The 223,241-nt window shown below is 39.6% G+C and overlaps 4 protein-coding genes across 5 annotated transcripts; 2 read left to right on the top strand and 2 right to left on the bottom strand.

Moving 5' to 3' along the window:
* Window positions 1–2,876: 2,876 nt before the first annotated feature.
* LOC139477374 (ubiquitin-like modifier-activating enzyme 6) lies at window positions 2,877–112,253 on the bottom strand. Its single transcript, XM_071259936.1, has 35 exons — window positions 112,208–112,253; window positions 109,985–110,044; window positions 105,593–105,687; window positions 102,191–102,219; window positions 99,633–99,727; window positions 82,912–83,023; window positions 77,961–78,041; window positions 77,562–77,684; window positions 55,661–55,784; window positions 52,905–53,014; window positions 42,517–42,579; window positions 33,883–33,959; window positions 33,355–33,421; window positions 32,804–32,950; window positions 32,231–32,295; window positions 31,011–31,089; window positions 24,852–24,929; window positions 23,968–24,045; window positions 22,425–22,473; window positions 22,007–22,036; window positions 21,599–21,704; window positions 20,695–20,800; window positions 19,090–19,179; window positions 17,699–17,779; window positions 13,093–13,221; window positions 12,387–12,438; window positions 12,136–12,199; window positions 11,609–11,678; window positions 11,114–11,185; window positions 10,491–10,611; window positions 10,208–10,287; window positions 9,485–9,726; window positions 7,600–7,687; window positions 6,554–6,648; window positions 2,877–5,859 (listed from the first exon to the last, which is right to left on the bottom strand). The coding sequence occupies exons 2-35, from the start codon at window positions 110,023–110,025 to the stop codon at window positions 5,739–5,741; spliced, it is 3,060 nt and encodes a 1,019-aa protein (XP_071116037.1). The 5' UTR covers window positions 110,026–110,044; window positions 112,208–112,253; the 3' UTR covers window positions 2,877–5,738.
* Window positions 112,254–112,354: 101 nt separating this feature from the next.
* On the top strand, window positions 112,355–169,803 carry LOC139477383 (microtubule-associated protein futsch-like). Of its 2 annotated transcripts, XM_071259948.1 has the most exons (4): window positions 112,355–112,544; window positions 159,962–160,060; window positions 161,475–161,501; window positions 163,189–169,803. In XM_071259948.1, the coding sequence occupies exons 1-4, from the start codon at window positions 112,397–112,399 to the stop codon at window positions 167,754–167,756; spliced, it is 4,842 nt and encodes a 1,613-aa protein (XP_071116049.1). In that variant the 5' UTR covers window positions 112,355–112,396; the 3' UTR covers window positions 167,757–169,803. The 2 variants fall into 2 exon arrangements, with proteins under 2 accessions (XP_071116049.1, XP_071116056.1); XM_071259955.1 differs by lacking the exon at window positions 161,475–161,501.
* An 8,111-nt stretch (window positions 169,804–177,914) lies between these two features.
* On the bottom strand, window positions 177,915–181,875 carry LOC139464141 (uncharacterized). Its single transcript, XM_071245676.1, has 6 exons — window positions 181,851–181,875; window positions 180,755–181,083; window positions 179,816–180,301; window positions 179,538–179,633; window positions 179,255–179,299; window positions 177,915–179,078 (listed from the first exon to the last, which is right to left on the bottom strand). Exons 1-6 carry the CDS (start codon window positions 181,873–181,875, stop codon window positions 177,915–177,917), a joined length of 2,145 nt encoding a protein of 714 aa, XP_071101777.1.
* A 7,148-nt stretch (window positions 181,876–189,023) lies between these two features.
* LOC139455639 (uncharacterized) lies at window positions 189,024–191,772 on the top strand. The gene is made up of 4 exons (XM_071237198.1): window positions 189,024–189,695; window positions 190,175–190,481; window positions 190,847–191,271; window positions 191,551–191,772. The coding sequence occupies exons 1-4, from the start codon at window positions 189,024–189,026 to the stop codon at window positions 191,770–191,772; spliced, it is 1,626 nt and encodes a 541-aa protein (XP_071093299.1).
* The last annotated feature ends 31,469 nt before the right edge of the window (window positions 191,773–223,241 follow it).

Raw genomic sequence — 223,241 nt, forward strand, 5'->3', positions numbered from 1 at the left:
GTGTTGTTCAACCTGTGGTCTGTTGTTCAGGCTGTATTGTGTTGTTCGACACGTGGTCTGTTGTTCAGGCTGTTGTGTGTTGTTCGACCCTAGGTCTGTAGTTCAGGCTGTTGTGTGTTGTTCAACCTGTGGTCTGTTGTGTGTTGTTCAACCTGTAGTGTGTTGTTCAACCTGTGGTCTGTAGTTCAGGCTGTTGTGTGTTGTTCTACCTTTGGTCTGTAGTTCAGGCTGTAGTGTGTTGTTCGACCCATGGTCTGTAGTTCAGGCTGTTGTGTGTTGTTCAACCAGTGGTCTGTAGTACAGGCTGTAGTGTGTTGTTCAACCTGTTGTCTGTAGTACAGGCTGTAGCGTGTTGTTCAACCTGTGGTCTGTAGTTCAGGCTGTAGTGTGTTGTTCGACCCATGGTCTGTTGTTCAGGCTGTTGTGTGTTGTTCAACCTGTGGTCTGTATTTCAGGCTGTAGTGTGTTGTTCAACCTGTGGTGTTGTTCAGGCTGTTGTGTGTTGTTCAGGCTGTTGTGTGTTGTTCAGGCTGTAGTGTGTTGTTCAACCTGTGGTGTTGTTCAGGCTGTTGTGTGTTGTTCAGGCTGTTTTGTGTTGTTCAGCCTGTGGTCTGTTGTTCAGGATGTATTGTGTTGTTCAACCTGTGGTCTGTTGTTCAGGCTGTTGTGTGTTGTTCAGGCTGTTTTGTGTTGTTCAGCCTGTGGTCTCTTGTTCAGGCTGTTGTGTGTTGTTCAGGCTGTTGTATGTTGTTCACGCTGTATTGTGTTGTTCGACCCATGATCTGTTGTTCAGGCTGAAGTGTGTTGTTCAGGCTGTTGTGTGTTGTTCAACCTGTTGTGTGTTGTTCAGGCTGATGTGTGTTGTTCAGGCTGTTGTGTGTTGTTCAGGCTGTAGTGTGTTGTTCGACCCATGGGCTGTAGTTCAGGCTGTTGTGTGTTGTTCAACCTGTGGTCTGTAGTTCAGGCTGTAGTGTGTTGTTCAACCTGTTGTCTGTAGTACAGGCCGTAGAGTGTTGTTCAACATGTGGTCTGTTGTTCAGGCTGTTGTGTGTTGTTCAACCTGTGGTCTGTATTTCAGGCTGTAGTGTGTAGTTCAACCTGTGGTGTTGTTCAGGCTGTTGTGTGTTGTTCAGGCTGTTTAGTGTTGTTCAGCCTGTGGTCTGTTGTTCAGGCTGTATTGTGTTGTTCAACCTGTGGTGTTGTTCAGGCTGTTGTGTGTAGTTCAGGCTGTTTTGTGTTGTTCAGGATGTATTGTGTTGTTCAACCTGTGGTGTTGTTCAGGCTGTTGTGTGTTGTTCAGGCTGTTTTGTGTTGTTCCGCCTGTGGTCTCTTGTTCAGGCTGTTGTGTGTTGTTCAGGCTGTTGTATGTTGTTCACGCTGTATTGTGTTGTTCGACCCATGATCTGTTGTTCAGGCTGAAGTGTGTTGTTCAGGCTGAAGTGTGTTGTTCAGGCTGTTGTGTGTTGTTCAGGCTGTTGTGTTGTTCAGGCTGTAGCGTGTTGTTCAACCTGTTGTGTGTTGTTCAGGCTGATGTGTGTTGTTCAACTTGTGGTCTGTTGTTCAGGCTGTTGTGTGTTGTTCAGGCTGATGTGTGTTGTTCAGGCTGATGTGTGTTGTTCAGGCTGTTGTGTGTTGTTCAGGCTGTAGTGTGTTGTTCAACTTGTGGTCTGTTGTTCAGGCTGTTGTGTGTTGTTCAGGCTGATGTGTGTTGTTCAGGCTGATGTGTGTTGTTCAGGCTGTTGTGTGTTGTTCAGGCTGTTGTGTGTTGTTCAGGCTGTAGTGTGTTGTTCAACTTGTGGTCTGTTGTTCAGGCTGTTGTGAGTTGTTCAACTTGTGGTCTGTTGTTCAGGCTGTTGTGTGTTGTTCAGGCTGTAGTGTGTTGTTCAACTTGTGGTCTGTTGTTCAGGCTGTTGTGAGTTGTTCAGGCTGATGTGTGTTGTTCAGGCTGTTGTGTGTTGTTCAGGCTGTAGTGTGTTGTTCAACTTGTGGTCTGTTGTTCAGGCTGTTGTGTGTTGTTCAGGCTGTTGTGTTGTTCAGGCTGTAGTGTGTTGTTCAACCTGTTGTGTGTTGTTCAGGCTGTTGTGTGTTGTTCAGGCTGATGTGTGTTGTTCAGGCTGATGTGTGTTGTTCAGGCTGTAGTGTGTTGTTCAACTTGTGGTCTGTTGTTCAGGCTGTTGTGTGTTGTTCAGGCTGATGTGTGTTGTTCAGGCTGATGTGTGTTGTTCAGGCTGTTGTGTGTTGTTCAGGCTGTAGTGTGTTGTTCAACTTGTGGTATGTTGTTCAGGCTGTAGAGTGTTGTTCAACCTGTGGTCTGTTGTTCAGGCTGTAGAGTGTTGTTCAACATGTGGTCTGTAGTACAGGCTGTAGAGTGTTGTTCAACCTGTGGTCTGTTGTTCAGGCTGTAGAGTGTTGTTCAACATGTGGTCTGTAGTACAGGCTGTATTGTGTTGTTCAACATGTGGTCTGTAGTTCAGGCTGTAGTGTGTTGTTAAACCTGTGGTCTGCAGTTCAGGCTGTTGTGTGTTGTTCAACCAGTGGTCTGTAGTTCAGGCTGTTGTGTGTTGTTCAACCAGTGGTCTGTAGTACAGGCTGTAGAGTGTTGTTCAGGCTGTTGTGTGTTGTTCAGGCTGTAGTGTGTTGTTCATCCTGTGGTCTGATGTTCAGGCTGTTGTGTGTTGATCAGACTGTTGTGTGTTGTTCAACCTGTGGTCTGTTGTTCAGGCTGTTGTGTGTTGTTCAGGTTTCTTGTGTGTTGTTCAGGCTGTTGTGTGTTGCTAAGGCTGTTGTGTGTTGTTCAGGCTGTAGGGTGCAGGGCCAAATACCACAACAGAGCAATCAGTTTAGATATATATTTTTTTACAACAATCATTGCAGTACAAAACCATACAAGGGGGCATCCATCCTTAAAGTCTGCAAAAGCAGATTCTGACAGAAAAGGACAGAAAGAATGCAAGATATCTGTAGTACCAGCTTACACAGTCTATCACTGATTGAATATATAACAATAAGATAATCAGAAACTTGTACTGAAGGCATTATTTTCTTGGCCAGAAATTTGTTTTAGATCAAAAGTATTGACTAAACATATTAGATACAATTTCATGAACTCATCCCTAACACACAACACTTAACATGAAAAAGTAATTTTCTTAGAGTGAGATGGAGGTACTGCTTTGAACTGACTATCAGTAATATCACAGATTGCGCATGGTTATGGTGCTGACAAACCCAGGATCAGCGCATATGCCCATTGCACTGCACTACATGACCACCTGTGCCCCTTGACTTTCTTCCACAGATCTAGCATGTTTCCAAAATACATGGATCAAAGGGCTAAGCCTTGTGGTTCATGCATAATTATTCAGTGGACTTTTTAATGTATTATCTCCACAGTTTTACAGTCAATACTCAGGCTTACCTTATCTGTCAATTCTCTTGTCCATACCGCAGTATATATAAATACTGACACCATAAGAAATGCCAAAACATTCCACATTTGGATGTATGGACAGACATCACATTGTGGTCAGCACAGTAGACACTGTGGTGATGGCTGTATTTGTAACAGAACCTCTTCATGCTATGTCCCAGATATTCTTAACTTGTTTCACCTCATGGGAAGCAGAATATCAACACAGGTGTTTAACCGAACAAAACACTCAACTATTCACACTTGATCTGACCAATGACGTTGTAGCTTTCATCACCAGTGCACGCATCAGCTCTGCCGTTATCGTTTCCTTAGACTAACAAATGTCCGACTGTTTGTCTAAGTAGCAAAAGTGGTTTATTTCAAATTTCAATCTGAGCATAAATATTCATCTTTGTGACTCATGAAGGACCTAAAAATGGCAATGGCTATACGGGGCACTCACAGACTATGTGACAGTGATAACAGAGTCTTGAAGGTGGCGTGTGACTGATAGGCCAGTATATCCCAAGCTGTACAAACTGGTGCTGATACTGCAGAGAAGGTTCCAGGTTGACATCAGAGCAAAGCTTAATAAGATATTTATTAAAGAATATATCATATCACAAAGAGAAATACATCCTATCAATATGATATCAATATGACATCCACTGTCCTAATCTCTGATGTAACATGCCTGCATTTAAACACATCAAGTATACTCATAGAAAATAGTACCATCACTTGTGCCACAATAAACCTTGGCAATTCCTCATCAAACATGATTTAGACAAGCTTACTATTTTGAAATGGAATATTTTAAAAGTACTAGTGAGTGTGATGAATAAAACATGTATATATATATATTCATGACATATTTTGAAAAATATGAAATCAACAAATATGGCTTGCACACAAAACACATGTTGAAACTGCAGTAGACTCCGATATCTCGAGATACAGGGGACATGGCAAACTGTCGACTTTTTGTAACTAGGAAAGAAGTATAAAATTCCAGATAGCTGGGTTTGAAAGGTGTATCTAAACTGTCATATGACTTGAGTGCAGTTGTTTATGTGATCTGTCTGTATAATCTTGTTACCTGGAAGAATTACAATATAAAACTGGATCAACACAAAAAGTTCTGTACAACTGACTTAAATTATGATATAATTCTAAAATTTACATTCTATATGACATGCTATATCATCATGAGACTTTGTTTGCATGATGCTCTCGGTGTCAACAGGTCAATAAAACAACAAAAACTCTGTAACAATAACATACATCACTCACAAAACATCCATCTTCTTTAAGACAAATATCACAGAATCAAATAATCATTATTATCATGTTTAGATGATACAGACGACTTGACTGATGAGGTCATGTGCAGGGTGAAAGTCCAAATGCTCGCCGACCAAGATTGGGGTAGCGGATTGTTCAAATTAGTGAATGAGTGAGTCAGATTGTGAATGTTGTTTTTATTACATTCCAAATCTGGAAAGTTCAAAGTGATGTTACCACTTCAGTGAAACCAATGAGCATGGAGTTTAGTGCTGTCTAACCAAGGATGAAAATCTAAAATAAATTGGGATTTGAAATCCTGATTTGCATTTTGTTAACCATAGATGAAATTGAAAATAATGTTGATGGAAATATTTCTTTTCAAGGTTTCTATCCATTTGTTTCATGTAATAGGCCCTGATAGTGTAGCAGTCACCATCTAGCTCCTGCTCTCTGTACCCAGAATCCCCCAACACTTGGGAGTTACACCCATGCACACACTGGTCAGTCAGACGCTGCGTTCACTTGTCACTTGTCACTAGGGGTGTCATCAGTCACTGATGTATCTATGCATCACAAACTTCCATTGATGATGCAATACATTTAACACCTACCTGTGTATCGATTCATAGTTTAATTCTGTATCAATTTTGATAAAGTAATATGTACGAGGTTGCAATTGCCCACCAAGCCTGACAGTTACTGAGGTCAACTTTACTGTCTGTCATGAAACACAATGCTACTCTTGATTCAAAGGAGCCAAAATAAATATTGTGAGTTAAATGCAAAATAGTTCATAGCAACAATCTCTTGTCAGTTGGGACACATGAAGGATTCATGCCAAAACAGCCCAAAATATATATATCACAATATGTATTGAATAATGACGCAAGTACTGTATAGCGATATGTAGCGTATCATGCAGTAGACATATGCTGACACCCCTACTGGTCACACACCGGTCAAAGTAATCCTACGCTGGTCACGTATGGTCACAATTTTTAAGGAGCCTGTCAACAAGCCTACTGGGGCTGTGTCAGGATCACAATCCAAAGTAGTATCTGACAGGTGGTCCAGGGACATCCTCATCATTATCATCATCGAAGGACACGACCAGGTCAACATACTTCTGGGTGGCCGATGGCTTCAGCAGTTTCACCATGCTGTAATGAAGAAATGTCTGGTATATTCCTTATCAACACCCACCTTAAATATGCAAATATCTACTGTAGTTACACTTCAAAGTGACTCATCTCCCCAAAACATGAATGCTTGTCAGATCCGCAAGGTGTTTTTGTTCTCCAGTGTTATCATAGCAGATGTCCATCTTTCCAATTCTTGTTTTGTAGGTGAGGTGAGGTGAGGTGAGGTGAGGTGAGGTGAGGCGAGGTGAGCCAAGGTGAGGTGAGGCGAGGCGAGGCGAGGTGAGCCAAGGTGAGTTGAGTTGAGGTGAGGTGAGGTGAGGCAAGGCAAGGCGAGGCGAGGTGAGGTGAGGTGAAATGGGGTATAATGTTGGGATTAATGTCAGGTTTAAGATTATTTCACTTACATAGTGATGAGCATGCACGGTTGTTTGTCGCTGCTTGTCGCAGTGATGCTGGTTTTATACTGCCAGCCCATGGCCACTGACTAACCATCCTGCATTTTAACATGGATACAACACACTCAGGCACATTATACTGACTCTGAGCCGGCCAGTTCGCTTTATCCCCTGAATGCTGAGCACCAGACAGGGTAACAGCAAGCACCATTGTTTAACACAGGATAGGGGTTTCGGTTGTTGGTTTTAAACTAAATAAAAAAGATTAGCCCTGCTGCTGACACGGTACTGACAACAAGACTGCTGCTTGTACTCACGTCATGTTGAGGCGCTTGCTGTGGGCAGGCATGATGGGCATGTAGACCATCTTCACCCCGTGAACCACAGAGGAACCCTCAAAACCATATGTCTCCTGGAACGAAAGAAAACATTTCTAGTTGCATAGTCATTCTGTTTTGTAAATATTGACAAGCATCCTGACAGGATATGTCTGACATCAAGAACAGTGTTTCTGTCCCTAGTCTCTCAATCCTCTGCAGCTCCTCCACGCACAGGATCACTGCAGCCTCCAGGATCCATGCACAGGATCACTGCAGCCTCCAGGGTCCATGCACAGGATCACTGCACAGGATCACTGCAGCCTCCAGGATCCATGCACAGGATCACTGCACAGGATCACTGCAGCCTCCAGGATCCATGCACAGGATCACAGCAGCCTCCAGGATCCATGCACAGGATCACTGCACAGGATCACTGCAGCCTCCAGGATCACTGCAGCCTCCAGGCTCCATGCACAGAATCACTGCAGCCTCCAGGCTCCATACACAGGATCACTGAAGCCTCCAGGCTCCATACACAGGATTACTGCAGCCTCAAGCCACACATTATTCAGTAAGCACATAATAGAAGGCTTGTATCTTTAGTAAGTGTAGCTCTGATCTTAGTGCTTTCCTTGATAAGAATACTAAAGCAAAGTAATGACAGCAGGAAAGTGAGTGAGTTTGGTTTAACACTACTTTTATCAGTACCCTGCTGTGTATCAGGGTACACAACGTGTCCTCCCAGCATGGTTGGAAAGCCCAATGTGATAATACAAGTCAAGGAAAGACCAGAATCTGGTATTCGAACCCACAATCAACTTATCCTGATCCAGCCACAGGACACACCTCGGCAGCTATTTTACAGCAACTCTAACTACCATACCAGTCGGCACCATACCCATGCTCGTGCATTTCAACAAAGTGGTAAATGTCTGACCTGACATCACTTCGGGCTTTACTCCCACATTAAGCTGACACGCTGCGATATAACTGGAAAAGTATAACTGAAAGCAGCATTAAACCCAACTCACTCTCTCACTCACCTTGAAGTAGTGAAGGAACTGCTGAAGCGTGAAGTCCTTGTTGCCCCAGACCTCCCACTTGTCCCACATGGTGAAGGACACACCCTCCCTGAAATACCACAAGTGTCATGTACACATCCAACAGGACACTAGCACATGTTGCATATAAACAGGAATACTTCCATAGCACCACAGATTAAGATGAAATAATTTTTCAGCACTCTTTTCACCGTTTCAAAGTGGCTCATATATGACATCCTGTGTCAGAAGCTGTATCTGAGCAACAACTACACCTCAATACCTCCTGATAAAAGATACTACACCTCAATACCTCCTGTGTCAGATACTGCAACTCAATACCATCTGTGTAAGATACTACACCTCAATACCTCCTGTGTCAGACACTGCACCTCAATACCTCCTGATAAAAGATACTACACCTCAATACCATCTGTGTAAGATACTACACCTCAATACCTCCTGTGTCAGATACTACACCTCAGTACCTCCTGTGTCAGACACTGCACCTCAATACCTCCTGAGTCAGATGCACGTCAATACCATCTGTGTCAGATACTGCACCTCAATACCTCCTGTGTCAGATACTGCACCTCAATACCATCTGTGTCAGACACTGCATCTCAATACCTCCTGTGTCAGATACACCTCAATACCTCCTGTGTCAGATACATCTCAATACCATCTGTGTCAGACACTGCATCTCAATACCTCCTGTGTCAGATACACCTCAATACATCCCATGTCAGATACACCTCAATACATCCTGTGTCAGATACACCTCCATATCTCCTGTGTCAGATACAAATCAATACATCCCGTGTCAGATACACCTCATTACCTCCTGTGTCAGATACAAATCAATACATTCCGTGTCGGATATACCTCAATACATCCCGTGTCAGATACACCTCAATACATTCAGTGTCAGATACACCTCAATACATCCTGTGTCAGATACACCTCAATACATCCTGTGTCAGATACACCTCAATACATCCTGTGTCAAGTACACCTCAATACATCCCGTGTCAGATACACCTCAATACATCCTGTGTCAGACACACCTCAATACATCCCGTGTCAGATACACCTCAATACATCCCGTGTCAGATACACCTCAATACATCCCGTGTCAGATACACCTCAATACATCCCCTGTCAGATACACCTCAATACATTCCATGTCAGATACACCTCAATACATCCTGTGTCAGATACACCTCAATACATCCTGTGTCAGATACACCTCAATACATCCTGTGTCAGATACACCTCAATACATCCCGTGTCAGATACACCTCAATACATCCCGTGTCAGACACACCTCAATACATCCCCTGTCAGATACACCTCAATACATCCCGTGTCAGACACACCTCAATACATCCCGTATCAGATACACCTCAATACATCCTGTGTCAGATACACCTCAATACATCCTGTGTAAGATACACCTCAATACATCCCGTGTCAGATACACCTCAATACATCCCGTGTCAGACACATCTCAATACATCCTGTATCAGATACACCTCAATACATCCCGTGTCAGATACACCTCAGTACATCCTGTGTCACATACACCTCAATACATCCCGTGTCAAGTACACCTCAATACATCCCGTGTCAGATACACCTCAATACATCCCGTGTCAAGTACACCTCAATACATCCCGTGTCAAGTACACCTCAATACATTCAGTGTCAGATACACCTCAATACATCCCGTGTCAAGTACACCTCAATACATCCCGTGTCAGATTCACCTCAATACATCCCGTGTCAAGTACACCTCAATACATCCCGTGTCAGATACACCTCAATACATCCCGTGTCAGGTCATGACGTTAGTAACCATGATACAGTGAACTATTTGTGAGGTCACCTGATGACTGTCCTTTCCACGGGTCCTGGCTCGGAGAGCAGTATGACGGGGAGGGCAAGGTTGAGGAAACAGTTCTTGTACTTCTCTATGCCCGGCCTCTCTATGAGTTTGAGTAGTTCTATAGAAACGAGACCTGACACAGCGGCAGTGGTGGTGGCAATGGCTGGCACAATCCTCCCAGCTATACGCTTAATCTTCAGTCTGTCTGCAGTCTCTATACTGTAGCTCTGTGCACGGAGGTTCTACAAGACAAATATGGAAATACTTATGTATTCGACTACTGAAAGCTCCAGCTGTGATTTACTTCCCAAACCTGATAAAACTATATACAATTTAAAGGAAAATAATTTAAAGGAAAGTCGTCACAGTAGATCGCCCAGCGACAACGATATTCATTAGTTGCATGGCATGTCTGAATCCCCTCAGTACATTACAAGCACAGAACCCTGATAGTCTCATCACATGATCTCTATGGGAGCTGTGTCTGCACTGTATGGGACTGCCACAGTAAATAACATTCCTTACATAAATAACTATGATTTTCTGGATAAAAAAACCCAAATTTGACCTTTTTGCTGAATATTTTATACACTGCATTATTTACTTTTCAGTAATATCAATGAAATGTAAATGATGACTCTGGTGCAAATGTTTCCCACATCAATTTCTCTCAACGGCTGATTAAAGCACAATCTGACGGAACTAACATCCGAAGGTACTCACGGCTGAGGTAGATATGAAGTCAATGTGGCTGTTACTGTCATCATCCTTCTCGAACTCTATAGGGTGCATGCTGCTCAGAGCTGCAAAATAAATTATGCAATTACATGGTGCAGGCTGCACGAGAAGGACATGTGTTGTCTATATATCGAACTTTAGCAAAGCCATCATCTCAAAAGATGAATCAGCAATCGCTGTTATCATTAAATCAACCAAACTAAACAAATCAGACACATTGAGTAAACATTGAACATTTTAACTGAGATGTGACTGAGCAATTTCTCACCCTCTTTGACCTTGCCAGCCTGACATACGCCCTTTAACCTCTGACCTGCCTGAACTATTTCATCCTCACTTGAGTCGTCAACAGGGGCTGACTTGTCTGCACTCTCATCAGTCTCAATCCTCTGAACACAACAGAACAAGAGGTGATTTACCTACATTCCCACCATATGACACAGTAAGATTCCAAGAAAGGGTCCTCATTGTGACAAGCCATTACTTTAATCATAAGGCAGGTTGTTGTTATAATTATAACTCAGGTTTTATTCAGCTTTGCAAAAGCGGCTTGTATTTCACTTGGATCAATAAGGAGAAAAAGTGTTTAATCCTTAGTTTGCTATTACTGCAGTGAAAGTAAGGCATACACACCACTGTGAATCCAAAGTATACTTCTGTTTTAAAATTTTGATCAAATGAAGATTTTTTCCCAAATGTCCCTGCCATGAGCACTTTATTTTAGTCATAGTTTAGAGGTAGTTCCAGACTTCATTCAAATATAAATAAGCTACATTATAGGCACATAAAAAAGTTTAAATGAGATTGCTTTAATAAGAATTTTGACTGTGTATTGTTCAGTTGAACTTATGAAGCAGTGTGAAACAGTTGAAGGGAGACAACTGCTATAACCTTGTTGGATGGACTGAATGGAGGGACTGTAACACGGGCAATCAGTGGCAGAATGGTGGCAGCTTCCAAATCCTGCAACAGTGATCAGTGTGAATGGTGAACCAGGTAACGATTGTTAGCTAGATCAGTCAATGTCATATACTTTAATCCTTTTGGGACATCAAAACCTAAATCTTTAATGATATTAATAATTCTCCCTCTTTTGCATCATACACACACAACATCATAATTCTCTAGTTATGTACAAGTTGATTTGGTCCAAAACAGAGCTATTTGTAACAAGAAAGGAAAATAACATCGAAATCTGTACACGTGGCCCTTAACTGTACTAGTTGATCTTGAGTGTATTTTCTATGAATGGGAACAATTTTAGATTTCCACAACCCATGGATATGTTAAAAGATAGAATGGAAGTGTGTAAAAACTGTAGCAATATGTGCCCAAGGATTGTGTACACAGATATGTGATTTCCAGTTGCCACGAATGGTCCAGTACCTCTCTCCTCCATGGCACCCCCATGATGTCTGCCAGCAAGCGTGCCATACTGGACACGTACGTCACGTGACTGTAAACACAAGTCACAAACATCTACACAGTGTACACCAACAGAGCAACTCAGGTCTTAAAATGACCTCAAAATGTGAACTCAGCTTTTAAAAATAAGTATTTCAAAACTGACTCGGCAAGATTTACCTTCAATTAGAGGTTACCAAACAGTTTTGTGTCTGAAATTACATTGCCTTTCAGAAAGTGGACAGATAGAACATATAATATGTTCGTACTTTACTTAGAAAGTGTTATCTCAAATATTTGTCCACTTTCTAAAAGGCATTATCTCTCCATCGCTTTCAGCCATGGAGCCATGTCAAGTTACACTTATAAGGTGGGTACACAATGTACATGAGCTAGACTACCAGTTGTCGGAATTCCAATTTTGAGGAATCCTTGATGGCTGAGTTGGTTCGATTCCTGGATGAAAAATTTGTACTTCTATAACTTGTACCTCATATAAGGGGACTTACTCTTCATCTTCTGGGTTGAATTCCAGAGGTGATGGTGGTCGTTTGGGGGATTGCCAGAATGAACCTGCAACCAGAACCTTCATGTATAGTCAGCGAACCACACATTCTAGTGGCCAGGCACTCACAATAAGGGAGTAACTACTTTAATGATAGGATCAGTGTTTAGTGTTTTCATTCCACCAGAGATGAAAAGACCATTGGTAACATCAACTGAGAAGTCCAGGCCCCTGTAATCAAGCTAGTGCACTTACTTCCGTCCTGCAGCTTGGTGTCCAAAGGGAAGGCATGCAGAAGCTGCTTGGCCTGAAATGTACAACACAATGGCTCTTCAATTCAGTGGCTGACTACATGAGTACCGGTATAGATTCACACCATCAGGACCTCTGTCCACACAGTCACACACTGTAACCATCCGATCCTCCATAGTCACCTGGAAGCATGGGATGCTGGGGACGCACTAGGTAGCCTATAAACAATCACTTGTGGAGGGTCATGGCTTTAAATGTCTATTTGTATAGAATCTGACCATGACCTGTAGTTAGTTTTGAAATATATACTAATATAGACATAAGTGATAATCTGAAAGTTGGGATATTCTTTACACAACAATTAAACAGCTGATACTAATGTGCCAATCAGCATAAAGCAAAAATTCATCATGAAATTTGCGAAAAGAGTTTCACCTCTGTCCATGCCCCTATGCGTGATATTGCCCACTATTGTCCAATGTTCAGGGGCATGGGTGTGACACATTCGCAGTCAGGTGTCGACACTCACTGTGCAAACTCAGCTGCCACGATCCACTCATTGAGAGTCGGATTGCACTTGCTAAAAACATCCTACGTCTCTCGGCCTCATCAAAGTGGTACACATCCACAGTCCACACCACAGGGCCACCCTGACACAGCAAGGACAAAACTGAACCTGTTAAAACCAGTCAAATCTACACTCACTCACCTTGTGGTTGAAGTATTTTTCAAATTTGATTCTAGCTAGCATGACACATTGCGGCCAGGTATATGGCCTCTGTGCTGACAACTTGGCTACATTGATGGAGTTCTCTATATTGTTGCCCTGCAGCAGTGTCTGTGGAGGAAGGGGAATGCATCATTACATGATATTCAAGTCAGGTGCAAAGTAGGACGTGTAACACTTGTCCATGGCCTGATGGCTATACGCCAACAGTTAACTGATGCCACTCAACACTATCAAAGACTCTTTTTAAAACTGCCACGACACTGTAGACTACGGTCTAAAATGTTAACACAGACAGCCTCTTTAACATAAGTTCCTATCAGTCTTGATATTCAAATATTTAAACAATGTCATGAATTCCATTAAAACTAAAGACATACTAAATTTGACTACATTTTGTATAAACATGGAAGAGAAATAATCATAAATAGCTTTTTTAACACTGAAAGTCAGGAAAGAGCTGAGGAAAGGGCTGTGGAAAGGGCCGTAGAAAGGGCCGAGGAAAGGGCCGTGGAAAGGGCCGAGGAAAGGGCTGAGGAAAGGGCTGTGGAAAGGGCTGTGGAAAGGGCCAGGCCGAGGAAAGGGCCGTGGAAAGGGCTGAGGAAAGGGCCTTGGAAAGGGCTGTGGAAAGGGCCGAGGAAAGGGCTGAGGAAAGGACTGTGGAAAGGACCTTGGAAAGGGCTGTAGAAAGGGCCAGGCCGAGGAAAGGGCCTTGGAAAGGGCTGTGGAAAGGGCTGTGGAAAGGGCCGAGGAAAGGGCTGAGGAAAGGGCCGAGGAAAGGGCTGTGGAAAGGGCTGAGGAAAGGGCTGTGGAAAGGGCCAGGCCGAGGAAAGGGCTGTGGAAAGGGCCAGGCCGAGGAAAGGGCTGTGGAAAGGGCTGAGGAAAGGACTGTGGAAAGGGCCGAGGAAAGGGCTGAGGAAAGGGCTGTGGAAAGGGCTGTGGAAAGGACTGTGGAAAGGGCTGAGGAAAGGGCTGTGGAAAGGGCTGTGGAAAGGGCCGAGGAAAGGGCTGAGGAAAGGGCTGTGGAAAGGGCTGTGGAAAGGGCCAGGCCGAGGAAAGGGCCGTGGAAAGGGCTGAGGAAAGGGCCTTGGAAAGGGCTGTGGAAAGGGCCGAGGAAAGGGCTGTGGAAAGGACTGTGGAAAGGGCCTTGGAAAGGGCTGTAGAAAGGGCCAGGCCGAGGAAAGGGCCTTGGAAAGGGCTGTGGAAAGGGCCGAGGAAAGGGCTGAGGAAAGGGCCGAGGAAAGGGCTGTGGAAAGGGCTGAGGAAAGGGCTGTGGAAAGGGCCAGGCCGAGGAAAGGGCTGTGGAAAGGGCCAGGCCGAGGAAAGGGCTGTGGAAAGGGCTGAGGAAAGGACTGTGGAAAGGGCCGAGGAAAGGGCTGAGGAAAGGGCTGTGGAAAGGGCTGTGGAAAGGACTGTGGAAAGGGCTGAGGAAAGGGCTGTGGAAAGGGCCAGGCCGAGGAAGGGGCCAGGCCGAGGAAAGGGCTGTGGAAAGGGCAAGGCCGAGGAAAGGGCCTTCGAAAGGACTGGGGAAAGGGCTGTGGAAAGGGCCAGGCCGAGGAAAGGGCCTTCGAAAGGACTGGGGAAAGGGCTGAGGAAAGGGCTGAGGAAAGGGCCGTGGAAAGGGCTGAGGAAAGGGCTGTGGAAAGAGCTTTGGAAAGGGCTGTGGAAGAAGTTTCACCTTTCCATATTGCCAGGTACAATAGAAATTGTGACACCAAACGAAACATATATATGTTGAGCCAACACATGTACTCAATTTCACAACATTTTGTACAAACTGATGGACATTGATAAATACTGTGTTTTCTTACACAGTATATAGTGCGCACCTGAGCATAATGCACTTCCACCATTCTTGGATACAACTTTCAGGACAATTGCTACTACTTGTATGGTATGCAATGAAAAACAAAAACATCCTACATTGTATTGATTGCTTCAGGTGAAAAACAATGGTCAATGAAAATGCGATCTTTGCGATAAAACATCACTAGACAAGATGATTTACAATTTCATGATCTACAGGTGATTCAGTTAAAAAACAAACTTTGTATATTACCAGTATAGCAGTATGTTTCAAAGCATCATTGTGTTAAAAAACAGACCTAATATTTAAAGAATTTGATGCAATGATCAGAAGAAAATTGTATCTGGAACTACTATTTTACCATGACTTACATATTCAACTACTTTGTTATTTTAGTTTCATCTTTTACTCAGCTTATTTACAATAATGATAATAACCATAAGCATAGCACTTTGGTATATTGCCGGATACCCTTTACGTATGGAACAGTTTGACGTTCAAGGATTTCCATGGTCTTCCTAATCGTATTTCAGTGGTGACAAATGTTGAGATATAATATGTCAAACTGCAACAAATGCAACTTTTTAACCTGTCAAAATATGGCATTTATTCATTCTCTGTCCCGTAAGGTTTGTTTGAAGGCATCAATAGTAGTAATAAGATCATGGTTGCTCTGAGCGGTAATGAACAAGCGGTGAAAAAATTGCCAGGCTAGCAAGCGCCAGGTGCTGAGATTGTATCCCGTAAGTGACCAGAGTGTTATTCAGCTTTGGGACCAACAATGTTTACAGGTCTTTACAGTGTTATCACTACCTCTAGTGTACAGTACATTCACCCTGTGCACTCAAAAGAACCTACTCGTCCGATGGTAGATGACCAGATGGTGAAACACGAATACGTACATACATCCAAAACACAAGTGTGGTGTCACCCTGGGCAAGTGACTTAGTTCAAATGTGCCTCTGTTCACCCATTAGGGAATGGATACCCAATATGCAAGGTGGATGTGAAAAACCCTCAAGCGCTGGAAGGCAGCTTGGGTTGTATACTCCCAAGGGAGTTGAGGATGATAACTTGAATGCAAATGAATCTTTGGATAGGGAACAAATAAAGCTGCATTTGAGCAGATACTAGTACCTGGATACCTGCAGTATATAGATGTATAATATAATAATAAATAATGGTGAGTTGGTGAGATCTGCCAATCATGTTTTCACACTACTTTGCTGAAATTAATGAGGACAATATTGAATGAAATTTAGAAAAAACTTAATAAAGTACATTACAAACAGATATAAAAGTCATGTTATACAATGAAACTTGTAGTACCAGTTAGTGTAATAACAGGATTATCTGTGTTGGACAAAAAATAATCAAAACTCACTGTATGCATGTATTATGCAAACACCCCTCTACAAAGCTGTATTTTGTTTTTAAAAAGTGTGCACTATATACAAGGATTTGGATATTAGGATTTTTGACTGTCAAGGCCAATTGGGGTGACATCATAGGTGGGAACAATTATGTGAAATTTCAGCTTCACTGGGTCAGTAGTTTCTTAGGAAAAGATGTTTACGATGCACGATAGATGACTGACGAAGGACAAACAGGCCATGACATAAGCTTACTTGACATTCAGTCAGGTGAGCTAAATATCAAATATGAAATGGCTGTGTTCTTCATCTCCCTGAGGCAAGGAGTTAACAGTCTGTAAAAGTCCAGTTTCCATCCTTGCCAAATGGAGTGGAATTATGGAGTTATATTTTGGCTGGACTAACAAGCCTATGCATAGTCCATTCGAAATTGCTTAACGAAATCGACATCCGGTTCGTAGAATGCTGTGCAGATTACAGTCTATTGCAGGATTTGCAAAGCATGTGTACCTCCAACTCGGCGTCAAAAGATATTTTCCAAATCTTTTCATTGTTTTAATGAAGGTGCTCAGCTCAATAATACCCACTGGAGGCACTACAATTGAGCCCTGAAATTCCAGCCTAGTTTGGCAAGGGTGGAAACTGGACATTTATAATCAATTAACTCCCTTGCCTCAAGAAGATGGTGTTATTAGGCTTGGTCATCAAAGTGTTTGCAAGTATTGCATAAACAGAAGCAGCCTCTTTATCACCAATTCCAGAAAGCCAGCATTCATTACATGCCTCCACATGTGATACCATTACTTTCAGTCAGGTGAACTCATGCCGAGGTGTTCTCATCCAGCTCAAAATTGAAATTCAGGTCACGGACAAAGGGATTAGGAGATTAGGGCTGGGGGATTATAGACTGTTATCCAGTAGCTCAAAGTCTATAGTCTTGAAATGTGTTCACCTATAGGCTAATTCTCTGATTTTGATACTGTCGCCTTGAACTGTGTTCACTTTGTAAATTATGTGTGAACATGCTGATTGTTATAAAAATTATGATGAAATAAAATATAATTTCAAAACGTCCCTTTGTATTATATTATATCTTCATGCTAATTAATCTTAGTTGGCAAATGGTCACCTCATAGACACTACATGAAACAGACTATAGCCAATCAGGCTGTAGAAATGTCAGTTAACAGCCTGATACACTCCGCTGACTTTGAGATGCACTGGACCGATTTTGAGCTGGCTGAGAATGATCCCTCATGCCTACTACAACCTCCTTTCAATTATATATTTATTGGGGGGAGGTCAAAAGTCTTACCAAGGAATCTGCATTGCGGAAGCACTAAGGCATACACATCCTACATGAGTGTCAAAATACTGTGTCTAATTCCTGCAGTAGCTGCTGACTCACCTCCACAACTTCTTCAACATTCTTGTTCATGGACCAAAATTTATTAAATAGGTTGGGTTTCTGTACAAATAGTTGTTCAAACTGAAAGGAAAGAGAACAACAATAAGGGTTATAAAATGGCACGACACGTGACAGCGTGATGCACTTGCTTATTGTTAATGAGTCTGAAGTACCGGTATCTGTGCAAGACTAGGTAGATGGGCCAGTTGACAGCACAAGAAGCCAGTGTAATAGTTCATTACGGGTTTTACAAAAAAGAATCTCTTGATTACTGTATACATAAAAACTGGTCACTTCCCCTCAGTCGCCACTATAGATACCTTATCTCTGGACCACTATATACATGTAACTGGTCACTACCCCTCTGTCAAAACACTAGATACCTTATCTCTGGACCACTGTATACATGTAACTGGTCACTACCCCTCTGTCAACACAATAGATACCTTATCTCTGGACCACTGTATACATGTGACTGGTCACTACCCCTCTGTCAAAACACTAGATACCTTATCTCTGGACCACTATATACATGTAACTGGTCACTACCCCTCTGTCAACACAATAGATACCTTATCTCTGGACCACTATATACATGTAACTGGTCACTACCCCTCTGTCAAAACACTAGATACCTTATCTCTGGACCACTGTATACATGTAACTGGTCACTACCCCTCTGTCAACACAATAGATACCTTATCTCTGGACCACTGTATACATGTGACTGGTCACTACCCCTCTGTCAACACAATAGATACCTTATCTCTGGACCACTATATACATGTAACTGGTCACTACCCCTCTGTCAACACAATAGATACCTTATCTCTGGACCACTGTATACATGTGACTGGTCACTACCCCTCTGTCAACACAATAGATACCTTATCTCTGGACCACTGTATACATGTAAGTGGTCACTACCCCTCTGTCAACACAATAGATACCTTATCTCTGGACCACTGTATACATGTAACTGATCACTACCCCTCTGTCAACACAATAGATACCTTATCTCTGGACCACTGTATACATGTAACTGGTCACTACCCCTCTGTCAACACAATAGATACCTTATCTCTGGACCACTGTATACATGTGACTGGTCACTACCCCCCTGTCAACACAATAGATACCTTATCTCTGGACCACTGTATACATGTGACTGGTCACTACCCCCCTGTCAACACAATAGATACCTTATCTCTGGATCACTGTATACATGTAACTGGTCACTACCCCTCTGTCAACACAATAGATACCTTATCTCTGGACCACTGTATACATGTAACTGGTCACTACCCCTCTGTCAACACAATAGATACCTTATCTCTGGACCACTGTATACATGTGACTGGTCACTACCCCCCTGTCAACACAATAGATACCTTATCTCTGGACCACTGTATACAGTGTTCTATGGTGGCAGGGAATGACTTGACGGTACAGTAGGGGTAATCCTCATCAGGTGGGTCCCTCTGTAATGTACAAATGAATCACATGACCATCATTACAAGATATTGTGTTTCTTACATGGCAAGTTTTAACACTCACTAAAGTGTCTAGCGGTGAAAGGGTAGCTGATGCAGGCCGTGTTGAGGTGAGAGGTGAGAGGGGAGTTAAGAGGACTTGTGCTCGCAGCAGTGAAACATTACACACAGTCATACACCCTTTCTGACACACTGGTTTCTCTGCATCAATTGATTTACAGACTCGCCTTCATAATGCTGGAATATTGCTGTATATGGTGTTATACAACATTCACTCATCTGACTGTTGGGCTCCATGTCAGGTGAGGTACCTGTGCCCTCGGTACTGAAACTACAGCTATATACGACAATTCACTGACCGGGCAGCCATGAGATTCGGTGAGGTGAGGTACAATGCCCTGTGCTCTCAGGAGTGAAACTAGATAAGATATCAGACAAACCACTCACTTGACTGCCATAGGATTCGGTGAGGTGAAGTACAATGACCTGTGCTCTCAGGAGTGAAACTAGATATGATATCAGACAAACCACTCACCTGACTGCCATAGGATTCGGTGAGGTGAGGTACAATGCCCTGTGCTCTCAGGAGTGAAACTAGATATGATATCAGACAAACCACTCACCTGACTGCCATAGGATTCGGTGAGGTGAAGTACAATGACCTGTGCTCTCAGTAGTGAAACTAGATATGATATCAGACAAACCACTCACCTGACTGCCATAGGATTCTGTGAGGTGAGGTACAATGCCCTGTGCTCTCAGGAGTGAAACTAGATATGATATCAGACAAACCACTCACCTGACTGCCATAGGATTCGGTGAGGTGAAGTACAATGACCTGTGCTCTCAGGAGTGAAACTAGATATGATATCAGACAAACCACTCACCTGACTGCCATAGGATTCGGTGAGGTGAGGTACAATGCCCTGTGCTCTCAGTAGTGAAACTAGATATGATATCATACAAACCACTCACCTGACTGCCATAGGATTCGGTGAGGTGAGGTACAATGCCCTGTGCTCTCAGTAGTGAAACTAGATATGATATCATACAAACCACTCACTTGACTGCCATAGGATTCTGTGAGGTGAGGTACAATGCCCTGTGCTCTCAGGAGTGAAACTAGATATGATATCAGACAAACCACTCACCTGACTGCCATAGGATTCGGTGAGGTGAAGTACAATGACCTGTGCTCTAAGGAGTGAAACTAGATATGATATCATACAAACTACTCACCTGACTGCCATAGGATTCTGTGAGGTGAGGTACAATGCCCTGTGCTCTCAGGAGTGAAACTAGATATGATATCAGACAAACCACTCACTTGACTGCCATAGGATTCTGTGAGGTGAGGTACAATGCCCTGTGCTCTCAGGAGTGAAACTAGATATGATATCAGACAAACCACTCACTTGACTGCCATAGGATTCTGTGAGGTGAGGTACAATGCCCTGTGCTCTCAGGAGTGAAACTAGATATGATATCAGACAAACCACTCACCTGACTGCCATAGGATTCGGTGAGGTGAGGTACAATGACCTGTACATGACCCTTGGTCCCCATGGTACCTGACTCTAAGAGAGGTCTCTGTGTTGTCACACAACGACTGAAATGAATTATGAAAGATTGTGTGTATAATGGTACATAGCCAATCAAATCTGCTGTGCTCCATGGTATACATAAACACATTTCCTTGCACTCCCAGAATCCCAAGTCTGTATACCTGAGACGGAAGGTTGTCTGAACCTAATACGTAAAGTTTCATGATGTCATATAAACAGAGGAGGTCATCATATAAGGTCAGGCATGAAAAGCAATGGTGTTTTAAAAAATATAAAATCAGACGATGACTGTCTTTTGAAAATATGTCATAGCTGCAAACGTTTTCAAGAGGAAACTACACTGAATGTGCATGCCTCTTAAACATTATTTTAAGCAATGAAGGAGAATTCTCGGAGGAATTGAACTTTGCAAGTTGCATTTACAAGTATGACTGACAAACAACTACCATACCATCATTATCAACATCAGAAATTGGTTGTGGGTTTGCCTTTGTTAACGTCAACATCTGGGCACCATGACATATGACATATGAACACGGAAAACATGACATGCGGTACAATGGCAATGTCTGTCATAGGAAGGTATAGATACAATCATTCTTCAATCCTTGCGAATTCATTTGATCCATTTCAATGCGTATGGATACAATCTTGCAGAAATGCTTATCAAGTTTGTTTCCGCAACATAAACACTATCAGAACATTATATTGATGGATAATATTGACAAATATGGACATTTGTGGCTGCTGCAGATGTATCATGGTCTGTGATGTGCCAAATGTAGGCCACGTTTGTAAATACGTCACACTGTGGAGACGTGTATGGCAGTGCAAGGTCCCACCTGTCCACGTAACGCCGAGCCTCCACGTTGTCCAGGGCGTTCACCACAATGTCCTGACTCTCCAAGAAGGCATCATTGTACAGCCTCTCCTCCGTCTGGGGGCACACTAGGGACACACAAAGTAGTCCATCAGAAACTGGCATTTATTATGAGGCCAGGTGTGTTGGAGATGCTAAATGGGAGGACTGAGAAATGAAATAGTTTGGGGGATGGTTAAGATTTACTGTGCTTTTGTGTCATGGGAGTGAGTTTTACATCACTATGAACATTATTTCAGTTACATCATAGCATGTGGGGAGGTAAGCCAAAATGATGCAGGTCATTGACCTTTACTTTAACACTATTTTAAAAATCTCAAGCATGGGTAGTTCAAGTTTACGCAAATGTCCTATACACCAGTACAAGTACCTTTTTGTTGCTGTGCTTCTATCTTCAGTGCTGAAGAAAAAGGAACATGATAATTTAATTCACTGACTAGATGATTCCACTGACAACAATACCATCAACATTGTCCATGTCAAATTAATGTAACAATTACAGATATAATATGCAGTCAGTATAATTAGTTTCTTTTCTTTTTATCTTAAAGTTAAAGTCATTGCTGCTTCAGCTACACTGTTAGGTAAACCAAACTACAGTGGTGACAGTAGTGTAAGTCACAATGGGCATGCCAGAGATGAGGATGGCATCGCCTGTCTCTCACTGCTGGGCTGAAATGTCATGTGCAGGACATTTGCAACTCTAGTTGGCTGTCTGACCTGATGGTTATGTGAAAAACCCTATAACAAATATTTACCATATAAGAATGTCCCTAGTTTCTACCTACCTGGATTAATGTCCAGGACAGACTGTGCTGCTGTTGTAGACTTGGGTTTCTGAAACACACTCAGACACATCAGACACAGGCTGTAACACACTCAGACACATCAGACACAGGCTGTAACACACTCAGACACAGGCTGTAACACACTCAGACACAGACACAGGCTGTAACACACTCAGGTACATCAGACACAGGCTGTTACACACTCAGACACATCAGACAGGCTGTAACACACTCAGACACATATGTATCAGAGAAAAGAAGTCAAACTACAAGAGCAGGATATATTTGGACTTAGTCTGACCACACTGAGAGAACACTGCCACCTACCCTAGTGTGATGAGGTCTGTAGGACCAGCAGGGCCAGACTTCCTGAGAGAACACTGTCACCTACCCTGATGTCATGAGGTCCGTTGGACCAGCAGAGTCAGACTTCCTGAGATAACACTGTCACCTACCCTGGTGTGATGAGGTCGGTTGGACCAGCAGGGCCAGACTTCCTGAGAGAACACTGTCACCTACCCTGATGTCATGAGGTCTGTTGGACCAGCAGAGCCAGACTTCCTGAGAGAACACTGTCACCTACCCTGATGTGATGAGGTCTGTTGGACCAGCAGGGCCAGACTTCCTGAGAGAACACTGTCACCTACCCTGATGTGATGAGGTCTGTTGGACCAGCAGGGCCAGACTTCCTGAGAGAACACTGTCACCTACCCTGCTGTCATGAGGTCTGTTGGACCAGCAGAGCCAGACTTCCTGAGAGAACACTGTCACCTACCCTGGTGTCATGAGGTCTGTTGGACCAGCAGAGCCAGACTTCCTGAGAGAACACTGTCACCTACCCTGATGTGATGAGGTCTGTTGGACCAGCAGGGCCAGACTTCCTGAGAGAACACTGTCACCTACCCTGCTGTCATGAGGTCTGTTGGACCAGCAGAGCCAGACTTCCTGAGAGAACACTGTCACCTACCCTGGTGTCATGAGGTCTGTTGGACCAGCAGAGCCAGACTTCCTGAGAGAACACTGTCACCTACCCTGATGTGATGAGGTCTGTTGGACCAGCAGAGCCAGACTTCCTGAGAGAACACTGTCACCTACCCTGATGTCATGAAGTCTGTTGGACCAGCAGGGACAGACTTCCTGAGATAACACTGTCACCTACCCTGATGTCATGAGGTCAGTTGGACCAGCAGAGCCAGACTTCCTGAGATAACACTGTCACCTACCCTGGTGTGATGAGGTCGGTTGGACCAGCAGAGCCAGGCTTCCTGAGAGAACACTGTCACCTACCCCGGTGTGATGAGGTCGGTTGGACCAGCAGGGCCAGACTTCCTGAGAGAACACTGTCACCTACCCTGATGTCATGAGGTCAGTTGGACCAGCAGAGCCAGACTTCCTGAGATAACACTGTCACCTACCCTGGTGTGATGAGGTCGGTTGGACCAGCAGAGCCAGGCTTCCTGAGAGAACACTCTCACCTACCCCGGTGTGATGAGGTCGGTTGGACCAGCAGGGCCAGACTTCCTGAGAGAACACTGTCACCTACCCTGATGTGATGAGGTCTGAACAGGAACTGTCTGTTGAGATTTGACTTCTCTATCAGATCATTGTCAGTGATTGTTATCTGGAAATAGAAATATGGTTTTACTCCTTTCTTTACATGAGAAGAAAAACTCTTTCCATATCGTACATGACCATAAACTGTAGCAGAAAGATTCAAGTTAATGTTATCCATAAAAGAAATCTTCATTGCCCACATAATGCATAATTTCTAATATACCATCAGCTGTAAAAAATAACCAGTGGATCTAACAGCAATATATAAATAAATGCTCTTGAGGTCAATATGTGAGAAAAGGACCCGAGGACCGCCAAAGGGGTCGGGTCAGAGGGTCCTTGTTTTTACATACTGACCTCATCAAGGGTCATCACTTGTTTTGTTATACCCAAAATCTGTTTTAATACAGTAATCTGAAAACCATGAAATGTTACTACCAGATGCCATCTTGTTTTCCAGCAAAAGAGTCAATATTCATCATGTGACTGGTCAATACTGATCATGTTGGAGTCAATATTCGAGGTCTGTGTCAGTCACGTAATTTGGGGCTCAGCGTTGAAATATATTGTTTTATCACGTGGTACGGATTAACCAATGGAATTTCAAGAATTTTGATAGAGGTATAATAATAAAAAAATGACAAAACAATTTTACATGAATTGGGAGCCTCTATAAAACATTGGATAACTTATTTATCCTGAAATTTTGCCAGTAAAACGTCCAGGTTCATTTTGACAATTTTACAGATTAAACAAATAAATACGGATAAGTTAATGGGTTTGGTTTGACACAGCATTGATCAGTATTTGAGTTATATAATTGTGGGATGAAAGCCCAGACCGGAGAAAAGTTACCGAAGTGTGCTGACCTACCTTGCCTTTAGCTCCAGAACCGATCCCCAACAAGGCATAGTTTTTGAGCATCTCACAGCCAATAGCTCCACACCCAATCTGGCAACAGTGTCAGGCAAGACATTCAGGGACATACATGCATGTATAATGTAACATTAATAATATTTAGTCAACAGACAGTTTAAAGACCCCCATTTACTACACTTAATCACAATCAGTCGTTCAACCAGCAGTTTTCGTAGAGAGCTGTAGTGCAGATGGAATCATCTGGCAGCTGTAACTGGATGATTTTGGGTAAGATTTTTATGTGTTTTATATGTACATCCATCCAGAAATTAAATCTGACCATGTTTTCTATATTTAACGCTGTCTTTTTTAACATGATGACTTATGCTGAACGTGACCACAGATATTTTCAAGCAAGTAACATTTGGTGCGAAACTGCGGGTGGTGTGTTGAGCTTCCTGTATTCCTAAAGTAACTGGCTAAGCTAGCCAATTTTTCGCTTTTATTGCTGCTTTATAGCAAGACTGGGCGAACATAAACATGTTATAGCTGTTGAATGCTTAGTTATTTAAGAAAATATATAAAGTTACCATAGAAGTACCGGGTAAGTCTATGGGAAACATTTGATTGTGTGTAACCTATAGGTCCTAGTTAGCATTCCTGGCCCAGTGTTCTAGCACGTGTTATCTCCCTTTGCCAACCTGGCCTGATTGTGATGGGAGGATGGTCCCCTGCTGCTTTCTCACAGCTTATATATCCTCCCTCTGTATCTCAGCTTCAAATAAGTGTCATATCTCATATTTGAGAACCAATCAGTCTTTAGGTATTACATCATATCCTCAGCATAATATTGCTCAAACAAGAGTGATCAACATCAGGTGTTAAAAGGTTAATGTACATTTTAGCTATTCTCAATGCTGCTTGGTCATATTGCTTCAATGTCACATCATCTATTGTCTATACTTCACAAATTAATAACATTATGGCATCTGAACAATAGGGTGACTTCAATGGAGTTCACATTTCATATGTTTGTCTTAATCATCTTTCCTAAAAGGATAATGAGAAATATACAGAATATGGGTTATCTGCAAGTCCCTAGCTGAAGGCCCGGCACCAACATTTTTCATGCACTTGGGACAAGAAACTCCTAATGGGCGATCTTTTTGTACCAAAGGGCAATAACTCTGCTTTTGAGATGATATAAGCGACAGTCCAGCCTGTTGCTGCTGGTCTGGTTCCCAGATCAATGTGCCCTGTGACAACTAGTGACATGTAGAGACGGAGCCAAGCTTAAATGTTACCCTACTGCACCATCATCAAAAAATGGTCATTAGCTACTGAATATTTTTAACTAGCACATATTTTGCAGCGATTATAAGTTTAGAATATCAACATTTGTTCAGTCTTCAACTAATACACAAATTGACATGATGGAAGACAGCCATGAAAAAGGTATACTGCCACTGCATTTACTACGTTAGAAAACAGCAAGGCATTCTGTCAGTCTGGGGTAACATTTCATCAATGAAATAATGCAAACTCATTTATTTATCAACCCCTGTGTTATTTCCCACAAGTCCATTGCAGCATGCAAACAGATAACAGATACTTTCATACTACCATGGACTTCAATGTAACAAACTTGGAGATACACGGACATCTTTGACAGGCCTTTATCACAGATTTATACATGTACAATTACTACACATCTGTGCCTTAATTGAAGAATAAATAATGTTCACAATAAAACAAACGATTTAAAATGTTACTTTTATATCAACATTACCACATACATCTGATTTTAAGGGATTTTTTATTCTGAAAATATTTTGGAGAAATATACCAAATGAAAAATCTACCATGCATCCAAAACACAATCAGTTACTCAGTTGCAAATAAACACACCTGTCATCATAGTTCGAGTAAAAGATTTACCTATATTATACTGCCCCTTGCATAATGTGTCCCATCATTTATACTTAGTCTTCACAGGTATTGTTAATTCACTGATCGATCATTTCTTACAAAATTCTGATGCATGTGTAATCTAATACTAGTACATAAGTATACAGATATATAAACTTATAACATTGTGCAATTCAGATATCTATTGATAGAAAAAAAGAAAAACTTTATTTGTTTGTGTTGGAATTTTAAACATCAGTTTAAGAAAACATAAAAAGCAAGGTCAAATGAAATTAAGAATCATCTGATCATGTCAAAGCAAACTGGATGTAGACACTGCAATGTTATTACAATCATCAGTATAGAGATTGAACATTAGTATAAATACATTGTCTTTAATAATAATATCTATCATTTTTAATCATCATAATTGAATGTTATCAAGGTTGAACAAACAGCCACTTCTCATCCATAAAATCCTTTTAACCACAGTGCACCAATTAACCCTTTCAAATATCAAAATGGATTTCAGTGTTTTCCATTTCTTGATTTTTGAACATTTTATTATATGCAGTTGATGATTATTTTCAGTGCCTGTTCCTTTTACAACTTCTTGAAAAAGAAGTCTCACCTCTCTCAGTTATATACCTGATAAATACTTGTGTTGATGTGAAAATTCACAACATTCACCTTGCATAAGGCCTTCACATTTCGCGTACTTCATCGCCTCGCCGCTGTTCTGAACTGCATGCATATAGCCTAATCAGTGATATTACAACATAGATATGGGTAGCTATACAATTAAACTGTACTTCATTTTTAAAAGTGTGATATTCAAATAACAAGGGCAACACTTTAAGTAGCGATTGCAAAACGTCAACAAAAGGACCTGGAATGAACGATCAGTTGATCGCACTGCCTGACTTGTTCAGGTGGTTTACTATTAGAATATAATTAGTCCCCCCTGATGTAGCATTGAATCATGGAATGTATATCTCAGGACATGACAATAGATAGATCATTGCTTAGGCTAAAAGATAACCTTTCCCTACAGCAGTGTGACAGTTGCCGATAGAGGTGAAGGCTACACTGGTTGACTGTCTACAGGTGTGATAGTAACAAGTACTGCTCGTATGGCGTATACCACATGCGCTGTCAGTTTAAGGATGGGCCGGCCGGATCAGTGCACCTAGCGGTTTAGTGAAGGGAAGATAAACTTCCTTGTATATTCTTGGTTATTCTTTAAATTCATCCCCGGCTCCATGTTCTTAATGTTTGTTTTCAAATAAGTTGCAGAAACTCAACTTTAGAGACAACTTTAATTTGACACTAAGTTTGGAAGTTTGTGTGAGTGTTTTAGCTAAGAAATATGGACATATAAAAAAAGTAATCTTATTGCAAACACAATTTTTAACTCCAATACTTTAGATAAGACCAAAGATGTATATAGATCTACAATGTTGTATATACGTCTTTGGATAAGACACAGTTACAGTGCTTATTAAGATCTCTTGGGGGAAAGGGATCGAGCCATGTTATGACTGTTCATGTGTGTAGGAACATTACATGAATTACATGATATTCGTACATTATCCTGACATTGCAAGTTCCTTATTCACTTTGGTCATATAACGCAGCTACCCAAAACATGCCTCTTCAACCTACAGCAAGCGGCTTGATATCCCAACAGTACACAGACGAGTGGGCTGGACTGAGACTTGCGTCATCACTAGAACATTCCAATGTTATCCCACAGTTGGGGGGAAGCTAGCGTTACTGGGAACCAGCGCCTAATTACGTCTGGATTAGTCTATGCTCAGTGGACAGCACAAGTCTTCAGTAATTCCATAGCAATCCTCAATCTAACATGCAAAGCTATGCTTCATTGTCGAGAATCTGTGCACCTTCTAATATGTGATGCCTTCCAATCTGCGACCCCTTCCAATATTCGACACCTTCCAATATACGATGCCTTCTAATATGCCAAGCCTTCCAATATGCGACGCCTTCCAATCTGTGACGCCTTCCAAAATGCGACGCCTTCCAGTGTGTGACGCCTTTCAATACGGGCCGCCTTCCAATCTATGACGCCTACCAATATGTGATGCCTTCCAATATGTGACGCCTTCCAAAATGCGAAGCCTTCCCATGTGTGACGCCTTTCAATATGCGACGCCTTCCAATCTATGACGCCTTCCAATCTGTGAAGTCTTCCAATCCGTGACACCTTCCAATATGCAACGCCTTCCAATCTGTGATGCCTTCCAATCTGTGACGCCTTCCAATCTGTGACACCTTCCAATCTGTGACGCCTTCCAATCTGTGATGCCTTCCAATCTGTGACGCCTTCCAATCTGTGATGCCTTCCAATCTGTGATGCCTTCAAATCTGTGACGCCTTCCAATCTGTGATGCCTTCCAATCTGTGATGTCTTCCAATCCGTGACAGCCTTTCAATATGCAACGCCTTCCAATCTGTGACGCCTTCTAATATGTGACGCCTTCCAGTCTGTGATGTCTTCTAATCTGTGATGTCTTCCAATCCGTGACGCATTCCAATCTGTGACGCCTTCCAATCTGTGATGTCTTCCAATCTGTGATGCCTTCCAATCTGTGATGTCTTCCAATCCGTGACGCCTTCCAATCTGTGATGCCGTGGAGAATGGGAACTTCTTGTGGTAGCTAATAGCAACAAAGAGCCCAACAACCCCTCAGAATATTTCTGTCACACTATGTGACTTAAGTGAAATATCTAGTAGCTTATGATGACACTCAGAATACTTTCATGCAGAAGCAGTGATCAGTATTGTGGTGCCAGTCTGAAGTCGTATGTAATATCAACCAGATCTCAACAATCGGTCATGATTTGGTTGAGAAATCCTTACTCACCCAATGACACATAGATGAGTACATCTGCGATACATGATGTGGAACAGTCAACTACTGTGCCAATCCAATTGGTCCCAACTGGTACATCCTCCACAGAGATAGTCATAAGAACACTTAAATGTCAGTATAGATGTCTTGGGAATGTATCCCCAGCCTTGTGACATCATCACTAGTTGAAGCAGTGCCTCAGAGTCGTCATGTATCCCAATAACAGGCACTACCTAACCACTGCAAGAGGAGAGGCTGCAGATGGAGAGGCGACTACTGCAAAAGACGTCTTTGTTGATGCAGGCACAGGGTGGATGAACCTGTAGTGACTGGTAAAAATAATCAAAGCAGCCCTAAGGTTAGGTGGCAAAGAATAGTCTTGCTGCTAGCCATAGGAGAGACACCACCATCACACATCAAAAGCTGGTAGGATGGCCAAGAACTACACAGTAATAGGTTGTTAAAAAGTCTTCAGGCTAGGTGGCTCCAGCATGAGGACGTCAGTCACCAACATAAGATGATCCACGCAATCAAGAAGTTTAAGGTCCTTCTTCTCTTCTGATTCATCCACTAATATGGACCCAACAGGGGAACCGAGTGGCATATCAGATACTTGGATAGAAAGTGTGACTGGTGTAGATAACGGTGTTTGCACTGGAGTCTCCTCTAGAACAAGAGTCATCAGAAGATGACAAATCCCCCCGGCCCCCACTCATTTGAAGAACAAATTAACTGACTGTTACTTTAAGTCCAACTACATGAGAGAATTTCTATCTAATGTCTGACAGTATACAAGAGTAGTTATTGAGCTATCAAAACAATACCATTGAATTGGGATTTATAAATTAGTGGTGTTCGTGGAGGGTGGTGACTTCTGGGGCTGGACAGGAGAAATCATGGTTGTTACTTTGTTCATGAAGACTGAATATTAAAACTGATGTTAAAGGATGTAAATCCCCTAACAAAAAGCACATGAAAAGGATAGAGACAGATCAAGGACAGATAACTCAGATTGGTAGCGAAGGGCAAGGGTGCCCGCCCCTGATGTAGAAGAGGTATGTTTTGGGTTCTGTGTTCCATGATCGAAGTGAAGAAGGAAATTGCAATGTAATGTGTTGTCACAAGACAAGAAACAATTAAGATTTCTTATTCCCTGTCTTTCTATGACTTCCATTCCTACTGGATTTGGAGTCATACATCATTTCAAATAAATATCTTGGATATGGTTCTACCGACATTATTCCAATGGGTTTGCCTGAAGATTGCATTAGTTAGCACTGATATTATTCTGACATAATCCACAAGGTGAGAAAGGCTGCTGTTGCAAAGGCATGCAAAGCTATTCTACACAAATGACATGAAAGTTCCTTCTCAACAGGGTGTCTCTCACCATGAATAGTTTGATGTTGGCCAATTTCTGACATGTATCGTCCCCCACACAGGCCCTCAGCAGGTCATAGCGGTCTCCCCTGGTACAACAGATACAACCATACAGTATGTACACAGTCACAATGAGGGGTTCAGGCAGTATAGCTGCTACGTGACAAGGACACAGTATAAGTGAGACAGTGTATCTGCTACACAATGAAGAAGACACTGTATGATGATGTGGAGAGAATATAGCGACACATGAACTTGTAGATATTGTATCAGGTTAGGCAGTATAGCTGCTACATGATGTAGACGGTGTATGGGGTTGTGCAATAAAGCTGCTACGTGATGTAGACACTGTTTGGGGTCGTGCAGTATAGCTGCTACGGGATGTAAACACTGTATGGAGTTGTGCAGTATAGCTGCTACGTGATGTAGACACTGTATGGAGTTGTGCAGTATAGCTGCTACGTGATGTAGACACTGTATGGAGTTGTGCAGTATAGCTGCTACGTGATGTAGACACTGTATGGAGTTGTGCAGTATAGCTGCTATGTGATGTAGACGGTGTATGGGGTTGTGCAATAAAGCTGCTACATGATGTAGACACTGTATGGAGTTGTGCAGTATAGCTGCTACGTGATGTAGACACTGTATGGAGTTGTGCAGTATAGCTGCTACGTGATGTAGACACTGTATGGAGTTGTGCAGTATAGCTGCTACGTGATGTAGACACTGTATGGAGTTGTGCAGTATAGATGCTACGGGATGAAGACACTGTATGGAGTTGTGCAGTATAGCTGCTACGTGATGTAGACACTATATGGGGTTGTGCAGTATAGCTGCTACGTGATGAAGACACTGTATGGAGTTGTGCAGTATAGCTGCTACGTGATGTAGACACTGTATGGAGTTGTGCAGTATGGCTGCTACGTGATGAAGACACTGTATGGAGTTGTGCAGTATAGATGCTACGTGATGAAGACACTGTATGGAGTTGTGCAGTATAGCTGCTACGTGATGTAGACACTGTATGGAGTTGTGCAGTATAGCTGCTACGTGATGTAGACACTGTATGGAGTTGTGCAGTATAGCTGCTACGTGATGTAGACACTGTATGGAGTTGTGCAGTATAGCTGCTACGTGATGTAGACACTGTATGGAGTTGTGCAGTATAGCTGCTACGTGATGTAGACACTGTATGGGGTTGTGCAGTAGATCTGCCACAAGGTGATGTACCTGGTCTGGAACTGCTGCTTGTCAGCGTCGAGGCCAGGCAGGATCTCCATGGCATCAAGATAAAGCTGCAACACACAAAGATAGCAGTGCTCTATTTAATACTTAAGTTTCTTGTAAGAATCTTAGTCACAACAATCTTAGTGCAACCTAATATTTATTTCTACATGCACTGATCTGTGTCTAACCCTTATATTTCCACCCAACAATTTTTTAACACAAAGAATATCCATATGCTTTGTGTACCATACTATATCATTAGTTCCAGCATTATATGTAATTTGACATCCTTTCTTAGGCTTGATATCATCAAACTGTTGGTACTTCAGTATAAGATTATGTGCACAACCTATTATTTATTACAGAAATATTTATATGTAATCATGAGTCATCAGAATTCTGAGATGAACTTATTCAGTTTCTGTATCTCTGTTTCATCTTTGATAAATTTATGGGACATGAGTGCAAACCTATCTTGTCTGGTGCAACTAGGATTTCATGTCAACATGCACCTGGTGAAAGTTAAATGAATGAAGTTCCCTAAATCGAGCCCTGGGTTAGAGCCCGTCAACACACCATCTGATTAAGGGGAGTGAACTTCCCCGTCAAGGCCTTGAGACCCTCCTGGGCCACGAATCCTCCCATGGTGGCACACAACAGAGCAAGGCAACCTCTAGAGGTGAAGGACATGCATCGAAGGATATCTTCATCCAGGACCGCGACCTGCAATATTTAGGTCAAACTTATAGAGGGTACTCATACAGAAGAGAACTTCAACCTAGACTGCGACCTGCAATATTTAGATCAAACTTATAGACATACAGCGTAGCTTACGTCTTCAGTTTGTGATCTTGAGGATGACCTTGACCCATGACATGACTGATCAATTTCTCAAAAGAATGTGCTATCATGGAGATACCCTTCACATACCCCTGCGGTGTCCATGCAAGTTAAAGCGTGGCTGTTGGAGTGGTCAAATTCTGACAAAACCTTAAAACACCCTCATTTACAGGTGGCAGCTTTAAATTCCACTTCTGATATTTACTTCAAAATATTCTGTGCAATATGTTTACAACGGTTCACATGATGGTAATTGTCTTTTAGACATTATCCCAAAGAAATACTACCTTTGATTCCATTTGCTTGTTGAGGTCAGTTGCCATGGAGATGATTTGACAGGCATCATTAGCACACCTACAATCAGAACACTGCATTAAACAGGCTCAATCAGACTTGACAAAGCAGCTGAATCAGAATCGAACCTCTTGAGCAAATTCAGATGTCATATTGGTTGGAAAAGAGGTTTCAGGAAATGAATTTAGAGAGACTTTTGGAGCATGGTCAAAGTGCAAAGCTTAATAAAGGTAAACATTTACAATATCACAAATAAACTAGTATATAAGCAACATAAAAGTGGTTAAAGAACACCCAATTTTGTCATATGACTATACTTAATTTTTCATGGTTGGTGGGTATTGCAACACACAGGCATCCTTAGGCCCCACTACACAAATTTCATTTCATTTGAAAACAGCTCTGTCAGTCCAGCCAACATGGATGTTGGTAGCTCCACTGACCAGCTATAAAGCATTTAATGGATTTGCTTTATGAAAATGTCGCTTATTGCTTTACATGTAAGGGTGGCTTCAACTCACCAGATATGCGGCAGCCGTTTGTTGATCTGCAGGAACTTGTCCAGAGCCAGGAATGCAAGGTGGAGATTGGGAGGAGCCTGGAAAATGGAGAAGTAACAATAATTTGCATGTCTGTCAACATCAATAATCTTGTCACAAAAATCCATCTGAAAAATGATTTGCGTGTCTGGATCAATATGACTTTATACGTTCCAGATGTCATTCATCTCTTCATCAAATCTGAAGAAACTCTTTGTCAACATCCAAACTAACAACTGAACAGAAGAATGTTGTACTTTCAGAGACTTGTCATGGTGACTGATTTACGACACCCATTGTCTGAAGAACATTTGATTGCAAAGGCTCATTACCCTTGAGCCATGACATCTATATGCCTTGAAACATTTAATTGCTGTTATTTATAAGATGCTAATCCTATTTGTTAATCCCCATTTTTGAGAACATCGACCGTCTGCCATCCTGAACAGGATGTGCAAGTATGTCACTGATGATTTACTGTTTACATTTATATTTATTACTTACTAAATATCAGGTGACCTTGGCTATATAAGCCTTGGTCCAGAGAGAGAGGAGAAAAGAAAAAAGAAAGGTCTTACCCTTAGCCTAGCTAGGGTTAGACTGGGTGCTCCGGGGCACCTAGACAACAACCACTACCACTATGTCTTTTGTATGTATATATGAACATGTATAAAGTAGAACTGTATATACCACAAGTCATCGTCTCCAAGTTGTCACTTCCTACAGAGAACCATATGTCGGCCTCTTGCATATACGAGTATGCAAATTGTTGATTAATCAACGTCGGACCGACACGCGTTGATAGACTACAAGACAACTTAATCATCTCTGTGACACTGAGTGATGGGGCCCGAGGTTTCAGTGGAAGGTTTCATCATGGAACAATAGTGGTCTTGGGTTACAGTGTCGGACCTGGCTGATGCACGAGTGTGTGTCATCCTACCTCTACATATCCCAACGACATGCATGCTCATGCTATCAACCATTGGTTTGCCTGGCCAGGAAAATTACATTTACTCACTCTCCATGAGATTTCAAACTATAACACTAATGCAGGTGCATAACATTGGAGTGGTTTGTAAATACAAAGCTGGAAAAGGTTTAGATCTAGATGATCTAACAATACAATAATCGGGAATCAACACTTCCTTTTGACTGGAAAAACTTTCCACAAATACAAATATATAAGAATACTGGGAAAGCATTTGTGAGTTGATATATTTGTGAGTATTTATAACTCACACTTTAGGCATCATTGACTAAGTCCAGCTGTTTAATTATAACAGTTCAGTTCTTGACACTCTATAAACCTGTTATCTTCCTGAAAGGTTTCATTGAATTTTTAAAAATTCAAACTGGACAAAATCCAAATAAATTTTCGGAAACAATTTTTCGGTAAATTTTCAGTCCTGATACATTCCACCAAAGTGATAAATGCTATAGAAACTAGGGCTGAGACGACTTCAAATTTACTACCCAGGTACCCACCCCGCTATCACCCGACTCTACCCGGGTACCCACTGTAGGTCTCAAGTGATAGGTACAAAATGTCTCATTGTCAATTTTTTTACCACAGCCCTGGTAAAACGTATTTAGATACATGTATTAAACAATCTGGCCATGCATACACTGAAGTTGACTTAAGTTATATCTCTTTCAACCATATGAAAAGTCAGAAGGAATGGGTGCACAGTCAGAAAGAAATGTGAACATTAGTGACTTGTAGTGTAACCATAGAGTTCTAGATATTTTTTGTTAATAAATTACATATCACGTGACTTACCACGGGTCCGGATAGTCCTGTGGATACCTGGATCCTACTCAGTACCCATCCAACCTGGGAACCCGAGTTACCCGTGTCAGCCCTAACTGAAACAACTCCCCCTTGCACAAAGCAATTCACTTCACACAAGAGATGTAACAGGTCATGCAAGAACTATTGCTGTAAAGTAACATCTGACATTTACTGGCATGACTAGGGATTCCATATATGGCCGACCTACTGGTCCTCAGGCAAGGGAAGTAACATCACACCACATACTGATATCTCGCATAGAACTCCGCTCAAGTGAGCTACAGATTAAACGGTGCACTAAAGTCATCTTGACCTTAAGAATCGATTTCCATGGACTTTTGTAGTGGCAAAAGATATTTGTACAGCTACAAAAATTGCACCAATAACAGATTAATCAGTTATTTGGGCTAATACAATTAATACAATTAATTAATGGGATTAATTATGACAATATGTCAGCTTGATCTGAAAACACAAAACATGCACTGTCCGTGTAACTGATGTGTTTCACAACGCAGGGCTAGGGCGAATTATTCCACTAGCAGGTTCCAACTTCAAAGAACTTTGAAAAGGAAGAAAATAGACAGCTCGTTTGTTTGTAAATGAATTCATTTCGACACTTTTAACCAAGTGGATCATGCTGACATAACTCATTGATACTCAGATACAAGTCTGTCAATATAAGTAACAGTTTAACAGCATGCATCTTCTCCATGTGTGCTTCATAATCAGTTCCTGAAAGAACAACTTGGATATGGTTGTGTATTTTGTTCTCGGTTATATATTTGTATTTCACAAAATCATTCAAAACCAATTCCATGTGGACAGAAACTCACTGCCAGAGTATGAAGTAAGGTTACTCAATGTCACAGCATCGCATCAATCAGTGGAAGTCATCCATTTGATTTATTCTGAAACCTTGCCATTAACTTCCTTTGATGAAGCTGATCACAAATCAGAAGCTAGTACTTCAACTCATTATTTCTTTATGGATGGTTCTAGTTGTTGGTTGCAACTTTGGAGAAAACAATTTCTGAGAGTTTAAATTACAAGATTGAACTTCAAAGTTAACAACAAGATATGTACAGGCAAAACAAGAAAAACACAAGGGTTTTGAAATATCAGAGCCAAACTTTAATGAGTTTACTGTCCAGGTATACAGTAATAGATTTGTTTACGGTCCAGGGATACAGTAATAGATTTGTTTACTGTCCAGGGATACAGTAATAGATTTGTTTACTGTCCAGGGATACAGTGATAGATTTGTTTACTGTCCAGGGATACAGTAATAGATTTGTTTACTGTCCAGGGATACAATACTAGAGTTGTTTACTGTCCAGGGATACAGTAATAGATTTGTTTACTGTCCAGGGATACAGTAATAGATTTGTTTACTGTCCAAGGATACAGTAATAGATTTGTTTACTGTCCAGGGATACAGTAATAGATTTGTTTACTGTCTAGGGATACAGTAATAGATTTGTTTACTGTCCAGGGATACAGTGATAGATTTGTTTACTGTCCAGGGTTACAAGGCTAGATGTGTTTACTGTCCAGGGATACAGTAATAGATTTGTTTACTGTCTAGGGATACAGTAATAGATTTGTTTACTGTCCAGGGATACAGTAATAGATTTGTTTACTGTCTAGGGATACAGTAATAGATTTGTTTACTGTCCAGGGATACAGTAATAGATTTGTTTACTGTCCAGGGATACAGTGATAGATTTGTTTACTGTCCAGGGATACAGTAATAGATTTGTTTACTATCTAGGGATACAGTAATAGATTTGTTTACTGTCCAGGGATACAGTAATAGACTTGTTTACTGTCTAGGGATACAGTAATAGATTTGTTTACTGTCCAGGGATACAGTAATAGATTTGTTTACTGTCCAGGGATACAGTTATAGATTTGTTTACTGTCCAGGGTTACAAGGCTAGATGTGTTTACTGTCAAGGGATACAGTGATAGATTTGTTTACTGTCCAGGGATACAGTAATAGATTTGTTTACTATCCAGGGATACAGTAATAGATTTGTTTACTGTCCAGGGATACAGTAATAGATTTGTTTACTGTCCAGGGATACAGTAATAGATTTGTTTACTGTCCAGGGATACAGTAATAGATTTGTTTACTGTCCAGGGATACAATGCTAGATTCATTTACTGTCCAGGGATACAATGCTAGATTTGTTTACTGTCCAGGGATACAATGCTAGATTCATTTACTGTCCAGGGATACAATGCTAGATTCATTTACTGTCCAGGGATACAGTAATAGATTTGTTTACTGTCCAGGGTTACAATGCTAGATTTGTTTACTGTCCAGGGATACAATGCTAGATTCGTTTACTGTCCAGGGATACAATACTAGATTGTACGATAATGAAGAGAGGTTACTATTGTCCAGAATACTATTGGCACAGAAGCAGTTAGATGTATGTCATGCTGTTTCAGTGCTATGTTGAAAGAAGACTAACACTATTTCACAGGTTGAAACCATTGCTCCAACAGGGCTTGATTTAGCTATATGCAACCTTTTGTTGAAAAGAGATCTTATTTATTTAGACTACTTCACGCATCTGTTTCGACTTTGATACATTTATGGGACCAGGGTGCAACCTGGTTTTGTCCGGTGCAACTAAGTTTTCTTGTTAACATGCACCTGGTGCAAGTTGAATCAAGTACCTTAATTGTGCCTAGCTCCAATCGCTAGTTTGCCAGGTTCCAATACTTTTACAAGTAAATGTTGTATTGGTACATGTGAGACATAATTCCACCTGTTCATAATATGCCTTTATGTGACAAAAAGTCTCACATCCAGGATGAAACGACAATGACACAAAACTTGTTCATTTTTACAGTGAGTGAGTTTCATTTTATGCTGAATTGAACAGCATTTCAGTCATGTCAGTATAATATGGGAGGAAAGCACCAACTCACCAACTGAAGCAGGTCTTACACATTTACCACTTTGGTTACCCTAGAGCACATACATGGTGCTGACAAACCAAGAAACATAATCATGGGGAACCAGGATTAGAATCCATGATTAAATGTTTCTGGCATGCTTGAGACATCTTAGATGCCTGGGCCACACATGATCCATCATTTTTAGAGACCACTGATGCTTCATTCAACATTTTGATAACAGAAAGCAAATCTACTTATTGACAATATTTTGGATTATGGAAATATTTTGCCAGTCTCGATCCATAAAACAAAGCAAAGCACTGAACATACTGAGTTAATGCATTGAACACAGTGAGTTGTGCACTGATTCCAGCTTCAGCGCTATCGATCAAGAAACATATATCATCATTCAGACATCCCAAACTTCAACAAGTTTCCTGGAAGTGGTATTAGCATCAGGTCAGACTGACCCCAGCCATTGATTTCCTGTGAAATACGACTGTCCATGCACCACTACATGGAGTGACACTGGAAGTGAAATCTCACTGGCTCAATTTCCATTAATCATCCCGTATTCACCATGCATCTAGTGCTGCTAGTCTACTCCAAAGCCTTCCTTATGACCCCAAGATGTGATTACCTATCAGTCATGTTGTTTTTATAGCCCATCATCTCACAGACAAATATATATTGACTTGAGTATTCAGGATTTTTGTTGACCTGAGGTATGTCTGATGTATAACTCCGCCTCATCAAGGAAAGGGACTGATCGTGACTATTATATTCAGGTATAAAAATATACTCATTACTCAGTTGAAAAGATGTGTCATTAATGTCTTTCAGCTCATGCAGGAGTGAGTGTGTTTAAAGCCCCATCTGTGATAGTAACTACCACACTCTAGTGGGCGGAGCTTATACAAGTGATCTGGCAGGTCAATATGACGTCATGATAACATATACATTTCATTGGTTAATGCGTAAACGTGTGACGTCATGTAAACACCGACCCACGTGGGCCGTTTGACAACAAGGACGTAAGTTTTATTGGTAATATAAATATCTACCAAATGATTCGAAGACTTTTCAACAAACGCGTACATCTTTGGTTTCAAAACCTACCTGCCATGTCGTCTTCACATCTTCATAAAATGATACGATGGAATGTCCACGATTTATCCAACACACAAATTATAGTTCTAGATCTCTGGACAAGAACGAAGTATGTTTGTCATGATGCATATGAGCAGTGTAAATGAACAAGAAACATAATATGTGTTGGGGCACCAATCATTATCCTGTGGTGTACGGTAAATCTGCAGTTTATAAATAGCATTTCTCACAATATATACTGCAATCGGTGATTTCAACAATGTTTTTCTTCGTTGTGTTCGTCTTGCCTTATCTGGAATCTGGATGACAACGATCGTGTAAAAAACCTGGTAATGGTCAAAAATATTTTCAAGTGATCAAAGTAGTTTCTTGTCGTTTTTTCATTGCTCAGTAGCAATGTATTTTGGCAAAGTCTCACTTGTCCGATGAAGCTCCTCATGCCGAAGTAACTCTATCTGTGAAATTTGGCGGGTCCCAGTGACCCAGATCCCTGTTGATTGGCACCGTAAATAAGTTCAGCCCACTGTGATTGATGCAGACGCCAAACACGATCGATTCGATTTTTTATGATAAAACTACAGAAAATTTATTGACTTATATCTGGATATGGAGCCATTTGTTGTATCCATGGTTTGTTATTCAAGTTGATACAAAGTTTGACGGTCAATGGTGATATGGTTCCCGTATGTCTTTCAAAAAACTTCTCCCAACACTCGGTTGTGTTTACATTGTCAGTCATTGTTCAAAACTGAAACACCCCCACCTTGCAGGCTTTTTATAGTCAGGGTGGGGCTTTAATGGGTGAGAAATGGCCACAGACATTCAATACTCATATGAGTTGGAGAGCTGTGTCTTACGCCACTTTCAATAGTATTCCAGTAATATCACAGCATGTCAGCTTCATGTGGGAGGAAAGATCAAAGTAACATAGATCTTAGACATTTATCGGTTTGGTGAAACTCACTAGCACAGTCACCCTGACAAATCTAGAAGCATAATCGGGGCAAATCTGGGATTGGAACCCATGATGATAGGATTCTGGCACATCTAAGGGATGCAACTCTGCAAACCAATTGGTGTGCTGGGTCATCCGTTCCCCTCCACCACCTCATGTGAAAACCATGCAGTAAGGTATGGTGCTAATACTATAGTAATAGATCACAAAACATGACAACCACAACAGTGGACATATATCCAAGCTTGCCAACTTAAACTTTGGAATTTCCTTGAAAGAATGATGAGGATTTTACCCAAATAATTATAACCTCACTTACATTTTGCAATATTTGCCAAGACAAAAGTATGTTTTCATATATATATATATCCAGTGTGAGAAACAAGTGACTGCTAGTAGGTCTGTGGCAGGTACATCTTGTGTAGGGCCTGTAGTTTCAAATTTGTATGATCCCTCATGGCCTGCAGTAAATTTGTTTTGATTTATTTGTTGCAATAAGTCAGCTGCAGTATTTTGGGCCTGAAGAGTTTGGTCATGGTCTGCAGCTTCTCAAATATGTGAGTCCAGATGGCAGCTAGACAACATTTCTCATTTCAAACACTACATATCCCCTTTTCACATATTGCAATAATGTTTCTGACTCTGCATATAATGAAATAAGATAAGATTATTAAAGTCAGCAAACAACACATTACACTCGGAACAGAGTCGATCAAGCTGTTCCATAATATTTCCAGGGCCCTGTTCCACAAAGCTATACTCCCATACTTTAACAGACATACAACAGAGCGGAACGCTTTATGGACCAGTGTCCAACAATCTTGGCTTAGTGTTCATGAGCACTGAGTTGAAAGAAAAGAGAGTTCCCTTCATGGAACTCATGCATGTGGCTGTGCTCTCAGACAGAAAGAAGAGTTCCGTATCAGGGGCCAATATACCAGCTTGGCTTCATGTCAGTTCTTGTATCTGCACCTCACCTGCCTCGTCTCAGTCACACACATGGTGATGGTGCTGAAGTGCCTAATACCTAACCAGGCATTTTAGTCATGATCTATTACCGGTACTACTGATTCCTTTTGATCTATAGCAAACAATGAATAACATTAACAACCAATGAAACTCAAATTGTTGACTTGATGGCAACAGTCACTGGTCAGCCTTGCTGGTCCAGGAGAACCCCACTTGCATTCACTGATCACAAAGCACATATTGCAAATATAGTGATGGGCAATAAACTGTGAGACAGACATGCTACAGAAAGAATTTCATACCACTGACACCGATGACAATGTCAGTATTCACAACCACCAAGTTACAATCCTGAGTGTAACATATCACCCAGGATCAAAACTCATCAAATTGACCCAAACTTTACAGCAACACACTTCAAGAGTTAATTTTTATCATGTTGATGGCAAATATTATACAAATAATTACTTTTGATGAGATCAATAGCTGAAAAGAAGGCCCCGAGGATCCGACCCCTAGAGGCGGTCTATCTGGTGAACAGCAACTGGATGTATCTAAGCAATGAGGTGAGGTGAGGTGACATGGGGTTTTATGTCAGTTCAAGATTATTGCACTTATATTGTGACATGAATTAATGTGCATGTGTTGCTACTTCTACTGGTCCAGACTTTTTGTTTGTTTTATAGTGCTCGTCAACCAGTCCTTGTTTTAACACCTTAGTACTGAGCCTGTGTCAAGAAACAATAAGTACCGTCCTTTAACAGATTATTATCATGCCGTGGCTTGGGGATGGAACCGCTGACCTTCTGCTCTCCGGGCAGACGCTCTATCCACCAGACCATGCAGGCAGTCTTCGAAGTAATGAACTTACCTGGAACTTGGACAGATCTGGAATGGTCAGGCTTGGACATGTGAGCTGGCTTTCTAAGGGTTTCTGGAAAACAAAAGAAGTAGATAGATGTTTTTGACTGGATACAAATAACAACTTAGCCCCAACCCAGAGCAAATATTACACAGGTAACACCTCTTGGGTATTCCGTCTCATTTAGCCCACTAAGGAGGACTGTGTAGACATGCTGGTGACTTGGCTGGTTGCACGTCCTGGTGCACTTATGGATCACAGCTCTTGTTTCAGTCATTGGTTTGTCTGGATCAGATTTGATTATACAAGTTGCCATGACATTGATGTAATAGTGGTATCTGTGGTTTAAGTGAAGTGAATGCATAGGAAGAGAATCTCTAACCATGCATATTCTTAAAATGTTGAGGAATTGTATGCAATGAATAGACGATTGCATAGCTCAAGATAGGGGAAAATGCTGCACTATGTAAAATCTGAACTTTGCTTTGTTTACATTTAAAAAAAGTGCAGTTTTTCGAGCACATTATTCATTTTCACACCTAATTTATTTGACACTTTGCATTGATGACAAAGGCCATTTGTCATTTGATTCTAAAATGTATAAGGAATTCAAGGATGTATGTAAGTGATGTTACAGGCATCTCAAAACCGGTATAGGTGAAACATGATTTGGTAAACACTTTCCAATATGGCAGAAAGTTGACTTCGGCATTCAAACATTCAAAATGATTCTAGGGATATCAACAATGTTTTGGAATGATCATTGGTGATTGATAAAAGACAGATACCCATGAACACTAATATGCTATTTTTTAAATTCATTTCTCAGAGTAAATATCCAAAATTTAGATTTCAAGACATGCTGTAAAAAATGCTGTGAATGGTGATCTAGTAATGTGTAAAATATGGCGACATTTATGATGTACCTAAGGTCATTTTCAGTCAAATTTTTGGGCCTAAAATGACAGTGGATGACATTATAGAATGAGAAATTTATGGGGTGCTAAGTATTAAGCTGCAATTGAAAAAGTTCACACCTCATACTTCAAATGTTTTCTAGGTGTTGGTAAGTTTGCCTCAAATAAGGCAATCCTTGGTGAAACAGGCCGTAGTAATATTTTTGTAGCCAGCCAATTAAGGGTAATTAAGTATTGGATTAAGCTACTTAGAATGATGCCTGATAGATACCCATATCAGTGTTACAAAGTGTTAAAGGTACTTGATGATTATGGAAAAAACAATTGGGTTTCAGACGTGAGAAATCTATTATTTGTTAGTGGCTTTTCATGTGTATGGATTTCTCAAGATGTGGGAGATCCACAGTTATTTTTATATTCATTTGAGCAAAGACTGAAGGATATATTTTGTCAACAGTGGCACCAAAGTATTTCTGAATCACTTTATCTCAGCAATTACAGCAAAGTAAAATCATTGTTACAAACTGAAAGATATTTAACTTGTTTAAATGATAAAAGTTTAATCAGAGCTTATGGTAAACTTAGAATTTCATTGCACAATTGTAATGTAAATGTATGTCGCAGGTCCAAAGACGGTGATACTATGAACTCTATTTGTACAAACTGTTCATCCGGAGAAGTAGAGGATTAATACCATGTCTTACTTACATGTGAAGCGTATTCCCATTTAAGATATAAATTTCTCCCCATGATGCAAAGTACTTTTAAAGACCATCAGTTAATGATAAATCTGCTGAACTCTGAAAATCCTGATATAATCCATGCTGTTTCTGTATTCTTAAAACATGTCTTTAAAATAAGAATGTGTAACTTGATTTAAAATCTGATCATGTACATCACGTGACAATGTTAATATCCAATCTGGATTGTACTGTGGGCCTTGATGCCTAAAATACTGAATAAACTGTCTGTCTGTCTGTCTGTCTGTCTGAATTTCCCACACTATTCAAAACTGTGTAGTGCATCTATGTGCATAATGCATTTTGAATTTTGTTCATCTTCAAAGTGAGGGTTGAAGAGGAGGGACATATATGTCCCTCTGGCATTCAGGAGATAAGCTCCTATCAGCTCTAAAAGCAAGTTAGGAAGTTTTACTACCAGCCAACAAAAATATTCTTTCTTCACAATTAATGTATTTATTTTTCATTGATTATAAGTGTCACTCTAATTCATTGGTAGATAGGGGACATTTGTGGTATTCAATGTTCATACAAATTATTCATATTTAGCATTTTGAAATCAGACTGCTGTTTTCCAGGGCAGATTATTGATTGATGCTGTAGACATCTCTCTGCCCTGTGTGACTTTGTATTCAAGAACTATTTTGTCGGCCACCAATTATCATCTTCGGGTGTGATCCACTCCACAATTTTGTTGTTAGGTTAATGTACACTTACATAGCCTTATGCAACCGCAGACATGTAAATATAAGTACTCAGAACACTTGCTTGGAACATGTCAATGGATCAATACACAGTATGAGGGAGGAATAGAGTGCAACCTTGCTGCCACCTCTACAGGAGCGCACAGCAGACAAGTACTGGACACAGTGTAGCACACCACAGACAGGGGCAAGACACAGTGTAGCACACCACAGACAGGGGCAAGACACAGTGTAGCACACCACAGACAGGGGCAAGACACAGTGTAGCACACCACAGACAGGGGTAGAACACAGTGTAGCACACCACAGACAGGGGTAGAACACAGTGTAGCACACAAGAGACAGGGGCAAGACACAGTGTAGCACACCACAGACAGGGGCAAGACACAGTGTAGCACACCACAGACAGGGGCAAGACACAGTGTAGCACACCACAGACAGGGGTAGAACACAGTGTAGCACACCACAGACAGGGGTAGAACACAGTGTAGCACACAAGAGACAGGGGCAAGACACAGTGTAGCACACCACAGACAGGGGCAAGACACAGTGTAGCACACCACAGACAGGGGCAAGACACAGTGTAGCACACCACAGACAGGGGTAGAACACAGTGTAGCACACAAGAGACAGGGGCAAGACACAGTGTAGCACACCACAGACAGGGGTAGAACACAGTGTAGCACACCACAGACAGGGGTAGAACACAGTGTAGCACACAAGAGACAGGGGCAAGACACAGTGTAGCACACCACAGACAGGGGCAAGACACAGTGTAGCACACCACAGACAGGGGCAAGACACAGTGTAGAACACCACAGACAGGGGTAGAACACAGTGTAGCACACAAGAGACAGGGGCAAGACACAGTGTAGCACACCACAGACAGGGGTAGAACACAGTGTAGCACACCACAGACAGGGGCAGGAGACAGTGTAGCACACAAGAGACAGGGGCAAGACACAGTGTAGCACACCACAGACGGGGCAAGACACAGTGTAGCACACCACAGACAGGGGCAAGACACAGTGTAGCACACCACAGACAGGGGTAGGAGACAGTGTAGCATACCACAGCCAGGGGCAGGAGACAGTGTAGCACACCACAGACAGGGGCAGGACACACCACAGACAGGGACAGGACACAGTGTAGCACACCACAGACAGGGGCAGGACACACCACAGACAAGGGCAGGACACACCACAGACAGGGGCAGGACACACCACAGACAGGGGCAGGACACATTGTAGCACACCACAGACAGGGGCAGGACACACCACAGACAGGGGCAGGACACAGTGTAGCACACCACAGACAGGGGCAGGACACACCACAGACAGGGGCAAGACACAGTGTAGCACACCACAGACAGGGGCAGGACACATTGTAGCACACCACAGACAGGGGCAGGAGACAGTGTAGCACACCACAGACAGGGGCAGGACACACCACAGACAGGGGCAGGACACAGTGTAGTACACCACAGACAGACAGGACACACCACAGACAGGGACAGGGCACAGTGTAGCACACCACAGACAGGGACAGGGCAAAGTGTAGCACACCACAGACAGGGGCAGGACACACCACAGACAGGGACAGGACACACCACAGACAGGGACAGGACACACCACAGACAGGGGCAGGACACACCACAGACAGGGACAGGGCACAGTGTAGCACACCACAGACAGGGGCAGGACACACCACAGACAGGGGCAGGACACGGTGTAGCACACCACAGACAGGGGCAGGACACACCACAGACAGGGGCAGGACACGGTGTAGCACACCACAGACAGTGTAGCACACCACAGACAGGGGCAGGACACACCACAGACAGGGACAGGACACAGTGTAGCACACCACAGACAGGGGCAGGACACACCACAGACAGGGACAGGACACAGTGTAGCACACCACAGACAGGGGCAGGACACACCACAGACAGGGGCAGGACATGGTGTAGCACACCACAGACAGTGTAGCACACCACAGACAGGGGCAGGACACACCACAGACAGGGGCAGGACACGGTGTAGCACACCACAGACAGTGTAGCACACCACAGACAGGGGCAGGACACAGTGTAGCACACCACAGACAGGGGCAGGACACACCACAGACAGGGACAGGACACAGTGTAGCACACCACAGACAGGGGCAGGACACACCACAGACAAGGGCAGGACACACCACAGACAGGGGCAGGACACACCACAGACAGGGGCAGGACACATTGTAGCACACCACAGACAGGGGCAGGAGACAGTGTAGCACACCACAGACAGGGGCAGGACACACCACAGACAGGGGCAGGACACAGTGTAGCACACCACAGACAGGGGCAGGGGACATTGTAGCACACCACAGACAGGGGCAGGACACACCACAGACAGGGGCAGGACACAGTGTAGCACACCACAGACATGGGCAGGGCACAGTGTAGCACACCACAGACAGACAGGACACACCACAGACAGGGACAGGGCACAGTGTAGCACACCACAGACAGACAGGACACACCACAGACAGGGGCAGGACACAGTGTAGCACACCACAGACAGACAGGACACACCACAGACAGGGACAGGGCACAGTGTAGCACACCACGGGCAGGGCACAGTGTAGCACACCACAGACATGGGCAGGGCACAGTGTAGCACACCACAGACAGGGGCAGGGCAAAGTGTAGCACACCACAGACAGGGGCAGGGCACAGTGTAGCACACCACAGACAGGGGCAGGGCAAAGTGTAGCACACCACAGACAGGGGCAGGACACAGTGTAGCACACCACAGACAGGGGCAGGGCACAGTGTAGCACACCACAGACAGACAGGACACACCACAGACAGGGGCAGGACACAGTGTAGCACACCACAGACAGGGGCAGGGCACAGTGTAGCACACCACAGACAGGGGCAGGGCAAAGTGTAGCACACCACAGACAGGGGCAGGGCACAGTGTAGCACACCACAGACAGGGGCAGGGCAAAGTGTAGCACACCACAGACAGGGGCAAGACACAGTGTAGCACACCACAGACAGGGGCAGGACACACCACAGACAGGGGCAGGACACGGTGTAGCACACCACAGACAGGGACAGGACACACCACAGACAGGGGCAGGACACAGTGTAGCACACCACAGACAGGGGCAGGACACACCACAGACAGGGACAGGACACACCACAGACAGGGGCTGGACACAGTGTAGCACACCACAGACAGGGACAGGACACACCACAGACAGGGGCAGGACACACCACAGACAGGGGCAGGACATAGTGTAGCACACCACAGACAGGGGCAGGACACATAAGCACACCACAGACAGGGGCAGGACACATAAGCACACCACAGACAGGGGCAGGACACATAAGCACACCACAGACAGGGGCAGGACACATTGTAGCACACTAGAGACAGGGGCTGGACACACACGTTTTGAAAACTTTCGCTTTAAAAGGAAAGCTATGTGGATAAATATATCAAGATTTGAGACCATTATGCATGTTTAGTCTAGGCCACATCACAGTACTGATAAGGATACAAGATAATAAATCTGTAAGAAAACTTTATAACATTTCTGAAATTACAGAACTGACAGTAAGTATTCTGCTGTTTGTTTATTATCAAATTATCAAGTATGGTCTGATGAGCTAACCATCCCTGTTGATCTGGACCTGCATTAACAGGTAACTCGGTCCATGTCAATGTGACCCTTGTGAACAAACACTCCTGTAGTATGTGAAGGACACTACAGAGATGTACGTATCAAACTAATGACATCCTTGAAGCAGCACGTCTATGTCAAAGTGGGACAACAATGCCAGCTACCATTCACACGTTCCTGTCCCATTATCCGTGTTGGAGGCCATCGGCAACTGCCACTGTACATGATGTAACAGCTACACTTAGAGCACAAGGTGACAGCTGGCTGTCAAATATTCAGGCAATGGCATAAAAATAGTGTTAGTCACTTCAGCAAAATATGACTAACTCACTATTATTGACGTCCAGATAAATTCTGTAACATTTCAACTGGTTGAAAAAAGACTTGCATTGTAAGAAATTGATGTCTACTTCAACTTAAAGCTTCCTGCATAACACTGTCGAAAGAGTTTCAAAACATAGGCAACCAGAAATCAGTTTGTTGAAAATTATTTTGTCAGAAATAAATAAAACAAGTAAACCAGACTAGTTTGATGAGTTGTCAAATACCATTGTCATAACTCTGTGGGATGGGATGAAGTGATTCATTTCTTCATTACTGGAGTAAAACTTATGACATGGATATTTCCACGCAACATGCAATTTTTTTCATATATAGTCAGTGCCTCAGAAATAAGACTTGAGAATGCTTCCTGACAAACGGTTGATAATTGTGCCTTGTCACACCTTGGTCTGGGTCAAAAATCTGTTGGCCAAATACAATTAATAACATACTTCAAAAGCCCCTTATTGCTAACAATTCAATTATTGTACAAACTTAATTATTTGAACCCATTAAGGGCTTCTTGGTGGTCAAATGGCTAAATCCAGTTAGTGTTAAGGTGAAGGCTGGGGAGTGTGGGTGGCTATTTCTTACATACCCGTGGGTGAGAAACCCATCAGAGATAACTGGTATCAAACATGTGTTTAATCGAATTCCTGGTGGGTGATTGGCTACTCTACGGAGATGACCTGAGGTCAAATTATTACGGACTACTTTCTTGATTGTAATTCATTGATAAGTTACTCATGCTTAGGTCAAATTCACCTACATCTGTGTTGAATCTTATGTTGGGTCTTGTCTTGTTTGCATAATCATCATTGCCTTGATAATCTACAGATATGGCAGAAACTTTTATTGTGGAGGGTCACACAATGTATGGTTAGTAAGCAGAAGGCCGGATGATGTCACAAATGACCTTTGTGTTGTGCATTAATGCGATACTGTGATCATGAGACTAGACAAAATAAGCATCGATTCGATTCTAAAATGGTGAGATTTTAGGGTGTGTAAGAAACAGATTGCCTGTCAAATATCATTCATCTTACAACTTGTTGTTTCAAAGCATATTTAACTTGCTTTCGCTCATTAGATACCTTGTGAAACAACTAATAGATAATGGTATCTGATGTATGGGCAGCTAGACTCCTCTCACTAAAGACCCGTGAAGATCCGGGAGAGAATAGGTCTTCAGGCCTCAAAGTTGCGACTAAATTGGTTGCCATGGTGATCTAGTTTTGTATTTTGCGACTGGTATTTTCATGTCAGTTGCCAACTGGCTCCGTGTCTTTAATTAAGTTTGGCGACTGAATATCTCTTGTCGTAAGATATTGAATAAGATTGTTTTAAATATAAGTGCTGTATTTTCAGTGAAAAAAATCGATATCAGAACATAACAACATCGACTACATCACTGCTAGGCCATGTGTACTGTTTTCCCTTTCGATATGAAGCTCCATAACTGGAATGAAGCAAGCGCTTTCCATTGTTAAGTAATGCATTAATGATGTTAAGAATTTAGTACCCACGCATGCGCTGTACGACATCTGCCCAGGTGACAGCAGTTCAAAAACACGAAGTCAAAACAAAAACAAATCGTTGTCAATCGGCAAATGATGATTACCGTATTTTCTTGAGTATAGTGCGCACCCCTCTCTAGCGGATTCAGTATTTTTTTGGGGAAAAAATTCAAATAGATCTACCAAGCGCAGAAAAAAAATTACACCGTAGATATATTTACTCCTTTAGCGAAGTCCGGCAAACGAACGGGTAACTTGGTCAGTACAAATTTGAAATTTGAGATAAAAAAATCACCAGACATGTTGATTTACCGTTTAAATTGTATTTTTTTTGTTCTGCTAGGCATTGTTTTATATCCAGGGATTAAGATTACCATGTGTATCTTCTCATAAACTAAGCCGGACACAGCAATCAGCTGTACACACATTTTCTTGGAATCTACCGGTGATTCAGTCAAGACACACCCAATGATATAACTTTACAGGATTTTAATGCAAGGATTGGCAAAAATTGTATCTGGAACTATTTTTTTATCAGGAATAATATATTCCAATATCTTGTTAATTTAGATGCAGCTTTTACTAAACATATTTGAAATAATAATAACCCTAAGCGAAGCAGCTGATCGCTAATACCGGGTATTAATTTTTACATGGAACCAGTCTGACCAGTCACCGTCAAGGCTCCCGTGCACGTGATCGCGTGATCACGAGAATTACGTGTTGACATAGAATCGTCCAACAAAAACAAATATGACTTTTAACGAGTCAAAGTATGGCATTTATGACATATGTATCCATTCTCTGTCAACTAAAGTTCGTTTCAAGGTGTCAATAGCGATAATCTGACCGTGGTTTCTGTTAATAACGTTGAGTTGTGCTATCTTCCGATCGCTTCACACACGATTTCGCCGAAATTAATTAAAACAATATTAAAAGTAATTTTGAATAAAATTAATGAAATAAGTTACAAACATAAGTCTAGATATACAAAGAACACTTTATATAGTCAGACAGTGTAATTACATGATTAATTTGCGTACTTCAGTATGGATTTGTTGACATGGTATTTCCGGTGTTACGTGCTCACGGTAATGTCTTTCCATGGGGAACAAAAGATCAAAACTCATTATTTCGTGTATAATGAGCACCCCCTTCTACACAGCTGTGCTTTTTTGGAAAAAAAGTGCGCAGTATACTCAAGAAAATACGGAATGCTTTGAATGGCGAAGCTGACACGGAAGTTTCGTCGTCTGTTGACACGTTTGATAAACTAAAACCTGCAACTGGCACCGGTAAACTGTCAGATGATGTTACTGACACAATGTTTTTAAGCTTGTCTGATGGATTTACTGACACGATGTTCTAAAGCTTGTCTGATGATGTTACTGACACGATGTTCTAAAGCTTGTCTGATGATGTTACTGACACAATAGTCTAAAGCTTGTTTGTCTGAAAAACTCAAAAGCTTTTACAACAGTCGTTGTCATGATATAAAACTGATTATTCAAACTAAGGGATTTTTTTTGTGTTTTGTTATGCAGAAGCTCAGTTAAATTACAAGTCATTACTTTTGGCTCCTTACATTTTGCCTTGGTTCCTTGAAAAAAAAATTTAGGAGCCAGTGGCTCCTTTGAATTTTTTTTAACTTTGTGGCCTGGTCTTCAGCAACCCATGCTTGCCGTAAAAGGCGAATATTCTTGTCGTGAGAGGCAACTAACAGGATTGGATTATCAGTCTTGCTGACTTGCTTGATGCATGTCATTATATACCCATTGTGTGGATCGATGCTCATGATATTAATTTCTGGACTGTCTTGTCCAGACTCAATTATTTACAGACCGCCGTCATATAGCTGGAATATTGCAGAGTGCAGCGTTAAACAACAAACCAACCAACCAACCTCTCACAACATGAACCAACCATTCACTGAGTCTTGGCCTTCATCAGAATTTGTTTTGGGATCCATAAAAACTTTCAGTGGTTGAATTTGTTTTGGGCAGGCCTTACTCTGTTCACTGGGCTCAACTGTAGATCTCTCGGCCTGATGCGGCTCAACTCATCTCATAACATGAACCAGTCACTGAGTCACTGAGGAAATGTGCTTAGTTTTTTAAAGTTTTCCGAGGTGAATCAGTTAAGGGCTTTCCAATACTGAGCTGGGTTTAAGGCCACTTAAACAATATTTCAGTTCTGTCATGGTGTGTCAGCTTATCATGGCGGAAAGTTGTCAGTTTGTAAGTACAGGTGGGGTGGTGTCACACTAAGAATAAAAATAAGGGCATAAGGATTCAAACCAATGATCACAGGGATGCTGGCATGCCCAATGGGTGCAACACATGGAGGACTGGGCCACCCAAGCCCTGAGTTAATTGATGTCTGTGCACGTTTAATCTATTTGGGGCCTTGTAGTACTTAAAGTGAGTTGTCAGTGGTTGGTGGCTCCAGAATGGCCATGCAGTGGCATTAGATGTCAGGTTTAGTGACACTGTGTAACGTGGTTCATAACAAACAACTTACAAAGTGGACTTTCTTTGGCAGTTTCACAGGAACGATGATCCCTCCGCTCTCGTACGGCTTGTGTTCCTCCCCTGCCGTGTCACAGATGCTGAATGTGTATGGGGTTAACACTGGAACACAAAAGTGAACAAGCATGAAATACTCACATCCCCCGCCAATATGACATGTCGGGTGTGTGCAATGCTATAGACCCATGTGAACTATGTTCACTGGGCCTTTTTGTAAAGAAATATACTACGTTTTTCAAGATCTGCTCTGGAAACGAGGACTACCACCATTTTCAGTCTAAATCAAAGTCGTTGCCATGGAAACTCAAAAAATAACTTTTATAAAAAAAACCGAACTATCAAAAGGCACCAGTTCACCACTAGACCTATCAATGTGCAAATTGTGGTGAAGAAAAATGGTACGGTTTTCAAGATCTGCTCCGGAAACGGGGACTACCACAATTTTCAGTCTAAATCCAAGTCGTTGCCATGGAAACTCGAAAAAGAATTTTTTTTAAAAATCCCAAACTATCAAAAGGCACCAGTTCACCACTAGATCTATCTATGTGCCATGTTTGGCAAAGAAATATGGTACAGTTTTCAAGATCTGCTCCGGAAACGAAATGTGACGGCCGGACGGAAGGACGGCACCCATTCCTATATCCACCTTCCACTTCGTGGCGGGGGATAATAATGTCATCTGGCACACTTACAATGCTGCCAATATTGCTGCAGTGGTCAAATATAAACCAGTTGGGGAATTTAAAGATAATGAAATTTGAAATAAGATGTTTTGATTAAAACAATCATTATAGCTAAAATGGACAGATTTTGGTTTGTTGTTTAACGCCGCACTCAGCAATATTCCAGCTATATGACGGCGGTCTGTAAATAATCGAGTCTGGACCAGACAATCCAGTGATTTATATCATGAGCATCAATCCGTGCAATTGGGATCGATGACATGCATCAACCAAGTCAGCGAGCCTGACCACCCGATCCCGTTAGTCGCCTTTTCACAACAAGCATCGCCACCTTTTACAGCAAGCATGAAATGCTGAAGACCTATTCTACCCCAGAATCTTCACAGGGTCTAAAATGGATAGAATTATAATTAAACCGCCTGCATGTTACCAGAAATGAGCAGGCCAATGTATCTTGATAATGCCTTGACGACGGGCCATTATCACGCCTGTTGGTAGGTGACGTCATATTGATGTTCAATAGTGACGTCATCTAGTTTGTTTTATAACGTTTTCATATTCGTAAAAGTGGGCCAGTGACATTCGCTGTGTGTTGATTGCAGTAAATGTTTCAAAACAGATATTGTTATTTATTTTTATTTGATAACAAATTCTATCCATTTTAGCTATAAAAACGGTAAAGCTATTTTTCAGGGCATTATCATTTGCAGAAGCCCTCGGTCTTATTATAATGCCCTGAAAAATAGTGTTACCCTTATATTATAGTGGCAATCTAGAGTAAGTGATTAAGAAAGGGTTTTAATGCTGTTTTTGACAGTATTTCAAGGTGGCCATACAGTGATCCCTCGCTACAACCCTTCCTTCGGGGTCCAAATAATTGGTGAGCCTTATAGATGATCGTAGGCGGTAGTTGACCAACAAATCAGTCAAAAAATGCTCTGCCTTCCTAGAACGATCTAGGTTGCAAATTTAAGAGTTTAAAAAAAAAAGATTAGAATAGAAGTTGTTTATTTGTTTATTTATTTATAGTGTCAAAAAAAAATTTATCAAGTATTTATATGTGCTTTCAAAAAAACAATTCGTATCCCTTTGGCGAATTAAGGTGAATAAACATGTATAACAGACTTGGTCAATAAAAGTATGAAATTTTATATAAAACATCACGAAACATGATTTATTTACCATCACGTTTCCTCCAATCGACTGGAGAGTCAGTTAAAAAGTACCCAATGACAGAAATTGTATCTGAATAATTATTTTATCAGGAATAATATATTCCAATATTGCGTTATTTTAGTTGTAGTTTCCACTGCATATACTTAAAATTATAAAAACCATAAGGGTAGCACTTTAGTACAGATGGTATGCAGGATATCATTTTAAGTATGGAACAATTTGACCAGTCACTAAGGGACTTCCAGCGCTACATGTATTTCGATTGCTAAAACATTTAATAGTCAAACTGCCTCAAATATGACTTTTAGCGAGTTATGGTACAGCATTTACGATATGTGTATCCATTCTCTTGCAACTAAAGTTCATTTCAAGGCATCAATAGCAGTAATCTGATCATGGTTGCTGTAAATAACAGTGAGTTGTGCGATCTACTGATTACTTCGCATACGATTTCACCGAAATTATTGTAAACATTATTATAATTTTTGAATGAAATTTTGTATATAATTTATAAAATACATTGCAAACATTAGTCCAGATAAACAATGAACAAATTTTTTATAACCAGATATTATAATAATAGGATTAAATTGCGTACTTCAGTTCGGATTTGTTGACGAGTATTTCCAGTGTTACGTGATCGCATTGATCAGCTGATAATGTTTTTTGAAATGGGGGAAAACATCGTGTCATTGGAAAACTTGGGTTTATTAAAAATGTTGGAAGCCATGCTTTACCGTGCGCTATAACCGAGTTAGTGCTGTATTGAAGAGCTCACTGTATTTATATGTTGGAGTACAACCAAAAGTCATTTCAACTTCAAGAAATCAACAAGAACAGTCCCAATTCAACTTTCATTGTTCTATTTCAGTTTGAGGGTGAAGTTTACCTTTGATCTGGCAAAGCTGACCATTGAGTGAGGTCATCCCTCTGACCTCCTTGAAGGTCACTGTGGCATCAGACTCAAGGCCATGCATCTGGTTGTCTAGGCATGCCACAACTCCTGGGGTAGCCTACAACAGAAACACAAGTTAAAACTCCTGGGGTAGCCTAAAACAGACACATGTCGCAACCCCTGGCGACAGCCTGCAACATACACATCACAACCCCTGGGCGTAGCCTACAACAGAAACATAAGTTACAACCCCTGGCGACAGCCTGCATCATACACATCACAACCCCTGGGCGTAGCCTACAACAGAAACATAAGTTACAACCCCTGGCGACAGCCTGCAACATACACATCACAACCCCTGGGCGTAGCCTACAACAGAAACATAAGTTACAACCCCTGGCGACAGCCTGCAACATACACATCACAACCCCTGGGCGTAGCCTACAACAGAAACATAAGTTACAACCCCTGGCGACAGCCTGCAACATACACATCACAACCCCTGGGCGTAGCCTACAACAGAAACATAAGTTACAACCCCTGGCGACAGCCTGCAACATACACATCACAACCCCTGGGCGTAGCCTACAACAGAAACATAAGTTACAACCCCTGGCGACAGCCTGCAACATACACATCACAACCCCTGGGCGTAGCCTACAACAGAAACATAAGTTACAACCCCTGGCGACAGCCTGCATCATACACATCACAACCCCTGGGCGTAGCCTACAACAGAAACATAAGTTACAACCCCTGGCGACAGCCTGCAACATACACATCACAACCCCTGGGCGTAGCCTACAACAGAAACATAAGTTACAACCCCTGGCGACAGCCTGCATCATACACATCACAACCCCTGGGCGTAGCCTACAACAGAAACATAAGTTACAACCCCTGGCGACAGCCTGCAACATACACATCACAACCCCTGGGCGTAGCCTACAACAGAAACATAAGTTACAACCCCTGGCGACAGCCTGCAACATACACATCACAACCCCTGGGCGTAGCCTACAACAGAAACATAAGTTACAACCCCTGGCGACAGCCTGCAACATACACATCACAACCCCTGGGCGTAGCCTACAACAGAAACATAAGTTACAACCCCTGGCGACAGCCTGCAACATACACATCACAACCCCTGGGCGTAGCCTACAACAGAAACATAAGTTACAACCCCTGGCGACAGCCTGCAACATACACATCACAACCCCTGGGCGTAGCCTAAAACAGAAACACAAGTTACAACACATTTCAGACTGTAACAGGGGCGGTCGGGTAGCATAGTGGTTAGAGCGTTGGCCACGCCGGAGACCTGGATTCGATTCCCAACATGGGTACAATGTGTGAAGCCCATTTCTGGTGTCCCCCGCCGTGATATTGCTGGAATATTGCTAAAAGCGGAATAAAACCATACTCACTCACTCACTCAGACTGTAACAAATTTCTAGAATTTATGTGTTTCATGACTAGGATCCTCAAGTTATGCAACAGTATTTCATTCTGGTGATCCCCCTTAATCCTGATGTTTAACAACAAGGACTCTTAGCTTTCCTCATTAATTACAAAAACTTATTATTGTTCTGCTCAACAACATGAAATAACAAGAACGTTGACTTGCGTTGTGACCTCAAGACACTGGCACAAGTAGAGCTGTCCATATAATCACAAGTGGGTTTCATTGCCTTGTCTCAGAAATCATTAGATTGGCATTATGTTCCATGTAAAAACTTGTAGCACGGGTTGCGAGCGGTACCTTTGATCTTACCCGTGCTGTATCATGGTAGTAAGAGCACGGTTTGTTAAAGATCATTACCATTGGCTGGTGCCAAGATCAGCAAGCCCCGCCTACTAGCTTCAGAAATTTCAAACTTACAATGTTTCTTTAGTGTTGTACACAGTGTTCAAGAGTAATAACGTAAATAAACAACAAAAAACAATAGAAATGTTTATAACTTTATTAAAAGATTACAATGTAACTGTCAAACATAAAAACAACTGGACACAGAACGCATTTTGCTAAATTCGGAAAATTAATAGTTGACATTTCTAATGTGCCTTTGAAAATTCCAAAGTTTACACTTGATTTAACAATAAAATTAAAAGTTAAACGTTAACGTTAAAAGTTAACGTCATATTATACGTCACTAAATTTTGGAATGACCGTCGCATCCCGTGCTACAAGTCACTTACAACACACCCACCTACTCGTTGTTTGGGCAGTAAGAGCACGGTTTGGCTTGGCATTTGATTGACAGACAGATTGTTCCATGTAAAAACATAGGGTTGCCTTCTGCAAGTAGACCACAGGTTCATGTTCTACACTGTTTATAGTGTGTCCACCAATAACACGGTAAGTGTTACGTTGTCTCAAACTGCACTGCATTACGTAGCTTTGCTATCTTACTTGTTTTATTTCATCCAGTACTTGAGTTTTAAAACATTCCACCGGGCAGTTGACGGAATTTCAAAATCAAATCTCCTCAGCATAAATGATTATTGTACACAATTCCGGTGCATCTATTATGACGAAGACCTCATCTGCACTCATACCTTGTATGAACAGCTACTTCACTAGTTATGAAATTAGAGTTTTGTTTAAATAGTCACTTAAATTAGACAGACAAGGCAGTAATTCACTACTCGGCTGGGCAATTGTGAAGCTCATAATGATCTGCCTAAAGCCTTAACCCCAGACATCAATCTGCAGCCACGTGTTGTTATATTACCACCAGACAGAACAGCCTCAGGCACCACCATTTGCATAAAAGTCTATATCAAATTAAAGAATGAATGAGAAGAGTCTCTTCCATTTCCTTCTCCACTACAAACATCATCTTAACCTGTCTTCTGAAGATCCTACTGTGTCAATTCAACCTGTCTTCTGAAAATCCCACTAGGTCAACTCATGTGTCTCCAGAGATCCCTCTGGGTCAACTCAACCTGTCTCTTGAAGATCCTACTGTGTCAACTCAACCTGTCTCCTGAAGATCCCACTAGGTCAACTCATGTGTCTCCTGTAGATCCTACTGGGTCAACTCAACCTGTCTCCTGAAGATCCCACTAGGTCAACTCATGTGTATCCTGTAGATCCTACTGGGTCAACTCAACCTGTCTCCTGAAGATAACACTAGGTCAACTCATGTGTCTCCTGTAGATCCTACCGGGTCAACTAAACGTGATTCATGAAGATCCCACTGGGTCAACTCAACCTGTCTCCTGAAGATCCTACTGTTTCAACTCAACCTGTCTCCCAAAGATCCCGCTAGGTTGACTCATGTGTCTCCTGTAGATCCTACTGGGTCAACTCAACCTGTCTCCTGAAGATAACACAAGGTCAACTCATGTGTCTCCCGAGATCCCACTGGGTCAACTTTACCTGTCTCCTGAAGATCCCACTGGGTCAACTCAACGTGATTCATAAAGATCCCACTGGGTCAACTCAACCTGTATCCTGAAGATCCCACTGGGTCAACTCAACCTGTCTCCTGTAGATCCCACTGGGTCAACTCAACCTGTCTCCTGAAGGTAACACTAGGTAAACTCATGTGTCTCCCGAGATCCCCCTGGGCCAACTCTGCCTGTCTCCTGAAGATCCTACTGTGTCAACTCAACCTGTCTCCTGAAGATAACACTAGGTCAACTCATGTGTCTCCTGTAGATCCTACCGGGTCAACTCAACGTGATTCACAAAGATCCCACTGGGTCAACTCAAACTATATCCTGAAGATCCCCCTGGGTCAACTAAACGTGATTCATGAAGATCCCACTTGGTCAACTCAACCTGTATCCTGAAGATCCCACTGGGTCAACTCAACCTGTATCCTGAAGATCCCATTGGGTCAACTCTACCTGTATCCTGAAGATCCTACTGGGTCAACTCAACGTGATTTAAGATACCACTGGGTCAACTGAATGAGTTTTCTGAAGACAGAACTAATCAATACCAAAAGGGTGAACTTGACAGCACTTAGTTTCAGTTGGTTTCTTGCAGTTCCCACTTTGTCCACTCATCAGCTTGTCCTGCCATCCCTTGCCTAGCTGAAGTTGCGGCATGTCTTATCCTACATTATAAAAGCTTCCGTAATTGATGATTCACATATCAACAAACACAGCCTCTGAAAGTTAAAGTACAAGCCTCAGTCATGTAGTACTTGTTTAAATTAAAACAACAACTCGACGGACTGTCATCCAACTAAGTTGCAGCAAGGTAATGAAATCTTGCGTCAGCATGATCAAAGAACAAAGATCAACACAAGGTCATAATTCAACATTACTTCCAGGGGAGGCATTTTTGATTTCTTGTTGATGGAAATTTTGCAGAACAGTTCTGCAAGATGACAAAAGTTTGAGAACATGGACAAATGTAAGCACCAAAATTTAAAATGCTGCAAAACACAAATGGCATACACATGATAAGTCACACTACTTTGTACCTAGACACCATATTTCTTTGGTTTCACTGCTTTATGAGTTCAAAAGAATGATTTTTGTGGCAACCCCAAGACATATATAACACACAAGAAACCACAATGGACAAACAGCACATCAAATGAACTCAAAATATGGGAGCTTAAAATTGGGGTGATTAAATGTGCATAAAACATCCCAATTTTCTATCATGACTATATAATTCAGTTGGGTTTTGTCAGGTTTAATATGATTAAATAATGCATGCCTCCACTGGTGCTTTATTGATTTCCACAACATTGGCAGCAGTTTCAATACAAGTAATGAATGTGTTGGGCAGTGCGTAAGTACATATATTTAGATTTTCTATCATTTACTGTTCACATCATCAGGGACTGTGAGTTAACAGCTTTCAAGAGTTCAGTCTTGGAATGACGAAAAAAAATCATCTGAAAAACACAAATGCTATAAATAAATTGCACTCAACTCTAAATAATGGAAAATGTGGTATGATGTTTAATGAGAAATCTATCACAGAGCCAGTGATGTGTTTTTTTTAAATACAACATGTATCTTAGTTTACATCTTCTAGCTTTCACTGGTAATGAAGTCATGTCTGTATGCTAGACTGTTTCATGGGTCATGTGTGGCAGAGTGAGTGAGGGCTGAGCAGATTGTATGACCGGGTCAGTGATACGTCAACTTATCATGGAGCCCTGGAGCAGGCCAACGATCGGCTGTCAATGTGATCCCAACAGAAAACATATTGGAAAACTGACGATGCCAGACAATACATGATGATGACCATTGGAGTTGAATGCTGCCCCCGAATCTCCACAGAATCCTGTGTGTAGAAGGGTCTAATGCTGCCCTAGAATCTCCACAGAATCCTGTGTGTAGAAGGGTCTAATGTTGCCCCAGAATCTGCACAGAATCCTGTGTGTAGAAGGGTCTAATGCTGCCCTAGAATCTCCACAGAATCCTGTGTGTAGAAGGGTCTAATGCTGCCCCAGAATCCTGTTTGTAGAAGGGTCTAATGCTGCCCCAGAATCCTGTGTGTAGAAGGGTCTAATGCTGCCCCAGAATCCTGTGTGTAGAAGGGTCTAATGCTGCCCCAGAATCCTGTGTGTAGAAGGGTCTAATGCCACCCCAGAATCCTGTTTGTAGAAGGGTCTAATGCTGCCCCAGAATCTCCACAGAATCCTGTGTGTAGATGGGTCTAATGCTGCCCCAGTATCCTGTGTGTAGAAGGGTCTAATGCTGCCCCAGAATCTTGTGTGTAGAAGGGTCTGATGCTGCCCCAGAATCCTGTGTGAGGAAGGGTCTAATGCTGCCCCAGAATCTCCACAGAATCCTGTGTGTAGAAGGGTCTAATGCTGCCCCAGTATCCTGTGTGTAGAAGGGTCTAATGCTGCCCCAGAATCCTGTGTGTAGAAGGGTCTAATGCTGCCCCAGTATCCTGTGTGTAGAAGGGTCTAATGCTGCCCCAGAATCCTGTGTGAGGAAGGGTCTAATGCTGCCCCAGAATCTCCACAGAATCCTGTGTGTAGAAGGGTCTAATGCTGCCCAAATATCCTGTGTGTAGAAGGGTCTAATGCTGCCCCAGAATCCTGTGTGTAGAAGGGTCTAATGCTGCCCCAGAATCCTGTGTGTAGAAGGGTCTCTATAATGCCGCCCCAGAATCCTGTGTGTAGAAGGGTCTCTATAATGCCGCCCCAGAATCCTGTGTGTAGAAGGGTCTAATGCTGCCCGAGAATCTCTACAGAACCTGTGTGTAGAAGGGTCTAATGCTGTTTCAGAATCCTGTGTGTAAAAGGGTCTAATGCTGCTCCAGAATCTCCACAGATTCATTAGCGTATGAGGCAGATCATGTGGGTCTAATGTTGGGTAAAAATCCCCATGGAATCACAATTTGTATGATTTGGAAGGATCAACTACTGGCACACTTTCAAAGATTGACAGATGCATATGGAATTGCAAAACAACAAATGATATAGTAAACTAACGAGAGTAACATATTATCACCAAGGAAGTCAATGATGTTTTTTGCAAGACGACAAAATAAACACAATGCCTTTAAATTGACACAAGTTACACCCCGCAAAAAAAGAAAGATAATTGTCAGACACAGACATAATAAAGACCAAGACCTACCACTGTAGTTTACAAGTTTGGATAAAACTACAGGTATTAACTATGGATACACATGACACCACCTTTCTCAGAGGTTAAACATCTTTATTTATGCGTAATTCAAATTTACGCTGGGACATACTTCAAACATAATATCACTGCATCAAAGCCCCCACCTGGGAAATCAAAGAAATTGACAAGTTTGACAGGTGAGTCATCAATGTAATTGATCCATGTCATTTGCTGGAGCCGCAGACAGGCACACACTGGGTGGTGAAGTATTGTCTAGCGTGATCTCCACAAACAACACCAGTCCTGATGAGCGGGCCTTGCTTATTTCAGGTGAAATACATCATCCGGCAAGTGATATTGACAACCGAGAAGTCAATCCCCCAAACATGATGTCTGACATAACAGACAGGTTGCTAATCCAATTATTTACTTTACTTTCTAAATATGAAAACAGGAAAATCCTGACAAATCCGTTCTCAACATCACTTTCAATATATCAAATTGAGAAGATTTTCATGAGGATCAATATTTCTAGGAAAACATTATTGAATGATCTTACATTCTTTGTTGTAATTGAGGTTGTCAAACCGTGACACAGCTTAGACTAAAGCACTGATGGGCTGAAGCTCATGACTCTCACCACAAGCACCGTGGTCACTCACAGACTGGTCTATTTGTTCAACACATTGCCTTCATCATGCAGCATGTAGTACACGGTCAGGTGATGACATGAGCTGGCATGTGCACAACACCTGTGATGACTCTGAAGAGTAACAATGAGACAATGTGCTCCCAGAGGCAATCAGCCATATTAATGTACAGAATTACTGTTGTCACTTTTCTGGGAGTGAGGGTTTTGGGACCTTTGCAACAGTACCACCTCAAAGAACACTAAGAACAGGCTTCACGAATGAAAATCTATTTGAGCTATCATCTGTGTGACAAGCCAACACATTAACCACAGCTTTTAGCAATATTCCAGCAATATCACGGCAGGGGACACCAGAAATGGGCTTCACACATTGTACCCATGTCGGGAATAGAACCTGGGTCTTCGGCGTGACATGCGAATGCTTTAACCACCAGGCTACCCGACCGCCCCTCATAGAGCATGACAAAAGACAATTAAATTCAGGTATGAGCATTCAGCAGATACCTCTTGCAGGCATTAAATCTTTACCTGAGATAGTAAAACTTTTAAGTTTAGTTTGTTGATGTTTATTGATGCACCCAGCAGTATTTTAGCTTTATGACGGCGGTCTGTAAATAATCAATTCTGGACCAGACAATCGTGTGATCGACATCATGAACATCGATCTACGCAATTGGGATATGATGACATGCATCAACCAAGTCTGTGATCCTGACCCACTGATCCCATTATTTGCCTCTTATGACAAGCATCACAGGTGTTGAGTTCAGTTCTAGCCCTGTCTTGTGACAACATTTCAGACAAACCAGTGGTTGAGAGCATGAGAAACAATACACACTATCAAGATACAATGAAACATCCAGGCCACACAACCAACCAATGCCAACTGTAATTTGTCTTTAGTGACAAGTATAGGGTACTGGATACCTATATATTCTGACACAGGAGATGGAAAAACATAAACTATTGTCATCAGGCACCTGGTCCAGCCAGTCAAAGAAGACTTGTGGTCATCTATCCTCCACATAACTGCTCATATTCAAGACATGTTGGTAAGCTACCCCACATCTTGGTGACACAAACATCAAAACTGTATAACATGAGGAAAGTAAGTCATTTCAATCACAAGGAGATAAGAAACATGTGATGACAGTAAGGAATGGGTTGCCCCTGCCTTGGACATGTTTCTATGAGTGGCATCACTGGTGTTCATATGCTGCTACAGATTGATCTATAGGATGTCAAACAAAGAATGGCCACCATACAAATAATGGCCCATTTAACAGTAATGCTTTGTAAATACAGAAACCTAGTAACCAGGGAAAAGTAGAAAGATGCAGTCATGTCTATATTTGGGATGTGACACATTAATATAGCAAGGGCGTTGTCTATCAACACAGATCTGAAGGGGAAATATTTTGCAAGATCGATGGATGATAGTTTGAAGAAACTTTTCCTCAGCTACAGAGAGTATGCAGAGTACACTCTTTAACTGTTTCAGTGATCAATATCAGTACCAAGTACACTGTATAACATCCTCCTGGCTGGTACAATCCCCTACAACCTGTTCTTCACCTTCAGACAGGGTCCAGGGTCGTTGGTCCAGACTAGTCTATCAACTATATTCTGCACCTACAGACAGGGTCCGGGGTCCAGACTAGTCTATCAACTATGCTCTGCACCTACAGACAGGGTCCGGGGTCCAGACTAGTCTATCAACTATGCTTTGCACCTACAGACAGGGTCCAGGGTCCAGGGTCCAGGGTCTACACAAGTCTATCAACTATGTTCTGCACCTACAGACAAGGTCCAGGGTTGGGGATCTACACTAGTCTATCAACTATGTTCTGCACCTACAGACAGGGTCCAGGGTCCAGGGTCCAGGGTCCAGACTAGTCTATCAACTATGTTCTGCACCTACAGACAGGGTCCAGGGTCCAGGGTCTACACTAGTCTATCATCTATGTTCTGCACCTACAGACAGGGTCCAGGGTCCAGACTAGTCTATCAACTATGTTCTGCACCTACAGACAGGGTCCAGGGTCCACACTAGTCTATCAACTATGCTCTACACCTACAGACAGGGTCCAGGGTCAGGGGTCTACACTAGTCTATCAACTATGCTCTGCTCCAACAGACAGGGTCCAGGGTCCAGACTAGTCTATCAACTATGTTCTGCACCTACAGACAGGGAGGGTCCAGGGTTGGGGGTCTACAATAGTCTATCAACTATGCTCTGCACCTACAGACAGGGTCCGGGGTACAGGGTCCAGACTAGTCTATCAAGTATGTTCTGCACCTACAGACAGGGTCGTGGGTCTACACTAGCGTATCGATCATGTTCTGCACCTACAGACAGGGTCTAGGGTCTACACTAGTCTATCAACTATGTTCTGTACCTACAGACAATTCATTTGTTTGTCTAATACTGTACTCAAGAGTATTCCAGTTATATGACAGCAGATCATAAGTAAGTCTGGACAAGACGAGCCAGAGTTGAGTTAGCATGACACTCGATCAACCACATCACCAAGCCTGGTCCCCCCCCATCTACATAGCTTGTGCTGGGGCAGCTGTATAACAGTGTCACTTCAACTTGTAAGTTATGCCAGTCTGGAGCAGACATACAGGTGGTGGATAGCATGAGTGATACTCTACCCAAACAGGACATGATGTAACAGCAACAGTTTTGAGTAATGAAATCATCATAATACATATTATTTTTCTTGATTATTAATTTTCACTCACTTTAGTAAGGCTATTGTGGAGTGAAAGACTATTATGTTTCTCAGTACCCACCATAAGCATTATCGTAAGAGTCTCTGATCTGGGTCCAGGCAAACACTGCTGCAGAATAGGAAGGGGATACATACACTAAATTAAACAAGGTACATATTATCTCAGATAGTTTGGTTTTGCAAGACATGTTGGCCTTCTGCCTCAGCTGTACCGAATGAAGACAAAAAAAGTCATCACACCATTTTTAAGTATCTGCAAAGAAAATGTCCACAAAGACTTTTGCATCTTAACAAAATTATTATTTATGTACGAAATGACTAAAACATTTTCTGTTCTCATTTGAATTCTACATGATTCTTTCGCACAGAAATATATAATGGGGTGTTGTGAAATGTTCTGAATAGCTGTCGCTGAAACAGCACATACTGAGACAAGACTGAGACTGAAATTCTCATTTGTCTGCCACTGATGGCCGTGCTCTGCAGGGTGGGATGGAAAGCTCATTACATGCCTCTGGTGCAAAGGAGGTCAAAACGTCAACTCAATCTTAAAAACAGATCGTGCAAGCTTTGGTGAAGCTGCTTTCTTGATTACATATCACACATACAATGTAGCTGTAACCTTGTGATCACACAATGTAGCTGTAACCTTGTGATCACACAATGTAGATGTAACCTTGTGATCACACAATGTAGATGTAACCTTGTGATCACACAATGTAACTGTAAGCTTGTGATCACACAATGTAACTGTAACCTTGTGATCACACAATGTAGCTGTAACCTTGTGATCACACAATGTAGATGTAACCTTGTGATCACACAATGTAACTGTAAGCTTGTGATCACACAATGTAACTGTAACCTTGTGATCACACAATGTAGCTGTAACCTTGTGATCACACAATGTAGATGTAACCTTGTGATCACACAATGTAGCTGTAACCTTGTGGTCACACAATGTAGCTGTAACCTTGTGATCACACAATGTAGCTGTAACCTTGTGATCACACAATGTAGCTGTAACCTTGTGATCACACAATGTAGCTGTAACCTTGTGATCACACAATGTACCTGTAACCTTGTGATCACACAATGTAACTGTGGCCTCATATTACATATCAGTGTTTACTATGTAACTGTGGCCTCATGATTACATATCAGTGTTTACTATGTAACTGTGGCCTCATGATTACATATCAGTGTTTACTATGTAACTGTGGTCTCATAATTACATATCAGTGTTTACTTTGTAACTGTGGCCTCATGATTACATATCAGTGTTTACTATGTAACTGTGGTCTCATAATTACATATCAGTGTTTACTATATAACTGTGGCCTCATAATTACATATCAGTGTTTACTATGTAACTGTGGCCTCATAATCTCATATCAGTGTTTACTATGTAACTGTGGCCTCTTAACTACATATCATTTTTTATTTTGAATCTCTGGCCTCATAACTACATATCATCTTTTATTTTGAATCTCTGGCCTCATAATTACATATCAGTGTTTACTATGTAACTGTGGCCTCATAATTACATATCAGTGTTTACTATGTAACTGTGGTCTCATAATTACATATCAGTGTTTACTATGTAACTGTGGCCTCATAATCTCATATCAGTGTTTACTATGTAACTGTGGCCTCATAATCACATATCAGTGTTTACTATGTAACTGTGGCCTCATAATCACATATCAGTGTTTACTATGTAACTGTGGCCTCATAACTACATATCATCTTTTATTTTGAATCTCTGGCCTCATATTTGACAGCTTGTCATATCTACAACAGTGGGGTCTCGTCCTCATATTTCAGAGGTTAACATATCTACAACAGTTGGGACTTGTCCTCATATTTGAGAACTTGCCATACATACAACTCTGGGACCTCGTCCTCATATTTGAAAACTAGCCATACATACAACTCTGGGACCTCGTACTCATATTTGAGGACTAGCCATACATACAACTCTGGGACCTCGTACTCATATTTGAAAGCTTGCCATACATACAACTCTGGGACCTCGTCCTCATATTTGAGAACTAGCCATACATACAACTCTGGGACCTCGTACTCATATTTGAAAGCTTGCCATACATACAACTCTGGGACCTCGTCCTCATATTTGAGAACTAGCCATACATACAACTCTGGGACCTCGTCCTCATATTTGAGAACTTGCCATACATACAACTCTGGGACCTCATCCTCATATTTGAGAACTTGCCATACATACAACTCTGGGACCTCGTCCTCATATTTGAGAACTTGCCATACATTCAACTCTGGGACCTCGTCCTCATATCTGAAAGCTTGCCATACATACAACACTGGGACCTCGTCTTCATATTTGAGAACTTGCCATACATACAACTCTGGGACCTCGTCCTCATATTTGAGAACTTACCATACATACAACTCTGGGACCTCGTCCTCATATTTGAAAGCTTGCCATACATACAACTCGGGGGCCTCATAATTCATGTACTTATCTGCAATGTTTGTTATTTCTCTGATTCAATGTTGGTCTTGGTATTGTTAACAAATACACATTTCTAACCAAAGCTAGTGTAGTTTGAACACTTGTCTTCCTTGCTATTCAACTATATCCTCTAATTTGCAATCTCCTCAAGCAGTGAATCAAATGAAGCAAATTGTACATTTTTTCAAAGGAAACCAAATCGAGCAAGTCTGGCAAGCTGCTTGTGTGTAAGTGTGGCCGTGTGTGTCTCATCAAGTGAAGTAGAAAATGGCAGTACAGACTGGTCTTGATGAGAACAGTACTTCTAGGGAGACCTACCCATGGAGTCTATGTCCCTTCATCTAGCCTTCAGTCTGTTATTGATTGCAATGTTGATTTCACGTCTATGTCACCTGCCTAGTCAAGGATGGTTAACAGTGTGTGGGAAGAACACTTCCGGGGAGTTAATCAGAACAGCACGCTAACAACGGTACACCACAGACAATGAGGGGGCTTTAATGTGTCACAACTATTGTTTTGGAAAGGAGATTGTATTATATAAAATAGTGACATACATATTTTGCATCCACATCACGATTAAAGGTCCACAAGGTAGTCAGAGATTTAGTAACTGTAAACAGAAAGTGGATTATTAACACCTTTATTCACTTATATATCCATCATTCACTTTGGGGGACAATGATGCAGTGTGTTGACAACTGCCAGAGATGAAACCAGTGAGTAGAAGATAATTGCTGACAAGTTAAGGGCATAATGAAGGTCAAAAATGGATTCAAACTCACAACCAGTACAACAGAAACCAAATGATCAAATCTCCATGTCAACAAAAATCAATAAAGTAATGTGAAATTTCAGTTAAATACTTGTCAGAAAAAAGGAAATATCTGATGTTGGCAAATATCTAGTGCTGTAGAAAGCTCATTTGGATCCATAAAGTTTGTAAAACGACACTAAAACTGTAGAAGATCACTGACAGACAAAGCACGAAATATGCTAAAGACATCAATCAGAAAAAGTCTTGTATCCTGTGTACATGTTGTACATCAGACTGCATATGCCTGACAATTGATCATTTACGAATAAATGACTGTGAATAAGCGAGTGTGAGAGTAGTTTTATGCAGCTTTTGGCAATACATCAGCAATATCATGGGAGGAAATGGTCTTCACAGATTGTTCACATCGGAGCGAATAAGTAAATGCTACTGGGATACACAACTGCCCAGAACATGTTAAGCCTGTTTATGGCAAGAACCATGTAGGACTTCAAACAAGACATCCTCGTGCACCTAGCTAGCTAAAACAAAGTGACATGCATTTCTGAATTGACGTTAAACTTTCTGTTTCAGAAAACATATTTAAGTGTGACTCATGAAGTGTCCTAAGTGATCATCACTTGTAATTCTGGACCAGAATAAGACAACAGCATCCTATCCTTGTCACAGGATCAGGCTGAACTGAGGATTGGGTGGTCCCAGATGTGGAGCTCCCAGATGTGGAGCTCAGGTACAACCTGAGGTTTGCCTGGCCCAGGCTTCATACGCCACCATAATGGAGCTGAAAACCTTTTCTGAATTGGGGGTAAAACAACATTTACTTGTCATCAAATTATTTTTGCATGCAAACAGACCCATGCAAGTGTTATTATTACTCCCACCTTGTTGTGACATTGACCAATTTGTGTAGAACATCTTAAGATACAATGCCTACTTTCAGGAACAGTTCCAGGACAATACAACTAAAAGGCCATAAGTAACTGATATAACCTCTTTTCACAGAGAACTCCAGGGGCCAGAACTAGGAGACTATACGAAGACTATTTCAGTTACATTGGGGGCAGGGCCCTGTTCCACAACGCGTGTGCTACGTCTGTGGTAAGTCTATGGGAAAGCAGGAGACCTATGGTTATTAAGGAAGAGAATATATGGTTGTCAACTTCTTTATTATGAGGAACACAATGTCCCGGAGTCTATGCTTACTCCTTCATCAGGTGAATGAATGCCATGAGGCAGAGAGCATATATATGTACATGTAAGGACAACAAAATGATAAGATAACAAATGGTGGAAAATAACAAAGGGTAGAAACTAACAAGGGAAGCCAACAGATGATTGGCGCTGATAGGTGATTAGCGCTGAAGGTACCGAAGCCAGTACTTGAGTTATCATAGATAAGTAATAGGTAATGGACACTGGACACCTATTGCTTATCTATGATAACTTAAGTACTGGCTGCCACACCTTCGGTGCTAATTACTCTAAAGTTTAGGCTTCCTTTGTCTATTGCTAATGTTAATTATTATTTTAAATATACACAGTCAACACTGCAACTAAAATAACACCATATTGGAATATACTATTCCTGATAAAATCATTGCACCAAAATTCTGTAAAGTTATATTATTGGGTATGTTTTAAGCAAATCACCAGTAGATTTAGAGAAAACTTATGTACCGCTATACACAGGTTACAAGAAACTACACAGAATTCGATTTAGTTTTTTACTGCACATAATACTGAAAAAATCCTTTTTTCCAAAATATTGAATCCCCGAGGGCGGGAAATGGATTATGCTTGGATGCGTATACTAAGGAAAATACGGTACTTTGTTGACAACAGCATGTGAGAAATGATGAATCAACACAACATCTGGTGCCCTGATCTCATGTATTATTGAAGACACTGCACAGATGTGTGTGTGTGTGTGTGTGTGACAAAAGATCTGCTTCTGTGCACAGCAGCCAGAACTCGACCTGGGCATTACTAGGAAAAACTTACATATTATTATCTTAATTTATTAATATTATTGACTGCATGTTTCCCATATCAGCATTGAGGGATTTTAACAGGATATTTTTATTGACAGATTAAAGTGGGAAGCTAAATACGACGCAGTTGTACACTTTCACATTTTCAGGGATCTCCACAAGCACAAGTATCGTAGGGTGCTAACAGACCGAGAATCAAGGCTTCAACCCCACAAACATGGGACCCTGGAAGCCAAGGGACTAAACCCTCAACAGTAACTTGCCATGTCCTCGACCACTGTCCAGTGGATCAGCCACTGAGTGAGTGGGTGGTCAAGTGAGAGGATATGCGCTGGACGGAGTTTGGGTGGACGGTCTTCTAAACACGTCTTATCACTGCCATGTCACAATTGGTAGTAAATGACAGTTATTCCTTATCAGCAATGTAACAGCTATTAAAGGCCACCATTTAAGGACATAATTATGGGCTGCAAGAAAATAATGTTCTTAATCTATATATTATGCATTGTATGTATTTCTCATATACCGTATTCGTTGTAATATGTGTCCAGGAAGCTTACAAAATTGCTTGAGAAATTTGTTTTCACAGGGTTAGAAAAATCCACTCAACCGCTCGCATTGAGGTGTGGCGGCCTGTGCATGGCGAGAAAGAACTGAATAATTGCTCGTCCTACCAGGCGAGTACATATATTTCAGTCATATTAATTCCATCTCTAATCGTTTATATCAATAAAAAAATGCTAGATAATTTCAAACCTAAAATATGTTTTCAACTCGTGCATCTACGTGATAACAAAGAAATACATGTCACTCATATCATGAATAGACGACACACTTGACAACTGTCTGTTACAGAAATAAACAGGAAGTGCGTTTGCCCAGCAGGTATCGAAACTTGTTTTTAAAGGGTCTGTATTGTTCACCTGGATATTTACGCAATCATAACAAAATGTACATTTGCATTGTACATGTATATAATACTGCAAATATTTCGTAATTTTGACTCTGTCAGCATTTAAAATAGGTGGATGGCAAATCTGACAGCATGAACGTGTATTTCTCTAGGTACAAATGTAGCATAAAGATCTAAGGTTCCAAAAATTGTATTTATAGTTCTGCTAGGCATTGTTTTATATGCAGAACTTAATATTACCCTGTATACTTCCTCATAAACTAAGCCGGCAATAGCAATCACATGTACACACATTTTCTACCAATGTACCGGTGATTCAGTTAAAAACTACACAATAATATAACTTTGAATTTTGACACAATGATCAGAAGAATTGTATTTGAAACTATTATTTTGTCAGAAATAATATATTCCAATATCGTGTTATTTTAGGCACAGCTTTTACCATATTTATTTATAATGATAATAACCATGAGAGTAAATCTTTGGAACAGCTGATCGGTGTGCCAGACATTTTTTACATTTAGAACAATTTGACCCATCACAGGTGTGACTTCCTGCAGACTTGCCAAAATGTAATGTTGACATATAATTGTCAAACTACAACTAATATGACTTTTAGTGAGAGAAAGTGTGGCATTTATGATACATGTATATGTATCCAATCTCTAAAAACTAAAGTCTGTTTCAAGGTGTCAATATCAGTACCCGGTAATTATGGTTGCTGTAAATAACGGTGAGTCACTTCACACAGGATTTCACCGAAATTAATGTAAACAATACCAATGAGTTTTGAATAAATTCAATAAAACATTTAATATTACAAACAGAAGTCCATATACACAATGAACACTATTTATAACCAGTGTAATAACAGGATCACATTGTGGCAGTCTGTACAGATTTGTTGACATGGTATATCCGGTGTTACATGCTCACGGCAAAATGTCTTTAATTTGCTTTTGGGGAAAAACATCGAAACTCCTTGTGGTGTGTTTTATGGAAAGATAAGTGCACACTATAGTCAAGAAAACATGATATATATTATGAAAGTCACTCTTGATGTTATTCTGTCCACCAGTCATTGTCAAATATGAAGTGGGCGTGACCAAAACATAAATGTCTGAATGCCTAAAACAATTTCTGGACGCCTGGTCCAAACAACAATGAAACTAAAATGTTTTCAATAATAGTTACTAGGTTATTCTTTGCCCCTTCTAAGCTGTTTTCTGTATTATACAGGAGAAGATGTGGAATGTGAAATGTGTAATTGTTTTCTCTTAGTAGGGGGTGCTCATAAAGATTACTTAAAGCTTGGTCTGACCAATCAGGATCTCTATCAATATCCGACCAAGTCAAATCTGATTAATCCAGACATCCTTTGCTCTTCATTCTGGACTGAACTTGGGGGACTGAGGAAGAATTTATCATGTAATGGTTGCTCTTTAATCTGGATTAGCTAGGCACACATCTCACTCACACATCCTGTAAGCTGCAATTACAATCCATTTTGTCTTTGAACCTGTGTGTTCATATCGTGACGTGACATCACAGGACACAACTTCTGCTAAATGTCACAAATGAAGACCACTGTCTGAACCTGAGGTGCCGGGCAGATAGTTTAGTCCAGTCTACTCCTTGTAGCTGTACACACATATATTCACCATCATCTGCAGGCATACATCTTCTCTACTGATAGCTACATTCATATGACAGTACACACATATATTCACCATCATCTGCAGGCATACATCTTCTCTACTGATAGCTACATTCATATGACAGTACACACATATATTCACCATCATCTGCAGGCATACATCTTCTCTACTGATAGCTACATTCATATGACAGTACACACATATATTCACCATCATCTGCAGGCATACATCTTCTCTACTGATAGCTACATTCATGACAGTACACACATATATTCACCATCATCTGCAGGCATACATCTTCTCTACTGATAGCTACATTCATATGACAGTACACACATATATTCACCATCATCTGCAGGCATACATCTTCTCTACTGATAGCTACATTCATATGACAGTACAGACATATATTCACCATCATCTGCAGGCATACATCTTCTCTACTGATAGCTACATTCATGACAGTACACACATATATTCACGATCATCTGCAGGCATACATCTTCTCTACTGATAGCTACATTCATATGACAGTACACACATATATTCACCATCATCTGCAGGCATACATCTTCTCTACTGATAGCTACATTCATATGACAGTACACACATATATTCACCATCATCTGCAGGCATACATCTTCTCTACTGATAGCTACATTCATATGACAGTACAGACATATATTCACGATCATCTGCAGGCATACATCTTCTCTACTGATAGCTACATTCATATGACAGTACAGACATATATTCACGATCATCTGCAGGCATACATCTTCTCTACTGATAGCTACATTCATATGACAGTACAGACATATATTCACGATCATCTGCAGGCATACATCTTCTCTACTGATAGCTACATTCATATGACAGTACAGACATATATTCACGATCATCTGCAGGCATACATCTTCTCTACTGATAGCTACATTCATATGACAGTACAGACATATATTCACCATCATCTGCAGGCATACATCTTCTCTACTGATAGCTACATTCATATGACAGTACAGACATATATTCACGATCATCTGCAGGCATACATCTTCTCTACTGATAGCTACATTCATATGACAGTACACACATATATTCACGATCATCTGCAGGCATACATCTTCTCTACTGATAGCTACATTCATATGACAGTACACACATATATTCACCATCATCTGCAGGCATACATCTTCTCTACTGATAGCTACATTCATATGACAGTACACACATATATTCACCATCATCTGCAGGCATACATCTTCTCTACTGATAGCTACATTCATATGACAGTACAGACATATATTCACGATCATCTGCAGGCATACATCTTCTCTACTGATAGCTACATTCATATGACAGTACACACATATATTCACCATCATCTGCAGGCATACATCTTCTCTACTGATAGCTACATTCATATGACAGTACAGACATATATTCACGATCATCTGCAGGCATACATCTTCTCTACTGATAGCTACATTCATATGACAGTACAGACATATATTCACGATCATCTGCAGGCATACATCTTCTCTACTGATAGCTACATTCATATGACAGTACACACATATATTCACCATCATCTGCAGGCATACATCTTCTCTACTGATAGCTACATTCATATGACAGTACACACATATATTCACCATCATCTGCAGGCATACATCTTCTCTACTGATAGCTACATTCATATGACAGTACAGACATATATTCACGATCATCTGCAGGCATACATCTTCTCTACTGATAGCTACATTCATATGACAGTACACACATATATTCACCATCATCTGCAGGCATACATCTTCTCTACTGATAGCTACATTCATATGACAGTACACACATATATTCACCATCATCTGCAGGCATACATCTTCTCTACTGATAGCTACATTCATATGACAGTACAGACATATATTCACGATCATCTGCAGGCATACATCTTCTCTACTGATAGCTACATTCATATGACAGTACACACATATATTCACCATCATCTGCAGGCATACATCTTCTCTACTGATAGCTACATTCATATGACAGTACACACATATATTCACCATCATCTGCAGGCATACATCTTCTCTACTGATAGCTACATTCATATGACAGTACAGACATATATTCACCATCATCTGCAGGCATACATCTTCTCTACTGATAGCTACATTCATATGACAGTACAGACATATATTCACGATCATCTGCAGGCATACATCTTCTCTACTGATAGCTACATTCATATGACAGTACACACATATATTCACCATCATCTGCAGGCATACATCTTCTCTACTGATAGCTACATTCATATGACAGTACAGACATATATTCACCATCATCTGCAGGCATACATCTTCTCTACTGATAGCTACATTCATATGACAGTACACACATATATTCACCATCATCTGCAGGCATACATCTTCTCTACTGATAGCTACATTCATATGACAGTACAGACATATATTCACCATCATCTGCAGGCATACATCTTCTCTACTGATAGCTACATTCATATGACAGTACAGACATATATTCACGATCATCTGCAGGCATACATCTTCTCTACTGATAGCTACATTCATATGACAGTACACACATATATTCACCATCATCTGCAGGCATACATCTTCTCTACTGATAGCTACATTCATATGACAGTACACACATATATTCACGATCATCTGCAGGCATACATCTTCTCTACTGATAGCTACATTCATATGACAGTACACACATATATTCACCATCATCTGCAGGCATACATCTTCTCTACTGATAGCTACATTCATATGACAGTACACACATATATTCACCATCATCTGCAGGCATACATCTTCTCTACTGATAGCTACATTCATATGACAGTACACACATATATTCACCATCATCTGCAGGCATACATCTTCTCTACTGATAGCTACATTCATATGACAGTACACACATATATTCACGATCATCTGCAGGCATACATCTTCTCTACTGATAGCTACATTCATATGACAGTACACACATATATTCACCATCATCTGCAGGCATACATCTTCTCTACTGATAGCTACATTCATATGACAGTACAGACATATATTCACCATCATCTGCAGGCATACATCTTCTCTACTGATAGCTACATTCATATGACAGTACACACATATATTCACCATCATCTGCAGGCATACATCTTCTCTACTGATAGCTACATTCATATGACAGTACAGACATATATTCACCATCATCTGCAGGCATACATCTTCTCTACTGATAGCTACATTCATATGACAGTACAGACATATATTCACGATCATCTGCAGGCATACATCTTCTCTACTGATAGCTACATTCATATGACAGTACACACATATATTCACGATCATCTGCAGGCATACATCTTCTCTACTGATAGCTACATTCATATGACAGTACACACATATATTCACGATCATCTGCAGGCATACATCTTCTCTACTGATAGCTACATTCATATGACAGTACACACATATATTCACGATCATCTGCAGGCATACATCTTCTCTACTGATAGCTACATTCATATGACAGTACAGACATATATTCACGATCATCTGCAGGCATACATCTTCTCTACTGATAGCTACATTCATATGACAGTACAGACATCGCAAACAAATACCCACTTTCTGGAAATGTGCCTGAAATATATATTCCACTAATTGGCTACTACTGCAGACTAAATGTCACCTGACCGGTAGTTATCAAGCCTTGTTAAACAAAGATGCAAGGTGATAATGCAGAGATGATTGATCACATGTATTAATGCCACTCTCACAAAGCAATTACATTGAAGTAACATTTATCACAATGTGACATGAACCACACACAACTCCTTGTAGCAAGCATTGTATCATCTACTTCGTGTCCACAGAACCTTTCAAACAATAACATCAGCAGCATGCAAATACATATGACTTCAGATTTCGAGAATTATGGTATATCAAGAATGACAAATGTGTCGTAGGATGGGATTTGAACCTGGCCCCAGTGTGTACTGGAGTAACACACTAACCGCTCGGCTACCCTACCACCTACCAGGGTCAAGGAATGGGAAGGAAGTGTTACCTTGGTGATATTGTTGACAAACACCTCCCTAGGCTCTTCCCCTGTGGCATCAACAACCTCAAATTCATCCCCCAAGTCAACGAAGACACTGCCAAACACGCCATACACATCAGACGAGATGAACTGAAATCAAACACTGCAGATGAAACATTTGGAATGTATAATCCTTCTTACAAATGTGAATTTCTCATAAATGTTCACCTAAAAGGCAACACTAGGAAAATAAACAAATCTTCCAATTACTACTGTAGCCCAAACTACTGTATCAAAGAAAGACACAGTAATCACTAATTAATCATCAAATGAAAGGGTTGACCTAGTTTGATCTAAAAAGTTTTCTGTTTTCTTCCTTCATAAAAACAAACACGTCCATGGAAAGTACAAAACCGATGCACTTACATGAATCTGAGGTGACTGTTCCCGACAGAACTTGTTAACTCTCACTTGAACCGGCAGAGGGCACTCTGTTAGAATGATGCACTGAAAAAGGATGCAAAACTTGATGAAAACACATCACAAGAGTTGTCCCTCAACTCTCCAACACATACAAGGGGGTCAACGTGAAACCCCCCAAATCTTCCAGGCTTTCTAAAGTCTAATGTTATACTGTCATGGATCGGAAACAGAGCAGTGCAGTCAGGGAAAATAATTGAAGTGATCTTTGTTTTGATGCGGCCACACGTTTGTTTGTTGTTAACGCCATACTCAGCTATACTCAAGCTATATGATGGCTGTCTGTAAATAATCAAGTCTGGAACAGATAATCCAGTGATTGACATAATGAGCATTGATCTACACAATAGGGATACGATGACAGGCATCAACCAAGTCAGCGGGCCTGACCATCCCATCCCGTTAGTTGCCTCTGACGACAAGCAAACTCGCCTTTTACAGCAAGCATGGGTTGCTGAAGATCTATTCTCAACCCAGATCTTCACGGGTCTTCTACATATGAATACAAGTAATGATGCCAGACTTTCTTGGCACTCCACATCTCTTTTAACAACAGGAAAATAGCGTTATCACTATTCCCCGCCATGAGGCACATTAGAAGTTTGTTTGTTCATATAGCAGTGAACATAAACTATAAAAAAGAGCCCAATACAGCCTTAAAAAGAGATATCCACTTGGGCCATTTTTTGTCATCAGATAAAATGATTTAATATGAAATTAATACACACAAAAGGCCCTTTCTCTGAAACAAATAACTCAGTGTTGAAAAGAATCTCTTTGATAAGCTTACTTCAGTTGTTTCTCAGAAATCTTGCGCCCATTGCACAAATAACATGGAACCATGGCTTTGACTCCGTTTACAATTAATTGACAAGACCAATTTTCGAACAAAGTCTTGACAAGTATCTCTGAGATAAGCTTGCAAACATTCATTCATTTAACTTCAATAGTTTCTGAGAAAACTTGTCCCCATTGCACAAACTATGCACCAAGTTAAAAAACACAGGGCAAGTTCAATAACTCTGTAAAAAATTAATTGACAGGACCAATTTTCAAACTCAGTCTTGACAAGTATCTCTTAGATGAGCATGCTAAGTTTCATTCGTTTAACTTCAGCAGTTTCAGAGAAAACTTGTCCCGATTTCACGTAGCATGCACTAAGTTGAAAATCATAGAGCAAGGGCCATAACTCTGTTCCCTTTTGAGAACCGGACAGATGGACAGTGTTCCAATATCCCCCGCCCTACTTCTTGCCGGGGGATAATAATAAGCCTCAAATGACACACCAGCTAGAGGAAGAAGAAGTACTGCATCTACTTATTGATATCATAATGATTATCATAACAGTTGATAAAGTGATATAATGATCATCATCACATTTCTCGAAGTGATATCATTATGATCATCATCACATTTCTTGAAGTGATATCATAATGATGATTATCACATTTCTCGAAGTGATATCATAATGATCATCATCACATTTCTTGCAGTGATATCATTACGATCATCACATTTTATGAAGTGATATCATAATGATCATCTCATTTTATGAAGTGATATCATAATGATCATCATCACATTTTATGAAGTGATATCATAATGATGATCATCACATTTCTCGAAGTGATATCATAATGATCATCATCACATTTCTCGAAGTGATATAATGATCATCACATTTCTTGAAGTGATATCATAATGATCATCACATTTTATGAAGTGATATCATAATGATCATCACATTTTCATATCATAATGATCATCACATTTTATGAAGTGATATCATAATGATCATCATCACATTTTATGAAGTGATATCATAATGATCATCATTACATTTCTCGAAGTGATTGATATCATAATGACCATCATCACAGTTTATAAAGTGATATCATAATGATCATCATATCATTTTAAGAAGGGATATCATAATGATCATCATATTATTTTAAGAAGTGATATCATAATGATCATATTATTTTAAGAAGTGATATCATAATGATCATCACATTTTATGAAGTGATATCATAATGATGATCATCACATTTCTCGAAGTGATTGATATCATAATGACCATCATCACAGTTTACAAAGTGATATCATAAGGACCATCATCACAGTTTACAAAGTGATATCATAATGATAATCATCACAGTTTACAAAGTGATATCAAAATGACCATCATCACAGTTTACAAAGTGATATCATAATGATCATCCTCACATTTTACGAAGTGATATCATAATGATCATCATCACATTTTACGAAGTGATATCATAATGATCATCAGTTTTCCAAGTGATATCATAATGATCATCACATTTCTCGAAGTGATATCATAATGATCATCACATTTCTCGAAGTGATATAATCATCATCATCATCATCATCATAGTCTTATCATTGATACCATAACAACCATATGCAATTTAATCACTGATATCATTATAGCTCAGCATAGTTTACTCTGTGATATTATAATGATCCAACCAGTCACAAACGCTACTTTACAGTGGTCCTATTAAGCGATAATTAACTGACCTGGTGTGTTTAACAAAGTGACTCATCTACAAAAAATGCTAATTATGACACAGCCACTATCAACAAGGTTAGGGAAGGACAGCAGTATCAGTTATCAAGGACTGTTTCAAGCATCACACAGTATTTGATGGGGTGCTAAATGCTCACCAAATCAGTCCCATTGAAGATGATTAATGTCACTGACTTAAATTTACTTGACAAAGAGATCACATTATCTAAATTTCAGCAATCAAATGCACTTTGGAAGTTGTCCAGACGATCCAATCTCCTACATTTGGGAAAATGGTGTTGTAAAATGTTTACTTTTAAACAACTTTGATAATCTAATTTTAGTCAAATCTTGCTTCCCTTCAAACTGCTCCTGAGGACATCAAAGAAAACCAAAAGCAGTTTGTAGATATCCAAGAATTCTTAAACTAGGAGTCGTTTTATCACGCCATCAAAGGATCTGTTTTGATACAATTAAGAAGTTGCCTGAAGGATAAGAGAAATTATTTTGAAATGAAGCCAGAGCCTCGTTAATTATTGGTGTTGCATGATCTGTGGGCCTGTTGTCGACATTGATCTGTAATGTACAACCTGTGGTGGGAATTGCACTTCTCAGGGTAATCAACAAATGGTGCCTGACTCAAGCATTAATGCTGCCTTCCAGACAGAGGGATGGATGAGAGGCTTCGCTGACCACTGACTCATGACTACCTGATCCTGCGCCACTATCTCGGGCGGGCAGAATACTCACGACTATTTAATGTTGTGCCACGAAACCATGCAGTGATAGGGAAGCTGGTATTACTGAACCAAACAAACTGGATCAAGGTCAAATAGTCTGCAAGAAGAAGTCCCTTGGCGCCCTGACAATCTTCTTGTCAATTATTAATTGTCATTCATTCTTTTTCAAAATTGTACCATTTTTTAATACCACAACGTGTTCATCAACAAAGTGCTTAATCTCTGCAAATCTAATGAATTGTCACAAATAGAATTGTGTGGCCCAAAACACTTAAATCAGAGCTTCAAAGTGATTATTCTAGTATCAAGCTACATAACAGTATCCACTGGTATTAATGTTTACAATGGGATAAAGTTAGTGCATAATTCATGAGGCAATTATATCACAAAAAACTCCAATTAACACTCACCATCGCCCTACATTGGCAGTCTTAAAGTGCTGACTTGGATGAAAATGACATTTATACACAAATACCAGTTTATAAGCATTATCTACAAGACTGGAATGTATGCTACACTCTGAGCAAAGGCTGTCTGCACACTACTGTCACTCCTTCACATAACACCAAACATAATCCTCATATAGTTAATGGCACTGTCGTTCACCTGTATATGTAGTTTATGCTCATGATGTCATTCACTGGATTGTCTGGTCCAGACTCGATTATTTATAGACTCACGTCATATAGCTGGAATATTGCTAAGTACAGCATTAAACAACAAACAAACAAACTAAGTTGTTGTCAGCAGTCATATTGAAATATGTTATGAGTAAATACTAAACTGTAATGATTAGAACAAAGTATGATGTGAACTGTTTGAATGGCATTCAAGAAGGTGGTGTGTTCTATGATGTCATCACAAGAAGAACCATACATGCCACAGCTCCATCAGTCTGGCACTGTCAGAAAAGACTAACCAAGGGCAACATTTCATTATACTCTAAACATAAATGGCAGGTCAAAGGCCATAAATAGGTTGTTCAATAGAGCTGCCATGGAGGTACATCTCTTGAACACAAAGGGGTGTCATTTGTTCCATCACTGTTGGAAACAAGCATGTGATGTTTCCGTTTAACTAGTCCAGTGGTGTCTGAGGAGACAAACAGCCCATGACATAAGCTCACTTGACTTTCAGTCAGGTGTGCATATAACAAATGTTGTGTCATTATGTGATCATATACAGACAGACCTGCCTAGAAATTGGTAAATTCCTTTCATAGAACTGGAGGAATTCTATTCATAAACCTGAATAGCTTGTCCAATGATCGGTCACCGACAGATATATTTTCATGTTTACATGTACTGCTAAGCACTGCAAACAAAACACACGTCCTACAGAATAGCTGCAAGACAACTGCAGTTCATCATAATAAGCTTTCACATCTTTACGCTGGAAATATGCCACAAACAACTTTCCGTTCATTCTGTTGGAAGGAAACAACACTGGCTTTCATTATATTTTGCTCTACCTAATGGAACATTTTTTCGATGGACCCATTTACATAAAATAAGTGATCCTTATGAATGTTGAGTATTCAGGTGTCTGCAGAGCTACAGAGGGCTAGTTGTACAATCAAACATAGAAAGTTTCCAAGAACATAGCACTTGTGCTGGACACTCACCTGGAATAGCTTCAAGTAGGACAAGTCAGAGTGCTCATCCAGACTGTCAGTGAGGGTGTCCACGCTTACGTAGGGGTTCAGCTCAGACAGGCGGGAACAGCAGGCCTCAGCTCTGTGGGTGAAAAGCAACCTCTACATTCTGTTGTTAGTATCAGTGAGTGAGTGAGTGAGTGAGTGAGTGAGTGAGAATCATAATGCTTCATGAGTTTCTTTCATTTAAGAAATGTACTGAATATGTCAATAGTATGAATTATGCAGTGAGAACCAGGGTGTGACCAGAACATTCCGCGGTCTTATGGCCTTTGGTGTTCCCCAATCAGAAAACCGTGTTTCCCATTTGCATCAACTACCATCAAATGATGATTTACATAATGATGAATAGTAAACAGTTAAAAACAAGTTTAAGTAGCAATATAAGGCATACATAATTTTTCTAAAATTTTACATAATTACATGAAATCTCTCATTATGATTGCAATTATTTCATCAACAAACACATTGTTGAATGCCACCTGAAGAAGCCACTGTTGTATCAGGAACGCTTACCAGAAATATGCATCCGATGTTGACCACAACTAAGTGATGTTCATCTGTCCAGACTCAAGCACATTACAGCAGATACTGATCTACTGGGTGTACACTTGCACAATGTGTCAATCCAGCACCAATAATTGCATTATCTGACAGAAATATAATAAGTTTAATAACACAACCCATAGGCCAGAGCACAGTAACTAGGTAACAGCGACAATGTGGCCATTATAGGATGCAAGAGCTTTTCCAACATTGATTACTAATTAGAGATAATCCTGTGCTCCAATTTGGCCTGAACAAGAGTGAAATAATAGATGTTAGTGGCAACCAAAATAGGCTGCAGGTGAGTAATTGTTCTGGCAGGACTGTAGGACTACTCAGGAGTAAGAATGGCAATTAAGAATTATCTTCTTGCAGCCATGTGGTGATCCCGTCATGCCAGGATGTAAACCAGGTATCCATGTAGTGAGTGAGTGAGTGAGTGAGTGAGTGGTGCGATGCGTGTGTGTGTGTGTGTGTGTGTGCGTACAGAGTCCATTCTGTGTGTCCATGCTGTGTGTCCATGCTGTGCATCCATGCTGTGTCAGTGACTGCTTGTACTAGTCTGGCCGATTTTATAGTGTTAGCCCAATGAGATCCCTTTCTGCAGCTTAACATGAATACCCCACTCACACATAGTATACTGACTCCAAGCCGACCAGTCCCTGTTTTATACCTTAATGAAGCGCAGACAGGGTAACAACAAGTACCATCTTTTAATGTCTTTTGGTATGACGCATACTAGGATCGAACCCCCGACCTTCCATGCATGGGGAGGACGCCCTACCATTAGAAATGGATATTATTTAGATCCATTCTTATTTTTTAATGAAATGGCAAAATCCTGCTAATAACCTAAATGTTCCTAATCATCTGCGCAGGAACGATGGTTTCCAGAAATTCAGTAAATTCATCAGCAGATTTCAGCACATATCGCTTACCAAATTACTTCCTTCTGCCTAAAAGATTCCCCAAATTACATTATAAAAACATGCATATACTAACTATATTTTCTGTCATTCACCAAATGGTTTTATACATCAGAGGACATGGAATCTAAGTGGAAACATATAAAACCAGTTCGACTGTTCAAGTTTCTTGACTCCAGATCTGAATTTAAATCACTTTGGCACCATTGCAAACAGAACCACATCCTGAAATCAATAGAAAAACGATAACCCCCTTGTCTGGAAGAATAATTGATGCACCAAGATGGGTGATGTTCCGCAACAATCCTCATCTTCAACATCATAAAATCAAGAGGTTTTTCTACCCAAGCAAATTGGCACTAGCAGGAGTCAGAGTCAGTTTGTCAAAAAGAAAGTAAAAGGGTCATTAGAACATGAGGACTTGTATTTCCTTATGTTTATAAGGCTATTCAGACCAGTAACTATTTCAGGCTAATTTGTATCCCTGCAGTTTTCAAGCCCGATGTTAATTTGTTATAAACACAATCGCAGCTAGAAAATCAGGCAGATCTTATGGAATAGGCAGAATGTCCCTTGCTGGGTGAGCAAGGATATCCTTGACCAGAGGACAGAATATCACTGCCGGGGAAACTAAGAATATCACTGCCGAGGAAACAGAAAATTATACACCAGGGACACTGAAAATATCACACCCAGGGAAACTGAGAATATTATACACCAGGGAAACTGAGAATATTATACACCAGGGAAACTAAAAATATTATACACCATGCAATCTGAGAATATCACAGTCGGAGAGACTGAGAATATTTTACACCAGGGAAACTGAGAATATCACTGCTGAGGAAACTGAGAATAACATACACCAGGGAAACTGAAAATATTATTCACCAGGGAAACTGAGACTATCACTGCCGGGGAGACCGATAATATCTTCGAGTATGGAAACTGAGGATATCATAGACTGGGGAGACAGGGAATATTATTGCCCAGAAACACTGAGAATATCATTGAGTAGGAAGGCTGAAAATATCATAAACAGTGAGACTGAGAATAGCATTGACAGGGGAGACTCAGACAGTGAGAGTATCATTGACTGCAGAGACTGTAAAGGTTATTGACCAGTTAGACTGGGAATATTATGTAGTAGGGAGACTGAGAAAGATATTGACCAGGAAGACTGGGAATATTATGTGGTAGGGAGACTGAGAAGGATATTGACCAGAAAGACTGGGAATATTATTTAGTAGGGAGACTGAGAATGATATTGACCAGGAAGACTGGGAATATTATTTAGTAGGGAGACTGAGAAGGTCATTGACTGTGGAGACTGAGAAGACCATTGACCAGTGAGACTGGGAATATCATTTAGTAGGGGTACTGAGAAGACCATTGACCAGTGAGACTGGGAACATCATTTAGTAGGGAGACTGAGAAGATCACTGACCAGTGAGACTGGAAATATTATTGAGTAGGGAGACTGAGAAGATCATTGACCAGTGAGACTGGAAATATTACTGAGTAAGGGAGACTGAGAAGGTCATTGACTGTGGAGACTGAGTAGATCACTGACCAGTGAGACTGGGAATATTATTGAGTAGGGAGACTGAGATCATTGACCATAAGACTTGGAATATTATTTAGTAGGGAGACTGAGAAGATCATTGACCAGTGGGACTGGGAATATTATTGAGTAGGGGGACTGAGAAGATCATTGACCAGTGGGACTGGAAATATTATTGAGTAGGGGGACTGAGAAGATCATTGACCAGTGAGACTGGAAATATTACTGAGTAGGGGGACTGAAATAAATACTGACTGGGGAGACTGAGAAGGTCACTGACTAGGCAGACTGGTTCACTTTCATCAAATTCCCTCTGTGTATATTCCACAGAATAATATCCAATTGTTGTGGCTGGGATATATGTTTGTCCAAGTATGATCAACAAATAACCTCATACAGTTGTGAAAGAACCAAGAACCTGTAATATGTGAAAGCATCCACTGCTTCACACTTAAACATTCCATTCCTTAACTGGCATGTGACAAAATTAACAGGAATACTCTTACCCAGCCATTTTCTCAATGGAAATATATACACACAATAGCTTGACATTTCCTAAATAGTTTGGAGAAAACCAGGCAATGATACACTTCCTACATGGAATACAGTGTTGCGCTTGTATAACCATAAGTCTGTATTCATACACTGATGCTTCCTCAACCTCCACCATAAGAGGATAATTATGGGCACCGTTAATGGTCTAATCATCTCAGAAACATTAAGCACAATACATTATCCTAAGTGAACTTGTGATAGATTAATCAAGGCCAAAGCCCCTGGAGTGTCTCTGGATGGAAAAGAGAACACTGTAATAATTCCCCTTGGTCATCCCGAGCATCATACAAGTTGGAACACTTCCAGGAATATCTTCAGTCTGCAGTGCTGAAGTAATTTTGGACACACTTGGATGAAAGTAATCTATATTTATCATTGAATGGGATTAAGGATTTTAGTTGTCAAACAATTATTTCAGCATGATGGATATGCTAACTAGCAGTGTCTGCATCATCAACTTTGAAATGATGCAAGAGCTGTGGGTCAATGTATTGTCAGCTGTTTAAAGAATTAACTCACAGAACTTGACATTTACAAACTACAGCTGTAGAATAATATTTGTGCAATGCTTCACTAACCCTGTAGTAATAAGAAATAAGTCAAGATTGGCTTGTTGATTGATGGGATAGTTATACTTGGGTAGGCTTTGGTAGACATTCCAATGACATGTTTCTGATATGGGCCTTTGAAGGGTTTTTTAAGGCTTTATTCCTAGGTAGAACTCAGGGTGCCAGTATGCCACGCTTCTTGTGGGAGCACACCTCCTGGGGATTGGGTGGACATAATGGCTGGCATGAATAAAAGTGAGTGAGTTTGGTTTAATGTTATTTTGAATAGTATTTCAGTTATATCCCAGGATGTCAGTGTGATGTGGGAGAAAAACCTGATGCAGATTTTCACTACTTTGGTGAAACCCACAAACATGGATAAGGTGCTGACAAACCTAGAAACATAAATAGGGCGAATCTTATATTTGAAAAGACAATCATAGGTTTCTGGCACACCTAAGCGACACAACTCTGAATGTCCATTGAGGCAACTTAGACGATGGGCCACCATGAAAAACAATCACTTGGGAGAGTGTCACAATGAGAGGGCGCCACAATTAAAGAATTACTCTCAGCATTGCCTTAAGTATATAACTATTCTGATAACATTGACTGTTACTCATACTATCGACCACTGTTACTTTCTGGCCCACACTTGATTGCTTTAACCATTGCCATGACAACTGTTATGCTGTTGCCTACAGCGCAAACTGGTATTCACTCAGGACCCCTGTAGGCTGGATGGAAATGGTAGGGGAGAAAGTGTTCCCCAGACAACTGGGTGTATGCCTCCACAGAGACCTCTAACTCAGTGGGTCGTCCTCCATATGTTCTTCCTATTCCATTGTTAACATGAAGCTGCTGATGAGTCAAACAGAACCAAGGCTACATCACTGTTTTTATGCCACCCTGATGACAAATTCTCAAACTACAAGTGCAGGGTTTTGCTAGCTCACCAAGAGGTGCTGCTGCCAATTACCACATGCTCACATTGGTATTGTTGAGTTTCGGAAAACCATTCTGAAGCTCACCTGAAGCATGCTACACCATATTATCGCAGTAAGTAATAAATAATAGATCATAATGGCACACTCTTACTAACCTATTAAATATATCATATGCCAAATGTTTCTTGTTCTTTGTTCAATTTTTATAACACATCAATTAGGATTGATCGATGCTGATTTTCTTTACCGAGTTCTGTAAACACAAAGAACTTGTCATTAGCAACTCAAGGACAGGCAACTCAATATTATCGCTGTATGGCTATTTTGTTGTATGTTATGTGTGGAATATGTGCTTAACATCACTTCCTGTTTTTTATTATGCATAATCAGTAAAACAAAATATGACACTCTATATGCTCAAGCAGTTTGTCTACACCGTAATACTCACTAGAACTTATGACAGGCACCCAAAGCATGTATCACACACAGCAACATCATAAGCTGACATGAGGTGGACACCCCTAAAGGAAACTAAGCAAGCCTTCCACACAATATGTCACTATTATGATGTCATATTGCTCACTGTGATGCAAAAGATATGATGTCACAGTCGTACATAGAAAAGCACCTAATTCCAAGCTCTCTGTTGTCTCATGTTTTCTGCACGATATGTATTGCCAAACAATCCTTTAAAAATATTGTAGTTACTGTAACTTTGAATTTTGCAATCTATAATTGTACATATAATTACCTAAAAGAAGTACTATCCTAAAAATATTAGCTTCGGCTGTGATGCGGCTATCAAATACGGCTATTTCAATCAGAGGGGGTTTATTGTGATTTGAATCCTCTGATTGACCAATCAAACTTCAGTATTTTCCAATTTCATGGCAGAATTCTTATTAATCGGGTTGTTTACAAACTTCTTCAACCCCAAGTGCTGCTGCTCCACAATTTGATCTGAAGCTGAACAAAGGAGCTAAAGCTGTGGCATGGTGACATTTTGGCAGGAACAATCATGTTGTTGCAGGTCTGTTGAGACATCCACTGCAATATGCATAGCATGCAAGTCAGAGACCATGCATTGTGGGCAACAACCAACGCCACACATTGTGTCAACACGGTGCCAACCACTGCTGGGAGATAGTCTCACAACATTGTCAGAAATCAATGTCTGGTGCTCCAATTTGGAACAGGCAACTGTGCATCCATACGTATGGCAGTATAGATACTTTGTATGACAGACAATGTGTATGACAGTATATCACAGGACAGACAATGGGTATGACAGCATATCACAGGAAAGAGAATGGGTATGACAGCATATCACAGGACAGACAATGGGTATGACCGCATATCACAGTTAAGACACTACACTAAATATGGATTGTCATCTCAGTAGATATGGATGCGCACCTATGTGTGTTTCAGCCACACTCAAGAGAAAATGGACTTTTAGTTGCTCAAGGTTATACAGTGGGTGGCTGGGTAGCCTCATAATGATGGAATGTGTCGATTGCTAATTTTGTTCAACATGATCCCCTTCGAAGTCCTCATAGAACAATCCTGGAGTGCCCGCACCACATTGGTGTAGACAGCTTCCTCCTGGTGGTGTAAAAAGTCCTCCACAGCAAATAGCGTCCTCATCATTGGCATAACTCTTGCCAGGCAGTTCTTTCTCCAAATCATGGCAAATTCAGAAAACAGACGGTTACAAATCTAGTGATTACATACTTGTGCACAGGTGCATTGTCCTGGTGGAACAACACCCCTTTAGTGTGTTTTCCACGATCATTAGCCTTTGATTCTCAGATGCAGTTGCCTGAGTAGATCAGCTAGATTTTTGCCATTAATGGTCTCATCTTTCAGGAGGTAGTCCATCAGTAGTATTCCTTTGGAATCCCAGAACACTGAAGCCATCCCCTTGCCAGTTGATGGAACAGACTGCCCTTTCCGTCAGAGGAGATGGTAGATATTTCCACGGCTTTGACGGCTGTTTAGGTCCAGGCTGATAGTGGTGAACCCAAGACTCAATGGTTACCAATCACTCAACAAATCAACTGGGCGTAAGTTCTCACTAGAGATGATGAACTTGGAACAATTCTGATCAGAAGTCAGAAGCTAGGGAACCCAGCATGCTGAAAACCCAGTTCATTCCTCAGAATGTTGTCAACTCTCTCATGAGAGATGCCGCCTGTATTGGCTATGTGTCATGTGGTGTGTCATCAATCATCCATAATCCATGTATTTTATCAACATTTTCCTTAGTGATGGCAGTTGAAGGTCACCCTGATCTTGGATATCTTCAAGGCTCTCGCGACCCCTCCCGGACATCCCGGGCCACCTGTTAATAGTGCGAAGAGAAGGAGCATCTGCCCCTAAAGTTGACACATGTCCGTTGGAGATACTTGGTGACCATGCGGTAGCCACATTTGTCCATTTTCATCAAGAGAGAATACCTAGTCACTTGTATGCCTACAGAAAGCTGCTACCTGGTCATGTATTTCGTGTCAAATGTAGCCTGTAAGCATGGACATTATTTTACATAATACATCCATAGCAGTTAGGCTCAGAACTTCTCAGCCACAAATCATCACACACTTGAGGTTGTTTCAACGAGGATGTTTCAATGCCTAGCATTAGCATCAAACAAGCATCTTACAGAGATGCATAAAAACACATAAATGCTGCACATATTCTGACAATGACTGAAAATATGAACACAATAGCATTGAATACATTCATCTAATATCAGAACAGATGCTCTGAATGGATCACTGATTTCTTTCATTTGAAACCTTGCAGTATACTGTGTAACATTGGCTTTGTCTAAATCATGGTCATACCAAACTTCAGCCACAAAATAAAATGATTTTATTTCATAAGGCCTATAAAGTAAACCCAAGTGCACAATCAAACAGATTTATTAGGGCATTCTTGCCATATTTCATTGTGCATCCAAATACACCATAAAATATTCATGTTCACATACCAATGTTACCTGTAGTGGGGTGGGAGGGGTAAGCATTAAAACTGAATTTGGAACTTACCATATATGTTTAACAATAGAAGAAGTTATATAATACTGTTTTCTGTCCAAACCTACATGTGACATCGAACATAACAAAATATACCACTTCTTCCACTTCTACTGTAATCTGAACTGTTTTTCAATAATTTTGTCTGGTATTCCCCTATTCCACCTGGTACAACTTCTTTGAGAGGCATTGAACTTCTTTGAGTGGCATTTAGAAGTTGGAATGGTAACTAAGACAAAATTGTTATGGATGAGCAAGTTCTTTATTACAATTGGGCGACGTTTCGGTGTAGATTCTAACACCGTTATCAAGCAAATGATACTAGACACATGAGGGCAGATATAGTTATATAGTGTGATGAATGTAGGGGAATGGTGGGCTGCGGTGGGGGGGGGTAGGCATGATCAAGGACACATGAGGGCAGATATAGTTATATAGTGTGATGAATGTAGGGGAACGGTGGGCTGGGGTGGGAGGGGTAAGCATGATCACGGACACATGAAGGTGGATATAGTTATATAGTGTGATGAATGTAGGGGAACGGTGGGCTGGGGTGGGAGGGGTAAGCATGATTACGGACACATGAAGGCGGATATAGTTATATAGTGTGATGAATGTAGGGGAATGGTGGGCTGGGGTGGGAGGGGTAAGCATGATTACGGACACATGAAGGTGGATATAGTTATATAGTGTGATGAATGTAGGGGAACGGTGGGCTGGGGTGGGAGGGGTAAGCATGATTACGGACACATGAAGGTGGATATAGTTATATAGTGTGATGAATGTAGGGGAACGGTGGGCTGGGGTGGGAGGGGTAAGCATGATTACGGACACATGAAGGCGGATATAGTTATATAGTGTGATGAATGTAGGGGAATGGTGGGCTGGGGTGGGAGGGGTAAGCATGATTACGGACACATGAAGGTGGATATAGTTATATAGTGTGATGAATGTAGGGGAACGGTGGGCTGGGGTGGGAGGGGTAAGCATGATTACGGACACATGAAGGCGGATATAGTTATATAGTGTGATGAATGTAGGGGAACGGTGGGCTGGGGTGGGAGGGGTAAGCATGATCACGGACACATGAAGGTGGATATAGTTATATAGTGTGATGAATGTAGGGGAACGGTGGGCTGGGGTGGGAGGGGTAAGCATGATTACGGACACATGAAGGCGGATATAGTTATAAAGTGTGATGAATGTAGGGGAACGGTGGGCTGGGGTGGGAGGGGTAAGCATGATCACGGACACATGAAGGTGGATATAGTTATATAGTGTGATGAATGTAGGGGAATGTGGGCTGGGGTGGGAGGGGTAAGCATGATCACGAACACATGAAGGTGGATATATTTATATAGTGTGATGAATGTAGGGGAATGGTGGGCTGGGGTGGGAGGGGTAAGCATGATCAAGGACACATGAGGGCAGATATAGTTATATAGTGTGATGAATGTAGGGGAACGGTGGGCTGGGGTGGGAGGGGTAAGCATGATCACGGACACATGAAGGTGGATATAGTTATATAGTGTGATGAATGTAGGGGAACGGTGGGCTGGGGTGGGAGGGGTAAGCATGATCACAGGTCACACCTTGTGATCATAAAATTCTCCTCTTAATCAGCACTTACAGCAAGCTGGTGTTTTGGGGACTATGTTGGTCAGAAGATAAATAAATTTATTACGTGCGAGAGCAAACATATCGGGCATAGAAATCATATGTGCCCTAGGGTCATATCATGTCACGAGACAACAGTGTATTGTTTCCGTCATCTGGACAGCATTGTTGACGTCATTCGAATCTTATTGTGACATGAGGTCGGAATGACGTCACACTAGAAACAACGTCATAGCTGAAGAATATTGAAATCATTTGACAAATTGTGGTTCCACTGCTGTTGCAACTTGCTGTTCTTATAGGTAGATACTCAAATTCTTCTCTGTATGTAGACATCTTCTTCGGTAATAAATAGAACATCATAACATGACATTGTTCATGTCATACTATGTTTACCACACTCATGCCAAAATTCCAAGATTTAGACACTCTTGTCGTAAACATAATATGACATGAACACTCATATAATATCCTCTATATACTTCCCTGTAAAATCAAGTTGACTAGAGTCACAATTTCTGCTGTATGAAAGCAAAGTTAAGAAGTTGAGTTCAACACCCTTTTGAAAAATATTTCAGTTACCTATCAACCTAATATCTGAAGAAAGCCCAACTGACACAGGTTGTAGACATTTACCTATTGGTTCAACCATGTATTATGCTGACAGATGGTGTGACATGAGAGATCAGAACCAATGACCAGCAGACATGCCACAGCACAGCAAACTTCTGGCACTCAACCAACAATACTTCCCTAACTTGAAAGTGAGTGAGTGAGTATGTTTTTACACCACTTTTAGCAATATTCCAGCAATATCACCAGAAATTGGCTTCACACATTGGGAATCAAACCCGGGTCTTCGGCATGATGCGCCGATGCTGTAACCACAAGGCCACTGATAATTCAAGAAATGTGAGGCGGCCATCTGCTTACTATATATACTAAACCGGTATAGGTTGAGGACATGTCATATTGGAGAGAGAGGTTAACATATATTACCGTATATCGCCTTCTATAAAGCGACCCCCACATATAAGATGATCCCCCTGTACAAGCCTTTAAAATTGATGCTAATTTATATACCCTGTCTATAAAGCGAATCGGAATGAAGCACGCCACCAGCGCATACACAATCCCTACATTTGCAATAAAAACGTGTTTGTCTTCCACAGAAAAAAATTACATCATTTCCCTTCAGTGAATTCAGGGAAACGAACAGATCATAACAATTAAACTTGGTCAATACAAATTTAAAAGTTGAGTTTAAAAAACACTAGACATGATCATCTACTGATTAAATTGTATTTCCTGTTCTGATAGGCATTGTTTTATATGCAGAGATTAAGATTACCAAGTATATTTTCTCCTAAACTAAGCTGGAAGTAGCACTCAGCTGTACACTCTGAATCTACCAGTGATTTGGTTAATAATTACCCAATAATATAACTTTAAAGAATTTTGATACAATAATCGAAAGAACTGAATCTGAAACGATTATTTGATTCGGAATAACTTATTCCAATATCATGGTATTTTAGTAGTATTTTACTTTATATATTTGAAATAAATAACCTTAAGCGTAGCACTTTGGTACACCATGATCACTATTGCCGGATATTTTTTTCGCATGGAACAATTTGACCAATCACCGCCGATGCTTCTGCGCTCGCGATAACTGAAAACTTTATGCTTACAAATAATAGTCAACAACAACAAATATGACTTTCAGCGAGTCAAAGTATGGCATTTATTATATATCCATTCTCTATCCACTAAAGTTTGTTTCAAGGTGTCAATAGCGGAAATATGACCGTGGTTGCTGTAAATAACGGTGAGTTGTGCGATCTTCTGTTCATTTCACATGTGATTTTGCCGAAATGAAAATAATCAATATTGAATGAAATGTTGAATAAAAGTAATAAAATAGATTACAAACGTACGTCCAGATATATAATGAACTGTTTTTTATAACCAGTGTAATTACATGATTAGTTTGTGTACTTCGTTACAGATTTGTTGCCATGGTATTTCCAGTGTTATGTGCTCACAGTTATGTCTGTGTTGGGGGGAAAAACATCCAAACTCTTCAACCCTGTGTATAAGACGACCCCCCTTGAAAGCCCCCTAATTTGAGGTACAAAAAACTCGCCTTATACACAGGGACATACGGCATGTTAATTCAATTCACATTGTCTTAAGAACATTGCATGATTTCAAACTGTACATGAATCAGAGGAGGGCATCAACTGATTACATTTATAACGAGATGGGTGAATATAAAATCTTTGACAAATAAATTTTTCCCAAACAACATTATGAGCATTACAAATCATAACTCATCTTCTATAGTTTTACAATTACATAATCCACACACTCGCAGTTCTCTTGGTTGCCGAACATATCTTCTTGTTTCTATTTTTAATTGGTGTGAACTACATCTGAAACGAGCCAGGGCTACTCTAAATTTTGAAACAGTTATATCATAACCTTAAGACACAACTCCGTGCAAAACAAAGTTTATCAAGGGCATAACTATTGGTTCTGGTGTCCCCAAGGAGCACATCATGTATTATTAGTGTTAAAATAATTATGTGTGCCATTATCAGCTGGACCACATCGTCTCAGACCACTGGCTGTAGTCACTGACTTCACACTTTTTCATGAATATAGTTCATGCTGACAGACATGACAGAGCACCTCTGCAACTTGTTTTTTGTTTTAACATATGTCACAAGATCAGAAAATGACATTATAAAGGTAACCATACATTTGAAAATATCGCCATTATGAATCAAAACAATCTGAAATGTAAAATATATGCAAACTAACCCTTTCTGGAAAACTCAAGACACTGAAATGGTCTCATGTTAGATTAAAACTATGACAATGTCCATCAGCTGCCCCATATTCCATGCTTCATTATCACTGAGCTGATGTCAACTGATAGAAAAGTGGGGACACAGGTTGCAATATCATTAAACATGATATACATGAAACCTGATGCCAATGTAGATTAGAAACTCAGCCTGAGGCCACAATAAAGTTATTTTTATTCATTTTCCTGCAAATGTTTAAAAAAAATGTGAGGTGGGAGGCACTGTATTTTTCGTGGCCAATTGTTCACAGGAGGCAGGAGGGGATGAAAATCAAATAATTAATTTTGGCTAAAATATTCTGATAATAAATTGTTGTTGTTTTTTAAATAAGCATGAGAGACAGGGGACCTAGTCAGCTCTTACAAGCATGGGATACATGTGACTTAGTCAGCACTTACAACAAGCATGGGATACTGGTGACCTAGTCAGCTCTTACAAGCATGGGATACAGGTGACTTAGTCAGCACTTACAACAAGCATGGGATACTGGTGACCTAGTCAGCTCTTACAAGCATGGGATACAGGTGACTTAGTCAGCACTTACAACAAGCATGGGATACTGGTGACCTAGTCAGCTCTTACAAGCATGGGATACAGGTGACTTAGTCAGCACTTACAACAAGCATGGGATACTGGTGACCTAGTCAGCACTTACAACAAGCATGGGATACTGGTGACCTAGTCAGCTCTTACAACAAGGATGGGATAATGGTGACCTTGTCAGCTCTTACAACAAGCATGGGATACTGGTGACCTTGTCAGCTCTTACAACAAGGATGGGGTACTGGTGACCTAGTCAGCTCTTACAACAAGCATGGGATACTGGTGACCTTGTCAGCTCTTACAACAAGCATGGGATAATGGTGACCTTGTCAGCTCTTACAACAAGCATGGGATACAGGTGACTTAGTCAGATCTTACAACAAGCATGGGGTACTGGTGACCTTGTCAGCTCTTACAACAAGCATGGGATACTGGTGACCTAGTTAGCTCTTACAACAAGCATGGGGTACTGGTGACCTGGTCAGCTCTTACAGTTATAGCAAGCATGGGATAGTGGTGACCTTGTCAGCTCTTACAGTTACAGCAAGCATGGGATACTGGTGACCTAGTTAGCTCTTACAACAAGCAAGGGATACAGGGGACCCAGTCAGCTCTTACAACAAGCAAGGGATACTGGTGACCTAGTCAGCTCTTACAACAAGCATGGGATACTGGTGACCTTGTCAGCTCTTACAACAAGCATGGGATACTGGTGACCCAGTTAGCTCTTACAACAAGCAAGGGATACTGGTGACCTAGTCAGCTCTTACAACAAGTAAGGGATACTGGTGACCTTGTCAGCTCTTACAACAAGCATGGGGTACTGACGACCTAGTCAGCTCTTGCAACAAGCATGGGATACTGGTGACCTTGTCAGCTCTTACAACAAGCATGGGGTACTGACGACCTAGTCAGCTCTTACAGCAAGCATGGGATACTGGTGACCTTGTCAGCTCTTACAACAAGCATAGGGTACTGGTGACTTAGTTAGCTCTTACAACAAGCAAGGGATACAGGGGACCTTGTCAGCTCTTACAACAAGCATGGGGTACTGGTGACCTAGTTAGCTCTTACAACAAGCAAGGGATACTGGTGACCTTGTCAGCTCTTACAACAAGCATGGGGTACTGGTGACCTAGTTAGCTCTTACAAAAAGCAAGGGATACAGGGGACCTTGTCAGCTCTTACAACAAGCATGGGATACTGGTGACCTTGTCAGCTCTTACAACAAGCATGGGATACTGGTGACCTTGTCAGCTCTTACAACAAGCATGGGATACTGGTGACCTTGTCAGCTCTTACAACAAGCATGGGATAGTGGTGACCTAGTCAGTTGTCACAAGCATCACACTGGGGACCTTGTCTTCTTCAGAATCCCTACAGGGTATGAGGTAAACCCTAGGAGCTTGGTTACAAATCTCGGAAGTAGATGTGCCAATTGCAAAAGCTCATGAATAAAATGGCCTGTTTTACTGGCTCCAAATATATACTGAACAACAAAAGTTCCTGAGACATTGAATAAGATTTAATGCAAAGTTATGTTTTTTACCAAATCTGAAACAATTTTGGTTTGCAACAGATAAAAGACTCCTGTAAGTGTTCAAATGGTTTAATTTGCCATACTGACTTCAGAAAATGTGTGATTTCATAAAAAAACATGAACATGCAAAAATGTCAATTTACAAATCAATAGCGTGTGTGTCCACCTCTGGTTGCGATGCAAGCAAAACATCTTCATCTCATGGAATGGACCAGGCGTCACACAAAGTCCTGTGGGATAGCTGTCTATATCTGCTGGAGCATGTTTCGAAGTTCCTGGAGCGTATGTGGAACACGTGGTTGACGTCGAAAGCGCCGATCCATCTGATCCCACATGTGCTCGATTGGTGAGAGATCAGGGGAGCGAGCCGGCCAGGGGATGACATTCACGTTGTTTTGTTGAAGAGAATCCTGAACAAGTCGAGCAATATGAGGCTGGGCATTGTCATGTTGAAAGGTAATGACTGGGCCATGATGACGCAAAAACGGTAGAACAAAAGGGCCGATGATCTCGTCGCGGTAGCACTGTCCATTGAGATTTCACTCTACCACTATCAAACGGGTCCTCTGTCTTGCTGTAATCCAAACCCCATACCATAACACTGCCGCCCCCGAACCGATCTTCTTCCATGACACAATGATTAACATAACGTTCACCTCGACGTAGGTACACTCGAATCCGTCCATCGCTGTGCCTGAAGTGAAAACGAGACTTGTCAGTGAATAGAACTTGTCCCCACTTCATGGCCGTCCAGCGTAGACTCTGTCTGCACCACTGTAGACGTGGTTGAAGGTGGTTTCCTGTCAAAATGAGAGTCTGGCGGGTCTTCAGGCGACAATCCCTGCACATCTGAGGCGACGACGGTTTGTGAAGATATTTGTCGAGGGCCAGGGATGCTTTTTGCAGTCACTGTTGCTGGCTGGAATCGATTTCGTAGGTGTGTTGTTCGAATCCAGTTTTTTTGTCAATTATCGGTTACGCGTGGCCTGCCAGTCCGAGGATGGTCTCTGACTGCATTCATCAGTTGCCAACGTTGCCATAAACACCAAATGGTGTTTCTGTGGACGTTAAATTGTCTTGCAACATCACGTTGACTCCATCCTGCTTTAAGCATACCAATGGCTTGCAGACGCTCATTTTCGGACAGGCGTGGCAATTCGTAATGTTGAATAATTGCCTAATTTTGTTGTTTTTCTGAGTGTTTTTTGTCAGCACGATGCTAAACAATGCATATGGAATCCTGTTAACGCACATGTTTTTATATCCATTCATGGGTAGTAAAATTCATGGGGCTTGCATAAAGTCAACTTTTGCATGGAATGCATGCTTTTCTGTAGCAGTTGCGTTTTTGTGACTTGATTCCATACATGTACTACAATATTGAAAACCAAACTTTACTTGTTTGAAAAATACACTTAAATATTGGGGTCACAGGAACTTTTGTTGTTGAGTATATATTAGCATGACATGACTCTCTGTCCATATGTCAGAAAATCAAAGAAATGTGTTTGAAATCATAGTGGATGCATAAACATGCACCAGAGATTAAGTGCATATTTGTGGTTCCCCTGTTTTTAAGAAAGACTTCCCACATGTTTTCTTAAATGGCCACAAATCTTGTCCGGGTTTGGTCCAACTCTTCACTAACTGGAATGAACACTGGTGCAAGAAAAACTGATATAAGCACAAAAGACTTGTCAAATTAGGAAACAAACTTATACCCATTCTTGAAATTTGTACATCAAAGCCTAAAGTATTTTTATCAAACATGAAAAATAAATGCTGTTTAATGCATGTCTAGTTACCACTAACGCAAAGAGAACCTAAACAAGCTTGGAGTAAATATTAAAAAATATGCAACACTGCAAGAAAACAAAGTGCTGGAGATGCTTCCTGTTTTTCTACCCTACTTGGTCTCACTAAGAGACAATCAGAGTGTGGAGTGGTGTGGTACACTTGCAACGGAGGAAACAACTGCCACCAAATCTCACCTGTTCCTGTTGGCTCTAGCATCCTCTTCTCTCAGGAAGAACTGAGCGCCCAGGTCTGCCACGGTGGCCGTCTTCCTGTCTTGGATGGTCAGCGACTGGAAACAAATGAGACGCATGTCATGTCTAGGTAGGGGAATACAGTCTTTGTGGAGAATAACAACAGGATATGCAGGTTCTGGTGGAGGACATCCTGATGGAATATATCAACATTGGAGAGATAAACAACCACAATCTGTTCAAGGTGCTGTCCTGGCAACATGTACTCAGATTCTACAGAACATTTCTTACAGTGGAATACTTACTTACTCTTTACAAACACATTAGGGTTGATAGTTAAAGCTGCAATTATCTTCAGTTATCTCATTTTTTTTTAATAAGTGTACGTGAAATTCATAGTAACCCAGGAGTAACCCAAAGTATAAGGAGTTATATTTTTTGTTATTTCGTATGCTTGATCCACCTACACTAAAATTCAGGAATGTGTCACATTTCTTCTTTTTTTATTACAGGCACCGCTGAACCTGACAATTACACTTGCCAAAAACATCACAGATTGTTTCCCTACCTATTGAAACAAGTTGGATGACCAAAAAATGTTCAATAAAAGCGCAGGAATTATTCACACAGCATCACCCACACTCCAAGCATTGTGTTACATTGTTCCCACATAAAACACCATTAAACAAAATAAAGTTCCTGTCACAAATGGCAAATGCAAAAAGAGAATATGAAGGATACTTCTCAAATATACACAGAAATGTACCCTAGGTTGCCAGTTCACAGCACTGGAGCTAGTGGACTGTCCATTGAATGAAACTGGGTGCTCTGCTGATTTTTTGTGTGCCATAAACATCAATCATGGTTGTATGTGCTGTAGCTGAAGAATATGTTCTAACAAAACCACAGCATGGAAGTGAAATCGATGTAAGAGGCCGAGACATCCCCGCAGCCAGTTCTTCCCCACCTCTGCCCAGACTTTCCTCCCTCCAATTGAGGCTATTAAGTCCTCGGGGAAGAACTGGACAAGGCCAAACCTTCCCCGGGGAAGAAGTTAGCCACTCACCCATCTGCTTCAGGGGTCAGCTAGGGTACATTTCTGCATTATGCTTTCAGCCTGGGTACATATCTGTAGTACCCCATACGACAATGACCTCCCCATCACTAGTAAGACAAAAACAGGCCACAAGGGACCTATTTGCCCTCAAACTTCCCAGAACTACTTAATTGCAGCAAAAAGTCACAGACTACTTAGAGTCAGCAAATACAGCTTAACAAGTAATGATGCATAATGACACTGCTTGTCATTATTCAATTACTGTTAAAATCTTGCTTCATTACAAAATGATATGTACACACAAGTGATAGTAATGGTAATAGCAATGTGCTGCACAACTTAAATATAATGAATCTTCACAATAGCAAGGGAAACCTACCACTCTAGAACATGGGGCAACATCCACAATATACTACATCCACCAACAATGGCTACCAACGTAGTGGGGATGCAGCAATACATCACATGAGTGTGTGGGATCTGTGGCAAGCTTCAGTCAGCAATGGGAGCAACCACCAACTCATGGTCACAGACAGAGCACTTTTAGTAACTTCTGGTAAATTTGACTATTTGAAAAAACACACTGTTTTCTCACCTCTGCCTACTAAAAAGCATCAGTACTACAATGACCTGCTCCACCCCTTCCTCATGGGGTAAACAACATAAGTTTTAAGTGAGTATCAACATAAAAAGCAACAAGACAAAAAGGTGAGCAGGGCACACTAATACCCCTGACTTCGATTCCAACATATTTCTAAGTTCAAAACACGAAAAAGCAATATATTCTCAGAAAATCCACTTATTGAAATCAAACTTTGCACTGCACCTCACCTATTGGTATAGATAACTGAGTCCCAAATTGGAAAAGATTCCATGAAGTAGTCATTAAGTTATAGGTCGCACAAATGCTGGAGTAAAAAAATATTCAAGTTCAAAACATGAAAAGATCTTCTTTTCCAGAAAATACACGTATCAAAATTAAACTTTCCGCTGCACCTCTTCTATTAGTATGGAAACTGTCCCCTAAATTTGAAAAGAATCCATGCAAAAGTTTTCAAGATATAGGTCTCACAAATGTTCAGTAAAAGAAATCTAAGTAGAAAATTAGTTTTTTTGGAACCAATTCAACAGCCCCATTTTTTAGCCAAAGAACGAGTTGAAACTGAATTAAACCAGCATATTTTACAGGTAATCCTAACATTTATTGAGTGCATTAATTTTGTTGACCATTTGATTTGTTTCATTATACCCCGGACTAAAAGGGACAATAAATTCCATCCATCCGTCCATCCTTCAGAGGAATTTTTTGTGTCAACCTATGACTTGAAAACTATTTCATGGTTTCTTTTCCAATTGGGGATACAGTTTCTTTACCAATAGGACAGGCACAGTGTGAAGTTTGCTTTCACTATTGGAATTTTCTGAAAATATACAGCTATTTTACCATATTATCATTATTCATTGTTTATGAAGAAGTTGATTTATAAAATGCCAACTTTCTTACCTTCACTCCAGCCAGCACTAAGTTCTTTGCTGCAAGAGAACAATGGATAATTATCATGGTGCCATAATCAGTGATAAGGATTGCTCTGGGCCATTGTCTCTACCATTCAACCCTCTCCCTCCTTCCATTAGTTTCTTACTGCATGTTCCTACCAACACCTAGGGGTGTGTCAATACCCACACCCCTTATATCAATACATATCACATGACTTGAGAAAAACATATGTATTATGAGTTGCTTCCATGGTCCATACAGTCTGGCTGACCAGTGGTTGGTGCTATTACCCCCTTTGTACATAATTCACACGTCTGGTTAATTTGCTTATATTCAATCAGATTAAGCATTTTCTTTCATGAAATGTGGTCAAGACAATATATCCCAAATAGAGAAAATTAGGCCAGTTTATCTGAAAACTCCTGCTGTATGAAAACATACGGAGAGAAGCGAGTAAAGGAACACATGGAAGTACTGCTTGTTCCAGGGTTCTCCACCAGCGTAGTGTTGCACTGTGGGTGAACATCTGGAACTACATACAGGAACACTGCGATGGAGAGGTGTTCCCTGATCTGTCTCCCTCCGTATATCAAATTATCAATCAGTAGGTAGTCACATGAAGTATTGTATGGTCAGATGTAAATATGCAATGTATCGATGCATCTGTGAATTGTGACACCCCAACCTATTGTCCTCCATATCAGTCAATCCGGTAGAGATAACGGCTGTAACAAATATTGCTATCTCTTGTATAAATCCTTTCTCCATATAAGGATACTGAAAGGTCTTCAACATACTGAAACACAAATGTCAGTGTGTGTCATGATCTGATCACAACACCAACTGAACACAATAAGTGAACATCTACTCCAGCAGCATAAAGACACAAAAATATTACTGACAGTCATGTGAAACACATGCTTCCATCTGTTCCCTGAATTGTTAACATCAAGTCAGGAAAAAAGAGTATCATTTTCACCTCCTTAATTGTGACTTAATGAACTAAAAATTACTCAGATCAATCAAACAGGATTGACCAGTTCAAAATTTAGTATCTGGAATAACGGAATATAATATGAAGGTATACATTAAAGAGCAGCTCACATGATTGTGACAACACTGATGTGACTGAATTAACAGAGCTGGGTCTCATGCAACAAAGTGATCTTAGTGTTATGACTGCTGTAAGTCTATGTCAGTGGGAGTTACGACAGGTGTAGCACCGAGAGTACTGAGTGGAAAGAGGCCCGGGGGAGCGTTGTCACAATGATGTGATCTAGTCCCTGAAGTATTCATTTAACTCAGATAATGTGACTCAGAAATGGCACCATTAATTCAAAGTTTTCATGAAATTTATTAACGTTACATGAACATAGCCAATGAGAAACTCTACAGCACTCACACTGATAAAGCTTGAGGACTCCCATGTGCTCATTTGGTGAGACAGGAAAGTAGACACTCTTTGTTACTTACAGAGCAATTCAAAAGTTGAAGGTAGGAAAAATGAGTTCCTTCAATGCTGAGACCAGTCCCCTCACGCCCAAAACAGTTGTCAAAGGAATCCTATTTCGGAATGATTAATAAAGCTGGTATGTTGACAGCCTTTTAACCCTTTTTCACTGTTACACCTATGACGAGATGTCAACTTAATGGCCCCAAACTTGAAGTACTACTTTAATTTTACACGACATCAAACTTTGGAACCTATTCCTTAACAGGGCTATAAGAAGTCAAAAATGTGATCTAACGTGTTCCTTTCAAATAATGAGGTGTTGTGATGATACAGCGAGCTGAAATCATGGCATCTTGCCATGGTATTTAATGGCCTAGTGTTAATTTATTGAAAGAAGGCACTGTAGCTCACTTTGCTCCACAGTTTTGGAGATAAATGATATAAGATTTTGCAGCATACTCAGTAATGGAGAAAGTTGAGTGCACATCTCATAATCCAACAATTTTGTTTGCATTGACTGGCAAGTCAATCCCATTATGTTGCTACACAGTCTATGACCTTTTCCTTTCTTAGACAAAAAGAGTCTTTCAGAAAATATAATCCCGCCCCTTTTTTTAAAACTAAATTTTGATATACACACCATGAAATGATCTTATCATAGCACTAGACATTCTACTTTAACAGGCCCATCCCACCAGGCAAGATGGAGAAGTTGACAAACGAACAGGAAAGTCATAAGCTTATGTGGACCTTCATCCTGGTGAACTGGTCAAAGAAAAAGATATATTCCGCTACAACTAAAATTACTAGGAAAATCGTGCTGTGTATATTGAGAAACTCTTCATCCCAGTAAATGTAAACAATCCCATTGTCATATGCAACATAGCTGAGGAGCCTATATAGTCAATACACACTCGGGAGACAATGTAACAATATTCACAGACAACCATAACAGACTAAAGCAGTGAGACAAATGGTATTAAGATATTTTGGATGAGTCTGTGAATGTCCTGGAAATGGTCGGTTGGTCGGTTTGTTTGTTTACGCCGCACTCAGCAATATTCAAGCTATATGACAGTGGTCTGTAATAGGGCTTGGACGAGTCCAAATTTACTACCCGGGTACTCAACAGACTATTACCCGGCCCTACCGGGATACCCGCTTTAGGTCTCAAGAGTTGGGTACAAAATGTCCGGATGGAAATTGTTTTACAGCAGCTCTGGCAAAAACTATTTAGATAATGTATAAAACGATCTGGTAATGCATACGCTGCAGTTGATAGACGCTTTATCCTTACTCAAACACATAAAAGTTAGAACAAATGCTTGCACAGTGAGAAAGAAATGTGAACATCAGCTATACTTGTGGTGTAACCATTGAGTTTATGTCATTACAGTATATCACCTGACTAACCATGGGTCCGGGTAGTCATGTGGGTACCCGGGTCCAACTCAGAACCCACCCGACGCGAGTACCCGAGTTACCCGTCCCGGGACTAGACTGTAAATAATCAAGTCTGAACCAGACAATCCAGTAATTGATATCATGAGCATAGATCCTTGCAATTGTGATACGATGACATGCTTCAACCATGTTGGCGAGCCTGACCACACCATCCCATTAGCCGCCTCTTACAACAAGCATAGTCGCCATTTACGGCAAGCACAGGTTGCTGAAGACCTATTCTACCCCGGATCCTGGAAATGAGCCAATCAGAAACCCTCATAGAGTGTGTGGTGAATCACACATAATTTTTGTGAATACTGGAGAATACCAGAGCACAAATTCAGAAATTCTTACTCTGTAAAATTGAGTTCTCTATAAAATTGAACTACATGTACCAGAAGCCAGTAGCACGACTAGTGGCAGACTCTTATGTTCCATACTGAATAGCCCTAGGAAAATGTTACTGGACACAAGTCAGCGGTAATCTCAGATGTAGATGCTATACCCACCTATCTCCACTCCAAGTCCACCCATGCCATATATGAGCACCGCTGCCTTGGCCATCCTCTTCATGGCACTGTCTCCCAGGACATAACGCTGACGACTGAAATACAAGATTCACAGGCTACATCAAAGCTTCACATTATGCATACTGTATATGACTGTAAATAAGCCCAATAAGCAAATCGATTCTGTAGAAAGGGGTCGGCCTATTTAATGGTTACACTTTCATCAAACTATTTTTCTGTTAAAAAATACATAACTTCACTTCAGGTAAAGGAACAACCCTCGGACAAAGTTTGTGAATGAAAACATGATGATCTACCATTTGGGATGGCTTTCTTGTTATGCTAGGCATTGTTTTACATGCAGGGATTAAGATTACAGTGTGTATTGTCTCGTAAACTAAGCTGTACACACCTTTTCTCCAAATCTACCGGTGACTGCGTTAAAACATAACTAATAACATAACAGAACAGAAATTTGAAAAAATTAGAATCTTAAACTACAATTTTACTAAAATTAATATATTCTGATAGCGGGTTATTTTAATCGAAGGTTTAACTATATATCTTCAAATTAATGATAACCATGGTTATTGTCGGATACTTTTTAAGAATAAAACAATTTGACAAATCACCTTTGAGGCTTCGTCAATCTTGCTATTTCCATCGTAAAAACAATATGTTGATATAATAGTCAAACTATAACAAACATGACTTTTCACGAATCAAAGTAAGGCAGTTATGATATATGTATCCATTCTGTCAACTAAGGTTCGCTTCAAGGTGAATTAATAGCGATAATATGATCGTGGTTGCTGTGAATAGTGGGAGTTGGTGCTGTCATGGTATATGGTAAAACGGACCTTATGGAATGGGGTAAACAGAAGTTGTAAGTAGCGGAGGGACACACGATTTCGCAGAAATATATCTCAACATTATTGAATGAAATTTTGATTAAATATACTTATGCTGTATTACTCCTTAATGTATTTACTGCTATTTTTGACAGAAAGACAAAGCTGTGAGAGGTCCAGCTGAAGAAGAAATTGTTCTGACTAGTTGTGTGGCAAATACTCTCGCACAGCTACCACGTGATCCCGGAAGTGGAAACATCTTGTATGGGCACATTACTTCTTGAACATAACATCTGAAGACTTTGTGGGGAAGTAGCACTGCGGTGGGCACTTAGATGGAGTAATGCAGGATAATTAAGTATACAAATGTAAAAAATATTTAGAGTTTACTAAATATTAACTTATCCTGCAATACTCCTTAATGCATCTTTATCAGAGATACGGCAGAGGGCATACCTTCAGAGACGGTCCTCTGTGACATAAACTCTCCAGTAGTTAACGGCAGTCTCTTGCTGAGATCTGTAACTACTGTGACCAATCCTGTCCATGGACGGTACGGGAGTATGGGGATGTCTGGTAAAAAGCAGCAAGAGAAATTAGTGTGTGCTAAAGTCTGGAAACTGGTTTACCAAGCCAAACTGCTGATAAGCAGAATAACCCCCATGTCAGGTGTGCGAACACTACACAAGTCAGGTACGGCTGGCTTTGGACAGGAGGAGCATTTTAATGGCAACAAAGATTGGTGACCTGCTGAACCCTTTCGACTATCAGCTCGGTACATCAAGGTTGGCAATTTATAAGCCTGAAGCCATAATGATATAGTGTTACGGTTTGTCTCGGTCATGAAGGTCAGAGATACAGGAATAAAAAGGCATTTCCAAGCATCATGCAAAGTCTTGGAGCGACGACTGTAACTCATAAAGGGCATAAGAAGTGTTCTTCCTCGTCTTTGGCTCCTACGATCGATGATAGAGGATGGATGGTGAAGAACCAGTAGGGCTGTCCTGGTTGTTGATTCATGACAATGAAATCCCAGCAAAGCCCGAGGAGAACATCTACATGTGTACAACACTCAAAGTGTACACAGGTAATATTGAGAGCATGAAGCTCACTAAACCTTCCGCCTTGACCAGTGCCAAATAGAATATTGTTTTCTTCGTGAGGATATAAAATGATGTAGCATGGAGAGACTCAAACAGGGAAGCACGCAAACACAAAAGTACGACATTGCAGGAGGGCAAAACTTGTCCTTCTGATCTTCAAAGTGAAATGAATGTAAAAGTGCCTACAGATCCGGGAACTTGGTCATTTTCCGAAACTGCCAACACTGAACTGAGAGTCACCATATAGGTAGCAATGGTGTTGCCTTCCTGGTGTCGCTTGGTACGCAGATAAGGGAGGTATTCAGCCAAGAATAAGGGCGATGCAGTAGTGGGGTCCTGATCCTTCCCTGTACAAAAGGTTTCTTGGGATCGCCACTGATAATCATAAAGATCTCGGGTTGATGGTCTATGCGCCATAGCAATCGCCTTAGCTGCCCGTGCCAAATAGCCTTTTGTGCCTAAAGCTCTCTTGGGATGAAGATGAAATCAGCCTGATGTTGAGTGTGGCAACTTGATGTGAGGATGGATGAGTAGGTTCAACCACTCTGGCTGGGGTAGTGGGTCAGTTTCTGCAAGACTTCTGAGGTCTATGAACCACCCCATCGTCGGCCACCAGTGCGCAATCAAAATCAGAGCTAGCCTCTTGGTTGCTCTTATCTTTTGAATCACCTACGGAAGGAGTACAGGAGGCAGAAAAGCGTACGCTCTTAGTCCTTCCCAAGGCATGTTGAATGCATCTATCACCAATGCCTACGGGTCTGGGATCAGAGAGATATATGTCCTTCGCTGGGAGTTCTGATGCGAGGCAAAGAGGTCGATGTTGGCCTGACCGAACCGCTGATGCACCAGTTGAAACGCCTCTGGATTGATTTTCAATTCTGTGGTAGACAGCCTGTCTGGACTGGATAAAGCATCCGCCAGAATGTTCTGACACCTAGGGATGTGCTGAACTAGAAATCATTGACCCAGATGATTCACCAGATTAAAGGACCAAAATGTCTTTTGGAACATGGAGTGAGAGTGCGTTGTCCCTTGGTTGCGCAAGTACCAAACCACCATGCTGCTGTCGGTGGATATGGCGAGTTGAATGTCCAGAGACACTCCTGCCAATGAGATATTGCCATAATGAGTGACTCCAACTCAAGGTTGTTGATGTCCAAAGTGCACTGAACATCAGACCACACCTCTGGAACTGTCTGGTCCTGTGCACCCCAACCCTGTAGAGGGGCATCAACAAACACGTGTTAGACAGTCGACTCTATCGTCCACCAGCTGAGATGCATCCTGAGGTGAGACGGTATAGTGATGCCTACTTAGATGTCTGATGTATGGCACCAGGAACTCCTGTATCGGTAGTAAGTTCAGACGAGCTCTGCTTGTCAAATCCTGGGCTGATGTGAGCAAGCCCAGCAACACTTGCCACTGGTGAAGTGTCCAACTTCGCCTCTTTGACCACCCATCCCAGTTGATAAAGAAGGTGCCTGGTAAAGTCTTGATGGAGAACCAGGATAGCCGTATCCAGATGGTTCAGGAGACAGTCGCCAATGTACAACCCGAACCGAATGTGCCTTAGGTGTAGGAGGGCAGCTACTGGCTTGTTGAGTAGAGTAAATAGCAACAGGGTTACTGAAATGCCAAAGTGCGTCATCACTTGTTTAGTCACATGGCAAGCTGTGTAAGGGTCAGGCTTCTTGATTGGAACAACTTTGTATGTCTTCAGCTTCGTTTCTGTCATAAGGTAAGCAGTAGATGCATTAAGGAGTAATGCAGGATAAGTAGTGTGGAGTGTGGTTTTACGCCGCTTTTAACAATATTCCAGCAATATCTGGGGGACACCAGAAATGGGCTTCACACATTGTACCCATGTCTAGAATCTTACCCGGGTCTTCTGCTTGACGAGCAACCACTTTAACTACTAGGCTACCCGATCACCCCTCAGGATAAGTGTAAACATCTGTTTGTTGTCTTGCCCCACACTCTGCAATATCCAGCTCAATGATGGCAGCCTGTACATAATAAAGTCTGACCTGACAAACCAGTGATTGGTATTAAGAACGCAATTGGGGTACGTTGACACCAAGTCATCAAGTCTGACCACCCCTTCCATTCAGATGCCTCTTCTAAAGAACATAGGTCGCTGGGGACTTGAATTAACCCTGTATTCCAGGGTAAGAAACTAACAGTTTTTGTCCACTAGTCCTTATAATGATAACATATAGCAAAACCCTTAAAATGGGCCAATTTCTACTAGTCCTTACGATACCTTTACTCTTGGGCAGTTTGGTAAGGACTACAGGACTAGTGCCAATTTCTAACGCTGTATTCCCAAGAGGTTGAAATTAAAATACATCACCGCTATGATGAATCTGGACACTCCTTGTTGGGGGGCAAATACAACTGAACGAATGAATTTTCAGTGTCCAGCGTTTAGGACTTACCTGTACAGTGTATCGTCAATTTCAACTTCTGACGCCATCATCTATCCTTTCTAAGTCAACCTGCAAAAAGTGATTGCAATATGATTTATATGCACACCAAACAGGTATCACATCCCCATGGTATATAGCATGATACAGTGCACACCCACCAAACCCCTATCTCTATAACAAGTCTCATCTTCTGTGTAATCCAACACCTTCAGAACTTTACTTTATTAATCCAATACAATGCATAAAATAGAATAATTATTAAATCGAAACCAACAAACGATCAATGGAATAACACATGTAAAAGGTGCCATGCATTTCCCCTGCCTTTTTGCAGTTTTTAATGAATATTTGAATAAACATGTCTGGCAAGAAATAGAGAGCGCTTAATACTGCATGATACATGTCATCAACTTAGTGTCCGGTCAATAAATTTCCTACCATGCTGAATAATATAGTTGCGATCATATTGGTCAAATCATTTTGTGTGTTCATCCAACCAAAAGCATTTCAGTGTATTGTATTTCTCTCACAGTCTGGTGATTATCAGATGTTTAAGTAAGGTGAAGTAAGTCAAATAGGGTTTATTGTTAATTCTTGCAATATTATTACACTTACAAAGCGATGTGTGTGTGCGTGTGTGTGTGTGTGTGTGTGGGGGGGGGGGGGGGGGGTTTATCTGTACGAAGTGAATTAAATGGGAGTGGAATGCTCTAAGTATATGTTTAAATAGTTTCAGAAGGAACAACAGACTGTTCTCGTACTGCTGATGGTAAATACATGCACATGCAATCACCAGGAATAGAAATGCACGCATGTAATGCAACTAGTCCACACTCAATCCCCACTTGTGGTTTATGTAACAAAACTAGATTTTGCAAGAAAAAACGAAGCTAGTCCTTTAGGGCTGGGACGAGTCCAAATTTACTACCCGGGTACCCACACCCCTATGACCCGATCCTACCCAGGTACCCACTGTTGGTGTCAAGAGATAGGTACAAAATGTCCGATTGGGATTAGTTTGACAGTAGCCCTGGCAGAATGTATCTAGATACAAGTATAAAACGATGTGGTCATGCATACACTGACATTGACTGAAGTTTTAGCTTTGTTCAAACATATATAAGTCAGAAGGAATATGGTCATAAAGAAATGCGAACATTAATTAGAGACTTAAAATTGTCATGTAACCATGTAGTTATATAGTGAATTTTTATCATGAAACAATATATCACATGACTAACTACTGGTCCGGGTAGTCCTGTGGGTACCCGGGTCCTACTCATTACCCACCCGAGTACCCGAGTTACCCGTCCCAGCCCTATAGTCCTTCCATATTATCAATGGTCTCAGACTTCTTACCATGGCTAACCCTATCACTGGCTAAGTAAAAAAATAATATGGTAGTACACAAGTAACCAAACCCGTGAAGATCCGGGGTAGAATAGATCTTCAGCAACCCATGCTTGCAGTAAAAGGTGACTATGCTTGTTGTAAAAGGCGACTAACGGGATCGGGTGGTCAGGCTCGCTGACTTGGTTGATGCATGTCATCGATCCCAATTGTGTGGATCGATGCTCATGATATTAATCACTTGATCGTCTGGTAAAGACTCGTTTATTAACAGACCGCCGTCATATAGCTGGAATATTGCAGAGTGCGGCTTTAAACAACAAACCAACCAACCAACCAACAAGTAACCAATGACCAAGAAGGGATTTTAAAGGCAAAAAGTTAAGCCTTCCTCTCACACCCCACCCCACCCCTTCATAAATATATATAATTAAAAGGATTGAGGAGTAACGCATACATATTATATATAACTTTTGGAGGGGGGTTACGGGCAGAAGTCTTTCCGCCAATCTGAGGCACTGGGAAAATGGTCAATGGGCGTTTTATCGTGGAAAGAGTGATTTATAAGGTTAACAACCTGACCTTTGAAACGTTAAAATGCTCTCTGGTTATTCTGTACGTGCAGCCGTTTGAATAGGCAATGAAATGTTATGCTTGCTTTTGTGGAAAATTGTGCCTGAAATTTATCATAACATAGCTGATTGCACAACTGCAACATAAGTGTCAGTCGTGTTTACGAATCAGTTGGAACTTTTAACCAGACGACATGCAAGCTGTTGTCAAATTCAGATTACATGTAGCCTGACAAAGTATGTTCACACACACAACTTTGATGAATTGTTAAACACACGAAGTCATGATCACCGAAACAGTCATACACACCAACTCTATTTCCACTCCAGCTATCGCTTCTTTCCGTAATTTCCCGGTAACGGAAGTGAAACCTAAATCGATTACACGTTATGCGATTCGCTACCGTGAATAGTATATCCAATGAAACGTTTCGTTACAAAACAAGGTGCCCGTTCTTCTAGCCGGCAAGAGAAGAGGCTACACATTCAGTGGTGAGGAATGGCGACGGATGCAGTGGATAGCATGTCGATGTCCGAAACGGATGATCAGGGCTTTTCACAGCCACCCAAAGCTGCTTTGCTTTTGGTTATTGGAGAACCCCTTTCCGATGAACACAGGAATTTGATTTTGGCCGAAATCACGACAGGTAGGAATTTAAAAAATGTGTTGTCGAGTTTGACAGCCGCTTCTGAGAACTACCAGGAATCGGCAAGCATGCAAGCACCAGCCGAATGGTGTCGGTTTTCAGACGCACAATGGTATGCTAGACTGCAGTAGTTTTTAAATAGAAATCTTGCAGTATTTGTTTAGAATTGTGACATTTGTTTAAAAATTCATATTTAGACTTTAAATTTTCAAAAAGAGGACAGTTAGAAGCCGATAAATGCGTCACGCATAGCATTTACTTAATTCACTATCGTGCGAACAATGGTCGAAACAAACCAGTTTAGCGAAATGTTTCCTTTTGCCACTTTTGTTACAGCTAAACAGAAATGGGTCAGCTATTGAGACATATTTTTGCAAAGAAGTGACATTTATTCAATGAATGAGAAAAACAGGATTTCAACAGACAGACCATTATCATAATTTATTATTTCTCCTGCACCATTCACTCTCTCCTACCCAAGATAATTATGGTAGGGCACTGACGGGGAAGTTTGCCAAGTTACAGACATGACTCAAGAATAATAATAACCCCTGCTTAGAATAATATTTTTGAAACAAATAGATGTTGCACTTGATCTTTGATAAGTAAGTAGGTGATGTAGTATGTGTGAATGTTGCCATTTTCTAGATATTTGACATGAAAGATGTTATTGGCTCAGTTTCATCATCCCCATTACTTATTTGATATTCACACATATTTAATTCCTATTTCCCGTTTTGATATGTATCATCTAATTGAAATGTATTGAGTAGCTTCTCCAACTTAAATTACAATGCTCATTGTTATAATGTTTCAGTGGGAAACAATATTGTTCATTTTTTAGGACCAGCTGTCATGATTCTGTATATATCTGCATTAATAATATCTTTTAAGTGAATGAAACAATAGCCCCACATACCCTCAGTGAAAGGATCATTTTGATTATTCTAATTATCACCATCATAACTTTATTGCAAGTTCCTCTCATTTTTAAGTGGATGGAGTAATTGATTCCATCATGATATGAATTCAGTCCTAGGTAGTCCAGTGCAACTGTGGTCTGTTTACAATAAGGTATTTAAGTGGTATTGAACTTACACTAGTTTTCAATTTGTCCATTTGCACTAATTTTTTAATCCTCGAGGGATAAACAATGTCTGAATTTTGAGTTTCATTATTTGAATAAACTGTGTGCCATGTGGAAAATGACAAAGGTGTTGCTTGCCATGTTTGTGTACTTGTTGACCAGAGCTTGCAGATATTGACTGTACCTCTCAGAAAATACCGCTTCTTCTGATGAAATACTATCTCAACTGGAAATTTGCAATTTAAATTTTCAGTCCTGAGACAAGTCGGTCAAGGAACTAGGTTGTGCTCAATATTTGTGATATTTTTTATGATATTAATGCCTTTTGACATGTGTCTTATTGTTTGTGGAAGCATTTGGCACACAGCAGTATAATGGAGGCAGCTACTGCAATCATGCAGTGCTACCAGCCCTGACTAACATGATTATAGCAATGTGTCATTTATGTATTCTGATTGCTGTAATGATTACCATTGATTATGGAGGCAGTTTCATTCCAGAGATAAAATATTTACATACCCAGCAGTCTTGGTTAAATAGGAAAAAACAAGCTCTATCAATATTGATATGGTTATCACAACAGAAGTCATTTTCAACTGACAAGCACAACATCACAGAATTGAAACATACATATTTGATTCCCTAAAGTATGCAATTGACAGGTTTTTATGTGCTGAGTTGCACGGAGGCCTGTCTACTCCTGGGTTAACTGTTACAGATTGCCAGTATGAGGTCATAGTACGTATATGGCAAGTATGAGTCACTCACTCACTCAGTCAGCCGAGCGAGCCCTGCATTGTAGTGCTGGCAGCTAGAAACCAGCCTGTAATATTATCCTGACTCAGAGGGAAAAACGGCTGGGAGGGGAGTGGAGTGTTTGTTTTACCAGTGACATATTTTGGGGTCAGAGGGATGTTCAGTTTGAGGGGGGGGTACAACATCCTGATATTAATCACTCATAGATGACCTTGAAAATGTGCCATGTTAATAGTATTGTATGATTCATACAGTGTGAAAAAATCTTGCCTGAAATGTTCAAGTTTGTGAGAACTAGAACCAATTTTTCTTTGTATTCACAGAAGGGATTTCCAACATTGTGTAATATTTTGTTCTGTTATTTCCCTTACACAACCAGTCATTATGTAGAATAAGTTGTTGTTCATATGATTGTTATCTCCCTCTACATTTCTCTGAATGTCACTTTGACACTGAAGCCAACACCATAAATTCTTTGTGCAACAATGTTGTAGGTTTGTCAGACAATATAACTTCAGAAATATCTTGGGAAAACAGTGAAAGCAGCCACCTTGTACAACTTGGAACTGTTGACCAAACAGTACATGTACATTACAGGTCTGCTATGTAATACAACATGTTTTCAGCCAACCTGGAAAAAGGATCCTATTTCAGGTACAGTCCTTCCATATTGAAGAGAAGTAGCTGCTTCAGTAAAATCATACTTGGCGTCACCCCAGGGGTTGTAAATATCCTGGGGAAGATGGGAGGGAGAGACATATTGATATCATTTCTAAGGAGGCCAAGGTCCTACATGTGAGAGTGAGAGTGTATCAGGACTAGATAGTCCCACTGAGATAAGCATCAGATTACAGGTATATATTGCTACTAAATGCCTCTGACAACTCAGTGTTAGCGCATCATGGACATCATCTTTGCCCTTGATTTCGGTTGATTGCTTTATGAGCGATGTCTTGTTTGAGCAGACGAAATTGATTAGATAATTGGCTTTGATAACTTATTTAAAGTGTTGATAAATAGATAATCTCATTCACTCTTGGGTTGTGCTTCTTTGCAAGAGAGCATGAGTGGTATGGTAAATATGTTTCAAAATTTCCAATTCATAAATAGATTTGGGTCAATGAGCAGATGGTGAAATTGAAAACTGATTGGGTCACAATGACTTAATCAATCTTATCAGGGGGCCTGAATTCATGAGCTGTGTCAATTAAGCCCTGGACATGTTGTCAGGAATGGATCAGTGATTTTCAACACCCAGGTTTACACTGTATCAATCAGCAAGTAGTATAAAGCAGTCAATTAGACATAAATACAGCTTTTGCAGTCTAATTGATAATGACTTTTGTGAATGGACAGATGTTGCTTACACCAATTAGTGTTCTTTTAACTGGGTCTATCGTTTGTTATACCAGCGAATGGTGTATCAGAAAGCTAGACAGCCCAGTGATGTAATCTGTGAAATATGAGGTATACGCCTTTGTTCTGGAATTCACTGAGGAAACTTCTCATTAATGAACTACGTATGACAGATCTTTAGTGAATGATTCATTTGATTGTGCTGAAGTTTCATTCTCACGTCAACTTCAAGTTGCCTGTATCACAACAATGTATTGCATGAATGATCCTAACTCAAAATTCGTTTTGGAGTCGGTGTTGACAGCTTGACTTTAAGTTCCAGTCTTATTGTATTTATTGCTGAACTAATTGACTAATTGCTGCTGTCAGTTAACCCCTCCCTGACACACTTCCTGAGTAGGACTTTAGCTGTCAGTTAACCCCTCCCTGATACACTTCCTGAGTAGGACTGTAGCTGTTAGTTAACCCCTCCCTGATACACTTCCTCAGTAGGACTGTAGCTGTTAGTTAACCCCTCCCTGATACACTTCCTCAGTAGGACTGTAGCTGTCGGTTAACCCCTCCCTGACACACTTCCTGAGTAGGACTGTAGCTGTCGGTTAACCCCTCCCTGATACACTTCTTCAGTAGGACTGTAGCCGTCAGTTAACCCCTCCCTGATACACTTCCTCAGTAGGACTGTAGCTGTTAGTTAACCCCTCCCTGACACACTTCCTGAGTAGGACTGTAGCCGTCAGTTAACCCCTCCCTGATACACTTCCTCAGTAGGACTGTAGCTGTTAGTTAACCCCTCCCTGACACACTTCCTGAGTAGGACTGTAGCTGTTAGTTAACCCCTCCCTGATACACTTCCTGAGTAGGACTGTAGCTGTTAGTTAACCCCTCCCTGATACACTTCCTGAGTAGGACTGTAGCTGTTAGTTAACCCCTCCCTGATACACTTCCTCAGTAGGATTATAGCTGTCAGTTAACCCGTCCCATGCTGTTACTTAGCATAACTTATCTAAAAAATCACTTTGCTACCAAGCACCCTGGTCAAACATTTCAGATGATAGCTAAAATCAATATTGGGGTAGTTTTTATATTTCAATGCCCCTCTCCCTTGTTTCCGTGGTGACTGTGTGTCTAGACAGGCCCCTTGTGGGAACAATAGCAGTAACAATTATTGATTAGAGGCAGGAGCATTCATATCAAGTGGTCGTTTGTATCGTTGTTTGACAGGGCTTGCCACAGATGATGCAGATTGATTGCCGTTTCTTTCATACATGTAGTCAACTATTTCCTCTGTTTCTTGTATGTCTGCTGTGCAAGTAGGACAGAGAGCATGTTTATTTCACTGGGGGCAGAGGTATGACCTGAGGGTACAGCCTTTGACATGCCATTCATGTACATGTCAGAACTAATTAATTTCATTATTAATTAATTTTTCCATGAGTTGTTCGTGTTTTTTTGCAGTACATTATTTTTTTATAAAAATCATAAATATGGAATGTATCTATACAGAATAGTAATATTTTTATTATATGATTGAAATAATATTCTGTGCACTGAAGCAATATCAGTCTTGCTACTTATGTATTTTATATCCTGGTGTTAATAAATCACTTGTATAAGGAAACCACACCATTCAATACTTGAGCTTGATGGTGACTAATATTCCAGTTCGGGATATGTCTGTTGTGTCCTTTCCAGAGGAAGTGTATTATCTGCAGGGCTTGATTCGATGACCTCCAACTTATCAACGGTGATATGCCCCGAGTCCTAGGTCACCTTGACCTTCCTCATATAATCCCATTTAGAACTAGGTAGCAAGCAGGAGCATAATAATTGCACCCTTTGAAATTATGGCACCATGTCAACTTGACATAATGCATTTTGTTGTCAGCACTACACCTGCAGTATGCTGTTGCTTTCACTGGTGATAAGGAATGAGGATCGCCTCTCTTTACTTCACAATATATTGGAGACACGGATCAACCATTTGCAACAAAAGATTTTCACATACTGCACACAGTGTTGTGGTTGTGGTGGCGGCGGCAGCGGCCAAATGCTGTCAACAAAATGGGCACATCTTCAGCCATTCATATTACCCTTTAGGTTTTTGTAAATGAATTGAAAAGAATAAATCAAATCCCTATTTTTCGGGAGTAATATATTAGCATTCGTGTTGAACTTAGTTTGGTGTATAATATTCACTTTAGCCGTGTTTCCGCTGTCTTTTGAAACTGACAGTTCTAGTGGACTGGCAGATCTACAAATATTTACATAATACCTGATAATCCTGTACAAATTAAATCTGGCGTTGGGTAGCAGAATAGTTGAAGTGTCTACCTAACATGGGCTTGAATGTCCACATTGGAATGGTTTATGAAACCCGCTGTGATAACATTTCTTATATTTTATTGACATATGTCATGCTGATTGCTTCTAGTATCTATCTATCACTGAACATGCTGAAGTATATTATTCTTACATCTGCCTCTTTAATATACCTTAAAGTCTATTCCAAAATAAAATTGAAATGTTCCACTTTGAAAACACCTGCAAGGTTAGAAGAGAGAAACATCCTTCACCCGACCATGTTTATGAGATGTTAGCCTATAAACATTTTCAGTTCCTTTTGTGGTTGAGCTGCTATCTGTTGGTAGTATATCAGATTTGTCGGGTAGTGATATTGTTTGAGGGGAGATCGTTGGGTCCCAGCCTGCTATGACTCACCAGACAGCATGGTACACCAAATCTGTAGTGTGGGGTAATATTTGCACTGAGGAACACTTCTTACATATCAACATTCCACAAACCATAAAACTCCTATAATTGTTGAGATTTATGTAGCTTTGCCTAGAGATGAAATCCAATACTATGTCTTGGCAGAAAGTCTTTCTAATTTGTGGTCTGACCATTGAGAAAAGTGCCTTTATTTGCAAATGAGTTAAACTTTACTTGTTTACTTAGCAGTTACATATGAAAAATGACTCAAACTGAATGTTGTTAATTCAAGAAATACAGCATTCATGTATGATCAGACCACACTTTTCAAATTTTATGTTTCGCAGATTTATTCTAGCTTTTCCACACAAGCGTGGTTGAAATAAAAATAAATCACTGTCTTATTTATTTATTTATTTTTTTATTTGAAAATCATTCTGCCATGGAGTTATAACTGCAGCTGGCTTCTTGAATCACTGATAGTGATGTAAAAATGGAATTTATATAACATTTTATTATTGAGGGTCTATGTTACTAAATATTCCAACTCTATGACAGCAATCTGTAATTGATAAAGTCTGGAGCAGACAAACCAGTGATCGATGTAATGAGCAATGTCAGCCAACCAAGTCAGCCTGAACACATGATCCATTAGGTTACCTCCTACTACCAGCATAGTTTGCCAGGGCCCCAATGTAACCCGGAACCCCCTATACAGGGATCACAGTTGAGAAGAACATCACATCTCACACTTTACATGCTTTAGGGCAAAAAAATGCCAATTTAATCCAGTAATCTTTCCCTTTACACATGGTCGTAATTACCATCACTGAACATACTGATAGACTTACAGTAGTTTGTGTGAAGTTAGTTTATGTAGAGACCATATGCATACTGTGTCTGTGATAGAGGACCAAGTCAGCTAACGTTTCTGTCCCAAGCTTTTTCACCTCGAAATGAGACTGAGAATACAGATGACAAGACTGTTGTGTATTTCAGGGTTGAAATGTACTAGACTTACCCACCATGCAACTGCACAAATTATTGATGAGATGTTTGTTCAGATCTTGAACTTTACATGCACAGCGTGAGAAGAGGTCTCTTGTTACCAAGGATAACATGTCTATGCATGGCGGAAATACTGTATGTTCTAGAAGACACTAGTCACAGTTGGGTCATTTGTAGTGTAGGAAGTATAGTTTTCAAACACAACTTTAATGATTATTTTATTAGCAATTAATTAGATAATGTGATATCTGTGATATGTGTCAGACACATGCAATGATGTACATGTGACAGTTGTAACAGTCAGTGGTAGACATACATAGGCGAAGGAGCTTGTGTCCAGGGTTATCAGTACAATAACTGCTGCTGCTGCTGCTTGGGCTCAAAGCAGCAAGACCAAAATGCACAGAAAAAGTGCAAATGTTTGCCATGGTTGTGGTGTAGATTTCCCTGAGGTCGGAGTCATAAGCTGAAGCCATACACTGGAATAAAACATGTAAATATCTGGGAGCAGTTACTTCTCTCTACACTACCAATTCTCTTGTGCATTAGTTGGTCACAGATCACGCCTGTATCAGGTTTTACATAGAGTATTTGTGAATTTGATTGTGATCACAAGGCTTCTGGTTTCAGCTTCGTCAACAGTTGAGGCCAGCTAACATCTGGTAGTGATTATTGCAGGGGAGAGGGGAGCAAGGATGGGGGAGGGTGACTTTAGATGTTGGATGCAGTGTTGTGGAGGACTGTAGCTCAAGTATCACTGGCATTTGAAATTATACTAAAACAAAGACGTATAACCTGCGGTTAATAAAGTCAAGGAAATATGGTGCTTTCGTTGCAACGTCATATATAGTGCTGCCCAAAGAACTATTCATTCAAGTGTATTTGGTGGATCAGTAGATTGGAGGAGACACAAGGGAAAGAGAGCCTTGAGTCTCCGACCAGAGAGGCAGTCCTAACTTCTCCATTTTGTCAGTTTTTGCTAATTCAGGTCTAGACACATATGTTGATGCTCGGCAGTGTTGGGAGGTTGTTTTGCCCCCACTTCTGGTGCAGCAGCAGCAGCATAGACCATCATTGGCCACAACTAAATCTATGGCTGCTTTTTCTCCGTACATGTTTGGCCGATGAAAGATGCTTAGGCAATCATTGTGCAATAAAATGCTGATGTATTTCTGTAATTGCTTTTCCTAGGTTATCCTCAGCATAAGATGTGTGTTTTCCATCCATATGAGATTTCCAGGATTTTTTTAAGGATTTCAGTTTGAAGGCACAGTTTATTGTATTGACTTAAAACTGTATAGGGTACACTTAATGGCCTAAGAAATAGGATTTATTGATGATATATTTCACCTTCAAAATTAGTTACTATAAGTAGGATTCTACTTTGAAACGTGTAGCTTTGATCAGAGCAGTATCTCCTGCTTACATGTTGTACTGGCTGGTGACTGTGGGTCTGGGAAGGAATGTAGCTACAGGAAGGGAAACCCCAGGCTTGAGTGTCCAGATAGTATCACTTCAGGTGGTCAAGATAGTTCACTGCCAGTGTGAGGAAGTGATAGGGAGTTAAAGAGCAACCCTGACCCACCCCTCTCAGTGGAATAGTGATAAGTTTCCATTAACAACACGTCCCCATATGTGTTCACCCCTAGTTTATAGCCAAGGGAAGTTGACTTATTGATCATACCTCACCCCAGTAGACCACCAATAATCCCTCATTTTCACAGGGTTAGTAGGCTACTTTGGGGGCAGCTTCTGTTCAAGGTTCATTCAGCTTGTAATGGTGCATGTTGCTTCTGACTCTTTTTTTATTATTATTATTATCATTATTATGATTATTATTATCATTATTATCCTCAAGCAGCAGACATAGTGCTCTTTAATCAAAACTGTAAGCATCATTATTAGGAGTGGGTGAACCTAGTCAGTCAGATTTCTACATAACAAAAAGGATTCGTAGTCAAATCACAGACTTTGGATCTCTCAATATGATAGTGTTGTCTGATTACTGTACAGTTGTTTCAAGCATTGGAACAGTGCTTTGAGAATGTTGGTGTCCAACCCACAGACTGCACACAGCTTCTCTGTTCCGTGTTGAGGATCATACATATGTTCAAATTAGAATATCAGATTTTGTTAAAAAACATCATCGGAATCTTAATCACAGATATAATGATCTGTACGCGTGTAAATGAAGCAAGTGGTATGTGGCATTATGTTACAATATGCAGATAGGACCACAAACAAGGGCTGTGATTAGCGATTAATGACGGGTAATAGCCGTGTAAGTGCTAAATACCAGTTATTTTGCTGTTTTGATCACAAGAGGCCATTGTATGGTAGTGAGCCTCCACAGATAGCCCAGATTCCTTCCCTGTGACTCATTACAAGCTTCCTGTAGTCTCAGACTCTAACATTGCTGCACCACACTGTGCACTTAATGCAGTTTGTAAACAGCTACATCGTTGTACCAATGTGTTTTTTGTGTCTGGAATGTTGTTGTTTAGATTTACTTAAATCCAATTTGAATTTGAGACATTTAGGTAGGATTGCTCTTGAATAACTCACGATAGCAGTGTTAATAAGAATTTGATTTTTTTGGCAGGTATTTGGTATCTTTATTTAAAAGGATTTGGGTGAGTTATTTGTATTTTATTGGCATTTCCCCAGTAATACAGACATGGAAGTGTTGAGTTGATGGATCCTTGCTGGCATATGTCTCCAGCTTCATATTTGTGGCCCATGCTGAGGTTTCATCCATTACTACTTTATGTCACTGATTCTAGGATGTCATCTTGACTGCAAATGACTTGAAATGCAAATGTCACAGTCCTGAACATTGTCTTGTTAAAGAAAGAAAATACCTGCTTAAAGAAAGCATATATCAGATACAAATAGAAAATATATATATCGTGCTTAGAAATAGTGATCAAGAAAAGTTTTATCAATCCTGGATGTTTTTTCACAATTTTTTTATTGACGGCAATAAAGTATAACAAGAAACAAAAATGAATAATGAATTTTATCTCTTTTTCTTTGCAGTGTAAATGACACTGATATGATTTGGTTTTACACTTTGTGGTCTAATGTGAGGGTGTAAGTGTGAGAGAATGAGGCTGCTTAATTAATTAAAATCCTTTTTGTAGTAATCATCATGACAATGTATTTACATATATGTAATTATTCATTATTCTATTTAATCAAAGTGGAACACATTTTATGTGTACCTAAAGTAATAAAACAACAACATTTATGAATCACCATGATTATGTATCTACATATCATGCATATCGTGTTACCTCGTATCATGTATTATCAGATTTAGAATTCATTGAGTTAAAGACATCCAAGTTTTATTCCATTTTATTCCACTTGATTATCCCCGCCATGATGTTATGGCCCCTGCTCCGTGCCTTTCAATTTATTTCATAGCATGTGCAATGGGGACAAGTTTTCTTAAAATCTACTGATGTTATGTGAATGAAACTTTTCAAGCTTATCTGAGAGATGCTAAGACTTTCAGAAAATTGGTCCTGTCAATTATATTTTTACAGAATTACATTCCTTGATCCATGTTTTTTTGCCAGTAATTGGTGTGTAGTGTCTGCATTGGGGACAAGTTTTCTCAGAAACTACTGAAGTTAGCTTATCAAAGAGATCCTTATCAAGACTGAGTTATTTTTTCCAGAGAAGGGGCCTTTTGTGTGAATTAATTTCACTATTAATAATTTTTCCATGACATAAAGCAGCCCAAGTGCCTATCTCTTCTTAAGGCTTTATAGGACTCTTTTTATAGTTTTTATTCACTACTATATGAACAAACACAATTCTAATGTGCCCCATGGCAGGGGATTGTGATAACGCTATTTTCTTGTTACATTTGTATCTTCTAACCAATGTCATGACATATATGTTGAGGTGGAAATATAATGTTTCAAGAGAATGGTTCACTACAGAAAGCTTTAATTATGTGTTTATGGTATTGCAATACAGAGGACAAAATACTGACCTAACATATTCTTCAGAGACCCTCTCTACGTTGAAGACACCACACATCGGAGCAATTTGATTTCACCTTTTCAAAAAATTCTTTCAAATGCTGAAAACTTCTCACACACACTTAAGCATCATCAAATATTTTTTCATTAAAGTCTTTGTAAATGTCTAAAATATGTCTGATGTTGACCAAAGTGCCGGCAATACATGTTGTGATACAACACAACACAACACACCTGCCTGTGTAGGGAAACTGCAACACCTTTGTGTTACTTCGTCACATGCCTGAGCCAGATTAGGAGGCGATTTCCAGGCCAGACAGGAAAAATATACTTCAGACGAGGCAAATTTGCCTCCAACAGATAGAAATATTTTAAAACTCCTTAGCTTTGGATGAAAAGAAAGATAGTGGATATCTTTGATGGCAATGCAGTCACATAACATGTCAGTTTGAAGAAAGACCCCATGGTGTTTTCAGCTGGTGACGTTCCTCAGAGGTAGAGTATGTATGGGATCTATTGTGACAGATTTCAGAAATTTTATGGAAAATGTGTGTCAATTTTGAGAATGCTTTTTCAAAAAGAATTAAAATAAAGGCATTTATAGAGAAACCTGATACATTAGAATTCATAGGTATATTAAAGTATCATAAAACAATTACATAAACAAATCATTCCACCACAAGCAGCAGCTTATGTTGACAGAGTAAATAAGACGCTTGATTGAACTGCACAGCATGTGTATTGTTTTGTGGAGATGAAGAACTGTTGTCGGCCATAGTAAGTGCACACCACCATCAGTGTCAGCTGTCTTATGAACTTATTGGTGTTAATCACAGCATAAGACGATGATCAATTGTAAAATAGGAACATGATCAACAAGATCAGCAACTGAAGAGAATGATGAGTACGCATGGATATGATACATGACCTGATGCATACAAGAAGTGAGAGTGGCTAGTGAATACAACCGACTCGTGCGCCATTGATGGAAGGCATCTAATATTTACTGCCAAGGCAAGCTGTGGGCCGAGAGAGGGCTGTTGTGTGAGGGTCTTTGTACATAGACAAGCTGTTTACTTAAGTCAACTCATCATTCAAACTCAACTTGCTCTCTCCAGTTCAAATTGGTGTTCCTGAGATCCTGTATTGTATATTTCTTTCAGATCCATTCCTTGCAAGGCCAAATGCACTGTTAGTATCACAGCTGTGATCTAAATTAGCATGATTAGATTTGAAGTTTTTAGGCAGTTGTGACGTTTGATAGGGTTTTAAGTTTGGCATTTTGTGGTGACAGTTGTTAGAGATGTGTTGATTCTGTTTAATTTTACATCTCTAGAAATACACCCATAAAGGTGTCATCAGGTACATTTAAAGGCAGTCGAAATGTCCTTAAGTTAGCATGTGAAGATGGATGCTAAGTATTCAACATTGAAAAGAGGCTGAATCTTTTTTTCATGATAGATTACATTGCATGTCAATAGTGTATTACTTCTAGTATGGCTGTATTAGGATATTTATAACCTTCATGGATATTTCTACAAGTTGATGTAGGATATAAACAATGTAGAAGCATTATGCATTCACAAGTCAAGAGTGGGAGGTTGATGAGAGGCTAGCAGCTCTTCTCAGCTGTGTTGTGGACTGAATGAGGGGGAAGGTAGAACAGAGAAGGCTTCATGTACACCAGCCTGCCCGGAGCCCAGAGCCCAGAGCTGCATGTGTTCAGGGCTACTCACATGGTGTAGAAAGGGCAGTTGTCAGAATAATTTGACTTCAGAGTACCATCAATATTATTGACTTCTTTTAATAGAATTGCACAGCTGGCACTACGAATTTCGCTAGTGTCTCATTTCCATACAGGAAAATGTTCGCTGTCAGTGTTCAAGCTTTTGTAAAAAAAATGTACCAATGCATGGTTGTCAACACCATCTTAGTTAGAGTAAAGGCTATCTTCCTTCATTGTTAATGTGTAAGGGTGCCATGTACGAGGATGGTTTTGGGGTGTAGAGCCCTGTTGGTATTGCTTCTTATTAGTAAGTTGTTACATATATAGGTTAGGTTAGAGGAGCATTTGTTCTGCTGCACCGATAACAATGAATGAAGCCAAAGGCCCAGAGAGAAGCCCGCTACTGCTGTAGCTGATAAGGTATCACCAGATACCTGATCTGTCGACTCAATACTTTCCCTGTTTAGCAGAACCCCCACCGATGAATTTCTCCCTCCCCTTACCTTTCCCTCAACACCTGGGAATGGAGCTGAGGAGGCCTTGTGCCTGGTAAAAACACAGAAGTCCTGGAACTTGGAGAGATGGGGAGACAGAGATGTTGCTGGTGTGTCTGGGTGCGACACATCACAGCATTTGATCCTGATGTTGCCGCGGTGTCTTGTGCGACACATCACAGCATTTGATCCTGATGTTGCCAAGGTGTCTGGGTGCGACACATCACAGCATTTGATCCTGATGTGAGCAAGATGTCTGGGTGCAACACATCACAGCATTTGATCCTGTTGTTGCTGATGCTGCTTAATAATATGAGGCACTGTTGGATGCTGGTGTTACTAATGAATCTTGCTGTAGTTCACAACGCCATGTAGACCCTGAATATTGCTGTTGTGTCTGTGTCATGTAAAAGTCTCCAGCCTCCATCCCAATATAGATATTGTACCTGAAAACTCATTAGTTCTACTCCTACTCAAGTGCGTACATAACTTCCCTTTTTCTATACCTAGTTTTGAAGACTTATTTTTGTTGCTAATAGAATGTTTGATATTGGGTTTTTTTATTCTACACTTGGCTGAGCACCCAATACATATACCCTTGATCGCCAATCCAATTTCATATCTTTATTACGAATACACCTAAAGGATCACTACGTGCCATCAGTTTTTGCTGAGTTTATCACATTCTAAATAGCAGTTTACTGTTGATCAACAATCAATATTTGGGATAGTGAAAAATAGCTGTTTGACCACTCATTTTCATGGAATCTTTGATAAACCCAGCAGTTAGGGTATGTTGGTTCAGACTTATTGATTGGAAGTGGCTATGCCTGATTGCTCTCAGTATCAATTAGTTGCCTCAGCAATGTGATAATATGTCTTCGCACTAGGTCAACTTTGATAAATTATTTATGAAAATTGTACATAGAATCTCCTTATTTGGAGAGACCGATGATGTCCATGAGATGCTTCCTGGACAGTGTATATGAATAGGATTGGTTCATTGTGACAATTGGAAACATAGTTTTGCAGTGACTGTTTGAAACATAGTATTGCAGTGGATAGACAAAATGATATCTGTTGCCCAACAACATCATTCATGATCCTTGTTTGTGTTTAGTGGCATGTAGCTATGAGCTAGTTTCTACCCAGGATAATCAATAGTTGTCATGGTGTTCACTGTTGGGTATTGATATATGCTGGGTTATACAATGTTATACTAGACTGGAAAGTCCTGACTGAACTTTTATCAGGCTGATCATAATAAGAATATGTGTGTGTGTGTGTGTGTGTGTGTGTGTGTGTGTGTGTGTGTGTTGTGTGTGTGTGTGTGTGTGTGAGAGAGAGAGAGAGAGAGAGAGAGATTGGGTAATGTTTATAAGAATAAGGGGGAATGTATTACTGTTACATAAACAAGAATCATTTGTATTGTATTTTGTAATTCTTATCCTGACATATGGGTAGTAGAAGTGTCTTTTATACTTCTTTGTCATTGTTTTCAACCCTTGATGTGAGGATTATGCAAGCCTTTACAGCAAAGCACACAGTTGAGGGTGAGGTTTCACACAGATGCCCAAAGCAAATGGAGTCAGTGTGTTGTTATTGCCAATATTAGTGTCACCCATTGCCTCTGCCTTAAGCTAAATGAATAAGAAGAAGGTCGTTCATAGCTTGCCAATGACTTGTACTTTATGCATGACTAAACACACATTTCATGCATGCTAATAAAGAGTCATTCAGTTATCTTGTCAAGTTCAAATGCCCACAGCACACGGGATCAGCATGATTCAGCCCCTCTTTCAGGTTGACAAAATCCCATGAAACCTATACAGTATCTTTGTAAATCCAAGCAATACATAGGAGTGCTTTACATATAATACAAGCTTTACACCAGTCTTGTGAGAGTGAGCCGGTTTCACTCCAGTATCAGACTGCGTAACACACAACAATTGCCTGTTGTAATTGAAGGGCAAAGGTTGTACTGGAAACTGCTTCCATTCACCTCCAAAGCATCCGATTCTCACACAACCAGTGATGTATGTCCCATCATAGAGGTCCTGTCACTGTGTGTGGTGATTATGTATGACGGAGGGGTATCATGAAGAGGAAGATGTCGTGTGGCAGAGACCATCAGCTTTAGGGCTGCGCCTATTGTACTTGAACATTGATATTTTTTATTCGTGTTCAACTGACAGGATGATGACAGTTCATCTTTTGTTGGCAGTAAGGTCTGGATGTCAATACACAAGAGCTAAAGATATTTGTGAGGGATGTCAATTCTGAGCAACCTCATTTGTATCTTTTCCCACCTGTGGAACATTTTACAGATTACCTATACTGGTGCAACCCCACCATTACTTATACTGGTGCAACCCCACCATTACTTATACTGGTGCAACCACACCATTACTCATACTGGTGCAACCCCACCAATACTTATACTGGTGCAACCACACCAATACTTATACTGGTGCAACCACACCGTTACTTATACTGGTGCAACCACACCATTTCTTATACTGGTGCAACAACACCATTACTTTTACTGGTGCAACCACACCATTACTTTTACTGGTGCAACCACACCAATACTTTTACTGGTGCAACCACACCAATACTTATACTGGTGCAACCACACCAATACTTATACTCCCCTTTGACCAAGAACTGTGACTCGTGGCATGTCAGAGGTCAACTAATTAGAGCAATCTGATCTCATTACCAGGGTGTGCATTCACTAGTTGAGTGATAATCAACAGCTATTATGATCAATGAAGAGACTGCAGTTGTGCTACAGTGTGCTGGGATGCTCCCGACCAGGGAACAGACCTCTAGGACTGTGTGGCCATGTACTTAGTCATCTGGAAACCCTATTGTTTAAGCATACAAGTGATTACTTCATGTCCTGTTTGGATCAAGTTGTATGGCCAGCCATAGATATTTACAGTGATTCGATAGTTAAATTGAATGCAAGTAGCCGCTTCCTATATTTTTCCTTCCTTGTTTAGTACTGACCTATATTCAGCTTGTGCTTGTTCATTAGTTAGTTGTAAATTAGGCACAATACCAGTAGTCCCTTACACATTTTGAAAATGTTGATGTTAGATTTCTTTATGTATATGAAATGCTGTTGATCAGTATGTTTATGTGCACAAAGTTATGTGTTGAACTTTCGGATAAGGATGTTTTGTTGAAGCAGTCCCAACAATGCTTAGCCTGCTTGCCTTGAGATATTGTGTTACAGATGGTGCACATGAGAAGTATAGCATGTAGCACGACATGACAACTCTCCCTGGCTGCATGTTAATACTGAACACCCATCTCTGGCTGGAGCAGGAGGGGTGTCAGTAGAAGTGAACATTGTTCTGATCACTCAGCATCAGAGGGGCTGTACAAAGGGGAACATTTGTCAAATACCATAGCATGGACCAGCCATTTATCCAATGCCCCTGAGGCTGGCTCTTCACCTCTGACCTGGCTCTTGACCCTGTCTGACCTCCAGGTCAGGTCACAGTACAGGCGTGAGGTGAGAGGGGGAGGCATTGTGCATCAGGCCATCACCATTACATGGCTAATTCACATTGTCAGGCAGGGCTGGGAAGGGCACTGGTGCACAGATTGGAACGTATGGTCGCCCACCACCTGTGGGCTTCCAATGTCTGCATGCTTCAAAGATTGTTTGGAATTGGGGAGAGTTAGTGATATGTTGATACCTTGTGTATCTGTTCCTAAAGCAAAAGCTCGGCACTTTGGTACAGCTGATCGCTATTGCTGGATATTATTTCAAGTATAGAACAATTTGACCAATCACCGTCAAGGCTCACCTGTGAGCTGGCGATCGCAAAAACTTTATGCTGACATGTAATTGCCAAACTAGAACAAACATGATTTTTAATAAGTCAAAATGTGGCATTTATGATATATGTACCACTGTCAACTAAAGCTTTTTTGAAGGTATCCCTAATGGCAATCTGACCATGGATGCTGTAAATAATGTTGAGTTGTGCAATCTACTGATCACTTCTCACACAATATTGAATTAAATTTTGAATAAAATTTATAAATTAGGTTACAAGCATAAGTCCAGATATATACTGAACACTTTCTACAACCAGACGGGATAATAACATGATTAAATTGCGTACTTCAGTATGGTTTTGTCGGCATGGAATTTCCGGTGTTACCAGCAGCTGGTTACCTGATCACATCTACTACCCTGTGTAAAAGGCGACCCACTTCAACCCCCCCCCACCCAGTATTTCTAGGTACGAAAAACTCACCCTATGCACAGTGATGTACAGAGAACTTTGTACATATTCATTAAGGGTCAGTCATACTTGGGGGTTAAATGTTAAATTGTTGAAACACTTAATGGTGGGCTATCTGCTGAAAAATCTGTCAATATGGTAACTCAAGTTGTTTGGAAATCATCTGCTTAAGCTTATTCCTGTACAAAATCAGAATGATTCTATCATAAGCTGATGCCAAAAATTGAATAAAATATATGTAATCTTGACTAATATCTACACTCTTGAATTTGCATTTGATCCTAACTGTCTATATTTATAGGCTGCTAACCTCAGGCCTGCACCTGCCTGTACTGACATTACATTAGTGCAAGCATCACCATGTGCAAGACCTGCACTGTCCACTCGTTTCCCATATCCCAATCTCTTCATGTGTACAGCCTCCAGCAACCAGTGAATGAAGCCTGGGGTACCAGCTCTATTTACCTGTGGCAAGAGAAGTATATTTACCAGACAAAATGACTGTATTTTTTTTCTCTGCTGGTATGAGGGATTCTTGAGCTTGGAGAAATGACTCACAACTGAGCCAGGTGTTTTGAAAGTCTGCAAGTTATTTCAGCTCCGCAGGCAGATGACTGTTGAAATACTTACGTATCACCTGACTATAGTCTGTTCTAAGGCTTACATAATTGATACATGTGCTGATACATGTGCTGCTAGTCCTGCACCATGACTCTGGAGTATATCTATTTTATGAAAAAATAATAATCTAGAAATGGATACAAAAGCAAGTCTAGCCAGCTCAAGCTACCCCTGAAATCAGCATAGGGAAGTTTTTTATATTTTTAGAGTCAAGAAGGATATTGTGTAATATAAGATTTCAGAGAGTAAATGTTAGTCAAATGTGCTGCCTCCACTGATACACGTGCTGCCTCCACTGATACATGTGCTGCCTCCACTGATACATGTGCTGCCTCCACTGATACATGTGCTGCCTCCCCTGATGCACATGCTGCCTCCACTGATACACGTGCTGCCTCCACTGATACACGTGCTGCCTCCACTGATACATGTGCTGCCTCCACTGATACACGTGCTGCCTCCACTGATACACGTGCTGCCTCCACTGATACACGTGCTGCCTCCACTGATGCACGTGCTGCTTCCACTGATGCACGTGCTGCCTCCACTGATGCACGTGCTGCTTCCACTGATACATGTGCTGCCTCCACTGATGCACGTGCTGCTTCCACTGATGCACGTGCTGCCTCCACTGATGCACGTGCTGCTTCCACTGATACATGTGCTGCCTCCACTGATACATGTGCTGCCTCCACTGATACACGTGCTGCTTCCACTGATACATGTGCTGCCTCCACTGATACTGGTGCTGCTTCCACTGATACATGTGCTGCCTCCACTGATACACATGCTGCCTCCACTGATACACATGCTGCCTCCACTGATACTGGTGCTGCCGACCTGTGAGGATTCCGGGGTAAAATAGGTGCTTGCTGTAAAAGGTGACTATGCTTGTCGTAAAAGGCGACTAACGGGATCGGGTGGTCAGGCTTGCTGACTTGGTTGATGCATGTCATCGATCCCAATTGCGTGGATTGATGCTCATGATATTAATCACTGGATTGTCTGGTCCAGACTTGATTATTTACCGACCGCCGTCATATAGCTGGAATATTGCTGAGTGCAGCGTTAAACGACAAACCAAACCAAAACTGGTGCTGCCTCCACTGATACAAGTGCTGCTTCCACTGATACATGTGCTGCCTCCTCTGATACACGTGCTGCTTCCACTGATACATGTGCATGTCTCTTGACATTTGTGTTCAACCAGGCTTAAGATATATATAATTGCGATAATAAACTGAATGTACACATAATATACCTTTCTCTTAAAATAGTGATACAGATGTTGAATGAAATTGATTGAGAAAGAATAATTTAGTTTGAAATACTTCCTCCTTGTTTATTGGATAAGATATCTTGAATTATGTCGTGTTTACAGTAGATTGATCTGGACAAACAACTTGACACTTTGTCACTTAACGGTGTACAGTTCTTCCTCTAGGTAGGACGGTCACATCGAAGACCCAGGTTTCGATTCCTGACATGGGTACAATGTGTGAAGGCCATTTGTGATGTCTACCGCCATGATATTGCTGGAATATTCCTAAAAGCGCCGTGAAACCAAACTCGCACACTCACTCACTCACTCTTCCTCTAGGTCAAAATATGGGTGACAGTTAGGGTCATTTTAGCGGTTGTAGTAGTATTGCTTTAATTGTAACACTATGACAGTACTAATGCAACAGTAGGACAGCCATGGCAAGAGTATTGTGATGGCATCATAATACTTTTTCCTCACCACAATGCAAATGTCCTGCTTTATTTGACATGATCTCAAAGCCAACTAGGTGTACGTCTCGTAGAATCAATAGATTATTAAGGAATTTAGTCGTTAGAGAATTAAGGGAGGTAACTCTGATTATAGATATCAAGTAGTGCCTACATACTTTTGAATATACATCCTGATAAATTTGAACAATTAATAGCTAATGCTGTTGATTATCAGTACTTTTGTTCTATTGGAACCATATATATATATATATATATATATATATATATATATATATATATATATATATATATATATTCTCTAGCAGAGTATTAATGTCAGCTATTGATATTTCAACTTGTCATTGTTCTGCGGCCATTGGGACCTGGATAGTCAATGGTGCAAGGAATCCTTACTCTACTAGTCAAAGAGTTATGACACGTGTAGATGGTCAGGTTTTCCTCACTTGACAAGTGTTATGACTCTATCATTACATCAACAAATGACATGTTGATACATGTTAGTCACATAGACAGGTGCTTCCTCCACTGTGAGGTAATATATGTCAAAAATGGATGATGGTGAGCATTGTGTCAACCAACGAGATATGACAGGGTGGTTTGCCAGGTAGATTGTAACACAGGGTGAGAGATTTGCAGACCTTGTGTGTGAGTGATCTGGTGAAGACAGCCCCATTCAGTCATCTGTATTCCATTACATCATACATCACATCTCTTTCACAAATACCAGTCCTGGTGTGGCCAGTGGAAAACAGATGGCTTCAGGGCTGTGCTGGTATTATGAATATACCGCTGTCTTAACGAGATGCAGAACAATTTGTGTTTTTGATTTGATCTGTTCTTGCAGAATATGAACATATTCCCTGAAAGATTTTTCAGATTTTAATTAAATTAAAAAAGAAACTGAAGCCCATGTAAAAGTTGTTTAATCAGTGCGCTGAATATGTATCTTTTAGAAGGTATTCCAAATTGTCTTTAAACAAATTCTAACTTCAAGGAAATAGACTATAGCACTCAATCCTATTGCTGGGTATTCTTGTAAAAAGGCTTTCTGTTTCCTCCTTGCAAGGCAACACTACTAATCTTTTGCTAACAGTGTTTCCTTGCATGTCAACAGCTTTTTATGATGCAATATTGGCAGGTCATATTGCCTTTCATGTCAATTTGTAGACCTTTCCTGGATTCTTCAGAATACACATCTATAATCCAGTTATTGTCAGTATCCATGTCATGTCAGTGTCTGTCCATTTCTTGGAATGACAGAAACCAGCAAAGGTGCATTGTATTATCATTATTATTGTGTCTTGTGCGAGAAGTTGAGATGAATGTTTCCCATATGGTTCTGTATTGTGTGATTTTGATTGTTTGTTTGTTTGTTGTTTAACGTCGCACTCAGCAATATTCCAGCTATGTATTGTGTGAAGTTCACCTTTCATTCATGTCAGCAACAGCACTCGGCAGCTTCCAGTTTCCTGTAGTCAGTGCACTGAATTCAACACTTTAGTGTGTTTGTTTCATTTGCGCTACATAGCATTAGCTGATTAGACCAGCTTAATTTAGAAGTCAGCTGATTATGCCTTTTCTTCAGTTGTTAAAGATTATGGAAATCTTCTTCGAAATTTCTTTACGCAGTAAATTTTTCAGGTTCTTTAATGACTTCTATCACGATGGCTTGTGGCGCAAGCAAACATGATTTATATCTTACAAGTTTCTGAATTAATGATGCTCAGGGCTTCATCAAATTGCTTTCAATCGTCCCGTAGGATTCGCAGGGTACATAATTATGCGTTGACATTTGGCTTGAATGATTGGTGTACATAGAAATACACTTACATGAATCCTGGGAAAGTGTATAATCAATGTGGAGGCAGAGGCACATAATGACGCAATGTAATGATACTAATGAAGGCTGGCAGAGAGGCCAGAAGGGACTGGGTGGCCAGACATGCTACTAAGGTCGCTTGTGGATTCATTACAACAGGATACATATCAAGCTCCAATTAAACTGTTTACTGGGACAATTTATGGGTATTGTGTATATGTGAATTCATCACAAGTGAAGCATATTTATTTCATGATGATACCATATTGATCATGCTGAGTGACCTCAGAAATTGTGCTTGTGTCCTAAAAGACTCATTTAGGTGAAAAGCTGCCACTGTGCCTTAATTGTGATATGACTGTAAATATCACCCAATGTTCACTTCAGGATACAATAAGTCATCGTGTTATAGGCTGCCTATTTCACAAGGCAATTAAACTTATATCTAACAAGATAGTCACTATATGTCCTGCTTGTATCATACCAAAAGATGTTAAAAGAGGGTACTTGCTGTTACTCTGCCGAGCGCTCGGCATTAAGGGGTTAAAACAAGGACTGGTCGACCCAGAGTCAGTATACTGTGTCTGAGTGGGCTATTCATGTTAAACTGCAGCATGGTATCTCAGTTGGCTGGCACTATAAAATCGGCATTAGTTTGGACTAGTACATGCACCCACACACCATCTTCCTGAGGCAAGGAAGTTAACCACCACATGCATGCACATTGCTATATAAGTGTAATAATCTTGGATGCGATGTGAAACCCCATTTCACCTCACCTCACCTCACCTCACCTCACCTCACCTCACCTCTTCATGCTTGCTCCATATGACGATCACAATCGTCCATGTCATCAGGTGCTGATATTTAATTCCACATTGGAGTGAGAGTGAATTGACAGGGAGACAATAATCATGATGGTGCCGATGTCTCATAAATAATATTGACTACATGTATACTGTTAAAGTCTCTCAATGTCAGTATTTGTGTGGATTATGTTTGTTATCGAAAACATGTCTGTATTACATTTGCTCATTAAGTCTGTCAGGTTATACATCATGTAGATATATTGTAAACGCCATCAGACGACAAGTGAGGAAATGTGTCCAACCACAAGTTCTTTGATGTACTAAGATAGATAGTTTGATCATTCATAAGAGAAAAATGAATTGATGCATTGTAAAGACTTGTGTCCCCCACTCCAGATTCTGTCATTATATCTTAGTCCTGTGAAGATCAGGGATCGAATAGGTCTTCAGCAACATATGCTTGTCGTAAAAGGCGACTCTGCCTGTCATAAGAGGGATCTTATGGGATCTGATGGTTAGACCTGGTTGCGTAGATAGATGCTCCTAATGTCAATCACTGGATTTTCTGGTCGAGACCCGATTATTTATGGCTGGAATATTACTGAGTGCAGCGTTAAACATCTAACAAACAAACATTATTTGTTAATTATCATGTTCAGGGACTTGAAAGATAAAGTTTGGGAATTTGATTGTGAAGGTTTGGATGTTCCACAGAAAGGGATCTCTTATGTACTGTGATATAATTAAATCAGTGAAAATTTTGTTTTTAACAAGGTTGAAAACATGTCGATATGGCTTGGGTGTTTTGTCTGGGAAGCAGGCACTATATCTGTGACTACAAGAGAAGCAGATCAGAGTGACCCCAAATATTGATTGCCTCCGAGCCTCTGTCTGCCCCGACAATACCTTGTTCGCACCCACACGCTACCATCTTTTCCTGAGGTCACCTTGACATCAGATGAATAGCTCATTGTCAAGATTAAATCTGTGCTAGAGAATATTTCTGATGCTTCGACTTAGAGTAAATATAGTAAATATGGGAATTTGGGCCTCTGCCTACCCAGGCATCTATGGCTAGTGAATCAGTAAAAATATGAGATCTTTTGTTTTGATAAGAGTAAAACATTCTCCATACTGGTCAATGATAAATACAACTGAGGGGGTTAGAGAACAGAAGTAGTTTATAAAAAACATTCAAGAGATCTTTTGTGAATATTAGTGTTGCTTAGAAACATTATGCTGTCTGGCTCCAAAACTTTGCATATTTTTGCATCTTGAATAACAGTGCAGTTTTGGGGAAGTATATATGTTATGTTAATCACGTGGCTCATGGTGACTTGGCACACTAGCCTCATCCCACATTCCATTGTGTAGACATGCTGTCTTGTTAAAGTCCCCATGTTCTCTCCATCAGTGAAGGGTTGGCTTCATTGACTGAGTATCCTGCATGCTATGCTCATCTACTAAGCTTGGACTATTAGGTACATAAATATTGGCATTGGGAAATCGTTTAGTTACTTCTGTGTCATGAAATGTCTTTGTGGGCTGGTGTGAAGCTGTGTTGCCTGAGGATGGCCGTGGATTAGGCCTAGAACCGACTGCATGGAGCATTGCATCCTGGAAACTTGCCAACATTCCTGCCTCCAACTGCAGCTGGCAAACAGTCAGGCAGCCAATGCGATTATCAAATGTATTTATCATCATTCACAAACATGGGCTCTGTTTGTAAACCTTGTCAAACCCACAGCCTCAGAAGGGCAGGGTAGGTTACTACATGTCTAAAAAGCCTAACATTTAAGTCAGTTATTCAGATTTGAAAACCTTTTTTCTCCTTCTAATAAGGGCAAAAGTTCCCCAGCACGCAAATCTAGTGTGAAAGTGCGATGGCTCTCTTGTAGCTTGGTTTAGGAATCATTATACACAGTTTGCTCTTACAGAAGGTCTGGGACATAGTTTCTTTTGCTGAAATACATCAGAGTAACCACAAACTAAACATAGAATTAGTAAGACGCTCCAGAGCTCCAGTACCTTTAAATCAAAGGCTTTTGTCCTAATTGGGCCATTATTGAAGTTGAAAAACTCTATATGTTACACGGTACAAAATATAATCATTAAAGATTTGTTCTATATAGTGATAGAGAGAGATTAAAATGATTTTAGACAAATTGACCAAAAGTATTTTTTCTTTTACATTTTTGCAAATAATGATGTCAACACCAAAGTACCGGGTAATATATGTTACCATGTTTTTAATTTCAGAAATAATTACCAAAGTATTTTATAAATGTGTATGTATGTACATATTGGACATTTTGTTTCTTTTACTTCTGTAAATATGCTCTAAATATTACCTGTACGTTTATGTAAACTGATTGTGTGCATTTCTACAAAATTGCCTGTTTTGGAATGTTTTTTTGCAATAAATATATCTTATCTTACCTTATCTCAGGAAGATGGGAAGAAGGTGAAGAAGAGGCTGGAAAGAGGATGCTAGGGTTAGGTGTGTAGAGAGGGTGTTGGGATCTGGGGCTTGGCATCAATGTGTGGAAGGATTTGGGGTCTTGGGCAAAGGTGAACTTTGTGGATTGGGATGAAGGGCTGACATTAAGGGTAAGAGTGAAGTGTGTAGACATAATAAGAGTGGGCTGAAGTCAAGGATAGATTGAGGTGAGGTGGGTAGGGTAGGGTTAGTTGGGTAGAGCAGGCTGAAATCCGTCCGTCAGTCTGTCCATCAGCCATCCATTTTCCGTTTCCGGAGCTGAACTCCAAAACTGTTCTTGTTTGAACTTGATATATCGATCAATACCCACTTTCCACTAGTTATGGCTGTTTTCAGGAAAATTATAAATTGCCAGCCTATACTTTCTAGAGGTGAACTGATGCCTTTTGATTATTTGGGATTTTAGTTTATTTTTGATTTTTTTCATGATGACTAGTTGGACTTATACATGTATAATTACTTGTCTAAAATTCCTCTCAATGGCTGGACCAGTACTACACTCTTCTTCAGGGGCTGCTAATAATATCCTGTGTTTATAGCCACAAGCCATTTACCAAAGGGTTACATCAAACACTGATGATATGCCTTAACTCTCACACCATGTGGCAACCAACACAGCCAGCATATTTACTTGGTACTCCCCCAGACATACAGTTTGTGCCTCCCCTTGACTGTAGAGTTACTGACCTGACCAGTGTTGACCTTGCAGGGGTTCACTGAGCCAGCAGCAGGGCAGTGTTGTTGACAGGACCAGCCAGGCCCCATTGTTACATACCATACATTGGTAGTGAAGTCAACACAACACCTAGCCCAGATTAGTCAGTTGTATAGGGAATACTGTAAAGCTTCAAGGGATGTGAGGAACAGCAAGATAGTGCTGTCTTCTACTGGAAGAGAGACATAGGCAGTAAACACAATCTCTGACCTTTAGAAGAAGGTCCCTGTGATCACTGCTCTTAAGATGAAGAATCACTATTTCATGTCTTGTAGTAAATGTTCAGATGTAAGGCACTCCCTGTTTAATAATCTTTCCTCAAAAAAGTTATTATTTTGAAAGCCTTACCATCACAGAAAAAAGTAGCTTATGTATTTCAAATACTAAAGCAGGTAAGATAGAAATAATATATTATCATATACAACTTTAAATAAATCTTGAATGCTAAACAAGTTCCTGTGAAAAACAAATTTTATGAAACGAGTGAATAGTTCTGAACTATTCACGAGTTTCATAATATTGGTGTTACACGGGAGTGGGTTTAGTAATATATTTATTACTTGCTGCTTAAAACGTTGTTAAAAACCTCACTGTTGTTTGTGAGGAGGCAGACATCTCCGCAATCCACAGCTTAATCCTATTCAAACACGTCTAAAGTTAACACGTATCAATTTAATACCATACAGTGGTCTACCAGAGTCCATTTCGCAAAGTTATCGTAACACTAAGGTTATCATAACTCATAGACTTAGGACTGTCGTTGCGCTACAATCACCGCAGTACGTAAGCATGCATTTTGGTATAACACCATGTGTAATTCAGCTGTATGTTTATAAACGGGTGATCTCTTCACAGTCGAATAGTAAATCTGAAATGATATAGATAATCTTAGGTCATAACATATTTTGTGATATATTTATTTTATATTATATTGGTACTACATGTTGTTATCCTGACTCTTTATGTATCTCTTTATGTAGTTTATAGAATATTGTCTCTGTTTCTGCACGGAACTTTTGCACAATAAAATATCTTCTATCTAGTATCATTGGAGTGTGATGTCATATCAGCTGTCTCTGAGGTTTCTGTAGGTGTGTGTGGAGGTTCAGTAGAGTAATAGTGTGAGCCTGAACTTGCCAGCAGTAATTTTAGAACATTGTAAAGGTTTCGAAAATGTAGTTTGTGTGTTTGAAACCGATGAATAATGGAATGGTTGAACTCGGCAGCATGGAGTACACTCACACACATGCTTTTAGTAATCAGGAGGATCTACAGGCAAAGAGGCGTCTCTGAAACTCAGCTGAAGGTGTTGAACCTATCCTTCCCTGGTACAGAGCTCTGTGTGTAGTTGGGGGAGCACTGTTTAGTCCTGCATCATGACCGTGGAATATATTTATTTTATGAAAAAATAAATCTGGAAATGCATACAAAAGCAAGTCTAGCCAGCTCAAGCTAGCTCTGAAATCAGCATTGGGAATTTTTTTTATTTTTAGAGTCAAGAAGGATATTGTGTAATATAAGATTTCAGAGACTAAATGTTAGTCCAGAGCACTGTTGTATGACAGGGAGTACTGGCCTCCCCTGGTACAGTGCTTGCAGGCTGGTGTATGATGGGTCACTCTTGCGTTGAACCCTTCCCCTGGGTACAGAACATGGGGTGTCTGGGGGCAGGATGGTGTTGGGGCCAGGATTGTGTTGGGGCCACTTGCTCCCACTATTAGGTCAGGGACAGGCTTTACATTGGGCTGGTATGTCAGTGCTTCACAATAAGCCAGGTGGAAGATAGCCTCAGAGGGCGGCCAGAGATTTGCACCTTGTACTCTGTTGTAGTTCATTATGTGCCTGGTATTTGGCTGTGCTGGTAAAAAGAATGTTGGACCCAGTGATTGCTAGTTCAAGGTTAGCCTGAACCAGGACTGTTATCTTTATAGTTCGTGTAGTAACATGATCAAAATGTTTACCATGTTATTACTGCTTCTTTATTAGATACCATAACATACTTTTTTGTACAGTTTATAGGAGAGAATTAACTATGTGTCATCTGTAATGTGTAACAGAAAATTCTCATGGAGCTCTTGAAGTTAAATGTACTTAATATCTAAGCTCATGTTTTCGAGAAAAAAATTACCAAATTGATTTTGATTTTGGTTTATTCTGCATGTAGGCTAACATGCATTAGTAGGTATTCATTCTTCTTCAACTTCATAACCCTCCCCATTGCATGTTGGCTTTTCTTTTCTGTTGAATTGAAGTTAATTCCAGACTGCCAAATTAATTTTGTCAGTGAGGTAAAATCCTGGTTGTCCTCATCATTGTTAAGTGTTGAGTGGATGTGTCTGGCTGAATGCATCACCCTTCTATCAGTCTCATAATACAAAATCTGGGCCAGCTCAGCCATCTTGAAACACACGATGCTGTGTGACACAGATTGATAGAAGCACAGACCCCACCAGCTGCCCAGAATGTTTATCAAGTATTTATACCTACAATATCATATATACAAAGAACACCATCAATGTAGCCACACAGTGTGCTAGGTGCATCCAGCTAGGTGCTTCTGCTGCTGTGTTTGGGAAGTTAGAGAAATAATGTATTATTATCTTGATTATACAGCTACTTATTATTCCTAGTTCCAACATAATGTTTATTTTTCTCTCATGTATGTGATGAGAAAATTATATATATTTTTCCGTTTTACCAATTTTGTTGTTTTTTTTCATATTTTTTTACAAAGTCAATCATGTTGATAACAAGGAATAATATGAAATGTTGTATGCTATTTGGCGCATTAGCTGTCTTTGTTCATAGAATTCATACTGTACAGGTTATTAACATTGGATATACATCCAGTCTCAGTGCCAAAACATTAAGAGCAAACTAATCATGGGTTGTCTTGACCAAGATAAATGTGTCTCCATTTGCTGTACAACTACACATTATCTGCCATGGCCAGTGGCAGATGTTGTGTTTATTTATCAAAGTGTGTATCATTTATGTTTCCGGTACAATAAATAAATACTTGTCGCGCATCAGAGTACAGGGAATGGCTTGTGGATGTTTGGTGGCCATCCTACTTACTTCAAGCTATTTCTGAAGACTCTTCTACATAAAATAGGCCTTTCTGTCATGTTATGTCGAACTTTCTATGTTGTGCTTGGTGCCATTGCCCTGTAAGTCCAATTAAGCATAGACTTTCCCTGTCTGCTGAAAGAGTTTCATAGGTACTTGGTGTTTAAAAATATGTTGGAAAATGTGCTAGGAGGCTCGCCCAGATGATGTCCAGGTTGGACTGGTCAGATATCCTGATGACCAGCTCGGATTTCATTGTAACCTTGTAGGGTTGTGTTGTGTTGTGATGGCCTGCCTGGGGTCAGTGTGTTTGAGGCCTTGTCCTCAGATACTGGCCATTTCAGTTATTCATGGCAGAAGAGCATGTTTATGGCTGTTCACTCAAACCTCCCACTACCCCTCCTCCATGTAACTCGACACCCACGTAATGACCTGATTACATTTTGAAGAGGGGCTGAACATGGGTACCCAGGTGATCACAAATAGCGTTGTGGTTGACATTTCTGCTGACCTACAATCTGATATTAAAGAAGGAACCGACCCCAGCCAGTGGATGGCAGCATATATGCCATGCAGGCACCACCTACACGTGTCTGGCACATTGTCATCCTACATGGAAACTGGGGATGTTCTATTAACATGCCTGTGGTGCTATTTAGTGATGTTCAGCACACACCAACTGCCCCCCATGGGCTGTGAATAGTTACAGCTTGTGAACAGTGGCTGTTTCAAGACAGCCTAAATTGTAATATCTGGAAACAATGAAGTTGAACCAGTTGTCATTATCTGTGTCTGATGATGGTTTAACTTGTGTACAAGTAGTTTTAACTTGAAGCAGGCATCTGCCTGAGCCCTGTGCTTCTTGATGCATGTAATGCTCCCAGACCAACATGTTACGACTTTCCTCTCTTCATGTTTATAATGTAGGTCACAATCCCCACCAGCTGCATAGAAACAGGATATTTCAGCCATCTTTTTTCGCTTTTTGGGGCAAATTTGATCATTGCATGGAAGCAGGAAAACAGTTGAGTGGTTGGTTGCCATGACATGGAGTGACATAAGACATCAAGATGTGACACAGCCGTCTCACATGGCGCTGATCACCAAATACACAAATATATATACTGCAGTGGCCTATGCTTTCACCGTCTTTTGTGAACATGGCTTTCATTTTGCAGCAACAACATATTTTTGCTTCAAAGCCTAACCTTTTGGAATCCTCTATACCAGGTTTGGTGGGCCAGTCGTCTTCACATTAAGAACCCATATCCCAGGTTTAGTGGGCCAGTTGTCTTCACATTAAGAAACTGTGAATGCCAGGCTTGGTGGGCCAGTTGTCTTTACATTAAGAAACTGTGAATGCCAGGCTTGGTGGGCCAGTTGTCTTTACATAAGGAACCCCATGTACCAGGCTTGGTGGGCCAGTTGTCTTCATATAAGGAACCCCATGTACCAGGCTTGATAGGCCAGTTGTCTTCACAGTAAGAGACCGTGAATGCCAGGTTTGGTGGGTCAGTCATCTTCACATAAGGAACCCCATGTACCAGATTTGTTGGTTAGCACTGTACCTTTTGTGTTCATACTAAGAAACCTTTGGAGGAAACAAGAGTGTTCAGAGAAGAGAGGAGTTATGCAATCCAACTTGTGTGAATGACTCTGAACAGTTGATTACCCTCTGGGCATGCCTTCGTGCTGTGTGAGGAATGGTGTGGTAGGACCAGCTAATGAGGCTTGATAAACAATCATTACAAGGATAGGAACCCGTTGCTTGATTTGTGGAGGTATCATGTCTGTCAGTGGTTCATGGCGAGATAGTGTAAGCTCTAGTGCAATGTGTAAGTGATGAGAGAAGAAAGGTGGATTTGATATGTGATTGTAAATCCTGTGATGTTGCTCCACCCAGTGAACCGAGTGTACTTCAACTTCAGAGTGACAGGCAGTGGAAGAATGTGTTTCAGGAGATGGCATGTAGGATGTAAGTAATGGCTGCAGGAGGGCAGGCTGTTTGGACCCTAGCAAGGAATAATTTGTCATTCCGGTGACCCCTAAATTTCCCTTGTGCAACAGTGGTGAGTTGAAGAACAACAGAGTTGTGAAGATGGCTTCTTTAGCACAGAATGTTGTGAATGAAGTGGTACACATGTGCAGACACACAGCCTGCCTCCACATCATAGGTTGTGAGATACCGTGTCAGCATTGGTTTGTAGAATTACAACGATGTCAACAGGAGCCTACTTGGAGAACAATCACATACAATTCCTTTCGGTGGGTACAATTGACTGAACAGCTGACAGCAGGTCTACCTCTAATATGTAGGTGCTACTTTGTACACACTTCACAAAGCTTATTCTCCATCTGACAGTATAGGTTGTTATGCTGGCAGTTAGTGCACAGCTCAAGGGAGCCTCCAGCAAGTCTAGGTAGACCAGTGTCTCTGAATCCATCTTGCCTGACATGAACCTGGTGCTAGCCACTGTGCCCCATGTGGCTTCAATAACACTCATATATTCCCCTCTCCTGTTTGTGTCAGTCTCTATGCTGGGCCTCCACATTATATACTCTCAGTGCTCAGTATCCTGGCTTCCTCTAACCTCACAGTTTGTTGGATCCTGGGATAGGATTCTAAAACAACAACCTTCTTTAACTGAAACTGAAGTCACCCTTTCTACACATATGAAACTGAAGTCACCCTTTCTACACATATGAAACTGAAGTCACCCTTTCTACACATATGAAACTGAGGTCATCATTGTTTTCCTGAGTAATCACTTTCGCTAACTTTTTCTTTTGACAACAAATGCATTTTCTTCACTTTGCTGCCTAGAACTTCCAGTGAGTGTTTTAAGGTACAAGTAGTTTTGAAGCAAATTGCTTGCCATGATTGAGCACATCAAACTCACGTCCAAGTGCTTCCAACTCAGCTAAGTTACAAAGATAAATCATCCTTTCAGCCAGTGATTGGAAACAGAGGAAGAACATCCCTGAATGTACACTTTTATTTAAGAAGCTACAGATCTTCTAACTGATCTTGAAATTAAATAATGTAGTGGATGAGGGAACGTCCTGTAACGATGCCATGACCTCCCACATGTTAGGATTCTTTAAAGTGGGGGGAATTATGTTACCCTCCTCCACCAGTACAGACTCTGCTGCAAGGAGTGAGGAATTCTCTGTAACCATATTTCTTCACTTTTTCTTGTTACAGATTTTTGACAGGCTGTCCTCATAAGATGTCACTGGTCCCAAATCAAAGAAATGTATAACCTTCCAATCTCTTTAAGAAAATCTTATTATTTCTCAGGGTAGCTAAATAATCATAAATAGGAGCAAAGGATAACTGCAGACTGAAAGGTGTGATTATGCCATTTAACCTCAGTGACTGTTGCGTTATTCTCATACAATCCTGGAGAACTTTGATCATCAATATTTCACATAAGCACCCTTCTGACATGGCAACATTCATCAATGAAGTAATTGAATTCGAAAGCTATTTCATCTCAACTCCACTGCATCATTAGGAGAGTAGGCCTGCTGTATGGAGTCTGACAAAGGCCAGACTTGGACAGCTGTGCCTGATGAGTTTCTGTCTTTCTGGGCAGATCAGATGGCTGGCCATGAAATCATATTTCCCTTAAATTATCACACGATGCCAAATTGAAACAATACATTACACTGGATATTTGGCCACAATTAATGCCACAATTTTTAATCATGGTGAAATTAACGAAAGTATTGGGTATATGACATCTGTAATGATTATAGAGGTCAGGATTGAAAAGTTACTTTGCTGACAGCTACGCTGGTCTTAATATTGATAGCTTCACTGGTTTTTATATTATAAGCTTCATTGGACTTGCTCGAATTGGTAGACATGATAGCTTCACTGGATTTGATCTGATTGGTAGACATGATAGCGTCACTGGACTTGATCTAATTGGTAGACATGATAGTTTCACTGGACTTAATCTAATTGGTAGACATGATAGCGTCACTGGACTTGATCTAATTGGTAGACATGATAGCGTCACTGGACTTGATCTAATTGGTAGACATGATAGTTTCACTGGACTTGATCTAATTGGTAGACATGATAGTTTCACTGGACTTGATCTAATTGGTAGACATGATAGCGTCACTGGACTTGATCTAATTGGTAGACATGATAAGCTTCACTGGACTTGATCTAATTGGTAGACATGATAGCGTCACTGGACTTGATCTAATTGGTAGACATTATAGCGTCACTGGACTTGATCTAATTGGTAGACATGATAGTTTCACTGGACTTGCTGGAATCAGTAGACTGACTGGTGCAGTAAAGTGTGATATCTGTGAGTGTTTGATTCTGTTGGGAGCTGACCAAGCCTGCCATCTGCCATTGTTGCCCGCTTGAAGGATACTGTTTCACACAAATAGCTACTGTCTGTCCAGGTGGCAAGATAACAACTTGTGGTAGCCTTGAGTGGTAATTGTAGTCCTTTCTGAAATATTGATGATACCCTTGATTGTAATAGCAGGCCATCAAGCCAGCCTCTCATTACTGGGCCACTGTGTAATTTAGAGATTTATGAAATGTCACTTGCACGGTTTCTCCATCAATATAGAGAAATGTGAAGAACAATGACTGACCAACATGGATGCTTGGAAAAAATTAAGAGCAGACGATCAGATCATGTGTGGGGGATTTCAAATGATGACATTTGAAACATTTAAATTCTGCTTCAGTAGAAGATTGTGTCAATTATGACACCTGATTGTGTTAGTTACCTGGAAGTCTGGCTGCACTTGTCACAACAGTGCATGAATATGCAGATGGTCACTGAGTGCATTTCTGCAGTGGTTATAACTCTAGTCCTGCACATGTTTTTGGTTATCCTCTGAACAACGTAACTATTTGATACTTCTGTTTATCTTCATGGAGACTTCCTATTGGGTTAGTTACAGGCTGGCCCCTGAACCAAGGTATCCTAAACAATGTCTCTGTTCAGTAGCAGGTTAGTTCAGTATCAATTTCAAATTGTATATTAATTTCATCCCATCTGTTACCATCAACGTCCGCTGTAGACTAATGTAGGTATTACACAAGTGATCAAGTGTGTTCCTGGTGCTCATTCCAATGCAACTTGATTTGCCCAGATGAAGGACATTAGTCTGACTCCATCCTCGAGCCCAATCAATCAAGTCTCAGTCTAACAGCCACTGGTCAAGCATGATCTATTCAGCAAACAGTCTAATGTTGCATAACCTGTTCTCCAATTAGTATTAATTGTGGAAATTAGGCTATCTGTATGCAAAGATATCTGTTGTGTTGTCACCTTCTGTTGCACGCAATTTGTGATTGTCACCTCAACGCTTGCAACACCAACCATTGGGATTTATTTATTCATGAAAGTTGCCTGTGTGCCTCGACTCTGTCGATAGTGTTTCTATATTCATGAAATCGGTATATTTGTCCTGTTTGAGTGGTCGTTCTTTGTCCTGTAGTGAGTAAATGATTTGGTAATTTGTTGCTTGGCTTTTGTCCAGATTTAATCTTGTGGTGATCCTGATTGGGAATTGAAGATGCTATCAGCATGAGCTTGGTGTCAGGCTGTCTGGGTGTGAATGACAGTGTCTCCAGTGGCCAGTGGTCAGATGTCCACTCAAACAATGGAAATGGTGTTAAGGAAATTGGATACTGATGTTTCTCGCATTATTAATTCACTACAGGTCAACTGGCAAAGTAATTCCAATAACCACAAACTCCTTTACGACTGATTAAGTTTGTTAATATTGTACCTAAGTGAGAGGCATGCCCCTTGAAGCCTATAAGCCCTGAAGTGTGTGTGGTAGTGTGCCCAGTTCACAATTTGTCCCATCACTCTAACTGGATTATGATTTTTTAATTGAAAGAATTATGTTGAATTTTATAAAATTGTAATAGTTATAAGTTTAAGACAAAGAGTTGTTTTTATCTGGATTTGTACTTGTTAAGAAATGAAGGTTTACAAGCTATTGCAATGCAGTCATGTCTAGTTGAAGGTTTTAGTTCAGTATAATGATTGTCCCAAGAGCTTCAGCAAATAGCTCTCTGAGGGGTCATTACCAAAGACAATTACGAAAATGGAATGCAAATTACTGATTAAGCCAAGCTAGCTCAGAAATCCTCCTCAAATTACACCGGATGAAATTAGGTAAATATAGACTGTAATGTGTTTGTTAAGAAGATAATGGTAGTCATCCATGGTTACTAGGATATAACATAGATTATACGGGTATATTCACTGTTTGATGGCATTTGCAGTTACATCTACTTTCAATCTGGATTCAGTTCAGTCCTGGCTTGGCTTTGCTTTTGTGATCAAATAATTTCACTTTTGTTCCAGAGTGGTTACTGTTGCCCTGATAAGCCTGCGTCTGAGGAACAGTTATGGAATGTTAAAACATTAAACTTGATAGATTGCTCATTATTTATTAGGTTTCAGTAGCAGTTTTTGACCCACCATTACCCAGACTGTGAAATATTGCCTACGTTTACTATTGCATATTTACAATCTTCTAAAGGTCACAGGCAAAACCATTATGTACATTATTCCTATATCTACAACCCTGAACTGACAGTGCAGTGGTACATTAAACCTGGCTGCCATACTGGTTGACCTTTATGCCTTTTATGGGAACATCAAGGGAATCAGAAGTAATTCCTTAATGACAGTAAAGAGTCTGAAAGTGAGGGGAGGCCCCCACCCTACACATAAGAACTGATTATTTATTCATAGAGAAAATGAGCTCCTCCATTGTGCCTTGACACTGGGAGAGAAGCTGTGGTCACCCGTATGAATATTTCATTGCGTTGTCTCTGTGTTCCCACTAATTGGACATTGGAACAGGTGAAGATTATGTCATTGATTTCACAAACAGTTTTGTTTGGGTTTTTGGGGGGGTTTTTTGGTGGGGGGGAGGGGGTGCGGGGCACCTTTGCGTTGTCTCACCACAGATAAATGCAGAACATTGATAACTAAAGAATCAGTTTATTGTGACCAGCTGTTGAAATTACTCATGAAACAAAAGAAATGAGTTGATATGATGAAGACTGGATTAACAAACAATAGTGTATGTAACTGAATGCAGTGATCAAATTAAGGATGGAAATCAACGCATTATTCTCATGATCTTTGTGGTAAAAGTATAGAAGGTCATCAGTTTCACCCTAGCATCACACTGCTCCTTGGCACTGAATAAGAGCCTGGTAGTTGTCCTCACAGGGAAGCAGTCACGCTGAACTCTTTCCCTGGGTAGATGGTCGAAGTCATCAGTTTCACCCTAGCACCACACTGCTCCTTGGCACTGAATAAGAGCCTGGTAGTTGTTCTCACAGGGAAGCAGTCACGCTGAACTCTTTCCCTGGGTAGATGGTCGAAGTCATCAGTTTCACCCTAGCACCACACTGCTCCTTGGCTCTGAATAAGGGACATGTAGTTTTGTTGAATAATTTCATGCGTTGATATGGTGTTGATTTAAACAAAACTAATACATATCCATGATCATAGCATGCGTCTTTCATTATTGGGTAATGTCCAGCTAATATTGTATGTAAATATTATTCTTGCTAGATCCCTCCCTTAGAAAAACATAGCCATGGCCTTGCCATTTTCATGAACATATGTGTTTATTTTGTCCTATATACACAATGTGCCTGTTATTCATGACAGGTGATTTTCAGACAGTATTTCAGAACATCTTGTTGTTGGACCAAACATAATGTAGTGATATTTATCTGTCAAGTGATAATTGGAAACTTGGACTAATGAGTTATGTTCTGAACTGTTGTTTCTTGTTGAAAGGCTTCAAATGTTTGGTAGTTATTTGAATGATAAACGGGTGTTTTGACTCTAGCTAAACCCTTCAAGAACATTCATGCTTTATGGTATACTCTTCCTGTGGTTAGTCATGTCTTTCTTAAAGACTTAGAAGATGCATTTTAAGTCAAATCATGTCTTTTCATATTGTTCAGGTGCTGATAGTACTGATAGCATTTGAACGCACCCAATGTGACAGTTTCAATTTACCTGGATGTATTTGCTTTGCACATCAACCACAGCTGTCAGATTGTGGGACATGTCAGCCTCCATCACCTGTCTCCATGTTCTTTGATCTTCATATTTTGCAGCAACTCCATCTTTTTATACCTGCAATTACTCAGTGCATATATCATGTAGAAACAAGCATGGAAATTGCAAAATCAGTGGCATTTCTAGTTCTAGAGTTGTTGATATATTTTTCTTGTTGATGTCCAAAACAAACAGTATATTAGGAGATATAACATTTTCAAGAGGTGGTGTGAAGCTGGTCTATTTCCTGTGTGCTTGAGCGCGGGATTGTGGGTCCGGAGGCTAGCACATGGTGCTACATTCCAATCCAGGTAATCACATGCTTAAACAAGAAATTAATTGGCCAAAGATACACGGTTGTTTGTCCATCTGGGTCGAGAGAGATGTTGATTTCGTATTGATGTTTTACGTCAATATCACAGTTGACGATGTTCCTCGTAGGGAGCACCCATAAACCAGAATTATGCTTGTGAGGTATGTGTGAGGGTGAGCTGATAGAATTGAAGCATGTGATCTTAGAAGCTGTTTTTTCATTGACCTGGATGAGATAAGTTCTAACACAATGCTTAATACTACTGAAACTCGACACAAATTGTGTGATATTGAGTGGCATTCTTTTTTAGACTTTGTATTTCAAAGGTTAAAATTCAAAGCAGAATTTTACATCTTCAGTTCACCTTTTTCTGTTAAACACAGAGGTGAACAGCATTTACCCTGAGGGGGGAGGTAGGAAAAGCAATGTAACATCAACTCAACACCAAATAAGGCTGGATTATCGTTGCATCATCAACTCTGTAATTGGGGAAGGCGGCTTGTTGTTTCTGAGCACTCATTCGATTAATGATAACAAACTGTTATTACAGTGTTAACAAGAGGAACTTTACGGCTTTCCTGTATGATTGACGGTGCATTACATGATCTCAAATGCATGACACATATATGGAGTAATCCACTGTGCATTTAATGATGATAATTTAGATATTCTTCAGCTGTGTTCAGTATTGCTCATAAAATTGTCATCTGGCATGTTGAGGTAGTTTCCTTTTCAGAATTTGAAAAAAATTGTTATTGTATAGCATATATGAGCACATTAGTCATATACAACAGATGTTTTATGATCTTAGATACATGGAAGCTGTGCTCACAATAGATCATTACAACGTGTGTCAAGCTGTTGTGTTGATACTAATACTCTGCTGACACATTTAGTCATGAAGAATGTCATTGATATTGGGAACAGCTTCCTCTTCGAACATGGTGATTGTCAATGTCGACTGACAACATTTATTTAGATACATACTCCTCAAGTTTATAAATATATGCATTTACCAGTACCAGTGGCTGAAACGGTTACCTCGGTACCCGAGTACCATACAAGTATGATAACTACTTCAGGAGTAAATTGGTTTTCATGTACTCCTCACTTATCCTCCCTGTTCATTTTGATTATCTCTCTTTATCTGTAGCCATTGTGGACAACTACAGCTGAACTGTGTGGCAATGCTTCAAACTGCCAGAAAATCTCACTCATAAAACTTACTCCATTCAACTTGCTTTTTAGGGTATCACTATCCCACATCTTCCCGAGGCAAGAGAGTTAACTGGCTATAAAAGTCCAGTTTCCACCCTTGCCTAGACTGGAATTACTGGGCTCGATCGTAGCGACACCAGTGGCTATTACCAGATATGTCCCCGCTAAGCATCTCCTATGGACCAATCAGATTCCACCTGTCGTATTACTTGCGTTTGTTTCACACAAAATGGTGGCGCCCAGTCAGGACGATCTGATCGATAATCAAGATCTATATTGTGATAAAACGGGTCTTACATCGCGATATGCATCAAATCACGTGAGCACAGTGATTAAAAACATGAAAAGATTTGGAAAATATCTGCTGACAACAAGTTGGCGGTACACATGCTTTGCAAATCCTGCAATCGATCAAAATCTGCACGACAGTTTACGAACCAGATTTCGATTTCGGTGCGCGATTTTGATCGGACTATGCATAGACTGGTTAGTCCAGCCAAAATGTAACTCCATAATACCAGCCTAGTTCGGCAAGGGTGGAAACTGGACTTTTATATCCAGTTAACTCTCTTGCCTCGGGAAGATGCTATCCCAGCAATGAGGAACAACCTACAACTGAAACATTAAAAAACACAGAGATTCAACTGCTTGTCAAGTCTTGACTCAATAAAGTTTTTAAAGGATTTTTTTAAAGGGTCTTTCCAGATTCAAACACCACTATTATTGAGAAACACACTTATCACATGAAAGTGTAAGTTGCTAACAAAGTGCAGTTGAAGAAATATTTTCAACAAAATTTGCAGTTAAAACAGATATAGTGATTAATGTGAGGGCAAATTGTGCTTAATGAATATGATTATTGCAAGAATTTGTGTTGGGGGGTGGATGGGGGAGTAGCATGTCCCTGAACCGTCCTAATGGTATTGCTTGCTGTGCATATTTGGCATGTACTCACTGACAAGTACTCTAGTACTAATTTATGTACCCGTTTTAGCACAAGTTGCTTGAAATATATATAATGTGAAAAACAGGTTTGTTTTTTTTTCTCAAAAGAGTTATGTTACTGCATTTACATCTTCAAAATGTTCAATTAACATCAATCGTCTATGATTCATATATATCAAGGAGATTAAGTTTGTCACTTGTCTTTTCTAAAACCGCCTCAAGAGTGTCAAAATTACATAATGGACATGCAAGGTTTCAGCATGAGCCCACTTAATAAAAAACTGTCATTCTTTCTCAGAATGCATATGTTGTATTTTTTCTCAAAGATTTCCATTATTTCATTGTAAAGTTATTGCTTATTTTATTTGAAAATACACTAACAGAATTCCAACAGCCTGACTGTGCGAATGGCTGTTTCTTCCTGAGCCTTTGATGTTGAAATAAGTGTTGTTATTTTGGGCAGCTATATACCATCAGTGAAGTATGTAAACTTGGAATCAGGATTAGTGAGTAAAGTGTCAACACACCACCAAACACGCCATGGTTTATATAAGCGTCTGGTCACTTAAGGTAATGGTGATTTTTCTATCAAATTATTCTGATGTCCGCTGTAGCCATGTCGATTGGCTTGGATTGAGGATTTGAGAGCTAACTCTGTTAACATGATTTGGACATGGACTCTTTGAAACTGTTTTAACTGATTAAGTGTTGAAATTAGATTTGTTCAAAAAAGAGAATGCTTTACTGTTAAGTCAGTGAGTGTTTTCAGTTCTTTGAGTCGGTTCTGTAGGCCATGTGCTGTTAATGACTGTTCTAGATTCCTTCATAGATCTATGTGGATTATATGGAGATATCATAAGCACCCAACTTGAAAAGTGAACTTACAAAAGTGAACCATTTGGGTGCTACATTTTTCATACTTTAGCAGCTATTGTAGCACTGTCTGTATTGATTCAATCTTAGGTGCAATTGCTTAGATACAAATATACATCTCATGACTGATTTTGTCAAAATGTGATAGTATTCAGTCAACATATGCCATGTTGCTCCTTGTGGTGGTCTTCCCAATTACCACGCTGAAGAGATGCTTGGTGAATGAGAGTGGTGAGAGAGCAGGGTTGCCACGTGGCAGTGTGAGTGCAAACATGTATGGTAGGCCAGTGTCTGGGAGTCTGGCCAAATAGCAGACATAGTGCCAAGAACCAGATGAAGAGGCGGCAAGGTGGGGGACAAGTGTGTGGCATGCAGGTGGAAAACAATGGGATGAGGAAAGAGAATGGCCTCATAATGACTTCTGTCTTGACTCATTAAGGATGGTAATGGGACAGCAATGTAGAATCTCATCATTTGGCATTTATTGGGGGGGGGGGGGAGGGAAGATGTCTGTTGTTCAGATTTTAATGTTGTAAGCCAAGAGAATTCATTTGTAAGAAAGAAAAGCAAGTTCTGTCCTAGATATATACTTAATACATTTTGTCAAATATCACAAACTTCAGTGAAGGTCACAGTTGGCCCCATGATCTGAGGTATTGCATAGTTACATCCCTTTGTTGTTCCTGGATCCATGGGTTGTTGGTTTAAAGTGAAGTTTTTAATACTTAAAATTTAGTCGATTGTATATTTTAGATACAATTTCTCATATCACTAGTCAAGATCATGTGGTAACTTCACACCTCTATTATCAACATCTTGGGGCGGGGTTCATAAAGAGTTAAAGCAAACACCTGACCATAGTGAGAAGGTTGCTCTCTGAGCATTGGTGACAGCTATGGCCGTGTCTGAAGGGTACAAGCATGCATCAGTGTCCTGTCTTGGTGACACTGTGCAGCTGATAAGCAGGAGACACATGCATACCTGTGTGCATGTAACCTTCAGCTAATCTGCTTGTAATTGCATTGCACACCTTGCACCTTTGCACACCTTGACGCATGTCTGTTACGTATCTCTGACACACGACTTCACACTTCAACAAGACTTGTTGACATTGATGTCCTTATGAAGAACTCCAACAAGTACTTTACTTATAGAATGTAGTTTGGATGTGGTTTCAGGTGCAGATTCAACACTGCACTGTTTCCTGCAGCTGCCTTCATGTTTGGGATGCACTTTGCATATTCATATATACATGCAAGTCTCTTAAGGTGACGGAACGCTACTGGGACTGAGGTCACAAGAACCAGATTAACAGCATGATATCTATTCCTTACACTCATTCCCTGTGTGTTCTAATCTCTGATTGTGTCTTCATGAAAGTATTCAAATTTAGTCATACATCTACGTGATATGTTTAGTAAGTTAGGGATAGCAATTCACAATTTTCCTTTTCAGACATTTCTATTTAGATTCCCATTTGTTTTGTTGCAAAACAGGTTTCTACACCAACCAAAAATGTCTGAAGTCAACATGCTGTAAATATTGCAGTTGCAAAATCTTAAGATTCTGCTCTTGAAACCTATTTGATAATCACCACTCCCCAATTGGTCAATGACTATGTCCAGGCGAAGTCCAATGTGAAGACAGCAAGTGTCAGCCACATGATTGTGTTGCTTCCCTCTCTAGGTTATTAAGAATGCATGTGAATACCAAGTGTGTTTTCATATTGCTGTGATAGAAATGTCAAAGTTCAGAAAGTTCAAGCAGATGAAGGAATAAAAGGATACTTGTATACCTTGTTCCGTGACTGGGGAGATATGTTAGATATGTCGTGTTTTCTTTCTAATTGTGTGGCTGCTAATCATGAGAAGCAGAGCAGAGCTTCCCATGGATCATCATGTGTGAGATATGGCTTGTTCATGAAGATCAAACATTGATAATTATCAGTTAGTATAGCTAATGTTTTCCAAAAAGTACCAGATCTGTTGAGTGTTTTTATAATGATTAAATAAAATCTAAACTGCCTGTTTGCTTGCTGATAGTATTCAAGTCTCATGTTTAGATGGTTAAGATAAATAGGGCATTTCAGTGCTTGTTCAGGTACTGCTGCACTTCAACCATGTCAAGGTACTGTAGGTAATCCGCCTCTGATGCTTAGCTATAGCACCAACAAACTGGATCTTTTCAAGGGGTTGATAATTCAGTGGTCATCCTGTCCAGATAATTATTGTATAACCTATGTCACCAAAACTTCACTTGCCACCCTTAGGTTCCTATCACATGTGTACCTCATCGACAGGAAAATGCATCCAAATTCATATTCAAAAGAGACTGTTTTACAATAATATTCCTTTTTACCCTACCATACCAGTACATGCTTTCTGAAACACAAGAAGTTCGTGTTTGGCCTAAGTGAGTCATTACATTCAATAATGACATCATAATCAATGTCACAATGGCATTATCAGATTTGAAGTATTTTTTATAGCATAATATGGCTGCACCAAATTACATGTCACATTACTCCGTGATAACATATCCTGCATGACTTGCCTCAGGTGGAGAGAATAGTAGACACAGTAGCTCCACAGCAAATAGCCTGCAGTTTCACGCCAGAAAGGTCACGGTGCCATTATACATGTTTATTGATAAGGACATCCTCACGTTGTCAGATGCACAATCACACATTGCTTTCAACAATGATGCACAGCAGATTGACTTAGAAGTCTGTCATTAGGTTCATTAGAGTCCCTTGTCTACACTTTCAGCAACACACTTGGAGGCAGCAGGACTACCATTATGACCCTGATGTTGCTAGGATGTGCCACATGAGTTGTGACCAGTTATTACTACAGCACTAAAACATGTCCAGCCTAGTCAATGACTGTCAGAAATAACTGCCTGCCATCCTGCCATGGCTAGTAACTATTCTGTCGGGCTGCATAAAATTTTCCTCCACCTCTCCGACTATTTGGCAGATAATTTCAAGACTACTTACATATTCAGTTTTATTGTAACTCCTGTAGATTCTCCAGTAATTGTTTGCATTATTTCAACTGTGTCAAGACGTGATTTTTCTCTTATTTTTGTTTTTGCAATTTATCAATATTTATGTCTGAAGGCAGAAGGTAACTTTGAAGATGGGCAGGCAACACTTATGGGTCACCTGCCTGACTGCCTTTTGGGGTTTTAAACTTATTTCCGTCACTGGTCAGTGACCCACAAAACAACAACCCTAAGTCACTTAGACCAAGCCTTGTCCAACACGTATCCTCAGAGTAAGGTCAGGTCTTCCCAGACAAGAAAGAGCTTTCTGTGCACACCTAAGTACCCGTATTTTCAGCTTTTTCAGCTCTGTACAAAGTTTGTTTTTTGTTTGGATGTTGTTTGAAGAAGGCAAGAAGTTACGGGCTCTGTGTTTGATAGTTTGTCTTTACCACGTTCTGTGTCGGTGTGGCCCCCTGGATGAACAGTATTCATACCTATTGTGTTGACAGGCACTTGCATTTGACAGTGTGTATATAGCTGTCACAATTGTACCTGCTGTGTTGACACAAATTTGTATATTAATCATACAGATTGTGTAGACATTCTGTTGATATTGATGTATTGTTCTGGTATAGAACGCAATGCCCCTCTGCATTTCCCAAACTCATTTTGTAGTTTGTAGACAAAAACAGTGATATATTAGGATTGTCCTGTTACTGACACAAAATACAGTCATTCAGTTTTGTCCCCAACAGTATGAATTGGTTCCCGGCTCATGGCTGACTGGTGTCTCCTGATGTCAACGGCTTCTTGTAGTTTTCTTTGTCACCAGTTGTTTGTCCATTGCCATCTCATTTGCTATTACCAATTAGTGCTTGTTACTCCTTGCCTCCCATGTGCCCATTATCCATTGCCTTTTACCAATCAATGATAATTTAAGTCCTGGCTTCCAGTTCATCGCTATCACCAATCAGCGCTAATTAACTGTTGGCTTCTCTTGTTAAGTTTCCACCTTTGTTATCTTATTACTTTGGTTGTTCTTACAGGTGCATATATATGTTCTCTGCTTCATAGCATTTCTTCACCTGATGAAGGAGTAAGTATACTCCAAAACATTGTGTTCCTCATGATGAAGACATCCATCTCTTCCTTATGTGTATTCACTTCTAAATGCCATTCAAAGACTTAATATGAATTGGTTTACACAGTAAACGTCAGTGATACACATGTGCTAGGCTAGATCAATGGGGTGACACACAGGAAATGTTTCTGCCTATCCAAGTGTTTCCAATAGACAGTGTATAGAGACTTGTATAGACCTCCAAGGATGGATTATGTAAACCTCTCCACATATGCTTACCTCAGTGTGTTGTGACTTAGACAGGTGACTTGGTGCCATGCAAGCACTATCATTCTCAAGTGGTTTAAACTAGTCAACATTCTTTGAACATGGTCCTTTGATATGATGCAAGGTGAACGATTGTGTATGATCCCTTTGGATATACAAATGCAGGGGACATACTGATAGGCACAACAGGCTTTTGTCATGAAATATATTTATATTTTCTTTGTATAACTTCGTTCTTTATTCACATAACTTAACATACATTCCTACCAAATTATCAAATGGTGGTCATTTGTTGCTTTAGATGGTTTGTGTTTTTTTTACGTTTATGACTTCCTTTTCCAATGAACCTCATGGTTGAGTGATCATGCTGATGCCATTTGGTGCTTATGTTTAGATTTTACATGTTGTCAGTTCCATGGAAACTTGTGAGACTAGAATGAAGTGAAAGTTGAAATTTGTATTTCTTTGGGAAAGAATGTGTGAGGGAGAGGTCACTGATTACCATACAGGCAGCTGATAATGACCAGTCCTGGAATGTGGTCATGTGTTTTAGGGGGCGTGCAGATAATGCATACAGAAGTTATCAGCAGCTGATTAATACCTGGGAGGTGTGGATGGTGTCAGGAGCCACTGACATATGTCCAACCTGGCATGGTTTGCTAGCAGTACAAATATCAACACTTGATTAGCCTTGAAATGATCAATTAATTGTCCATGCCAACATGTACATAAACATGATAAAGAAAACTTATGGAAATGATGTATGAAAGATTTCCGATATAGCAATATAATGTCACTGAAAGCAGATCTACCTTTGCCAGAAAACAATTCATGTAAACACTTTGTATGAGTCAGAATGAGAAATGCACTTGCACATATCTGATTTCAAGAGGACATGCACTGCATTTAATGTGTAACAAGATGATCAGTAATGGAGGCCACATATCCTCCCCTCAGTATATATCCTGCATGGATTCTGTTGCAACAGAGATGTATTGAGTGCCAGGATGAACAGATCCTCTACAGATAGGAGTCTGTTTGTTACATTCATAAGTACTCCTTCAGTGTATTAAAATCAACCTCAGTTATATGATAGCTGTCTAGGCACATATTGACAAGATGGTTCAGAAGGACTGATGTAGTGAAAATCTCTGCAGTGAAATATTTTGTTGAGAGAATCAGAAACTTCATGCATCGTCTTTGAAAATGGAGAATGCTGAATGTTATTAATGAGTGTGTATAGTTGAGGGTTTGTATCCTAAATGTCACCATATTTATATATTGGTTGATCTTTGAAGGGGTGAAGGGAAACAGTGACTCACACAAGGATTTCAAACAGATCTTAAAGGCATTGATTGATCCGTATCTCACTGAAACCTGCAGTTGGCTTGATAGATCGCAGATGTTCATAGATAATCACTTTCTTAGAAGTTAAGGTGACGCTTAATTTTTTAGTACTATTTAAACTCTTGGTATGATTGACATTTATCACGGCAACACAAACTTCAATAGACACAGGTAGCATATGGTGGAAAAGGCATCAAGAATGTTGTCATCAATCATGCTCAGTTGTCATCCACTCACCAACTCCCAAGTGTAACATTTGGTGTTTGTGTCATATATGTGTTGATCGTAGATCCATTGTGCTGAAATCTATATATATTTACAATGAGAACACTGGGTTTAGATCCATGGTTTGGATATTGGTCATTGCTTGGAAAAAGTTAATAGTTTGTTTTGTGCTAGCTGAAATATAAATATTGAATGAGTGTTTGCTTTAGCAGAGATTAGGATTGTTTTTGTTATATCACTGCCTTAGGCTTTGAATATTATGAATACTTGCTTTATGATCAACTTCAGAAAATAAACACAAACAACTTCCTAACTTCCATAAAATGTACATAGGCTTAGCAACAAACGTCATCAATTTCTGCCTATTAAATGTTCATTCAACATTGTAATTTGCATCATTTTGGAAATACTATTTATGAAATGTCCCATCCAACTGGTCAGTAAGAAATGTTAGCATAACTTTCTTTCAGCAAATGAAATCTTAATTGTCATTTTTTGCTCATTTATTGAAATTTGTTGTCATGGGAATATGATTGTGAAGTAGTCCGACAGTATGGAGTAACTGACGGTATTGATCTGCCCCAGGTAGCCTCTATTGTTGTGTACCATCGTGTGACTAAACGGACACAAATAGAAATTCCCTGGCTGTGAGTCATTGCAGGAGATCATTGTGTATCTCACTCACAGACAGACATGCGGGTTGTAGTGTCATAAACTCTCCAACAGTGTGCAATGTATATCTCACTCACAGACAGACATGCGGGTTGTAGTGTCATAAACTCACCAACAGTATGCAATGTATATCTCACTCACAGACAGACATGCGGGTTGTAGTGTCATAAACTCTCCAACAGTGTGCAATGTATATCTCACTCACAGACAGACATGCGGGTTGTAGTTTTGCTCATGGATGACACTGTAATGCTGGCACTTGATGTACTCAATAAAATAACTTTTGGTGCATTTTCATCATCTCAGAAAAATGCATGCAAAATAATATTTCATCAGAATGTAATAAATCCTAGTCAAACAATGAAACATTTGAACTGTGTAATGGTGTGCTATCATGAAACTGTTTATTCAGTTGGGTTTATCAAGCTATGTCTATGTCAGAAACTGGTGACAAACTGTTACCTCCGATGCGAAGGAAACATTTCATAGGATTGATGTTTAGGTGCACATACCTCAACATCTATTTAAGAACAAGTCCAGTTGATGTGATTCACTTATTTCGTATGTCAGCAACCATTTTATAAAGACCACTCTTGATATTGTGTTGTCTGTTTCACTGTAGCTCTGCTCCATTTTACAGCACTACATTTCATGCATGTCTTTTGGGCAAAGAATATGATTACATTCAGAAAAGTGTATATGTGCCTCTAACCATCCTCTGTCTTATTGCAGGATTCAAATGCTGGGACACTGAAGCCACTGGGATTGATATCAATGAAGAGCTTGCACAGATTGCCAACAGGGCTTCTCTGGGAGAGGAAGGGCCGAATGGTGAGTTGTCTCCCCATGACAGGACAACTGCTTGGAGAGTTTTTGTCATAGGTTATGCAGTATTTGTCAGTGCTTCCAAAATGAATGACCTGCAGGTGGATTTGAAGTTGATCTTTTGAGAATCAGGGATTTCATTACGCATATACTGAGGCTGATAACTATTGCTGTAACCTATGACAGTTTTCTTAGGCATTTGGGATGTCCACTAGATAGTCTCCTTGTATCAAGATTTACTATCACATGTCTTGACAGTTCACCTAATATCATCAGTAATTCTTGTAGCCCCATCTCACTCTCACATCTTTCACTGTTTGCCAAGAAATACAATTGTAAGATGGACATATTACAAAGAGTTTTATTGCTTGGCAGTCTTTATGATTTCCAAGTAAAGGTTAGCTAGACTGATGCAGATAACCCCAGGATGTCATAGGTCCTCACAGGTTGTTTCCTGTAATTACCTTCCCCGAGCTTTTTGAACCTCTCGAATCCTTTTTGATGGAAACAAGAAAAATTGTTTACCATATTGATTTTTGTTGATGTTTTTATTGCTGGAGTGTTCAAATCCTCTTCAGTGGAAACGAAATGGAACTCGCAGTTGATTCCACAAATGTTATTCTTCCATGTGAATTTGGAAGACCAGTGTTCAATAAGCGTTGTCAATTTCACGTCTGATGCAATTGATTATCAAGTGTTTCTGCACTATTAATGTTGCCTTTTTCGTGTTTGAGTGACAGACATTTAATACATCTGCAAGTAACAAGTGACTCAACCAGAAATTGATGCATGAAAAACAGCAATCAATACTGCTGCCATGGAAGTTGATAAAAACCGACTCTCCTTCATTATTTGTGGTGTCCTCATTGTGTAGATCTCACATAGGTAAATAGGTATAATCAATAGCTCTTCCCAGTTTGGATGTGTTTGTATTTGGTGGTACCACAGGTGTCTGGGAGATACTGAGTGGGACAGGATTCGCTTGGGTACACGTAGTGGTCTTTGTTCTGTATGTGCTAATGTCCTGAATCAGCCATTTTTCAATACAGGTTTTCGAGGCCATCAATTCATTATGTCATGTTCATTTCTTGCAAGTTTGCAGATTCTGAATGCATGTGATAATGGAATATGGAAAACGAAAGTGGCTTTTGGAACAATTTGAAAAACAAAAACATTGAAACTATTTTGTTTTTTATGTGACATTTATATGACATATTCAAATGGTTTTCTAAATATGTGAAGAAACTGGTAAAAGTATCGAATGAAATTCTGCATTAAGTTTAGTAAAATAGTATAAACAAATAACAGAATTCCAATAAAGCTGCTGTTTCCTTTTCCTGCTCACTTCATCACTTATAATAGCATGTGAAGTTACGAACTAGTATCAAGAGCTAAGCTTTGCCTTGCCCTATTTAAACAGCTGACGATGCAGGGAAGGTAAAGGGAGGTAAGTCAGTCAGGACTACATCTGCACGCTCTCCAAGATTCCAGTATCGCATGGCTTAAGCATGTTCTTGTAACAAATAACAAGTTATAATCTTGGTATTTCATCTAAGATTAATTCCAACTCAATCTGATTGACTGAAACTGAAAATTTTGTGAGGTTAGAGACAAGATTAGAACAAGACATTAGGAAACACATGAATCCATGAAATATCCTAGAAAGATTCAAATTATGCATAAAAAACTTTTATTTTACTTGTTGATCATCTATTATTTGTATTTTATATATATTATGTTTTATGTCTTTACCTTCAAGAAGCTTAAATAGGGTTTATAAAATGTGGTTGTGAAATTGAGGTATGTGACAAGTGCATGTCTAGTTATCTTATTTCTGTGTAATGATGTTAAATGAAGTACTCATGTTCATTTATTAAACATCATCTCGTGTAGAAGTTTCTGTGTTTCTGTGCCCTCAATGTCCTACTAAACAATTCAGTTTTTCCTGAATTAATGTCATTAATCAAAACAATTTTTGCTTTCCATTACCAGTATTTTCAGAAATAATTCCTGATTTCTGAAAGGAATAGATGTGTTTTGATCTAAAATGATAAAGTATGCTTTCTGACTCTCCTTGTTGTATAGTTTCGATGTACATTTACCATGTGTTTACAGCCTTGGTGTGGAAAGAGTCCAGCCAGTAATGGGCACTGGATTAATTCCTGTAATCACTCTGTGTTGTTGGCTTAATTCTGAAATATGTGTATGTTGTCATAGCACAAATCTTGAAAAGAAGATTATTTGAGAAATTTAGAGAAAAAATATTTTTTTGTTTGCTTGAGTGTGTCTTTTTTAATTATCTGAATCTAAACCGAGACAGTGTATAAATTTGGCTTTTGATGTTGTGAAATATAAGTGGATATTTGAAATTAATTGTTCTCTATGAAAAGAAATACTAACTATAAGTGAAACGCTTTCAAATTTGGCAAAGTTATGTTGTGTGTTTATGTAATTTCTTGTACAACATTATATATGTATATATACTCTCAGGCAGCATACAGATATAAATAAAAAACATGGAGTAAAGTAAATTAATCCTAATACATGTAATCCTTCAAAGGATTAATTTACTCAAAGTTATATGTTATATATAGATATATATGAGAAAAAAGAAAGTACATTTGAAGTAAAAAGTAATCTGATCTATATGTGAAGTACTTTCGTCCCTTTACAGAGTTCATCAACACTTGACTTTGATGTCATGGTATGATGATGATGATGTCATGGTATGATGATGATGATGATGTCATATTGCAACATTTATGAGCTGAGGAACTCCTTGAAGGAGCGAAAGTACTTCACATATGAAGAAGATTTTTTTGGCATCATAGTTATTTTGTCTTTTTTGAATTATCCCATAATTGTACTTCATGTTGGAACTCTTGCTGTATGTCCCACAGTATTGTTCAATCATACTTTGATATACTTGTTAATTCAGATCTCAACAGTTTGCAGAATATGCACCTGCTTAGATAATTGAAAAGATATATGTATCATGTTTTCAGATTTGCTTTTTCTGGTAAAGGGAGAAAATGTTCTCGAAAATTGTTCATATTTACAATAATGGAATCCAGCATCTCCATGAGTGTCGCACTAACAAAAATCAGTCTAACTATTGTTTTCATGTGTTGCAGGGGAAAGGACGATCCGCCATCGCTCAGACAATGTTGCTGTGGAGATCCTGGTCAACCCCCAGGCCCAGACAGTCCGCCGATGTCTGAAGGGCTTCCTGAAGGTTGCCTGTCAGCTCAAGTTCCTCCTGTATGCTGGACATGCCTTCCAGGGATCTGGGGCTTGGGTCCTGCAAGATGATGTCTTTACCTTCAGCAACTTTGTCCACATCTTCAAGGATACTGACGTGGAAAACGCCCTGAAACAACAAGAGGATGTAAACCTGGTGTTTTACAGCCTGGCAGATGGTGACTGGAGTGCCAGTATCAACAAACAGGACTTTTCTAAGATTTTAAAGATCAAGGTGAACCCACCTGAGAAGTTAGACAATGTCCATGGAGTCCTTCAGTTTACTGCCTATGTTAGTAGCTTTGTTAAGGCTCAAAGTCTGAACAGTTTGCTGTCATCATCTGATGTCGTTGGTAACATTAGGTTCAATAAGCCCACTCTGTACATATTCCCTGGTTGTCAAGGAGATTCTGCTCTCTTTGGTATCAGTGGATTCAGCCTCCTTGTTAATGGAGGATACAATAGAAAAGCATGTTTCTGGGATTTCACTCGACACTTGGATAGGATAGATGCAGTGTTGTTAACCCATTTGGGAACTGATAATTTGTTTGGGCTCGGGTCAGTTTTGCAAAGAAAGAGCGTTGAGAATGTACATCCAGAAATAGGCTTTATGTATCTGAATTCCAGTGAGAAGACCAGGTCCTCACCTGCACCCAGTGTTGAGAATCTTAAGGACAAAGATCCTAGTTTGTTAATCAATTTGGCTGAAGAGGGCAATCGTATCATTGAGTACTCCAAACAGTTGGGGCAGTTCCCACACCCATGTTCACGGAGTGTGGTTGGACAGCAACAGGAACCTGTCAATCTCTACCATAAAGTAGGTCATGGCTCCCTTGATATGTTCATCCTGAACCCAGTGCAAGACAGCAAGGAGCTGAAAGAGTTCTACCAGCAGTGGAACAAGCAGGTCAGCAATTTTGGTATCAACCAACAATTCCCCCTTCCTAATATGTTGTCCATCTGTGCCCTGCTTGTGTGGAGACCTGCTCATCCTACCGAGAAAATTACCAGAATCTTTTTCCCTGGAAATGCACCACAGAACAAAATCATTGAGGGTTTAGAGAGGATAAAGCATTTGAATTTCCTGAAACATCCAAGCTGCTGTCAAAAGGATCTGAATCAGCCCCCCAAGAAAGCTGCTGGAAATGCAAGACCAGCAACTAAGCCTGCCCCACGTTCTACACCTGTCAAAACAGAATCTCCAAGAAAGTCTGAGACCCCAAAACCAGAAAGATCAAGACCTCTGTCCAGCCCTGCTTCAAAGGGAAATAAGATTTCTAAAGAAGATACCAATAAAAAGACTGCCAAATCTAAGGATGTTAAAAAGGATGATAAGGAGAAAGAAAAGACAGACAAAGCAAAATCATCAACTTCATCCAGCCCCTCAAAGAGCTCAGTCAAGAGTGCCAGTTCTCCTTCTAAGAGTCCAGTGGAACCAATTGCTCCTGTTGCAGCTGCCATTGTGGAGACTCCACCACAAGAAGGTAGTTTGATTGACACGTCTATCCCAGCAGAACCTTTGGTCAATCATATCAATGGAGATGCTGCAGTACCAGAACCCAAGCCTGAGGTTGATGAGACACCTTTAATGAAACCAGAACAAATTGAAGCACTTCAGTCAGAAGTGAGAGAGTCTGATTCACCTGAACCTCTGCCTAACCCAGTTCAGTATGAAGCTGAGCCAGTCAACTCTGCCCCTGAAACAACACCGGTTGATGCCCAGCCCCCATATGACAGACAGAAACTGGCTGAATTGGGTATCTATGATGATGATGATGATGAAGAAGAAGAAGCTGAAGAGGCTAATGGATCCTTACCAACTGAACCTGTTACTGAATCACCAGCAGGCACACCTGAGGAACCAGAGGAGATTGAGCAACCACAGTCTCTGCCTGAGCCAGTTGAAGTTCCTGACCAATCCCATTTTGTGTCAGAGCCAGATCTGATTCAGGAGACTACTCCACAGAAAGAGGCTTTACCAGAAGTAGAATCTCAGGCTGATACTGTCACAGCTGATCCAGACATTGTACCCAACTCTGAAGAACCGGCAGTGCAAGATGATACAGACCCTGCTGAAGAAATCCCTTCTTCACCAGAACCAACTGAAGAGCAACAAGGATTTTCCTTCTCAAAAGATGAAGACAGCCCTCTGGAACCAACTCCACAGTTCACTCAGGAGCCAGATGTTGTTCCTGTTATGCAAGGCCAACATGTTTCTCTTGAACAGAGCATACAGTATGGTATCACTGATGACAATGGGAGACATATGGGTGGCATCAAGGAAGAGGAGGAGGATGAAGAGGTAGAGTCAGGACGGGATTCTGAAGAAAAACAACTTGCAGATGATCCATCCCGAGAAGAATCACTTGAGCTAGAAAGGAACCCATCTCCAGAGCCTGCGGATAAATTGCCAGACCCAGTGAGAGAGTCACCAGAGCCAATTGAACAGTCTCAGGAACCTGAACCTGAACCTGCTGATAAATTGCCAGATCCAGTGAGAGAGTCACCAGAGCCAATTGAACAGTCTCAGGAACCTGAACCTGCTGATAAATTGCCAGATCCAGTGAGAGAGTCACCAGAGCCAATTGAACAGTCTCCTGAACCTGAACCTGAACCAGTTGAGCAAACTTTAGAACCTGTTCATTCTTCTCCAGAGCCAGGGGCAGAAGAGAAACCAGAGGACCAGTTTGGAGAGAGAGAAGACCAGTTTGGAGAGAGACAGGAAGAACAGGTTGTACCTGTTGCAGAAGAGAAATCTAACATTGATAAACAATCCATGGAAGAGATGGGGATTTATGATGAGGAAGAGGATGATGACATGGACCAAGCTGAAGAGAGGGATCCTGATGCCTTTGTGTATGAGAAAGATGTTGATCTGGGAGATGAAGAGGGACCACAAGAAACCAGAGGATCAAGCGAGGAGCAGGAGGCAGAGGTGTCTGGATTTGAAAAGGAAGATGTGACAGAAGTTGTTGATCAAGCACCACCAACAAGCAGTATTCCTGTAGATGAGAGATATGCAGATTATGATCAGCAAGAGGCATCCAGGGCATCAGAATCCCCAGAGAAAGAAGCTGACGAAGTCCAAAGGGTTGAAGAGAGTCCAGAACATGAGGAATTTCAGAGAGATAGCATTGAAAGGGAACAGGAGCTACAGGAGTCCTCCAACATCCCAGAAGCATTTGAAAAAGATGAAACCCCAACACCTGGTGAGAGTTTGTCCCTTGACAATCAAACAGGTGATCAGCAATCATTAGCAACTGACTCAGCAGTAGCTAGTGACATCCAAGATGATGTTGGAAGCAATATCAGAGATGACACTGATTCAATCGATGGTGGAACACCAGATGATGATAAAGATGTTGATGAGTCCTTTGCAAAAGAGTGTGATGCGCAGAAGAGTGAAGCTGCTGTTGTTAATGGGTCATCTGAGCAGGACTTAATTGGTATAGAAGACCCCCCTGCCAATATGAGGGGCATGGAAGCATCTTCAAACCCCTTTGATAGTCTAGACCAACAAGGACAGAACCCCTTTGTTGGAATTGACCAGACCAACCAACCAGGACAAACACAAGGCTCCTTGAATCCTTTCAGTGATCAGAGTCCATTTGAACCAGAGAACAAGAAGCAGCCAGAAGGGTTTGATCCTCTCGGTGAATGGGGACAACCTATGGGTCTGCCATCCCCACCTCCACTCGATGACAGTAAATCAGCCAGTCCTAGCAATGGAAAGACAACAAAAGCTTCAAAAACAACCAAAAATGGAGCTAAGGCCACAGAAGTGAAGAAGGCAGATCTTTCAAAATCATCAACTGGAACAAAGAAAGCCCCAGAGAAACGTCCAGCAACAACTAAAACCACTACTAATAAAACAGCAAATGGCCCCAGCAAAACAGAACCCAAGGCTAAAACACCAAGACCAACTGAGAAGAAAGCAGAGCCTAAGAAACCTGCCCCTGCTACTACCAAAGCACCTACCCGAACTCGCCCTGCCACAGCGCCTGCACGAGTTGAACCAGCAAAGACAACACGTGCAGCCCCTGCCCGTCGTCCTGCCACTGCTACAAGCAGATCATCACCCTCAGGTAGTCGTGGCCCACCATTGCCCCCTCTCACTGCCTTCTATGTCGACCTAACCTATATCCCCAATCACGGTGACCCAGCCTATAGTGATGTGGAGTTCTTCAAGAGGATCCGTGCGCGGTATTATGTTCTCAGCGCTTTGTCCCCTAATCCTCAAATCCTTAATTCCTTACTGGAAGCGAAGAAGACTTGGGAGGACAAGGACCTAGAAGTGACAGTCATTCCAACTTATGACAATGAGACCCTTCGTCATTGGATGGGACTCCACAAGGAAGATCTGGGACAGTTGAAAATTGATGTCGCCCCTTCGGCTAGTCGTTGCACCATCCAGTTACAGGACCATGAAACCAGCTGTTCAGCTTACAGACTTGAATTCTAAAGCAGTTTCTTCACAAAAATTGAATTGGAGATAGGAGGTTGTCAATGGGCAGACATTACGTAATATGTCCGCCGCGAGAGTCTGCAATCTGGCGAGATGTACGAGTGCCAGACGTGAACATGGGTGTGAGGTCCTTTGGTTCCCTTTGTTGTATGTGACTTGCTATGTTCAAATTATGTGATCTAAACGCTGCTGTGACACAATATTCCTGGCTTTTATCTTTGCCTAAGTATTTAATATATTTATAGCCTGTATTGTTTGTATTTGGTCAGCTGTAGACACCTGTCTGCCTATGTGAGACTATACAACAGGTTCAACATTACATATGCTACAATATAGTCATGTTTTGCAAGAACGGGAGCAAGGAACGTGAACTGTACGACAAACCAGAGATTGTTTTTAATTCAAGACTTTAAGTGCCATGTAGAGTTTGCTCATTGTTTGTATAAACCTTGCTTTAGAAGATGCTAGCCATTTTGAGCCATCTGTATGCAGAAATGTATAGTTTTGGAAAGTATGTTTTGGTGCGAAACTTGGGATGTAGGTGAATTGTAGCATTTTAACCCTGGAGATTTGATGGTGTGACCTCAAGCTTTCTCTAATAATATCTGATTACAACGCAAATGTCTTGTTTGTACAGACAATATTCTGCACATCTGTGATGCCATTTTGTAATCTGACCATGTTTGGGCACCATATGTTCATCATAATCTACTCTAGTGCAACATAGTCAATGATTACCCTGCAATATATGCCAACATTGGTGCGTCTGCAGTTTTAACTTCTACTTTATTCTATCTGTAAAATCTTTGTCTTTTAACTTACATACTGAATTTCACCACACTATTGTTAAATACTTTCTTGTTTTACTGGCCTGAGATGAATGTTCGTAACCATGGTTACTTGTCAAAGTGTATGTTTGTGATTGAGTAAAAGTCAACTGATTGCTATTTTATGTTGATCTAAAATACAAACCTAACATCATTTTATAAGTGGTAATTAACAGTGGGGAGGAAGATATATATATGTCGTTTTGACTTCTGTGCAAAAACAAATGTAAATTGTACAAAATTCCAAATAATAGGAAAAAATGTCAGACTACTGTTTCATGAAGTTGTAAAATATAAAATGTTTCTTTTCATGTGTTTCAACAGGTTCTATGTACTTAATATGCAGACAGCATTTAACCTGTCCTTTTATTGTAATTATTTTTGTGACACCAAAGTCTTTCTCCTTAATTGTCATTCATCTAGAAAACAATTTGTAACATAAGTATTTAGTATATTGTAACGTTTCAACAATTCTACATCATGTCTGGATTGGAGAAAAATAGGAAGAAAGGTTATAGGGAAAGTTGTCCTTTAAGTGAGGGTTTGATTTAACTTGTTTTTCTCTTTTTCTTGAAATTGATTGAATCATATAACAGCGACAGTAGATCAGGTATTATAGGAGAAGACATCTAGGTTTTCTTCTCACCTTCAACATAGTGCAATTACCCCTAAGTTTCATCTTTGTGCTACTCTGCGTTAACACATTTTATGTGCTTCCATAAAATACCCATTTTAATAAAGTAATTGTTGTTCTTCTTGAGTTGTCTCCCTTTGCACAAGTGGCATCCATATAAAGTACCATTGCACCACTGATCAAGATATTTACAGCTTATATAGTCATATTCAAGATATACCAAAAGCAGTTCAGGGGGTAGAATAGTATTAGACTTCATAGTCAGTATTAAGAAAACTGTAACTGGCTGTCAAGGAAATTATACTGCCTAGTGACAGAATCTACAAGGGGGGATAACTCATGGACCATTATTTTTTTCCTGCCTGTATTTCAGTTTCATTCATGTGAATCAATCCTTTGTGAAGGCTGTAGATTTTGTTTTATTCATATGTGCCAGTTTGTTTATTTTCATACCTCCATGGATAGTAAATGTGTGATGTACAGCTTTTTTCTGCATTGTTGTTTTGTGTACTTTTATTGAATTTTTTTTCTGCATCAGTGTATGGCTATTAATGCCGGACAAATAAAGATGCTCTGAAAATTACTCAAAGATTTCTATTTTAATTTAAGAGGCAATGCAGGATTGCTGTGAGCTGTCAACTGAAGGGCTGTGTGATTATCAGAATAACTGTGTTGAGTGAGTGAGTGACTTACACCAGTTGTAGCTTGTGTGCTGTACATCATTATTGGTATCACCTCAGGTGAGAGGGTCCTGCTGAGTTTTGCAGTGTTTGTTTCAGCAACATTCCAACTTAATGATGACGGCCATAAATGCACCAACCAGTGATTAATATTAAGAGCAACAATCATACAATTGAAATGCTATCAACCATGTCAAGCTCAAGCCTGACTACCTAATATATTTAGTTGTCTCATACAACCTGCGTTCACTGAAATCCCACCAAGCCACCATCTTTGATTTAAAACAATGTCATAAAGAAATTGCACATCCATGGTTAGATGGCTTCCAGTACATTCAAAATATGCTCAGTATATTTGCAAGCAATTGGTTTTAGTGTTATTGTGATGACTTTTTGAAATCAATATTTTTTTTAAAAATTCCACCCTAACAAATGCAAGGAGAAATCTGGTAGCACTAAGAGAAAATTTATTTTTAGTTTTAATAAGGTTTAATAGTATCAGTCAAAGTCAATATCAATGAATTTGGCAGAGCGGTAATCTATAGAATCACACCATAATGACAATATGATGCATTTTGATATTGCTCAAGAAAAGTCATCTTTCTAGCAATATGGCACAGCTGAATAACAACCTATGTTTTTATCTCCAACCACGAAGTGGAAGGGGGATAAAGGAATGGGTGCCGTCTGTCCGTCACGTTTCGTTTCCTGAGCAGAAATAAAAAAACATGAGAGATATCTAAACCAAACTTGGCACATAGATAGGCCTAGTGGAAAACTGGTGCCTTTTGATGCTTTGGGATTTAATTTTTTTTTTTTTTTAAAAATGAGTTTCCCTGCCAATGACTGTAACTTAAACTGAAAATGGCGGTAGTCCTTGTTTCCGGAGCAGATCTTGAAAACCGTTCAATATTTCTTCACCAAACTTGGCACTTAAATAAGTCTAGTGATAAACTGGTGCCTTTTGATAGTTTGGGATTTTTTTAAATGTATTTTTCAAGTTTCCCTGGCAACGACTTTGACTTAGACTGAAAATCACCAAACTTGGTACAGATCTTGAAAAACGACAATATTTCTTCACCAAACGGGGCATATAAATCAGTCTAGTGGTAAACTTGTGCCTTTTGATAGTTTGGGAGTTTTTACGAATATTTCCTTAGCAAGAGCAAAACTCAGAAACCGTTTACACATTATACAAAAACAGCTATGCAGGGTTGTCAGAGAACCATTACCATCATTACCTAATTGTGATGTATACCACTTGGTAAAGGAACTTGGACAAGGTATATGGTGAATTATTGTGAAAACACAATTTACAAGTGGCACCCGAACCAGCCTAGTGCATGCTGGTAACATGAAAAAAACCCTGAAACTTGAAGATTTCTTTAATGTGCGGAAAATGACTCAACTCAATCACTCTCCAACTCACTGTCTTGGAGCTAAACTGGACTTGTTGTTTACTGATCATGCCAGTGCTGTAGCATTCCAGACTTCAGTCTACTACTCAGGTCATCAGATGATTGGTGCTCTACTTCTCAGTACACCTAATGGTGACCTCTGCTCTCAATTATCTCTAAGTACTTACTCTGATTACTGTTTAAGTAATAACACAACTCATTACAAATACAGTTACGTATTCTATCATAAACTGCAGATGGCAAAACAACACCAGTAATAACTTTTTTAGTGCTTGCATTTAGGCCATTTATAATAAGGTCCAGTAATCATAGTTCACAAGAGGTAATGCCTTGCACACAACCGGACATGTAATATTGATTGGGGATATGAGTATTTTATGCTTGTTATTTTTAGAAATAGGTCTTATTTTTCAAGTCAGCATTTTCTTTTGGAGATTTGGAAGGTCAGTTTATATATTTAAGGTCACTAGATAGAAGATAAGCTAGCCAGTAGGGCTACCTAAAGTTTACTTCACAAGCCAGAAAGAAAAGATCGTAGCCATGGGCTGGTGGGCAGGCACTTCACAGAATAGGCTTTTCTTTCTGGAGCCACACTCAAACAACATTTCTGTAATCTAATGAAACCTTTCGCACATCAACTAAAGAAGGATTTATTTGAGACTTTATGGTTTGACTAGTCCTATATATCTTTAAAGACGTAATTATTAAGTGAGGTATGGTGCTTAGAAACATTACTAGAGGAATTGACTTTGATGTTTACATACCAGAAACATACATAACTTACTGGAGTTGTCTCCATCTAATCTGCTTTAGCTAATTTACAGTGAGGCTAAGAACACAATTTCATCCCTGCCTGCCACACTACCAAAAGCCCTGTCTGGCATCCATTTATCACCTACATTTCCCGGTGAGTTCCCTGGATGAAGTACTGGTACACCATAGAGGTAGAAACATTCATGCTTCATAGCTGGTTGGAGAGTTCTTGTAACAAAATATAATGCTTCTTGCCTGCATTTGAATTGCCCAAATTGATGAAAATGTAGACAATTTATTGTGGCCTAACTGTCACCTGACATCACTAGCAGTAAATGGGACCTCAGCAGCATCTGTATCTAGTCACCAAGGAAACGTTTAATCAGTGTTGGGTCAGAACAGACTAACTGTCACCTGACATCACTGGCAGTAAATGGGACCTCAGCAGCATCTGTATCTAGTCACCAAGGAAACGTTTTATCAGTGTTGGGTCAGAACAGACTAACTGTCACCTGACATCACTGGCAGTAAATGGGACCTCAGCAGCATCTGTATCTAGTCACCAAGGAAACGTTTAATCAGTGTTGGGTCAGAACAGACTAACTGTCACCTGACATCACTGGCAGTAAATGGGACCTCAGCAGCATCTGTATCTAGTCACCAAGGAAACGTTTAATCAGTGTTGGGTCAGAACAGACTAACTGTCACCTGACATCACTGGCAGTAAATGGGACCTCAGCAGCATCTGTATCTAGTCACCAAGGAAACGTTTTATCAGTGTTGGGTCAGAACAGACTAACTGTCACCTGACATCACTGGCAGTAAATGGGACCTCAGCAGCATCTGTATCTAGTCACCAAGGAAACGTTTTATCAGTGTTGGGTCAGAACAGACTAACTGTCACCTGACATCACTGGCAGTAAATGGGACCTCAGCAGCATCTGTATCTAGTCACCAAGGAAACGTTTAATCAGTGTTGGGTCAGAACAGACTAACTGTCACCTGACATCACTGGCAGTAAATGGGACCTCAGCAGCATCTGTATCTAGTCACCAAGGAAACGTTTAATCAGTGTTGGGTCAGAACAGACTAACTGTCACCTGACATCACTGGCAGTAAATGGGACCTCAGCAGCATCTGTATCTAGTCACCAAGGAAACGTTTTATCAGTGTTGGGTCAGAACAGACTAACTGTCACCTGACATCACTGGCAGTAAATGGGACCTCAGCAGCATCTGTATCTAGTCACCAAGGAAACGTTTTATCAGTGTTGGGTCAGAACAGACTAACTGTCACCTGACATCACTGGCAGTAAATGGGACCTCAGCAGCATCTGTATCTAGTCACCAAGGAAACGTTTTATCAGTGTTGGGTCAGAACAGACTAACTGTCACCTGACATCACTCATCAATATAGTTAGTGAAGTTATGCACAGACAGTAAAATTCGTTTGACAACAAAAAAATATCTGAAACTATTTTGCTTGGACTTCAATATTCGGAGCAGTACTAGTATGTCTACTCTGGAAAACAGACACAATACTGAAATGTGTCAAATTCAAGTTATTACAGGTTTGTTTTTTTTAATTTCTTCCTACCCATCCAATTTAATCTGAAAAAGACCCTAGAATATTTTGCCGAAAACATTTTATTTATTTTTATGTTTCAACTTACTGGTCAAATATCTGTATACCAAATTTCAAGAGGTCTACATGACTGACGCGACTCGCTCACTGATTTGTGAGAAGATGCTTATAATGTAAGTCATATGTTTGTCTGGTCCGTCTCAGGACTTGACACGCCGTTATCATATAGCTAAAATATTGCCGAGAGCAACGCTAAACAACATACAACCAAGTAACTATCCCACACATCCTTCCAGACAAATGTCTGGTGTAACTTCACCGAGACAACTTTCTATCTCTCTATGATCTCGCATGCATACACTCCCTACTTGCAGACATGTCTTCTATTTTATACCTGTGCCTTTAGCTCTACATATCGGTAAAATAGCACCAAGCAGCTGTGATTTCGGTGATTTCAGCCAGTTTAAAGCCCAGAACAAAAACTGGAATATTGATGCAGAACTGTATTCATGTGTAACAGTCCCGGTACAGCTCCACCGACGGGACGCACAGCATGGTGAAGGCCATGATAAGTAGCAACTAAAACATACACATACAAGCCAAACACGCAGACACCAAGACAGCTCTGTGGACCATGGAAGTTTTACACGCGTTCCATGAATGTACCTTCAAAATACAGACGCGTTGGATGTTCAAAGATCGGAAAAGGGAAAACACTTAAAGGTTTCGGCATTCACATTTCTTGGCTGAGGCGAATATGGTTTGAGATGAGACGGTCAACTGTAGGCATTCTGACAAACAGTTTAAAAGAAACTGGACGACTACGTTGATATTATATTACCAGGAAGAATACTTAACTATGACACGAAGGGAATCGAAACGTTGCTTTGTCTGCATGGTCACCTGTGTAGGGAGTTACATCCAGAGACTCTCTTCAGTGAGTGAGTGAAGACTGTTGAACGCCACACTCAGCAATATCCCACCTCGGTGGCCTGTAAATAGTCGAGCCCTGAAGAGACAAACCAGTGTCTGAAAACTGGAGCAGCAATCTATACAATCGGGTGACGATGTCCCCTCAGTGTTGTCACGGAGCCTGATCCAACTACGTTCCCCGTGTCACCCATAACGGCGTGCTATAACTTGGGTTCCAACGCTGTGTTAGTTCAAGCTGTATCACAATGGTGCAACTGAATATTGGGCTGGATGATGTACATCCAAAATGTTACCAACTAGATCTGTAGATCCCATTGAGTAATACAGTTCAATCTTGGAAAAAAACGTCTGGACCTAGACTAAAGCAGTCTCTATTTTATTAAAATACCGTGTAAATAATATCTCAATTAGCTATAAACAAGCCACCAAACAAAACGCAAGAACACAAATTAAATTGGAAACATTGTTCTAAAAAAAGAGATAAAGTTTTTTTGCACTAGTAACTGAACAGGGTTGTATATTTTGTGATATTTGCATTTTTTCCATTTATACAGGTAACGGAGTGTTTGCAGTCTTGAGCGTGTCCAAAATATATATCATCACTCAAGTACAAATAATAGAGTATTCATTTTAAGAAGGGATTATAGAAACACAAAATGTGATTTAAAAATAATATGTATTGAAGTCAAACTTCCCTCCAAAAGGTTGAGATGCTGATAGATAACCACACGCAGTGTATTGGTAGACTACAACTTGTAATCGCACTTGTTCGATGGAGACATACCACGGTGCTATCCTGGGCTCCGATGCACAAAGCGATCTTACCACTTAGGTGACCATAACTCCAATACTTTACATATGCTTACGATATAGTCGTAGCTAAGATCATTTTGTGCAACGGGGTCCATCGTAGTAACGGAAAAAAAGAAACGTGTGAAATGTTGTGGATTCTTACATGTTCGGGGAATATGATCTGATCTTGATTAATCATGTGTACGTCATTTCAAAAGCTGTAGCGTTTCAAAATAAGTAGCTGAGAGGTTGGCATGAAGGTTAGCACAGCCTCTTCTAACCTGGGTTCCCGGTTGGCGGGGGTGTGAGGTCAAGACAACCCCTTCATGACGGGACACTGGACTCGATCATATACACCGAAAGTGTTCCATCACTGGACGTTGATGCCAATGGCACCGCTCGCTGACTTGCTTGATGCATGTCATCGTATCCCAACTGCACGGATCGATGCTCATGATGTCAGTCACTGGACTGACTGGATTAGACTCGATTATTTACATACCACTGTCGTCATATAGCTGGAATGTTGCTTTGTGCGGCGTTTAACAATAAAGGAAAACAGACAAATAGATGCATGAGTGGATGTATCTAACATCATATACGTAGTCACCGGTACACCAACTTTGAATGTTATATGGCTGTATGATGATATCAAGACACAAAAGTGAGTAGGGATCACTAATACCGCCGACTTCGACTCCAACATATTTCTAAGCTCAAAACATAAAAAGGCAATATTTCTCAGAGAATCCGCTTATCGAAATCAAACTTTGCACTGCACTTCTCCGATTGGTATAGAAACTGTACCCTCAACTGGAAAAGAATCCATGAAGTTTGTTTGTTTGTTGTTTAATACCGCACTTAGCAATATTCCACCTGTATGACGGAGTTCTGTAAATAATCGAGTCTGGACCAGACAATCCAGTTATTGATATCATGGAATCGATCCACGCAGTTTGGATACGATGCCATGCATCAACCAAGTCAGCGAGTCTGACCACCCCATCCCGTGAGTCGCCTCTTACGACAAGCATAGTCGCCATTTACGGCAAGCATGGGTTGCTGAAGACCTATTCTATCCCGATACGCCCACCCTGTTAGGACGGGGGCAAAGAATCGCTTGTTGTACAGATTGTGGGAAAAGTAGCCCAACGAGAACAAGGGTCTAAGGGAGATAATCACACTTACCTCACTCTCTTTGAAGACTCAATCACGTTCTCACGTTCGGCTATTTTCGCCAAGAGTGGAATAAAACCAAGTCGCCCGAAGGAGGATTGACACAACCACGCTACAGAGAAGAGCGTATTAGAGTATGTATTCATTCGCTCATACTTTGCTTTCCTCTGAAGAAGCCACCAGATGCAAACATACACCTTCTGAGACTGCAACTCATTCTCAAACAGTGAAGTGACAGTAGACTGAGAACATCAGCATGAAAGCAGTACATAACACAGCGGTGACGTTTTATAAGTTTTATTCGTGTTGTTCCGGGCTGTATACAGTCCATAGAATACAACAACATTATATAAATATATTATATTTTTGGTGTTGAAGCAATAGACCTCGACAAATACATCTTTTATATATGTATAGAAAAAAATATTTTCATGATTTTCTTCGTTACATCCTAGATGTAAATATATTTGATATTGATAAACAGTAACAATTGCTTTTCAAAATTATTATTTTGAAATGTTTTAAGTTTATTTAATCTAGATTTGATTATTGTTTTCATCATGGTATATCTATTTATCACATCATGTACATCACTTTTACTGTAAATAAAATGCTGTTCTCACACATTCACAACGGAAATGCTAATATCTTTTACATTTGAAACTTCATTCATATAACATGAGTATTCATAACATACATCTACATGATACATATATACAAGTACATTAAACAAGTGTAAAAATAAATAATATATATATATATATATATATGCTATATAGTCCTGTACACATCGTTATCATTTGGTATGCTCATGAAGAACTCATCCCTCTTCTGCAGCAATCATACTGGTATATATTTAACTGAAATGAAATGTATTGCACAGAAAACATTCTGCCTCGGCACGGTTGCCACTTCCAAGCAGTAATTGTAACACATCGTTTGCATTGCTCATTGTCAAATGTAAAATCAATAGCAAGGTACATTATCAGATAACACAAACATAATCATATAAACTGACAAACCTTCTTTCAAAGCCCTGGCTTCAAATTTAGATCTGTAGGGATTTTGTCATAGAGGACCATAGCTATAAACATGATATTACCCAACTTATACTGTGTAAGGGAGATATTGAACAGGCATTAATTAACTAATGAACGACAATTTCTTTCAAAGCCCAAATTTAGATCTGTCCTAATGATTTTGATATTGAAATGCCAGCCTTTTAAACATGGTTCTAACAAATTCATAGAATGACATATATATCAGGAAGTAATCGAATGGGTGTTATTTAACTAATGATTTGCCTAACCAATACAGGTAACACCATAACCTGGATAGTTCACTATAGTTCTTAATGTTCAAGAGCACAAATTTTGAAAGACCTTGTAGGTCGTTTTCTCGGGTCTTTGTGCCATCTCCTCCCCTTTCTTTGACTTATTGGTTGCAGCATCTTCCACAGCATGAGCCGTGGGGAGTTTCCTTTTCCTTGATTGCAAGACTGGTGACTCTGGCCTGTTGGGTTCTGCCTGAACCTTCTGGAGACTTCCGTGTGAGTCACTTCCAGATCCGGTGTCATGCCCAGATGTCTGTGTCTGATGGCAGTCATTTGTGTGATGCCTGGCACTTTCTGCAGGCACCTCTTGGAGACAGCTTTCTCTAGATACCGGGGGACTTCCAGATGCGATCCTGAGATCATGTCCTGATGCTGTCCGTTGCCATCTATCTACTGCTGTCCTGGCTCTTTTGTATCCCCTAACAGAGGGAGACAGGCTTCTCTTTCTCTTAGGTAGAGGGAGCTTGTTGCAGGGCTCCTCAATGTGTCTATTGATTCCATTGATGACCCTTATCTCATTCCTGTACCTTCGACTTCTCCTTACTCTGCTCATTGTTCTCAGTATTCTGTCATCTGGGCTGATGTCAGGAAATCCATTCTGCGTTGCCTCATCATCAGCTTCTATCTCAGAGTGAGCTCTCTTTGCCCCGTTTGAGGTTGAAGGGGTGTGTGAGGTTGATGGATCAATATTGGACAGTCCATACATATCCATGTTTACCTTTGTTGTTATATCAGCCAAGTGGCATCTCTGAGAAGAAACTACTGTAAGGGAAGATGCATTGGGTGGTGCTGGAAAGAAAGCGACAGACTCAGAACCACTGCTTGTAATTGTGAAGACATCTGCTGTGGATGGGGCAGTGATGGAGTCACCAGATGGTGAGAGGCTGTTGCTGCAAGTGTTCACCTGTCTGCAGACATCATCGAAAGAACTCTTGTCTTGACTGCTGTTGGAGTTAATGGTGATGGGAGAGGCTTTTGGCTCTTGTCTGGTTTTGTAGCTCCTCAGATTGACATTCTCAGTGAGCGAGCCATTGCTGAGAGAGTTGTCTCTATGAACCAATCTGGAGGTTGAGGGTGCCATGCTAAGGGTGCCATGGGAGGGTTCGTCTGTTGAGGAGCAGGAGCCTCTACTCTGAGTCAAATGGCAATCAAACGCAGCCCTGTTGAGGGTGAGATGCAGTTGAGAGGTCTGTAAAAAATAAACTTGTGAGTGAGAAACATTGACTTTCAATCAGTGCAACAACTTCAAATACCCTGGTATATATTTGAAACAAATAGGCCTTTGATGAACCAGGAGGGTTAAATTTCCATTTTTAACATGTTTTACATTCATACCAGATGTGAAAAATATTGTTCATATCTTACCTGTGAAGATACATTTCTTTGATCAATAGGACAACAGGATGGATTCTGCAAAGAAAGTGGTTACAATATACAATCAAACATCTAATAAGGGTCTCATTATAGAAAAACAAAACACAAAGGAGACAATACTGATTGTTTATACAGTACATGTAGTTTGAATTCCTTTGTTATTGGTGTCACATCATTAGTTAATGGTCATTAGAACAGACCAAGAGATTACCAAGCGTCCTGAACCTTCTTCAGAATGGCTCCTTCAAACTAAATCCTGTATAATGCCTCTCACCTGGTTGGCTGGCTCTGCATGGATCTGAGGCACAGCTGGGACTACTTCTATCACGAGAACTTGCTCAACATCACCTCTGTAAAGTTGGGCCATGGGCTGAAGAAGATCAAGACTGCTAAATTATACTATACCTTATCATAAGACACCAAATCAATAAATGATCTATAACTCCCAACAACCATTATCACATTCCCTGCAAACACTCACTTTAAATTAATCAAGACATAACTCATAAATACTTGATTCAGAATATCCTTATCATTATTGATCATACTTACACCTGGCTGGTGTGGATGTAGCATGACCTCTTGGTCAATAACCTCAAGTCTGTGATCTCCAGAAATGGTGTCATCATAGCCACTATCATAAGAAGGAGGTGGTCCCTGGAAAGAGCCTGATCCTGATGAATGATCCTCTTCTGGGAAATCACCAGGAGCAGGTAGCTCCTGGTTTGAGTCACTCTCAAAGTCAATTCTGTTTTCATTCTGAGAGGAGGGGGATGGTAGCTGACCACTGCTTGAGTCTGACTGATCACTAGGTGGATTGTTATCCAGCTCTATCCTTGCTCTCTCATACAGATCCTGATATGCAGTTGTCAGTGTGGACAATGGTTGACTCTGGCTTGAGCCACTTCCAGATTCAGAATGTGGAGGAAGATGATCTAAATCTCTTGCTAGTTCGCACAGACCTTGGTATCTTGTTGCCAGAGAGGTTGATGGATGATTATCATGGTAGGAGTAACTTGTGGACCTACCCTGACCATTCTGGAATAATTTCGAAATAATACACATTACAACTATTGTAGATTTACCTACAGTACTGTAGACCTACTGTAACACCAGTAAGTGCCCAAAACTTGAGTGCCCACTTAACTTTTTGTCTCATTTCTAATAGACATTAATGTTGACATATTGGCTATGATTAACGGTCCTTATGGGACAGGGATATATATTTACTAAACCCTGCATGGTATCGAAGTTGTAGATAAAGTCGCAGCCTGTATACAGAGTACTAGGTCTACTACAGACTGGATGGAGTTTGCAACTTGAGCCACTCAGGTAATAGTAATATTGTATGTGGTCTAGAACCCTTAGCTTAGGCATGGAAATGGCCAGCAGTGTAGATCTAGGATCCACTGGTATGGTAATGGCAAAGTTAGGCATATAGATATCCAGCAATAAAATGGCATGTACATAAACATTTATTGTCAAACACACCTCGCTGCTTAAGTGGATTGTGGACGACAATGGAGTGCAGCACGGGGAAGAATTTGACTCATCGTCAGAAAATGGCCACTGTGCTTCTGTGCTGTGTATATCGGGCTGTTCCCGGGACATCCAACGCTGTTCCACGGCTGGTGCATAGCTGGATTCGGGTTGACTGACACTGGGCCAGGTACAGTTATCGCCGAACGTATCTGGTTGGCTACAGATTACCCTCGGTGAGAAAACGACTGACTGAGGACGATACTGGGAGGAAAGCTGCGTCTGAGCACTCCAAACAAAGTCCGTCGGAGGTTGTGGATCCGGGAGGACAGGAGAACTGCCTGGAAACAAGAACAATGAAACCGGTTAGGCGTATTGGCCTAAACAAACTCTGAATCGTAATTAGCAAGTGTAAATTTACAATTATTCTAAAATCTGACGTCGACAGATAATAGTATGAGCATTAGTAAAGCACACTAATGCAAGCTAAATAGATCAACCGACAGTCAAAAGTCCCGTAAAATATACATGTATGTGGAAATGTCAAGGCTTGGTTCAAGGCTGTAAAGGGCGTACAACTCTTTGGTGTAAATTGAGTTGTTTCCCGTTAATAACAAATAAATTTATTACTGATTTTGTGCATAAACATGCGTATTTTAACGCGATATTTTAATGATCAATATCTAAGGTTACTGTTTGAAAGGTTTTCTAATAAACTACCTCTACCGATAGGCCTAGGTATGTAAATTTACTTTCGGTTCTAAAACAGTGTGTACACGTCGCTATATAAGTGCAATGATCTTGGACGCGACGTTAAACCCCATTTCACCTCACCTCACCTAAAACAGTGTAGATTTAGAATCTACCTTACTTTTATTGAAAACACATCGATCATAATTCTAAAAGACTGATGTGATCTGTACAGTTAACGATATTTTTTTCTTTTTATCTGTCCATAAACTGTATCACATATTTATTATAGCCTAGTTTATGCGCGTGTACATGGATTAAATGTCTCTTATATAGATCTAGCGTAGTTTACCCTATATAGAATTTCACAGAAAATACCGTATCAATTTAATGTACAGGAGCTAGAACAGGGGCTTACCTAGTTCTTGTCTGTTCATTACCATGTGATTGCACTCATATTAAGTACAGATAAACTGGATGAGGGAAGGGTATGTACCTTCTCACACACGACATCATGTTCGACAAGGCAAGGGACGTCACCATAGCAACCCCCATTGTTTCACGCCGCCTATGATAAGGGTAAGTAACTGTGGTAAATCGCGTACCGCGAAAATTTGAATTCGACTTTAATATATTTGTTTGTTGGTAATAGATCACTCATAGATCACTCATAGATCACACATAGATCACTTACAGCAAACAAATATTGGAATAAGTTCAGTGACAAAATCATTGCATAGGTTCGCCTCTCACGACAAGCATGGGTTGCTGAAGACCTATTCTAACCCGTGCCTTTTTGGCGAAAATTATCCGGCCCTTCAATGCACCTGCCATGTCTTGTGTATAGTGTAAATTAATACGAACACACCAATCACCAGTTTTGTTTAAATTAAGCTATATATTTTATTAATTTTTGACTACAATACGCATGTAGCTGGAGGAAACTAAAGAAAGTATAATTATCAAATAAGGTCAATGTGAGAATAGCTGACTAAATTACCGTCCCGCTAAACACAATTTAAAAATATCTTTTGTGTATATTTACACATTCATCCACTTGAAAAGAACTTTATATACTAAGAAACAAAATAAATTCCATGTTGCGTAAGGATAAGGAACGAAGGAGAGTATACCTGTTGCTTTTGAGTTATTGTGTTTCTCCCGACGGATCGCTCCCTCTGAATATGAGCGTATGATGGCCTTTTGTTGTCATTATAGTTTGTCTTTTTAGCGTGGAGGCCATGGTGCGTTTGTAAGTTCTGGGAAATGAAAATACCACGCGCTAGTGACTTCGGTACATCGTAAGGGAATTGGCATACAAAATAATGGAATGCTTTCTGTAGGAAATCATCACGTCGTCAATATTTCTGCCTTATAGATTCATATACGACATTCATAGAAAAGGTATGATGTTTATTTTCTTGTTGTATTACGCCGCAGTATTCAAGCTTTACCCTGTCAATAATATCGTGTAATGAGCCAGACACAACAGTGGTTGATATTATGGGAAACGCCGCACGCCGTCGGGGAACTACGACACCAGTCACCCAAGCCTGGTGGTGGAAGACGAATAGAAGAGCTGTAGTGAACAGTTCAAATTGGGAGAATCTGCATCGGACAATTTCCCGGGTCGTGAATATCGATTCCTCCAGTTTTTAAAACCATTCCCAACTCGACTGATAATGTAATGTAATGTACTGAATCGGGCTTTACTCCACACAATCTTGGTTTATAAACCGTCGACATCGGTAAAGTTTATTTCAAATTATTCTGCCAACCAAGAAAATCTTCTGAATCCTGACCACTTTCTGGGATCTGTGCAGTTCCGCTTTCGAGAACTCGGGAACTGCGTTCATGCTTGTCGCAAGAGGCGACTATGCTCGTCGTAACAGCTGGAATATTGCTGAGTGCGGCGATAAAAAAACAAGCAAACAAAAAGTATTCATGTTGGTAGTATAAGCGTCTGATTTTACTATATATACTGTAAGTACATGCTGGTAGTATTGGTATGTGATGTTACTATACATACTGAAAGTATACATGTTGGTAGTATTGGTATGTGATATTACTATACATACTGAAAGTACATGCTGGTGGTATTGGTATGTGATATCACTATATATACTGAAAGTACATGCTGGTAGTATTGGTATGTGATATTACTATACATACTGAAAGTACATGCTGGTAGTTTTGGTATGTGATATCACTATATATACTGAAAGTACATGCTGGTAGTTTTGGTATGTGATATCACTATATATACTGAAAGTACATGCTGGTAGTTTTGGTATTCAAGTAGAGTTTATTTCCCCCAAGTTTCAGGCCATAGGCCCATAGAGCATACATTATATCAATAAAGTGTATGCATAAATACATGAAAGGAATATCATACATAAATAATATATCAGTGAATTGTGAGTGACTCGCGTAATCTAAAAGCCTGGTAGATATATTTAGCAAGTTGTGTAATAGTGTATTTACATTTAGAAGACATAAGATTTACATTTTTTTCATATGATGGATTAGTGTGAAAATATGTATCAATAAAATGTAAACGTCATGTTGAATATGAAGTACAAATAGGAAGGAAATTCCTTTCAATGTAGTTGAAGTCCAATTTTTGACATTGTGGGCAAAATCTTTTGTTTTCTTCTGTATAGGTATGACGTCCAGTTTCGATCATAAGTTTATGGCAGCTGCATCGGAATCTTGCTAGGGTTTATTTATAGATCTTCTTGTTTACTTCCTGAAGGTACATTTCGATTGTTAATACCGATTTGAAAGTTAAATATGTTTTAAGTTTTGATTTTTGAGAAAGGTTTTCAATCCAACGTTGTTGACCACAGTCCACGATACGTTGTTTGAATTGTGAAATGAATATTTGCGGATCTCCAACATCTTGAATTATCCAGGCGTAGCCAAATCCATACTTGAAAAGAATGTTTTTTTTATATATGTTGCCCAGGATATAAGGCCAGCTTCATCTAATTTGTACATCATTAAATACGTTTGCTTCGGTAGACGATCAGTGTTCATAGAGATTAATTTTGTCCAGTATTTAATACATTTACTAATATAACACACATATAATCGTTGTCTTCCAGTTTCACCAAGAACAGCGTCATTGCTTGCATTATTTGGTAGGTTAAGAATCCGTTTGTAATATTTAGTCTGTACCATCTCTATAGTTCCGTAGTATTGGAACCCCCAAACTTCAGAGCCATATGTTAATATTGGTAAAACCATGGATTCGAACATCTTGATTGCAGTAGTGATTGGTAATCCTCCACATAGATAGTTTATTTTATAGATATAATGACATACTTTTTCTGCTTGTTGTGCAAGTGTTGCCGTTGCTTTTGTCCATAGCAATTAAGGAGTGAAAAATAGTCCCAAATATTTATAAGATGAAACAGTCTCTATCTCTTCTTCTATGTAAGTCCAATTTTCATAGTTCCTTAAACGTCCACCTTTTCTAAAAACGATTAGCTTTGATTTGTTCATATTTAGAGACAGTCCCCATTTTTTACAAAATTCACTTATACAGTTGATCTGTTGTCGTAATCTTCCAGTGGTATCGGCAGTGTTGGCAACATCATCGGCGTATAATAAAGAACAAATATTTGGTGCTTCTTCTGAGATGAATATTCCACGACAGTCAGATTGATTTAGTTCGTTGACAAATGCATTTATAAACAGGCAAAAGAGTGTCGGGCTGATCATGCATCCTTGTCGCGTTCCAATAAAACAGTAAACATATTCAGTTCAACCGTTATCATTTCTCACACAAGCTTTTAGTTTCGAATACATATCTCGTAGAATTTTTAGAACGTTTCTATAGATACCATATTTCATAAGCCGATGCCAAAGCAAGTTATGGTGAACACAGTCAAACGCTTTACTGAAGTCAATGAAGAGACAATAAAATCTTCCACCAGTTGATTTTGATAGATATTTCTGTATCATTCCATACAATGTGAAAATACTGTCGACTGTTGAGCGTCCTTTTCTAAAACCAAACTGGTTTTCATATATTGTATTATTGTCATCACACCATAGCTGCAGGCGTTCGTTGATAATTTTTGTGAATATTTTCCCCAAAACGGGTAATAAAGAAATGCCTCTATAATTATTCACACTGTTCTTATCTCCATCTTTATACAGCGGACATATAACTGCTCTGCACCATGATTCCGGATAAACACCTGATTTCATTATCTCGTTAAACAGATGCACACATATAGGAACAATGATATCCAAAGAATTCTGAAATAGTTCAGAGGAGATCCCATCACATCCTGGTGCTTTATTTGATTTCATGTTAATAATGGCTGTCTTCACTTCATCACTTGATATCTCTCTGTTTACGTCTTCAGGCGATCATAGTTTTGGTATGTGATATTACTGTACATACTGAAAGTATACATGTTGGTAGTATTGGTATGTGATATAACTATCCATACTGAAAGTACATGCTGGTAGTATTGGTATCTGATATTACTATACATACTGAAAGTACATGTTGGGAGTATTGGTATGTGATATTACTATACATACTGAAAGTATACATGTTGGTAGTATTGGTATGTGATATTACTATACATAGTGAAAGTATACATGTTGATAGTATTGGTATGTGGTATTACTATATGTTAGAGCCGAACTTTAGGTATTTGTAGTTCATTGAAAATCCTTTCAATTGGATCTTTGTTAGGGTTTGTATGTATACAAGGGTGCATGTGTTTAGTATAGTTATAAGGTAAAACATAAGACACAGCCGGCCCTTGCTGCCAGTGGCCGTTTCAGCTATTTGCTATTTTCCCAGGGGTTGGTGACAGCAATAGTAAAATGTTGCAGCTAAGACTTAAAAGTTAATTGTTTTGTGTGGAGTCTTTGAGGTCGTGACCTGATCAACCGTGATAAGCATCCCACAAGAATTTCATATATACTGTTAGACGAATGAGTGTGAGAAAGAGAGCAGAGAGTTTTAAGATACCAAAGAAGTAAGACATGTTTCTAAGAGAGTGTAAGAAGATTGTGTTAAGGGAATAGAGGACATACGGTTTGTCAACCTGTCTGAGCCACTCTCCGAGCCACGGTACAAGTTACTATCCTGCATTCTTGGAATATGTGATATATTATTCAATCTTTGTGTGGACATTCACTGAATTTATGGAATTATGTTATATGGAATAAGTGAAGTTTGAAATTAAAGACAATATTAAAGTGCTGGATCGAGTTGAAACTTTGAGATCCTCTATCTCCATTAATTAGATAATTTAAGAGTTCACATTAAAAGTTGAAAAACCCGTGAAAATCCGGATGTGAATCTAAGACTTGGACATAAAGAAGACTGTGTTTCCATTCGTGAATTGGCAACAGGATCCTGCAAAGTTCAAAACGGATTAACACAAATTGGATTAAGGACTCGAAGTTGAAGTAAGTTATTTTATTTCCTCAAGAAGTTGACATTGTTAAGTAAATGTGACTTTTATGGTTTTATCAATGCGTGATTAAAGAACTTACGGGTAATAAGTGTGCGTTTATTCAGAAACAGGCAAATACACGAGGTTTTATATTTCACTGGAATCGTGGATACACTGAATTGGATTTATCACGTAGGATTACAGAATTCAAGAACTGTAAGTTACATCAAATATTTCAAGATTTTTGGAACTGGTGTTGAATTGATTTGAAATCATGGCAAGTAGAACAATGAGTGATGCTGTTACAAGTGACAAAGAACTGATTAATGAACCTGCAAGAAATGCTAAATCGTTAAAAACTGAATCAAGATTAAGAAAACAGACTGAAAAGGGCCAAAAGTATGTTTTGAACATGGCACTGGATAAAATGAAATTCTTATACAAGCAGGTTTCTTCAAAGATAAAGGACATTGAGTATTTGATGTGCCCTGATGCAGATTTGGATGCCGTCAAAAATTATTTTGAAGATTGGAAGGAATTATGTGACAAGTTTCAAGAATCGGCTAAAGCTTATCATGATAAACTTCATAGCCAATCAGCTAAAGACGAAGAAGCAGCTTGGTTCCAATCAAAGTTAGGCACCTTTACGCAATTTGAAAGAAATGTTACCTCCTTCATTAAACATTACGGTACGGGAGATGACATTAGACCAGAAGATAGTGTTTCCCAAGTTGGATTAAGTAAGGTTTCAGTAATCTCCTCTGCCAAAATGGAAATCCTGGCAAAAAGGGCCTAACTTATTGCCAGACCAAAATATTTTGCCTGTAAGCAACAGAATGAGATAATCCAGCTAGTGGTAGAACACCAGAAACTGGCCACGCTACCCACTAGGAAGATTCCTGTGTTCAGTGGCGACCCACTACAGTTTAAGCCTTTCATACGAGCATTCGAGCATGGTATAGAAGACAAAACCATCAATCCCAAGGATAGGCTCTATTACTTGGATCAGTACACCAACGGTGAACTGAATGACTTAGTAAGAAGTTGTATTTTCATGAATCCTGCAAGTGGCTCTGAAGAAGCCAGGTCACTGTTGGATAAGAAATTTGGGAACAAATACAAGCTGGCAACAGCTTACATGGACAAAGCATTGAAATGGCCGGCGGGAAAGATGACAAACATAGTTGTCAGCACCATGACTCAAAAGAAAATTGTAAATACCTCCATCCTAACAAATTTAGAAGTTGGTGACATTGACGGAAACAATTGGGTCAAACTGCCTTCTGTCTTTACACAGGATGAAATGCCAATTTCCACCAGCACCGTCCCCAAAGAAAAGTTCATCCATCAATGGCCCCATCTACAGGACGTCACACTGCCACCTATAGATACTACTTATTGGCAACAATGTCCCAAGAGCAATGGAACCGTATGAGATAATCAACAGCGATTGTAAACGTGCCATATGCAGTCAGAACCATTCTTGGATGGAGTGTAAATGGGGTAGTACAGGAATCAGAGTCTCCCAGTGAGATCTCAGTAAACAGGACCGATGTTCTTGGAGACGAGAAATTGGATCTACAATTAATAGGATACTTCAACAGGGAGTTCAACGAACGTATCAGTAATGATCAACCTGAGATGTTGAGAGACGACAAGCAATTCTTGGACATCATGAACTCCTCAAAGACACTGACAGGAGGACATTACCAGATGTCACTCCCATTCAAAGATGTCCAATTAGATTTGCCCAACAATAAAGTACAGGCTGAACAAAGAGCCATTTCACTAAAGAGAAATTCAAGAAGAATGAAAACTTTTAAAAACTACAAGGTATTCATGAAAGATCTCCTGGACAAAGACTATGCCCAGAAAGTACCAGAGAATTGGAAAGACCGTAAGGATGGAAAGGTGTGGTGTATATATACCACATCATGGTGTGTACCATCCAAAAAAGCCAGAGAAGATACGAGTTGTATTTGACCGTGCAGCAACCTTTAGAGGGAAATCTTCTACCTTCTACAGGGGCCGAATCTAACCAATACCCTACTGGGAGTGCTCCTGAGATTTCGCCAAGAGCCAATAGCTCTGATGGCAGAAATTGAAGCCATGTTTTACAAGGTTAGAGTTGAACCAGACGACTATGATGTTCTGTGGTTCCTATGGTGGCCCAATGGAAACTTGGAGGAAGAATTACAAGAATATCAGTGCACTTATTTGGCGCTGTCTCATCACCAAGTTGTGCCAACTTTGCCTTGAAAGAAACAGCAAAGGACAACATGGACTTGTTTGGCAAGGAAGTGGTCCATGCTGTTGACAAGAGTTTCTATGTGGATGACTGTCTTACTTCAGTCCAATCTGAGAAAATGGCCATTGAAATGTCACATAAGCTGAGAGAAATCTGTAAAAAGGGTGGATGCCGCTTGACAAAATGTATAAGTAACAGCAGAGCTGCAATAGAATCAATCCCAGAAGAGGAGCGAGCCAAAGACTTCGACATGGATGATGCTTTACCAATAGAGAGGGCTTCAGGTGTACACTGGTGCGTCGAATCAGATACATTTAAATTCCGGATTGCAATCAAAGACAAACCAGTAACGAGAAGAGGAATACTGTCAACAGTCAGCTCCATCTATGAACCATTGGGATTTGCAGGCCCTTATGTTCTCAAAGCAAAGGGAATTCTACTAGACCTCTGCAGACTTGAGATAGGGTGGGATGACGTAATCCCCGTTCCCTTGCAGAAGGACTGGACGAAATGGTTGTCTGAACTACACAGGCTTGAGGAAATGGTGATTAGAAGATGCATTAAACCAAAGGATAGTATTCAGAAGGTAGTATCTCAAATACATCATTTTTCGGATGCCAGTCAAACAGGTTATAGAACTGTTTCTTACCTAAGACAAGTCAGTAGCACCGGTCAAGTTCATTGTGCATTTCTCATCAGCAAGTCAAGAGTTGCTCCACTTAAGCACATCACAATACCAAGAATGGAGCTATCAGCCGCTACTCTAGCAACACGAGTAGACAGTATGCTCAATCGAAAGCTGGAAATGCCAATTGACCATACTTACTTTTGGTCAGACAGTATGTCAGTTTTAAAATACATCGCCAATGATTCAAAGCGATTCCATACCTTTGTGGCAAATAGGCTGGCAGTAAATCATGAAGGCTCAAGCCCATCTCAATGGAAGTATGTGGACACTCAGAACAATCCTACTGATGAAGCATCTCAGATGCATTTCTGAGAGATACCAGATGGCTCTCTGGACCAGAGTTCCTGTGGGAAGATGAAGAAATGTGGCCTCAACAGACACACATTTTGAGAGATATTCCCAAGAAAGACGTTCATTTAAAGAAAGTTGCCCGAGTCAACTTGATAGACTACAGCAAGCCATGTAAGGAAATTGACAGCCTTATCAGTCACTATCCTGACTGGTTTGCACTGAAGAAGGCTATCGCATGGGTGCTCAGGATACGGGAAGTACTCCTGGATCGCAGTCAAAAGAAGAAGGCAGGCCTAGTACCTCAGCAAAGCATGCCTGTAGTGTTGACTGTGAAAGACTTAGAAAATGCAGAGAAAGCCATTGTTCGCTATTTTCAACAGCAAGACTTTTCAAGTGAACTTAAAGGCTTAATTCAAACAAAGAACTTGATTTGAACAAAGGTAGTCCAATCTCCAAGCTTGATCCATTTGTAGAAGATGGTGTACTGAGGGTGTGTGGAAGACTAAGTAGCGCTAACATGCCCGAAAGCTCCATACACCCAGTGATTCTACCAAAGAAATCCCATGTCTCGGAACTGATAATTCGCCATGTTCATCGTGAATGAGGGCATTCAGGCAGAAACTTTGTACTTTCAAAATTGTTTGATAAATATTGGATTATCAAAGCCAATGAAGCAGTGAGGCAAGAAATACACAGATGTGTAACTTGCCGAAGCAATCATGCTGTAGCAGGTAATCAAAAGATTGCTGACTTGCCAGCTCAACGTGTGACTCCTGATGAACCTCCTTTTACCTTTGTTGGAGTGGATTACTTTGGTCCATTTCATGTAAAACGTGGACGACAGTATGAAAAAAGGTATGGAGTTTTGTTCACGTGCCTCACAACGCGTGCTGTACACAAGGAAGTGGCGTATAGCTTAGACACTGACTCTTGTATCAATGCATTGCGGCGGGTCATGGCTAGAAGAGGCCAAGTGAAAGTCATCAGATCAGATAATGGTACCAACTTTGCTGAGAGTGAGCGTGAGCTCAGAGAAGAGTTAGAGAGCTGGAACAAGTGTCAGATTCATCAAGAGATGTTACAAAGAAATGTTGAATGGACATTCAATCCTCCTGCTGGTTCCCACCATGGCGGCGTGTGGGAGCGACAAATCAGAACCGTGAGAAATGTGTTGAGATCTCTGGTAAGAGAACAAACGTTAGATAATGAAACTTTGCAAACTGTGTTGTGTGAGGTAGAGGCTATTATCAATAATAGACCTATCTCCAGAGCATCAACTGATCCAAATGATTTGGAAGCCCTCACTCCAAATCACTTGTTGCTCTTGAAGAGAAAACCAAATTTGCCACCAGGTATGTTTGGTGTTGATGGTCATTATCCAAGACGGAGGTGACGTCAAGTGCAGTACATGGCAGATTTGTTTTGGAAGAGATGGTTAAGAGAGTACCTGCCATTACTACAGGAGCGACAGAAGTGGGTGAAGCTTAGAAGAAATTTGAAGATTGGTGACATTGTGCTCAAAGTGGACAATACTGCACCTAGAAACTCTTGGTCGATGGGCAAGGTTGTGAAGCTTATGCCTGACAGAAAGGGTGTTGTAAGACGGGTTGAGGTGAAAACCCAGACAAAGGTTTTGGACAGACTTATTAGCAAGCTATGTTTGCTTCTAGGGAGTGACACTTAAGCTGTGTTTTGAGATTGTGTGATGAGGACACTGCCTTAAAGACATTATCAAGACTTATGGAGTGTTGACTGTATAGAACATAAGATGTAATTCCTATACAATGTTCAAAACAATGAGCTTTCTTGATGTTAAGATGAATGGCATTGACTAATATCATATGTTTACCACGTCCATGCATATTGTAAAAGACTAAGATTTAACTAAGACAAACAGGATTATCTTATGCTATAGAAAGTAGCTAATTCCAGTTGCTTGGGAAAACATTGTTGTACATTCAAAATTCGCTCTGTCCATGAGTTCTTGGTAATTGTTATAGTCAAATACAAGTAACAATTAGGGGCCGGAATGTTAGAGCCGAATTTTAGGTATTTGTGGTTAATTGAGAATCCTTTTAATTGGAACTTTGTTAGGGTTTGTATGTGTACATGGATGCATGTGTTTAGTATAGTTATAAGATAAAACATTAGAAACAGCCAGCCCTTGCTGCCAGTGGCCGTTTCAGGCTATTTTCCCAGGGGTTGGTGACAGCAATAGTATAATGTTGCAGCTAAGACTTAAAAGTTAATTGTTTTGTGTGGAGTCTTAGAGGTCGTGACCTGATCAACCGTGATAAGCATCCCACAAGAATCTCAGATATATAGTTGGACGAATGAGTGTGAGAGAGAGAGCAGAGAGTTTTAAGATAAGAAAGATGTAAGACATGTTTCTAAGAGAATGTAAGAAGATTGTGTTAAGGGAATAGAGGACATACGGTTTTTCAACCCGTTCGAGCTACTGTCCGAGCTACTGTCCGAGTTACTATCCTGCATTTATCCTGCAACTGTGCTGCAACTTTTTATTATATTACGACTTATTCTTGGAGTTTGTGATATATTATTCAATCATTGTGTGGATATTCACTGAATTGATGGAATTTTGTTATATGGAATTTGTGAAGTTTGAAATTAAAGACAATATTAAAGTGCTGGATCGAGTTGAAACTTTGAGATCCTCTATCTCCATTAATTAGATACTGAAAGTATACATGTTGGCAGTATTAGTATGTGGTGTTACTATATATACTGAAAGTATTCGTGTTGGTAGTATTGGTATGTGATGTTACTATACACACTGAAAGTATACATGTTGGTATCATGGTATGTGATATTACTATACATACTGAAAGTATACATGTTGGTAGTATTGGTATGTGATGTTACTATACATACTGAAAGTATACATTTTGGTAGTATTGGTATGTGATGTTACTATACATACTGAAAGTACATGTTGGTAGTATTGGTATGTGATATTACTATAAATACCGAAAGTACATGCTGGTAGTACTATAAATACTGAAAGTACATGCTGGTAGTACTATACATACTGAAAGTACATTCTGGTAGTACTATACATACTGAAAGTACATGCTGGTGGTATTGGTATGTGATGTTACTATACATACTGAAAGTATACATGTTGGTAGTATTGGTATGTGATATTACTATACATACTGAAAGTACATGTTGGTAGTACTGGTATGTGATGTTACTATACATACTGAAAGTATACATGTTGGTAGTATTGGTATGTGGTGTTACTATATATACTGAAAGTATTCGTGTTGGTAGTATTGGTATGTGATGTTACTATACATACTGAAAGTATACATGTTGGTAGTATTGGTATGTGATATTACTATACATACTGAAAGTACATGCTGGTAGTATTGGTATGTGATATTACTATACATACTGAAAGTATACATGTTGGTAGTATTGGTATGTGATATTACTATACATACTGAAAGTACATGCTGGTAGTATTGGTATGTGATATTACTATACATACTGAAAGTATACATGTTGGTAGTATTGGTATGTGATATTACTATACATACTGAAAGTACATGTTGGGAGTATTGGTATGTGATATTACTATACATAGTGAAAGTATACATGTTGGTGGTATTGGTATGTGGTGTTACTATACATACTGAAAGTATACATGTTGGTAGTATTGGTATGTGATATTACTATACATACTGAAAGTATACATGCTGGTAGTATTGGTATGTGATGATACTGTACATACTGAAAGTACATGCTGGTAGTATTGGTATGTGATATTACTATACATACTGAAAGGCAAGGGAGGTCTGGCAGTGAAGCAATTTCACCAGAGGAATAGTATGATCATTTTTCATCACTGCTCAACAACAGTAACTTTGATACTGACCCTGACTTCTGTGAACATGTACATAAGTTTATCAGGGATAATAAAGATCACACAGCCTGTTGTGACAATGTTGAGGGTGTACAAGTTTTAGATAAGACTATTACTATGGAAGCGCCAGGACCTGATGGAATTTTAAATGGACATTTAAAAAGTGTATCTCATATACTTTTACCATATATCCACAGGTTATTTAACAAGATATTATCTGTTGGAGTTTACCCATCACAATGGACAGAGGCAATAATATTTCCTATTCATAAAAAAGGTGAAAAAACAGATCCTAATAATTATAGGGGAATATCTTTGTTATCAGTAATTGGAAAGGCCTTTACCAAAATACTAAGTAATAGACTTGTTGGCTGGTGTGAAGAAAAAGAAAAGCTGTATGAGGAACAAGCTGGCTACAGAAATGGATATAGCACCATAGACAATATATTTGTATTACAATCAGTTATTCAGAAATACCTCTCCAAGTCAAAAGGGCGCTGCTATTGTTTATTCATAGACTTTTCGAAGGCATTCGACAGCGTCCAGCACCATTTATTGAAATATGTACTTTTACAAAAAGGTGTTAAAGGTAAATTTTTCAGTTATTTCATCTCTGTATATTCAGCTAAAATCATGTGTTCTAGTTAACAAGTCCTCACTGTCTGAGTTCTTTGAGTGTACAATAGGAACCAGGCAAGGGTGTATGATAAGCCCACTGTTATTCACCCTGTTTTTGAATGAGCTAGTAGATAATTACAGGTTTAATGATTGCAAAGGTATTTTTGTCAATGAGTATGCTGAAAACATCACTTTGATAGTGTTTGCAGATGATATTGCTAATGTTGGAGATTCTGTTAGAAGGTTACAGCACCAGATAGATTGTTTAGCAGGATTTTGCAATCAGTATGGGATAATTTGAGGGTTAATTTGGAGAAAAACGAAAGTCATGGTATTCCGAAGAGGTGGTATAGTAACAAAAAAGGAAAAGTGGCATTATGATGGTATTCCTCTGGAAGCAGTATCCGCTTATAAGTATCTTGGCGTGTTTTTCACCCCTACGCTCTCATGGAGTTTGGCAAGAAGTACCCTGGCACAACAAGGAGAAAAAGCTCTGTTTATTTTGTTTGGATTCTTGAAAAAGTCTAAGCTTAACATTAAAGAGTCCTTGTTTCTATTTGATAGGATGGTTTCTCCAGTCTTATGTTATGCATCATGTGTTTGGGGATTTGAAAGTGTCCAAGTTATAGAAAATGTGCACTGCAAATTTCTTAGAAAAGTTCTACATGTTAATTCAAACACTCCAGCAGCAATCTTGTATGGGGAGCTAGGACGGTATCCATTACATGTAACAACCATGTTCAATTCAATTAAGTATTGGCTGGAAATATTAAACATGTCCACAAATAGGTATCCTAAGGCTTGCTATCTGATGTTATATCAGTTAGATGGGGCTGGTAGAGCCACATGGGCAACTAGAATAAAATATTTGTTGAACAGACTTGTATTTGGTCTCGTTTGGTTTGAACAGGGTGTTGGTGACATAACCCATTTCCTTAGAATTTGTAGGGAAAGGTTGCAGGATTGTTGGAAACAAACATGGGCACTATCTATAAGTGAAACAAGTAAGCTTTATAATTATTCCATTATCAAATCAGTGTTGGAGCCTGAAAGGTATTTGCACAATATGAAGAGTAAAAATTTAAGAATTGTTCTTAGTCGATTCAGATGTGGTAACCACAAACTGGCTGTTGAAATTGGGCGGTGGGGAGGTGTTGCTAGAGAGGATAGAGTATGTAAATATTGTTTTGATAATCTGAGTGTATCAATTGTGGAGGATGAAGTTCATTTTATTACATCATGTTACTTGTATAACAAGTTCAGAAATATGCTTTTGCCAAGTATTTGTACTAGTAATCTTTGTACTCTCGACAAATTTGAGAGAGTTATGACAGATAATTCTTTGTCAGAATCTTTAGCACTCTATATTGTTAAATGCTCGCAGGCAAGGCAGGTTTATCAGGTTAAAGGGAGACAACTTTATATACAGTTTACGAATGCTTCACCTCCTCTTGATGATTATAGTAGATCTCTTCTTAATGGTTGTAATTGTTGTTTGTAACTTAAAATTGTTGTGACTTGATTATATACACGTGTACTCTGGGCTTGAGGCCTTTATTACAGAATAAAAGAGTCTTGAAGAGTCTTGAAGAAAGTACATGTTGGTAGTATTGGTATGTGATGTGATGCAAGTTGATGATTGTATGCCTCGGTGGCTTGCATGGTTGTTTGCGTGTCATCGTATACCCTGATGATCGTTGGATATATTACTCATGATATCAATCCCTGGTTTTCTAGTACAAGCCGCCGTCGTGTAGCTGGAATGTTGCTGAGTGTGACGTTAATAGACAAACGAACATTTGATATAACTGATTGATCCTTGTCAGAAAATCGGCTAGAAAATGCATTATAAACTGGTTGAATAGTTTACGGTGGTTCGATCTCGCATAAGCAGTGCCTACGCTGGCGGTATGCGCAGTGATGGACTTCATATCTGTGGCAAGAGGAAAATTTACATGTAAATACGCCGATCTTCATGAAGACGACGATCTATGGAGGAGAGTCGCCGAATAAACGTTTACGTTTAAGTACAGATTCGTCAGAAGGGCATGGCTGAATCATCAGCATTTAAAGACTTGAGATGACGAAATATAATGGTACTCCTCAGAGAGACATTGAGAAAATCCAGACGCGACGTACATAATCAATACTTTTGATGAAGAGAGCAATATAAACTCAGGCCAATATGCAGTTCTATCTGGAATGCCCTCCCATCTCACTGCTCGCATATAGCATTACATAGACTCAACTAACTTCTGGTCAATCTGCTCTATTTATAGGGCGTTAACTCCGAGCCTCTTGTATAGAGAAGTTGTTCGTTACATTGCATCCATTTGTCTATAATCCCATCCACAATCCTTTGAATTGAAGAAAACAACTCACATGTATACTCCCCAGAGGATCATGAAGTATAAATCTTATGATCAGTCGCCAGCTTTGTTAAATGGCTGCCAGAGATAGTAGAGATTAGTAAAGCCTCAACACGCCCGAAACATTGCACACAGACGATTGATTCTTCCGTAAAATGTCGTCTCAACCATAAATATTGTTGATGTTCATATTCCACGGAAACATGTGAGCTCTCTAGAATAGGTCTTCCGCAACCCGTGCTTGCCGCAAAAGGCGACTATGTCCGAAGTGATGCAGGTCTCAGGCCACCGAAACCCACGAGCACTGGTATGATGCTGACAAACCTAGAAACATAATCGGGGAAAACCGGGATTCGAACCCACGATAATAGGTTTTTGGCAATTTAAATTTAACAAGCAACGTGGTGTTGCTTTCGGGTTTTTTTCACCCTTTTTAAAATACGATTCCCCATTAAAGATGTACAACAGTTCGAAAATGGACGTTTCTTCGTAGACGTGGCGGCGGTAAAAACGCAGTAGCGGTAAAAGTTGTAGCAGCTGCAGCAATAGTTGTCATAGTTTGTTTGTTTGTTTGTTTGTTTGGTGTTTTACGACGCACTCAGCAACATTCCGGTTATATTACGGCGGTCTGTAACTGATCATTCCCCACACCGGTACAATGTGTGAAGCCCATTTCTCGTGTCCCCCGCCGTGATATTGCTGGAATATTGCTAAAAGCGGCGTAAAACCATACTCACGCACTGTAAATAATCGAGTCTGGAGCAAACAATTCACTGCTTGACACCATGAGCATCAATCCTCGCAATTAGGATACGATGACATACATCAACCAATACCACCCGAACCTGACCACCCGATCCCGTTAGTCGCCTCTTATACGACAAGCATCGTCGCCTCATACGAAAAGCATGGGTTGCTGAACACCGATTCTTACCTGGATCTTCACGGGTGAGTTGTGACAGCGAGTGAGTGAGTTATGTTTACGTCGCTTTGAACAGTATTTCAGTTATATGACGGCGTGTCAGCTTAATGTGTGTGAGAGGAAAGCCCGAAGTGACGCAAGTCGGGGACGTTTTCCAATTATATTTCTGTCAAATAAGCTTAGGGCGAAAATATTATAGGGCGATTCTAGGATTGTTCAAGAGTTCAAGATCAGGGGCCGGATTCTGGCACGGCTAAGGGACGCAACTCTGCTCAGTATAGGTGCAACATCAGTTGTAGTTAATTACAGCTATACATCACGGGGGCAAGTAATGATTCTAGGCACAACGGTGATTGATAGCATGAACAACTACCAGTGTCCACATGTTTACAACAAGCAGTGGTCTCGTCAACCAGAATGTCCATGGGAACAGTGCACCTGCAGCCAATAACAATACGTTTATGCTGGAATTTAGTAAACATGTTTTAGGCATATGTGGGAAAACATAAACGTATAGCTTACTGCAATAATATGGTGCTTTACTTTAACAGAAATCTTACGTGGAAATACAAAAGATATTCAAAATGAAAGAGCATATTTCTCTTCATATTTGTTGCAAGACACGAAACGCTTAAATTGGGGCAGATGTGTTGCCTAAAGTTATCACAGGTGCCACGTCGACTCAATAATCGTGCTCGTCACTAGCAAGGACGAGTTATCTCCCTTTGACCATGACAATGGTCCTCTCCACTTGCAACAGAATCACAAAATAAGCGACTATTAATCAACGAAGGCAGCTACGTGTGTGCTTATAGTTACAAGTGTAAACAAGCCATTCCACCGAAAAGGAATATTACTTACAGTAATGAGATAAATCGCGCTTTTCAAGAAAATCTATTTTCATTGATATAAACATCATCATTAGGTGACACATGTTATACTTGGGATAACACTTTAGTAAAATACACATTCTAGTACTTTGGGGAAATTGAGTCCCATCCGGGGTTCGAACTCACACTGTCAAAGTGAGACACCTAATCGCCAACACGCAAAATCAGCGGTCTAACCCACTCAGCCTTCCACAAAATGAGTGAGTGAGTTGGATTTAGAGCCGCTTTTGCCTGTATTCCAGTTATATCGCGGCGTGTCAGCTGAATGTGGGGGCGCCCGAAATGGTGCAGGTCTGAGACGTTTACCGCTTCGGTGAAACCCAGGAGCACGGTTACGGTGCTGTCAAACCTAGAAACATAATCGGGGCGAACCGGGATTCGAACCCACAATCATATTTTTCTGGCGTGTCCAAGGGACGCAACTCTGCACAGCGAACTACGGCAGCTTAGGCGGCTGGGCCATCCGTGCCCCCTCCACAAAATGAAAGTCCGACAACTGGTAGTCTAGATACGCACTTGTGTACCCCTCTGACGAGTCTAAATTGGCACGGATCCAATGACCGAAAGCTATGAATAACGATGCCATTTCAGAACGAGGTCAAATGTGACAAATATTAAATTTGGAACAACTCATTCTTAGTAAAGTACAGATTCTAGTACTTTTTAGGTTTGAGTCCCATCCGGGATTCGAAGCCACACTGCCAGAGTGAGGCAAACAAAGGGATATACACAAAGTACGTGGTCTACACTACAAGTTGTCGGATTTCATTTTTGTGGAAGCCTCAGTGGCTGTGTGGGTTAGATCGCCGACTTTGCGCGCTGGCGGTTAGGTGCCTCACTCTGGCAGTGGGGGTTCAAATCCTAGATGAGATTCAACCCAAAAAAGTGCTAGAGTCTGTACTTTACTAAGAAAGTGTTATCCAAAATATTACATTTGACCTCTTTCTGAAATGTCATCGTATGTTTACCATCATTAGGTTTTGACAACGTGATTACTATCCGGGTGAGCTACGGCAGTCACGTGGCGATGTTTAGGCTCTATTTAGCAGCAAGTGCAGCGAACGAACATTACCAGCACGAACTGAAATGAAAACACGTGCAGATCACATTAACTGCTAAATATAGCTCACAGTCACCTGATTGCCGATTCTTAACCGGATTGTAAGCATTCACGTGATTTAAACTTAATGATGATCATATTGGCTAGTATTTCTGCACAGAGAATAAATACTAGTATATACGGAGACAATGGGTCACCCTGACGACAACCGCGTCTGTTGTTGAACCAAGATGACACCTGACCATTGATGGGCATACAGCTTTACCAGTGCTGTTTAAACAATTTGTAGCTCCAGGTCAGATTCAAAGCATATTTATTTTTCATCGGTTTCTACAGAAGTAAAAACCGAAGGGCAGGAAAAGTGGGAATTACAATTTGAAATCTTAAATTGGATCAATATCTGTAATGAAATATTCAGTACAACACAGGATGTAAAACTGCGATGGTTTCAATACAAAATTACCCACAGAATTCTCACAACTAATTCTTTTCTATATATATTTAATTATGTTCAAAATGATCTATGCTCCTTTTGTCACAATGAAAAGGAAACAATTACTCACTTGTTTTGGGAATGTGATGTAATACAACAATTTTGGAATGAAGTTTCAGTGTGGATAGACCAGTGCTTTCATGTTTATAATATGACATTTTGTGAAGAATTGATACTTTTTGGAGTTAAAGAGAACAGAAAAACAGATAAAGTGTTCCAAATACAAAACCTTATTTTCATGTATATAAAAATGAAGCTTTTTGACGATACAACATTGAAAAAGTTATTCCTTTCAAGACAGGTAATCAGCAGAAATTATATATGGTGCATGCTTGGATGCTGTATCATCAACTTTTCAAAAATGAGGAGCAGCTTTCATTTTAATTTTAGTTTTATACTTAAGACTTTAATGTTTGAGACAATGTACTTTCCTACACTGCAATATGATAAAATATGCATACTATATATATGCAGTATGTTTGTATTACTAGAGTGAATTGTGAGTGAGAAGTATGTTATTGTATGTAAAAAAAACTAAGATGTACTGATAAGTTCTGATATATGTCATGGGCTTTCTGCTATCCTCGGCGGAAACCAATTTTATGTAACACTTCTTTTTAAAAACAACAAAACAAAACAAAACAAAAGAACTTAATGATAATATTTATCGCTAGCCAATCTCATTGAAATCAGATCTTAGTTCTCGCTACCGCTAAACAAAGATCTGAGGCCATCCCATTACGAGTCACGTCAGAACGACCTTTCATCTGACCAATCAGAGCATCGCTTATCAGATCATAAAGGTTACAGTTGGAATGTGACCTTTGATCGTGCAACCTCGAAAAAGAAACCACAGGGTATTCCGAACTACAGTTGTCTGTCTGTATTCATACAGTCTAGACCATTGATTAGCCATTCCAGAAAGTTTTTTATTCAGTTTTTAATTTTTCAATCAAGTATGTGTCAAAATATGTTTCGAAGCGTAGTCGCAAGTTTGAAACTCGTGCCGTAAAGCTCGATAAAGCTGCCTTCTGATTGGCTATAGTCGACTTCTATTTAGTCATTCCATTGGTGGGTCAAAGTTCGCAAAAGGTCGGTCTGACGTGACCCGTAATGGGATGTCCTCAGACTTTTGTGTAGGGGTAACGAGAACTAAGAGATAAGATTGATCGCTAGCAAAATGGATATTTCTTGAAAAGCGCACTTTGCAAATTTTGTCATTAAGGCAGTTCGGTTCAAGAAAGTCGAAGGTTAACCGATAAGCGATGTATGGCAGAAGGACAACCAATCTCATTAAAATCAGATCTCAGATCTCAGCGAGAACTGAAGTCTGATTTTAATGAGATTGAAGGACATCGGACAAAGTCTATTTTTAATGACGCACGTAAGTGACGTAGTCGTACCATTAACGTCAGAACGAAGGGCGTATTGGAGCTTCTCTATTAAACACCACATCAATATTTCACGACAGATCTCTATAACCGAAGCAGTAATGAGGTGATATGGGGTTTAACTTCGCGTCCAAGATTACTACACTTATATGGCGACGTGTGTAGCGACCAGAACTGGGATACGACCAGAACTGGGATAAACAGTCCACAATTTCGCAAAACCCCATTTACTGCGGTAATGCTTTCGGTTAGCTCTAAAACACATGGCGATATATATGCGGAGTATGATTTAGTTAATATTTTTTGAGGGACCGTACTGAATATGATCTTTTGTATATTTCCATGTCCCATTCCAAATAAATAACGCACATTAAATTCTTCACTATAAATTGGAAACATCTGTAGTTATTATTATTATTTTGTTATTTTGTACTTGACAAATATTCACACGCCTTTCTGTGCGGCAATTCACATTTATGCCCAAATGTCACATTGTCTGTGCGATATTTCTTTTAACAAATTATGTTATAATTAGATCAATAATTGAAATCAAGGATGTGTTTCTACATCACATTGTGGTCACAATAGTGTATAGAATGTAATGGAATCGGCCATATTACAAAAGTAAAAGCGGTAACTCGAGGGGTTTATGAAATATTTCGGATTGTGGCCGTTAAATAAAAGAGCCCCGACACATTATGCATTCCATTTAGATTTTGTTTTGTTTGTAACTGTAAACAATTTTCCGTATTCTGTTGTTTGTGGGCCAATTTAACGTGCGGTCTCCTCCAATCCCACGATCTGAATAGAAATGCAAAACATGTATCCTCATTAATTTATTTAATGTAACTGTGCTGAATGGAATCCTTGTAATTCACACATGAGTAGATGTGAGAAATCATATTTATATAATTTCAAAACAATTATTTCACTTGCCTCTGTATTTAGACAAGCTCTTTCCACTTCTTTTAATTAGTTCGATGGGTTAATTGTATATGGTTTGCCAGAAGATTGAGGCGAAAATTACACAAGATGAAAGTGTTTTATAATTCTTCTTTACAAAGTTACGTGGAAGTACACAGGTACATCGGACATAAAATATACATTACTCAGAATGAAACGCGGGGTGTTGTATATCAGACATGTTATATACATCATTATAAATGAAAGACGCGGGGGAGTATGTATATCGGATATAAACTATACATCACTCAGAACGATAGATAACGATAGAGGGTTTGTATCGGATGTATTATATTTTACATACTTCAGAATGCTGTAGATGCAGACCAATGTAAGCTTTGAAACATGCTAAGAAGTATCCAAGCTTGATATTGACGATTGTTTCAGAATGGCATTCTACCCACATATACAAGTTAGTGGTAACCTCAAATACCTCCTTAACTTAACCCTATCACATATACATGATGCAGGTAATGCAAATTCAGAAGTTTGGTGTGCAAATTTATAATAAATGTATAAATATAAATGTAGAACTAACAGATATAAGCGGTAAGACGGATATGACTCCTCATGCACGCATGCATGCACCGGTAAACCAGACCTAACAGAAAGGAGTATAGAGTTACTCCATAGTGTTTTAGGAACCAGGCAGCTTCAATTTGAAATAAAGGAAAGATATATTGAAGCAAGTCGAAATAATATATTTATATATCTATCCTAAAATCATGATGATCCATGGACAGTGCATTGTGTATGTCTATGTTGGGCATTGCTTAAAATATACCCATCGCTTCGCTTGTCATGTTAGGCGACAATCGATGGTTGGTTGGTTGGTTGTTTAACGCCGCACTGAGCAATATTCCAGCTATATGACGGCGGTCTGTAAATAATCGAGTCTGGACCAGACAACACGGACAATCCAGTGATAGACATCATGAGCATCGATCCATGCATTTGGGATACGATGACATGCATCAACCAAGTCAGTGAGCCAGACCACCCGATCCCGTTAGTTGCCGTTTACGAGAAGCATAGTCGCCTTTTAGGGCAAGCATGGATTGCTGAAAAGACCTATTCTACCCGGGGTCTTCACGGGCACCACAATCGATGGACCGGGTGGGCATGCTTGTATAGTGACTTCGTTAATTGTGTGTCATGTACCCCGATATAAATACATGTAAATAAACGATTGGTTTAAGTATGAACAACGTCCCACGCCGACATGTACGATGTCTCGCAATCAACCAAATAACGAACCTGACTACCCGAGGCTCGTTAGTCACCTCTCATTATACGATTCTAAGCCGGACTCCCCATCCGATCATGGGAATATTACCTGCATGGTCAGCTTTGCTGTTACTGGTTCTTGCAGTAAAATGTTGGTCCACATGGGCAGAGAGCAAAATAGTGATTGATATTAAAAGCAAACATCCAGCACGTCGGAGGACCTTGAACCTCCGATCCATGAAGTCACCTGTAAGACAATTAAAATTAAGCATGTGTTGCTGGGGACCCCTTCTACACGAAATCAACTGCCTGAGTGGTCTAGTGGATAGACGTCTGCAGAAGGAGTGAGTAAGTGGGTGAATATGTATTTACACTGCTTTTAGCAGCATTCCTGGATTATCATGGCACGGGACACCAGAAATAGGGTTTACTCATTGAACACATGAAGGGAATCGAACCCGAGCCTTCGACGTGACGAGTAAACCCTTTGACCAATAAGCTAACCAATCGCACCCCAGACAGCGGAAGGTAAAATACACGGAATAAGATAGTACACGTGCTTGACGATTGGCATTACATGGATAAACGTGGATAAACACAGTACATATTCTGTTTTACAAAACTCATGTAAGAATCCATGTATTACCTTCACCCTCACTGGGTAAATACAAGAATTTCTGAATTCTGACACTCCTTGTGTAACACACTTATTGGTATATTATTCCCTAGAAAAGTAACAATCATGACCTCCCTCAATATTTGCTAAGTTTGTGGTCCTAATCACTTTCAAAAGCTAAAAATAATGATAAATATTCAACAGTTAATAAATTTTAAATGTGTTATGACGCTTCTGCATGGCTTAATTACAGTAATACAAGGGTAAATATCTAATCGATAATTAATAAAAATCAGCTACAAGTATTCCATTATTTGTACATGTGAAAGGGCTATCCCATTTCTGGTCAAAGGGACATGAGTGATAATATAGTAAAAGGTCTCTTATAAATAGCAGTATTGAAGAGCAGAAGAAATCTTAAGATTCCATTAATTGTAGATTTTAAAGGCATTATCCCATTTCTGGTCAAGGTGATACGAGTCATGATATAGTAAAAAATCTCTTAAAATTAGAAATATTGTCCCATTACATTAAGATTCTGCTCATAAGTGCGAAATATTATTTACTATCATCAACCGACAAGAAATCTTAAGATTCCATTAATTGTAGATTTTAAAGGCATTATCCCACTTCTGGTCAAGGTGATATGAGTCAGAAAATAGTCAAAAATCTCTTAAAATTAGAAATATTGTCCTATTACATTAAGATTCTGTCCACAAGTGTGAAATGTTATTTAATATCATCAACTGAGAAGAAATCTTAAGATTCCATTAATTGTAGATTTTAAAGGCATTATCCATCCCACTTCTGGTCAAGGTGATACGAGTCATGATATAGTAAAAAATCTCTTAAAATCTTAAGATTCCATTAAATGTAGATTTTAAAGGCATTATCCCACTTCTGGTCAAGGTGATATGAGTCATAAAATAGTCAAAAATCTCTTAAAATTAGAAATATTGACCCATTACATTAAGATTCTGTCCACAAGTGTGAAATATTATTTACTATCATCAACCGACAAGAAATCTTAAGATTCCATTAATTGTAGATTTTAAAGGCATTATCCCACTTCTGGTCAAGGTGATATGAGTCATAAAATAGTCAAAAATCTCTTAAAATTAGAAATATTGACCCATTACATTAAGATTCTGCTCATAAGTGTGAAATATTATTTACTATCATCAACCGAGAAGAAATCATAAGATTCCATTAATTGTAGATTTTAAAGGCATTATCCCACTTCTGGTCAAGGTGATATGAGTCATAAAATAGTCAAAAATCTCTTAAAATTAGAAATATTGACCCATTACATTAAGATTCTGTCCACAAGAGCAAAATATTATTTACTATCATCAACCGACAAGAAATCTTAAGATTCCATTAAATGTAGATTTTAAAGGCATTATCCCACTTCTGGTCAAGGTGATATGAGTCATAAAATAGTCAAAAATCTCTTAAAATTAGAAATATTGACCCATTACATTAAGACCTTTGTTCATAGGTTTGAAATGTTATTTACTATCATCAACCGACAAGAAATCTTAAGATTCCATTAATTGTAGATTTTAAAGGCATTATCCCACTTCTGGTCAAGGTGATATGAGTCATAAAATAGTCAAAAATCTCTTAAAATTAGAAATATTGACCCATTACATTAAGATTCTGTCCACAAGAGCAAAATATTATTTACTATCATCAACCGACAAGAAATCTTAAGATTCCATTAATTGTAGATTTTAAAGGCATTATCCCACTTCTGTCAAGTTGATACAAGTTATAATATAGTAAAAAATCTCTTAAAATTAGAAATATTGACCCATTACATTAAGACCTTTGTTCATAGGTTTGAAATGTTATTTACTATCATCAACCGAGAAGAAATCTTAAGATTCCATTAAATGTAGATTTTAAAGGCATTATCCCATTTCTGGTCAAGGTGATATGAGTCATAAAATAGTCAAAAATCTCTTAAAATTGGAAATTTTGACCCATTACATAAAGATTCTGTCCACAAGTGTGAAATATTATTTACTATCATCAACCGACAAGAAATCTTAAGATTCCATTAATTGTAGATTTTAAAGGCATTATCCCACTTCTGGTCAAGGTGATATGAGTCAAAATATAGTCAAAAATCTCTTAAAATTAGAAATATTGACCCATTACATTAAGATTCTGCTCATAAGTGTGAAATATTATTTACTATCATCAACCGAGAAGAAATTTTAAGATTCCATTAATTGTAGATTTTAAAGGCATTATCCCACTTCTGGTCAAGGTGATATGAGTCATAAAATAGTCAAAAACCTCTTAAAATTAGAAATATTGACCCATTACATTAAGACCTTTGTTCATAGGTTTGAAATGTTATTTACTATCATCAACCGACAAGAAATCTTAAGATTCCATTAATTGTAGATTTTAAAGGCATTATCCCACTTCTGGTCAAGGTGATATGAGTCATAAAATAGTCAAAAATCTCTTAAAATTAGAAATATTGACCCATTACATTAAGATTCTGTCCACAAGTGTGAAATATTATTTACTATCATCAACCGACAAGAAATTTTAAGATTCCATTAATTGTAGATTTTAAAGGCATTATCCCACTTCTGGTCAAGGTGATACGAGTCATAATATAGTAAAAAATCTCTTAAAATTAGAAATATTGACCCATTACATTAAGACCTTTGTTCATAGGTTTGAAATGTTATTTACTATCATCAACCGACAAGAAATCTTAAGATTCCATTAATTGTAGATTTTAAAGGCATTATCCCATTTCTGGTCAAGGTGATATGAGTCATAAAATAGTCAAAAATCTCTTAAAATTAGAAATATTGACCCATTACATTAAGATTCTGTCCACAAGTGTGAAATATTATTTACTATCATCAACCGACAAGAAATCTTAAGATTCCATTAATTGTAGATTTTAAAGGCATTATCCCACTTCTGTCAAGTTGATACAAGTTATAATATAGTAAAAAATCTCTTAAAATTAGAAATATTGACCCATTACATTAAGACCTTTGTTCATAGGTTTGAAATGTTATTTACTATCATCAACCGAGAAGAAATCTTAAGATTCCATTAAATGTAGATTTTAAAGGCATTATCCCATTTCTGGTCAAGGTGATATGAGTCATAAAATAGTCAAAAATCTCTTAAAATTGGAAATTTTGACCCATTACATAAAGATTCTGTCCACAAGTGTGAAATATTATTTACTATCATCAACCGACAAGAAATCTTAAGATTCCATTAATTGTAGATTTTAAAGGCATTATCCCACTTCTGGTCAAGGTGATATGAGTCAAAATATAGTCAAAAATCTCTTAAAATTAGAAATATTGACCCATTACATTAAGATTCTGCTCATAAGTGTGAAATATTATTTACTATCATCAACCGACAAGAAATCTTAAGATTCCATTAATTGTAGATTTTAAAGGCATTATCCCACTTCTGGTCAAGGTGATATGAGTCATAAAATAGTCAAAAACCTCTTAAAATTAGAAATATTGACCCATTACATTAAGACCTTTGTTCATAGGTTTGAAATGTTATTTACTATCATCAACCGACAAGAAATCTTAAGATTCCATTAATTGTAGATTTTAAAGGCATTATCCCACTTCTGGTCAAGGTGATATGAGTCATAAAATAGTCAAAAATCTCTTAAAATTAGAAATATTGACCCATTACATTAAGATTCTGTCCACAAGTGTGAAATATTATTTACTATCATCAACCGACAAGAAATCTTAAGATTCCATTAATTGTAGATTTTAAAGGCATTATCCCACTTCTGGTCAAGGTGATACGAGTCATAATATAGTAAAAAATCTCTTAAAATTAGAAATATTGACCCATTACATTAAGACCTTTGTTCATAGGTTTGAAATGTTATTTACTATCATCAACCGACAAGAAATCTTAAGATTCCATTAATTGTAGATTTTAAAGGCATTATCCCACTTCTGGTCAAGGTGATACGAGTCATAATATAGTAAAAAATCTCTTAAAATTAGAAATATTGACCCATTACATTAAGACCTTTGTTCATAGGTTTGAAATGTTATTTACTATCATCAACCGACAAGAAATCTTAAGATTCCATTAATTGTAGATTTTAAAGGCATTATCCCATTTCTGGTCAAGGTGATATGAGTCATAAAATAGTCAAAAATCTCTTAAAATTAGAAATATTGACCCATTACATTAAGATTCTGTCCACAAGTGTGAAATATTATTTACTATCATCAACCGACAAGAAATCTTAAGATTCCATTAATTGTAGATTTTAAAGGCATTATCCCACTTCTGTCAAGTTGATACAAGTTATAATATAGTAAAAAATCTCTTAAAATTAGAAATATTGACCCATTACATTAAGACCTTTGTTCATAGGTTTGAAATGTTATTTACTATCATCAACCGAGAAGAAATCTTAAGATTCCATTAAATGTAGATTTTAAAGGCATTATCCCATTTCTGGGCAAGGTGATATGAGTCATAAAATAGTCAAAAATCTCTTAAAATTGGAAATTTTGACCCATTACATAAAGATTCTGTCCACAAGTGTGAAATATTATTTACTATCATCAACCGACAAGAAATCTTAAGATTCCATTAATTGTAGATTTTAAAGGCATTATCCCACTTCTGGTCAAGGTGATATGAGTCAAAATATAGTCAAAAATCTCTTAAAATTAGAAATATTGACCCATTACATTAAGATTCTGCTCATAAGTGTGAAATATTATTTACTATCATCAACCGAGAAGAAATTTTAAGATTCCATTAATTGTAGATTTTAAAGGCATTATCCCACTTCTGGTCAAGGTGATATGAGTCATAAAATAGTCAAAAACCTCTTAAAATTAGAAATATTGACCCATTACATTAAGACCTTTGTTCATAGGTTTGAAATGTTATTTACTATCATCAACCGACAAGAAATCTTAAGATTCCATTAATTGTAGATTTTAAAGGCATTATCCCACTTCTGGTCAAGGTGATATGAGTCATAAAATAGTCAAAAATCTCTTAAAATTAGAAATATTGACCCATTACATTAAGATTCTGTCCACAAGTGTGAAATATTATTTACTATCATCAACCGACAAGAAATTTTAAGATTCCATTAATTGTAGATTTTAAAGGCATTATCCCACTTCTGGTCAAGGTGATACGAGTCATAATATAGTAAAAAATCTCTTAAAATTAGAAATATTGACCCATTACATTAAGACCTTTGTTCATAGGTTTGAAATGTTATTTACTATCATCAACCGACAAGAAATCTTAAGATTCCATTAATTGTAGATTTTAAAGGCATTATCCCATTTCTGGTCAAGGTGATATGAGTCATAAAATAGTCAAAAATCTCTTAAAATTGGAAATTTTGACCCATTACATTAAGATTCTGTCCACAAGTGTGAAATATTATTTACTATCATCAACCGACAAGAAATCTTAAGATTCCATTAATTGTAGATTTTAAAGGCATTATCCCACTTCTGGTCAAGGTGATATGAGTCAAAATATAGTCAAAAATCTCTTAAAATTAGAAATATTGACCCATTACATTAAGATTCTGCTCATAAGTGCGAAATATTATTTACTATCATCAACCGACAAGAAATCTTAAGATTCCATTAAATGTAGATTTTAAAGGCATTATCCCATTTCTGGTCAAGGTGATATGAGTCATAAAATAGTCAAAAATCTCTTAAAATTGGAAATTTTGACCCATTACATAAAGATTCTGTCCACAAGTGTGAAATATTATTTACTATCATCAACCGACAAGAAATCTTAAGATTCCATTAATTGTAGATTTTAAAGGCATTATCCCACGTCTGTCAAGTTGATACAAGTTATAATATAGTAAAAAATCTCTTAAAATTAGAAATATTGACCCATTACATTAAGACCTTTGTTCATAGGTTTGAAATGTTATTTACTATCATCAACCGACAAGAAATCTTAAGATTCCATTAATCGTAGATTTTAAAGGCATTATCCCACTTCTGGTCAAGGTGATATGAGTCATAAAAAAGTCAAAAATCTCTTAAAATTAGAAATATTGACCCATTGCATTCACATTCTGCTCACAAGTGTGAAATGTTATTTACTTTCTGCAGCCAACCAGAAATCTTAAGATTCCATTAATTGTAGATTTCAATGGCATTATTCCATTTATGGTCGAGGCAATGTGAGTCTTAATATAGTCAAAAATCTTGTAAAATTAACAGTATTAACCCATTGCATTCACATTCTACTCACAAGTGCGAAATGTTATTTATTATCTTCAGCCGAGAACAAATCTTAAGATTCCATTAACTGTAGATTTTAAAGGTGTTATTCCATTTATGGTTGAGCGAGGAAGTGACTATGGTTTTATGCTGCTTACCAATATTCCAGCAATATCACTGGGGGACACCAGAAATGGGCTTCACTCATTGTACCCATATTGGGAATCAACCCAGGTCTTCGGAGTCACGAGCCAATGTTTTAACCACTAGGCTACACGACTGCCCCCACTTATGGTTGAGGTGATATGAGTGATAAATAGAGGTTATACGCGAGTGTGTTTGGGGATGGTAAATATCCTGTATTAGGAATAAATATTGTATTTAGCGAGCCTTGGCTTGTTAAATACATAGTAATTGATATTTCTCCAGATTCTGATCGCTGAATGACAAGGGCGATGCCATGTTTGTTTATAAACAGTGAAAGTAGTCCCAACTTGACCTTTGATATTTGCATCTCTATCCGCATATGACCCCAACGGATATCGTTTTTATCCATTGGCTTTATTCTGCTGAGAAACCTACCCATTTTATGATAATACAGTATAAAATCTCATAAAATTAGAAATATTGACCCATTACATTAAGATTCTGTCCACAAGTGTGAAATATTATTTACTATCATCAACCGACAAGAAATTTTAAGATTCCATTAATTGTAGATTTTAAAGGCATTATCCCACTTCTGGTCAAGGTGATACGAGTCATAATATAGTAAAAAATCTCTTAAAATTAGAAATATTGACCCATTACATTAAGACCTTTGTTCATAGGTTTGAAATGTTATTTACTATCATCAACCGACAAGAAATCTTAAGATTCCATTAATTGTAGATTTTAAAGGCATTATCCCATTTCTGGTCAAGGTGATATGAGTCATAAAATAGTCAAAAATCTCTTAAAATTAGAAATTTTGACCCATTACATTAAGATTCTGTCCACAAGTGTGAAATATTATTTACTATCATCAACCGACAAGAAATCTTAAGATTCCATTAATTGTAGATTTTAAAGGCATTATCCCACTTCTGGTCAAGGTGATATGAGTCAAAATATAGTCAAAAATCTCTTAAAATTAGAAATATTGACCCATTACATTAAGATTCTGCTCATAAGTGCGAAATATTATTTACTATCATCAGCCGACAAGAAATCTTAAGATTCCATTAAATGTAGATTTTAAAGGCATTATCCCATTTCTGGTCAAGGTTATATGAGTCATAAAATAGTCAAAAATCTCTTAAAATTGGAAATTTTGACCCATTACATAAAGATTCTGTCCACAAGTGTGAAATATTATTTACTATCATCAACCGACAAGAAATCTTAAGATTCCATTAATTGTAGATTTTAAAGGCATTATCCCACGTCTGTCAAGTTGATACAAGTTATAATATAGTAAAAAATCTCTTAAAATTAGAAATATTGACCCATTACATTAAGACCTTTGTTCATAGGTTTGAAATGTTATTTACTATCATCAACCGACAAGAAATCTTAAGATTCCATTAATCGTAGATTTTAAAGGCATTATCCCACTTCTGGTCAAGGTGATATGAGTCATAAAAAAGTCAAAAATCTCTTAAAATTAGAAATATTGACCCATTGCATTCACATTCTGCTCACAAGTGTGAAATGTTATTTACTTTCTGCAGCCAACCAGAAATCTTAAGATTCCATTAATTGTAGATTTCAATGGCATTATTCCATTTATGGTCGAGGCAATGTGAGTCTTAATATAGTCAAAAATCTTGTAAAATTAACAGTATTAACCCATTGCATTCACATTCTACTCACAAGTGCGAAATGTTATTTATTATCTTCAGCCGAGAACAAATCTTAAGATTCCATTAACTGTAGATTTTAAAGGTGTTATTCCATTTATGGTTGAGCGAGGAAGTGACTATGGTTTTATGCTGCTTACCAATATTCCAGCAATATCACTGGGGGACACCAGAAATGGGCTTCACTCATTGTACCCATATTGGGAATCAACCCAGGTCTTCGGAGTCACGAGCCAATGTTTTAACCACTAGGCTACACGACTGCCCCCACTTATGGTTGAGGTGATATGAGTGATAAATAGAGGTTATACGCGAGTGTGTTTGGGGATGGTAAATATCCTGTATTAGGAATAAATATTGTATTTAGCGAGCCTTGGCTTGTTAAATACATAGTAATTGACATTTCTCCAGATTCTGATCGCTGAATGACAAGGGCGATGCCATGTTTGTTTATAAACAGTGAAAGTAGTCCCAACTTGACCTTTGATATTTGCATCTCTATCCGCATATGACCCCAACGGATATCGTTTTTATCCATTGGCTTTATTCTGCTGAGAAACCTACCCATTTTATGATAATACAGTATAAAATCTCATAAAATTAGAAATATTGACCCATTACATTCAGATTCTGTCCACAAGTTTGAAATGTTATTTACTATCATCAGCTGAAAGAAAATCTATAGATTCCATTAACTGTAGATTTTACAGGTGTTCTCCCTTTTTCTGGTCGAGGCCACATAAGTAATAATATATACTGAACAACAAAAGTTCCTGTGACATTAAATAAGATTTAATGCAAAGTTATGTTTTTTACCAAATCTGAAACAATTGCTAAGATTGAAATATATGCCTGATATCACTAAGAACCACTATTCCATGAACAAAATATTATCTTTTAATGGTATCCCTAGTCAAAAATTAACTAAGATATTACAATACATCTATCAAAGTCTACGAGTGCGTAGTAAATTACTTAGTAAATCCGATATGTCCAGAAATAATTAGTTGTTTTGAAACTTTCGCATCTAGATCAGGAGTATCTACATTTCATTTTTGTCGGTTTGTTTCTACTAGAAATGCATATACATTTAAAGGGGCACTGATCTAACGCAATTCCCCGGACTGGTTGTTGCCTTTGTTATTGTTTTTTCCCCCGTGAGTACCCGGATGATACGCAACGCAACTGAGCGTGACCAGAGACTGGGCTACCGTCTGCAAGGACAGCTAAATAAACTTGGAGGCTGGAGGCAATATTTGTTTTACGCATTTTTGCATAAACACTGATTGGTCAACTGTGATCTATAAAGATTTCGACAAAGGGCGCATGTTAATTAATTTCTTCAGCCTAAACAAACAGACAAAAAAGAACAGCGGAGCTCATAGGATGTCGTCATTTGGAAATACCCCAGATGGTTATAGTTTAATACTAAAAAAAGTATCAATGCAGTGAAAGCATTTTCGGATTTCGGCTTGCGTCGATAATACGATTACTACTCCCTTGTTGTCATCCACGTTTTCTCGTATAACCCTACACTTGTGTATTTGTCGTCATTCACTTGATGCTCAGTTAATGAATTTATTACAGGTACAATTAGTGGTAGCACCACTTAGATTACCTGACAAAGGTTCCCATTTGGCATTTATTGTGTCTGGGGTAATTATTCAATCTAAATCCAGGTTTGAAGTGAGGTGAAATGTGTGTTATGAAATATGCACGTGGCAGCCCAGCAAGAGATGAATGATCAGTTGATTTACTTTTTTTGGTAAATCAACGGATCGATCCTAGTCATCAAAGGATTAACAGAAAATACGTTGATTGATTAATCCCTGTTATCTTGCACAGTGGATATGTCAAGAGTGAGTGTTTACATGTCTAGGTTTACTAAAACAAAGGGAATACACTCATATCATGGCGTGAAGTGCCGATGTAAAAACAACATACTTTGTTCAAAGGGTTAACTGATAATACGTTGATTGATTATCACTAGGAACCGTGGACGTTATGAAAATAGTTGTCACGTGGGCTTTCTCAGCCGACCCTTGAGACTTGACACCTATGTAAAACACCTGAAACAATCCAAGTATATATATTTTAAAATATTTGATTGTTACTGAGACACGTGACATCGAATAAGTTTCTTTGTACAGCTGCAGACGAGTGGGATATTGTTCCTTTGTGTGGATATTCACGGATACATTCCTCGAACAAGGAAGCTGCCTAAAATTTATACACATAAATTTGGTAGGTTGTAATTATGATATTTGCATTTTGTTTTCCTTCATTTGAACCGATTCGTCTTGGTTGGGAAATTCTTCAATGCGCGATAGGCGTTGTTTTCACAGGTCTTTTCCTTTGTAAGCGTGTATATATTACCGTCAATTTGTAAAATGTGATTCCTTCAGGCAATTTATAAAATGTGTAAATATTTCAATCATTTTGACTAAAAAATCTGTCCAGATTGATTAAGACGATCAAAAGGGCCTACAGACATCACAACAGATTATTATGTAGGATTAGAAGCCAAACAACATAGAAATGTACTTTTCAACGTAACATTTTCAGTCTCTTGGTGATGACATTAAACATCAAAATGTTTGGAATTCCTTATCATAATAATACAGATGGAAATGTTTTTCAGTCACTTTGTAAAATAACTGAATATTTAGACGTTTAATAAATTTGTTACACAATTGACAGTAAAAAAATATACACACTATAAAAAAAGCAATGCTCAGGTGAAATATTTACTTTGTGTTGCAAGTCAAAATAGTGTAAACGAAAATCGCAAAATTACCAAGCCAGCGAATTATCAAAACTTCGTCACGATTACCGATGCTACCCACAAAGATACCAACATTTCCTTATTATCTCGAAAACTGTATTTCATTTTGTTGATCAATGTGACCATACGCCCTTATTACTACCCATAAAAGTGACTAATGCGCTAACGAATGGCGCAGCAGAGGTCGCGAACTAGTCTAGATTTCTGCTATACATCCGGGTACTCACTGGAAAAAAACAATAACAGAGGCAACAACCAGTCCCGGGGAATTGCGTTAGATCAGTGCCCCTTTAAATTGTCAAATTGTCATGACATGATGAGTATATTACTGATAGATCCTTTTGTATTGAACGTCATGCTATGGCTGAAAGCCTTTGCGACATAAAACTTCATATTTCCATTCCATTCCTTTTGTATTCCTTTTGTATTTCATACTACTACTGCTGTCACTGTGGTTATTACCACTGTTATTACAATACTTCTATTACATGTCAAGCATCATATTAGTTATCCAATAATTATATAATGCGCTGTACAGCTGTAAATGATATTGTTTATCTGAATGTGTATATGGGCCAATGGCCTTTCATACAATAAAGATTGATTGATTGACTTCAGAAAAAGCGTGATTTCATAAAAAACATGAACATGCCAAAATGTCAATTTACAAATCAATAGTGTGTGTGTCCACCTCTGGCTGCAATGCAAGCAACACGTCTTCGTCTCATGGAATATACCAGGCGTCGCACAAAGTCATGTGGGTTATCTGTCCATATCTGCTGGAGCATGTTTGAAGTTCCTGCTGTGTCTGTGGAACACGTGGTTGACGTCGAAGGCGCCGATCCATCTCATCCCATATGTGCTCGATTGGTGAGAGATCAGGGGAGTGAGCCGGCCAGGGGATGACAATTACGTTGGTTTGTTGAAGAGAATCCTGAACAAGTCGAACAATATGAGACCGGGCATTGTCATGTTGAAAGGTAATGCCTGGGCCATGACGACGACAAAACGGTAGAACAACAGGGCCAGTGATCTCGTTGCGGTAGCGCTGTCCAATGAGATTTCCCTTTACCACTATCAAACAGGTCCTCTGTCTTGCTGTAATCCCACCCCATACCATAATGCTGCCGCCCCCGAACCAATCTTCTTCCATAACACAACGATTGAAGTAACATTCACCTTGACGTAGGTACACGAATCCGTCCATCGCTTTGGCTGAGGTGAAAACGAGACTCGTCAGTGAATAGAACTTGTCCCCACTGCATGGCCGTCCAGCATAGACGCTGTCTACACCAGTGTAGACATGCTTGACGGTGGTTTCCTGTCAAAATGGGACTTCTGGTGGGTCTTCTGGCGACAATCCCTGCACATCTGAGGTGGTGAGGTACGGTTTGTGAAGATATTTGTCAAAGGCCAGGGATGCTTCTTGCAGTCACTGTTGCTGGCTGAAATCGATTTCGTAGGTGTATTGTTCAAATCCAGTTGTCTTGTCGATTATTGGTTATGCATGGCCTGCCACTGCGAGGATGGTCTCTGACTGCATTCGTCTGTTGCCAATGTTGCCATAAACACCAAATTGCTCACAGGCGCTCATTTTCGGACAAGCGTTGCATTTCGTAATGTGGAATAATTGCGTAAATTTGTTGTTTTTCTGAGTGGTTGTTGTCAGCACGATGCTAAACAATGCACATGGAATCCAGTTAACACACATGTTTTTATACCCATTCTTGGGTAGTGAAATGCATGGGGCTTGCATAAAAGTCAACTTTTGCATCGAATGCATGCTTTTCTGTAGCAGTTGCGTTTTTGTGACTAGATTCCATACATGTACTACAATATTGAAAACCAAACGTCACTTGTTTGAAAAATACTCTAAAATATTGGTGTCACAGGAACTTTTGTTGTTGAGTATAGTACCTGGCAAATGAAATGAGAACAAAGAAGTACTGCTTATTACCATAGTTAATGTAGAGATCTACTTGAATGTTGAGGTAAAATGTACATATTGATAATCTATGTCAGGCAGAATAGTTTCTTTTTGTCTTTGCTTCAGGAGTTCACAAAGTATTAGTAAGAATTAGTCTTCAGGCGAATCATATGTCCTGTGATGAAAATATGAGGGCTATATTGAATTTTACTTATCGCGTACATGATGACACTTTCAAAGACATGTTAGGAGGGGTTACTTTGATCAGAAACATTATTCTTCAAGGTCAAATTGTTGGTTCTCAAACTCGCTCCAAGAGAGCATTGCTACCTTTTATTGGTGAATTCTCACACAATTTATTTGGTGCCGCCCTGACAGCGACGTGAACATAATACGACAACATATCAATATCTTATCAAACAGAATGAGAGCTGAAGAAGCAGCTTTTAATGTGTCACAGGATTACATGGGTTTGTACATATTTAAGGCTAATGACAGAATGGATGGTTTGAAGCTAGGTATAATTCAAATAATTCCAGTAAAGTAAAATTATTTTTTTCTGCTACAACATTAACAATATGAGCGAATGACCTTGCTTAAATTTACACTGAGGTTCTCACACCCTTCATAGAGATAGTTCCTCCTTGGAATTCAAGTATCAACAATCTCCTGAGCAGTAAGAGATCTGAACAGACAACTAGTCAGTAGTAATTAGGGAATCATCTTGTGACATGTTTATGGCTAGTGTGTCAGGTCAGTGCTAGCAGTAGCTCGCCTGTATTCAGTTGTTTGAACCCTCAACAGACCAATGAACCCTTCAGTATAAACTATCAATTTCCACTTTCCCCAGTTTGGCTTTAGCAAGTCTAGAAATAGACAAATACACATATCCATGGAAGGTGGTAATACATCAATCTATACAGATGTTCACAGGTCATAATCAACCTAGGACATTTTATACACAATATCATCATACAATCTACACTAAATGGAATGTTAAGATTTCTTCTTGGCTGATGATAGTAAATCACATTTCAAACTTGTGAGCAGAACCTGAGTGTTATGGGTCAATGTCTAATTTTAAGAGATTTTTTGCTATTTTATTACTCATATCCCCTCGACCAGAAATGGGATAACACCTATAAAATCTACAGTTAACGGAATCTGAAGATTTTCTTTCTGCTGCGGATAGTAAATCACATTTCTAGCTTGTGAGCAGATTCTGAATGCTATGGGTTAATATTTCTAAGTTTAAGAGATTTTTTACAATATCATTACTCATCTCCCCTCAGCCAGAAATGGGATAAAGTCTATAAACTCGACAAATAATGGAATCTTAAGATTTCTTCTTGGCCGATGATAGTAAATAACATTTCTAGCCCGTGAGCAAAGCCTGAATACTTTGAGTCAAGATTTCTAATTTCTTGTCGGTTGATGATAGTAAATAACATTTCAAACCTATGAACAAAGGTCTAAATGTAATGGGTCAGTATTTCTAATTTTAAGAGATTTTTGACTATATTATGACTCATATCACCTTGACCAGAAGTGGGATAATGCCTTTAAAATCTACAATTAATGGAATCTTAAGATTTCTTGTCAGTTGATGATAGTAAATAATATTTTGCTCTTGTGGACAGAATCTTAATGTAATGGGTCAATATTTCTAATTTTAAGAGATTTTTTACTATATTATAACTTGTATCAACTTGACAGACGTGGGATAATGCCTTTAAAATCTACAATTAATGGAATCTTAAGATTTCTTGTCGGTTGATGATAGTAAATAATATTTCACACTTGTGGACAGAATCTTAATGTAATAGGACAATATTTCTAATTTTAATAGATTTTCTACTATATTAATACTCATATCACCTTGACCAGAAATGGGATAATGCCTTTAAAATCTACAATTAATAGAATCTAAAGCTTTCTTGTCGGTTGATGATAGTAAATAATATTTCACACTTGTGGACAGAATCTTTATGTAATAGGACAATATTTCTAATTTTAAGAGATTTTTGACTATTTTATGACTCATATCACCTTGACCAGAAATGGGATAATGCCTTTAAAATCTACAATTAATGGAATCTTAAGATTTCTTCTTGGTTGATGATAGTAAATAATATTTCACACTTGTGAACAGAATCTTAATGTAATGGGTCAATAATACTAATTTTAAGAGATTTTTGACTATATTATGACTCATATCACCTTGACCAGAAATGGGATAATGCCTTTAAAATCTACATTTAATGGAATCTTAAGATTTCTTGTCGGCTGATGATAGTAAATAATATTTCGCACTTATGAGCAGAATCTTAATGTAATGGGTCAATATTTCTAATTTTAAGAGATTTTTGACTATATTTTGACTCATATCACCTTGACCAGAAGTGGGATAATGCCTTTAAAATCTACAATTAATGGAATCTTAAGATTTCTTGTCGGTTGATGATAGTAAATAACATTTCAAACCTATGAACAAAGGTCTAAATGTAATGGGTCAGTATTTAATTTTAAGAGATGTTTGACTATATTATGACTCATATCACCTTGACCAGAAGTGGGATAATGCCTTTAAAATCTACAATTCATGGAATCTTAAGAATTCTCCTCGGTTGATGATAGTAAATAATATTTCACACTTGTGGACAGAATCTTAATGTAATGGGTCAATATTTCTAATTTTAAGAGATTTGTGACTATATTTTGACTCATATCACCTTGACCAGAAGTGGGATAATGCCTTTAAAATCTACAATTAATGGAATCTTAAGATTTCTTGTCGGTTGATGATAGTAAATAATATTTCAGACCTATGAACAAAGGTCTAAATGTAACGGGTCAATATTTCTAATTTTAAGAGATTTTTTACTATATCATGACTTGTATCACCTTGACCAGAAATGGGATAATGCCTTTAAAATCTACAATTAATGGAATCTTAAGATTTCTTGTCGGTTGATGATATTAAATAACATTTCACACTTGTGGACAGAATCTTAATGTAATAGGACAATATTTCTAATTTTAAGAGATTTTTGACTATTTTATGACTCATATCACCTTGACCAGAAGTGGGATAATGCCTTTAAAATCTACAATTAATGGAATCTAAAGATTTCTTGTCGGTTGATGATAGTAAATAACATTTCAAACCTATGAACAAAGGTCTAAATGTAATGGGTCATTATTTCTAATTTTAAGAGATTTTTGACTATATCATTACTCATCTACCCCTCAGCCAGAAATGGGATAAAGTCTATAAACTCGACAAATAATGGAATCTTAAGATTTCTTCTTGGCCGATGATAGTATATAACATTTCTAGCCCGTGAGCAAAGCCTGAATACTTTGAGTCAAGATTTCTAATTTCTTGTCGGTTGATGATAGTAAATAACATTTCAAACCTATGAACAAAGGTCTAAATGTAATGGGTCAGTATTTAATTTTAAGAGATTTTTGACTATATTATGACTCATATCACCTCGACAGAAATGGGATAATGCCTTTAAAATCTACAATCAATGGAATCTAAAGATTTCTTCTCGGTTGATGATAGTAAATAATATTTCACACTTGTGGACTGAATCTTAATGTAATAGGACAATATTTCTAATTTTAAGAGATTTTCTACTATATTAATACTCATATCACCTTGACCGGAAATGGGATAAAACCTACAAACTCGACAAATAATAGAATCTTAAGATTTTCTTTTGGCTGATGATAGTAAATCATATTTCAAACATGTGAGCAGAATTTGAGTGCTTTGGGTCAATATTTCTTATTTTAAGAGATTTTTGACTATATCCTTACTTATCTTGCCTTGACCAAAAATGGGATAACACCTTTAAAATCTACAATTAAGGTAATCTTAAGATTTTCTTTTAGCTACTGATGGTAAATCACATTTCTAACTTGTGAGCAGAATCTGAATGCTATTGACCAATATTTTTAATTTTAAAAGATTTTTTGCTATTTTATTACTCATATCCCCTAGACCAGAAATGAGATAACACCTATAAAATCTTCAGTTAACGGAATCTGAGGATTACTTCATGACTACTGATAGTAAATAACATTTGAAACTTGTGAGCAGAATCTGAATGCAATGGGTCAATATTTCTAATTCTAAGAGATTTTCTACCATATTATTATTCATATAACCTTGACCAGAAATGGGATAACGCCTTTAAAATCTACAATTAATGAAATCTTAAGATTTTCTCTTGGCTGCTGATAGCAAAGCACATTTCTAGCTTGTGAGCAGAATCTGAATGCAATGGGTCAATATTTCTAATTTTTAAGTGAGTTGGGTTTAACACCGCTTTTAACATTATTCCAGTTATATCACGGTGTGTCAGCTTAATGTGGGAGGAAAGCCCGAACGAAGTGATGGTGCTGACAAACCTAGAAGCATTATTGGGGTGAACCAGGATTTGAACCAACCATCATAGGTTGCTGGCAGATCAAAGGGACGCAACTCTGCACAGTGAATCGCGGCGCCTTAGACGACACGGCCACCTGTGCCCCCTCTAATTTTAAGAGATTTTTTACTATATCATCACTCATCTGCCCTTGACCAGAAATGGGATAACACCTTTAAAATCTACAATTAATGAAATCTTAAGATTTCTTCTTGGCTGATGACAGTAAATAACATTTCAAACCTGTGAACAAAGCCTCAACACTTTGAGTCAAGATTTCTAATTTTAAAAGATTTTTTTTACTATATTATTATTCATATAACCTTGACCAGAAATGGGATAACACCTTTAAAATCTACTATTAATGAAATCTTAAGATTTCTTCTTGGCTGATGATAGTAAATAACATTTCAAACCTGTGAGGAGAATCTGAATGCTATGGGTCAATATTGCTAATGTTAAGAGATTGTTGACTATATTATTACTCACATCCCCTCAACCAGAAGTGGCATAAATGTTATGCTTTCAAGAATGAAAGGAATCTTGAGAGTTTTGTTTTCTGAACATTGTCATTCACATTTACAACCTTTGAGAAACATGTACTTTGACAATAAGCTGTGCATATGAAACTACATAGTTTAAAAAAAAGCTTCGTCCCCTTCACACCTGTAATAGGCTAACTGATCATCATGGAGGGACTGACTGCACAATGCATGACATTGTGCTAGGTCTGTACCTGCCTAGATAGAAACCACAGAAAAAAGGTAAAAAGTAAAGGTATAATGACTTACCTACACATTCTGGTCTTTCAAAGAAATATTATCTTAGAAACTTCAGCCACTTGGCCTTCAACAGCAAGGACCAGACGACCATTTTGATCAAGTTGTAAAGGGAGGATAACTCTTACTGTTGCTTTGTCTTGTAAATTTTAATGTCAATGGTGACAGAGCATGAGATAACAAGTTCAGTTCTCTATTAGTAATGGATTTATTAGATATATGTTATCTGTCTTAAGTTGGTAATTTTGAAACCTTTCTAAATATTTCAATCATATTAAATAATATCATTTAGATTCCATATCGTCTCCCCAGAAATATGAGGACATTTTGCTGGCAAAACGGTTATGAAAGCTTCAACATTTTTATGTCAATAACCTACCAGGAATGGTTCAATGAGTTTCCCAGTTATTTTAATACTGACCAGGAAGGAGATTTTGTCATACCGGGTATTACATATGTATTTTTTCCTTTAAAACAATGAGAAAAAGAATAGGGTGGTGGGTGAATCAAAGGAACATTAAAGAAATCTTTTTTTAAAAAGAGAAATCTTTTTCAACAATTTCTACTCTAATATTTCTATATGTAATTAGTTTCTTTTATTTTTTAAGTTAGACTTCTAAGATGAAGCACAAACTTTCTCACATCCTGCATCTGCTATGCCTGGAAGCAGTTACATGTACC

This window comes from Haliotis cracherodii, unplaced genomic scaffold (assembly GCF_022045235.1).
Source record: "Haliotis cracherodii isolate W230 unplaced genomic scaffold, xgHalCrac1.p SCAF_1, whole genome shotgun sequence".
NCBI lineage: Eukaryota > Metazoa > Mollusca > Gastropoda > Lepetellida > Haliotidae > Haliotis > Haliotis cracherodii.

Bases quoted from the DNA above. Each gene is read 5' to 3' on its own strand.
- LOC139477374 (XM_071259936.1), bottom strand. From the start codon at position 110,025: ATGATGGCGTCAGAAGTTGAAATTGACGATACACTGTACAG. The intron at 11,186-11,608 runs GTACTGGACCAT...TCACTGTTGCAG, and splicing joins GGGTGCCATGGAGGAGAGAG to GATTTGGAAGCTGCCACCAT. The intron at 9,727-10,207 runs GTGAGTACCTTC...TTTGTCTTGTAG, and splicing joins ACTTCATATCTACCTCAGCC to AACCTCCGTGCACAGAGCTA.
- LOC139455639 (XM_071237198.1), top strand. From the start codon at position 189,024: ATGGTGGCCCAATGGAAACTTGGAGGAAGAATTACAAGAATATCAGTG. The intron at 189,696-190,174 runs GTAGTATCTCAA...TGGCCTCAACAG, and splicing joins CAAAGGATAGTATTCAGAAG to ACACACATTTTGAGAGATAT. The intron at 190,482-190,846 runs GTGAACTTAAAG...CTGACTTGCCAG, and splicing joins TCAACAGCAAGACTTTTCAA to CTCAACGTGTGACTCCTGAT.
- LOC139477383 (XM_071259948.1), top strand. From the start codon at position 112,397: ATGGCGACGGATGCAGTGGATAGCATGTCGATGTCCGAAACGGATGAT. The intron at 112,545-159,961 runs GTAGGAATTTAA...GTCTTATTGCAG, and splicing joins TTTGGCCGAAATCACGACAG to GATTCAAATGCTGGGACACT. The intron at 160,061-161,474 runs GTGAGTTGTCTC...CTATTTAAACAG, and splicing joins GGGAGAGGAAGGGCCGAATG to CTGACGATGCAGGGAAGGTA.
- LOC139464141 (XM_071245676.1), bottom strand. From the start codon at position 181,875: ATGGTAATGAACAGACAAGAACTAG. The intron at 181,084-181,850 runs GTAAGCCCCTGT...TCTTGTTTCCAG, and splicing joins AATGAACAGACAAGAACTAG to GCAGTTCTCCTGTCCTCCCG. The intron at 179,079-179,254 runs GTAAGATATGAA...TATTTTTTACAG, and splicing joins AAAGAAATGTATCTTCACAG to ACCTCTCAACTGCATCTCAC.